The 288358-nt window shown below is 43.7% G+C and overlaps 1 protein-coding gene across 1 annotated transcript; it reads left to right on the forward strand.

Moving 5' to 3' along the window:
• The first annotated feature begins 2892 nt into the window (after positions 1-2892).
• Positions 2893-188356, forward strand: PALMD (palmdelphin). The gene is made up of 8 exons (XM_078644283.1): positions 2893-3139; positions 82652-82732; positions 106420-106550; positions 136812-136926; positions 137651-137675; positions 147580-147693; positions 176211-177284; positions 185576-188356. Exons 1-8 carry the CDS (start codon positions 3095-3097, stop codon positions 185617-185619), a joined length of 1629 nt encoding a protein of 542 aa, XP_078500409.1. The 5' UTR covers positions 2893-3094; the 3' UTR covers positions 185620-188356.
• Positions 188357-288358: the final 100002 nt, after the last annotated feature.

Here is a 288358-nt window from a genome sequence, read left to right on the forward strand (position 1 = left end):
CTCACTATTCTTTATTTTGTATCAGGATCTCTAAAACCTTTAGAGGATAACATCCATTTCGGCATAAGGCTTCTGGATTGACCATAAACATTCAATCCCAGTATGCCCTCCAATCGGTAAGGTTTGTAAGTGTAGCGCCGCTATTCTGCGTCCGTCGTTTAGGGACACTGGGATTGGATATTTATGGTTGGTACCTTGAGGGCATCCATGGTATGGTTGCCACAGCCCACCTGTGGCAATGCTGACCTTGGCACAATAGTATTGCTTATTGGCAACTTGAAGTCTTCCATGCACATTACCTACTGTGGTAAAATGCTGGTCTTCAAATAATGGAAATAATTCTAGGCAAACTGTGGGCAGCCGTTGGATGATGACCATTTGCTCACTGTAGTAAAATGCTAGCCTTTGCCTAAACAAGGTATTTCTTGGGAACTTATTTATTTATTTATTTAAAACATTTATAGAGCGCGACTGTCACCTGGCAGGTATCCTGGCGCTGTTAGCTACTCCTGGGGTTTATTGACGGGGGGAGGGGAATGGATTATGGCTGACCTGTTTAGAAGGGTGAAGGAAAGAGCCATGTTTTGATTCGTTTCCTGAAGGGGAGAAGGTGAGGGATTTGACGAATGTCGACAGGCAGACTGTTCCACAACTTGGCAGCAGCTACTCTGAACGATCTTCCCCCCATCCTAGCCTTCTTATATCTGGGCACTCTCGCCAGGCAGGCAGTTGTGGACCTGAGTGTTCTGGTGGGGGTATACCAAGAGAACAGACGTTGAAGAGGTCTGGGTCCTGCACCATGTAGTGCCTTAAAGACCAGGCAGAGGGCCTTGAAGGCAATGCGTTGCTTCAAGGGCAACCAGTGCAGCTCGGCCAGTGCAGCCGTGGCCGAGGATCTCCTGGTCCAGCCGAGAGCCAGTTTGGCTGCTGCTGACTGAACTCGTTGGAGTCTGTCCAGTAAAGTCGCAGGAGATTCAAGCAACAGGCCATTACAGTAGTCAAGGCGAACTTGTGGGGCATCCATGGTTGATCACAACCCTTGGGGAAATTCTGGCCCTTGTATGCATTCATGGCATTCTATCTACTTCTGCTAAAATGCTGGCCCTTGTACAATAGTTGTAATTCTTGGCCAACTATAGACTTCAAGAGACAATGTCCATTATCCGCCAATAGTAAAACGCTGGCCATCATGTTATGGAAGTAATTTTTGACAACTTGTGAGCATCCATGGGATGATGCCCATTTCTACCCATGCAAAATAATCCTGACTTTTGATTATTGGTGGCATTTCTTTGGAACTTGTTGGCATACATCCTCAATCCCCGCCCATCGTAAAATCCTGATCTATGCACAAAGTTGGTAATTCTTGGCAAATTATGGGCATCCAGGGCACAATGCTAACTCCTGTTAAATTGCTGGTCCTGACATAATTCTGGGATTCCTGATACATTGGGATCTTCCTTGATATGATGGTGCCTATCTCTACAATAATCTTTGCTCTGAGAAAATGATGGTCGTTTGTGTCATATCGTCCATATCCCTGGAATAGTGTTGCTCTCCTATGGCATAATGGCCGTCATGGTGGCTATTCTTGACATACTGTGGACATCCATAGTACAATGTTGCTAAACTGGCATAATGGTCACCCTGCCCCAATAGTGGTACATTATAGAATATTGTGGATATCCGTGGCACAGTGATTGTTCTGGCAGTATGGTGGCGATTCCTGACATATATCCATTGCCAAATAGGGGCTGTTCATGCCATATTAGAGTCACCCATAGCACTATAATTCTGCCCCCTTTTTATAGTGGTAATTAAAAATATATAATGCTAATCCTGGCATATAATGTAAACAAAACATTAATGTTCAAGGTAGCATGTATACTAACACATATGTGTGTCTATTCCCTCTCTCCAAAACCAAAGAAAGATCTGTCTTTGCAAATGCCCTTGCTTTCAAGAAAGAGTCGGGTAAGGCAAAATCTATTGCACTTGTGAACTTGTCTTATAGTCAGGGCCACTGGAACAATGGCATTTTACCGCCTTGGCATTTCATGCATAATAATTTTTTTGCTGCATTTTGCCAAAAAAAACAACCATCTAGAGCATAATCTGCAGATGTTAACCAAAAACAATTCTAGCTCAAACGGATCAAAAGTTAATTAACCCCTTGGCCGCGGCGGTAATTCCGCCGCGGCGCTCGGGGGGAGGGGGCCGCGCGGCGCCGACATGCTGGTGACGGAACCACTCCGTCACCAGCCATGGGTGGGCTGTGCTAATGACGGAGTGGTTCCGTCACGGCCCCGCCCGCCTAATAGAACGTACCGCGCAGGCGCAAAATCAACGCCGCACAGGCGCGGCAGCCGGGCTGTGACGGAACCACTCCATCACCAGCATAGAAGGGGTTAAAACCCAGCAACGCGTGTTGCTGTACAGTAGTGGTCATCTTTTTTTGCCGCCTATTGCTGTATTTGGGTGTCAAACTGGTACTAATGGCCAGATAGTGTGTGCATGTATAAAAATTGGAGAATAATGAGGTAAAACTATCACAAAAAAGTGTCACATTGTGCAGTATAATTTGCCTTTTCTTGCCGCATAATTTAATCTGTCGCATAATTTGGTCCTCCCCTGTCGCATAATAAAAACCTAGAAAAAAAAGCAGGTGCCATGTCGCGTCGCTTGGTTTGTAAATACTATGAATGTTAGCAGCTGACCTGCTAGTAGGTCAGAAGTCCCTGGAAGGTCTGATTCGTCCAGGTCTGAGGCCGTGAGAGTGAACACAGAGTCCCCTGTTGGCAAGTAAAGTTTGGGACTGGCAGCGTGCGAGCGAGGCTCGCCTCTCTGCTGTTAAGGCGTGTAAGGCGTGTCAGCCGTGCCAGCGCTGAGCGTGCCTGCTGCCTCCTCAGCACTGCCTGCTCCTGTGCCTGCCTGGACAGAGCCGCTCAGACGCCGCACGCGCTCCTCGCGCCCTCTCTGCCGCTCCTCACTCTGTCCGGGAGCCCACGCGGGACTGAACTTCATCGCCGGCGGAGGGACCCCCGGCCTCGGCCGCTGTGAAGCATCCCGGCGCGCGCTGCTGCCCAGCCCCGCGATGGAGGAGGCGGACCTGCTGCGGGAGCGGCTGCTGGCCATCACAGTAAGTGCTGTGCTTCTTGTCCTTATGCCGCGGGACAGTTACTCACCGTCCAGCACTCTGTGCTGGAGGCGGAGAGCCGGGGCTGCTGATCCTCGCAGGGGGCAGGGGCGCACGTGAGGCGCCCACAGCCTGATCCGGAGAGCGCCGTTCTCATGGCAGCTGGGAGCAGCAGAGCTAGTCGGAAGGGAGGCATGTAGCACTATTGTAAAGCCACTGGGATTCTTTAAACACGTATCTAGAGCTTTAATACATGGCGAAGGGTTCCATCTTTGTAAATGTACTTTCGTACAACCGAGCATGCGATGTAAAGAACTGCCTGAAGGACGTCATTTCAAAAGCAAACATCTGAGCTGGGGTCAAGTGTTGCCAAGAGTCACTTCTAGGTCCACATATATTTTTCTGCATTTGTGTGCTCTGATTTAGGCCAATATGGTACACTGCGAACTCTAGATATATTCATTTTATTTGGCCAGGATCACCCAGGGTGACAAAGGCGAGAGTGACAGGCTCGACGCAGAAGGTTTCAGTTTCTATGTGCAACAAGTTGGCATATATCCGCTGCAACGAAGACAATACTCTAGTAATAATGAACTTTGATACCCTTGAGTGCCACCCCACATGCCCGTTGGCACGCATCACACTCTTCCTCTTTAGGTGATGCACTTAGAAACAGAACATGGGGGGCTAACAACAGTATGTGGCGGGCGGATAGAGCTTGAAATACGCCTAAATTAGGCTCAAACACGTTGTGATGAAGTGTATTTTCAGAGGCATTTTTACAAAGGTGATATTTGCAAAGCTCTCGAGTGAAGAAAGGACATAGCGCGTGAGTCGTATGACAGAAAGTACACCCTTATTCCTTCTAATGAAAGTATGATACAATGTATTTTATATACTGCATAAAGTAACGAATGAAATGATTAGGAGGCGAGTGTAATTTCTAATGCATCCCGCTGCTGCCACTTCAGTGCCAGGGGTGTACTGAAAAGCTATGTAGAAAATTGCATTTAATCTGGGTCCAGTGTTATTGGATGACAACATGTCATCAGAGATAGAACTTTTCCATTCAAGGCCTTTTCTGGCACCGACCACGTTTTATGTGTGTTAGTACAGTTAGTGCATGTGAAAAGAACCAAAAGCACAACTCCCAGATGCACTGATTTGTTGAAAACACCACCTCGGATACTAGCTCTGCCAGTGACCTGGGCGCATCCTTCAACATTGTTCTGGTGGCCCCTGGGAGTGGTTTTCGATCTGACTGGTCTCTTGGTTTTAGCTACTGTTTTTGTTCAACCCGTAGACTTCCCTTCAACTACACAAATACAGCGCATTGGCCAAAGTCCCAAAGCAGGGCTACTCCTACCATTGCTTACCTCTATTGGGCTTTCATTTAATGCATTCTGGGAATTTTAGTCTTGGTCTGCTTCCGTTGAGTTAACACACTTGAAACTAACGATTTGTAAAAGCAAATGCTGGTGCTTTTGTACTGTAAATTGTGAGCTTCATGTGCGGAGCTGTTAAGCTTCTCAGTTCCAAGCATGAGTAGTTTAACTAGTCCAGGTTTTATCTGTGCGTTCTGGAGGCTGTAGTCCCGTTTAGCCCTTTATAAAATCAGCACCACCTGTACCAGAATGCAAAGTTATAACCAGAACTGGATGAGCTACTTCCGCATGAGCATGGGAAACTTGGGAGATCCGTACAGTATTTGAAAATGTCTCCACCGCTCATCCACCCACATCTCAACTACTACCTCTATGAGAACAACAAATTCCCACCAACTAAGTTGGAAATGAAACTCAAGATAAATACAAACACAAAGTTTGCCAGAATAATTTCCAGTTCATTGAATGCAGAAAACATTTTCAGCTTTTTTTCACCGAGATCTTATATCTCTTCTAAAGTGCTAATGCAACTGACAACACCACACATTAACAGTGCCTTGAAGTAGATGTTTCACTTGTTTAAAGCTGTCATTTGCCCCATCTATGAGGGTGACGATCAGCCAGTTCTGGGGTTTCCAACAACAGTGCTAAGTATTTTGGGATTTGTAGTTTCATCACTTTTTTCCTTATACATACGTATCTATATAAGCCCTAGTTGTCTGGCAAACTAGACCAGCTGAAACCTTCCCTCGTATCATAGCGGGAGTTGACAGCTATGTTTGCTTGCCTCCATACACGTTTTCACGCTCATAATTAAAATGGCGTCGGGTTGCTTGTATGCCCTTCACTGCATGTGCTTTGCATAGTTTGAGGTTGAGTCTTTTCATCGCCTGCATGGACCAATGTCATTAAACAGAGCAGCCTGTGAGCTCCTGAGAATGTCCCTGGGGTGCCCACTGCGGACTTTAAATAAAGCTTATGGACAAGTGGACCCTGTAGAAGGGACCTCCGGGTGGCAAACCCAGGCCCTCTATAGATATCTATAGCATTTCTCGTTTCCCTTCCTCCCCACAGCACTTCAGAGAAGCATTCCAAAAATCCGCCACAGCCTCAGCTGTCGTGCGCGGCCTCTTTAAATACGAAACTTGCAAACATCCTTGTTGTTTTTGGCCGGCCTCAGCCGTGTTTGGCACAGCTGTGAAAAGGTTCCTTTCTTGGCCCTCACTTGGTTCTGTCATTGCCACGGGGCCTTAATTAAACTGGTTTCCAGCAGTGCATTCGAATTCCACATTTAGCCGGGGTATATTTATTTTGTGACATCAGCTGCTGCGTGCTGCTGCACAGCGCGGCTCTTTCACTGGGTTCCTGTTTGGGGCAGAACAGGTCTGTCCACTGACTCTGCAGAGGTCTCAGATTGTCTCATGTCAGGTGCATGTAGCTCACCAGGCCTGCGGTTTTTCCTTTGCATCATGGTACTTGCAGTTGGCTTTTTTCATTATACATACCGGCTTACCACGCTGAAGGGGCAGAGAAAACCAGCATTGGCAAAGACACTAGATTTGTCTAATGTAGAACGCATACACACAACCTGTACCCACATGAACATGCGCACAGACAAAAACAGCTATTTGAACTAAGCTCTACAAACATACATTTCCTCTTGCACAAAGACCAACAAATATGCACGCATCAGCAATCTGCTCTACTTTGGATCCACAACTGTCTAGTAATGTTAATAAGAAATGCTTCGGGACCCCCTCCTTGGTACAAGTAACTACGCCTTAGAACTCTCCTTTAACAAGCGTGAGAAGCATCTGGAGTTAAGGAAAGTGGTGAAACCTGGCTTTTCCCCATGATGATGCCACAGTGACTAGACGCAACCAGCTCCCCTGACCAGGGCAGAGAAAAAGTGGTGCCTTAGGCATATACCAGGACTTCTCTGGAATGCAGATTGATGCCTGTTACCACCAATAAAAATCTGATGCTAAAATAACTTTGATAAATTTTTATGACATTCGTGTGGAATAAATTTACTTACACTGAATCTAATTTACATAAACCCGAACATGTAGCACCTATCTGAACACCAGGATCCGCAATCGAGATCAGGTATAAATTCCAAAAAAGAAAACTCAGTGAGGTGGTTATGGTAACCAGATGACTCCATGTCACCAGGGCACAACTTTTCCTGTTCTGGGTTTTGATATAACATATCAGTGCACTCTGGGAATTGTAGTCTTCATCGGCATGATAAATGGACCAACACACCTGAAAACAGTGATATGCAAAAGCAAAGTCCAGTGGACACCTTGGATGCAGCTTGATGACTTGGACTTTGCAGACGACCTGGCCTTACTCTCCTATACCCTTCTGCAGATGCAAGAGAAGACCGACAGTGTGGCAGCCACATCAGCACAATGTTGCCTCAACATCCATGGGGGAAAAACCAAGATCCTGAAGGCTAACACAGCCAGCACAACTTCAGTCACTCTTACAGGGGATGCATTGAAAGATTTTGAGCCCTTCATCAACCTGGGCAGTTCACAGGCAGGAAGGGTGGTACAGAGGCTGACATCATGGCAAGAATCAACAAAGCAAGGGCAGCCTTCATTCAGCTAAAGAAGATCTGGAGCTCCAAGGACCTAACACTGAAAAGCAAGATCAGGCTTTTTAACACCAACATAAAATCAGTCCGTCTGTATGGAGTAGAAACGTGTTGGACAACAGTGACCACCACCAACAAAGTCCACACCTTCATCAACACCCGTATGAGAAAAATTCTCCAAATCCACTGGCTAATCACCATCAGCAACAACGACCTGTGGCAGCAGACCTTCCTGCTCACGAAGAAACCATGAAGAGACCCTGCGGCTGGATGGGTCAAACCCTCCTCAAGCCCATATCAAACACCACCAGGCAAGCTCTGACCTGGTACCCTCAAGGAAAAGGAAAAGAGGAAGGCCTAGAAACACCTGGTACAGAGGTCTCAAGGCTGACTGCAAGGAGATGGGTTACACCTAGAGTCAGATTGATAGAAAAGCCAAGGATAGAAATAGCCAGGGAGTCCTGGTTGATGGCTTATACATCAGAAGGGGAAGTAGGCATACGTATGCAAGTAAGTACGTAAGTATGGGGTCAAAAAAACAATGGACTGGGAGTATTTTCCAGTGGCTGAGATTATTTGAAGCATTCCACCCATCACTTTATTTTATTCTTTAGTATGTCTGCTTTAGGGGCACTCCATATTTTGCCCTGTGCACCTAGCCCTGTCGTATTGCATATGTGGTAAATAAATAAATAATACCCTATTTTTGACTAGGCTTATAGCATAACAGATAGCTCAATAAAATAAGAGTCAAGATTCGAGGTAGTAGGAGTTTCTGCAGGTTTATTACAGCATAAGGACAGGATCAGGACAACCTGCATAGAATGACCCAGCAGGGGAAAAGAGGCCCAGCAGCTGCTGGGGCCGGGTCTGGGATGAGCGCGCTAACTTTTAATAATAATACATTGACTTATATACATAGCGCAAACACATAGCATTACATTGCAGTAGGCGTAACAGTGGGTGGAGCAGAAGGCGTGACGCGTAGCAGTCGCGAAAGATAACAGTAAAAAGAGGTGTAACTGGGAGTATACATAGACATGTGATGCAAACGTAACAGAATATGTCATGAATGGGCGGAAACATAGGAGGGGGCTACCTAAGGAGCCGGGACCTCTAACCTAATGGTGCGCGAAAACTGGCAATGACGTGTTACTAGGAGAAGCTGGGGGCTACGAACTCTGTGCTAGGAGCAGAGACTAGAGTCTGGAGGGTCGGAGCGACATGTACCTAAACCCTATCTGGTATCTAATGTTTAGGGAACATGTTGATATAAACTAGAAGTCATGAGGGGAAAAGCTAACTTGATTCTAAGACTGGACCATGCATTATTCTACATGTAGTGCGTGATGAGGAATATTAAATGACCATTAATACAGTATTTCTCTAACGTGGAGACGAGAAGGCTAGACAATGACGGAAACTATTGATGCAGTTCAGTAGCTTAGGAATGCAGAAGGAGGACTGAACTGATAACTGGAACTATAACATACTTTTGGCAGACTCAGAGGCAGAGCCAAGCTGCACCGGGCACTGCGAGGCAGGAAGTAAGTGAAGGGTCGAGGATACAGGTGGGGGCTGTATCGCTCCTCAGCGAGGCTTTCAGGAGACAGGAGCTGAATCTGATGTCCGGGCCCTTTTGAGGCCTGGAAACGGGGGACTTTATAATGGAATAACGTGCACACTGGGAAACGTGGCAACATAACTTTACATAGGCCTGATATTCGTATTATTCACGAAGACTGGAAACTGACATATCAGAGGTGGACACAACTGTAATTGCGTCATTAATCAGGCATGGGGAATAACATATGCATATTGGTCATGCACACATAACATATGATGGATGAGGCGTAGGGACACAGAACATGGCAGAATTTACTTTTCCACATTCCCTCCTTGTCACTACGTTTCCATCAGGAAACATCAATTTTCATGATACCATCTATCATTTCATACAGTACCATTTGCTCGTCTCGAATTGTCTTGGAACGGGTTTTAGAACGGGGCTTGGGACTAGGAATACAAGAGGTAGCACACATGCTGCAAATCGCAGGGCCACATTGTATACATAGGCAGCAGCTGAATATGATCGCTACTGCAATACCTAGAAAGGACAGGACTTTCCATCCCCATGCGGAAATTATATTCCAGAACCAACCGGACCATGTCCAGGTGCCTGGATCATGGTGTAACAGATGGGCAATTTTATGGAGTCTGGTTATAGCTGAATAAACAGACGGCGCGTTATTTGGAATGAAAATGCAGCAACTAGATCCGATGACTCTACAGGCCCCGCCCCTATCGGCCAGTATGACGTCAAGGACGAGACGATTTTGCAAAACGACAAATCTCATAGCAGATTGTTCTTCGGTTAGGTTACCTAGAGCAGAGGCAGTCTCATTTACTACAGCTTCAAGGGTTCTTGTTAACCTACGGATCAGTTTACTATTCTGGACAGGTCCTACAAAGAAGAAGAAACCTTTATTGAAATCTGTATACTGTTCTAGAGTAGTTTCAGTATAATCGACAATTGGGGACTCCCTTCTATGTCTAATGTGTACTAGATGTGTGTTTCTGTGATAATCAGATGGGGCTAGAAAAACAGGTGGCAGTAGGAAAGCAATGTAACAGGTTCCCTCCCAATCGAGGGGCAGACGGACATATGCGGTCTGACCACAAATAAAATAAGAATGACGTGAAACTTTGAAAACAGATTTCCCACTGTCACTATACTTGATAATAGTAGTACATTCACTATGACCTACATGTATGGAACCATAACTACGGACACATAATTCGCCTTTGACAGGTAGTACTGAAATAGCAGGTAAGTCTGGAGTAGTATCAGACTGAACATTCAGGACCATGAAATTCGACGAATAATTACCTAAATTATATACTTCATTTTCTAGATCTAAACCTGTTCTGTGGGGGAAACCTTGCTTGTCTGGAAAACATGTATTGTTAAGAAAAGACATATCTGTTGAGGATGACGTTAACGTGGACCATGCTCCACACGAACCATTGTGTGAGAATGGATAAGGAAACAGTGGCAGAACTCCCTTCGGTGTCTGGAAAGGGGGGAGTCGACCACATACCCAACAATTAGTGGCATTGCTGGTCTAGTGTGAATAATGTAACATACGGATGAATGTGTTGTTGCGCATAGCGAGGCGGTATGAATATTCGTGAGGAGGCAGATCACTAAACGTGTGCTCTACTGTAGCATTAGCAGACATATTTACATGAGGAACTGGAAAACACAGGAAAAGTGCGTAACTAGTGCAGGAAATCATTATGCTGATGAATAATACGAAACTCAGAAAAACGATACATCTGATTGAACTTTGACTGACTCTCTCACTATGGGGGTCTATTTTATACATGTCAGAAACAGTCTAACCGTTTCACCTAGGGGAGGACTTATACAATCAAACTGACTGACTTATTTTTCTAGACCTGAGCTTTAACTTATACTCCTGTTGCGGAGTTTTCTCTAACAAGGGAGGGGTTGTAATAATGTCTTGTGCGGGACAGTCCTTTAAAACAATGTTCTGGCAATCTTTCGAATCCTGGAAATCCTTGGAAATGTTCTTGGAGACTGGTTTCAATCCATTGAAAAGTTTTACATGAGAAAGGTGGACCCACCCCTTCCTGCCTTCCAACTTGACGGCAGTACGGGTGGTCAAGAGGACCTGGCGTGGCTCCTTCCAACGTGGTTCCAGCGGACTTGATCTGTCGAAATTCCGGACCATCACAAGGGAGCCTGGAACGATCTCGTGCGGTGCCACCTCGGTATTGTCTGGAAATGCGGCGGCAACCTGTGAACGACATGAGTTGAGGGCAGACATCAAGGAAGCTAGGTAATCTGTCAGCATATTACATGAAACATCGGTAATACTTCGGGGTCTAGGAGTACCCCACATGTTAGGGGGGCGGCCGAATACGACCTCATACGGGGACAGACCTGATCTGGAATGTGCGACCATGCGCATATAAAACAGAGCAACTGGCAGAGCTACTAGCCAGTCCACACCTTTTTCTTTACAGACTTTGGCAATACGGATTTTCAGGGTCTGATTATGTCTCTCTACGAGACCGGCTGCTTCAGGATGGCGTACACAATGGAACTTCCACTGGTACCCTAACAAAAGGGAAACGTGCTTCATGAGTTCGGATGAGAATGGCTGGCCGTTATCAGAATATACGACTCTAGGGAGTCCATATCTAGGGAAGAATTCACGAACCAACTGCTTGGCAGTGGTCGCGGCTGTGTAATCTGGGACTGGATATGCTTCTGTCCACCTGGACAAAGCGCATACAACTACAAGGACATACTTGAAACCTCGACATCGCTCCATCTGAATATAATCCATCTGGAGGACCTCAAAAGGGTGGTCAGGGGGCTGGAAACCACCTTGTTCCACCGGGACACTTTTACCTGGATTAAACTGACAACATATCATACAGGTACGGACTTTCTGCTTGGCTGCAGCTCGTAAATGCTTGTTGAACCAAATGTTCTGGATACTGTCTAACATAGCTTTTTCTCCTAAATGGGCTGGACTATGTGTGGTATTGATAATGACTTGAACCATAGAATCGGGGAGAAACCATGTGGCTCTACCCTTCGTTAACCATCCTTGATCTGTCTGAACCCCTCCTTGTTCGGACCATTTCTTGATTTCAGAGGGAGTAGCATGTAACTGGATATCTATGACATCTTGTGTAGGGTCCTTAACTGTCATGCAGGTAGTCAGATCTGGAGTATGTGTCTGATTAACTGGAATGTCTGGAGTCTGTGCTGTAAGCTTGGCTGTGCGGTCTGCTAGATCATTACCTTGGGAAATAATGTCAGTAACTTTCGTATGTGCTTTGCATTTCATGATAGCAATAGATGTCGGTAAATGTATGGCATCTAACAGGGCTTGAATAAGGAGACCATGCTGAATCTTGGTTCCATGAGAAGTCATGAAACCTCTCTCCTGCCAGAGCACTCCGAAGTCGTGTACAACTCCGAATGCATAACGTGAATCTGTGTAAACATTAACTTTCAGGTTCTTGGCATGTATACAGGCTTGTGTCAGAGCGACTAGCTCTGCCGCTTGAGCGGACAGGGTGTCAATACGGTGTGTTTCAATAACTTCAGTGTCAGTAGTCACTGCATACGCGGCGACTAGTTCTCCTGTACTAGTTCTCATACATGAACCATCCACATAAAGTGTCAGGTCAGGATCTGGTAACGGAATGTCTGTCAGATCTTGTCTTGGCTTTGTCGTAATGTTAACTACTTCCACACAATCATGTGGGTCTGGATTTGAATTAGCTGATGGTAACAGTGTAGCAGGATTCAGAACGTTGCAGCGTCTGATTTCTATGTGTGGCTGGAACAGTGTCAATTCATAACCTGTTAAACGTGCAATTGTCAAGTGCTGAGTTTGTGTTCGGTTTAAAAGAACTTCTACTGAATGTGGAACTTGTACTGTCAGGGAATGTCCTAAAACTATGGAATCACTTTGTCTGATAGCTAGTGCTGTGGCTGCAACTGACTTGAGGCACGCAGGCAACGCCTGGGCGACTGGATCTAATGTGCTCGAAAAATAAGCACAGGGCTTGTATTGTCCTGCTTGATCTTGTGTAAGAACAGATAATGCTGTACCTTCGCGTTCAGTAACGAAAAGTGTAAAAGGCTTACTGTAGTTCGGTGTAGCTAGAACTGGAGCTTGACATAGGGCTTTCTTTAACTCGTTGAAACTAAGTGTATGGTCAGATGTCCAAGGGAGGACAGTCGATACGGCTGCCTCCTGTGTCGTTAACTGTATCAGTGGCTTGGCTAGAAATGCATACCGGGGAATCCATTGTCTACAATAAGAAGTAAGGCCGATAAAGGCACGTACCTCCTTCTGGGTTCTGGGCTGGGGAAGACTCGCTATTAACTGGATACGGTCGGGTGTCAACTGCCTACCCCTCTTGGACAGCAAGTGTCCTAAGTATACCACTTGCTGGACACAGAATTGAAGCTTCGAAGGTGACACCTTGTGCCCCATCTCGGCAAGGAAATACAGAACTGTAAGGGATGCTCGCTCGCAAGCACATTCAGAACGGGCAGTGATCAGTAGATCATCGACATACTGGAGCAGGGCAGTGTCAGTTGGCATGTGAATGTTGTCTAGTTGTCTCTTAAGTGCTTGACTATAAATACTAGGACTTTCTGTGAAACCTTGAGGAGCGCGTGTAAACATATAGCTCCTTCCATTTAAACAAAATCCGAAAAGAAACTGGCTGTCTGGATGAATTGGAACACTGAAAAATGCATTCTTGAGATCTATGACAGTGAAAAACATGGCTTCGGAATCAATGGCTGTTAACAGGGAAGAGATGTCTGGAACAACTGGGTACTGAGGAATAATACATTTATTAAGCTCTCGTAAATCAATCACTAATCGATATACTGGGGGTGCATTTGGATCAGTACGTTTCATGACTGGAATGATCGGGGAATTGCATACATTGGAGTCAGTTTCTACAACTACTCCTTGAGCCATGAGCTCGTCAATAATTTTGGATAAGGCTGCTACAGCCTCAGGTGGCAATCTGTACTGTCTGATTCGGGGTAACACTACACCTGGCTTGAGAGTCACACGATGAGGTGTGATTTGCATGTAACCTACATCAGTTGGACCTTGCGCCCATAAGTGCTGCGGAACATTAGACAATCTTGAATCAAAATCTCGTAATACATAGTGACCCTTAAAGTCACGTAGGAACAGACGTATTCCCTCTGGGGAACAGCAAATAACTGCACCTAATTCTTTCAGTGTCTTAATGCCTAATAGGTTTTCTGGACATGACTTAGTAAGTAACAGATCAGTAGTACGGGACAATGGACCTACTTCTAGAGTGACTGGCTTAGATATCTCGTTAACTATTGGTTTTCCTGAAAATCCAAGGGAAACATTTCTTGAGCCTGAGAGCGGAGCCCCTGGAACTTCGGCATGACTAATTGTGGTCCTACTTGCCCCTGTATCGATCAAAAACTTTCTGTCTTTCCCTAATACTTGACTGTGAACATAGGGACCTTCTTGATCTACAGGTATCTCGATGAGAGGCAAGCCTACCTCCCTCTCTAGGCTGTTTCATGAATATGACTGGTACTCTGGATACTCAGACTGTGCATACTGGTACATCTGTGATGTGACATGCTGTGTTGCAGCAATAGGCTGCGGTGCGGGAACTGTCTGTTGTGCATTCTGTAGCTGAGGAATCTGTGAAACTTGTTCTTGTCTAGGCGGACGTGGTCTTTCTTTAGTCTTACCAGTAGCTATGTTATGTTTCAGAACTGCACACTCGTTTATAAAATGACCTGGCTGTTTACAATAATTGCAGTTCCCTTTAACGGGAGCTGCAGGATGACTGACTTGATTCGGACCCCTCTTCTGACTGTCTTGAGGAACAGATTGTGCAACTAGCACTTTCATTTTCGTGTCTTTCATACGTTTTCTTTCGTGTTCTTGCTCTTCCCTGATTCTATTCTGGTGGTACTGGAGCATCTGGAGCATCTGGGACGGAGTATTTGCTTGCCAGGTGCTTTCGACTTTCAAGACTCGATTTTTAATTTGTGGACTTGAATTCTCGACTAATTTAGTAACGAAAAGATGAGGGTATGACTCACTACTTGTCTTGAGACCACTGTTGATACTGAAACATTTCTCAAATCTAGAATAAAAATCACTAATATCTTCATCTTGTTTCTGTTTACAGGCTGAGATTGCATCCCAGTCTTCTTTTCTCGTTGTCAATAATCTGGGTAAAACTTGAATCAATAATTCTGGTAATTCTTTACATTTATCTCCAAGACCGGTACCTGGTACTCGTGCCTTGTCTTCAGCTTCTAGAGCTGCCCAATCGATCTTTTTCTCTCCCACCTCCCATTCTTTTTCTTTTAACTTTTCATACACCCCTGCGGGTAACAGGACCTTTAACATTTTAATGATATCTGGGTAAGTGTATTCTCCCATACGGAGCATGTCTTTTAATTCTCTATGGAACCCTGCTGGATCTTTGTCATGACAGGGAATTAATTTCTTCATTTCAAGAAGTTCCATCTTTGAAATTGGAGTGTATACAAACACTCGTTGCATTACGCCACCCGCCCCTTGGACTGGGTGGACTTCTCGTAACGGATTCTGTCTGTCTATGTGGAATGATTTACTTTCTGGGGGTGAGACATGAACGAAATGCGGGTTCAGAAACGTTCTATATTTGTGGCGCTGTTCTAGAATGACACTAATTAAATCGGTACCTAGACCTCTCCATTTATACTGGAGTAACTCGTTCAGGATATCATGCAACGGGCCTGGGTCAGAATGTTGACCCTCATACAAAGTAATGAGGTGCTGAATCATATACGTACCCACCAGTCGTTGCTCGGCTGGGGGCAGTTTCAGAAACATTTGTGCCACTATTTCGTCTGGAAAAGTGGTAGAATCAGTAATCCATCGGACTGCTGATCGGGCTAGTTCTTGTTCATGCATGGTACTTAACTCACTATAACCGACTCGTGATTTCAGAATGTGATCGGTAGCTTGAAATACTTGTTCTAGAGAACCTTGTTCTGTTGCTGGATGATGGAAAATAGACTTGTGTTCTGGGCGTAAATGGCGATCTGGAAATCTAGATTTTCCTACATATGCTATTCTGGCGGGATTCTCGTCTTCCTCTTCAGGATCAGAGATACTTTCTTTCTCGCTTACTTGTGCTGCTTTACGCTGGTCGTGTAACCTTATTATTTCTTTACGAATTTTCTTGTACATACTCTCCATGGCACTGACGGTCTTGTGCTTACCCTCGGCTATATTATCACTCCACCTTGTCAGGATTCTCATTTCGGCGGGATCTTTAGACGGGTAATCTTGTTCTCTTATTAGACAATTGATCAGGAACTTTAATATCATGAGCTGAATCTCGGCTTTCCTTTGAGACATAATCTCGCCAATACTTTCTGGATCATCCCCTGTACGGATGAAACGATATATTCTGTCTAGATCTTCTTTCATATTCGGTAAGGTGACTAGATACTCGGTCACCCTCCTTACACGTACGGAATATAAAACCATATTATACTCGCCTGGGACTGCGTCATAGACACATTCGTTAAGGGCTTGTCTGATTTCTGTGACAGACTTATTACTTTTAGGAGTACGCTGTGATGCTTGAGCATGTAATTCGAGTGCTGATAAACGCTTGTGTGGCGGCGGGGTTTGAGGAAGACCTCCCCCTGCGGCCCCTAGACTAGAATCGTCGACTGACATTCTTCGTCCTGGCAGGGTCGGTAATTGTACTTGTATGGCGGACTGGGCCGGGGGAGCTGTTAAGGGCACCCCGGTGTCTGGAGGAGCATGAATTACCTGGTTTACAGGGACTGGCGGAGCGCGGACAGGATTTGCATATTCGGGGACTGTGTCGTCCAGATAGGACGAAATAAAAATATCAGCTGCGGTCGGTTTGTGACGTAGCTTGGTCGGAACTAATGGTGGCGGGAAATTACTAGATGCCTCTGGGGTCGCTTTTGGCACACCTTCGGCAAGAAGAGGATACATACCCTTAATGAGGGCATGCCTCTGTCTGTCTGACTGTTCTGCTTTGACTTGTTCACCTATCTCGATTAATTCTCTTTCTTGGGCTCGTTCCTGGGATTCTCTACTTAACTCTGACTTTCTGACTTCTTTCTCGGTTCTTCTATGAGCTTCTTTACGCCATAACTCGATGGCATCTTTCTGTGACTGTCTGGCTTTCTTTTTCCATAATGCTTCTTCTACTCGCATGATACATTCGGCATCCCATGTACCCGATACGGGCCATCTATACTTTTCCTCTAACTGTTTGGTATACTCTACCCATAAATCTAGATACATTATGGCGCTTATGCCATGTTTCTGATACATAAAATAACCTGGACTGTCCCTAGGTGGGACAGGAACCGCTTCCTCTAACAGACCCTTTCTAGTTTTTAACTGACGTAACTTGGAAAATATAGGCATGACTGCACTGTAATTTGGACACAATACAATACACAATAAAAACACGAAATCACATCGCACTCATACCACAACAGTAAAATACGTGAAGAACATTTATAAATAACAGTTCGAACAGAATATTACCTGGAATACTGAGAACAGAAATACAAGAATTTTCTCGAGAACGGAACAGACTAGAGTTACTGGATGCACTGCTGTAACAGTACGGAACATACCGGTCCCATAAAGGAACGCATCAAGACCCGTATCCACCTAGGTGAACACTTCGTTTGTGAGTCTGGGCACCACCAACCCACGGACCAGGAGTCAATTTAGATTGGTCCTGTCTAGATACTACCCCAGCAATGGTACTCACCGGGCAGCACGGAACGGAAGGCCTCGGACGGGACTGGACTGCTACGACGACGGACTTCGGACTTCGGACTTCAGTTACGGGTGGGCCTCCGGATACCTCGGACCTTGGACTCTCGGCTTGGGCTCTGGTCGGGACTCGCCGCGTTCCTCCACCGTCTCGTTTGGATGCTGGACCGCCTCCTCCGTCTCCTCCGTGGGCCTGAGGGATACTTGAGCAGAAATATCTGCCACTGCGCAGAAGAGTTCCGTCACGACTGCAGAGGGTCAGGGGGTCGGCGTGGCTTCACCGACGCGTGGGGAAAGGGCAAGTCCCTATTCGGGCGCCATTATGTGGTAAATAAATAAATAATACCCTATTTTTGACTAGGCTTATAGCATAACAGATAGCTCAATAAAATAAGAGTCAAGATTCGAGGTAGTAGGAGTTTCTGCAGGTTTATTACAGCATAAGGACAGGATCAGGACAACCTGCATAGAATGACCCAGCAGGGGAAAAGAGGCCCAGCAGCTGCTGGGGCCGGGTCTGGGATGAGCGCGCTAACTTTTAATAATAATACATTGACTTATATACATAGCGCAAACACATAGCATTACATTGCAGTAGGCGTAACAGTGGGTGGAGCAGAAGGCGTGACGCGTAGCAGTCGCGAAAGATAACAGTAAAAAGAGGTGTAACTGGGAGTATACATAGACATGTGATGCAAACGTAACAGAATATGTCATGAATGGGCGGAAACATAGGAGGGGGCTACCTAAGGAGCCGGGACCTCTAACCTAATGGTGCGCGAAAACTGGCAATGACGTGTTACTAGGAGAAGCTGGGGGCTACGAACTCTGTGCTAGGAGCAGAGACTAGAGTCTGGAGGGTCGGAGCGACATGTACCTAAACCCTATCTGGTATCTAATGTTTAGGGAACATGTTGATATAAACTAGAAGTCATGAGGGGAAAAGCTAACTTGATTCTAAGACTGGACCATGCATTATTCTACATGTAGTGCGTGATGAGGAATATTAAATGACCATTAATACAGTATTTCTCTAACGTGGAGACGAGAAGGCTAGACAATGACGGAAACTATTGATGCAGTTCAGTAGCTTAGGAATGCAGAAGGAGGACTGAACTGATAACTGGAACTATAACATACTTTTGGCAGACTCAGAGGCAGAGCCAAGCTGCACCGGGCACTGCGAGGCAGGAAGTAAGTGAAGGGTCGAGGATACAGGTGGGGGCTGTATCGCTCCTCAGCGAGGCTTTCAGGAGACAGGAGCTGAATCTGATGTCCGGGCCCTTTTGAGGCCTGGAAACGGGGGACTTTATAATGGAATAACGTGCACACTGGGAAACGTGGCAACATAACTTTACATAGGCCTGATATTCGTATTATTCACGAAGACTGGAAACTGACATATCAGAGGTGGACACAACTGTAATTGCGTCATTAATCAGGCATGGGGAATAACATATGCATATTGGTCATGCACACATAACATATGATGGATGAGGCGTAGGGACACAGAACATGGCAGAATTTACTTTTCCACACATACCAGGACTAACTGCAGTGGCATCTTGCTCTGCCTCAGGCAATCTTTGTGACTAGGGAGAGTATGTGTTTTGGAATCAGCATTTTTGGCACCATTCCTGCTAAATTCACTGCAACTTGTTAATGTAATTGTCTTTACTAGGTGTGGTTGTGCAGACACAGTTTTCTTCGCCACTGAAAATTGGCCTTCCCCATCATTAGCCCATAATGGGCTGGTGTGAGTTGAGACTCTCCAATCTGCGTGCCCTGCCTTTGCATCATTTCGCCTCGGTGTGCCAGGCCCCCTCTTCCTCGACTTTGGTGGGCTTTTTAAGCACACACTTTGGCACTGTTTCCATTCTCTATCTTTTGATCCCTGTTTCCTCCCTTAAGTGGCGGAGGCAGAGGCGAGTGTGCAACAAGAAAAGGGCCATTTTAGGCACCTATCAAACATGTGCATTTGAACCAGAATCCCAAGCCTCCTGGCTGTGTACACTCCTGGCCCCTTAAAGCTCTTAAGCACACTGGACCTTTGTGCTATCCACCAACGACTGCCACAGAGTCCTGCCACAGAGTAACACACCACCTGCACTCTTTGCAATTCCCTTTGCTTGGACTTACACTATACAGACGACTCCGCAATTTCTACGTTCTGCTGTTCAAGCACACTCACAAGCAGACGCCACCATGCGTGCACGTTTTCGCATTTCAGATTTACCAGCAAACCATTTATGGGCAGATGCAATCGCTTAGTACTGTTCACTGTGAATATACCCTCTCTGAGCAGACTCAGTCAGCTCTGGAGTAGGTATCTTGATAAAACCCGCCAACATCCTTGTTGATATATAACTGGTCATCCAAATATAATGATGGTCTTTGACACCGTGGAACCAGCTGCAACGGTGTGAGCTACTTCCTCTTTATGCATACTCATCTTCACCTCAAGCCCATAGCTCATCAACAAACTGTTACCACAGTACAACATTTGCATCTGAAACACTTAATTTATTTATTTGGCTACCAAATTGACTGAAACAGTGTATCTTCATCGTTTATCCTTCCAATGGGATCTTCTGTAATATCATGTTAATAAGCGAGACCCCGACCGACAGGCGGAAGATGCAACCTTGCATTATTATATAGTGCATGCACATAAATAAACACAATATCCATGAACGTCAATTCACGAAAAGGCAAATAGTGGAAGTTACATCACATGCCCTTCGACTGCCAATCTAACTCACATGCTTACACATACACACTCTCTCTCACACAAACACACACAAACCTGCAAGCACACATGCAACAAACATTTAAATGCATGTTTTTTACTTACCTCGGCTTCCAAGAAAGGTCATAGTCCAGCTAATTGTGCTCCATTTTTTATTACACTTATAGTGAATAATGATACATTGTTCACTATGAGTGTAATAAAAACCTTGAGAGAAAGCAAAGAAAGTGGTGCCCCAACTGACATTCATAAGATCAAGCTGCCACTGATTTTCCACCTCTGAAGCCTGGGGTCGCAAAGGCAGTGCCAGAGTTCACAAGGGGAAAGCCAATAGTCGCAGCTGTGACCCCTGGCGACCCCTAAGTGACGTCCATGACAATATCCATGCACACATTGACATAGAGCAATGGTAAATGCACATTCAAGCACACAAGCCAACACACTGTAGACGTGTATATACAGAGACCACCAGAACAATATGGATCTATGCTAAAAAGACGCAGCCGGTAATCATGCCCAAAGTCTAATAAATATAGAGGTATCAGTGCACACCACCCACAGGCCACCAGACCTGCCCCCACCCACGCATACAGTCCAACATACAGAGTCATTCTCTCTCTCGCTCTCTGTAACACACTGAAATACACACAAAAGCACACTGACATACTTACAGTCCCACACAACACAAATCCATCATATTGATATGCTGGGTTCAGACAGACAGAGAGACGAAGAGCGAGACGGATGTAGGCTTAATTGCGTCTGGTGACATTCAGGCTTCATGTCCACTTAACATTTAGTCCATCTCTGAGGATATGAAAATCGAGGCGTGGAACGCAGTGGATGATCAATGATCATCCAGTCCTTGGCATCTTCATCCCACTAATGGCTAGTTTTCTTGCCCATTCAAATTCTGCCCTCTTAGAGTCTTCATTTGCAGAAAAGAACATAGGTCAGTCTGCTTCGGCTCTTAGGTATAACTTATATGCATATGTAGTAAGCACATTCAGTGCATTTTTCTAGGTTTAACAAATACCTCCTTGTATGGTTGCCAGATTGCTGCATGTATAACAATGAACATGTATCCAGTCGTGGGAATTTTCTTTTATAAATTAGTTTTGTTAAGTTTGTTAGTCCAGTTCGGTAAAACTAAGCAAACCAGTCTAAAATCCCAGAATACTCTTTTCTATTGAATCAAAACCTATAATAAAAAAAAAATGTGTTCGGGTTTCGTTAGAGATCTGCAACTCTTCTACAATTTGGTTTGCTTTCAATAACTCGCATACTTATTTTGTCACGCTAAACATACATTTGATGTTTATAGTATCGGCACTTGCACTTAATTTCCTAATTTGAAGTGTTTCCTAGTGGAATTTTGCAAGACATGCTACATTAAATAGGAATGTTACATTTTTTATTTAAGATTTGTTGACTTTCATACTGTTTCACCTGGAAGGGCCAGGCAGCTACATTGCAAGGACGACTTGTCAGGTCATTAAGTGCACTAATACTGAAACTCAAATAAATAGTACAGGAAATACCTGTCATCAATGGTTTATGTGAGGGTGGGATTACTTTCTATCACAGCACCACTGAAAACAGCAGATGATGTATTGGCACATGCATAGGTTAAACTCCACACCATAATCTCCACACACACATAGCTTTCTTGCTAAGCCATTTACAAAACGAACAATTCTGCGTGCCACACCGCAGACCATTGATCTTATATTACTAAAAGGGTTTGACATGAATGCATGCCACAAGCAGCATTCATTAAACTAAACCCAAAATAAACTATCCACCATGGTATGGAACAAAACGTTTAGGCAGTAGAGGAGTTTTTGCTCGGAGCTGAGTTAGATTGCTCAGGGTTTGAAATATTTTTGGAATGGGTAAATCATCAAGAACATACAATATCTACCTAAAATTGAGCAATATAAGGAGGTGTAGCTAGACAAATAGTTGTCGCTTTCAAGGGTGGAAAGTAGAATGTGCTAAAGCTCAGGCGAGTCAGTCAGTAAATTAAATGGCAAACAAGAAAGACAAGTGGGTACTGGAACAGGACAATAAGTAGATGGACTGAGTAAATAAAATAAGCAACTTAAACTTTTCTAAAGGTTAATCTCAAAGTAGAGATTAAGGGATAGTTAGTGATTCCACATATTCCCCCATTGTTCCTACATACAACCCTAGAGTACTACTTTGCAGCCCAGGTGATTTAACCAACGAACGCTATTACTGTTTTGGAAAAGTAACTATAGCTATATATTTTGTATTATTATTATTATTATTATTGTTATTATTATTATTAGTTTAGTTTACTTAAGTTGAAACCACCTATTAACTAACAAGGATCATACAACATAACTATAACAATCTTAGCAAAAGCAACATATTAAAAATTATCTTTATTCAATACTGCAAAAAAAATATGACATGAATATGTTTAATTAAAAAAAATCATTTCTTTAGCTTTGGCTAGAACATAGTTGTAATCTTGCGTTTTCTGTAAAGTTTGTTTAATAACATACGATGTCCAACCATCGGGGCTAACGGCTATCTGATGTCAGATGTGGGCCAGTGCTTAATTTGAGCTGATGGCTGCAAGTGGGGGTTCACCAGTACTAATTTTTGGGGCCCAGCACTTATTTTTCCTAAACAGACTTTAATCCACAGCAAAAGAGAGGAAAACACAAAAGCGTGAAGAAGAAAGAAGCGAATGAATGAAAAACAGTGACAAAGTATGAAAGCATGGATACAAAATATTCTGCAAGAGTGGTTACAAGAGGCAGGGATTGTCTTGTGGTAGATTAAAAGGGAGGGTATGACGTGGAATTAAGTCAACGCAGCCTTGGTAGTCGGCACCCCACTCTTCAAAAGTGTCATCTGAAGGCTTTGGAGCAAACGTTTGCGCCCCAGCACTTATTCTTTTATAAATTAAGCACTGGGCCGGTGTCACTTTCTGCAATGCCACTTCGCTCAATGGGTGTTTGATATCACTTCTCCCGCCAATAATGATTTGCGAAACAATCATACCACGGAAGCCTGTGCCGCCATCTAGAAATCAGAAGTCCATAAACATTTTCAAATGTTTGGTTTTGTTATCTGTAAGGAAGTTTCAAGAAGTTGGGAATATTTTTAGTGGTTTTCAGAATGTCAAAAGAACACTTCTCAGTAACGGGTAACTCCTACTTTAGATATTTTAATGTACGTCGTTTCGTCAATTCCTTCTTTTCATTGCACAGACACACATCTAAAGTCCTATATTAGAACGTCTTCTCAATGTAAGGCGGTGTAATATTTGAGATAGGTCTGCTTTGTTTATTGAATGGACATAGGGCCAGATGCACCATGCAAAGAAATAGCGATTCCTTAGTAGCGATTATTAAGGAATCGCAAATAAGGACTCGCTGTTGGCTATGCATGATGAGGATAGCGAAGAAATAAGGAATCGCAAAAAATCGCAAAATACAATAGCGATTCCATGTTAAGGAATCGCTAGTGTTAAAAAACTCCAAACTCGCATTTAGCGATCCCGCTATTTGCGATTTCGCAAATAACGATATCGCAAATAGCGATATCGCAAATTGCGGGACCGTGAAAACTACAGAGTCGCATTGGGAGCAGGCTGATGACATCACAACCAGGAAGTCAATCAGCCCATGCTGCCACCTGTGCACAGAGGAACACAGAGGCAGAAGCTGAGTGCAGGGAGAGAGAGCAGAAGAACACACACTGCAGTCTGCTCACAGGTGGAGACAGCCATGTCCCAAACAGCTACAGAGGAGGGTGTACTGGCCAGGAAGCGAAAAATCAAGTTCAGTGAGAGTGAACTTGACCTCCTCATTGAGGAGGTTGCAAACAACCATGAGAAGCTATTTGGGAAGCTCTCCCTTAAAGTGCCAGAGGCAGATAAAAGAAGGACCTGGAACCGGATTAAAGACAAAGTGAATGCTGTGGGGGTCACACATCACAGCATAGATGACTTAAAGAAACGCTGGTACGACCTGCGCAGTCGTGCCAAGGAGCGGGTAGCGGAAAGGCTGAAGGAGGCGAAGGGGACTGGAGGAGGAGGCCCAACAGTCCCAGACAACACAGCCCAGGAGGACATGGTTGAGGGCACAATTGAGCCAGAAGCAGTGGTGGGAGTAACGCAGCTGGACACATCCGGGGCGGCCAGTAGCACACAAGGTAAGATGCATGACAATCAACAGAACAATGTACATACTGATAGTGCCCAAATGTAAATCAACCTGCAAATTCACATTAGAAATGTTCCAGCACACTTTTTTACATAGGGACACTAATGCATCATGGGAATTGTAGTCAGTAGAACCCAATTGCCTGTCAGAATCCAACATAGTAAGCCCAAATGCTACCAAAATGCAGTACAGTCATTGATGAGAGACAGTGAGAACATTAATGTATAGATTTATTAATGTTGCTCAACTAATGCAACAACATAAAATAACATTGCACTGTTTCACATCACAGATGCAGCTGAAGTAAACACTGATGACAGTGATATTGGAGACAGCACACAGGTCATCCAAGAGGCTGCCGTGTCAAAACCTGTGACACCACCACCCAAATCCAAGGCACCAGCAAAACGCAGGGCCACAGTTACACCACTGCAGCCAATGGAGTCAGAACAGGAATCAGTTACCGCTCCTAGTACAAGCCGTCCAAGTGCGAGCCACACAACTACACCGCAGGCATATGTCCGTCCGGTAACAAGACGCAGGCCAAGGACCCATACTTGGGCACAGGATGTAGGAACTCCCAAAGAGTGGGGTGGCGTGGAGTCACAGATGGTGCGGATGCAGCGCGTGCTAGTGAGGCACATGGGAGCCATCAACCTGCAGATGACGAAAATGAACACAAACATATCTGTAATGGCTGAGAGTGTGAGGGAGCTCACTACTGCACTAGTGGAAGCACACAGAGAATCCAACAACACCCTGCTGGAGGTGGCGCGTGTGATGCAGGAGGGACACACCACACAGAGGAGGAGGCATCACCAGTTTGTCACCTGCATGGGCGGCTATACCAGGTCCAACAACAAGATCTGCGCAAGCATGGCACAGCTGTCACGTCGGTCTGCGGAAATGCAGATAGATATGGGCCATTGTTGTGGGGATGTGTCCAAGGCACTCGGCCAAATTACAACTGCCGTAGAACTGATGCAGTCTAGCACTGGTGGTCAGGGCGATGTTACAGGGGAAGAGGGTAGTGAGGCATCCAGCCTCAGCAGCATCACTGCGCCACTCACCACTGTCAGGAGGAGCAGTAGCCGTAGATAAGCACCTCCCGCTGCATCCGGGAATGCAGATAGATGCAGATGCAGTAGAAAGACATTTGGGTGTGAGAGGGAGGAAACGCTAAACCTATTCAGAGGGGTGTAATACATCATGGTGACGTAACCATGTACAAGACAATCTTTGTGACTGCATTACAAGTCCTTTGTGTGTCTCTTGTGTCCTTCAGTGCATGCAGTTAATGTGCTAATGGACACCAGCTCTGTTCAATTTCACACCCCTACCGCCTGACGTGGTAATAAATAGTTCACCTTCAAATGCAAATGAGTGTTGTGTGTCATTATTACATACCTTAGAAATAATGCTGGGTGATGTCTCTACGTTTTCTTTGTCCCTCCGCTGAACTCCCAAGATGTGCCCGGCGTGGTTGTGCTGGGGGCTGGTTGCCCTCTGTGTCGGATTCCTCAATAGGGATACCTCTGCTTGTTGCTATGTTGTGCAACATTGCACATGCCGCAATAATCCTGCAGCATGTTTCTGGTTGGTACAGCATTGCTCCTCCAGTTTTATGCAGGATGCGGAAGCGACTCTTGAGCAATCCAAATGTCCATTCTATTAGATTACGTGTCCTGATGTGGACTGCATTGTACCTCTGTTGTTGTGGGCTGGCTGGGTTCAGGTATGGAGTCAAGATGTAATGCCTCACCGCGTATGCACTGTCACCTACAGAGTTACAAACAATATGTTAGTGTCAGGTATGCATTGCCATTACATAAGTCAGTGATGAGTATTGTATTTAACTTACCTAGCAGGTGTCCATTGCCAAAATCACCCCTGAGCAGACGTGTGTGCAAGCCACTATGGCGGAAGATGTAGGAATCGTGAGTGCTTCCAGGGTATTGTGCAACGAGGTCGATGATGATGTTATCAGCATTGCACACTGCTTGGACATTAATTGAGTGATATGCTTTCCGGTTGCGAAATATATACTCATTTATGGCAGGGGGACATATGGCTACGTGGGTGCAATCTATGCATCCGATCACGTGTGGGAACTATGCTACTTGGTAGAAGTCCTGTTTTGTTTGGCTCAATTCCTGTGGGGTTGTGGGGAAGGTGATGTGGTTGTTGATCACAGACATCATGGCGGCCAGGAAGGATTTGAAAAACCGCGAGAGGGAGCTCTGTGATACCCCTCCAGCTTCTGCCACTATATCCTGGAAGCTACCTGACGCAAGCAAGTGCAGGCTACATAGCACCTGGACACGAGTTGGGATTGCCTGGGTCCTACGTGTTTGGCGCTGCAATAGTGGGTCCAATTCATTTATTAAGTCTAGTATCATTGCTGCATTCATCCTGTACTTGTCATAAATTTGCTCACGAGTCTGTTCCAACAATGTGATGCGCAGCCGGAAGATTCTCTCCTGGATTCTCCTTCTGGCCTGGCCTGCTGCAAGTATCCTTCTCCTCCTCGCAAAAATGTAGAGTCCTGCCATTGCGGGAGGCCACTATGGCCTCATGGGTCTGTTTAAATACACCTCTGATGTAAAGCAGGTGAGTGGGAATATTTTTTTTTTTTACCACCTGATTGTGATTCCCTTTAAACTGCTATTGCTAAAAAGCGAATTTAGATGTAATCGCAATTAGCGAGTTTTCATGCATCGGATTAGCGATTTTCTTGCGAATTCGCAATATTGATCTTGCGAATTCGCTATATGTTTCGCAGTATCCTTGGGTTCTTGCTAATTGCGATTCGCTAAGGGGGTTCTACCTTGATTCTGCGATTTCTTTTGCGAATTCGCAATTTTGCATTTGCGAATTCGCATTTTGCTAGGTTTTCACTTCATGAATGGCTTTTCTTTCTTTTGCGATCGCAATTGGTAATTCGCACCAGTTGCGATCGCTATTTTGGTTGATGCATCTGGCCCATAGATGATGGCATGGGATTCAGTACAAATGCAGAGAAAGAAGAACAGACATCCAGCAGAAAAGATGAAATGTCCTGCCAATGCTCTATAATTGTAAGTTACAATACAACACCCAGAAATGAACAGGAAATTAGAAATGACCTGTCCGGTGCCTGACATCACAATTCCAAGTAGATCCCACCACATCCCTTCTCTTCCATCCCCTTTCATGTTGCTGCTCCAAAAGAAATCTCAGGTGCAGGAAGCATTACAGAGCTATTTTAGTATTTAGAGGTGTGCTCTTGATCCAGGACACGTAGTTAGTATCAGATATAGGACTATGAGTGGGATGCTTGCAGGACACCCTATCAAGAGCCCCTAACCTATTTGTTCAGGTGCCCTGTCCAACTGGTCAAACTGCCCGCTTGTATCCGTATTGATATCCACACATTCAGCCAGCGGTTTCATTCCTCAGAGTGAGCAAAGACACATATCACCCTCAAACAGGCAATAGCCAACCCATATCTTGTTTGAACCCCCTTTACACCCCCTGTGGGTGCGCTTTAAGATCCTATGCTCCTCCTATAATGACCTCATCCACTTCTCTGTGAATCTGGGGTTCCTGTTTCTGCTCCTACTAAGTAGGAATTTTGCTCTTTATTGTATATTATATTTTATGAGACAGAAGCAGATGTACCAACCTTTACTCTTGGATAATCCTATTCATTTCTTCAATTTTCTTCAAATGATATGCCAACCCTTGTATTTAAATCAAGAATGACGTATTGTTGACGTCTGCATATTTTCATGGTTTGTTCCTTGACATTGGTTACTCACACAGTAATGTCTGAGAGTATTCATCCATTACGCCACCATTCTATGTTATGTCCTTTCCTTATAATGATAGATATGTTACTTCATTGAGCTCATGTCATTATGTCCTTGACTTTTAAGGATGGATATTTTGCCCCAGCCAATATGTGTTTTACCATGCATGGCTTTATGCCTCCAGGGCTTTCTGAAGCTATACTCTTAATGTTATTACATTATGCATTGTCACACCTTTCCCAAGTCAATACATCGCTCAGCGTAATTTGTGTCATCATATGGGGTGAATGTCCATCACCACTGTGCAATCATATAGTCAAATGCAGCAAAGACATATGCTGTTGAATGCTTTAAGTGTCATATTGCTTTCCTACTTAAAGAATTTATGGTGTGATCAGTCAGGGCCGGCTTTAGCACTGGTGACGCCCAGTGCGATAATGTTTGTTGGCGCCACGCACCATGACCACCTCAGCCACGCATTCCCTCACTACTGCCATTTGACAGTGCCCATCAAGTCTCCATAACCACTGTCTCCTAGATACCTTTAGTATTATAGCGCCACTCATACCAGTTTAAGATGTCAGAACACTTTACATTACACACGCAATTGCACAGACACAATCAATCATTGGTGGGTAAATCAGAATATAGGAAATGTTACATAAGACAGAGGCCTACAAGGAGTAGCAGTCACATTTCATCCGTACTGATAGACAGTGTAGTTTAAGAGTCCTTGGTCTAGAAAAGCACACATTCAGAATTTAAAATGTAACACCATTGTTAGCGGTTTTTGTTTAGTAATAAAAATTGATTTCTTCCCAAATGAACCCCTTTTGCAATATTAGGACAACGAAGACTGGACAAAAAATATATAGCTTTAATATTTTCCATGCAGTTTGCATGCAGCCCTTTCATGGCAGTTAATAGCTCTATATTAGGATTTTAACTTTTAAATTGCAAGTAACAAAGGAAATCTGACAAAAGCGGTAACCCATTGACCTATTTATATTAGATGCACTTTGTGATATGAATGGGACACGTTCTTTGTAGCAGGCAAATTAACCCTCTGCACTATAATGAGTCCAAACTTAAACTAGACAAAGCTCGGGTCTCTTTCCAGGAAGAACATTAATCACCGGAGTTGTCATTTTTATTCATGCCAGAAAATTTCTGGGACAATGTATGCGGAATCAAGAGCTTTTAACAGGATGAACGTGGTGCCCCCACCCCAAGGCAGCGCCCGGTGAGGTGGCACCGAGTGCACCGCCCTAGAACCGGCCCTGTGATCAGTAAAGACTTAATCCTACATTGTATAAATCTATTGAATATAACGCAGGGGTAACAATAACATTGCTGCCAAATTAGATTGTTATTTTCTGGTCTTTTGTATCATCAGGGATTGTTCCTCTTGTTCAAAAATTCCTATCTCAGTCCTATCTCAGAAAATATGCACGTTTTTATAGAGATCTGTCGTAAATTGTTTCAAATGTCTCACACAATGTATACTTTAATCTCTTTAAATGACCTGCAGCACTTTCCATTTTTCAAAGTACAATAGATGGGTCGCAATGTATACTGCAGTCTTGCCACAAAACCCAAATATAGGGGATTGCGCAATAGGTCATATTTGCTTTCGGAAGATCAGAGAACTTCATGGAGGTATACAAGAGTAAATTTGGATTCACCAGTAGCTGGCATCTGTCAACGGACGATAAATGCTTCTCATGTCCAACTGAAACTGAGACAATAGCGCATATAATATTTATATGTCCTGCCTATTAGCGACCCAGGATCAAATGGCTTAAACCCATTTGCAGTAACATGGGTACAAGATTAGCTATGGAGGCTTTAACCCCTTCGACGCTCATGACGAGCTGGGCTCGTCATGAGGTAGCCTCCTCGCACGCTCATGACGAGCCCAGCTCGTCATGAAACATGCGTTTTTAAAAATCTCAGCACTCGAGCAGAATTCCGCTAGCGCGCATGCGGTTAAGGATCCTAAGGGCAGATACTAAAGATTCGATAGTGATTGCTGTAGCAACAATTTTGAGTTGGATGTGAGTGATTCGTGCAAACAAGATGAGGACATATAAACCCTGCTAGTTTTATTCTTGAGGGCTGAGGGGGCATAGTACGGGTTCGCCATCTAAATTATCTGCCTTTGCGCTTTTGTTAACCCAAGAGATGATCATTAGCTGACCTCTAATCCTCAACAGATCCTTATATTACGGGCCGCCAAATGATAAAAACTGTCCCGTTATAGCTCTATTGTATTATATATTTTTTACGTGGTCGTTACATTTTTCAACTTTTTAATATCTTTTTGATATATCATGTATCATTGTTTTTTAATATATTTGTAATCTTTTTTATGATTGTGGTTTTAAAAAAAAAGTCAGATCGACTGCAGATCATATATTATAATCCAAATTTTATCTAAATAATTGATGTATTTTGTCTTTTATGATTTTGTAAATCGAAATAAAGACTTTATTGACTGACTGACTAAAATTTGGGTTCAACACATTTAGAAGTATGTGTTATGAATCTATAGTTTATGTAAGTAATCTATGCTTAGTGGGAGATCATGTAGCATCATAGCATTGCCTTGGGTATCTCAAAGACATCATTTAAGTTGACTGTCTTAATGGATGCTCAGCCTGACTGTAAACGAGCGCTGCAATTGTCGATCTAATCAGAGTATGGGAGTCGGCATGTATTCTGCTGCCTCTACACAACTGGTCAACAGATAAATGGAGACATACCATGTGTTGCCCTAGGGGCTAGGAGTACCACTAATATATACCCTCCCGAGTGATAGTGTGCTCCACAAATCTGTATAACAAATGCAGATAAGCTGCACAGGACATGATTTCGTTTTTAAAACAAATCTTTGTCAGGTGTGAGTGCCTTTGTAATTAAGCAAACCATTGTGAAAATATAATTGCATAATGTTTATCCACAGTAGTGTTTTGGGATATCCACCCATATTAAATATTAAGGGTTTGTCTTGAAATAACTGCAGACATCCTAGGCTTGTCCATGAAGACGTGGACATTACATGGTCTTACTCCGAAATATAGTAGAAAAGTTGCAGCCTTAGTGCATTTAGCCAGAGAGCCAAAAATATGAAGAGTCACTACTTCCACTGAGGATATACATTGGGAACCATAAACGATAGTAAGATATATTTGCTCAGCAAGTGTTGGACCTTGCTAGCAAACTCATGTCATTTGTGTGCATTGAAAGGTTTGGTTGAGTCTATCCTGTAACTGGCATAAAAAAATGCAAACAAAGCATGAGGTGTTAGCACACTAGTTTTCACCACCACTGAAACAATATCTGACTAACACACTGAATTAACTCATCAATGAATCAAGACAGTAATTTTATAGTAAATTTCTTCTGGGTCCCTCCCTGGATCACTCCATGCATTCCAGCAGGCAGCTTCTGACTGTGAACTGGCGCCGCACCCACACATCCGATACTTGCATGGCATGTGTGTGGGCTTAGCAGCTATCCTAGTCACCTGCAGGGGAGTCTTCCAAGGCTGTCAACTTTAGTGGTGGCTGCTGCTGATGGGCATTATTTTCCTTGGTATAAAATAGCATTGTTATCATATCTGTAAGTGGCCAGGGAGGATCCCAAAATGGAGGATACTGTGAAGGCCAAAGGAAACATTTCATGTTCATATGGCTACCTACCCTTCAGGAAGATCATCTTCTGGAAAATATATTCTGTGAATAAAGAGCTGCCCCTTTCCGAAAAGGTGTGTTTGGAACTTCTCCTTAAACGGCATGTATTTTTCAAATAGTTTGATCCTACGGGAAGAGCATTTCAGAGTGCTGACACAAAAAAACACTGGAGTAGCCCAGCCCCAGTCTTTTTCTTTTAGAGTATAGAAACCAAAAAACATTTACAGCTATTACCCAGGAGTTGTGACAATCCCTGTGCAGATCTATTGTGGAAAAGATGAGACCTTAAACTCCACTCCTGCTTTGGAGGCAACGACAACAGCAGGATTAGTTATGTGCTCCTTCAGTTGGATGATATTGATAACTTGGAGTTTTTTTCTCGTTTATTTTCGCATGTACCAGAGTGACTCTAGCTCAAGAATTTTAAAAGAGGTTCGTTTTTGCGGATGTGAAGTTGTATTGTTGATGGGTGCTAATGTTTTCACAAAAAGCAAAGCATAGCAGATGGCACAAGGCCGAACCCTCTATCAGAAGCATGCACATAACATGCTAGTCATCCATATTTAGCCAAGAAGCAGTGGTTTGTTAAATGAGGATTATTTGTTGAAAAGGTTAGGTAGTTGTTGAATTAATGTTTTCCTGAACTGTGGAAAGTCTGTCATTCAAGGTGGAAACGTGACATATAACCCACCAAACAAATGGTCTGTCTGCCTCCTTTAGAGTTGGGCGGACTTTTAGTATTTCATCAGCAGAGCTCCATTGGCTTAATCGACTGAATATTTCCTCCAATGGCCCAACGGAGTAGGGGCCGTTGAGGAAGGACATTACACTGTCTGCCCTATATGGTGTGATTTTTTTTTCCTCTCCATCACCGCCAGAAAAAACCTGGCAGTAAGGGATAGGAATACAGGAACCCTGACCCCTGCAAGGAAAATCCCAGGGTGTGGAAGTTATTTGTATTTTTAGTTTTCAAAAAGAAACTCTCACAATTGGAATGTGTTTTTGAAAAACAAAGAACTGTTAAAAATGTTGAAAGGTTAGCCGTTATAGTTAATGGTACTGTCCGTCAAACTTTTCTTACATTGACAGCAATGTCCGTGACTGTAATTTCTCTTAATGTTCACAGAGCCGGAGGACAAATCAAATTTGGTGGATATGTCAAGATGACAGATACCCCATCACCCTGTTGGACATTAATCCGTCCACCAAACTCTAAATTATTCCCTGTATTGGTGAAACTCCACCAATTCTTCTGGGTGTTTTGTCACAATATAACAAATTGATAACAAATTGCAAAGCAAGTAGTCGCATTCATAATTTAGTGAATTTGTGTCAGATATCAATTTCTTTTTTACTCACATCAATTTTCAAACTGAAAATGTCTTGGGCAAAACTACTTTGCAAAATATGAGCAGTTTTGCAGATAGGGCGAAACATGAAATATGGTCAGCCATTGTATATTTTTCTTTTGGCCGAAAACATTTCACCCAACACTACAGGCAACTAGAGGCATCTTTACATGAAACATCGTCTAGGGCTTCAATCCAAATCCCTTTGTAATCAAGAGTCGAATGGAAACATCATAAAATATCTTAATTGGTTATTGCTTCAGATGCAGAGATCACCTTTAGAATAATTTCCCTGCTGGATATAGAAGAAAAAGCATACACCAGTACTCAACTAACATAATTAACCATATGGATGGAGGATGTAGAAATATTACCCTTCTACCAGAAGGTGGTTCAAAAAAAGCAGATTAACAATTAACAACATAGTTGCTCTATACTATATTGCACAACAAGCAAACATACAATGATGGGGTCTCCCGCAATAAGTTATGGAAGAAACTTAAAAATTGGAAGATCCCTGATAACTTCTTGAATGCCATCTTCTCGCTATATAGCAGGTCCTGGGTACGAGTAAAATTCGCTTGGGGCACGGTCTACCAAAAACTCTACACTGACTGGGGAATAAAACAGCTGCCTCCTAGCCCCAACAATTTTCAACTTACACATGGCCGGTCTGGACAAGGCCCTCCAAAGATAAAGTTTAGCCACCCTGAAAATAGGGCCGCAAAAGTTGCATGTATTGCAGTATGCAAATGATCTGGTTATATTCAACCACAGTACAGGAGGGGCTAGACGCTCTAAACATCTACAACAAATGCAATAACTTAGTGGCCAACCAAAACAAGACCTAAGTGGTGGTTTTGGCCACTATGCAAAAAAGGCCTTACACAGATGGAAATTGGGAGCCCAAACCATAGCAACCACAAGAATGTACAATTACCTTGGGATGTGGCTCAGCGACACTGAGAAGTCAACAATGCACCAACTCAAGATGAAGTCAAAAGTACAAATGACAATCTATGGTCTGTGTAAACTCCATGGGAAACTATGTAGTCCAACCACAATACTAATCAGGAGGGTCATAAAAACCAAACTATTAGCGATAGTAGGGTATCAAAAGCTAGCATTCCCAGGCCAAATGGATGCTATGCTGGAGAAATGCCAGTGCTACAAACGTATCTTCAGGATACCAAAATAGATGTGTAACAGTCTGATTCACATGGAGTTTGGGTTCGCCTTGCTCAGCAAAAAAAAGAATGCTTGGGCATTCAGGCAAAATACCATTACCAGGTCCTTAAAGCATCAGCAGGATCCATGAAGGCAGTGCTCAAATTAATATACGAAAGAAAGGCCAACCCCTGGAACAGCTGTATGCAAAAGGCAGTGGCGTCACTAAACCTGGCAACCACAAATTGGATATGTGATGGCACAAACCGCACTGCCATAAAGAGCGTTATAATCAAACAAATCTACCAGCTATCGCCAGAAGAGGATATGCCTAGATACAAGGGCACTAAAGGGAACCAAATTTAATCGCATCCTACGGGGCACTTAATACACTGCTATATTTGAACCAGGCCATGGGAAGGAAATGCCTAAAAGAGATCAAGTGGGCCAGGTTGGTGCACCTTCTAACAAAAGATGTAATTCTAGGGTGAAAATCCATATCACACATGGTTAAATACAGACTTTGCAAGTACAGAGAGGAGTGCCCATTGCACCTGGTATGCTGCTGCTCATCATTGATACAACAATGACGGAAACGACCAAAACCAATGTTCCTGTCCAAGGGGGAACGGACATGCGGAGAAGCAGTCTTAGCACTTTTTTCCCGCACCTCTCCTCCAGAGTTGGCCAAATTCGGAAAGTACATGACCGAAGTATGATCTCTGCTGAGCGAATCAAAGTCACCCGGCGACAACAAAAATAAGGACAATGAAAATGCCAGAACCAGCCGGCAGAGGCAGATGATCACTTTCCAATGACCAAAGCAGACTTTTTTCGGCTTGTACCATCAAGCACCTTTCACCGCTAGCTTGCACACTCCCTCAAACACACAACCGAACAAGGGCTGATAGTAACACTGGAACCAAGCTCTTAACTTTGCTGTCCTGCACACTTCTTCAGGGAGGGAGGCTTAGCGTCTATAAAAAAAAAATCAGCAAAATCTCAGAATATAACATTAATCTGCTCATGGATCCAGCACTTTAAACACTGGTGAGCTGTATATCTGTAACAACCAAGGACACACCATGAGTAATGCCTAGTCGTGGGAGGGTTTGGGTGATACGACACGGTTTAAAAAAAGTTTTGGTGACAAATATAAGTTCTTTTAACAGTTTCATGCACAATTTACACATAGACTAAGTACTTTAAGTGTTTGCAAGTTGCAAAATTATAACATTCAAGGAAACACAGCGAGGAAATGCATACCAAGCGAAAGAGCTTTTGGGCGATATAACACGGTTTAAAAGGGAAAACAAGCTTTTAGGTGATAACCACAAGCTCTTATAACAGCTCTTTGTACAATTAGCACGCAGTCTCTTTAGGGGATTGACAGTCCAAGCAAGGACCGTATGCACCTTTAGAAGGATTTGGATTATGACGAATTATGCACGGTCAAAGGATAATCTGCAGGGAAGTGTACTGTCATTGTGCCATTATATATACCCCTCATTCTCAACCATGTGACTGAACTGAGTCAAATGAACATGACACTGTTTCAATATGTATGCACTAGTAGGTTTTATATCATATTTTATTTCCATGCATTGTAATTGTACTAATCGTGAAATTGCAATTATTTCAAGTACTTGCGGAATAAAAATGTTCATTCATTCATCCATTCAGAGATCACCAAGCTACATGCTGGTCATGGGTTTAAGGCCCTTCCGTGGTAACTCACCCTTACATCTTTCTGGAGGTTATAGCAGGAGGACCATTTAATTAGGTGCTAGTAATGGTTTTGTTTATAGTTCCTCACAGTATTAGGCAATGGTGATGTGCAATGTCATTATCATTGTGTTTGTAATTATATAGTGGCTATTAAGATTATTATCAAAGGTATTAGTATATGTGCATGGCTCGTCTTCAAGGGCAGTGCTTCATTGCCTCGAGCTTAAAAAAAATGAATTTTGAAACACTTATGGCAGGTGCACACTCACTGCTTCCCACGTCGAAGTCATCCATGCGGAGGCATTATTGTATTGTTGTAGTAAGAATAACGCCATTTCTTGTTGTTATAGAAACCTAGCGCGCGGGGGAAGTCCACGTCATATCTGTGGCTGTCCTTTCTGAAACAGCACATTCTGTACAATGAAGGCATAAACGTATGCAATTTCAAGTGCAGCACCTGGCAACAATACCAAGTGGGGTTTGAAGGGAACACAGATGCAATGCATACCCGTGAAAGCCCTGCTTTGTGGTGGGAGGTATTCGGGGTTGGGAGAGTTGGACCACCTTTCAGGGGTGGCCACTCTGTAACAGAGACACACAGCAGGGTCATACATCTGAAGACTCCTTACAAGGACAAGCCAATCTTTCAGAGGTGTGACGCAAAATGAAGAGGTCCCAATGCAAGAAAGTGATGAGGGGTTCCAGAGTCTCCCATATCACACATATATCCATAAGCTTTAGACTGAATGGGCCCCCACCTCCTGCAGCGTCGCCCCTCCCTGATCTGCAGCAGCTGCAAGTAGAAGTGGGCGATCCAAAGCCGAGCCAAGGGTCTAGCTCGGATTTTACAGCCCGTGCACAAGCCGAGCCCTGAAGATGTTTGCTATATAAATCATAAACCAAAATGCACATAAAATATGATAAAGTCTCTTCAAAATTAAAAAAAAGTGCATTTCTTTAGCATGTAGAAGCTTTGACATTAATACCTCACATTATAGAACTGCACCAAGAAGTCCTTTATCGAAAGTGATCATTTTCAAACATGAACCTTGGATGAACTGAGAGGCAAGATGATTATCATGTAAACCATGTACTGGCTCAGATTATTATAGAGTAACAATCCACATGTTAAGGCTTTGTTTTTACCTGTATGTGCACAATTCGGATGTATGACGTTTCAACGCATGCTTTTACCACGCATGCCTTTACAACGCAGGTTTTACAACGCAAGTCGTTACAACGACTTGCGTTGGGGGGCGCTGGATAGTGAATAGTTTAATTTACTATTCCAACTCCAGTCCCCGTTGGATAGTAGGGAAGGTGTTGGATAGTAAATTAAACTATTCCCTATCCTAGAGCGCCCCCCAGCGCAATTCGTTGTAATAACTTGCGTTGTAAAAGTTGCGTCGTAATGGTAGTGCGTTGTAAAAATTGCGTTGTAAAGGATGTTCCCCGCACAATTCAGCAGTTTTTATATAGTGCACACACAAACCAAAGATATTGTAGCACATCACATAAGTACCTGTTACATTACACAAGGTCACCATTCATTGTCTATAGAGTTGTTGAAATGAAGTGATTTTCCCAAAATCACAGGATGTTGAGCCGATGCTGAGACTCGAACGGTTCCGCAAAGCTGATAGCTCCGGAGCTAACTCAACATTCAGGGTACAGGGAGGTAGAAGCCACATGAAACATCGGCTTGTTATGGGCTCGAGGTTCCAGCAGGTCTTTGAGCTGAGCCGGAGCCAGGTTTTAGGCTTGAGCCTGGCTCGAGCTTTCAGTAGCTCGCCAACCTCTAGTTGCAAGGGGCCTGCATTACACCGCAACCACCGCTGCTGTTATTAAAATTGAGTAACCTGGACAACGCTAACAAGCCAACCTATGCAGTCACCAAAACTGAGGGCAGTAAGCCAACCACTATACTGTATTTAAAACTGAGGGCTATATACCTATAGATAAGGGTAGCAAGCCCTCTTATGATATCATTAAAACCGAGAGCCTATGACAAAGGCAGCAAGCCAGACCTAGTCTGTCATTTAACCGCATCGCCGCTAGCGGTTTTCCCGCTGTGTGCGGCGTTTTAAAAAAAGCCGCGTTACATGACGAGCTGAGCTCGTCATGAGCATGCGAGCGGCGCAACTCATGACGAGCTCAGCTCGTCATGAGCGTGGAAGGGGTTAAGCACTCATACGGAGGTGATACATCTCGATCTCTGTTGGACTTGGCCCTTTTGGCAGGTTCACCCCTAAACTTTTTGCCTTTTCTGTGACCTAATATTAGTCGTTTTTGGCCTCTACGCACTTTAGCACTGTGGCCCAGTGTAAAGTGCGTGCGCGCTCTGAGTGCATGTGGTGAGATTGGCCTGCCCTCCCATAGGAATGCATGGGGGATATGTGTTTGTCAAGATGTTTAGGCCTAATGAGGTTATGCCTACAGAGCTGGCGTAAGGTGTTTATGCTTATTGCTATGCTAAAATGTTTATGCAGAATGTGTTCCAGGGTGCAGTATTTCGCCGATAGTTACTGGTTGTGTTTTATATGTACTTACCTTTTTCTGATGATTCTGACCGTTGCCCGATTGGCCCGGTCCTGTATATAATCCCGTGTGAATACTGCCTAGTGCCAGTTGGCACAGTGTACCTTGTGTGATTATGATCTAATATGTTTATGACAATGCAAAGGCTATTTCTTATATAACCTTGTGTGGAGTTTCTTTTGTGGTGTGCCTAGTGTGTTGCTGCTGTGTGGGTGTTGCGCAAACGCTTTACACATTGCCCCAGGGATAAGCCTGATGGCTCATGCCAAGCTACCAAGGGGGTGAGCAGGGGTTATCTTTGGCATGTAACTCACTTGCCCTGACTAGAATGGGGGTTTCTGCCTGGCTTTGGCGCAAGCCTTAGCCAACCAGAAATCCCATTTCTAACAATCTCTTTGATTAATTTTGTTTGCATTGGAATCAGAATGCTACGATTTGCTTTGCATCCTGCAACTTTCCCATGTTAAATTTTACTTAAAATTACTTATGTGGGAGTATGTTGTAAAATCTAGTACATACAGCATCTGTGCCTAAATCTGTGGGTGTAGCCCTGATTGTTTAAGCTGCATGGAGTGCAAATCTCAAGGCTCTTATTTTGTTTGATGACTTCATCATTTTACATTAAAGAGTTGCAGCAAAATTATCTGAATGTGCCCCAGGAACTGCATGGTCCTTCTGCTTCAGTTTCACCAATTTAAAAACAAATGTAACAAATTAATGGGGACACAATGCAAAGCATGAAATTAAACTTCCAATTCACCACAATTGCTAAAAGAAGAATTGTGGTATTTTTAAATATTTAAAAAGTAAATACGCGTTATTTGTGGTGTATTTTATGTTAAAACACAAACTCTACTTTACCCATGTCTGATGTGCTGTAGCACACCTACATCACTGTAACTAATGATGCGTGCAAGAATTTAACAAAAGGAATAACAGTTCCATACCAATTAGAAAAATCAAGAAAAATTTACAATAAGGACACAAAATGGTTAAAAAAAGATAATGGGTGCATATTTTTAAAGCTTTAAGGCAAAAAGTCCAAGAAAACATAAATTGCCAATTAAACTCAGGACTGAGACCTGGGCATGATATTAGATGACCACAATGGAGCAGTAGTCAGGCCTGGCACGAGGCAGGGATACACACAATAGGCGGCTTATACCGAGATGGTGCTCCTATTCTTCTAAGGTCCTTGATAGCTGATGATGGTTTGCCCCAGGACAATTTCTGCTGTAAAACTCCTTGATAGGAGTATTAGGAAACAAATGGGGTGACATGCAGCAAGAACACAACATGCTCCTCACTATCCAATACCTCCATGTCATGGCTTCAGGGAGACACCTGACATGCTTGGCTGCCTGATTCTCTTCGAACCCGTACAGCAGTGTCACTCTCTCCCTTGTGCCATGGTTGGGAAATGGACCAAGATCGACCCTGTTTGGACAGGGACAGTAGAAGCCCGTGGTGGGAGTGCTGCCGGGCACTGATGTGGGGCAGGGGAGGGGCAGGGTGGGGGGTAGTAATTATTGATTACGGCCGATTAGAGGTAAGTAAACATATAAATAAATCCATTTTATTTATTTTATCTTAACTTAACTCTAATCGGCTGTAATCCATAGTTTACTGGCCCCCACATTGCTTCTCCTTGCCCCACATCAGCGCCCGGCAGCACTCCCACCATGAGCCGCTACTGCCCTAGACCCTTGTAACTCACAGATGCTGTTTGTCCCTGTTTGTCCCAGATGTAGCCTCCATGATGTGGTCCGGTCTATCACTTCACCAGTGCTGGTACAAGGTCACTTCCCATTTGACACACTGCTCAGGGCACCCCACATTATGCACATGGGAGATCGCACACTGGGTCTAAGCCGTGGCCATAAAAAACGCAAGGCAACTGACAGGTTATTGGATTCAGGCTGTTTCCTTGCCAAGCACCTCATCATGCATTAATGGAAGTCCCCTAACCGCCCATACTTACCCCTTGGGGTGAGGCGGAAAACATTGCTAAACATAAGGAAGCCAAACTGAAGCTCCACAAATACTCCCGGCAGCCTGCTGGGATAATATCTTAGTGGGCACCCAAGATGCAGTACATCCTCCTCATGCAGCTTCCCCTACTTGACCCTTTGGGGCTGTTGATCATACTGATTTTCCCATTACTCGTGTGCAGCTACTACCCTTGCATGCTCTGCACCATGCCCCCTCTTATTTACTTTTGATTTACTCACCACATGGTGGGTCTTTCGCGACTTTTAATTCTGTGTCATGCATGGGTGCGGAATGGTTCATGGTCTGTATTGGTTATGTATTGTATATCTGTTTTGTCATATATTTGTCTCGTTCACGTTTGGGACTGCTGTACACCTTCGAGTCGTATGCTTTGTACCTGGCATCATGGTGTTGAGTGATAGGTACCAATTCACTTTTGTGTTTAAGCATTGTGAATAGATTCTTGATGTCTTGCACGCAGGTTTTTTTTTTGTTATATGACGTGCACAGTAGATATCACACAAAAAAAAATGTTACAGGGACGTTATAGTTAGGAAACAACATTAAAAAAACTTTAGAAATTCACTGAAAAAAACAAAGGTTACAAGGACTTTATAGTTAGGCTCATATTTCACACATACAAAACCAGTGAAATTCAGTAGTTATAGTTAGCTGAGCTAACTACCATACGCGCCGGCAATGCACTGCCTATGACCTCACATATTACATCACTGATGACATGGTCAGTGACATCAATGGCGGCATCACCAACGATATCTCAAATTACATCACTAATAACATCATCCACAGAAGCACTCACACACCCACGCACACGCTTATCAGCTGTCAACTCCCGCAAAGCAAAAGCAAACAGCTATGTCCCAGGAGTGGGCACTCAGAGACATGGCAGGAGCCGGCCTTAAGGGTTAGTGATCCCCAGGGCCATAATTGTCTCCAGGAGAGTGGCGTGTGGCCCCCTCCTTCTCTAAGTACAGCTGGCTCTGGGAAGGAGGTGATCCCCAGGACAGTATAGGCCGCAGGGAGGTGGTGGCCCCCAGGGTCTGAGGGGTCCATGCAGTCCCCTGCCAATTCATCTTCCCCGGCGCTTCTGAGAAGCCCATGTGGGGGGTCTGTGTGGCCCCCCTCCACGATTCAAAATAAAGCCCCAGGGAGGCGGTGGTCTCCAGGCAGTGGCGGCTCACTGCTGGAGTGCTGTGGGCTAGTGGGGCAGGGGAAAGTCAGGGTGGGGGGTAGTAGAGTCCTACATACGATGGACAGGAGTAAGGTAAGTAATTAAATAATTAAAACAATTTACCTTGCGCGCGCTGCATCGCCGAGTTGGCGATGCAGTGCGTGCAAGTAAATTGTATTATTTATATAATTACTTACCTTACTCCTGTCTGTCATATGTTGAACTCTACTACCCCCCACCCTGCCCCTCCCCATCTTGCCCTACCGCCCTGCAGCACTCCCTCGGTGAACCGCCACTGTCTCCAGGGCATCTTAGAAACCCAGGAAGTAGTCCATGGGCCCCCCTCCATTATTTAGATCAAAGCCCCGGGGAGGTGGTTGTCCCCTGGGCTCAATAATCCCTAGGAGTGGAGGCCCATGAACCCGCCTCCTTTTTTAAAACAATGTCCCAGATTCTGGCCTACACGGGGGCTCAAATCAAAACAATCACGGGAGCCAGCGCTTGTTTTTTTTTTATTTTTTGCCACAGATTCGCGGCTCTGTCGCATTTCCACAGCAAAACCTTTTGTTTTCAAATACATTTTTGCCCTTGGGACCCAATGACCAGAGCTAAGTGGTCATGGTATTCCACCACTGCCCCCATATCTTTTTTTTAAAAAAAATTTGTGGGACTCGGCTGAGTAGTAGTATATTTTTTACCACTCCATTTTGAGCCCTTCGTAAGGCTATGGGGCAAACAGTCTGAGGAGTGGTGCATGTCCCCTGGCAGGGTCCAACCGGCAAATCTTTACTCGTGGTTTTCACAAGCAGTGCGAAAAAAGAAAGTACTCTCAGGATTGTTGTTGTAAAGGTGCTTTTATTGTGCACGGAACTCAGTTGCAACGCCCAACGTGTTTCGGTCTCCTCCTTAGACCTTGATCCCATGATCAATATACAATATTTATTGTTCACTGGGTGTTTTTTGTACCAGTGGGTTACCAACGTGATATTCTTGAATTACTGCAGTTACAACATTTTCTTGCCCATACCTGAAGTTCTGTATGCTGGCATTACAAATCTGAAGCTCACACACCCACTATCCAAAGGACTTTTCTTCGCAATGTGTCTCTGCAGTGGTTTTAAAACTGCAGCTTAGCAGTGCTCAATGGTATTTTCTGGAACTACACTTCAGGTGTATATGTGGGTGGTGTTATTGCTTAAATGGCATGCAAACTAAATGGCTAACATGGGCTTGCAGTGTGTATTTACAGCACCCACACATACCCTTAAAGTGTACAGCTCCAGAGAATACTGTTGTGCTCTGTAGGGGCTTATGTTTTAACACTACTGCAGCATATATACTTTAAGCATATATGCAAGGGAGTAGTCAGAAAATGTAATTAAAATAGCCCCTCCACTGTGAACCAAAGCTTTGAGAACATCAAGCAACGCAAGTCTCTTCCATCCAAGCTTCTATCCATTTATCCTTTCATCCTTCCATCCACCCGCTAGCCACCATTTCACCTTTACATTCTGCCATCCATTCATTTCTTAAGTCCATCATTCAATCTTTCACCATTTCAACCACACATTGGCCATTCCATCCATTCTTCAATTCGCACATTCATCATCTATGCATGCATTCGTCCATACTTCCATCCACACATACAGCCATCTTTGACTTACCCATCCATCAATAAAGAGTCACATTCCTTCATCCACAATTTCATGTTTCCCTTTACTCTGCGATCCTTTCACCTGTCCAGCTACTTATCAATTCACTCATACTTTCACCCACTTATCCATCCGCCCATCAATCCACACTTCATCCTCCCAATCACCCCTCCTATCTTTCTCTCACAACTTCCTTACTTTCACCTTTTTTCCATCTTTCACTTTTCTATCAGCCCACCTTTTTTTTTCCTTTTAGGGTGAGTTATGAGCTTTTGCCTGCCGACGGCCGATTTGTAGACAAAACAGTCCCATAAAGAAACCCACCCCGCTTTATAATATGCAGTTAAAACCTAAGGGGCTTCCATTATGTGCTGTGAGCATATAAATATCAGACCATTTGTGGCGACCTTCACAATACCATACAAGACATTGTTGACATTGTTTGCTAGTATACTGGATATCTCACTTTGATCCAACAGCACTACTCTTTAAAGTAAAGGAAGCTGCAAGTGCGGGGATTCACAATCTGCTACATATATGTGGATGGTGTAAATGTACATTGCAGCGCACGTATGGCATTTGACTTGCATGCCACTTGTGCAATTCCTGCTTCAGCTTACCATGGTGTTAGTAGCAAATTAAATAACCAGTTGGGCATAACCAATTTAAAAGCTAAAGTTTAGAGACAGATCACATTAACTGTGGCACTGAATAGTGGTGTCACTGTGTATAATTATAAAACAACCAATAACATTGGCAAAACATCTTAGGAGGCCAGGCAGAAAAAGATGAATTGCTACATTGAAAAAACAGGGCTCAACACTTTGTGCAGTCAGAGGTAGCAAAGAAAGAGAGGAAAGTGTATGCATTGGGTTTGGAGTGTACTTGCTCTGTTTGAAATCAATATAGCTAGAGGTGCGCTCCAGTGGGGTTGTGATAGCAATGAGGTTCCAATATATTGTCAAACCCCAAATTCGCAGCACATTCAGGCAGCAACGTGGGGAATAGGCATCCTTCTTTCCACTGAACAGCAGCACCACGAGTTGTAGAGAGTCTGGTGAAATCCTCATGGAATTGCTGAAGTGATGTATGGATCTTTAGAATTTTTATTCAGTTACTTTTGTTTGGAAACATTTTGCATTTCTGAATATCAAATGGAGTTGCTTTTTGATTCATCCAGTGTCTTCCTGACAAATTACAGTTGGTGATTTATTTTTCTACCAGTATATATATGAAATAATGTCATAGATTCAGACCAGCGTAATTATAATCAGCCTTCATGGGATACCTCAAGGGGACACTTTTCACTCACAAGTGACAGCATGCTTGTAGAGGTTAGAGATTATACACCAAAAGAGAGCTGGAATGTTGGTCAAGTTGCTGGTGGCAAAGGCCCTCCTGGAATCAAGGTAAATGCATCTTCACTGAGAAAAAACTCTCTTCCTTTCTGAATTGGTTTTATATGGATTTTTGAACCAGTCAGAGCCATCCTTCTTAGCTGTTTTCTTGAAAATAAACCTGCGGGAAACCACATTGTGATTTATGTGCCCGCCTAATGTGACACCCACACTCCACAGGTACCTGCACAAAGAGTTCCATGGCTGGGAAGAATGAAAATGGGAAAAAAAGTTGACCTGACCTGTCATGAGTTGCTGGTGCATTGATAGGGACGGTGCCCTGTGCTCAAGCTTTCCAACACAGTAGCATTTGAAGAATCTGCTATTTCCCACTGTTTGGGAGTTTTTCATGTCTCGCTCTGATCCTGGCGCTTTTGAATTGTACATTTGATGGCTGTGTAAAGACTCCCTTTCTCTCATTTTGGGTTTCTACCTGCAATTGTCCCCTACGTTGTCCTTATCTAGCCCCCCGCACCCCCCCCCAAACAAATTGCTCACGAGAGGTCGAAACACCGACTTCTGGAGTTTTGAATTGTTTTAATCTGATGGAGCTCTGAGCGGAAGTCTCATCCGGATGTATGACGTTTCAACGCATGCTTTTACAACGTATGCCAGTACGACGCAGGTTTTACAATGCAAGTCGTTACAACGACTTGCGTTGGGGGGCGCTGGATAGTGAATAGTTTAATTTACTATTCCAACTCCAGTCCCCGTGGATAGTAGGGAAGTTGTTGGATAGTAATTAAACTATTCCCTATCCTAGAGCGCCCTCCAGCGCAATGCGTTGTAATAACTTGCGTTGTAAAAGTTGCGTCGTCATGGTAGTGCGTTGTAAAAGTTGCATTGTAAAGGATGTTCCCCGTCTTATCCTGATTTCCACCGTACTTTCTGCCTATTCCAATGGATGACGGCACTTTCACCTACACTTTTACAGACATGCGCACTGTGCCATCCTCTCACTGCTATTTGAGGCACCGCTGCTGTTTGTTATATGCGTGTTGCACTGCTGAATAGAGTAGAACTCTTACTGTTTATATATATATATATAAATACAACAATCTCACATTTATGTTATTCCTTTAGTTGCTGCTAATTGTACTGATAATCATGAATTTTAATTGGGTACTACGGGAATGTACTTAGAACTCTTTTATAGGGGCTATCATTAGTTGAGGTACCTACTTGAATGGTTTATAACTCTACTCAACTATGACACAGAAATGACACTTGTATGTCTAGCATTGACCCAGTAGACTGAGTGTGACCCTTTGTTTGCCATAGATTGGGCCCTAGTCTAAATTTAACTACAGCAGAAAAATCAAGGATCATAGTCAAAGGTCAGTCAAGAGTCATTGAATGGTTTGGTGGACCCAGCAGTAAACTAACCCATCCCACTGACAAAGTTGGGATAGAGAAGGACTTTGCTTTAAAGGGATAGGTTGTCAGATGTGAGCTTAGTTTTGAAAATGTAGACACACTCATAGTGTATATTTCAAATAACATTTCTAATATTTTTTAAATCAAGTCTACGTATTTCAAAAGATAAGGTTTCATATTGGTAACTGTTGCTGGTAGCAGCATTGCTAACTTTAGGCTTAAATGTCTGCCTATTTCATGAACCCTGGTGGGGTCAGGCTATTAATTTAAATATTTCATGTTCATGAATCCTGGGAAAGTCTTGATGTTAGTTGCACCGTTCACACCACCATCCTTCACAATTGCGAGATGTCCGAGTTGACCTTTATTCGCATGGCGCATAAAAGTGAGGAGCCAACCCTCATATTGTCTGTGATAATACCAATTTGGTGTTATGGTGCCTGCACTGAGGACAATACTGCTCAGATTTAGACCAACATGTTGGTGGTATAAATCCCTTTAATGTGTGCTTCACAAACAGCAGATTCCCCAGGGATATGTCACAGGGGCCCCTTCTCTAGAGGGGATACCCCACACTCCCTTTCACAGATGCGCCAGCAAAAAAAGAAAATTGATTGACAGTTGGTTTATGATACTGACCTGGGATGACAGACTATCTGGAATATATTATGCAGAAAAAAACGAAGGGGTTTCCATTATGTGCTGTGAGCATATACACATCAGACTATTTGTGGCGACCTTCACAATACCATTCAAGAAATTGTTGACATTGTTTGCTAGTATATGGATAGCTCACTTTCATACAACAGCACTACTCTTTAAAATAAAGGAAGCCACTGATTAAGCAAGGGAGAACGTTTTTTCTTCCGCCATTTGCATATACACGCTCATTCCTTCTGAATTTAGTAGAAAAGCAGATCCCGCTCAACTTTTTTTCACAACAGCATGTTTCTCAGGTACCCCAGATATACAGATTAACAATTCACCAACCTCAATTCTTCTTCGAAGCCCTTACCGTACTGCATTATTCATGGTTAACCAACACGATTGTAGATATGGGCAGCTGCAGAACATAAGATCATCGCCTGCATCTGGTGTATCACATATCGTACATCTGACTGTAGATGATCAATGTTGTTTTGTTAACTTCTTTGGAGACAGAAAAATCTACAAGCCATAAAGAAATCTTTTCTTTTCAGAGCAGCTTCTCAATAAATACTGGCCATTAATTAAATTCCTCGCACAATGGTCAGCTATCTTTCCAGATTGCACTTGAACTTAGATTCCTTGACCTCTTGCAGAAAATAGTAGCAAAGTAGCGCTCCTTCTTCATGGGTTTCTCATATTAAAGTTCAACTAATCAAAGTTTATTTCAAATGTAAATATTACTCCAATTTTAACAGCTGTCCCTAGAGCTCATAGTATTTGAATTTGGAAATTTTCCCAGAAGACAGCTCTGTCATTTCCTTCCATGTTTTTATCTCCATCTGTTCCAGTAAGACTGTAATATTTTCTATACCTGACGTAGTCGATGAATAATTTAAACTGCCTTATTTGACAGTTACTAATGCCTGGGGAGTTCCTTAGTGGATTAAATAAATTATAATATGAGGAACCAATGCATATCAAAACTTAATTATCATGTTTTAGCTGGGGTCTGAACAATCTTATGACTGACTCTTAAAAAATAAGTTTGAGTCGCAAATTTGTAAACAAAGCCTCCCTCCCTCTATAGCACAATTTTGTGGAGTAGCCACTGCCGAGGTTCTGTACTTTTGCAATGAGTAACATAATTTTCTAGATCATCTATGCCTAGTAGACTTTATTGTTAGGAAATATCCACCCACCTTTTCGAAAAGCTAATTAACTTCTTTCAGGCCATCCAGTGATTCTGGTTACCCATTACTTTTTTCGTATCAAAATGCAGTGGATTCAAATAGCAACACTGAATAGCTCCAATTAGAGTTGGTGGAAACCCCAACCTAGGCAGAACATTCTGCAAATACACCCATTGTACTTGATCGAATGCCGTAGCTGCATCAATCAAGTGTATAGCCACAGGTAATTTATTCGTGGTGGCCAAGTCTATTATAGCAATTATACTTTAGGTTAGTTCACTTAAGCACATGCCTGAAATGAGCCTATTCTGATCATGTGCATTAGATTTTGTTTTACTCCTTGCAATCTTTTTGCTAGAATCTTAGAAAAAGTTTACAAGACCTAGTTCGTAGCAAGATTGGTTGATAGTTCTCACAATGGACTAGATGTTTACCTGATATTAAAATCAGGGAAATGGTGGCTTCAGATCAGGAGGATGGTGATCAAGACAGGTAAAGATTATGTTGAAGAAGTCTGTCAGTTGAGGAACTAGACTCTCTTCAAATATTGCAAGAATTTCTGAAAACAGCGCTATTGGACCAGCAGCCTCCCACCTCTCTCCTGTATTTTTTTTCCAATGAACTATCAGAAAGATGCTCCAATCAAAATGAAATGTACATTCTCAGATGGCCTTTTCTTACCTGTCCCACAACTATTCTATGAAACTTCCTTCCACCATCCCCATGACCCAACCTTCTTGTCATCTTCCTGTTTGCTTCTTCCTTCTGTCTAATGTTCTACCTTTGAATTGTATCATATTAGTTATCTGTAAAGGGCAGGCATGCCTTTCTAAGGCTAGACCTGATATAGAAAACTGCAAAGATAAATAAATAAATGCATACATTAATGAAAAATTCAAAGCATAAATAAAATGCCAGACTAAAGACCCTTGTTTCTTTTTTGCAAGCGGTGGCCAGAACTACCCAAATATGTAGAGATCCACCCTTCCTGCTTGTGTGCCGCTATATAAGGTGAATATTCACATGTCAGTATTAATTTGGCCGAATTCACATGGAAAACTCTGTTCTATGTGCAATGGCATGGATATCATAGTGTTCCTTCATATGCTGCAGTTGCCATTCTTGTGCTGTGTTCTCGGGTGTTTTCGTCCCAGCATTATTTATATATTTAATATGTAATTAGAAATAATTATGTTGAAAATGAGAAATTTTGTATGAAACAGGATTATATCAGCACACTTGTAATTGGACTGTAAGTAGTGCTAAGTAGACACCAGTGGCGGCTCCTCCGCTAAGGCGAGGAGCGTCGCCCCACTGCCAGGAGCAGGAAAGAAAGGAAAAAATAAAATGAAAATAACGGAATGTTATTATCATTTTATTTTTACCTGCTGCTGCAGCAGTGGGGGAAGGGGCAGGGCAGAGTTGCAGGGGAGGAGTATTTGAACACTCCTGTGTGAAATAACTGTTTGGTGGGCCCTCTCGGGTCGCCCAAAATAGTCATGTGCACACTCCTGTTCTCCATGCAGGCTGCATAATAGCTTGCATGGAGAACATGCCCACTCCTCCAGCCCCTGGCTGAGCACAGTGTCTTGGCGCTCAGACCAATAACAACGTTCCATTGGAGCGTTGTGAGTGGCTTATGGGTGGGAGCCTGGCTGCCTGTTTCCTGTTACAACCTTGAGTCGGACACAGGTGAGCAGGAGAGAAGACACCGGACCAGGCGGCGCAAGGTAAGTATTTTTTTTAAAGCAGCCCGCAACCCCCTCCCAGGGCACCCGCCTCCACACAGGCGAGCCGTGCCGGCCGCCCCTAGTAGACTCTACGCCAAAACTAGCTAGAGGACAGACCTAATCTGCACAGAAATGGACAGTAAATAATTGTTCAAAACACACTCTTCTGTGTTTTGTAGGCATCAACTGAAGAAGGTCTCTTTGCCGGCTCTTTGGTGAATATATAGGAGCCATATGCTTGTACATATATATGTATGGTCTCTTAGAATCAAATGAGACAGTGAGATTGGCCTTTTGTAGACTGCAGAGGTTTGTTTCTCCAAAATCGAAGCAGAGCTTAACTGGCCGGTGATTGCCGGTGGGCCCACTGCCAGTCATTCTTAGGGACCGCAACTTATTTTTATTCATCAGACAGTTCACGAGAGAAAGAGAGAAAAACACACAAATAGGAAAGAAGGAGGAAGAGAAAGACAGAATAACAGTCACAAAGAATGAAAGCAGGTACCTGCAGGAGTTACAAAAAGGGGCAGTGTCTGTCAGTGGATTAAAGAGGCCTGAGGTGGACTCAGGCCTACTCTCAGCCTTGTATTCGGTGCACCAGCATTGATTTAATAGCACTGGCGGCGGGCTTCAGAGGAGTACTTTGGGCACTACACTCATTCTTTTAGAAATTAAGCACTGTACAGAAGTCAAAATTTGACAGAAGCTGAGTGGCCGAAATCCTACTGATCACTCCTAAGAGCAGTCTTGGTGATTTGATCAGCAGAATTTGTACATAGTCTTGAGCGCAAGTCTACACTCGAGCAGATATGAGTACAGAGTTAGAGGAATGAAACTTGTTGCTTTCCAGTGTTCACTTCCTGGAATCTTACACTGGCGGTCAGGGCCGGGCTGAGAACCCAAAGCAACCCTGGTAATGTTTACTGACCACCCCCCCTGCTGCTTTTGTTATTGGGACAGATCTAGCAGCACCGCTGCAAAACTGGCCCCCAATAACGGAAAGCGGCTACCACTACTGCAAAATCGGTCCCACCCTTCCAGCCTTCCAGAAAAATGCCCGATGGCCGTTAAAGGCAGTCAACCCTGCTGGCATGTCAAGGATCAGGGAAGCATTGCAGTTGTTTGAAGCACCTTTACTCCTCGCTGTGAAAATTTTGAATCTGGAATTTCCACACACGTGAATACACTTCCACAAACGCTATTCCTTTTTGAATTTTCTCTGGTTGTTGAATTTGGTTCCAAGAATTATCCTCCAACTTTCCGATATTTTTCATTATTTTCACCTGTCTTTCATATTTCTATGTGACTGCATCCCCAAGGAAACAGTCTAAAGAACCTGAAAAGCGAACAAGTGGCATAAATGAAACCCCATTTTCCTCCGCACTGACAGGTAATGCTCGTCATTAAATAATTGGTGAAAGTCAAATCATTTTACTTCTTTCATTGTTAGTAGCTATTGGATCACTGTACAGCGATGCAATTAGAATATACAGGGCTTGAGTCACAAAAAAGTGCAAAAGTACTTTGGGATTTTTCTTCTCCCTTTTGAACATACTTTTGCTCTTAAATTGGTGTGTACTTCATTCACCTTCCCACCTTAGAATGGGAGCCCTCTTAGGGGAAGCTCCTCCGTTGGAGTGGAGGAGCGTCGCCCCACTTAAGTTACCCCTAAAGATGAAAAATAAAATATTAATAGATTATTATTGTATTTTTCATCCTCCCATCCTGATGCTTGCATCAGGATGGGGGAGGGGCCGCTGCTGAATGACAGCAGCAGGGAGGAGGGTGGGCTGTGTTTGCACTTTTCAAAGTGCGCATGTCTTTTTGGCCAGCCGGCTTACGACGGCCAATAAGACATGTGCACTTTGAAACCTCTTGCCCAGCTGTCTTAAGACAGCTGGGCCAGAGTAAGTGCAGGAATCCAGTGCCCTCGGGAGCGACGAGTGAGGCTGGTCTCTCCAATGAGGGTGTGAGAGCAGTGCCATAATTGGTGCCCCCACTGCAGCATCTGGATAAGAAGAGGTCCGGAGCTGAGGAAGTCGGAGGACGCCTGTTAAGGTAAGTTATTTTTTAAATAAAAATATTTGCGCGCACGCTTCCGCTCATCCCCCGCAGATGCCAGCCGCCACTAAGTCCTCTAGCTGTTCACTGGAGTACACCTCCAGCCATTTCCAGGATGAGAAAGAGGCTGATTGGCACAGGGGAATGACCACAAACTCACAAGTTTGTGGGTGTTCACAAACTTACAAGGCAATCCATGTCTTGTTTCACCCGTTCTCCACCCCTTGCATTATATTTACTTCAATTAACTATGCCCTTGTGATGGAGAATGATGGTGTTGTAAAACCATTTACGTCTGTCCGGATTCTTTCTGTGAATTGCTCATGTGCATAAATGAAGCTATTTTTTAGCTTTAAATGTATGTTTATGGCGGAAAAGGCCGATATGACACATAAATATTTTGGAGCCGATTGAAGGGTATTTATGAGTACCTGAAGTAGAACCTTGTGTAATACTACCTCATGAACTCTAAAATGTTTTTGTGATTGGCCTAAAACATCTACAATGGGAATATCCGGCTAATAATCATATACAATTAATACAAAGGGGAAGGACTGAGCCCTCTTTGGACGTTTACTGATAGAGAGCAGGGAGGTTTCTTCATGAGGGTGCCACCCCCCAAACCGCTACAGTGGCTCTAAACATGAAAAATAAAATGCCAATTAAATGATTTAATTGCCATTTCATTTTTCACATTTAGCACGCAGCAACCTCCAGCCGGGATAAATGAGAGTGTGTCCTCCTCTGCTGCCGGTTGGCAGCATAGAGAACTCAATGAGCAAGATGAACCCTCCAAAATACACGTCCGTTTGGCCAGCTCTCTTGAGTCAGCCAAAGTGACATGCACACTTTGCAGCTCCCCACTCAGATATCTTAGACAGCTGGGTGGAAATAAAGCACAGGCTAAAGGGTTTGAAGGAGCATTCAGCCATGATTCTCCATCCAATCCTGGCACTGCTCTCAGGCTGGTGAGAGTAGTACCAGGATTGGTTAGTGGAATTTCCTGAAGGCTGTAGCCCACAGAGTTGACAGAGGAGGTACCGAGGAGGATGTTGGACGAGCAGCAGGCAAGATAAGTGACTTTATTTGTTATTACTTACCACTCGCCTTTCCTCCATGCACGCACCCACCACTTAGTTGCCCTCCCGCCCCCACCGATGCATATACATGCCAGCCGTCCCTGATATAGAGTCGGACATTCAGGGCTGACCCAGGAAGTGTCACTATATGTACTCATAAATATCTTTGTGAATCAACCCCACAATGTCAGATGATTCATGAATTGAGAGACAGACAGCAGTCATGTTGGGCAGTGTGCATGATAAATAACCGTGATGACACAATATCGATGGGGTAAGACTTCTGGCCACACCTATTAAAAACTGTAGCTCATCAACATGTTTACTATAACTCAGCTACAAGTCAAATCAGCTTTTAGTCTAAGATGGAACTTTAACACCATGCTTTGAAGGCACCCGGGTTCTGTTAGTGCTGCAATACAAATAACAGAATGTGTGGTGTACAAATGACTCTGTTTAACCAACAAGTATCCCACCAAAGATCATGGGGGTGGTCTCCGAAAGCTGGGAGACCCGGATAGCAATTAGGTGAGTAGATGGGGCCGGACCCTTGAGGAAAGTGTGACTACAGGGCGCCCCACCCCTGCTCCCGATCTACTTGACAACCAACAATTGTGGGTGATTCTTCACAAAAACTACATTTGGGCAATTATTATCACTGCCCCTGTATAGTTGTTTACCACAACTCAGCCATTCGTTAATTTGACCTATAATCCAGGGAGGTACCAGTCTGATACCCTGATGAAAGCCCCAGACCTTTTTGGGCCTTAGAGTAGGGCTAAAACATGTTGGTTTGAAATAGGGTCATAGGACCATAATTGTCCACACTACCCACAAGATATTGTTTTTACTTTCCCCACCATCTCCCCTATTAAAAGGATACCCAGGAGAAGGTGAGGGCTTTCTAGTCTCTAGTTAAGCCCCATGGTCACCCTTCTAATAAGTGCTCCCAGGAATATGGTTGAGTTCATTCTGACCTTTAGGAGTCAGGGTGATCCCGATGATGAAGCATGACACTACTGGAATGTGTGAGGGTTATATATAAAAAAGGATTTTTTTCCATCCCCTCACTAGTCAGGTGGTGCTAACATACCCATTTGGGGAGACCCACACCTCTATCCCGTGCCCCTCTGTATTGGAAATGACCACCCCCATGATCCTTGGTGGGATACTTGTTGGTCAAAATGATTTATTTGGTAGTACGTATCCCTCCGTACCCCTTTCATTCACGAAGGGCCCTCTCAACCCTCTTCCTTGTTTGGATCTTAAGTTTATCATGTACAAATGACTCTACCATAAAACTAGGGCCATTTAAAATATAATGTGAGGTGTGAAGTACTGATGCTTTACCATGAAGTATAATCGAGGAGTAGAACCTGGATAAATTGTCCAGGCTTGCTCAAATCCGATGCTGACTTACCGATAGAGCCAACTGGACATTTGGGAATCTAGGATTTCACTGGGTGAACTGTAGGCAAGGGGGCTCTTTTGCACCTGGACAGATTGACATGACTTAGCCTTACACTTGCCTAGCCCCTATATTTGAAAAATTAAATTCAGATATGTACCATTTAGACACATTTTTTCTAAAAAAATTGACAGACAAATTTGAACATTTTTGCCAGCGCAGCTTTTTTAGTCAGTCCTGCTCCACTCATCAAACAGGTACAAATAATGGATCCCAAATTTTTTTATAAAAGGTAAACGCATCAGCTTGCGTCATCTATTTTTTTTTCACAGCTCAAGTAATTTTCATATCTTTTAGGGGACTTTGAACGGAAGCAAAAGACTACCTGACGGTACTGCCACATGGTGTGTAACTGTTTGTTTAATTTGTGGTGGTGGTTGCTGGTGTGGCCCCTTGAAGCTCTTTTTTGGGGACCGGCACTTAATTTTCTTCAGCATATTTTTATATAGAGCAAGAGAGGGGGACAGAAGGATGAAAAAGACAGAAAAAAAGTGTCAACGACAGCAGTAGGGATGAAAAAAACTACAAGAGTGAGAAAGAACCAGAAAATATCTGGTGGTGAATTAAAGAGACATGAGGTGAAATCAAGACTACACAGCCTTGTTATTCAACAGCATTCAACCCTTTGAGCTTGATACTTATTCTTTTACTAATTGAGCTTTGCATAGGCAGCATGAGGCCCATTGCAAAGAGAGGTTCCTCGTTAGGCCAGGGACACCCTAGAATAGCGAGGCAGTGGGCCCAGGGATCCCTTTAAGTGTGCCAGTTATAAGAATCAGTGCACATGTCTCACAGTCGTGTTTCTGTTTCCTTGGGAACGAAGCTCGGTTCAAACATCAGAAACAAATATATACGAAGCGTTTAAAAGGGCCACTTTAGAAATAAAAATAAATTGTACAGCATGCAACTGGAACTGTAAACATCTGATGGAGATAATTAACTGCACAGAACGGCAATGATTTGTGCGCCTGAGGTCAGCAGTATGTCAGGAAGGAATGCGAGCCACAGTGAAAGCACCCCTTGATTGGACGCCTCTAATGAAGTGAGCCAGGTTCCCCTGATGTGGCAGTTCTGGGAGCTGCTGAGACGAGGCGTCGTTAGCACAAGGTCAACATGCATGTGTAGGCACACTAAAGAAATAACTTCGCATACGAGTTAACAAATAGGATCCTGCCCCCGTAATTAGCGGGGCATAGGGAGGATTAAGTGGGCCATAATGTCGGGGGGCAGGGGGTAAGGGGGGGGTACTATCACTAATGCAGCAAGTGCAGTAGCACCGAGGCCCGGACGCATAGGGGCCCTCTGCACCTCGATTAGTGGTTGTCTTATACTATCAAACAAGGAAAGGATGTAGGGGGGGGGCATTTTTCTTGCTTGCATGGGGGCCCTATGCACTCTTGCTGTGCTACTGTTAAATTTAAGCAGGAACATGGCCTAACTATGTTTGGTGTGTGGGGTTTTTTAAAAATATTGGCCCCGGTGCTACTATATTGGCTCCACTAATGACTTATGTGCTTCTGTCCATAACAGCGTCTGTGCAATTTGTGTTTGTCCGCTAAAAGAGGGTACAAAGTGGTGACTTTTCCAAACGATGTGGGGTGAGTAGCCGCCCTGAAAACACTCATATACTTGCGATTTGGCCAATAGAAATTGCACCTAAAAGTGTGCTGGGTTCAGGGGCGGAGCTCCATGGGGAGGGGGTGGGGGTGTTTGGGGTGTTGCACGCCCCCTAAAAAATGCATCTTGTAGTAAATAGTCGGTGAAAGTGCTTTCAGTCGCGTAATGTGAAGTGCCTGTCCGATTTCACCTTGGGTATTTACATGCCAACACTGACAAAAACACACAAACTGTCTTTCGTCTATGTATTGAAGACCATAACAAATGTTGATTGTTTGAAAAAATATTGTGTGTTTTAAGTACCTCTAACAATCTGCACTCCTCTTTCTTTCCACTGCCCCTGTGCCTCCTCATATAATGTGTTTTAACAAGATGTCCCAGTGTGATTATCGGGAAATATGAAGCTCGCCCCCCCCCCCCCTCCTCTCCCAAACACACTAACCAAGCTACACCCCTGGCCGGGTATTTCAGTGAAGTAACAAGGGTGTCCTGGGCTCTAATGCAAGCCATGGAAATAGACCTTCATCTCACAGTTGGGCAACAACATATTCATTACAGTGCCACATTTGTGCCCCATAAAATGGGCTCATGCCAGTGCAATAATAATAGGTATGCGCCAGGGGGGTTCACATAGCACTCATAGCATATCTGCATGCTTTAGGACCTGGTCCAAAACACAATGAATTCAGAATTCTAGATCTCACTCTGCCTCTGCTAGCACAGATTTGTCGTCGTAAGGGAAGACATACATATGAATATTAGTGAAAGGCGAAAAGATCAGTGCTTAATTTGAGCTGGTGGTTGCAGATGAAGCCCACCAGCACCCATTTTTGGGGGACAAGAACTTATTTCTACTCGCCAGACTGTGTCTAAAAGCAAGTAGTAAAAAAACACAAAAGGGGGAACGAAAAAGAAAGATAAAGTCAGAAAAACCATGGCAAAACAGTGAAAGTAGGAACCTGCAAGAGTATGACAAAAGGGTACAGAGTGTCTGGTGGTGGATGGAAGAAGCATGAGATGGTATCAAGATTATGGAGCCTTAGTATTTTCTACCCCAACACCTAATAGTGCCAGCCGCGGGTATCGAATCAAAATGTTGCGATCTAGCACACCCACATGTCGAAAACAGATATGATAAGCCCAGAAACTGTTTTGATATTATAGTCTGATGGAGTTTATGAAGCTGGTAGTCTTTTCGGTGGTTGGTTGAGTGAGTTTTAAAACCTGTGCAGGCCTGCAGCTCAGTGATGGTATCTGCACGATAACTTTCAGTGAAGGACCTAAGCCAAATAGATTTGATCATTTAAATATATTGACTTCACCACACCATGGTGTACCTCTCAACGGCCTCTGACTCCTATGGTGACCATTTTTAAAAGGTAATCATGGAAACGTTCGTGCATTTTTAGATTTTGTCTCATTTGATATGCATTGCACACATAGAGACCTGATTTTTGTTTATTGAACTTTTAGTGCAAACATTGTTTCCAAACCCTTGTGACATGGTTCCTAATAAAACACAATATTTATTTCATTCAATGTCAGTTAATAATAAATAACTACAATTAGGCTGTGATATTTACTTCTTGAAATCATGCAGGACAAACATCCCACCGCCCAGTTAACTTCAGATCAGTTCTTTAATGCCGTTCATTCAAAACATAGTACCAACGTCGTTGACAAATGGTATAGCGGTAGTGGATAAATCTAGTCGTGCGGGGAAAAGCAGAAGCAAAAAAAAGTACAAATATGCCAATGTGATTAAGTTAGAGAGCTCTGTGAAAGGCAACCTATTAAATAATGCCAATAAAGTAACTATTACCAACTACACAGAAATGTGTGTCTAAAAATGTAGGAATGCAAGATATAAATGAATTGCATCGTGGGATACTATAACCCACAATGATCCGCTATGGTCTATGGTGGAAATTTATAAAGTTCATGATCACAGAGGCATCATGCCGCTAAAGCCACTGCTATTATAAACCAAAAAGTCTACCTAGAAATCTTCATGTAACATCCCAACAAATAGGAGACTTCTTAAGAATGACCTGAAACGAAAGAGGTCATTCTCAGCTCGAGGAGCGAGTAGCAGAGAGTCCCATGCTCTTGAGACCACAATAGAAAAAGATTGGCCATCAAATTTGCGTGTCCGAGATTTAGGGATGTTAAGGAGAAAAGTAGCTGCTGAACAAAATACTTTGGTCGGAGTATACAGAGAAAATTCTGAGGCTAGAAAGTCAGATGACAGTTGATAAACAATCTTGAAAACAATGCCCATGGCTTTGACAGTTTCTCTTTTTTTTCCACTAGTAGTCAATGTAATTGGTGTAGAATTGGAGTGGTATGAGTCCTTTTAGCTGTGTTAGTGATAAGCCACGCAGTGGTAATCTAGACTGGTTGAAGCTAATCATAAAACATTAAAGAACTTCCATCATATAAGATTGAAGGAAAGTAGTGCTCTGAATTCAATAAGGTTTTCATGTGTACGACCTGGAACCTCATCCACGCAAAGAGAACATATTGTAAAGACCGACCAGTAGGAGGAAGATATGGATGTTAGGAACTCTGCTGAGATTGATTTACATTGCATTAAAGCAGACAGTACCAATGTACCACCTTGACACCCAAACTATCCAGCATCTATTGACTGTCATCTGAAATTGCCAGCGATCATGCGCTAGTAGACATCATGACCATACAGGCATTCATTACGGATGCAACCGAGAAACTGAAATTGGACTTTATCTAATTTGTACAGCAGTAATGGTTTAAGTATCTGCAAGGCCTGCTATCTAAGTACACGGAATGAAATCATAGATACTATAAATGTTATTATTTTTTAAACATGAAATCCACATGGAATTCATAGCACAGCTGTTTAAGGCATTTCTGGTCACCACAACACTTGGAAATATTGCTCAACAGCAGCACCGGATGACCCAAGGAAGGCATATCAATAGCAGCACCGGATGGCCCAAGGAAGGCATATCCCTAACAATATTGTGTGTCCTTAGTCAGTGTAGCATGTATGTTCAACAAGTCACATTTTCAACTGAACATCTTCCTAAATTACAAGTGACTCAGAATACCAGATCAGGATACGCTGGAACACCTCATTATGGGACACAGTCACACCAACAGTTCACCATTACAGAGCTGAATATGTGCAGATGAAAACATTCATAGAGCAAATATCTAAAGTACCACTAGATACCTGTAATTCTTTAACAGCAGTGGTGCACCAGTTAGGGAAGACTGAACACTATCATTGTAAAGCAGTGACGGCTCCTCTGCTAAGGCTTAGGAGTGTCGCCCCACTGCTCTGTGAGCAGTAGTTAAAGAAAACTAAAATGATTATAACTAGTGTTATTATCATTTCAGTTTTCCTTTCCTGGTGCGGGCGGGGCTGGGCTGCCTGAGTAGGTGAGGGGAGGAGTTGTTTACCACTCCAAAGTGCGCAATGACGCTTTGACTGGTCATCTCGGATCACCCAAACCAGTCATGCGCAAGTTGAATGTTTTGCACCCAGGCTGCATTATAGCCTTGGTGCAGAATATACCCCAGGCTCCCACCGGCTACTGCCAATCCACAGTGCCCAGACCTATTGCAGCGCTGCTTTGCAGTGCTGTGATTGGCAGTGGGGTCAGGAGCCTGGGTGCTTCCTATTCCTGCTTATAGCTCTGAGAGGGGAGCAGTGACCAAACAGAGAGGTGGCGGCCAACTGGGTGGCTGGCCTGAAGGTAAGTGGTTTTCTTTCAGGTGTTTTTTTCATTACAAATCCTCCCCATACCCCCGCCCGTCCCGCCACCCCTGGTAAATAGCGGCTGCTACTGTTATAAAGCATATTGCACGGTGCGGTCATTAGATAATGCATGGTCCCTGTTTCCACATAATGCCACTGAGAATGATTCCACTGACAAAGGGAGATAGGATAACCTGTATATGAGTAAACAGGGGCCAGTAACATCAATCAATCAGCAAACACCATGGTGTTATGGTTGAAGACAATGCATGATTTCTGCAAAGTTACATTCTAAGTGGGCTTGCTTCTCATGCATAATGGAGAAGTAAACTCAAGGGCCTTGTACGACATGTCACCAATCTTTTCCTGCCAAGAGCTCCACGCTAAGCTGTTTTAGACTTCTTGCGTTTGTCTTGATGCTTACATATTATCCGAGGACCAGGGTTTGTGCTGCTGTCAAAGTGTGCCTGATGATGATGGTGACCCAATTGTCTTCACAACCTCATCCTGGCTTCTGAGCCCAAGGGTTGTTGGGCAATTTACAAAGACATTCTTGAGGATCTTACGTAGTACTCCTATAGTAATACGTCTGTTGTACTATTAGCACACTCCTAAATGCTGTTGCGAGTTAGCCCCAAACCATATAAAATCGGAATATTCAGTGAATATTAATTAAAAAATAGTACAAATAGAAAGGACTGTACCCGATGTACTCTTCTAATAACAGGGAATTGATTGTTTTTGGTGCTAATTCCTAAAAGCAAGTACACTTATGTGAAACACCACCCCTTTGTAGTGCCACATTTACTGATAAGTGGTTTTGTGAATAGGCCCCAATGTCTTTAAATATGTACTCCTTAATCACAAGGAAACATTTGAGAGCTGTGAAGAAGCATCTTACTATGTCTGTGTTGGCATAATCCACATTGGACACAGTAGCAGCCGGCACATGTAAAAGCAGTGGGTGGGGCGGGGTTAGGGTGAGTCGACCAACAACAGCATACGTAACATTAAATAAAAAAGTAAATAAAATCACTTACCTTGCGCTCGCCGCATCAAGCGCAATGTAAGTGGTTTTATTCATTTTTTTATTTTATTTATTGATTTATTTTGAAAGCTTTATATAGCGCGAACAAGATCTTTGCAGATATCAGAGCGCTTTACAAAGTAGGGAATACCAACAAAAGAATGAGTTACAGGTCATTAGGTATATGGACATTATAGGTAGTAAGTGGGATGGGTAGGTACGTGAGGGAACATAAAAGCACAGGTAAATCAATACTGCATGTAGATGGTCAGGTAAGTGAATCAATAATACAGTTAAAGCACATGGTCGTAGGGATCAATCAGAATAATACATGAAAAAGACATAGTCGTAGAGGTCGAGGAGAAGAATACAGATCGGTGCAGAGACTTTGCAGATTCATGTTAATAGATCAAGTGTATTTGGCCATGAGAATAGCTTTTAGTTTACTTATCCCGTCATCTGTCGACTTCCCCCTCACCCCGCCCAGCTCCACCACTCTTACCTGTGCTGGCCGTGCCTGATTGGATACATTCCTCATAGACATGGTAATGTAATGCGAACCACATACCCAGCAGGGTATAAGTCACTTTCTGAGTACTAGTTGGAAAACAGTAGAGGCATACGCATGCCTGGTCCATTTATATCACCCATCATATATTCCTTCTTCTTCTGCATATCAGCTACCTGACGAATACTTAATTCCACTAATTGCCAATTTCCATAACTCATCAGTGAGTAATTTGTACATCTCCAATGCTTCTGAAAACATCACAACCAACTATGGTGTCCGTCACGTGACAAGTCTATGTGGCATTGATAAGGTGGGAGACAAACACAAGAAGAGGATGAAAGTCATTGAGTAAGAAGAGAGCACACGAGAAAGAAAGCTACAAATGGTTGCTGTGGGCTATGAATGAGCTTTGAACCACCCCAATAGCATCAGACCATCATGTACATTAAGTGCCAAAAAAGGACTGGTCCCCCTTTACACTTTTGTTAGTAGGAGTGGGGCATTTGAGGGCCAACTGGCCAATCTATATAGGAGTACTGCTAAATGCCATTGTGACTTGGTTCCTTTGTCTGAAATTAAACATATGACAAATGCTTACCGCATAAAAGAATAGCATGCATTTGAATTCCAGTGTATTGCAAAAGTAATGCATGTTCTCTGCAGGGTCAACCAGTTTTAGTAGTTTTGATGCGATAATGCAAGATGCAAGATAATGCAATCTGAGAATGGGGAATTATTCATATGTATAGACTACCCTATTCCTCCCAAAATCTGGCGTTGAAAACATGCATCCAAGTTAAAAATAAATGCAATATTTACTGGAGGACTTTGGATGCGTGGAAGCAAGCTGGAACCCGTACTTTAGCCACTCTTTGGGCACTTGTGTAGTATGCACGGGCCCCTTGTGGTCTATTTCTTGTTACTGGAATAATTTGCACCATGCATCAACAGTAAGGAATGTCTGCTGTACAAGGGTTTGATGTTTTTGGATGGTCATTAGGGCCTTGCTATATAGCCTTTGCCCTTTGCACCTGGCTTCCCTCCCCCAGAGACCACCACCCATGCAGTTGCTAAACACTAGAACTGCGTGCCCGCTTAAATGTGTGCTGATCTATACATTCCTACTTGTAAACCATTGCTGTTAGAGCAAGACTGTTCCTTTAGTGAAATAGCAGAGTATATTCAAGGTATTTTCAAACATGCGAGTGATAACACCTTATTTAAACCAGTGTTTTTTTAAAGAAAACATTTCTATTAAAGCATCGCCTATTGGTTGAAATTGTTGAATTTGAGCACCCCGTCATTTACTGCATAAAGAAGTCTCTCTGTAAATTCTTACTCAAAGGAGAATCGTGCTGTAATTTAACACAGCACATTGCTTGCCAGGTGGAAATATTATGTGTAAACAGCCAGGCAACGTACATAGTTATTAACAGTTAAGTGGCTGTGTCGAGCAAAACAAACGAGCCCAGAGTAATCAGACTTTTGCGTGCAAAATAAAGCGGGATAAATGCTTTAGGCAGAAACATGTCTGGCTAAGATGAATCACAGGCGCAGATTCAAAGACAAAGCCCTCGACGAATTAAAACCCTGCCACAGTCTTACATGCAGCAACGAGGCGACATGGATACTTTTATCATCTGATTCCGCAGAGAATAAGTGTGCATGCAGAATCTGTGGGCAGTAGTTTTGCATGTGACCTGTTTTTTTATTTTGATCTCATGGTAAAGGTGTACAGGCTGCCATTGCACACTGGTGGATAGTGTTTTTTTCTTCAAATGTGCATTATAGTGACTGCTTTTTGTAATGACTGCACTCGACCTAAAGTTGATCCTATTTAAGGCTAATCTCAAAATACTTTGAACCTACACTTTAATGGCCTAATTAAAAGGGATTACCTTAACATCATTATTATTTCCAGCGTGCTCAGTCAATATACATTGTGTTTTCTTCCGTTCGGTGCTTAAGAAGCCTGTGCCCTGTGCGAGATGCTGATCTTGGAGTGGTTGTTCTGGCAGTTTTTCGGTGCTGCATTGTTCTAGCATCCAAGGATTGATAATATCTAAACTGTGCCCAGTTATTGCGAAGAGTACCCTGGCTAGCATTCAGTAAGCAACAACGACGTTTTTTGTGCCCTTTGAAGAAGAAAAACCGATGCTTTGCCAGTTCAATTTTTTTAAAGAAATCACTGGCGATCTGAATTCATTTTTGAGATCAGTCATCCATTAATTTATTCATAATGAACGTTTTTTCATGGCAAATATATGTAACATGCCAGCCTTTAGTCACTTACTTATATTTTTATAGTAAGAAGTTGGCAGCAGGTTTGCTTTCCTTCATATGAAGTCATCATATGCTCAGACATAAATTTGTAATTGAGAGGCTGTAGACTTAGGAACATCTGGGCTGCATGGTGCACATATCTGTAAGAAGAGTTCCCAATGTCAATCCATAAAAGCAACAGCAGAGTCCAGTCACAGCCGGCATGACTGGTGGGTGGGGGGAGGAGGCAGGGTCGCGTGGGCCGGGGGGTAGCACAGGGAGGGGGGTATAAAAAAAAGTTAACTTACCTTCGCTGGCCCGGTCCCGCATCGTGTCTACTTCTCTCTTGGAAGCAGGAAGTCTCCCTCCCCTCCCCTAAGACAATCACCATGCTGCGATGGCAGCATTGTGATTGGATGGGACGCCGACCAGCCAGGCGTCTATAGGGAGGTTGTTTTCTCCATGTAGGCTGCATGCAGCCTACATGGAGAAAAGGCAAATTGCGCATGACTGGTTTGGTCGGCCCCAGACGGCCAACCAGTCAGCGCCCTAAGCAGTGGGCAAGCCACTACTACCTAGCCCTAGATTAGCCCCGCCCACCCGCCCGCCCCCCAACCAAACACTTCTGCTTTCTCTCTGTGCGAGAAGTAGAAACATAAAATGGTATTTATAATACTATTTTATGTTTTTGCTTCATGCACTGCGATAAAGCAGTGGGGCAATGTTCCTCCGCACACATGGAGGAGCCGCCTCTGGCAGAGTCGTGATTAGTGCTTTTCTCTTAATGTGACTTTTTCTGGGCCGGAATGTTCAGGTCCCAAATTCAAGGAACTGATAGTTCCATTCCTAGTAACACAGGAGGTATCCCTTTTGGCCACTTCTGTGTCTGGATCTCTCCCCTCCAGCTACAGGAATGCAGGTAAATATAGTTCACGGCCTGGGAGCACCGTCCTCACCCTTCATCATGTGCTAGGCTAGGTCAGGCATATCAAAAATGGATTCCATCAGCCTTTATTACTCTGGCTCACTCACACACCACTCATGTGTCACACACACTTGACTACACATGGAATATCATTACAAGCGTCTGGACATACACATAAAAGTGGAACTTTACACAGGTCAGTAGGCCTCAATATAATTCAAGTCATTCAGTTGCAAAATGTGTGATCACACTGTTGATTTCGTTTAGGCACGGTATGCTGACACCATCTCTCTATTGCCATCTCCACATCAGAGGCATTAGCCTACTGTCGGCTATGAGAGCACACTTAGTGTACCCCTCCAGGTCACAGGACAGGCCCAGGATCTCACATAGTCAGGGAGAGGCCTATGCCTATGTACGGAAGCTTGGATTAGTGTGACACAAAGGACAAAATAAGAGTCAGGATACAAGATATATACACTCAGGTCAGGGGAACACCCTGTATAGCATCCAGGATACATTTCCCGCCCCAACACCACCTCCTAACCAGTATCTCTATTATCATCTATAATGCAGCAATTTTAAGAGAGAGACTGTGAAATAAATACAGTAGCTATAAATATGACTGAGACCCACCTGCCACCAGGCAATTAGAGTCTATGGAGCAAAGACTATCATTACTTTTTCTGTTTTCTCTTAAAAACTTGCAATTGCGCATGTGTAAACGTTAGGGAGTATTGTTGGCTCCGCCTGCACTAATGTGCTGTTGAAATTAGGAAACGCAGGGAGCTAAAGGCACAAAGGAACCTGTTACGTTCCCTCTCTCTTTCTCACTGTCATCAGGTTTGCTTCAATTCTCCTTTATTTGGCGCACTCTTGCTGAAAGTAGGGTTGCCTTTATGTTTAGTCATGCAGGAGCCCCCACACACTCAACAATTTTATATATTTTCTGTGGCATAAACCCCATCAATTAGAAATTAACAAGTGAACTGTGTATGTGAAAACGTGTCTTGCACACGTTTTGCAGCATTAATCAGCACTCTAAAGACCATATAAGGACCCATTCAGTGCTTAATTTGAGCCAGTGATTTCTGGTGCTGAGCACTGGCACTTAATCATCAACAACAGCGCTTTTCATGAGCACCAGTTAAGGGCATGTTCATTTATGGTAGACAAGGGGAGATTAAGTGATTTGCCCAGAATCACAGGATGTTGAGCTGACGCTGAGACTTGAACCTGATTCCCTAGCTCTGAAAACGGCAGCTCTGGCCAATACACCACATCCTCTCCCCCTCTTATGGTTAGTACTTGGTTCTGTTTTAAGCGGCGCTAACAGGAGAAAAGGGCTAGTGCAAGCTGCCTCTCTACGAGAGCCCTAGCACTTATTTTTTTACAAATTAACCACTGGCTAATCCTTGGGCTTTTGTACTCGGGCAAGTGTCCGAACTTTGCCTCAGATACAACTTTCCCCAAAGGTTACTAATGAATAACACAGTCTCTAATGCCAGGCCATATTCCTTAAAATCATTAAGATATCTAAATCTTTTATGCACCCTTCCACCAAAACTCCCTGCCAAAAGAAAGCCTTGTTTAGAAGTTCCATGTTTGCACTGCTGGGAGCAGGTAGAGAAACCCATCTTAAATGCTGTGTTTGAGGGCATACCAGAAGAAGAGCAAATCAGATGTCATTCTACGTCACTTAAACCGTCTCATCAGCTTGTTGTTAGCAGCTAAACAGATGCCTTTGGCCATAGACCCTCAACGTAGGGCCTAATTATGATGCGGCTCGGAAAGCCTTCGAACGAGTTCGAGTTCTGAGGCTTTCTGAGACTCATCGTGGTTTCAGAGCTGGCAGCCTCGTTACAATGGGCACCATCATTTTGATACCGGCCTGACATTCCGGCTGGCTTCTGATGGGCTCAAGGAAGTCCCCATGGATGGCATTTTACACCACCATTTTACACCGTCTGGGTTACGATGGCGGTTTCCTAGCAGGGCCCCCTTCAGCCAGCGGCCTCTGGTTGGGAGACTAGGAGGCACCTTTGGTGCCCTGATGTTCATCCCTGCACTGTGTGTTAGGCACCATCAGGTGCCTGCCACGCAGTTCAGGGATGAACACAAACTCCCTTTTCTGTATGGGAACTTGTGCTGTGGCCGGGTTCCAACCGCAGCACATGCTCCTATACAGAAAAGGGAACTTGCAACCGCATCATGTGCGGTCACATCAAATTTAGTGGCCTAGAGGCCCATAGGAATGAATGGGAAGTCATTCTCAATTTGCGATTAGTATTTTGCGAATCGCAAATTGAGAATGCAATTTCAAGGGTGCAGGGGCGATTTCTTAATTGCGAAAATTAAGGAATCGCAATTAAGAAATCGCAAAAGGCTATGCATCAAGAAATCGCATTTTTTTTGCGATTTCTTAAAATTCCTTAATTGCGATTAACAATTTGCAAATCGCAATTAAGGAATCCCTTCCCATTGATTCCTATGGGCCTAGAGGCCCATAGGAATGAATGGGAAGTCATTCTCAATTTGCGATTAGCATTTTGCGAATCGCAAATTGAGAATGCAATTTCAAGGGTGCAGGGGGGGTCCAATGGACCCCCACTGCACCCCTGAAATATAACTTTAAGTGCATTTTTCACACACACATGCCCCAAGGGCATGTGTGTGTGTAAAATGAAACTTTCAAAAATACACTTTTGTGCATTTTTGAAAGTTTTGCATCGCAAATTTCCATGAAGGTCAACTTCATGGTAATTTACCTCTCCCTATTTGCGAATTCGCAAATTTAAAATGTTCATGCATTGCATTTAAGAAATCTGAAATTGCGATTTCATAAATGCAATTGCAATTTTAGAAATCGCAACATGATTGCGATTTCTAAAATTGCGAAAAACATGATGCATCGCAATTTTGTCAATTGCATTCCCAAACGGCCGAAAATTGCGATTCGCACCGTTTGCGAATGCAATTGACAATGATGCCCATAAGTGTCTTTAGGCACTACAGGACCTTTTTAAGAGGCCCACTGCTCCAGTACAGGCAAGTTCTGTTTACATTTTTAGTGGTCACCAGTGGTTTTGTTCATGATTTGTGCTGTTCTTGCATCCCTTCTCCCTCCAGATTAGCTGAGTTGCATGGTCTACACTATCTGGAGTTTGCTTTTTTAACTAACTTGAGATCGTCCTGATCAGGAACTTATTTTGTTATGGAAATCTGAGACAAACTATTCCAGCAGTGAAGAAATACTGCAGTAATGTGTACCTGGAATGGAATATGACCATCTATTATAGCCTCAATCTCTTAGCCCCACATCTTATTCTGAAAGCAAAGCGAATGACGAGACATGTTTCAATCGTACTCAATCAGTTCCTTAATATAGATCACTCCAGTACCTATTTAGTAGTTACATTCACATAATTAATACTACAGGTATATGAAATATCTACAAAACTCATGGACAGTACTCTGTAGCTAAAGGTAAGAAATCAGTTGCATCGTGTAAAATGAAAACAAAGGTACTCTAATATGGGAACCCCTCGTTTAAGCATATTATACTCGGGATGGGGCTTGGTGCTCCAGAGCTGATGCACTCCTTCAGAGCTTTTGGTGCAGCCATTTGTCTGGGAGCTCTAAGGATCAGAGCCTGGTGCCATGGATGTCTGGTTTCACACAACATAGTGGGACCCTTCTGTGAGCGTCTTGATGTCACCAGCCCTAGCTATAGAAGAACTATGCCCTGCTGCAAAGACTAAGGTTAAAATTGTGACTACTGCCTGCTGGATCCACCAGGCCGGGGTTTGGAGGCGGATCTGCAAGAGTCCAACAAGAGGACAGGCATAGATGACGCAATAACAGCAGTAAAGAGAAGTGCACCAGAGTTGCCTCCTTTCCATGCCCCTGTGTTGCCAGAGCCTCTGGTACGTGAGAAGACGGGAATGTGCACCTGGGCCCTGAGCCCGGTGTTCTAGCACCAGCAGTGTGACTCTTCAATGACCGATCAACCTATGTGGAGGAGCAGAATAGTGACAATAGGAAGAGTTGTAAAGGTGAGGAGACTTGTGATAGCCCCTAAAGACGAAAAGGGGAAATCAAAACGTGAGAAGAGAGACAAGAACAACTTTTTTAACACCATGAGTTACTCAAGATCAGGTTAAGAGGAGATGACTACAGAGAGGCAACATGAGGACAAAATCCTTAAAGGAGTGATTCCTAAATATTCCTAAAAGGAATGACTCCTAAACACTAGCAGCCGTATGCAAGTTGAAAGATACAATTAAAAACATAGCGGCAAAGGTAATCTCCATCGATGCTACCCTTGCTTTTGAAGCTCTGGAAGGTGATCTCCCAAAAGGAAATTAAAAGGCTCAGTAGAGTTGAGATTACCCTGCGAGACATAGAATCAGCTAGTAGTAAGGAACAAGAGTTTTAAACCGGCTTAGTGCCCACCCTTTTCCGGATGGTAACACAGATGGAATATGCTGAAGACATCTTGACAGCTGTGCACTTATTTCTTTTCGGGGTCCTGGATTTAGGATTCACTGACAACACTGTCAGGCAAATGATTCAGAGTTTTTGGAAGATAATGCCGGCAGATTCTCTGCAGTATATATATGTACATACAACTTATAGACCTCCTATGAGGGGGCAGAAGCGGTCACCCAAAACTAGGGGTACAGCAATTCCTGCACTTGGTGGCCCAGGTGAGAGAGCCAATAAAATGAGATCTGCAGCACTGCAAGCGAGTCCAAACCAGGTCCTGCAGTGTGGGAGGAGCTGCCTACAGAGAATTAATCAAGTATTGACAAACCAATCTGGCATTTGCTGTCAGCCTTTTATCTTTGTTAATGATTTTTATTTTTCTATGGTTTTTCATACACCATCGTTGAGGGAGATGCCAGGATATTTCCAGAATAAAAAATATTTGAAAAAAAAACCCAAGATAAATATGTCAGGTTTCAAAAGGCACATAAAAACACAGTAGCCCCTGACAATGAAGGGTAGCACTTTGTGTTTGTATGTGCTCCTCATGAAGAAGCAGAATGCTCACAGTAAAGTTGGCCAATGGCTGAAATGGGCTGACCGGTTGCCACGCAATGTATGCTGGAATGGGTGGACAAAAAATGTGAATGAAGCAAATCGCTTAATATAAACATAATGTTACTAAAATCAAAAGGTCTTGCCTAATACCAGACATGAAAAAGTATTTTACAACTAGAAACAGAGGCTTTATGTCGCCAAGCAAAATGCAAGGTCAGAAACAATGACAACAAATGTGTTTACTCAAGTCAGAGCCACAGATGCCTTCTTGGAGGCACATCTTCAGGGAGAATATAAGGGAGTGAAACTCAGAAATGTCTTTACCCTTTTCTTATCACTACTTGATCAGGAAATTATGTAAGGCTCTCATTTAAGCAGTAGTTGTTGGATGCCTGGATTAAAGACTACGGGTTTCACACTGAGACTGAATCTATGTGTGTTTTTTTCCCACATTTCTGTTCCCTTCCAGCCTTTCTTCACCTTCCCCTCCCCTCTCAGTTTATATTGGGTGAGAGGTGCGACAGTTTGATTAAAAGAAATATGTGATGATGTTTCTGTGTTATGGGAAACTGCAAACAATTGTGCTATGAGAATGCATTGCAATCTATGCTGAGATCCTGCAATAACACATATGAGCATAAACATACAATACTTTGCTCTGTCTTTTCCAGATGTGCGTGCACATTATGTTTATTTTGTTTCCAAAACTTAATCCCATCCTTATAATGAGTTGGCATGTATTCTTAAAGGGTGGCTAATAAAAGGGGTAAGCAAAAACAATTCCCAACAGGTATTATGTAGAGACAATTTCAAAGATGTATGCAATATGCATTACAAAGAAGGAAGAAACAAGGAGTCAATTGATTTATAGAGGAGGTAGTATTATTTACCAAGATGCAAAGGGAAAGATCTTTCATATGTCAATACAGTTAAAACAGCACTGTACAGAACGGATCTTGTGACAACCCAGTGACACTTGGTGCAAGGTGCTATATACAATTGGTGACAGCTTGAATTATACGACGCATATCACGTCTTGTGCTCCTGTATAAATAACTGTGTTTCAAGTGATTATAACTTGTCTTTCGGAGCCACTACTTGATGTAAATACTTTGGTTAATGCGTCGACAATGGTGTTGTTTTTTAGCACTTGCACACTCACTATCACCAATTGTATATAGCACCTTGCACCAAGTGTCACTGGGTTGTCACAAGATCCGTTCTGTACAGTGCTGTTTTAACTGTATTGACATATGAAAGATCTTTCCCTTTGCATCTTGGTAAATAATACTACCTCCTCTATAAATCAATTGACTCCTTGTTTCTTCCTTCTTTGTAATGCATATTGCATACATCTTTGAAATTGTCTCTACATAATACCTGTTGGGAATTGTTTTTGCTTACATGATACACCCATCCCAACGAGGTCTATGGGTTTCCTCCTGTTGTTCTTATACATAATAAAAGGGGTACGCAGTGGTTTAGAGAACAGGCAGGCATAGTAGGAAAGGGAAAGCGGTCTTGTTAATGACAGCCCTTCCTAATTAAAAAAGATATAGTCAAGATAGTACAAAAACAGATTCTACTTTTAGATAATATGATAGAAAATTAGGCAGTGCCCCACGGTAACTTGCTAGGCTGCATAGACTGTGATCACTCAGCGCTACCAATTCAGTATTTAAGCTGCAGTTTCTTACTTGTTTTTTATGGTCTAGCTTGACAGCACAGTAGTCGTCTGGCATTTATGCAAGCATCATTAGAGACAGGCTTTGGCTTCGCCCACAACGGAAGTCAGGACTACATGTTATTCTGTAGTTCTTTGCTTCCACACAGAACGATATCCATGCCCATGCTCACGTTACCATTTAAATTGTAGGAAAGTGGGTTTCTGTTGCAGTACCCCCCCACACTTTTTGCCTGATAACTGATGCTCTTTTCCTTGGTGTGACCTGGGCTCCTGCAAATCAGGTACCCAGGGCCTGTGTTCCTTCCCTAAAACTGTATTGAAACCTAAACCCAAGTGGCATCTCTTGCCACAGGGAAGCCCCTGGTAATTGGTACCCTGGGTACCCAGGGCACTGTGACCAGAGAAGGCCCCTAAGGGCTGCAGCACTTATTGTGCCACCCTTAGAGGCCCTGTACCCTGACACACACACACACTGCCTTTTTAGGCTGAGTGTCTTGGTGCAGAACAAAACAGATTATCAACATGGCACACATCCCTGTGTGCCATGCCCACAAACACACTGCCCTAGCATACCTCAGTCACCCATCCAGCTGGGTACACTATGCCAGTAGTGTGGGCATAGGTGCATGAGCCCTGTGCCCTTATAGGGCCCAGGGCCATTCCTGGGCACTGTAAGTGCAGTGATGCCATTGAGAGTATATGGTGCTGGGATGTTGTCATTACGAACTCCCCAGCACCATAATGGCTACACTGAAGACTGAGAAGTTTGGTATCAAACTTATCAGCATATTAAACACAAGCTGATGCCAGTGTGGGATTTAATGTAAAATGCACTACAGAGGGCATCTTGGAGATGCCCCCGGAAACCTAACCAACTCCCAGTGTCCTGACTGCATGGCTACAGAGGCTCCCACCACCAGACATACTTCTGGTCCCTGGGTCGAGAGCTTGCCGCTGTCGGGGGCCTGAAACAATGCACATCCTGGGACGAGGTGCCATGCCGCCTTTTGTGAGCTTCTCCAGGCCAATTGCTGTTCTCAGCAACTGGCCCCCACCGGTTCTGACCCCCACTCTGGCAGGAAGACAGGCAGGAAACCCTAAGTGAGGAAAGGGGGTGTGCCAGCCTCTGCCAACCCCACCTCTCAGATGGGAGAGGCGAGGTGAAGCATAACTCCGGGCTGCCGCCATCTTGAGGACGGGGAGACCTACCCAATCAGAGACAAGCTCCTGCCTACCTCCCACAGGAGAGTAGCAGGATATGGGGTGTACTACAAGCTCCTGCCTACCTCCCACAGGAAAGGAGCAGGATATGGGGTGTACTCACCCCAGGACAGGGACCCATTGGTCCCTGCCCTTGCCCTACCTGTAACGCCCCTAAATTTAGCATTTAGGGGCACCCTGAACCTTCCTTCCTCAGAACCCAATTTTGAAACAAGAAGAAAGCAGACCTGCCGTGCAGCTGCTAACAACAGGATGACACCAACTGTCTTGGCCCCAGCCCTACCGGCCTGTTGATCCTTGAAACTGCTCCTGCTAAAACCCCGGCGTCTCCTGCAGACAGCAACCTCAAAATCCCCGGAGAACCTGCCTGCCTTGCTCATCTAAAGACTGGGACTCCCATGAGCAGTGGTACTGTTCAAACAGCAACAACCCCTGGTGCTAGCCAGGAACCGTGAATTCAGCACACTCTGCACCCGCCGAGCCAGGCCTGTGCCTGAGTGGACAAAGACCACGAGGACGTCCCTCCCAGCGACTGCGACCCAGAATCCAGCACCCAAGGACACTCCTCGATGATACTGACGACGCCTGCAGCCTCACAACAAGGGACCCCTCCAACCGCAACAAGCTGAGGGCAAGATTTCCCGATGCCAAAAGACACTCCTCCACCCGGCGCCCCACGTGCCCCTGTGCCCAACTCCTGGGTGCCTACCTATCCTACAGCATCCTAACTTACCTCTCAAAGTGGTGGTCGCACCTTGAAGAATCTCCGTCCCCGAGCCTGCAGCCTTTGTTCAATTTCCAGCTTTCTCGTTGAATAACATTGGGCGCCCCAAGGCCCAAAAGCACCCTGCATCCAGCCGCCCGAGTGCCACTGGAAGTGCAGCAACTATCCTATCTTACTTCCCCACTTGCTCTGTGTGAGTGACCAGGAGCTCAGCCCCCACAGCCGCGTTACCTGCCTGCTAGCAGCCACCAACCAAAGGCCCCCTATCTTCCATAGGATAACATTGGGCCTACTGTCTCTGCGCCTGGCTGCCCCTGTGCCGCTAAGGGTATAACAACTGTACTTACCTGACCCTGGGAGATGCCTGAGTCTTACCCCAGAACCTTAACTCTGCCAGTCGAGTACTTACCCGAAGACCGATAACTTGATTTTCTCCATAGGGTAACATTGGATGGTTTTCACTTGAAATTCCTTCCGTGTCGAGTTTTGCAACTTTGAAATATTCCTTAAAAATTGTCAGAACAACAAAAACGAAATTACTCACCTAATATCAGGAGAGATCCTAGTGCTGGATCTTTGTGCCCAGCACTGACCTTCAAAAGTAATCATAACTGTACACACCGGTAACTTGATTTTGCTCCATAGGATTGCATTGCTTGGTTTTCTCCAAAATGTCTTCAAAGTGTCAATTTTCAAAACATACAAATATTCTTTAAAAATCGCCTGTGTAACAAAAACTATTTCTTTCAACTGTTTACAGGAAATGCACCAGGGCTGAATCCAGGATCCAGCCCTGACTAAGAAAAACATTTGTAAAGTAATTTTATTTGCATTTACTTAAACATTCCCATTGAGCTCAATGTTATAATTGTTTTTAACTTGTGTTGCATATGGCAACAACTGTATCTAATGTATTGTAAAGTCTTTTGCTAATTGAAAGTATTCTATTGCATCATCTCATTCTGAGAAAGTATTTATGATACCTACTTGTGGTTCTAAAATAAACATATTTTATATACAAAACAATTGGCCTAGAGTTCAGTTCTTGAGTGTGTGAGACCCTTTGCTGACTGAGTGTGTCCAACAAATGCTCTACACTGTCCTCTGATACTGTCTTAATGCTCGACCAAGCTACCACTTTAGAGAGTAAGGTTATGTCTAACTTTAGCCTCTGCCATACCCCTGGGGACTGTGGACTCTGTGTACACTGTACCTTTCTTTGGTAAAGTATATACAGAGCCACTTTCTTACACAGATCTTTTGAGATCTTGTGTTATCTCTCAATTGCATTCGCATAGCAATTTTGTTAAAGAGGCATAAACTGCACAAACTTTGGTTAAGTAAAATATTTGGTAAAGTATACACTAAAAAGTTGCGTTGGAAATTTCTCAAGCAATGCCACTATGGGGTGATGAACTTTTAATCTAAGCTTAAAAGTAAAATACATCAAAAAGAATGTGCATACTGTTTATTGATACCCTCAATGCATTATTGATATCACACAAGCCAACACATATTACATTGCAACCCAAAGAATATCATTGCTCATCAAGATCAATTAAAAATTAAATAAAACGCCCAAACTCACAATATTGTAAAATAAATAATGAAAAACTGTAATGACAATGAGTACAATTATAAGAATGATATATTGAAGTCGTCCTCTCGCAAAGCATTTGAAAAAAGCCTATATCACTAACACCTTCCAAATATTGTCCTAAAATGTTTGCCACTAAAAGTGACTGCAAGCAATTTAAATATATTCAATTAGGTGGCATGATTATTTTGAATACAATGTTTATATCAGTTTAGACATATTGCAGCGGTTGCCCATTATTTATTTAATTAATGTACGAGAATATAAAATAAATACATTTCAATTAATTACTGGTGGCTCTGTGGTGGGTATCCCATCAGTTTAAGGGATTTTGGACGTTGGAGTGGCTGATGAGCTTCTGTCAGGAGTGTAAACATTCTTCCACCTCAAAATGAGGTTAAGGAATTGTGATTTTGGTGGGACAGGGGTTCCACCATTTTATGGTGGAGCTCTTGCCCCGCTGTACTCTAAACAACCCCCATAGTATGTTCATTGATGGCAGGCAAGCCATACCTATCAATAGGATTAAGTGGAATGCAAGTTGAACCACAGGGGAACAGTTGTGAAATGACACAGGCAGAAAAGGCATACATTTGCCCATTATATTTCGATGCCCTCACCCAAACGAATTTGGTGACCCCTCGCTGTGCCATATTTAAAAGAGCCAAAAAAACTGGCATGGTGATGGCCTATACCATTGTCAATGATCCAGAAACCTATAAAAAAGAACACTATCCCTCTGTTGACACCACACATCTCAGAGCCAAAGCACTTATCTGCCAAGTTATATCACAAAATATTATTTAAATCCAGTTTCCTAGTTTATTACCGGGTGACTTCTATTAATGTCCCAAGTTCTGCCAAGAGCACATATATACTCAGATTTTGTGCGCTGAATCAATTTTTTTAACTTTTAAATGGGTGTAACCAGAAGTTGAAGATGATTATATTCAAGCTGCTAATTTTATCAGGATCTAAATGATGCCTGGTCTATTTATGAACAGGAAGGGTAGGAAACAATTGGCAAATCATTCCTTAAATATGGAGCAATTTCTCAGCCACCTGATTACTTTTTGCTCTGTTTCTTTTAAAGTAAAGTTCCTACATTTAGTTAATTCTTGGGCTTGTGTCAATAGTATGATTTCTCTTTACTAATGCTATAAAGATTCTATTACTTCTCAAGGTTCTAGTATTTCTCAATTTCTCAAATTCACATCTCTTGTCTGTTGCAAGAGATATAAGTATGCTTGACATTTGTGTTAATATTTGATTCTTGAAAGTCACACGATGGAGTGCCATAATATAGTCCTGCCAAAATATTGAGTTCAGGATAATGACTGCCACTATTTACATTTAGGTGACTGTAGATTTGCTATCCTTAATTCCAAATATAAGTACCTTCAAGGTACATATGTCATCAAAGGGCATATATAATAGTAAATCTATGTAACCACTATATAGTTACCCTGATGATATAAAGGATATCCTGGAGTCAATATTTTTGCAGGACTATCCCCTGCAGCCTGTATGGTGGTAAAGCACCACTATGCCGTTTAGATACTGGCACAAATTGTGTTTATGTTTGTGCTGCCACCTGTGGATGCTGACAATCATTACAGTCTTTTTTCATTCCTTTGCAACCATCATAATACACACTCTGTGGCTGCAAGAATGTTATGCCACTTTTCGTTAGGCACAGAGTAATTGGGGCTTAAGAGATGCAGTTTGAGACCAATTGTATTTCATTGTATTGTCTTTTTTGGATAGGTACAAGGAATGTAGCGATCACCAGTGCAGAACGTGTTGTCGCACGAGGGTACAGAATTTTAAGGGGCCTACAGCAGACCAATTCTGGCTGTCTCTTACTACACAACATGGGTTAGAGGGCACTAGGCTCATGGAATTCTTGCTGTTGTAAGTACAGACTAGTAACAAGACCAATGCCACACTGTATGGCACTACAAGCTCCACATACCTCTTGGGCAACCACATGGGCAAAAGCTTATAATCAGAAATTCACTGCCTGGTGTTGGAGTCTAGCACTGAATTGTCCTTGAACTGCCCAATGCATTTAATGTATTATTTGTTGTTTTACATTGTTTTGTAAAGGTTTCATGGGGGTCTACTTACTGTACAGCAGAATGAGATTTTATACATTCGCACAACGATCTACAGTTCAGTGATACTCAAATTACGCCAGGGTCCACATGTGGCCCTCCTAACCTTTATGTGCGGCCCCTGGGTGAATCCCAGCCCTGGGCTGTTGTTAAGGCAACTCAGCACTAACATTAAAAATAAATATGTTAAATACACAAACAAGAGTTTTACTTAAAGGTTAATGGCAGTTAAATAAAAGAAGTAACTAGAGTTTCATGCTCCACTTCACTTTAGGAACACCCTCATTTATAAAGTCATCTTTCAGCATATATGTAAAAATATGATAATGTCTCTTCAAAATTCAAGAAGTGTATATCATTAACACGTCAGATTATATCAGTGCAATGAGAAATATTTTATTATTAAGTAATAGTTTTCAAACACAAAGGTGAACTAAGAGGCAAATCAGTTATGTGCACCCTTTGGTGGCCGGGCATTAACATTATAGCTTAATAAATCAAACACAGGAGACTTTGTGTACAGTGCACATCCCGAAGTCATGTATTTCAAAGTCTTCCTGTGATAATGAAGAAAACGGAGCAAAAGTGAAATAAAATAACTGCATAGGATCACACAATATTGGCCAAGTGGGGAGGCTGGAATTGATCCCAGGATTTCTGGTTCCACATTGTTCAATTCAGCCACTAGATGCATCTGCTTTGCTGCCCTTCGCTTCCCCTACACCACCCACCTTATCAACCCTCCCCCAACCCTCAGCATCAGTGAGGTCCTTGGTCACACCACAGACAGAACTTTTTGGGCCCTGGGAAAATGTTTGTGAGTACCCATGATCTACATTATGCCGTAAGTGAGCAAGATGGTAGGGCTTTGAGGGACCATTTAATATGACTAGGGTGATACCTTCCAGAGAATACTTGTTGACAGTTATTCAGAAATCCACCCTATTATTTGTGACTCTAATGACCTGTTCAAACCCGAACAAAAACAGTCATTAAAATTAAAGTTTTCCGAAAGGAATCCGGAATCCTTTGGGGTCATGCCATGAGGCTCCTTTCCTCATAAAAGTGGGTTGTAAAAATGAGTATAAATAATGTTGCTGGAATTAATGTTGCCTGCTTTGTTTCCATAGTGGCGCTAACTCCAATTCCTCACACACAAACATCGTTTAGGGATCACTAGGGGTCAATGCTGTGATCCCTGGCTTGTCCATCACCACCCCCTTTTGTACCGCTTTGGCCGCCATAAGTGTGGCAGGGTATGCTCAGACGTGAGTCCCTTGCTCACTTTGCCACTGGATTCAAGGAAGCCGGGCTGAAGACGGCTGGAATGCCAGAAACCGGTCCTCGGAAGCTTGTTTCCGGTCCAGGGAAGGCATGGCTTGGCAGTTCGGGCTGGACTGTTCCCATGAGGCACAGAGTCAGACTGATTTGCATATAGCCATGTCTGAACTGGGGTGGCAGAGTGGACTAAAGAACGGTGATGGATCAAACCCAGATCTTTTGAGTGGGTGTGAGTGTTTGATTGGTTCAGATGCTCCGTCCACCACCACCCCCTTTAGTACCGCTTTGGCCGCCATAAGTGTGGCAGGGTATGCTCAGACGTGAGTTCCTTGCTCACTTTGCCACTGGATTCAAGCAAGCCGGGCTGAAGACGGCTGGAATGCCAGAAACCGATCCTCGGAAGCTTGTTTCCGGTCCAGGGAAGGCATGGCTTGGCAGTACGGGCTGGACTGTTCCCATGAGGCACAGGGTCAGACTGATTTGCATATAGCCATGTCTGAACTGTGGTGGCAGAGTGGGCTAAAGAACGGTGATGGATCAAACCCAGATCTTTTGACTGGGTGTGAGTGTTTGATTGGTTCAGATGCTCCGTCCATCACCACCCCCTTTTGTACCGCTTTGGCCGCCATAAGTGTGGCATGGTATGCTCAGACCTGAGTCCCTTGCTCACTTTGCCACTGGATTCAAGCAAGCCAGGCTGAAGACGGCTGGAATGCCAGAAACCGGTCCTCGGAAGCTTGTTTCCGGTCCAGGGAAGGCATGGCTTGGCAGTTCGGGCTGAACTGTTCCCATGAGGCACAGGGTCAGACTGATTTGCATATAGCCATGTCTGAACTGGGGTGGCAGAGTGGGCTAAAGAACGGTGATGGATCAAACCCAGATCTTTTGACTGGGTGTGAGTGTTTGATTGGTTCAGATGCTCCGTCCATCACCACCCCCTTTTGTACCTCCCCCAACCCTCAGCATCAGTGAGGTCCTTGGTCACACCACAGACAAAACTTTTTGGGCCCTGGGAAAATGTTTGTGAGTACCCATGATCTACATTATGCCGTAAGTGAGCAAGATGGTAGGGCTTTGAGGGACCATTTAATATGACTAGGGTGATACCTTCCAGAGAATACTTGTTGACAGTTATTCAGAAATCCACCCTATTATTTGTGACTCTAATGACCTGTTCAAACCCGAACAAAAACAGTCATTCAAATTAAAGTTTTCTGAAAGGAATCCGGAATCCTTTGGGGTCATGCCATGAGGCTCCTTTCCTCATAAAAGTGGGTTGTAAAAATGAGTAACAATAAATTTGCTGAAATTAATGTTGCCTGCTTTGTTTCCATAGTGGCGCTAACTCCAATTCCTCACACACAAACATCGTTTAGGGATCACTAGGGGTCAATGCTGTGATCCCTGGCTTTTCCCTTGCAAACCTTGTCACTGCCTTTGTGACTCCTAGCCTCAGAGGTGGCAGAATCTGCAAGAAGAACACAGGGGCAGCTCACCATTCATTAATTCATGCACTTGTTAATATTGACTATCATTGTAATAAAAAATAGAGCACACGTAGCTGGAATAGAGGCTTTGTTGACAACTGTGGTATGTAAAAGTAGTTTTTAAATGAATGTTGTGTGGGCGAGAGAGTGATTAACTGAGAGAGAGCATGTGCTTGTATGATCGAGTGTGTCTGTATGTGTAAGTACCTGTGTTTAAGGGAAAGTGAGTGAAAGTCAGTGACAGGTTGTGTGTGATTGAGACTCAGATTTACTTTAATTTACACCAGAGTTGCTGCACTGCCTTGTTTCAGAGAGGAAGAGAAAAAAGATGTCATATCTGCTTAGATATGATGATTTTTTCTCCCCACTGTGTTATGGTGTCATTTGGCAGCCATGTGTCAACACGTTCATCCTTCTGCCAAAGTGCATGGAGTTGTGTATCCTCTGAAGTATAGGTTTTGTACTTGAAGGACTCCCTCCCTGTACAAAAACTATGCTTTAAGACTTTTGCCACTTTCCATGTGTACTGCGCAATGCAGCACACATGCAAAGTTGGAAAAATTAGGAGAAATTAAACTATTTGTCCTTGTTACGCCTGCCTCGAAGAGCTGTAAAAGTTTGGTGCAAATTTCTTTCTACCAAAGTTTGTGTCAAAATCTATGGGTGGTTGCATTAGTAAACCTGGGCATGAGTGTCAGTAAGTAAGAGTGAGTGAGAATGAGTGAGATTTAAAGTAAATGCAAATTAGTGAGTGAGAATAAATAAGAATGAGTATATGTGGCTGTAAGAGAGTGTGAGTGAGAATCAATGAATGAGAGTGAGTGTGAGTGAGAGAATGGGTGTTAGTGAATGAGTCAATGTGAATGTGAGTGAGAATGTGATGCGATGTTTGCAAGTTTGTTATTGACCTGAAATACTGAAGGTAATTGTTGTCTTATAGAGATACTCAGGGCAACATTGATACTGACCTACTTGCAGCAATTCTTAGCATGACAGACACCTGTGACAAAATATTGGCACTGGTAAACTGTGGGTAATTCCTGACATAAATGACACCCATGGTAAAATACTGGTACTGGCATACTAGAGGTAATTCCTTCTCTCTTCTGGGCTCTCAAGCCTAGAATAAACTTCCCATTGGACTATGTCAAATTGAAAGTTAGAGGCCTTTCAGAAGACAACTCTAAACATGGTTTTCACCCTCTAATTCTTTCAGCCTCTACTTCTTACTTCCTGTTTTTGCACCGGGACATTCCTTGGAATAGCTGGGCGCTCTAGAAATCCTGCTATTCATTTATTCATACAATTAATGGCATAAATGGAACCTGTGAAAAAATACTGGAATACTTGAGGAAATTCTTGCCATGTGGACACCTGTGGCAGAATGCTGATACTAGCATATTCGAGGTACTTCTTGGCATAAACGTGGACAACCTGGCATTTGTGAAAGTGGAAATTATGAAAAAATGCTGGCCCAAACATACTGAGCTAAATGTTAATATAACGGTCACCTATGGTATATTGTCAGCATAAATGACAAAATTCTGGCACTGGCATCTTATTTGTAATTTTTGATATAAGGTGACACTCATGTAATATGGGGGAACTGTGACAAAATACTGGCCCTGGCACAATGGAGGTACTTTTTGAAAAATTGAGACACCCACGCCACATGTTGAAATAAATGCGGCCATCTCCTGAGGCCTGAGGAACATCAGGTTTCATTGTCTGGGGAGAGGATATAGCCTTATGGCTAAAGCGTCGACCTCGAAGCTGGGGAATCGGGTTCAAGTCTCTGCAATGATGCTCAACATCCTGTGATTCTGGGCAAATCACTTAATCTCCCTGTGCCTAAGAAAAATTAATGTGTTGTCATGTAACGAAACTGGTTCTCAAGTAAAGTGCTCTGATACCCGATGTCTCTGGTCTAGTTAGCGCTATATAAAACTCTAAAAACAATAATAATAATAATTGTCTTTTCATACCATGGACAGATTTTAATAGTTAATGAGTGCCCTTTTAGAGCCTATTCAATGTAAGCAAATGTATAAAATATGCTTTAAAATGCATCAATTTGAATGTGTTTAAGGGGAGGAACCCACAAGATGAGGTCTGGCTTAGTCTCTTTGCTCGCATACTGCAATTCAGGGCAACTGTTATACCCCAGGACCTTCAAAGATCAAGTCAGTACCATAAAATAAAATACATATTTGTCTGTGTTATACTGTTTTACTAGTCATACAGTTAATATAGACCTTCATCAATGTCAATTGTTGTGATGTTAGGGTCACATAATGTGGGTCCCTGGAAATAAATTAGTGTCATGGTTCACATGATATCACTTCCTGTAGTGTCATTAAGTTCAAAGGGTATGAGGCCACACTTCTGCTTCCTTTGGCTTTTTATTGAATGGACGTCCATGCTTACAGGAACAATTAAAAAAATATTTTAGCAATCACACATTACCATTCCTACCTATTTTGATACAACACAGCCTATAATATGGTTAATTTTCTTCCATTTGAAAAATATTGAACTTGATAGAAAATGAATGTACGAATGTATTTGTTCATTTTCAGCTTTGATCACTTAAAATCGTAAACCCTACATTTTCTAAAAAGGGCTTTGTTTTACCCCATGACCATATTACATTTATTTATTTTTCAAAAACAAAATGAGGCAAATACCAGTGGCATTCTCCGCAATACATATGTGCAGAAAGGAATACAAAGTATAGTATGAATTAGGAACATATAGTGATATTACATAGTAATTTAAGCTCGGTATTGTATTTAGGGTTGTAGGTTCAATACCAATATCTAATCTGTAAATCTAAAATTGAAATGCTCTTGTGTTCATCCCTACAGGACAAGAGGAAATTACAAGAAGAAATCACCCAGAAACGTGCAAAAGTAGAAGAGGAAAAGCTGAAGCTACAGCATTTAAAGGTGAGCTCAGGATGGCTTGTGTATTTTCTTGTTAATTACAAAGGCACCACTGCTGGCAATTGATCAACATCTAGTTCCAGCAGGATCTACTTAATGTTCCAGGAACAATTAAACCTCTCCTTTGGCAGCTGATCTTAGATTTGCCAATAATTCACTAATAACACTGTAAACCCATTTTACGACCTCTATAATTCATTTGGGTATGTATGTATGTGTATATCTGAAATGCTTTGTAGGACAGTTCGGTTGAGGAAACTTTATTTATGTCTGTTTGTACTTTTTCTGTGTAACATGCAGAAATGCAGATATTTGTCTTTTAATATCACTGTATATAATAGGCGTTCCTTGCTATTCCTTCTAACCAGCTGAGTTGCACTTAAGTCATTAACCAAGGAACTTTAACCCCTGAGCTGTCTTACCGGTATAGTTCTGCCAATAGACCCAAAGTCTAAACATTGATTACATATCTAACTACAAAGCACCAAGAATATGTGATGTTACAACGCGATCAAAATGATCGCGGTATGTAACAACGCAGTTTTTACAACTCAAGTTGTTACAACGACTTGCGCTGGAGGACGCTGGACGCAGGAGTAGTAAGATTTACTATTCCAACACCAGTCTATGTACAGTAGGAAAGGTGTTGGAATAGTAAATCTTACTATTCCTTAGGTTATAGCGCCCTCCAGTGGAATCGATGTAACGCTTGCGTTGTAATGCCAGCGTTCTAAATGCATCGCGGTATAATCTCCGCGATGTAAAGGATGTTTCCCAGCACCAAGAGTGTTATAGTTCATCTCCCTCAAAAAAGTATTACATGAGACTATAGGCAAATATGATGACAGAGCGGGGATTTTTGTATCTCAATCTTTGGGTGTAATGATGAAATAATCCCCACCATTGGGTGTATGGACATTTGTTCGTTAGCAAGGTGTATTGAAAAGGAGCAATTATTTACATCACACACCATGAACAGTGAAGTCTATCTTGGGCTCCACAATAGACAATAAAGAGAATTTGAGTGAGTTACAGGGTTTTATTTACAATTAATTCAAATTGAATAATTAATTTAGTAATCAATAGTTTTAGTCATCATCATTACAGGTTTAAATAATCCTTTAGTCGCTATTTTAAAACAAGATAAAATACATTAGTGAGAATTAGAAATACAATTGAGAAGATAGAGCAAGTGTGTTTCATAAAGTGATTCCCTAATCTAGAATACGCATAAGAATAGCAATTTCTTTATTAAACAAAGAAAGGTGTCAGTTCATAAAACCAAACGAAGAGTTCTAATGAGAGATTAAAATGCATAAGCACGAAGCCTCTGCACTTAAGCAATAAAGAATTTTGCAAAGATGGAAGGTATTCTCACCTATAAATGAGCAGACATCTCTGGAAAAGAGAAGGGCTCAAATGGGATCTCTCCTGAAAATGTACTTCACCCACATCTTGTCGTTCAGACAGTTCTTCCCACGAGTCATATTTCTGCCATCTACTCTCCTCCCGGTGAGTAAATCACTATCAGTTGTCTAGTGCATAACAAATGCCTATGCACTCGCTAACAGAAGGCTTCTGGAAAGTTACAGCATCTGCAGTGGAAGAGAAAAGCATCCTGTGCAAGAAAGCAGTTTAATGTGAAAACGAGCCTTTCACTCCAACCATGTACATATTCATGGTAATATGACATCAGTAGCTAGGCTAACTTAAGTCAGCACATTATATTCTTTTATTTGTATGCTTGCAATTAATATGTACAATTATTTACTACAAAATCTATATTTTTGATACATGTATTATTCAACACAAATTGCAAATTTTTCAGTTAAATTTGTTTATTTAGCAAAATAAGGAACTTTGCTTCATCACTTTCAATATTATTTGTGCTGAGTCTCCGAAAATGCATAAAGGTAAATGCTTTCTCCAATTGTTCCTCATCCCAAGTAGACTAAGGATTCTGTAGGCTTTTTATTCATGTACTTATTTCTCTTGTTGCGAGTGTGATTGTGGAGTTGGAGGCCTAACTCATTTCTAGATCAGAACTGTATCCCGTTTCTTGACACGACATGCCAAAAATGTCATGCAGACTGGCTATTAAACCGAGGCTTTTTCACTGTACTACAGTTAGTGCCTTGGACCATCATGCAACCTTAATGCTGCCTATCTCTCGTTAGGAACTGTATTTTGCCCTTCTGAATGCAGTTAAATATGTTTCTAAATTGCAATTTGGGGTGGAAAAAGCTCTGTGAACCGGCCAAAAATAGGTCATTTGGGAATTTTGAGAGAAGAGTAGAGAGAGGAGGGATTAGTTAAGGATAGGGGTCCTGGTCTAGGATTTTGAGGCAACCACTGTGAAATGCTGGCTCAATCTGCCTTTGTTTTGAGGTATGAAAGAGATCCCTTTAGGACTTGTAACAGAATAGTTTGTCAATGTCTTATGCAAAAACGTTTAGGCAGTTTTAAGTCATGCAAAGCATCTAGAACCTAGGCCCTTCTTTAGGAGGAAACCAGTGGAGTGTTTTGAGAGCAGGTTATGCACATTTTCTGTTTGTTAGCTGAGCAGCCAGGTAGGCAGTAGCATTGTGGACTTCTCTGAAGTATTTCCAGTTATTATTCTAGCAGAGCAATGCAATCCTGAACTTGAAATTGGCTGTGGTCTCCACCACCAATCATGTGCACCTGAAAATGTTGTTTCTGATGCTTCTTAAAATAAGCAATTTTTCTTCACAGCACTAATTTGACAAAGACCCTTCCCTATAGTGCTGATCTCATGGTTTGCATCTACATTATTTTCTAGTTAGATATACAGGGCAGATTTACCCAAAAATGTCAGAGTTCGGAGCTGTGCCAAATTTGGCAGAGCCGTGCTCTGACATTGTGAAAATGCAAGAATGCGCCATATTCCCAAGAATACGATGCACCCCAGTGTTTCCCCTAGCAATGGAGCAAAAAAAGCTGCCTAGATCCTTTGCAGGCACCCTGCCACCATGTAGCAAGGGTGCCTGTAAGCAGGGAGGGTTGTTTATGTGCAGGTGATTTGCTCTTTCTGTGTGTGCTGCAAAAGCGCAGTGCAGAAACCAGTTTCATTATATAGCCTCTGGTGTAGCTTTCAATGCAACTCATGTTCAGGGTGGTCGACACAGAAGGAAAAGGGAAACCCAGGTTTTACCATGATTTATCAAAAGCTATTTGCTGTTGTCCTTTTCCTAAATCTTCTAACTTTAAAAAAATATTTTCGTTGTAGGCTTTCCATGCCTTAACAAATTGGTACAGTCTTTTTTAATACCCAGGACGTTGAACTACATTGGAATTACACCCTTGTACTGTTGCTTCATTTTTATTTCTACATTTTCTTATTTTTCTTTTAAGAGTTGCATCTTTATTCAGATTCTTATCTCCCCCCTCCGTTATCCTGTTCCAGCAAATTATCTTAATTTGAGCGTTTCTTTTTTAAACTTCTATTTGTGTAACTCCTTGATATAGCTACTGGCTAGGATGCGCTTTTCAAAGGGTAAGTGTAATATGATGATGACGTTAAACAATCACATCCTACACTCACCCAAAGACAATTATATCTTTCTCATAAAGGTAAAATGGCCAATGCCACAATTATATTTTTGAGTAATGAATGACGTCCAACATCTTTTTCAGTTAGCAAACTTGTTTAACACTCATTTAGCTGTAAATCTATATTCATACATTTCGCAGATATATTTTGTTTTATATATATCTTTAAGTATTGTTAGTGGCAGTGGACATCTTGTGGTGACTGCCCACCCCATGTTAATGTTGGTATATAAGACCATCACTAAACATTTAAAACCATCCACACCAAGAGACAAAACTCAGACAGAATTATTATGGGAAAAGGACTTTGACACCTCCTGGAATGTTGACGTCTGGGATAAAATTTGGCTTAAACTTAGGAAATCCTCCAGGGCTGCAAACACGACACAAACGCTCTTCTTTATCTATAATAGACTTCTATTCTCCCCTCTTACCCTCCACTCATTCCACTCTGATGTTTCACATGAATGTTGGTCCTGCTCGGCCCAACATGCTGATTTACTCCATTTACTCTTTAATTGTAAATTTGTTCGCTCTTTTGGGGAAAAGGTATGGACTCAACTAAACTTGATTTTTCAGTCCACTCATCCCTTTTCTACATTGCATATTTTTTTAGGTAGCTTATCTTCCATCTGGGAACATTCTGATTTTAACGTCAAAATAATTGACCTCCTAATAGCAGAAGCCTTCCAGCAAATAACGAGAAACTGGAAGGATTTCACTAAGCTTTCATATCAAGCAAGGTGGTATACGGTCTGTTATAATCATAGGCTAGACACTACATTTGTATATCCATCACATTTGGCATCCAAGCGTTCTGATTTATGGGCTCCAGTCATTTTATTCACCGACGCTAGTGCTAAATGCTCTACTACCCCTAGACCTCTGCAGCAAGAAGTTACTAAACTTCCATGTCTTCCTTAGTGTTAATTTATATTTGTATTTATACCTTCTTTTGTACAATATAGCTTATGTTATCATTATTTTTGACTGTATTTGCATTTCTTATTTGTTATGTTCATATTCTGTTTATTTTCTAAACCCACTTGATACATTGTATATGAGCCTATTGTCTTCATTGTTTTTTTATATTCTGCACATTGTTGTAATTCTTTTCTCCTGATAAACTTCTTCTGAACTTTCAAAAAAAAAAACATTTAAAACCATGAATACTTGGGGCTGTTTGAACTTTTTAATGCATACTTTTGAACATATGGTGTTAGTCAAAGGGAAGATGAACAATTATCAGTATTGCAAACATGAGTTCAATTCACAATCACTAAATAGAGGATGGTTCACTCAATGTGCCATATAGGCAGCACGCAATAAGTGCAATTACCTTTAGTAATATCCGATATGCTCCTTGAGAATGCACCACTAAAGTAGGTTAGTGGATAAACTTGGTCTAAGCCATGGGTAATTTTTTTTTAATAAACGTGCAAGCATTTATTTTGCAGGGTAATTAATGTTGCCTGTTTAATTACCCCTTTCTTCTGAATATTAGTGCTCATCAGCTAAATAGCAGCTCATGTTGCTGTTCACCAGGGGGGTCGCATGTAAAGGTCAAGAGGTCCGCAAGCGGCCCCCGGCAATCAACAACTGTGAAAGAAAGGACAGCCTGAAAGGGCATTGTGGTCAGTTTGGTTTTATGTAATGAACCTGTGTACAAACGTGCAATAAGCTACAATGGGTAATTCAACGTCCGAGGTGGCTGTCTGACTGCCAGTGACAAGCCTGGACTGGCAGCTGTGTGCCCACATACTCACAATTGCTTCTCATCGCCTTCACAAAAAGGTATAGTGAAATGTATGGCACAAAACAAGAAAATGCTTATTTTCTTGCTTTTTAAATGAAATACATCACGAGCAAAACATCCATATCTGTAAATGTGTTTAAGTTCGACATTTGACTCGCACAAATATGGTAGTCACATTAATGTGGGGGCTTGTTTTCTTTTGTATGGCATCTTTCTGCAATGAAAAACATTAACAATATTAAAAATAAAATAACAGTTACACAGCAGGTCAAAGCCATCATCTCACACCCTCACATAGGAATATGAGCCCCCTATGGTTCACAAACTATGTTATATTTGAAGATGACTGTGCCTGCACTGCAGTTAATAGCTACAGGCCACATTGCCGTAAATGGCATTTGTGCTTGTTTTGACACTTGCGCCTAATTAGTGTTGAGTGTAAATTTCACTTGTGATTTGCACTCAAATTTACTATCTAGCTTTGAGTTGATAATTACATCAAGAATAAATTAGAAAATGCATAAACACACATAAAATGGGTGAAATTCAAGCGTGCCATTCCCCATTTTATGCACAAGTGTAATTACGTGCTGTGCACATGCAAAATATAATATTCTGACTCCGATTTTGCTCAAGAGACTAACATGTTTGCTAAGATTAGCAGTACAGAACTGATTAATGAAATATACTTTCTTAAGCCATGATTATTGAAATCAGTGAAAAAATATGATATTAATTTTTTGGATAGTCATTTTTGGGAGGATTTTGGAACAAAGCTGTAATTGCTGCCTTCAGCATGGAATGTTCTTGATTATCGTGTGTGTAGAGATGTTTATTAAAGTTCACAGTGACATCTTAACACAGAGAGAATATCACGCAACAGATAACTCCACGAGTTTCTTAATTGAAAGAATGTATCTAATCAGTGTGGCAAAGGTCATTCGGTGTACGTCTAGAACGTAAATGTCATGGCGCCAGTGATAGTGACAAATCAACTGTCTTATCCCTGTCAAGATTGCAATCAGAGCTGTGCTCGTTTACTTTAAATACAAAACTCACTCCATCATGTGATTGGTGCTGGGATGCAGATACATAAATGAGGCTGATTCATAGGATGTGTGAGAGAAAAGAAGTCTCACTGGTCCCAGTATGATATAGAAAACATCAGATGTTGCTCAACTTAAAATGTACATTACTAAAGTTGTACCCAGGGAAATATTGTTTTCCTCTAAATGTACAGCAGTAAATATCTGAAAGCGCCAACTGCTATTGGCTAAACTGCGGGTTGTAGTGTGCTGCGGCCATTGTTTGTAAACTGATTGCACTACTTCTCACCAAAAAGCTCTATTGAGTGGAATAAGTAATACACTGATGTGAGATGTTTTTCTTCGTGAGATTGGATGAGGCAACAATATTTCTAGTTTTGTTTGCGTGAACAGCGCCCTCAGGGCAGCACAAGGTGCAATGCAAAATTACTACTTTTTAATCCTTTTTTAAATTAATTGGAAATTTTGTATTGTTGCCACAATATTCCTGGACAGCAGTCAGAAGAGTATATAAACCATCAGGACTATTTTGGGGAAGTTGCTCTTTCTCCTAATTTACAAGGGGCAGAATAGCAAAATTACCTTCCCAGAGTCTACATCCCACCCAAGGGGACAACTGAATACAGAAAACTAAAAATACAGTCGGTCCACTTGTACTGCCTTCTGGTAGTCTGCAAGCAAATGAGCAAACACAGAACAACTGGTGTCAGTACTAATCTACACAGGCAATGAGTATTCACAGGAGACAAATTGCAAAGCATTTACTGAATGCAGGAGTAACATCTGGCCTCCTTTGGATAGAGGAAGAACAGTCCTGCTCAGGTATCCATTTCAGAATGGACCAGTGGTGGCCGCCACATACAAAAAGTGGTGGGGTGGGTAGAGGGGGCACAGGGGGAGCGCAGGAGGGAGAGCACGGAGGGAGTTAATAATAATTAAAAAGAAATTAAAAAAGACAACTGAAGCTGTTGGCTGCCTTCCGCCTCGAGCCTCGTTGGTCTTCTCCCTACTTACTTGTCCCAACAGGCACTGGGGCAGCATCAGACTTCCTGTGCTATCCATGCACTGTTCTCATGCTATGAGAGCAGTGCGGGGATTAGCCTGACTAGGCTGCTTTGACCCTCCACTCATGACAGGGAGTCTGTGCTGTTTCTACAGGCCAGCTGTTCAATACAGCCGGGTTGGAAAACCCTAAGTGTGCATGTGTGTTTGGCCTGCCTGAGATGGCCGGCCAAACACACATGTGCACCTACAGTACAGTAACCAGTCCTCCTCCGCCCTCCCATGGCCCTGGCCCTGCCCCTCTCTACAGCGCTGGCTCAGAGCTAGCAGCTGAAAAGTATAACATAATAAAATATAGTTTTCTAATCAGCTGCTGGCTCCCAGTCAGTGGGGTGATGCTCCTCGGCCATTGCAGAGGAGCCCCTCCTGGAAAGGGCGTCCATGGGAATACTTCCAGGTAGAAGAGAAAAGTGTTTATAGACTAAAGAAAAGAGTAGGAACAAGAACAAACAAAGATGCCCAGTGTCTATCACCTTTGCTAAAAGCTGAAATGAAAGACACATCCATGGAGGATATGAACATGGGTCCACAAAACATTAGATTGGGTCCGGTCCTAGTTCCTGTTTACCCGAGAGTGATAGTAGAGACTATAGCCCTTATTTAGAGTTTGGCAGACAGGATACTCCATCAAAAATTAGTGGATATCCCATTTGCCGTATATTTTCATCACTGTTTTTAGAAGTCCTGTTGTGCCAGGTGTTTACTTTTTGAGGATTTTAAAGTAAGGATCATAGCATTTTTTGTCTTCATGTAGGTCAATCTTTTTGGGGCACTATTAACTGATCATTGATGGTCAGAGGTATGGCTGTCCTGCAGATCAAGGGGGCATATTAACAAGATGTGCGTTACAAAACGCACATCGCACATTTCACTATCGCTGGCTATTGCCAGATTTTTTCACCGTGTTAGCGCGTTATTATCAACGCGCAACATGTAGGCGATAGTAAATCCTGCGATATCCCACGATAGTGAACATTAGCGCGTGAAAACAAGCGTTGTTTTCACGCGCTAATGTGTGCCTTGATAATATGGGGTTTGTGGATTCAGCTTAATGATCCACACCCCCATGTTAACAATGCCTAACGCCTGGTCAGAGCAGGCGTTGGGAGACCGGAGATAAACAAGTTTAGCGCAGGTCTTTTCCTCCCAACGCCTGCCTTGGTGATAGGGTGTTCCCACCTCCAACCACATTTTACATGTGGTTGGACGTGGGAACACCCACTTTGCATGTCATTAGCGATGTTTCTCGCTGACATGCAAAGTGGGCTTGAGGCAGGCGTTACAATGCCCTTGTTAATAGGGCGCTGGAAGTATCGCCGCTTCCTCGGCGAATTGTGCCGAGAAAGCGGCGATACTTCAGCTTGTTAATATGCCCCAAGGTCCCTTGCTTGAACAAATTCTTCTTTTTTTATTCTAGGTCAAATTCTGCTTACCAGCCAGCAAATACCATGAGTCTGTGTACATGCCCACAATTAGATTATTTCTAAACTCTAATTTCTCGCATTCTATAGACTAGTTTTCCCATCCCTTTATGTTCCCATGTACTAGGTCATTGGAAGACCGGATGCGCTAGGTCAAAGTGCAGTTATATTGCAGACTATTCTACAGAATATGTTAAAAAGATCAGGCCTAGTCAGGCCTGGTTCTACTATAATGCTTTCAATTATGATATTTTTTGTTGTCTTTGTTTCTGTTTTCTGAACACCTGTAAGGAGCTCTATACCATTCAAGGGTCATGTTTGTGCTATATAAAACTTTTAAATAAATAAATACAAGAAATCCATCAGGGCATTTCCATATATGACCCTAATGAACAAATGCTATCAATCCAAGTCTCGAAAACGTTTTCTGTGGGCAGTACAAATGTGTCAACAAGAGGTAAAACTAATGTCTCTGTACGGAAATAATACTGAAATCCTTGGCAGTGATGAATACTGTATCGAGGTTAGCGATTACAGGAATCTTAGTTGGCAGCAGGGCATTTACCATTGATTCTCACACATATTGGCACTGGTAGTATAGAGTAATGATCTATCCTGCACTGAAGGGCATTCTACTATCCCTGACAGAAACATATTTTTTTGTTACATGCCCCAGGAAATTGCAGGAAATAATTTTGACAAACCGTGCACAACATTCGGCTCACCTTAAGAGGTTTTAACATTTTGAGAAAATATAACGAGGTACTTTGTTTTCTCTCCTTTGTGGATTGAAAAATCAATATGTGTTAATCTCAGCTCCCACAGAAAAGAAATATTTATACAAAAGTTAGTGATGTTATGCTATGTTGAGGTCAGCACAATTTGCAGAATACCAAACTGAAAAATTGTGAAAATGGGTTGGAAAAGTTTACACTAGGGTTCAAAGAAAGAATAATAGAAACGTAAAATAAGAATACATTAAAACGGCACCATTCAAACAGAAAATCACCATCCAAAAACGGAAAATAAAATAGCAGACCTGCATCGGAAATATTGTCTCCTTGATGCAAAGAGCCTCATTCTTTTGAGTCTGTCCTAGAGCTACGTTACTATTTTGCTAGCCTTCTGTAATTTAAAATCATTTAAAGATTATATATATATATATATACATATATATATATATATACATCCATGGTGGGACTTTGGGTAAGCACTTTTTAGTCTGTTCAACTGTCATTCACATGTTAACTCCTTCCCAGCACAGCATACAGCATGAGGCAGTGAGTCAGCCCTCGTCAGCCATTGGCTCTCTTGCGCTGTGAGTGGCAGCAGTTTACCTGATCACATCTGCACATCTGCCTGATAAGAAGAGTATAAGCGTACCATGACTAGTGAGACAATACATTATTTTGCCACTGCTTTTTACTATCCGTTCTTTATCTTTTTATATGTTTTAGTTATCCATGTGTTTTAAATCTATTCTGTAGGTTATAGAAATTAAAATCGGTAGTACCTTTTCCTGGCGCAATGAAGATTCATGTTTTTCTATGATGTGTATTAAAAATAAAAATTACTTCTATAGCTGGTCTAATTAGACCCATCTGCTAGTAAACACTCATACTGTTCCATTAGAATGATCTGTGATTGTCTTTGGGTGGTCGAATCCAGTCAATCGTTTCTGTATGTGTGGCACACATTTGCTAAAAAAAATGGAGAAAAAAAAACATGGCACCAGTTTTACAAGCCAGGCGTATTGGCTTTGCCAATGTTCGTCTCTGATGAAATCAATTTGCCTGTTGATTCTCGGCTGCCCTGGCAGCCATCAGCAGAGAGCTGGCTGCTGTTCTATGTATCTTGGGCACGAAAAAATGCAGATTTGTATTTGCTTTCGGTGGTTAGTGGCCAGTGGCCAATTCAGGCGACTCAGATCAATTGAAGAGGTTTCTGTGTTTTTACGTGCAGACGCTCGGCGCGTGTTACTTTAGGCTCAAACCATTGGCACTGAGCAGGGGGCCCGGAAATGGAAACCGTGCCTGTCATGAAAAGGGCTGCTTTTATATACATATCTGTAACTACCGCAAATAAACAGTAAGATTGCTGCCGTAGTTTGGATTTAAATATCAATGCTGCCTCTTCTGGCACGGTCTGCTGTCTTTTCCTTTTTATATGTCAAACAACCCCACCCTGTTCCTTGTTGTTTTAACATGCCTGTTCCCGACTGTAGAAATAAGGAAGCAGCGTAATATTTTCCAGAATTCAGGCAGCACGTACATCAATTCAGGCAGAATTAAACACGTAGTCGTGGGAAGAAGGATCACCCGCTAGTAACTAAAATGCTTCAAGTGAAAACAAAAATAATTTACCAACATTAAATTAGTTAAGAATGTTTTCTTGGCATCAGTAAAACTATTTATAGTTATTACTTACCCCCAGCACATTACAATGGCTGTGGTTTGCCCCACCTAAAAGGTGGGGACACTGAGGGGCAGATTTATGTGGCTGTCACGCAGTGCAGCCCAGCGAGCCACCTTGCAAGATGTGCTGTATAAAAGAGAAAGGGCAGCAATGCCCCATATTTAACACAATATGACACATTCTTGTCCTTTCCTTACGCTGCCTGCCTAGCGCCAACACAGGCTTAATTTTGTGCAGAAAGAGGCACCTTCTTGCACAAAAACCATCCTGCAAGGTATTTTCCTCTTTCAATGAATGCAGCACACATAGAAAGAGGAAGAAATGAGGATAAATAAAGATATTTCTCCTCTAATTTTTGACGCATTCACAGACTAACCAGTGTTAGTAAATCTGGGAATACACCAAAATCCATGTCTTGAAGTGTGGGAACAACCACGCTCCATCCAATGAACTCTTTCCCAGGGCAGAGTAATGTAGAAGTTGAAGTTGAAGTTAAGGGTTTTGTAAAGCGCTCGTTCACCATACGGTTTCTTGGAGCTGAGGACGGAAAGCTCCAGGAGGAATATGGGTGGTGGCTTAGAGTTGAAAGGCATGAGAGAAAAGGAAAGTTTTGAGAGCCTTACGAAAATCCAGATAAACAGAGATAGACCTGATAGAGAGGGGGAGGGCATTCCAGAAAGGGGGGCCAAAGAGGAAAACCTCAGGCCTCCGAATTTTTTCCTCTTGAAGCGAGGAACACATAAAAGAACCTGGGAGGAAGAGCGCAAATCTCTGATAGGGACATAGGGTTTAATTTTGGAATTAATAAAGGCAGGCGCAGTGCCAGTCAACGCCAGAAAGATCGCGCAGCCCAACTTAAATAGAGAATGTTGGGAGATGGGCAGCCAGTGAAGAGTTTTAAGCAATGGGGTAACATGGTGGGATTTGGGAAGTATACAGACCAGACTGGCCGCCTGGTTTTGGATAAGTTGAAGGCGGCGGAGTTCATATGCTGGTATGCCTACGTACAGACCATTGCCATAATCGAGGCGTGACAGGATCATGGCCAAAAGAATGAGTTTAATGGCTGTGAAAGAAAAGAAGCGGGAGATTTTTCGTATGGTTCGGAGAGTCAAGAAGCATGATGAAACCACAGCGCTGATCTGAGGGCGCATTGTGAGGTCCTGGCTAACTTTAATGCCGAATGTTTTTACAGAGACAGGGGGTGATACAAAGATTTGCGTTACTCTGGATTTATCAAGCCATGCAGGGCCATGCAAGGTGGCCTTGCGTGGCTTGGTATATCAAACTTAGGTTTTATGCCACCCTTGTCCTCCCTTGCGAGGCGCAAGGGCAAAGCAAAACCAATATAAATATGCCCCAAAGATCCACAAGTCCTACTCATGGAACGTGAGTCCCACACCCCATAGCACAGACTCACTCTTAGTTAATTCTAAAGTCATCATGGACAATAAAAAACAAAAACTTGTACTGTAAAATAGAAATTAAAAGATGGGGATAAGTAGGATTCCCTTTTTCGTCAAATGTTTTTCAAGTGCATTGCCTCATGTTATATATGTATTTTTACAACATGGATAATGCCTTGACATAGCATTGAGGCTCACGTGTAACTCAGATCTATGTGAAGGTAATTATGTACCAAATGCAGTGCAGTTGTTGCCTAATACCAGTCTTGATGCAACCTCTTGTCTATTTCATCCACCTGCCAACACTTCCTGTTTGTTTATGTACTCTTGAGGAGTCTTCATCATCAATGCTTTCTTTATTTGTAACAGTTTTTCTCTATTTCTCTTGCTTCTTTCTTCTGTTTCTGCCTTGGTCTGAGTCAAAATCTAATGATTAAATGTAAGCTCTGGTGCCCAACACCTACAACCACCAGCACAAATTAAACACTGATCAGGTATAAAGTCTCGGGCAGACTAGCTCAGATGTATGCAGAAGAAGGTAGTGACACTGAGGGCCATATTTACAAAGGAACTGTGCCACCGGAATGTCACTTTTTTCTGATGTTCTGGTGGCGCAACGCCTTGCTCCACATTTACAAAGCAGCGTTAAGCCATTTTGCGTGGCTTAACACTGCTGTGTAAATATCATCCCCTTTCACACAGATAGCTGCACAAAAGGGGCATGCAATGGGTGTTGCTGTGGGTGGTCCACCCCTACACCTATTACTTTTTTATGCTGCCCCAGATTACAAAGCAAACACAAGGAGATGATGGGCGGAGTGCTGAAACTTTTCAAACACTCACCCCCAGTCACAGATCTGGGTTGAGTCCATCATCATACTTTAGCTCACTTTGCCACCCCAGTTCAGACACAGCTATATAGAAATCAGTCTTGACCCTGTGCATCATGGGAACAGCCCAGGCCGAAACTGCCAAACCGTGTCTTCCGTTGACTGGAAACAAGCATCCTGGACCGGTTTCTGGCTAAGAGCCCGCTACAGCCAGGCTAGCTTGAATCCAGTGGCATGGTGAGCAAGAGACCCTCGTCTGGGCATACCTTGCCAACTTAGGACAAACAAAGCAAAGACAAGGAGATGATGAACGGAGTGCTGAAACTTTTCAAACACTCACCCACAGTCACAGAGCTGGGTTGAATCCATCATCAATATTTAGCTCACTTTGCCACCCCAGTTCAGACACAGCTATATGCAAATCGGTCTTGACCCTGTGCCTCATGGGAACAGTCCAGCCCGAACTGCCAAGCCATGTCTTTCCTGGGCCGGAAACAAGCATACTGGGACCGGTTTCGGGCTAACAGCCCTGTTCAGCCAGGCTAGCTTGAATCCAGTGGCAAAGTGAGTAAGGGAACCACGTCTAGGCATACCCTGCCAACTTAGGGCGAACAAAGCAAACATAAGGAGATGATGGACGGAGTGCTGAAACTTTTCAAACACTCACACTCAGTCACAGATCTGGGTTGAATCTATCATCATTCTTTGGCTCACTTTGCTACCCCAGTTTAGACACAGCTATATGCAAATCAGTCTAGACCCTGTGCCTCATGAGATCAGTCCAGCCCGAGCTGCCAAGCCATGTCTTCCCTGGAACGGAAACAAGCATCTTGGGACCAGTTTTCTGGCTAACAGCCCTCTTCAGCCATGCTAGCTTGAATCCAGTGGCAAAATAAGCAAGGGACCCACGTCTGGGCATACCCTGCCAACTTAGGGTGAACAAAGCAAACACAAGGAGATGATGGACGGAGTGCTGAAACTTTTCAAACACCCACCCCCAGTCACAGATCTGGGTTGAATCCATCATCATTCTTTAGCTCACTTTGCCACCCTAGTTCAGACACAGTTATATGCAAATTAGTCTGGGGTGGTTTGGTGAGCAAATAAATGATGGATAATCCACATTTTGTAAAGCGCACAATCACCCGTTAGGGTCTCTAGGCGCTGGGGGCCGTCGGGAAGATTAAGCAAGCTATTGCCCAGAGTCACATGGTGCTGGGCTAATCTGCCGCTGGAGCCGGGGATCGAACCGTGATCCCCAGAAGCCGGAGTCAGTCGCCCTGGCCGCGGCGCCACACCTCTAACCCAGATTTCTTGACTGGGGGTGAATGTTATGATTTGTTCTGCATTCCGTCCATCAATTGTCTGTCTGTTGCTTCCTCGCCCTAAGTGTGCCGGGTATGCCCAGATGTCAGTCCCGGGCTCACTGTGCCACTGGATTCAAGATATCCTGGGTGAAGAGGGGTGAGACTCCGAAACCGGTCCTAGGATGCTTGTTTCCGGTCCAGGGAGGACCCGCTTAGCAGATCGGGTTGCACTGTTCCCATGAGGCACAGGGTCAAGACTGATTTGCATATGGCCAGGTCTAAACTGGGGTGGCATGGTGAGCAAAATAATGATGGATTTAACCCAGATCTCTTGACTGGGGGTGAATGTTTTGATTTGTTCTGCATTCCGTCTATCAATTGTGTGTCTTTTGCCCCAGATTACAAGGACCTGTAAATCTGAGGCCGTGCCAAAAAATAACGCCAGTGAATTGCAGGCGTTAGATTGGAGCAACAAGGAGAAATATTTAAATTTCTCCTTGTTTTTGCTCTTTCTATGTGTGCTGCATTCTGCAGCACACATAGAAAGCACATAGAGCAAGGGTGCCCTGCAAAGCGAGCACCCTTGCTCTATGGTGCAAGGCTGTTTGTGTTGGAACTAGGCAGCTTTTTCTAGTGCCAGCACAACGGAAAACACAGGTATGCACCGTATTCTTGTAAATACAGCACATCCCTGGATTTTTAAGTGATGCAGCTTGGTGCTGCAAAATTGCGTACAGCGCGGCACTGCGCCATTTCCTTGTAAATAGCCTCGAGAATGTTACCAACAGATTGACTTTCTAAGCATTCATCATTGTGGGAAAGAAAATAATTACAGAAACTTTAGTTTATTTCTCTATTTTTGCCTCTATAAAGAGAGGTATTTTTATATCTTGAAAGAGCTCGAGGCCAGCCTCAAACCTGTGGTATTTGCCAATGCTTGCATTTATATAACAGGTATTATGACAACATTCAATGAGTTTTGTCGGGTTCAGCCAGAAGAAGTTATGTAATAGAGTCAACAATCGATCGATTGATTGAGTCACCAATCAAGTGGGTTAAACTTGTATTGCCTTTTTTGATGGCCCACCTAGGTGAGCAATAAATATCGCATCAGATTCAAATAGATGAATCATATTTTAGAATACCTCTTTTTATTGAGTCCATAGTTTTCCAATATGGAAGCCTTGGCTATTGACATACTTGATATTTGGGCTCACATAGTCTATTTATCGTGCAGAAATAGCATATCTGATGGCGTCATTTTCTTACTTCAGGGTGAAAGGCTTTGTACATTTGGGACAAGACTATATATATATTTTTCACAAACAAGCCTGAACAAAACATTTCATTGATTGATGGGTACATATAAGGCATTTGTAAAAATCAGTGGGTGCAAAACCGTTTACATCTCTGTGTTACTTGCAGCAGCAGGCCGGCACAAATGTCGTTTTTCCACAGGGCAGTTTATGCCAATGGTGCAGTAAAGTTGCACTGCTGTAATGCAATGGTGCATACTGTGGCATAGGAGTCCTCTGCATGTAAAACAAGCCCAAACATCTACGATCGAAACTGAATGAGTACTAATATTGCCCAAATAGCAGCTGTTTCGAAACGCATATTACATGGAATTGTTGGCATATCCCTGAATTATTTTCTATAACTCTGCAATGATGTCATTCCCATGGGTTACTGGTTTCAAACAATGGGAGACCAAGAAAACAAGTTCCTGGCTCTGATTTCCCTCTCAGCTGCACGTCAGCCACATTAATAAGTCTGCTTTGTTCAACCGCCTTTCTCCCAACATAAGGAAAACAAATCTTGAAATGTATCTCTGCAGTCACGTCTTCGGTGTGAGCCGAACAGTTGTAACCCCCTCAGGATTACCTGCAAAGCGTGTGTGTTTTAGGCAGCAAGCAGTCCTTCAAAAATATCTAAACAAATAAAACGATTTTATATAGACAGTTTCAAAATATCCAGGATATAAAACGTTGTATCTCTTCTCTACTGGCCTGCAATAGATCTCTCAGTTTACATGAACTTCGTTATATTTAAATTACTATTGTTTTGTCTTTTCATGATAATTTTTATAGGAATTTGAAAGACTGTTTTATTTAATAATTCTTATATTTTATTCCAACCTGCACTGGTTGTTTTCTGCCAGGGCTTTTTCCTACATGCATTCTTCTGCACAACAATAATAGAAGACTCGATCTTCTGATTGCGAATCATAAAAACAATAGAGACTTGAGCAGCTCTGCTGAAGACCTGTGTTTTTCCCAATATTCAATTTTAATTTCCTTTTTTTCCGAACTACCTCTAGTCTGTCCATGTCCTTCTGAAAAGTTGACCTCTATGAAATGAACGAAGTACATGAGAACTCAGGAGGTGTCCTCGCAGCAGTGCAGTGCTGCAAGACAAATTTCAGAGCTGCGTTAAACGGAGGACATAAAATAGTCCAGCAACAGTCGCCTGACGATGAAGATGTATCCAATGCTTGCGCCAAATGAGGCTATACTGCGTGATGCGCTGCCTCATGCTTAGATGGAAAGTCGAGCCAGCAGTTTCCCACCTTAAATTTGTTCTAAAAAAACACCCTCCCTTACAAATTTGTAGATGTAGGCAAGCACACAGGGGGCAGACATGTAAGACGTGCTTTAGCATGAAGCACCCGTTACACATACATATTATGTGATGCCCAATTTAGTCAGTCTGGCTTTGCGTCAAAACCTATGGTTGTTACCCTACCCCACCTTAGATATGCCCCTCTTGCATATACTAAGAAGGGATTAGTGCAAAGAGTTTTGGGTGCAGCATGACGGTTAACCTAAGGTACGAAATAGTTTTCACACCCGAAAGTTGATTGTTGCTGGTCTTTACACTGCTTTGCACTGTATTGCGTTTCTCTGTATCACACGAGCACTCGTGCAGTTCTATAGTAAATATGGGCTTTCGTTTGCCTATTGAGATTTAAATCTTTCCTCCTGCCTCTAGCTTTCAGACTGTGATTCAGTCATTTGTGATCTCCAGGTTAGATGGGATACATTTGCATTCACAGGGTTTTCCTGCTTCCTCACTGTTTCGCCTTACAGATGTTTTTCACTGTGTGGCTATCATGGTTTCTGGGTCTCATGAATTTGAACACGTTGCTCCCATTTATTATTACATTTTTGGGCACTCTCCAGGGTTCATATTTCTTTCAAACTATACTGCATCACATTCAAAGCTAGCTCGTGACCTAAATTACCCTCAGGACTTGAACAATTAGTTCAAGATCTGCCCCTTCTGATGGGTTCAGACCTGCTAGAAGTCAAAGTATTCCTAGATTCCATGGGGCTAACCTGCTCTCTCATCTTAGCTCCAGGTTTAGGGAACACCTGTTTCCATCATGTCTCGGAAAAACGCTGTCTCTCGCTCTCTCCTTGTGATGTTCTGAAAAGAATTGAATATTTATTTCTGTAAGTTGTTTTTTCCAACTGATGAGTAGGATTTTGTTTCATTTTTGTTTGCTTCTTGTTTTTAGAAAATGATGCTTTCCCATCTTCTATTCCCTAGAAACTTTGATTTTTACTATTTATTTATTTCTTTGTCATTGTATGTATTTGTTTAATATTAATTCTCTTTCTTGTAATGTTTAATATAATGAGTTTACTGGAATTTTATCTTAATTTAAACAAATATCAAATCAGTAGAACCAGCCGCGGTTTCAGTGGGGCAGAGAGGCGGGGCGGGGGAGGGGCAGGGTGGGGGTTGCTAAAAACTGGAGTATGGATAATTGAAGGTAAGTAAACAATTTAAATAATAAAACGAATTTCGTAGTGCGCCCTGCATCGCAAAATGCGATGCAGTGTGTGCTACGAAATTCGTTTTATTTATTAAATTGTTTACATACCTTCAATTATCCATTCTCCGGTTTTTAGCACCCCCCACCCTGTCCCTCCCTCGCCCCGCCTCTCCGCCCCACCATAACTCCCTCCACAGGCCGTGGCTGAGAACCAGAGAAATAGAATTACAAAGATGTAGGTAAGTATAGCACCTAAAGCCCAATGTGGCACTTGTGGTTATCTGCTTGTGCTAGACCGGATAAAATTCACAAGCTCAGGCCGACCTTGATGGAGTGCAAGCCTGATAAAGGGACCAGGAAGAGTGTCGCTGATGATTATCACTGTAGCTCACATGTCTTACATATCTGACTCCTATGTGTTTGCCTACATATGGAAATTTGTAAGGGCGGGTGTACTTTGAGTACAAATCCTAGGTTAGAAACTGCTGGCTCAGCTTTACATCCAAGCATGAGGGACAGTATCACGCAACAGCATAATTTGGCGCAAGCAATGGAGATATTATCATTGTAAGGCGAATGTTGTTGAATCTGTTGCTAAACTATTTTGTGTCCTTTACGGGTCTGGCATTGTGTAGGTGCGCCGTGGCAGCACGAAGAACAGGTCAAGTGTTACAAACACTCTAGGTTCGAGGAGACGGTTCTTTGTCCTTCAAGCAGCAAGGCAGGCCTCAAATAACAGGGCATTCCTCTGAAGAACAAGACAGGCTTCAAACGGCAGGGCAGCCCTCTGGTTGTAGTAGTTCAGTCTTTGAAGAAACAAAGAAGACCCTCAAGCAGCAGGGCAGTCCTCTGAAGTGCAAGGCAGTTCTTCCGAAGTCTTCCACGGGTCCAGGAGCATACTGAAGAGTTCCTCTGAGAGCCCAATATTCATACCTGGCACCAGTCTTTGAAGTCGGGTAAACATCTAAGCTACCCGCTCATCTGGTTCTGGAAATGTCCTTCCTTTCCCTACCCAGGCTCCAAGTGGTCTAGGATGACAATAGGCTGCTGTCAAGTTCCTTTGTGATTGTGCTGGAGACAGCCCTTTGAAATGTAAGTGGGACAGGGAACAACTCTGCCCCACCAATCATGGCAGGATGGCCATCATTCCTAGCAACACTTAGCCCCCCCCTTTATCTCACTATCTGGGAGGAATACACAAAGGCAAACTGCCACATGTTCACATGACCCAGGACACAGACTACAGGCACCAAATGGTTAGAACTAGAAAATGTCATCTTTCTCAAAGTGGCACTGTCAAAATTGTGACTTAAAATCCAACTTTAACATTAAAGAGGAATTACATTTAAATTCATTTGAGACCAAACAATATATGACTACCTATTTCCAATCAAAAGTTAGCACTTATTAAATGTAATTAGGTAGGTAGCCCGATGTTTTCCTATGGGAGAGGTAGGCCTAACAGGACATGTAAAAGTTAAGAACACATGTTCTACCTTTTAAAAACCTGCACCCTGCCCTTCGGGCTGTTTGGGGCCTACCGTAGGGATGAAACATGTGTACTAAAAAGGGAGGTTTAGTCCAGGTAAAGATGTTATTTGCCATGTCGAATTAGCTGTTTAAAAGTGCACACAGGGTGCAATTGCAGGCCTAATACATCTTGTAAAGGGCTATGGAAGTGAGTGGCACAATAAGTGCTGCTGGTACACTAGCAGCATTTAAGGCCCTGGGTACATATATTACCACTTTACCTTGGACTTATAAGCATTTAAATGTTGCAATTAGGTGTAGGCCAATTCTAACATTAAGGAGTGAGCACACGCACTGTAGCACTGGTTGGCAGTGCTAAAGTGCAGAATCTAAAAGCCAACAAAACACATTCCAACATACTAGAGGGAAGAAGGAAAAAGGTTTGGGGGAAGACCCCACAAAAGACTGTTTGGTCCAATAGTGTTTATTAATATTTTGAGGATGATGTAGTCCCCTTAGTGTGGGTTATGCATTCCTGCACACACACACACACACACACACACACACACACAAAACACACACACACACACATTTGTACAACAAATGCACTAACTGGGATTGCAAACTGCAACCTGCAAGTTACTTAAGATAACAACAGCTGACAACTTTCTTTACTATCTCAGTGGGCCTGAGGTTTCTAACCTACAGGTGGCTCCGTTCCCATGTTGTCCTCAATTTTATAAATCTTGGACTGATTTCAAGAGCTTCAAGATTGTTGTTTACTTTGCAGAACATAGTCCTCTATCTTTTTATCACTCCGTTCATCCCACCCAGCCCTGAACTACATAATACACATCACTATTCTACCCTCCCACAATACCAGAATATACAATGCTTTACTGGTGCTAGCTGGCACTTTGGCCTGGCTGCATCTCTCCTCCCTTATTGCTAACCTTTCCATTCCATCACAAAAGTCTGCAGACAGGACTGGACTGTTGTTGAAGTGAACAGTAGCTGTCACTCCCATAGTCAATTCAGCTATTGTAGTTAGAATCACCTAGCGCACACCACCAATGTGCAACAAAGGCTTGCAATCTGCAGAGAATTCTGGACTCAGCCCAGTGGCAAATCCCAGAATTTTTATAGAGTACATTCTCACATGCTGTGCTTCAATTCTCGTGTCTTGTGCACCCATGTCCCTATTCTCAGTTCAACATGTGCAGTCCTAAGGGGAAACAGCACAGATGTATTTTTTCTTGTCCTTAGTGCTTCATAGTAAAGCTTTAAGGCCTCTGTCTTGACATCAGATAAGTGTTACATTCTTTTCCTGTGCTTAGCATAGGGAACCCCTCTTGAGGGAGTGACAGCAATTATTGAAGATGGTTTGCAGGCCTCTGTTTCCTTTGGGCATCATGTCCCCCCTCCCACATTTTTAGGGATTCTGGGATCCATTCCTGACGCTCACAGCTGTAGTCATTGCCACTGGTTGCAAATTCTCCTGAGGCATGGGAGACCTCAGTGCTGAAGAGAACCAGAGACAAAGCTCTGAGGCAGAGGTGTAGAGCAAGGGAGGCAGGGCATCAGCTGACACACATATTGAGAGGGTACACCCTGGGTGGTGCTAAACTGAGTACTGACTCACTCTGACTGGAAACAACTAGCTTGCAGGAATATGCAGGATCCACGCTGCAGAACCAGGCACCAGGATGTTGAAGGCAGAGTGGAGGCAAGTAACGGCCATTCCAACAATCTTCTATGGTGTTCATCTGTGATGTTGGAGCTGCAGTGAAAAAAAACACTTACAATGTGGTGAATTGACCCATAACCATGCTTTTATCACAATTAAATCACAGCTCCACTGGACTTATAAGTTAGCCTACACTTCATAGGCAAAACTTCATACTTCATGAGTGACAGTTCCAACAATCAAGGGGTGTAATGGGCTCATCAACAAACTAATGTCCCTTACACCAACCAATGGCTGAGGGGCTCTGTCCTGTGGCCCCTCTATATGAGAATTGTTGATAAAATCGCTGTGAGGCTGCTAAGGCATACATTAAGAAGATGGAAAAGTAAGTGATGTTCAGAGCTAGGTTTGCAGCTGAATAAAACAAGTACTGACAAAGGGATGTATGACATTACAACGCATGCTTTTACATCGCATGCCTTTACAACGCGGTTTTTACAACGCAAACCTTTACAACGCATAGCGCTTTGGGGTGCTGGATAGTGAATAGTTTAATTTACTATTCCAACTCTAGTCCCCGTGGACACTAGGGAAGGTGTTGGAGAGTAAATTAAACGTATTCCCTATCCTAGAGCGCCCCCCAGCGCAATGCGTTGTAATGGTTTGCGTTGTAAAAGTTGCGTCGTAAAGGCACTGCGTGGTAAAAGTTGCGTTGTAAAGGATGTTTCCCCTGACAAAGCCATTAAGCCTTGGTTTTATGTGCTAATGCATGCTGTATAAGGATTTTAAAGACAGATAAAAACAAATGGTGGATGTCATTGATGATGCATTGCCTTTCATATAATCCTGTATTTGTATCTTTGTCAAATAAAAGTCAGATGGCAAGGGAGCATTTATTATAGTCCCTATTTAGTTTCTATGACCTAAAAAGAAAGTAAATACTTTAGCGAAAGATCTTTTGCCACCCACATTTCGTTTTACATAGAAATGCAATGGCGCCTTCATTATAGCCCACCTTTCATTTCTATAAAACCAAACAACACTGCCACGTTCAGCACCACTTATGAGAAACTGCTGGGAGGGGACAGCGGGTGGGTGGTAAAGGGCAGTGTACAGGGAATGGAGGTAGTGGGATACAAGAGAGTGGCAGGAAGTAGGATAAAGAACACATGAGGCGAAGTACTGCATTATTGGAAGGAGATATGAGATGGTGACTGGTGGGGGGAACAAGCAGCATACATGTAAAGTAAGGAGGTGCAGAAGGAATGTAAATGTACAAAGAGGTGGTAGGTGGGGGAATCAGAAAAACAGACACAGAGGCCTATGGTTTTGAAGTAGTCCCACATGCAGGTTAATATAAACACTGCTTGGAGTTGGAGAGATACACCCTAAGAGCCAATAGAATGGGTAGGCGAAAAAATACTCCTCTGGGCTGAGCCAAGCTGTCATTGAGAACGTCTTGAGCTAATTGGTAAACGAGGCTGGTCAAAAAAAGAATGGTTGAATGGAGCATACTGAAAGCTCACTCTAAGGGCCATATTTATGAAAAAGCCCTCTGTTGCAGGTTACACTATCCACAAACTGATGGTAATCAATAAACATGTAAATAGACCAATGAATCAAACACATTCTGGTATTAAATAAATACGTACTGCCCAATTGAGTGACGGGGTAAATGTTTTATTGGCAACATTCTCCTGCCTAAGCCCCATTTGATGCTGACAATAACTGTGTTACTAACCAGCTGCTGTAATGAAAACAGTGGAAGTACCTGTTGTATTTAGTAAAGCCGATTCTAGAATGTGCTCAACTGACCAGTTTGCCACAGAGTTTCCTAAAACTGAACAGTTTAGTACAACAAATGTTGGATTTTGGATAATGTGTTCACTGGGTACATGTTGTCATCATCATTTCATTGAATATCCATTTTTATTGTTAGAAAAAGGCCCTCAGAGAAAAATGGCTCTTGGATGGAGTCAGTGCGCTGTCGCCAAGGGAACAGGAAGAAATGCAAAGACAGAATCAAGAGGACCTGCAACTCTCAAACCTCCTATCAAGAAACATTGCCAGGTACCTCAGTGCATGCCACCATAGGGCTATGTCAATTTTGCAACCTTCTGAACTTAGGCATGTAAAGTTACCACAATTAACAGTATTAGACATCTGCTTTTTAGGTGCCTGAACAATTCGTATAACTGCATGAACACATTTAATTGTATTGTAGCCACTGAGATATAACATTGCACTCCTGTTTGACTATCTATGCAGAACCTAAGGTGGTCTTAAAGGAATCCTGGCTCGCTACTTCTCCAAAAGCTTGTGAGGTATAATTTCCCCTAGAATTGCTTTTACACATTTGGTTTTATAAATACAAATATTGATTGATCAGTGAGGCTCATTAAGAGTTCCTTTAACACTTCTGAATTCTGGGCACCACATTGTGGCATAATTGACCTCTAAACAGGTAGAAAAACTAGTTTGTACTCATTGTATGATACTAGGATTGCCTCGACCACTCAGAATCTTAAAATGTTGGCACTAAACTTCTGTTAGCAGTTGTAAAACTCAAGGTTAACTACTTCGCTGCGGCCGGAATTCCCCCGCGGTGCAGAGGAATTCCACGCATGCACGGTTTGGACAGCCCCCAGCCGTCCTCCGCACACACCCACCGTGACATCAGGCGGCCGGGGGCTGAGCGAGCCACGGAAGATGTTAAGACAATTTGTCCATATAATTAGTCCATATAACATATAAACAAACTTATATGGCACAATCATCAAAAAAGGCATTCGTTTCAAACAAGATTTACCATAAATCACCACAGAGGCAGAGATGCATAGCTTGTTGCGCAAGAATAAAAACAAGACGTTTTCACCCAAGGAACAACACTTATAGTCTTTCAGTAGTCATCTTAGAGGTTTCCTTTGTTCATTTGAAAAGAGCTGGACAAAGGAGTAGAAAATGGGCTAGCTCATCAGATGCTTTATAACTGCAGTCACATATTAATTGTCCCAATAAAGGCAACTATAGCTACTCAACTTTAAAAAGCTGCACTAACTGCCACATCTACATCAGCATTATTCTTTTATGTTCCCTACGGCAAGGAGTGAACAATATATTCTTGGAAGGTTCCAATCTCCATTTCATCACATACAGACCCATTAAAGATTTCTACCTAGAATTTCAGATTTTATTAGCATCAACCAACATCTGAGCTGATGTTTCCTTTAAAGCCCTCTTCCCTAAATTCTGCATACCGAATGTGCTGGGACGCCTCCGGGCAGCTAATATGCGCTTTATAAAATTCATTTTCATTTCATTTCATTTCAATGTACCTTCTTATTAACATTAGCGGGACCAAATCATTTTTAGCTTATTACTAAAATGCATTTCATTCACAGAGTCCAGAGCTTTTCAGATTTCGTTCAGTCACAAGACAGCCTAGGGTTACCGTGGGAGCTTCAATGTTTACTATTCCCATAATATAACATGTACCTACATTTTGAGCAATACTGTGATTCCAACAAAGTCCCAATTTCAGTCGCTAATGCTTCAAAAAGAACATGGATTTGCCCAAAAAGTACCTTCTTAAGCATTTTCACATCAATACCTTCAAAAGATGTTTTTGATTCTATAAGTAGCACGGGGCTTCCAATCTAAAACGATAGGGTTAATCTTTTGCAGGAAAATATTTATGGCAGGCTTTAAAATTAGTGCACCATATAAGCAAGTTAATCCACATCAAACTTTTGTTGTTGTCATTACATCTTAAATTATCATTGTTTCGTGCTTTTATTTCTATTTAAATGAAGGTTCAACTATAATCTCCAAGTATTTATAACTTTAAACGTTGACAAGAGTATCATTTCCAAGTTTTCAAGCAAAGTGCAGAACCTTTGTCCTAAATGGAAAAACCTGCATTTTCGCAACACGTATAACTAATCTGACCACAGTGCCTTCCACGAGGCCTGGTCACCCCCCCTGCTGCCACTCGCCTTCCTGTCTGCCTGCCTGCCGCCAGAGCGACCCAGCCGCCGCTGAGCCGCCCGTGATCGCCGATCGCCGATTCCCGCCGCTGCCTCCCTGCGGCCCCGCCCACCTCCATCCCATTGGCCGCCCCGCTCCCGCCTCCCAGCTGACCCGCCCTCCCGGCTACAGATTTAAGGAGGACGCTGCCGGTGCTTCTGGAGTGACCACAGTGCCTTCCACGAGGCCTGGTCACCCCCCCTGCTGCCACTCGCCTTCCTGTCTGTCTGCCTGCCGCCAGAGCGACCCAGCCGCCGCTGAGCCGCCCGTGATCGCCGATCGCCGATTCCCGCCGCTGCCTCCCTGCGGCCCCGCCCACCTCCATCCCATTGGCCGCCCCGCTCCCGCCTGCCAGCTGACCCGCCCTCCCGGCTACAGATTTATGTCACCCCCCGAGCGACCGCGCAGCGGACGCACGCAGCGGGAGCACCGATTGAGCACCAAAGGTGCGCCAAAGGTAAGCCCGTCTGCGCCCGTCCGCGCCTGGACTGCGCCCAGTGCCAGGACCCCTGGCCCTCACCGACGGAAGCCGACCCGACGGACCTACAACGCCACCGAACTCAACGCACTCAACACCGGCCGAATCCCGGGCTGCTACCGAGCCACCCCGAGACGAACCCATGAACCCTTCAGCTGCCACGCCTGCAAGTTCACCTGCATCCGGACCAACCCCGCACCAACACCCGCCAAGCCTAACACCAGCAGCAACCACCTGAAGTGCATCCTCCTCAACACCCGCTCCGTCCACAGACACGCCATCGAACTCTGGAACCTCCTCGACACCACAGACCCAGACGTCGCCTTCCTCACGGAAACCTGGATGAACGACTCCTCAGCGCCCGACATCGCCATCGCCATCCCAGAGGGCTACAAAATCATCCGGAGGGACCGCATCAACAACACAGGAGGAGGCATCGCCATCATCTACAGGGACACCATCCGCATCAAGACCAACACCGACGACACCCTGACAACCGCCGAACACCTGCACTTCCAGATCCACATCAACCCCAGGACCACCCTCAGAGGCACCCTCATCTACCGGCCCCCGGGACCACGCACACAATTCAGCGAGGACATCGCCGACTTCATCAGCCCGCATGCCCTCCCCTCCGCTGACTACATCCTCCTGGGGGACATCAACTTCCACCTGGAGAACAACAACGACCGCAACACCATCACCCTGCTGGACAACCTCGCCAACCTCGGTCTCAAGCAGCTGGTGTCCACTCCCACCCACCTCGCCGGACACACACTCGACGCCGTCTTCTCATCCAGCAAAGACATCACCTTCAACCACGCCACCGGACTCCACTGGACGGACCACAGCTGCGTCCACTTCACCTTCAAAAGAACGACGATCCACCACCACCAGCAACAGGTTGCGCGAAGAAGCTGGAACAAGATCACAGCCGACCAGCTCGCCGCTTCCCTGAGCCAGCACCCTCCCGCCAGCTCAGCGAACCCCAGCCAGGCCGCCGACAACCTCACAAAGTGGATCACCAACTGCGCGGACGAACTCGCCCCACTGAGGACCCCGCCCAGCAGACCCGGCAGCAAGAAGGCCCCATGGTTCACCGACGAACTCAAGAGCTCCAAGAAGAACTGCAGAGCCCTCGAGAAAGCCTGGAGAAGGGGACCAACACCGGACAACATGACCACCCTCAAGCTTGCCACCCGGAAGCACCACCAACTGATCCGCGCCACCAAGAAAACTGCATTCAAGGACCGGCTGGACATCAACGCACACAACTGCAAGGAACTCTTCAACATCGTGAAAGAGCTCTCCAGCCCCAACGCCGGAAACAACGACATCACCCCGTCGCAAGACCTCTGAAACTCCCTCGCCTCCTACTTCCACAACAAGATCGCGGACATACACAACAGCTTCAGCACTCAACCGACGCACGCCACGACCGAACCACCGCCCCCCACCACCACCCTCCGCGCCTGGACTCCGATCTGCACCGAAGACACCGTGCGCATGATGAACTCCATCCACTCCGGATCCCCATCCGACCCCTGCCCTCACCACGTCTTCAACAAGGCCGACGCTGTCATCGCACCCCACCTGCGGGACATCATCAACACATCCTTCGACACCGCCACCTTCCCGGAGAGCTGGAAGCACGCCGAACTCAGCGCCCTACTCAAGAAACCTACAGCGGACCCCACCGAACTCAAGAATTACCGCCCCATCTCGCTCCTCCCGTTTCCAGCCAAAGTCATCGAGAAGACCGTCAACAAACAGCTGACCGCCTTCCTCGAGACGAATGGATCCCTCGACCCCTCACAGTCTGGCTTCCGTGCCAACCACAGCACCGAGACCGCCCTCATCGCCGCCACCGATGACATCCGAACCCTGATGGACAACGGAGAAACAGCGCCCTCATCCTCCTAGACCTCTCCGCGGCATTCGACACTGTCTGCCATCGCACCCTAGTGCAGCGCCTCAGCAACGTCGGAATCCAGGAGAAGGCACTGGAATGGATCATCTCCTTCCTCGACGGAAGAACACAGAGAGTCCGTCTACCACCGTACAAGTCAGAGGCCACCGAAGTCATCTGCGGCGTCCCTCAAGGATCCTCGCTGAGCCCCACCCTCTTCAACGTCTACATGAGCCCCCTCGCGGCCATCGCACGCCAACACAACCTCAACATCATCTCCTACGCCGACGACACCCAGCTGATCCTCTCCCTGACCAACGACCCCGCCGCCGCCAGAGCTGACCTCCACGAAGGGATGAAAGAAGTAGCCGAGTGGATGACGACCAGCCGCCTGAAACTGAACTCAGACAAGACGGAAGTCCTCATCCTGGGCTCCTCGCCCTCCGCCTGGGACGACTCCTGGTGGCCCCCCGCCCTGGGCACCGCACCCAAACCGACAGACCACGCACGCAACCTGGGCTTCATCCTGGACTCCTCCCTCTCCATGACCAGACAAGTCAACGCCGTCTCCGCATCCTGCTTTAACATCCTGCGCATGCTACGGAAGATCTTCCGGTGGATCCCCACCGAGGCCAGGAAGACGGTCACCAAGGCCCTCGTCACCAGCCGACTGGACTACGGCAACGCCCTCTACGCCGGAACCACCGCCAAGCTCCAGAAGAGACTCCAGCGGATCCAGAACGCCTCAGCCAGACTGATCCTCGACATCCCCCGACGCAGCCACATCTCAGGACATCTGAGAGACCTGCACTGGCTCCCCGTCAACAAGAGAATCACCTTCCGTCTCCTCACCCACGCACACAAAGCCCTACACGACCAAGGCCCGAGCTACCTCAACAACCGCCTCAACCTCTACGCCCCCAAACGCCACCTCCGATCGACCAACCACGCCCTCGCCGCCGTCCCCAGCATCCGAAGAGCGACAACAGGAGGAAGGTCCTTCTCCTACCTGGCCGCCAAGACCTGGAACTCCCTCCCTCCCGACCTGCGCCTGACCCAAGACCCCCTCTCCTTCAGGAAGAAGCTCAAGACCTGGCTGTTCGAGCAGTAGCAGCGCCCCCCCCCCCCCAAGCGCCTTGAGACCCTCCGGGTAAGTAGTGCGCTCTACAAATGTCTTTGATTGATTGATCTGTTAAAAATACAATCCACATCCTGTGACCCTAATTGAGTCCGAAGCCCCACACTAGAGCAAATTAGTTATGTAAATGTTCTTCCTATAGTAGTTTATTCCCTGGGCATCCGTTGGCCTTTGGTGGATATTCTTTACTAAGCCTAATGATAGCTGGTAGATTTGCCAAAAATAAAGCAAAAATCCGGGGTGCTGAGAAAAAGCCTTGCATCAAGCCATGTTTTATGCCATGGGTACTCACAAACATTTGCCCAGGGGCAACAAAGTACAGTCTATGGAGTGTCCGAGGGCCGCACTGATGCCACCAGGGTCGTGGTAAGGAGTCTGGGTGGGTCAGGTATTGTGTAAGGGGGTCGAAACAAAAAGGTAAATAAACGGGCAAGCATGTATTTTTCAGGTTAATAAATGTGTGCCTGTTTATTTAACACTTGTTTTCTGAATATTAATGTTCAGCAACTAAATGGTAGCTTGTGATGCTGTTAACCAAGGGGGCTGCAGGAAAAGGTCAAGAGGGCCGCAAGCGCCCTCGGGCCGTACTTTGAGTATCACTGTTTTATGCCAATATGCTGTCATAAACTTCCATTAGTGCTAATTAATAACATGCACCTTTTTGATGATTAACGCCCCATCTAATACTTGAATCCTCCTTATTAAAAAAATAATAGGTAAATTCTTTCCACACAGTCTTCAAATATCAGGGGAGAATATATTTTGCCTGAACAATAAACAAAGAAAATAAACAAGAACCAGATGGATCCTTCTTTTCTCATCAGGGCTTTAAAACTGGTTTAATTATGGAGCCTCTCCAAGTTGAGGGAATTTCCACCATAAAGGTAATTATTTTAAAAAGTGGAAACAGAATCTGAATATATACCAACAAAACATTTTGTAATTATAAAATTCGAAATTCCATCCGGGCCTGGTGCTCTACACTGACTTATAGTTTTAATAAGTTCAAAAAGCTTTTCTATAGTAAACCTTTTAACTATCCTGATAGTTATAACAACCTGTTTGATATGCCATTTGAGCTTATTTTCTTCAAGATACAGATCCATTAGGTAATTCTGCTGTTGCTGTTCAATAATTTCTACTTAAGTTTTCAATTACCTCATCATCAATCCATGGGCTACCAATTTCCAAACGCCAACACAACTATTCTCTTTGAGTACAGCTTAGATATTTGCTCATGCCTTAAGAGAAGGCTCCTTAATGGATATTAAGTAGATATTTATACTCCTGTTGAGCATTTTTGTAGAGCAGTGACAATGAATGTTCTACTGACTTAAGGTATTTTTTTAAGAGGCTTCCTAAACATTGTCTAGCTACTTTATAATCTTTATCAAACCATGTTTTCCTTATACTTTCCACAAAAACTGAGACGTTGTTTTAGCTAGAATTAGAAACATCAATGATTCCTAATATGCAACAGTCTCAACTCCTAATTAAATGTCTCATTTTCTACCAGTTTTTCATATCCCATTCAATACAGAAGCTCCTTGATATTTAGTACACTTTTTAAAGTTTTTTTATCCACAGCTTTCTCTACCAAAATGTTTCATACCCGTCATTTTTACTAGTATTTCAAGACTTGAAAATCTTTAAAAATGTCAAAATAAAATTGATTGTTGACTATAACATAGTCTGTACGTATATATGCATACCCCTAGTGCATGTTTGTAGAGGGGCATGATCTTGTTGAAAGCAGCCGTTGAACACTATTTACCCCATTGTTTTCAGCCATTACCCATTCCAAACAGTTTGTGTAGTTTGCTCACTTTGTGTTAAAACTGCCCCAAGTAGAATTGCTGAATCTTGATTTTCAGCTCTGATCCCTTGAATCACTTGCTTAATAGCATCAAAATCACATTTAATATCACATTTAAAACGGTTATGTTTAAAGTTGACCTTAAAGATAATCATATTGGTATTCAAATATTTTGATGGTAGAGTTATCCTAATACCTAGGTCATTCCAAACTGTAAATTTGATTATAATTCATTCACATTGGAAATATTGTTTAACCAATATAGGCAGTACTTCAGAGGGTGCGCCATTTTATACAGGCACAGCTGTAATTGTGAACATGTCAAAAATATTAAGTTGCAATTGACCAATCAACAAAGTATCCTGCAAATAATATTTGAAACTTTACTTAATAAAGCTAAATATGCTTCTGTTTTCATCCATCTTATAAAGCCAAATTTATCCCAGGCGACAGTTGGCTGCCATTTTGGTCCATCCTCACAAGAGTATTATTATCATTTTGATATGGGTGGTGCTCCCTCATTAGCTCTAGGAAATCACCCATGTAATGTTTTTGTTCTACTTCTCTGACCTATACAATCTTCCTTCCCCTCATTATATGCATGAACTTTATGGATAGCAATTCAGATTCTGTTGTTAACACTCTTAAATGGCATAGCAGGGCGATGTTCTTTTCATGTGTGAAGAGTTAATTAATTCCGCGTTGTTATATTAATTATTTTGCATATCACCAGCCTTAGCCTGTGTGCACACGGAAAACCTGTATGTATTTTTAGTCCGACTGCCTTTCTACTAATCACTGTTGTTTTCCTGCAAGCTATGCTCACTGATAGTGTGAAGCAGGCAGGACCGGTTGGACCTTATGTCTGCCTCTGCTGAGATAGATTAGGAGGTGGGTGCTAATAGATTTATTACTTAGATGCTGTTAGACTGTGACTGCTGTAAGTTGCCTTTTCAAGCACTGAGTGCCTTTAGTTTCAAACCATCAATCTGCTTTTGGTGGTTGTTATCAGAACTTCACATCTTCAGGCAAGGGCATCACTATTATCAACTATAATAATATTCAGTCTACCCCAGAAAGATGAAGGGCTGAGTCCTCCATGGTGTGATTTGTACTTGGACACACATATGTCAGCAGTTAGTACAGCTAAACCAATCATTACACATGATTCAAAGGTCAATACTGTTCATGGCCTGACTGGAGACTATACTGCAGGAGCCACAACTAAAATGTTGGCGTGGTTTCTTCAGTGCATCCACTCCTTCTCTGAAAGCATCCCCTACCTTGAGTCCACTGGGAGAATTTCAGTGCCAGGTTCGAGCCGATGTGTGGAACATTTACGCTGCACAGGTAAGTAAATGTGGGCAAATTTAACCAGGCATTTGTAAGCAAGCCAAATGATTTTGAATCAAAGTCAAGGTCAGACAGGTGGCTGATAGACGCTCTTAAAGGTTGGAGGGATTAAATCCTTTTTTTCGAGCCTTTATTCTAACAGCTGCATTCTGAAGACTGGATGGGGTTAGGTTGATATTCTACAACATCAACAAGCAGTGCATCTAATTTAGACAATAACTAGTGTTATTGACTAGCATGAAAGTTGGTTTGCTAGAATCTTGCTGAATAATGGATTACTAAATGTTTCAATTCTCTTTCCATGTTACCTTGCTTCCTCTCAAAAAACATAACTGCATAGGCAAGTCATAATTCATTTACCAAAACCCACATCCCTACTATGCGTGCCTTGCTTAGAATAGGCTACTCACATTGCACACACATGTTTGCTGTGCAGCTATTATTATAGCTCCTAGAAATACAACTTCCTGTCAGCAAATGTGCAGGGTGAACTGTGAGCTATGCCTTCCCTGCCCTCAGAAGACTTTAGTTGGTAATGGTGTCTGCGCCCCCTCCCCCAGGGTCAGGTATGAGCCAGCGATGTATACAGTAGCTCTGCAGGGATTAGTGGATTATCACTGACTGGGTAAATAGGATGAAGGCACAGGGTCCATGTTTACACTGCATTATGCTTATGAATTGTTAGCATGTATTTAAAGGAATCAAAAGCTACTCAAGGCTCCCCTTTTCCGCAAGCTCTTGCATTGTTTCAACAGTTCCCTTTAGTTTATTTTTTTGGGTCACATTTAAACCCATATAATATTGCTTATAAATGTCTTGTAGTTCATCCTGACTCTAATGTTGTTTTCTGTCTGATAGCATGCAATTTAGTGGTAGCTTTCTTTTTTAGAGGCAGTGGTTTCTCGCTAAGAGCCTCATTCTTTTGCATCAATGAGTTAAAAAAGCGCTCTATTAAATATGTTCATTAAAAAAGATGGTCATCCAAGAGGGAAAGCATTTGAGAAGGCAATTGGTAATAAAAAGATCAAGAATGTTTAGATATTCTACTACCTTTGCACACTACTTTCATCAAATGCCTACATGGGATTACCAAATCAAAAGAGGCATAATACGGCGATAAAAATACACCGAGGGAGCACAAGGGAGAGAGCAAAGGTAGACACATAAGACATGAAATCAAAGGTGAGAGTGGCAATGGAAGAGGCTGGGAATTATCAATGAAGAAAATAATTCAGATCACAGGGATATGACACTGCTGATCACATTTATTACACTTCGGTTAGGCTTATATCCCAGGAGACATGAATTTGGTCAGCAATTCGACAGTGAAACAGACTGACAATAGAAAAGAGCAGCCATTAAGACTAACAACGAGAGAGAGCACTGTGTGAGAATGAAAGAAGCACGCCATTGTGCAATATTCTCCCCAAAATAATCTGCAACAAGCCCGCCTAATGGAGGCCATGCATTTCTCTGGTTTTAAATGAAGTTGAAAAGTTGGCATGTATGTGCTTAACTACTCTCCTGAGAGCTAGCATTTCGCTACTCAGAATGCATTTGCTTCTAACATTAATAATTTAATGTATGAGTTTATAATAACAGCATCAGATATTTGTGTGTAATGACTACCTCCCCAACCTGATCTATGCCATGTGATACTGTAAAAAAACTATCCACACAGCGCAACCAGAAATTCTAAAGGGCAGAAGCTACAATGTTAGTTCTCAAAACTGTTCAGATATATCCACATATATGTGTAAAGGAAGATACAAATTCAGCAGTAGGTGCAACCGTACTACTGCAGCTGTAGGAGCTAAAATGGTTGTTCGAGGTGGCATAGGGCCCTTGAACACCAGTTACACCCTGGGGCCCTTTGGTTATTTGGAGTGTTACACCCTGGGGCCCTTTGGCTATTTGGAGTGTAACAGTCATCTAAACCTGAGAACTGTCCAGAAATGCATTTCCTACAGTAAAACATTTTCTTAAGGTTGAACTGTTAACACAACTAACAAATGGTTTGTAGGTAGAAGAAATTAGGGGTGGGCGGAATGTTTCGTTCCACCTGCGAAAATGGTGGAAATTTGGTCTCTCCACGTTACTATTTAACGCAGAGTCTGGCTGAATTCCGATAGTCCCCGCAAGGTGGAATTTTTCTCCCGCTAGGCTCCAGAAAATGCAAGCTGGGAGCCCCTTTGCATGATTTTCTAATGCGGCTGGTCACAGTCAGAGGGCTGCCATCCGAGTGAGTAGATTTCCTAACACTCAAATAGACTTACTACTCAAACTGCAGCAAAATCAACTTGAATGGCTGCGCATATTATTTTCCGCCCTTTGGCAGAACTCCACAGGATCTTGCTGAGTTTTTAAGTAACTCCATGGAATTCCACAGAGCGAAACTCTGCGAGTTCTGTCCACCCCTAGAAAAAATATGCAATTTCTGGATTCAGTATTGGTGTACATGAGGGTATGTAAGAGCAGATAGGTAAATCGAGGAAAGACGATTTCATCAGGAAAAGTGGCAGCAGAATCTTGTAGAACTGAAGTTATCCCAGTGCAAGTGTACATAATGAATGCAATCCTGTCTTTTAAGTTTGGCTAGAGACAGGTTTAGCCAAATATTAGGACTGATAAAACAATAGACAGAGTGAGGAACAAACTCACATCAGGCATATGATGTTTTAAATGTCATGTATGTGTAGATCATCCCCCTTTTACAGCCTTTGGATGTTGGAATTAAAAAACAATTATGGAATATTTCATTTTCAAAAGGATCATTTTCAATGCACTCTTGTGTTGTCCGACATCCCAGGTGAGACACTGGGTAATAATTTCAAGTGTGGTCGCCACCTTCTTGATTCTCCGCAAGCATTAATATTCTATCTACCAGCAGCGGTCCATGCAGGTAAGTGCGGTGGGGAGGTGAGTCGGGGTTAGGCAGTGGGGGAAGTCAACAAATTACAGAATAGGTATTATTTATTTATTTAATATTCCCTATTTCGTCATCCGTCGGTTTCCCCCCTCCTGCTCTGCCCGCATCTCCGCGTTTACTGGCATGGACCGCCACTGGTATCTACAGTGGCAAACTGGAGAAATGCAATTACCTTAAAATCTACTGCTTCATGCCTTGTTTTCATACACCCATCTAGTGACTGCAGTCTCCATGTGCTCTGAAGCCACTACCAGCTGTATGACATTCTTTACAAACAAATCAAAGAAATTAATAAATACATTGAAGTTGTTTACATATATATGCAGAAGTGCACCAATGGCTATCTTTTTTTCAGGCTATCTAGGAACAAATAAATGTATCAAGAATTGGCAAGGTCAAGGGGTTTTTGGTTAATTTGCTCACATATGCAGTGTTAAAACATTAGAATGAAATATGCAGGAGAGAGCAGCATCAGACAGTGGGATACAGTGGTAAAAGTAGCCACTCGGGCAGTTTGATGCAAGCACTCAACTGGAGGCAGGATACACTCAAACATCCAATAGCATTAGATGAGAGAATGCTCCACTGTGAATGCCAAATACTTGATTCACAAAGCCTCAAGAGATTGGCTGAAAGATGCTGGTTGAAAAATTCCAGTGTTTGAAATGCCTGGAATCAAAGTCCACTTTATGTATTCTGTAAGCATTAGGTTTGTTTGTAACTTGCAATGTGTAAGAGACTGGAGTATTAGTTGAGGGGTTTGAGAACCTACCTCAAATAATCACAATCCATGTCAGGATGAACCATAAATATCACTAAATAAACCCATTCTTAAGCCTCTGGTAGCTTCGTACAAAAGCAGTCAGCCTTATCTACAGCAATGTGTAAATATGTATGAAGTATTCATAGAGTAATAAATCGGAACACAAGACAAATCCCAAAATAATTGAGAAGAACAGAGTAACTTTTAATAAATAAAATGACATCAAAACAAAAATCTAATAAGTAGAACCAGAGTTATGAGGTTCAAAATATCTCTGAAAAACATTAAGTGCCAACAGTGGTCATTTGGTTGCGCCTAACCGGGTCAAAGTCAAAAGTTAACACTGATCGCGGTGGACTTTGGGTAAGATACAGGGACCAGGTTCATCCCAATGATTAGTTTTACCTTCTTAATTTGTCTCTGGAATAGAAGTAAAAAATCCTCAGCAGGGCAAGGCGCAGACTGTGGCTGGAGAGGATTCCTTGTTGTCGGATAGCCATTGGACAAGGTCTTGGTGAAGCTGTTGACTTTTGGTGGGAAAGTCGGGAGAGGATGTAGCCTTACGGCTAGAGCAGTCGACTTCGAAGCTGGGGAACCAGGTTCAAGTCTCTGCAACATTGCTCAACATCCTGTGATTCTGGGAAAATCACTTAATCACCCTGTGCCTAACAAAAATGAATCTGTCCTGGTGTAACGAAACTGGTGCTACGTAAAGTGCTCTGATACCCGATATCTATGGGACTCGTTTGCGCTATATAAAACTCTAAATAGAATTTTTTTTAAAAAGCTTAAAGTGGGAGAAATTTGAATTTCATACCCAAAGAAGGTCCCTCTCTGACCACATACTTTTTGTGCATTTGCCCAGTGAGTACTTCTTCCTTTGGACGTAGTCATTTTTTTTTTCTTGGATTCATCCAGCGGGGCAAAGCTGCAGGCTGTAGCTAAAGGCGATTCCACAATAGTCATTATTTTTTAGCTTTCAATTCATCCAGTGGGTAAAGCTGCAAGCTGTAGCTAAAGGCGATTCCACGAGTCTGGACACCTTCTCCACAAAGTCCCGCTGGATCAGATTTGCTCCTGTAGAGAACAACGTAGCTGGAGCAACCTGGATCTTTGACCTTCGGGCAATAAACCTTCATCAGACCAGCTTGACTGTTTGTTCTAGTCTTCCATTGGTTCTCAGAGCAAAAAGATTCCAAGTCCCAGGTTTCAGGAAATTTTAGGACCTGTACGCATCGACACCAGTCAATGGTCCAGGACCTTGGGGACAGCCCTTGGGGCTCAAGACTCACTCAGTAGAGGGCAGCAGCTGGGTTCTGGGTAGGTTCAGTAGGAACTGGTCAGCTGGGAATGCAGGAAAAGACTCTTTGGAGCTTGTTATGTCCCTGCAGCCCAGACAGGAAGTCAGCCTTATGACTCTTGGAGTCCACTTCTTTGTCAAGAAGGAGAGCAGGTCCAGTCACAGAAATCAGGTCCAGTCCTCTTCTGTACTTGCATAGGTCCAGAAGTGATCTGAAAAGGTACTTGGGATGCCACATTTATGCCCACTGTCAGTCTGTCAGTCAATGTCGATATAGGTGTATAAGTATATTTGATAGTGTTCTATTGATCATTGACAGCATGTATGAGTGAATCTATAGGTAAGTGATTAGATGTGTGTATAAATCTAGGAATCACTGAGTGGGTTTTTAGAAACTTGTATTGGTGTGTCAATGGATTCAAATAGGGTACTCTGTATTTTACAGTGAGTGATGAAAGGTTATACTAGTGTATGATGAGGTGTATCTGATTGTCACGTGGATGATGTCTTCAGTGATGTCATTTGAGATGTCATCAGTGATGTCACTGACCATGTCATGAATGATGTAATATGTGACATCATCAGCAGTGGATTGCGGGCGCGCGAGATATAGTGAGTACAACTAACTATATCAGAAGAATTTCAATGGTTTTGTACGAGTGAAATGTCCAGCTAACTATAACACCCCTAAAACCTATGTTTTTTTTTGTGAAATTCAAAGGTTTTTTAAATGCTAATTTCTAACTATAACATATCTGAAACCTATTTTTTTCAGTGAATTTAAAGGTTTTGTAAATGACAACTTTTAAATGTATTAACTGTTATATTTATTTTCTTGATAATTTACTACAGTTTTTTAAACTATTTCTTTTTAGACATTTTTTTTTTAATTTTACGTTATAATTACATTATACATTACTTTACAAAATATACTTTCTCAGAATGAATTACTTTAGTTTAAATACTTTGCAAATAAGCAATAGACTTTTAAGTACAATAGTTACAGTTGTTGCAATGGGCAACTCAATTTCAAACACAATGCAACATTTAGCTCAATGTGAATTTCTAGTTAAATGCAATTAGTTACTTTATGGATTACTTTTCTAACCACAGGACTGGATCCTAGATTCAGTCCTGGGACATCTCCTGTAACCCGTTGAGTAAAAGCGTTTTGCTTACAGTAGTGACTTTTAAGGAATATTATTGTATTTTAAAAGTTGACACTTAGAAACTTTTTCACATAGAATCACCAATGTTATCCTATCGGAGGAAATTCACATAGCAGGTAAGTAGTGTTATCGTTACTTTTTCTTACTCAGTGGTGGATTACCAGATAAGTAGTGTTATCATTACTTTTTCTTACTCAGTGGTGGATCCTGGATCCAGCACTGGTGCATCTCCTGTAAACAGTTGAAAGAATGCGTTTAAGTCATACAGGCGATTTTTAGGAATATTTTTAGTTTGTGAAAATAGACACTTAGAAACTTTTCTGGTGAAAACCAGACAATGGATTCCTATGGAAGGAAATACAAGTTACTAGTAAGTATGGTTAGAATTACTTTTCAGGGTCAGTGCTGAGCTAAAAGATGCAGCATTGTGTTCTCTCCTGATAGCAGGTGAGTAAATCGGAATTTGTTGTTCGGATGATTTTAGGTGAATATTTAAAAGTTCCAAAACTCCACACTTAGAAGAATTTCCAAGTGAAACCAGTCAATGTTAGACTATGGAAGGAAATTCAGGTTACTGGTAAGTATGGTTAGAATTACTTTTCAGGATCAGTACTGGTCTCAAAGATGCACCACTGAGGTCTTTCCTTATAACAGGTGAGTAAATAGGAATTCGTAGTACATCCAGTAAGTTCCACAGAGCTGCGTAGCAGAGAGATGTAAAAAGGGGCACGGTCTGCACCATCTCTCTGCAACGCAGCGCAGTGGCGCTTCCTGGAAGCACCTGGTGTGCTACTTGGCCCCCATGGTCCCTCAGGTTTGAAGTGGCATTTTTTTCCCGAACTTAAAACGTGCCACAGGGCGTGTTTGCACACATCATGTCAGGCCCCGTCCCCTCCTTTCACCACTGTGTAAACGCGCCCTGTCACCGTTCTGAGTTAAGAGATTAGGTCCCCTTCAATCCTAAGGGTCCCTAGGGTCAAATTAGCCCACTAGGTACCTCCAGTAGGCGCCACAGAGCTGCGTTGCAGAGAGGTGTGAAAAGGGGCGTGGCCTCTGAACAGCTGTCTGCAACGCGGCTCCCTGGCGCATACTGGAGATCCTGTTGGGCTATTTGGCCCTCAGGGACCCTCAGTATTGAAAGAGAAATTAGTTCCCCAACTTGAAACGCGCCACAGGGCGCGCTTGCACAGTGGTGAAGGAAGGGGCGAAGCCTGAGGTGATATGTGTGCAAACACATCCTGTGGCACGGTTTAAGTTAGAGAATTAATTCCTCCTCAATCCTGTGGGTCCCTGGGGGCCAACTAGCCCACCAGGTACCTCCAGTATGCGCCAGGAGGCTGCGTTGCAGAGAGGTGTTGAGGCCACGCCCCTTTTTACAACACTCTGCAACGCAGCTCCGTGGTGCTTACTGGAGGTACCTGGTGGGCTAGTTGGCCCCAGGGATCCTCAGTATTGACAAGTAATTAATTCCCCAACTTAAACCGCGCCACAGGGCACGTTTTAAGTTGGGGGATTAACTCCCCTTGAATACTGAGGGTCCGTGGGGTGCAACTAGCCCACCAGCTACCTCCAGTAAGTGCCACAGAGCTGCGTTGCAGAGAGGTGTAAAAAGGGGCGTGGCCTCAGAACACTTCTCTGCAACGCAGCTCCCTGGCGCATACTGGAGATACCTGGTGGGCTAGTTGGCCCCCAGGGAACCCCAGTATTCAAGGGGAATTTGTTCCCCCTTTGCAAACACACCAGGGGGCGCGTTTGCAGCGTGGTGCAATGAGGGGGCGTGGTCTCCGGCCGCGATCCCTTTTTTTGTTTTATTTTGTTTTTAAGAAGGGGGGCTGTGTAGCCCCCCCATTTTTTTTCTATTTTTGGGGCCCTGGGGACCCCATCCGACAGGGTCTGGCCCCAATTTTTTTTTGTAAATAAAACATTGGAAAGGGGGCCGTGTGCCCCCCCTCCTAAGGTCATAATCTGCTCCGGGGACCCCATCCCCGGGACATGGGCCTTTTTTTCATTTTTTTTTATTTGGAGGGGGGCTGCCTTGCCCCCCTCCTGTGGCCACTTATGGCCCCGGGGACCCCATTTCCCGGGGCCAGCCTTTTTTTTTTTATTATTTGGGGAGGGGGGCCGTGTGGCCTCCCTCCCGGGCCACTAATAGCCCTGGTGACCCCATCCCCCTGGGGACCGTTGGGGGGTCCCAAATCCCCCCACGGTCCCAGCCGGCTCCCCACATCCTGCGGAAGCCGGCATTGCTTTTCCACATGGGGAGCAGCTAACATGCTGCTCCCCATGTGGAAAAGCAATCTGCTTTGCTATTTGGAAGAGAGAGCAGGTTTCCTGCTCTCTCTTCCAATTAGCAAAGCAGTTTGCAATGACAGGGTGGGACCCATGAGGCTCCCGCCCTGTCATTGCAGACGGCAGTGTCCCGGGGGTGGGCACCCCGGGACACTGCAGGAGCCGGCCCTGGGGGGTGGCGGTCCCCAAGGCCATCCAGGGCTCCAGGAGGGGGGTCGCACGGCCCCCCTCCCATCATTTGAAAAGTCCCAGGGGTGGTGGTCCCCGAGGCTTGGGGGTCCATAACAGACCCCCAAATTAACAACTTATTGCTCGGGGAGGTGGCGGTCCCTGGGGTATGCGGGGTAGCCGTGAGCCCCCCGCAAACATTAGCAAAAGGCCCCGGGGTGGCGGTCCCTGGGGCTTTTTTTTTTAAATAAGAAAACCTGTGTGGGGGGGGCTTGAGCACCCCCACCCACTTCTGATGAAAGCCCCGGGGGTGGTGGTCCCGGGGCCCACAATTTATAATAAAGCCCCAGGGGGTGGCGGTATAATATAAGGCCCCCGGGACTTGGCCCCCCCGGGTTCTAATTATAAATGAAGCACGGGAGCCCGCGCTTCGTTTTTTCTTCAGCAGCGAGCTGCGCAGATACTACACGCATCCCGCGATTTAAATTAAAAAAATAATTGGGGCCTTGGGGGTCCTTGTGGGACCCCCTGCAGGCCTAGGGGGTCAGGGCGTGTCTACCCTGCCCCCTTTGCGTGTTTTGCGCGTTTCTTTTGCTGATTTCTTGTGCCGTTGTTCTACCGAGGCACACAATGCCTGCCAACACTTCCTGATTTGGAGTGTTGACCGCCAATTAGAATACAGCTCGTACACGGCAGGGTGCACTTAGGATACGTGGATCCACCACGCCCATAGATATATATATGCTTTTAACTGTCATTTTCTCAGGAACTACTGAATGGATTTACACCATATAAGCAAAAGGCACAAGTCTGAACCAAGGACTACCTCTTTGCCAAATTTGGTGTAATTCCGTTCAGCAGTTCAGGCTGTAGCTGTGGCTGAAGGTCCTATGGGACATTGCATGGGGAAAACATGTTTTGGGGCTCCCTTTTTTCTCAGCCCCCGCTTGACGAATCACCCCCAAACTTTGAGGATAGAGCGGACCGGAGCGCCCCACGAGTTTTGAAAATTTCGTGAAGATTCGTCAACCGTCGCCAAAGTTATTCCAAATAGAATGTTGCGGATTTCCTATGGAAAGTAGGTCCTAACTATATCTACCTACTGGGGACTGCCAGTAGGTACTATATACATATACATATATATATATATATATATATATATATATATATAAATATATATATATATATATATATATATATATATATATATATATATATATATATATATATATATATATATATATATACTTTGCACCGTGTCATGTGCACTAGGTTTTATCATGGACAATATTATGATGTAGAAATATTATAATTGGTTGAAATACCTAGAGTGGTCCTTGTGTGCATTCTTTGGTATGCTCTTACTCTAAGCTGCAAATCAGGACACAAGATGCATAGATTGTTACACTTTTTGTTGTAGGGAAACCACAAAACAATTGTTTGTGTTATTTTGGGATTAACGCACAAAACAATTGTCTTTGTTCTTTTAGGATTTCCAGGCTGGTTACATAAATGTTCAGGATATCTGCATAATACACCATGAATTCAAATAAATCTGATTTACACAGTCATTCCTGATCCAAGACAATAGTAGTTTCTCTGTAGCTGTGTCAGCAAACGAAAGCTTACTTTCAGAGATGTTCAACAATCATAGACATATTCTGCCGGATCGTGGAACTTTCCGTCTTTTGGCACCGATACAGTTTGAGAGCAATGGACGTTGGGTTTGGCACATTAACAGATCGGCTTATTGCTGCCCCAGGTAAAATGAAAACATTGAAAACATAGAGTTGAAAAAACCTATTGACTGACCTCGTGCATTGTCAATGCAAATGAATTATCCTACGAATAATTTACTTGCAGAAATTCATGTCGCGATTAGCCTGACTGAAGTGGATGCACGAAGTTTATTTCTAGTTGCTTTTTGCAATACTTAATTTCACAATATTTCAAGGAATACCTCATACTAATGCACATGTTTCTATGCCATTCGATAAGTAGCTGAAGGAGATATTGAAAAAATAGGAGACTGCCAGCTTGCAAAGTTTTTTACCAAGATTTTTATCCCGGTGATTTATGTGAAAGTGTCCGGAAACCCATGGGACTCAGGTTGAGCCAGTGACCGCTGGTTTAGGTGGACCCATGTGGAGCCAGTTACCGTTGGTTAAGGTTATGGACACCATTTTGGTATGTGTGCGCTTTATAAATAGCATTATCATTATCATTATCATATGGTTGAAGTGACATGAGTGTGGGATGGTCTAGACATCGGGGCTAGATTTAGAGACTTTGTCATTATAGAAAATAAAACATTGTCCCTAAATTCGTGTTGCTGTAGAGCAAGGGAAAGGTGAACTTGTATTGATTAATTATTAAATAATTGTGATTTTGCCAATAATGAGTCGAACATTTGTTCTATTATGAATTTATGATCGGATCTGCCATTTTTTTCGTTGGAGGGTCTTAATAAATGTTGTGATTTCATTAGGAAGTTTATCGATTTGTAATGAAACGATGGAATAGTTGATTTGTTTCTATTCTTTTAACAAATTAAAGTATTCATAATACATTTAAAAAAATCTTTGCAACCTTTGTGAAAATCCAGCGCGTTAAATAGATGAAAAAACATGCTATTAATATGTTTATGTGAATAAAATGCAGCAAATTACCCTGAGAAAATTGCTTTAAAATTTTTGAAAACTGTATTGTGTGATCTGCTTCTATGCTGAAAACCGCTCAAGCAAGTGAATTTTAGAATCTCAGCGAACTTTACAAACTACGCAAATATTGGGAGTTTTGTTAAAATTGGGGAATGTTCCCACCCGTGGGCAGAACCAGCTTCAGGACCATAGAAAATGATAACTATGCTTCTAAATACCAAAGCTAGACAAAAACAAACGAATGTCTGTCATAGCCAAATTAAAAATCCATGCTTTGCTCACACTTTCTGAATAATACCTAAAGAAACAGGCTGCCAACTGAAATCACTGCCTAAGGCCGACAGCTTTATTCATGAGTGATGTTTACTGCTGGAGCCAAAATATAGCAGAGTTCTGCTTTGATTACATAATTAGCACTTCTCTGTTGCTTGCATTCCTCCAAAGACAGATAAATGCGAAGTTATGAATTCTTTGTATAATACATTAAACATTCTTCTGCTGTCGGTGCAGAGCGCTCCACTTTACAATCCCCTTATGAGCTGGATGGAATACATACAAGGGAGATCCCTTTTCACTTGTGAGTACTACAGCAAGTCTTGTTTTTTGCATACAGTCTGGTTAGTGGTGCTCTCCATCTATAAATGATAAAAACAACAACAAGCACCAGAAGCACAAAGAAACACAGGCAGTGGTGGGAAAGAGGGGCCTCCAGCTGGATCATGGGTCAAAAGTGTCATGATGCGATTTGCAGACTCCAGGAGGACACATTCAGTGGTGCCAGCACTTTGTATGCTTTGTGTTCAGAGCAGCAACCACAAGGGAGTGAAAGAAGCCTATTTTCAGCTCCAAACACAAATGCTTCACTCAAAGGGCCACCAGCACTCGTTTGGTTCGAGTCTTATCCTGGTTTAGAGTGAGCTGGATTTCAGCACCTTAACATCATTGAGGAAACAAAGACACTCAGTTAGTCATTTCACTGAGATATACTATTGTTTGAAGATACCTTTTTGGCTTTTTGGTGCTGTGTATGGAATGTGCATGCACTACAAGAATGTCAAATATATGGGTACATTTCTAGAAACAATAAAATCCTTTGAATTAAAAAAAAGAAATTGTCCATATGAGTAACTACACTAAAAAATATTTAAATGCACGTTTCCAGTAACCTTAGAATAAAGAAAGATTGAGAAACCAGCAAGATTCTGAACGTATGCCTGCCAGCTCCTACACGCCAGAGCATAACTCACTCAGCTATACTAGAAGTTTGTAACTTGTGACCTGCAGGTAACATAAGGATCTATGCTGTTGCAATGGAGTTATCCTCTCCTAACTCTAAAACTGCCCCAAAGTTTCTGCAATGCATGACAGAAGTCAGGATATAGATGAGGTCCGATTGTCTGACGTTAAATGATGAAAAAATTGAGGTTCTGATGTGTCGGAAACTCAATTGGCTGGTCTCCAAAATTAAGCTTCTCAGAACTTAGCAGTTCCTCTTCCTGCTGTTTCAACAAAGAATCTAGGCATTAGGTTTGATAACCTACTTTATTTTGCTGCCCACATTAATCATGTGTGGGCAACCTGTTTAAAGATACTTCGGGCACTTTCCACTTCCAGTTATTCCTCTTTTGTCACAAAAGATAACGATCCTAGCACTGACTGTGTTCCTCCAGAATTGTTTATGTTAATGCTTGGCACCAGGGGCCCTCAGTATCTCCTTCAATGGTAAAAGAATGTGCAGAAAACAACTGCTGGATTGTTCTTGGTCTCCCTAAATCTTCTATTAAAACAATCCTTCATGACTTACACTGGATTTTAGTACAGAAGTGCGTCCTTTTTGCTTTACACGCAAAGTGATACAAAACTTTGGCCTTATCCGTCTGAAGGAGAAATTCCTATCATATACCCTGTGAAGCTCTCGCCCTTTTACTTCACTTCATATTGTAAAGATCCGTAAGATCAGAAAGTGCTAATACTGCACCAGGGTCTTTCTCCTGTGTCAGCAAAACTGTGGAACTCACTTCCTGGTTATACTCGTAAAATTCCCCACTTCCTTCTTTTTTCGGAAATATATCAAGAAATGTCTATTTTCGCCTCCATAGTAGTCTTGCTCCTTTGCCACCTTTCTTTCCTGTTAGTAGATCTTAGGTTCATGCCAGCAACTTGTGCTTTATAAATCTATTCATTCGTCTAGTTTTGTCAACGATGTTAGCTGCCTCCTCATTAACAAATAAGGCAGCCTAACCTTAAAAATCTGTAATTAAAAGTTGCAGTACAAGTGTGCCTTCAAAATGTGGAGGGGCTGGGCACTAATGAACCCTGTGTCCCCCTTCTGACTGGCCTACGCGCTATCCATGATTGAACCTGTAGTAGCCTCACTTCGCATGCTTTATCTTTGATCCCACAAGTCCTAGCATTCTAACTGCTGTTGGCAGAAGAGCATACATTGGCTGAGATGAACTGTCATGACCTGGGAGAGTTTATGGCTAGGATGGCCAACAAGGCCTCAGTAGCTCCTTCTATGAAAGGCCGGGCTGGAGTTTCACCTTCTCACGCAGGGTCAGACCGGCCTGAACAGGCAGTGCGCTCAGGGATGTCTGAAAGGTTAGGCTATGGGCTGTGTTTTTTTGGGCTGTTTGTGGGAGTGTCTTATGGCTTGGTGGGACAGTGTTTACTGGTGATTTCTCCGATATTACCACAAACATTGCCTGCAGTCTCCCATACCTTGCAAAACACCTACGCAGCTTGTCTTAACAATTTTAAAACTGCCCTGATTTGTAATTGTGAGCCACTATTTAGCTATCTGATTTAATTTGCTGCCCGAATCTATTTCCTCTCCCAGTCCCACCGTGTTCTCACATGATGCTTCTGGCATAGCTTCCTCAGTAATTGTGAGGCAGTTGAACTACGGATTTCAGTCAAGGGCACAGGCCTCAAGCGACCTTCCCTTAAGAAATGTTTCTGACTCAAAAAACCCATCCCGCGCCTCCCTCGGTGAGGCAACCCTGCCCCAGGGCCCTTCAATCTCCACCCTCATCCACGCCCTGCTCCCGGTGGTTGCGTCACCGGACAACTCCCAGGATGGATTACACGAAAGTGAAACACCTTCTCGTTTAGTGAATTTACACTCGAAATACGGGTATGTGTACACATAATATAAACGAAGGCGGGCACATACCTTGTGAATTCAGGGCCATTACATTTTTCTAGTTATAGTGATGATTGCTTGATTTGTCTAGGCAGTATTTTTCATTTCTGTAAATTCCCTTCTTTTTTCATCAAAACCTCCAACCACTGCTCATCACCTTTCTCTCAACTGAGCGCATTTTTCTCTGTAACAAATGCTCAGTTTCTAAGTTGTAGGTGCACCTCTAAGAGAAGATGGGAACCATTTTCCTCTTTCGTGTCTTTTTCAAGCCCTTGCTTGCCGTGGTGTAATAGCTGTCCGCCTAGTCTTTCTTGCCACATTTCTGAGAACAGCTTATTTGACAAAGAAGTGTTTCGCAGACTAGGCCTGGAAAAAAATATAAACCCTTTTCACTCTGTTTGTGCTCAGCTTTTATTTGCGATTCTAGTATCATTACGGAACCTTACAAAACATGGCGGCGCCGTGCTCAAACAATGAAGCAGGGGGGAGTCTGCGGCGCCCCGCAGGTACATCCATCGAGATGTTTTCTGGTAATGGTTGCTTACAATGCACGTTTTCTTCTCCGCAGGGTCTTATGTACTTAACGTTGCCGACATCCTCCCGAAGCCTCTAAGACTGTTGAGACAGCTGCTCGTCTACATAGCTACAGTCAAAACAATACTTGTCTCGTACTTGCCAGCAGTGGCGTCACTAGCAATCTGGGAGGGGGAAGGGGTTCGCACACATTAGGCTACATATAAAACTGGTTAGGCCACCAACGAAGGATATAGACATACGCATAAAATCTATATATATACATATTTCCTTCAAATGTTTAAATGTGGCTTTGCATGTATGTATGAATATATATCGATATATGTACATTTAGGTAAATACATACGCATACATAGTCGTGTTTAAAGAGTTTAAGGAAACAACACTGCTGTACAATTGAGAGAGCGCAATTTGGGAAAAATTGTAGAAGTGTACCATATTTACAAGCACGTTGTATTAGTCTAGTAAAAATTATGTAGGAGTGTCGAATTTATAGAGTGCAAATACATAAGAGTGTTTAACTAGAATAAGAATACATATATCAGTGTGAAAACCTAATGTAGAATTGTGTAGAAATGTTAGAATGATGTTGGAATCCTATGTTATGTGGCTGTTGTAGAAGAAAATGTAATTCTGCTAAACGTAGAGATGTGTAGGCCACATGGCAGTTCACAGGAAACGAAAGATGCTGTTACACTTTCACATGAGAAGGGATTTTAATGTTATTGTAGTTCAAAGTATTATTGATCATAGAACTGAAATATATGTTTTATAGAAGTGTTTCATATAATCATTGTGTGTAATAAATTAGAATACTGTTTAGACAAATAAGTTAAGATTTGTAGAGTGCATAGGCTCGTTTCATGTAATTCTAATAGGCCTGAATAGACAAAAGCCGTTTCTTTGATCTGCATGTGCTCGTTAGAGAAAGGTCGTGTTAGGCACAAACTGTGGAGCCTGCTCTATGGTTTACGACTTAGAAGATACGGTGGAGGTCGGAATTTGGGGCCCACAGTACAAGTGTCAGTTTGCAGGTGCGTGGGGGTTTTAATCAAGAGAGTGATGAATAGATTTTTGTCTCGGGAATCAGGCACAGGCCTGGAGGAGTCTTCAGGAATTTCCTGGGGGGCACCGGCCTGCCGGAGAGGAGCCTGGGTAGCAAGGTCAACTCTAACGAAGGGTCCAGAGGAGTATCAGCACAGAACATACCAGAACCAACACCACGTGAGGGGCGTCTCTAAGGGGCGTTTCTATTGTAAATGTGATTTTGCATTAGGGACAGCACCCCTGGGTGGAGTTAGGGCAGATGATCTGAGGAACCTAAGAGAGCGGATGGGTAGGCAGATAGGGAACTGCAAGACTTCGATTCACAACGAAGACTAAGGGAAGTGTGTGATCTTTTTTGGAAGTCACCACGGCTGACACCTTTTTAGGTAAAGATTCTGTTAAGTAGGGATGTCACTTAGTCTAGTGTAGGGACAGTTTAACCTGAATTTTCCTTTCTGTAAATGACTTCCAAGCTACAGCTTGTGTCTATTCTTGCAACTTTAGTGATTCTGGAATTGGTTTTGGTGATATTCTTCTGCCGATTAAGAACATTTAGAAAATTCCTGTTTGTATTGATACCCGTATATCTTTTGAACCTTATTTTGAGATGTTTGTATCTCCAGTTAACTTTGGCTTTGAAATAAACTTTTAAAACTTATTCTTAGTAAGTGGTTCTTTAGAGTGGTGTAAGTCCTTAACTGTTTGACCTAGTAGTGGATTGCCTTTTACTCAATGACAGGTACCAACGGTTCAGTCGACCTGAGTTGGGATCTAGATCTATAACTATAGACCAGAAATCCCGCGTTAACACAATTAAATGTGATCAAGAAAATTAATGTTTGTAGGTGTAACAAGGGTGTGTTTTTCTGTGTCTGCTCCTGGTGTGGCACAAAGGGATGGGGAGTTAGGCCAAATAGAGCTAGGTCACGAGGCTCGATTTTGCCCCTCCAGAGACACACTATTTGCCAGTGTTTTTCCTACCACTTTCGTGGATAAAAATACCTTATGATATGAATATTTATATTATGAATTCTACCGTTAGTGCAGTGCTTAATTTGAGCCGTTGGTTCTATTCAAGGACTTGCAGCTGAGCACTACAATGGGACTGGGTTCAAGCAAGCCTGGCTGAAGATGGCTGAAATGCCAGAAACTGGTCCTAGGAAGCTTGTTTCTGGTCCAGGAAAGGCATGGCTTGGCAGTTCGAGCTGAACTGTTCCCATGAGGCACAGGGTCAGACTGATTTGCATATGGCCATGTCTGAACTGGGGTGGCAGACTGGGCTAAAGAACGGTGATGGATTGAACCCAGATCTGTTGACTGGGTGTGAGTGTTTGATTGGCTCAGATGCTCCGTCCATAACCACCCCCTTTTGTACCGCTTTGTTTGCCATAAGTTGGCAGGGTATGCTCAGACGTGAGTCCCTTGCTCACTTTGCCACTGGATTCAAGCAAGCCTGGCTGAAGACGGCTGAAATGTCAGACACCGGTCCTAGGAAGCTTGTTTCCGGTCCAGGGAAGGCATGGCTTGGCAGTTTGCGCTGGACTGTTCCCATGAGGCACAGGGTCAGACTTATTTGCATATGGCCATGTCTGAACTGGGGTGGCAGAGTGGGCTAAAGAACGGTGATGGATTAAACCCAGATCTGTTGACTGGGTGTGAGTGTTTGATTGGTTCAGATGCTCCATCCATCACCAACCCCTTTTGTACCACTTTTAGAAAGTTGGCATTTTCCTGCATTTACTATTTAGTGCCTGTAGCCTGTCTCTGGGTCACATGACTGGGTGTAACTGACAATTGTGCTTTGTGAATTCCTCCTAGACAGTCACTTGCATTAGAGAGATTAGGTGTGCCTGGATGGGCCATCACAGGCAGTATGGGAGGGCGAAGCTGGGCACAGACCAGACTTACACTTGAATAAGCTATATCCTTCCTCCACACAAAGGGCTGAATACCCTCTATATTTAGTCTGGAGCCAGGGCACGGGAAGCAGGAACATTTTGCACTTCAAAGGGAAACCTCTAGAAGCTTCTTCCACTTCAAAGGAAGCATCTGGTATAAATATTGGACCTCAGACACCAACTCTTCAGTACACTTCTTGACCTGTAGAAGACTCTGCTCTGTCAGGAAGGGGGATTGCTGTGCTTCTGAAAGTACTGCCACTCAGCTGCACTGCTGCCCTGAGGGACTGCTGCCTGCTGTGCTGACCTGTTGTCTGCTGCCCTCTTGCATGGGTGAGAAGGACCTGCAACCTATACCCAGGACCCCAGAGTGATTACAAGAGCTAATCTCTCATAACAAGCACCTGGACTCTGAAACTGTGAGCTCAACCCTGGCATGTGGGGCCGTCCCCAAAAACAGAACCATTAAAAATGGGTCTGAAAGTGCTCTACCAGCCTTTCTGTGAACCCAGCAGTACTGATGCATCTCCTCTACTGTGTGGTGCAACTCCAAGCATAATCAACGCATTGCCTCTCCTGTGAGGATTTGCACTTATTTAAGGAGAACAAGGGAACCCACAAAGGTAGTTAAGGACCCTGGGTGTCAATATTAAATTGTAACAATGGTCCTTAAAGAATCATTTAGAGCAAAAAAGGATAGATATAGACCATAAAAGTACTATATTCCACGGTGTCCAGCCGGACACATAGGGCCCGATTCACAGAACTAGCTTAAGACAAAATCCTAAACTTACTACCATTTTCGTATTCACAGAAGGCACTTACTCATTTTGGTATTCACAGAAGACACTTACTCATTTCGGTATTCACAGAAGTTAGGAGTCCTAACTTTAAGACTCCTAAATGCCTTCTGTGAATACCGAAAGTCTTAAAATTAGGATTTTTCTCAATTTAGTAGTAGTAAAGTTAGGACTCCTAACTTTAGGACTCCTAAATGACTTCTGTGAATACCGAAAGTCTTAAAATTAGGATTTTTCTCAATTTAGTAGTAGTAAAGTTAGGAGTCCTAACTTTAGGACTCCTAAACTGAGAAACATCCTAATTTTAAGACTTTAGGTATTCACAGAAGGCATTTAGGAGTCCTAAAGTTAGGACTCCTAACTTTACTACTACTAAATTGAGAAAAATCCAATTTTTAAGACTTTCGGTATGCACAGAAGGCATTTAGGAGTCCTAAAGTTAGGAGTCCTAACTTTACTACTACTAAATTGAGATAAATCCTAATTTTACGACTTTCAGTATTCACAGAAGGCATTTAGGAGTCCAAAAGTTAGGACTCCTAACTTTACTCCTACTAAATTAAGAAAAATCCAATTTTTAAGACTTTTGGTATTAACAGAAGGCATTTAGAAGTCCTAAAGTTAGGAGTCCTCACTTTACTACTACTAAATTGAGATAAATCCTAATTTTAAGACTTTCGGTATTCACAGAAGGCATTTAGGAGTCCTAAAGTTAGGACTCCTAACTTCTGTGAATACCGAAATGAGTAAGTGCCTTCTGTGAATACCAAAATGGGTAAGTGCCTTCTGTGAATACCAAAATGGTAGTAAGTTTAGGATTTTGTCTTAAGTTAGTTCTGTGAATCGGGCCCATAGTTTAATCAATTGAATGTTTCAACAATTTCGGAAGCAACCAACAATAAAGTGGGATACAATCCTGCATCCAGTACATAAGAACAAAGCGATCAAACAAATAAACAATAAGATTTTCAGGCAAAAAGCAAAGGAAAAGGAAGCTTTGACTAAATGAAAATACAAAACAAGCTGTCCATAATAGTTATCACACCAATATAAGACAATGGTTATCTGCGTGAAACTATTCCATAGGTCGACGACGTTTTGCTCCCTTTTGAAAGACTAATGGGATCATCATCAGGACGGTTGGATTAACATGCCTGAATATTAAAGTACTGCCTGTAAAAAAGAAGAAGGGGGAAACAAGGCAGAAGGAACGTAGTAAGAAGTAGTGGGGTGGTGTGGCTCACTGGTTAGAGGTGGCAGACCCGGAAGTAGAGGACGGCTCGGGACCAGGGTTCAATTCCCGACGCGGCAGGGTCTTGGACCAGGGTCAGTGGACTCGATAATTCTCGCCTAGGTGCCTACTCTAACCAGGGATCACACTCGGCAACTCTAGGCATTAGCTTGCCTCATCTCCACAACGGCCCCCCACATACGCCGGGGATGCCTGGTTTCACCTTGGAGATACCCAGTAGGGACCATCTCACAGGGAAAGCCAGGACGGGTTCCCCAGCGGTCTACAGCGCGGAGATACCCCACGTGGGGTGATTCATGCGCTTTACAAGACACCATTACATTACATTACATTACATAAGAAGGTGATCAGGCTTGTTTGAAAACTCAGATGTTGAACGATACCATGCACTGAGAGGAGTGGTTAGGGGCAATGGAGTTCCATTTAGTGATCCATGAGTTGGTACATGGAAGATGTGAGACCTAAGAGTAGTCCAGTAGTGCGGTTCCTCATGGCATTCAAGGAGTATAATGCACAACGCCATGTAATGAGTGATGGAGAGACTGAACTTGCGGCGTTCAATAAAATAAAATGGTGGTGTGTGTATAAAGTTGTGTGGTGGTATAGACTACTGGAATTGACTGCGATAAGGTGGTTAAGTGGATGCAGCAGCGCATGCTGTGGCTGCCAAACTGAGTGAATTAATTCCCGAAACATGCACGAGAAACTTACCTTAAAGTGGGTAATTCTTTTATTTCAAAAACGGTTTCTGCAATTTTCGCAAACAATTAAGGCATGAGGCAGAGGAACAGTGTCTACTAGATCTAACTAATAAAGGGAGTGGCAGTGGTGGTTTCATAAATTACTTCATGTTACCTTGGCTCTCAGAGAGCCCGGATACGTAGCGTGCACAAGATGTGGTCAATGCCAATGCCACAATAAGTGGTGCCGCAGAATTTTCTTGAATAAAAGCAGGTTTGTAATATCTGAGGACGATACCTAGAGGGAGATGGTGAAGTCATAATCAATAAACAGAAGGCCACTCGTGCCTACCTGGTGTGAATACGGGGTGAATTCGCGCTTACCTCTGCTGCTGGCGTCGATGGCCGAGTACGTGTTCCTAGGTGCGCGATGGCAAGGATTTGGCTTGCGTGTGGAGTCAAGTACTAAATATATCCGGTTCCGATGAATTGTGCAATTACGGCGGCCATATTGGGTGAGGGAATTCAGTGAGGGAGACTAGGGCACTAATTAATTTTGAAATGGATAGGAAAGTGTTAGAAATAATGAAATAGACATAGATGTCAAGTGACAGTTAAAGATTAGGTGAGGCACATCAAGTCAGAATGCAAATAATTTCCTGAAAACACTATGGTAATAAATGGTGATGTCAAGAATCATTAAATTGCACCTGTATGAATGGGGTATATTGTAAGGACAAAACGATAATTTGGATGAAGGGAAACAATTGAAGATAGGGAAATATAAGGCAGGTTACTGTAAATAATCCTATTGATCTGTGGTTTAAAGAAGAGCAGCAGTGTACAAATCGCAAGGGGAAGGAAAAAACAAATTAATACGCTTTACACAACTGATTTTTTCTGCAGTGCATTCAATGTGATTAACACCCCCATTATCCACCCACATTCAGACTAATTCCATGTTTTATGTTTTTTAGACTCGATCAAGAAATTGAAGACCTTGAAAGGCAAGAGCTGCAAATATCCGCTAAGGAAGTAAGGGTCCTGAAAAAGCTTAAATCCGTGGAGAGGACTTCAGAAGATATAATCAGGGTAAAGTGTAATCTGACTTCTGTTTCCCCATAAAAAAATTATGTTGTAGTTTTTCTAAAAGGCCTCTGTCACAACACATAGCATAGGAGCCATCTGCAATGTAAAAACTTTATTACATGCACGCACGCACCGCAGATATCTTATAATAGAATTTCTTACAATTAGTTGAAATTCCATTTAAAGATATCAATCGTGCATGCACACAGTGGCATTTCTGGGACCAACAGAAAAAAAACGCTGGTAAAGCCAAAAGGTTTGGTATTCGGTAGTAATGGCGAAAGGAGAGGAGGCAAGGAGAATGTAGGAGGCTATTCTTGAGGGTCTGGATGAAATGTAGTCCATGATTTGCTTGCACATGAAAGCAGAATGTCTTCCATGTTAAGCATGCTAGGCTTTGCGGGGGTTCTTAAACTCAATAAGAGTAGGAACCAGGAGCCAGTGAAGAGACCTCAGCGCGCGAGTTATATGGTCTGAGTACCTCAGGCCTTGGTAAACCCTAAAAGATGCCTGCAGTCTCTAGACTGTGCACTAAATGTTTAGGTAAATCTAGCGCTTTACGTTGATAAGAAAAAAAGTGGATGTGATTGAACTGTCTCATTTAGAAGAAATTATTTTTTCTGTTATCTTTGCAGGAGGTATAGTGAAGCATGTACATTTCATTGTTTCAGCCTAATTAAAATATGTAAATAACTGCATATTCTTTTTTTATTACTCTTTCTTGCAGGCTGTGAAGGCAGATGTTCGAGAAGGTATGTTTCGGTGCCCTCCTTATTTTGTATTCAGTTTTCTGCTGTCTGAGAAACGTGTCCTTCTTTTAACTGCCTTCATAACCATAATTACTGTACAGTCCAGCATCAGTTTCGCTCTTTTGCATGAAAGGGGGCGAACCCTGGGTTGCTCCTTGAGACACCTGACACTGCCTTTGTGACCCTTGGCCTCAGAGGTGACAAAATCAGTGCAAGGAAAACAGAGTTAGCTCATCCTTACAGACGTCCATTGGGGTTCCCTTTTCTTGTTTTCTGTCAATTTTCTTATTAAACTGATAGTGAATAATATTTTTCGCTTTTAGTGTAATAAAAATGGAGTACAATTAGTTGGAGCACGACAATCACTGACAGCTGAGGTTAGTAAAAAATGCTTTGAAATGAATGTTGTTTGCATATTTGTGGGGGTGTGTTTATATGAGAGCGAGTGCGTGTATGTGTAAGCATGTATGTGTGAGTGAAATTGAAGGTCAAAGAGTGTGCGATGTCACTTCTGCTACCCCTGGCACTTTTGTGAATTGATGTCCAAGCTTTTCTGTAGACTTATCTTTTGTTCTAGTAGTTCCTGGTCATGCAGTAAATTTACTATTTAAACCATTACAATATAGAATATGCTACATCTGCCGTGGATGAGGGAGATTAATTATTTCAAAGGGCTTTAGCAAGCAATTTCCACAAGCAGAATGAGTACTTGTGTGATCACGTTTAAGAGCTCCATGCAATAGTTGAAAATGTATGCATAAACACAATCCTTGTGAAATTAGATTCTTCAAATTTACAGGGCCGATCCTTCAAAATATGAGAATGTGCAGATGCGCATTTCAAATCACTAACAACATGATTGAGCTAATGTCCACTGGGTTCAAGGATGACAGGATTAAAGATAGTTGTCATGTGCACTTGCAATGTAGGCAGAGCTCCATTCACCTTAGGTCTGTCTGTTGCCGAGGTCTTTATGGTCTGTTCATGGTATGTTAAGTTGGTTGTTTTCTGAATACTAAGGGCCTTATTGCGAGTTTGGAGGTCCCACCACTGTAGGACCGCGTCTGCCCCCCTCAGCAGCCCATGGTGCTGGCAGACCAAAGACCCGCATATTACGAGTTGACCATAAGGCCGGCGGTGTGGAGGCGGGGATCTTTCAACTGTGGTGAGTATTTTTCTCAAATATATTGATGCCTGTGTGTGCATTTCGATTACATATGTGTCAGATGCACACAAATGCATGATATATGTGGAAAATACCTATATACCCGTTAGCGGGGTTCAGCCCATATGTGGGTAATCCTGGTAATGGGTATATGAAACGAAAAATAGTCATCTGTATATCACCGCCCACAGGTTCATAATCCTAAGGGTGAAGACCCTGTTGTGAAGGGGGGACCTGGAGAAAGGGGTCCACATATGGAATCTGCCTGGAAGAAGAAGAAAGTGGTGAGTACCCCAAATCCTCCGTCAGACTGCAGCAGTCCACTTGTGGATCAGGCTACTCGAAATATGGATGGCGTTGCAGCGCCCCTGTACCGCCCTATGGCGGCTGCCTTTCCCCAACCGCGAATTGGGCGGTTGGCGGTCTGCTGGTGGTGCAGTTGCAGTCTTCACATGGCTGATCCGCCCAACTCGTAATACAGTGTCAAGACTGAGAGTCAACCGGCTGCAATGTACTTGATTCGCGTGAGAATTTAGGTACATATTTCCAATGGCGGCTGCTGCAGGGGTGAGCAAGCAAGACATCTGACCTCTGGTCAGGGACCTGACCTCTCCCCCAGCAGCTTCGCTGGTGTGCTGCTGCTGCCGACAGAGACCTGGTAGGTGTTCGAGCCTGCCTCTGCTCGTGGCCTGTCTGCCTTGTTGTGCCCATGTTTGCCTGGTATCTTCCTCGGTCTCCTTGTATTTTCTGTGCCTGCGCCCCTAGTATTGTGCCTGTGCCCGTAGTATTGTTAATTTTTTTGTGCCTGTGCCCGTAATACTCTTATTTTTTCTGTGCCAATGCCTGTAGGCTTGTTAATTTTCTGTGGCTTCCCCGCCCGTTTACTCGCTTGTTTACTTTTTCCCGCCACTGCTCCCCCGGGGCCCCGCCCTCCTGCCGTTCCCACTACCGCCTCCCAGCTGAGCTTCTCTCCCCCTTCCCTATTTAATGGCTGCCACGCAGCAGACGCACGCAGAGGGCATGCCGTCGGGGTGCCAAAGGCAAACCCGTCTGCGCCTGTCCATGACCCAACTGAGATAAGCACCAGGGACCCTGGATCTCCAACCACTTACTGCTACGACTCTGCCCTCCCCTCCTCGCACTCAACCTGGGAAGAAACACCCGCTGCCAGCTGTCCACGGCAAACACCACCCACCGTCAATTTTCCTGCCACCACTGCCGCCAGACCTTCACCAAACTTTGCACTCCCTTGGACACCGCCCCCATGCAGGTCACCAACACCGCCGAAGCCCTGAAGTCCATCCTTCTCAACGTACGCTCCCTGCAAAGACACGTCATAGAGATCTGCAACCTCCTCGACACCCTCTCGCCAGACATCGCCTTCTTCACGGAAACCTGGACAAACGCCTCCTCCACCCGACATCTCCACTGCCATCCCTGACAGATACAAGATCCAGAGGAAGGACTGCTCCAACTACCACGAGGAGGACTCTACATCGCACACAAAAGTTTCCTCCAACTCTCCACCCTGAGTGGCTCCTTCACCACGAACACCTCCACTTACAGATCCAGACCAGCCCTAGAACCACACTGTGCGGCACCCTCGCCTACAGACCCCCAGGCCCGCACTTCATTGGCCATTACCATCGCCGAGCTCATTGCACCCCACGCCATCGCCTTTATGGACTACGTACGCATCGGAGATCTGAACTTCCACCTCGACAACCCCAGTGACCCCGATTCCTCCACCCTCCTGGACAACCTCACCAACATCAGACTGAAACAGCTCATCAACACGCCTGCCCACAAGGCAGAACACACCCGCAACCCCATCTTGGCACGAGGAAACAACATCTGCTTCAGCCACACCACGCAACCTCCATAGACAGACCACCACTGAGTACACTTCCTTGTGAACAAACCCTCACAGCCCAAACCTGCCACCCGCCCTCCACAAAGAAACTGGAGCAAAGTCACTGAAGAGCAGCTGAACTCCACCCTCAACTGCTACACCCCCACCACCTCGACCGACGCCAACCTCGCAGCTAAAGAACTCCACATGTGGATCTCCAGCTGCGCAGACGAGCTTGCACTCCTACGTAAACCCAACAGAGACCGCCCCAGGAAGGCCACCTGGTTCACCACCAACCTCCAAGAATCCAGACGCACCTGCAGACATCTTGAGAAGAACTGGAGAAACAGCAAAACATCGGAAAACCACACCACCTACAAGAACGCCAATGACAAAATACCACCAATGCATCAGAATCACCAAAAAGACCTTAATTCAGAACAAGATCATCGCCAACTCCAGCAACTCCAAGGAACGTTTCAGCTTCATCCAGGAATTCACCAAGCCCCCCTGCGAAACCACAGCCATCACCCCACCCGAGGACCTCTGCAACAAGCTTCGATCCTACTTCCATCTAAAAATCAAGGGCTTCTACCACAACTTCAATGGACCAGACACCTGACTCCGAAACCACCTCCCACTCCAGCAACGTCATCCAACCCACCATCTCCTCCTGAACCCCAGTCACCACCGAAGACACCACCTCGACCATGAAAGGCATCCACTCAGGAACCCCCATGGATCCCGGCCCCCTGAACATCTTCCACAGAGCCACCACCACCATCTCTCCGGAACTACGATGCACCATCAACGCCACCTTCAAGACCGGCATTCTTTCTGATGACTGGAAAGATGCAGAAGTCAGATCCCTTCTCAAGAAAACTTCAGTAGATCCTACGGACCTCAAGAACTACCGAACCATCTCCCTCCTCCCCTTCATGGCCAAAGTCACAGAGAAGACTGTCAACACCCAACTAAAATTCATCGAAGAAAACGCCATCCTCATCCCCTCCAAATCTGGATTCCGCAGCAACTACAGCACTGAGACCGCCCTACTCTCTGCCAAAGATTACATCTGTACCCTCCTCGGACAAGGACATACCGCGTCTCTTATCCTACTCGACCACTCTGCAGCATTCAACACCGTCTCCCACCGCACACTCACCACCAGACTCCACGACTGCAGAACGCAAAGAACCTGCAGAGCCCAAAGAATCAGACTACCACCCTTCCTCTCTGAACCTACGGAAATTAACTGCGGAGTAACCCAAGGATTGTCACTCAGCCCCACGCTCTTCACCATCTAAACGGCCCCCCTTGCCGCCATCATCAGACAGCACGGACTCAGCATAGTATCCTATGCCGACGACACCCAGCTCATCCTCTCCCTCACCAAGGTCCCCATCACCACCAGACTCAACTTCCAGGAAGTAATAAAGGACGTCGCATCCTTGATGAGTAGCAGCTGCCTGAAGCTCAACTCAGAGAAGACAGAGGTCCTCGTCCTCTGATCCTCCCCTCAGCATGGGGCAACACCTGGTGGCCCATTGCCCTCAGCAGCCCTCCCACCTCCACGGACCATGCCAGAAACTTCAGCATTGTACTCAACTCCTCCCTCTCCATGACCTGACAGGTCAACGCCATTGCCTCCAGCTGCTTCAACACCCTTCGCATTCTCCGAAAGCCCTTTAAATGGATCCCCCCGAATCGAGGAAGACCGTCACCCATGGACTCATAACCAGCAGACTGGACTACAGCAACACCCTCTACACCAGGATCAACAAGTCTCTGCTCCGCAAACTCCAGACCATAGAGAACACTGCAGCCAGACTCGTCCTGGGCATCCCTCGAGACAAACACATCATCCAACACCTTCAGAACCTCCACTGGCTTCCCGTTGAGAAGAGAATACCATTTAAGATACTCACCCACGTCTACAAATGCCTCCACAACACCGGACCCCAATACCTCAACAAGAGAATCTCCTTCCATATACCCAAGAGAATCCTCCGATCGCCGACCTCGCCAACACCCGTGCATCCTTCTCTTACATCACGGCCAAGACCTGGAACAAGATTCTGATCGACTTCAGACACGTCCCCTTCCGTCAAAGTCTTCAGGAAGACACTCAAGACCAGGCTCATCCACTGAACGGACGGCATCACCCCCCTCCCCCTCCCCACAGTGCCTTGAGACCCTCACGGGTGAGTAGCATGCTTTACAATCCCTGTTTGATTGATTGATTGATTGAATGATTGATTGATTGATTGGACCATCGAGCTCACCGTGCTCGGGCCACCACGCCAATGCGGCGGTCCAATGACCGACAAACTCGTAATAAGACCCTTAATGCCGATCCACATAGTTCAGGGCAAGAATGATTATGTGTAAATAAACTGCCCTTCCTATTTATTATGCAAACACAAGGAGATTATGGACGCAGCGCTGAAACTTTTCAGACACTCCCCCCCACCCACAGATCTGGGTTGAATCCATCATCATTCTTTAGCTCATTTTGCCACCTCAGTTCTGACCCAGCTATATACAAATCAGTTTTGACCCTGTGCCTCATGGGAACAGTTCAGCCCGAACTGCCAAGCCAGGTCTTCCCTGAATGGGAAACAAGCTTCCTGGGACTGGTTTCGGGCTAACAGCCCTCATCAGCCAGGCTAGCATGAATCCAGTGGCAAATGAGCTAGGGGCCCACGTCTGGGCATACCCTGACAACTTAGGGCGAACAAAGCAAACACAAGGAGAAGATGGACGGAGCACTGAAACTTTTCAGACACTCACCCCAGGTCACTGATCTGGGTTGAATCCATCATCTTTCTTTAGTTCATTTTGCCACCTCAGTTCAGACCCAGCAATATGCAAATCAGTCTTGACCCTGTGCCTCATGGGAACAGTCCAGCCAGAAGTGCCAAGCCAGGTCTCTGAACCAGTAACAAGCAACCTGGGACCGGTTTCGGGCTAACAGCCCTCATCTGCCAGGCTAGCATGAATCCAATGACAAAGTAAGCAAGGGACCCACGTCTGGGCATACCCTGCTAACTTAGGGCGAACAAGCAAACTCAAGGAGATGATGGACGGAGAGCTGAAACTTTTCAGACACTCACCCCCAGTCACAGATCTGGATTGAATCCATCATCATTCTTTAGCTCACTTTGCCACCTAGGTCAGACCCAGCTATATGCAAATCAGTCTTGACCCTGTGCCTCATGGAAACAGTCCAGCCCAAACTGCCAAGCCAGGTCTTCCCTGAACTGGAAACAAGCATCCTGGGAACGGTTTCAGGCTAACAGCCCTCATCAGCCAGGCTAGCATGAATCCAGTGGCAACGTGAGAAAGGGACCCACGTCTGGGCATACCCTTCCAACTTAGGGTGAACAAAGCAAACACAAGGAGATGATGGACGGAGCGATGAACCTTTTCAGACACTCACCCTCAGTCACAGATCTGGGTTGAATCCATCATCATTCTTCAGCTCACTTTGCCACCTCAGTTCAGACCCAGCTATATGCAAATCAGTCTTGACCCTGTGCCTCATGGGAACAGTCCAGCCCGAACTGCCAAGCCAGGTCTTCCCCGAACCGGAAACAAGCATCCTGGGACCGGTTTCGGGCTAACAGCGCTCATCAGCCAGGCTAGCATGAATCCAGTGGCAAAGTGAGCAAGGGACCCACGTCTGGGCATACCCTACCAACTTAGGGTGAACAAAGCAAACACAAGGAGATGATGGACGGAGTGCTGAAACTTTTCAGACACTCACCCCCAGTCACAGATCTGGGTTGAATCCATCATCGTTCTTTAGCACACTACGGGCCATATGTATCAAGCAAATTCGCATTCGCAAAGGTCGAAATTCGCAGAATTTCGGCATTTGCGAATGCGAATTTGCTAAATGGTATGTATAAAACAAAATCTGGTGCAAAACAAGGAATCTCAAAATTTGTGATTCCTTATTTTGCAATTGCATTTAAGGAATCGCAAATTGTGCGATTCCTTAAATGCAATGTATGAAGCTAAAAAAAACGCAAAATGTCCCTGGAGTTGCGAATTCCTTGAAAAATGCACATTTTTGCATTTTTCAAAGTACCATGTGACGCTCATACATGCCCTTAGGGAATGTATGTGCGCCACATGTGCACCCATGCATATTTCAGGGGTGCAACAGGGTGTCCTTTGGACACCCTTGCACCCTTGAAATCATCCTCAATTTGCGATTAGCAAATTGCGAATCGCAAATTGAGAATAACTTTCCCATTCATTTCTATGGGCCACGAGGCTTGACCCTGTGCCTCATGGGAACAGTCCAGCCCGAACTGCCAAGCCAGGTCTTCCCTGAACCGGAAACAAGCATTCTGGGACCGGTTTCTGCACTCTGTCCATCAATTGTTCTTTTTGCATTTGTCACCACGAGTGGGACGGGTATGCCCAGACGTGGGTCCTGTGCTCTCCATGCCACTGTAGTCAAGATATCCTGGCTGAAGAGGGCTGAACGCCTGAAACAGGTCCTAGGATGCTTGTTTACTGTCCAGGGAGGACCTGGCCTGGCTGTTGGGGCTGGACTGTTCCCATTGGGCGCAGGATCAAGGATGATTTGCATATGGCTGGGTCCAAACTGGAATGGCATGGTGAGAAAAAAAACGATGGATTTACGCCCAGATCTCTGTACTTGGGTGAATGTATGACATTGTTCTGCATTCTTTCCATCAATTGTTCTTTTTGCACTTCCTATTTATTATGTAAGTGAATATAGAAAACTGACAAATGTGTTAAAACACTAATCTGACCAAATGTTCACAAATTAGCCTTACTCTGTTACCTTTGATAGCTTGTAGTACCATCATCTGTCCATTCATTGAACCCTGTTTGCTCCCTCCACATCACCTCCATTCCCTTCATGACGGTGACTGAGAAAAAATGCTATTCTTTACATCTTCCACATTTCAGTTCATCATGCTCCCACTCTTTCCTAAAGGGTTAAGTACATTCAGTTGTTTGCATTCCTTTGGTTACGATGATCAAAATAAAACGATATTTCAGCAAATATATATATATATATTTATCACATTTAATAATACAATTAAGTAGCACTTCTAATATTTGCTGTTTACAGTGACATAGTGTGATCCATAAGAAAAGATAACAGATGAAGAACACATGGTGGTAGATAAGACTTGATTATTTCAAAATGCATACAGTATAAACAAACAACATATAGAAATGTATAGATTTACTTACATATAGTGGGTACGTACGGAGTAGAGGGATTGGGAAAAAAAGCTGGTCATGCTAGTGCCAGGAAATGTAATTTGAGCTCTCTTTCAAATATATCAATGGAGGAAGTACCTTTGAATGAATTGGGATGAGATGTCAATGAAGAAGGCCAAGAGGAACGGAAGTGAACCTAGTAGAGGGAGCGTCAGAGTGACTGAGCAACGTAAGGAGGTGGAAGCAGGTTGTGTGTGCTGGAATGCCACCTGTGCAGAGGGGAAAGAGTAGTGGGGAAGGATGTATCTAGGAAGCAGATGATATTGAATATTACAGAACTCAGTGCCAGCCAGTTTCTAACATCCAGAAATGTCCAGAAATGTTAAACATTAACATTTAACATTGTAATGGTGGAAGGGTGTGTTTTATGGCCCTTCTTGGAAGGATGATATGGGAAAACCAAAGTAAGAAATTATGTGCCCTGGGGATTTATTGTAGTATGAGCACAGGTGATCCCCAAGTATGGAGCCTTGGGGAACACCACTTCACAGAGGGGTTGGTGGAAAGAGCAACACAAGACTGAAAACAAAAAATTAAAGACGTATGAGAACAAGAGGTTTTGTCCATGATGCTAAAGTATGCAAGAGCCAGGACTATGTTAGAGTGGTAAACAGTGTCAATGATGCTGAGAATAGTGGAAAATGAGTAGAGAGAATAGGGGATTTTGGTGCGTGAAGATCAGTAAATTGAGACTTATCTTCGGGATGTTTCCACAAAGTGGAATTTACAGAAGCCACATTTCGGAGAGCCTCCTTACTAGTGCATTATATCCTATGCCACTTGTAAAGAAGCAACACTGTCATGTCTGCAAAATTGTAAATCAGGCTACAAATAAGGAGTTGTTGAGCTAGACACTTCACATGCAAGAGTGGGACTAGGGATACAGGGACACATTTATTTATTTTATTTTATCGTTTTATAAAGCGCCTGGTTACACCAACGGTTTGTCCCCGCGCTAATCTGTACTTCTGTGTGGCACAAGCGAGGAACCTTGACTGGCTAAGAGTCCACAGAAATAAGGAGGCTCTAAGTATTCTCAGAATAAACTGCAGAGTTCAAAAGGTCCAAAGTTGGGCATTCTAATTAGCAATAAAAGGTAAAAGGTATGAAGAATTCATGAATACTTTGAGAAAGGCCCATATGAGATATCCTTTGGGTTTGTAATGCAGCTAAATAGGTAGGATTAATTTTGCCTCATGAATAGCAGTTGCTTCATATAGTTTTAGAAGGATGCAATGATTCAACCTGTAGTTCTTGTTTTTAACTGTAAGCTTAATGGGGCCTACTCATAAGGCATTTTGGAATATGTAAAGTAGTACTCCTGTTATATCACCTCTTAAACGTAAGTGGTTCATCTAAATTTTCTAATTGTCAATATTAGCACTTCATGTTTATATGGTTCTTGTATGAGAAGGGGGCAACCCTTGAGGTCAGCAATTGAGACTCTTATTTACATGTCTATCTCTGTTGGGCCCAAGTCATGGTCTACGTTTTCTAAGACAATCAGTGCCCACTGAGAAGATGTGTTTCATGGAAGATGCCACTCATTGTATAATTTCACAAAAAAATGAAAATAAACTGAATAAAGTCTGTCTCTCTGCTTTTTGTTTTCCCAGATTCTGTGAATTACATATATTCCAATATACCTGACCTTCCCAGGTCCTACAGACCTTCCATGCATAAGAGGGTAGCACATGAAGAAGAACACGATGATGAGCAAAATAGGAAAGGTACTGTTCATCCTAATGATGGCATTTTCTGGATTTTCTTAAAACAATATCTTTTAAGAGAATTATTTGTAGTTCTGCAAGATATAATTAGAAGAAATTTAGATTTATTGAGGAGTTTCAGGGTTACTGTTGTATTCTTCTCAGCGGCCTGCAGCACAAATGAAGTGAAAGCACTAGGATTAGTTATACTTGCCAACTATATGTATAGTTTGCACTAACTATATTGGCAGTGGTATTCAATTTAAGTTTATAGTTTACTGCAAATTACGTAAAATCATGAAGCAAACAACATCAAGATATTCATATAATCAAGAATGTAATGCATAAACAGATACCAATCAGGCTAGGTGGTGACTTGCACAGATTGTTATATTTTTGTAAGTCTCTAAGGGCCATATGTATCAAGCCTTTTTCCTCTTTGCAAACGGGCCGATTCTCAGAATCTGCCCGGTTGCAAATGGCAAAAAGGCTTTTGGGATGTATCATCCCAAAAGGCAATTGCAAAATAGAGAATCGCAACATTTTCGATTCTCTATTTTGCGTATGCAATTAAGGAATTGCAAACAGCGATTCCTTAAATGCAATTCTAGAAGCACCAGAAATTTGCTATTTGGCCTTAAGGAATCGCAAATTACCACCAACTTCAAGTTGGTGGTAATTTGCGATTTTCTAGAAAAAAGCACTTATTTGCTTTTTTCAAAGTGCCATATGGCGCACATACATGCCGGTGCACGTACATGCCCTTAGGGCATGTATGTGTGCAACATGTGCACACATGTATATTTCAGGGATGCAAACGAATGTCCTATTGGCACCCTTGCACCCTTGAAGTTGCATTTGCAAATTGCAATTAGCCATTTGGTAATCGCAAATAGCAACTGTCTCATTCCTATGGGCTTAAAGGCCCATAGGAATGAATTGGAAGGTATATCTTAATTGCAATTCGCAATTTGCGAGTCGGTAATTAAGGAATATGTAGGATTTGCACATTTTTTTGCAAAGCCTACATACATTGCATTTTGCGATTCTCAAATTCCGAATCCCTAAAAATTGCAATTTGAGAATTGCAAAACTCTTTTTTGGTACATATGCCCCAAAGTCTCCTGGTGACTCAATTTCACATTTGTAAACAGCAGCCATAAAATAACTTGATAACAATGCTGGATCATTGTTCATGGGCCTGCCCCACATTACATACATTACAGAAACTAAAAATGATGCTATTCAAGCCTCAATATGAATACCAGATACATTAAAATTAGATTAATGATTGTAAAACATGGAAAGAGATTTCATAGAACACCACTCTAAAATACATTGCAGATACCAAGTGAAGAGACAGTGAAGCGTTTACTAGTTTGGGGTCCTATCTAGAAAATTGGTTACTCTGCATGTGAATTGCCAATCCTGTCTTTCTACACCTAAATTCAGGGCATAATTAAAAGTACTGACAGCGATTCTGAGTTCCACTTTGTTCAATATTTATATGGCCCTGCTAGCAAAGATCTCAGGGCATTTCGGCTTTGAGATCACATCATACATTGATGATACTCAGCTGATGTTTACTATGAGCCAAGATCTGGATTTGGAGAAAAAACTTTTTTGGCAGGAATACTAGCAATCTCCAATTGGATGACTGAGAGCTGCCTCCAGTTAAACCCAGAAAAAAATGAGATTATGCTGCTTGGAAAAGCCTTAGCCATCTGGTCGGACGACTGGTGGTCTCACCAATTGGGTGCTATCACCATGCTCAAACAAATGGCAAAAAAATCTAGGGATAAAACTAGATCAAGCTTCAACAATGAAAGATCAGATTGCAACTACTACTAGTGCCTGCAACTACAATATGCGCCTTTTGCGCATTATTTTCCCTCTTCTCCCCACGAATGTTCATAGAACTCTGGTTAAGGCAACGGTGATAAGCAGACTGGATCATGAAAATGGTCTACTGGCTGAAGTTAGTGATACCTTGCTCACCAAGCTCCAGGTGGTCCAGAACACAGCAGCCAGACCTATACTGAACCGTCCTGCAGGTACTTCTTCTGCGCCTCTGCTGAAAGAACTGCATTTGCTACCTGGGAATAAGCGCTCCAGTTTTAAAATGTTACCTCACTTATAACGCTCTAAGAGGCAAAGGCCCACGCTATCTCCAAAATAAATTGCCGACTTTCATCCCTAGCCGCATTCTCAGATCCAGTACCCAAGCCGTTCTGTGTGTGCCCCGAATCCATCAAATTCGCACCAGGGGATAGGCCTTCTCCTATCTCGCTCCAGAGTACTGGAATAAATTACCCATACCCCTCCGGGAGACTCCCACATACAGCAAATTCAGGACATTACTGAAAGCCTACTTATACTAATTTTCCCTGGTCTGCACCTCCTGTCAGGATCCGCAACAGCGCCGATATGCCCCCGGGTGAGACGGGCACTAAAGCAAATAATATTAACATAATACAACATAACATTCTGCCAAATATTAGTCTCAGCAGCATTTTCCTAAGGTGGAACAGTTGTAGGCAAATGTGTAGCTTCTTGTGTATCACCAGAAGATGATTTTTAGGAATGTAAGAAAGAATTCTGAGGTATGATATATTACATAGTCACATACAGTAATTGTATTGTTTCAAAATGTGCAATTGCATTGAGCTCTCCAGGTTAAATGGCTATGCCATTGTCTTCAAAATACCGTAGCAGGTGAACGAGGTTTATAACTCATTAACAAGAACACATTGCTTCTTTGGATAACATTTCCCTGTGAAACATATCAATCAAATATATCAACACATATTATTTATTCTCAATAGAAAAGTATATGCATTTTATGTAACATACAATTGAATGTGTCTGTCTTGCACCTAAATATTAAAAAGCATGGGATATGTCTATTTCTATTTTCGACCATAGTCCCCAGAAACATCCATGCATGTTAAAAAGTGGTGCTGTCATCACATCCACACATTGGCAATCTTTCACAATTGTCTTCTTGTCCTTGCCCATCAATGCAAAATATAATTGAAGCAGTATGCACTGTGTGATACAAATAAATATGTTAATTGAATAAAATATCCATGTGTTTATTTCTAACATCATCTGTTAAGAAATATGTTAATAAATGAGATCAGTTGTAACAACGGAAATTCTAGATACTGGCGATTGTGAAAAGAGACCCTAGAAGAGGTAATTTCATGGAAAAATCATTGAGTAGGAAGTGAGTTCTTTTAGATGAAACACACGATCAAAGAGTACTCAATGACAGACAGGATTTAAGATGTTTTATCTATATTATCTTATTGAGGATTCCCATGTGTAAAGGATAGTAGAGTAAAATGACAGAAAAGGTTTTGATTAAAAGGTAATTAACTGACGTGAAAGAGTTTGGGTCATGGATGTAAAAGCAAAATTGTAAACAGTGTTGACAATGAATGAAGATTTTGAACAATAAAGATTGAGGTTTTTGAATCCTGGGTAAAGAAGAAAAATGACACAATACAATATGTATTATCAATAATAATTATTTTCATTACTAAGCCGGTTTTACACAGCATATCATAAAACACTAATTAGAATTTTAATATTCATTTTATATAGACGTTTTGGTAAGTATTAAGAGTGAAATACATAGAAGAAAAGTTATTCAAACTAAAGTTGAACCTGAACAATAATGTTTATGAGTTTAAAGTAAAGGAATTAAAGACATACAGACAGATAATATCCAACAAGAACATAAAAAACGACTATTGAAAGTTTTATATTGAGTAGCATGAATAAAGTTCATTTTCTGATATAAAAGAGATTAAAGAAAGCCCACAGGAAACAATCAATGACTAACTCGTGCTGGAAGATGCAAGGAGATAATAACAAATTAGGTACCAAATTCTAATAAGAAGGAAACCAAGAGTGAGTTAGAACTTTATACCAGTTTGTAAAGTGAGAGGTTTATATCTTGAAATGCTTTAGGGGCACTGATATATTAATGTGATGTTCCAGTGGATGAATTATATTAGGTATCATTTGTAATGGAATTCAAATAATATTACATAATTTGATCAAGAAAGTAAAAATAAAGGTGTGGATAAACATATGTTGAGAGTGCATGATTTACAGGACTGGGATGAGGTTGTCTCCCAAATGATTGCGGCCATAAAAGTATAATTGTTACAACAGAAATGTTATTTGAGATTTTGAGTGTGCACAAAAATAATGTGTGTCCTCCTCTGGCTATCAGTTCTCTCACCCAGTGCTTATTTTGACGTCTTCCCATGTTACCTTCATGGACCAAAGTGCTGATTTCAGGTGAAACTGTATTGTGGAAGAATAATAATTGTTTTGTTTCAACTCCAGTAAGAACATTTTTGATTATAGATGCTCAGCTCTTCTGTCATACGCTAATAAGGCCTTAGTGCAACACATATATACTTTTGCAGTTTTTATATCATGATGCAAGCCTAATGTGTGTCACATCGCTTTAAAATAGCAAACAAATACAAATCAAATGTGTATCCCTCCATCAATTGGAGAAAAATAATTTCACAGCAGTAAAATGAAAATATACAAATGTTAAATAAAAATCACACTTTTTTATTACATACATAATGTGGTAGACAATAAACAGAAACAATAAAGGATGCAGTGTACTAAACAAAGAACATTATAAACAAAAAGATTCTAAACAAGTTATCTGGGCTTCAAAAGTTTCATAGCCTGTAATATTAGTTCTGCAAACCAAGGTCCAAATAGGATGTGGTATTCCTTAGGTTATATAGAAATATAAAATATATGGTGGCTCATTACGATGGCGGGTGGAAGGCCATCCGACAGCTCATCGGTGGCGGCCTGCTTAACATCTGAGGCATCTGTCCGACCACTGTATTAGGATACAGGGGGTCCGACGGATGCCTGCAGGGGAATTCGCTCCGCCTCTGGGTGGTGGGTGGATCGTAATCCCCAAACTGGAGATAGTACCTGCTCAGGCACTGCTTTGGGGATTTTTCATACACCTTTCCAACAGCCTTTTCATGTTGGTTATTCCGCAATGAAAAGGCTGGAGGAAATGGTCTTTTGGGGCCCCTATCAGGGCTCTGTCCCCTTTGCCCTCTGCAATGGGCCCTAATGTGCACCTGTGGTGCCCCCTAAACATCCATGCATCATGTGGCAGATTCCGCAGCACAAGCTGCAATAGGAAAATACATGTTTCTACCGCCATGAAGGTGGTTGCATCCAAATAACGGTAGCGGGACTACAGACTCTTTGTCATGTTGTCCCGTTTCTGCTATGATGCCGGTCAGACGCTCGTCTAGCCGGCATCGTAATAACGAGGCCCATAGTTTTTTATCCTTGCCCTGTAGTGCCAATTTTGATCTTTGTCATCAAATCAACTGTACCCACCTTAAAGAGTGACTCTGTCCAAATTTAGTGGCCTATGCTACTAGTACACAATTAATAGTGCCCACTATTTTCCTAACCAAACATATACACATTGATATTGCTGAACTCAAGACATTCAGGGCAGTATTTCTTTACTTAGTGATCTGGGATTTAGTTTTATCCACATGAGAAATGCAGCAAAATATTGAACACATTTGAAAATATAGCATTGGAATATATTGCCACCTTTTTCATATTATCAGGCTATTATGTTAGGGCTTGCAACTAAACATAGTTATGAAAATGACCAAAAAATGTGTATTTTGCATGAGTGAAAAAAGAGAGAAAAAAAGGAGTGCATGTGTTCAAACAGTCCAATGCAGATAGTTTAAAAAAAATTCTGGCACAGAGGTGAAAAGAGTAAAAAAAATGCACTTGTTTACCAGTATTGCCACCTCGCAATAGGTTGGGCAGTACCTGTTAAAAGTAGTTAAAAAAGTACAGTTTTGCAGAAATTAGCATGACCTCTCAGTTCAAATTAATTTTATTTTTTATGATTACAGACCTCCATGGAGGTCAACATAAACTGAGAAACCAACAACACAATAGTAATGATTCCATTTTGATAATAAAATGAACACAGAAAATGTTCCTTCCCGACAAGGCATCAGCGACTCCTAAGCGGAATACAAGATTATAAAAAAATCTGTAGATTAAAATATAGCAATATACTATACAGTACAAAATTATGACAAATATCCTTCATGCCCTCAGTGGAAAAGGGTAGGAGGTAAAAATAACATAGAAAAAAAGCAAGTATTAGCAGCTACCCCTCCATACCTAATGAGCCTTAGTACATGTTTAAAAAACACTTAAAAATGTTAAAAATTCTATGACTGAGGCTGAAAGAATAAATAGCTGTAGACATAATGGTCTCAACCATTTTCACTGACACAATAGTAATGCTGGGCAAATATACATGATTAACATCTTGCAGGCCATTATTGCACAAATTACCAATTGGTGATGAACCATACCAGTTGGACAATAAAGGATTTAAAGGGAGTAATCCCTGCCTCAATAATAACTAAAAATGGCGCACACCATGTGGCAAGTTCCAAGAAATATATGCCTGGACTTTATTGATCATGCAGGAATCACTGACCAGATGGATACCCATCTTCAGAGGGCACACTTTTCTAGCACTAGGGAAACTTGTTTCCCAAGTGGCCTGTCTCAGGGTGGCCCTTAATTGATATGGTGATGAGGTAAAGAGCAGGGACTGATCTAATTGCAGCAAATCAATCACAGTTCTAAAATTTCTAAAATTAATGACAGTTCTTTTAAATATTGTGAAAATATTTTTCGAAGTAGAGTTCTTAGTTTACCAAAATCACCCTTTACCAAACCTAAGACCCAATGCACTATTCCCGAGAGACCCTGTGCCAGGTACTTCTCTAACATGCCGAATTCACTGAGGCTAAACATCTTAAAATTCAGCCTTTCGTTGCATTTAAAAATCCCCATTTCTCTACATCGATCAATTCCTTACCATACAGCAGGGAAGCAGGAAGTTTTGCACTAAACACATCCAATAAAAGTACAATATGTCTTTTCTATGTGGGCTTTATCACTAAGGTTTGCCACACACTATTTTTCCGGAAAAGTTATATGATTTTACAAGTTCCTATTTTAAGCCACCTACAGACCATACAAATTTCCATACTTCAGCTTCTTTCTTCCATGAATACACATAATTTTACTTTTTGATATATTAATCTTTAAATGGTGAGCCTCAGCAAATTTATGGCGTGCCTGCAGATGACTATTTAATCCCCTAGGCGTTAGATCCCAAATTATTATGTTGTCTGCATAGAGTAGAGAGAATGGGGTGGCAGAGTGAGCTAAAGAACGGTGATGGATTAAACCCAGATCAGTTGACTGGGGGTGAGTGTTTGTATTGTCAACGCTCCGTCCATCATCCCCTTTGGTTTTTCTTTGTTTGCCCTAAGTTGGCAGGGTATGCTCAGACGTGAGTCCCTTGCTCACTTTGCCACTGGATTCAAGCAAGCCCGGCTGAAGACGGCTGTAATGCCAGAAACCGGTCCTGGGAAGCTTGATTCCGGTCCAGGGAAGACATGGCTTGGCAGTTCGGGCTGGACTTTTCCCATGAGGCACAGGGTCAGACTGATTTGCATATGGCCATGTCTGAACTGGGGTGGCGGAGTGAGCTAAAGAACGGTGATGGATTAAACCCAGATCAGTTGACTGGGGGTGAGTGTTTGTATTGTCAACGCTCCGTCCATCATCCCCTTTGGTTTTTCTTTGTTCGCCCTAAGTTGGCAGGGTATGCTCAGACGTGAGTCCCTTGCTCACTTTGCCACTGGATTCAAGCAAGCCCGGCTGAAGACGGCTGTAATGCCAGAAACCGGTCCTGGGAAGCTTGATTCCGGTCCAGGGAAGACATGGCTTGGCAGTTCGGGCTGGACTGTTCCCATGAGGCACAGGGTCAGACTGATTTGCATATGGCCATGTCTGAACTGGGGTGGCGGAGTGAGCTAAAGAACGGTGATGGATTAAACCCAGATCAGTTGACTGGGGGTGAGTGTTTGTATTGTCAACGCTCCATCCATCATCCCCTTTGGTTTTTCTCTGTCTGCATAGAGTAGACACACAATCGGGTTTCCCCCAATTACTGGGGCAATGCCCTCACTTTGGGGTCAATAGTGATGGAGATCTGAGACATATAATGTGAAAAGCAGGGGAGCAAATAAACATCCTTGTTTTAAACCATTTGCGGTAGAAATAGCTTGTGAAAGACCTCTTTCCCCTCCTGTTAAGACTCTACACCAAGTATCAATATGGAGGGCACGAACTAACTTCAAAAGGGTGCCCGGCACACCCAAATTTAAAAGCTTACTCCACAGCAAAGGATGACCTGCTTTGTCAAATGCTTTGAAGAAGTCCATAAAAGCTGTATACACCCTTCCTTCTCTAATTTCAACATATTTTTCATTTATTACCTGTAGGGTACTTCAATTATCAATTGTTCCGTGTTTTGTTCTAAACCCAGTTTGATCCAATGGTAAAATTTTAGTGGCATCCATCCAATTGCTAAGTTGGGTCAAAAGGCATTTAGGGAATACTTTACCCACCGCATCAAGAAGCACAATCTGACGATAATTTTGAGGAAAATCTCGGTCTCCTTTCTTGAACAGTGGGACTATTATACTTCCCTTCCAGGAGAGGGGAACCATTTTATTTTCATAACAATACTTAACAAGCATTTGCAATGCTACGGTCTCGCCTTCGGAAAAGTTAGAGCTATTGGCATTGTAAATGACAAACTTTTTATTAATGTGTTGGTTTTGAAAACAGATAAATAAATGGCATTGTCATTTACAGTACCAATAGCTTAATCTCTCGCAAATACGAGACCTATTGCATTTGCACCACACCCACACACAGAGAGCCACACATACACACACACAGAGCCCCACACACACACACACACACACACACAGCCACACACACATACACACACACAACCACACACACACAGCCACACACACACACACACACACAGAGCCACAGACACAATCAGAGTCACACACACACACACACACACAGCCACACACACACAGAGCCATACACACACAGAGCCACACACACAGAGCCACACACACACAGAGCCACACACACACACACACACACAGAGTTCTCAGATAGGAGCGCGCAGTCAGTAGTTATCTTGAAAATCTGCTATGGATCAGCCTGGTGTAAAAACACGAGTTCTAAGTGTGATGAAGCGACATGGTTTACACCTATGGGAGTGGGTTTGGTTGCCCATTAATGTTCTTGAATAAGCAACTGTAATAATGAAAGGCCCTCTAGCAAGCGAGTCGCGTTGTTGGTGCAAGGTTGCCTTGCTTTTGGAGTTTGTGCGGGAACAGCGACCTAGTACTCAATGACCGAAGAATGGAAAATCTAAGGTTCAAAATCACACAAGCAGACCCTCGCTGATAACACTGTTAAAGTAAAGCGTTAAAATGTATGGGGGGGTCAATTTTGATACTAGGAGCAAATGTGCTGTTTTTCCATGTTTTTTTTCCCATGGTGGTGTTGGACCTCTCCTCCGTGGCGCACTCGCCGCTGCTGTAGTTTCTGCTCCGGTGCATCCTCCAGGTGGCAGCGGCAGGCAGCCCCTGCTCCCCCCCGGGTCTGGGTCGGTTTAAGCTCACCCGGAGGCTCCAGAGCAGCCCGTGCGGCAGGAAGAGAGCCATGGTCTGCCCTGCTTCCTTTCTGCCCCGGTAACCCTCCACTAACCTCTCCGGAGAGAGGAAAGCAGTGTGCACAGCACAGGCCGGGGGAGGGGCCGCGCACAGCCCTCACACCGGCGGAAAGGGAGCGGGTGGGAGACCATGGCGGGGAGCGGATTCCCTTCAAGTCTTCGCGGCTTAATGCTGTTTGGGAGGTGGGAGGGGAAGTAGGAGAGGGGGAAGTGATAGGGATGAAAGTCGCTTTGACAACATGAGGGGGGCAGGAGCAAAGGAAATGCGAACACTGGGAGGGGGCCAGAAGCAAAGTAAAACACAACAGGAAATTTAAAAAAACAAGCGCTCGAGGGCTCGCCATTTGTGTATAAGGCCCGTCCTTTTCAGATTAGGGGCGTGTTTTCTAGGATGTGAACAACAAGCAAAAACACGCCCCCCAGTCTGAAAGGGACGGGCTTAAAAAGTAGAACATTTACCTGGATTAAATGGATAAAATGTACTGTCTGCTGTTTCAGTGAGTAAAGTTAAATCCGTTAAATGACAAGGGAGGGAGGGCTGGTCTAGTGAGAGGTATGCACGGTCGGTTCCGGCCGCTCTTATGCCACCAATAATGTCCCTGGCATCCTGCGTGGCTTCTGAAGTGAAAGCAACCCGAGGCGCTAGCAAAGCTTTTTCAAAGACTATAATCAGACGGTCTGATTATGTTCTTGGAAAAGATTTGCTAGCGCCTCGGATCGCTTTCACTGTGCTAATTCTATGTGAAGTGGGCGCCACTGTTAATCAAAGGGTTTCCGACAAATCGGACACTTAACAAAGTAAAAACACCATTTTCAAAGTGTGCCCCATGCAAGGCGGCCATCAAATAATGGATTGCTTAAAAGGGTAGACTGGAAGGTAAATGGTTATCGGCCCGATTCCTGCATCCCCGTTGTCAGACAGCACCGCCGCAGCCTGCTGCACCACCTTTCTGCTGAACTTTGTCCCACGTGGATACTTTTTTCCCTGTTAAACACATACAAACTCCGCCGCTTTTTCCGAGTTCCTCGTGGCTCCAGAGAGAAGCTCGCATTTCCTTCCCTTGCACGTGCCATCTGAAGATGAGCCTCGCTGTGTGCCCAGAGGTGCAGGCGCAGCCCTAGAGTGGAGCTCGCGGTAGAGGCAGCGGCAGCACAAGACAACCGAGACAGTACCCGGAGCCGCTCAATTCAGCCCGTCAGCTCAGCCAGCCTCCTCTAATGGCCCGGTAATGAGAACGATAACCTGTTTTTTGTAGCGCTTCAACTGCACTTGTCTGGTTTCTAACCGCTGTAAAAAATAGCACATTCTAGAGAAACCTCCTTTCGGTGCCCATGCGTCAACCATACGGGAGCCCTCAGCAATATTAACCTCTTTTATATAGCGCTTCAACCCCAGTGGTGTGGTTTCTAAGTGCTGTAAAACAATAGGGCCACACACCTTGTTGAGAGCCCCCAAACATAATAATATAAACTGTATTTCTATATAGTGTTTCAAGCAGCTTTGCTGCAGTTCCTAACATCGGTAAACAGCGAGGCTGTCACCTCACCACTTCACCTTCCTCACGCCCATCCCTTGCCGTGACCCTCCCCTCCAAAAAAAATCGAAAACATGTTTTCGTTAAATAGCGCCTCACTGACAGTTTGCTGTTTTTCATCGCCATAAATACGAGTGTGACATTATTGACTTACCGCTGCGCCATGTCTCTTTTTTAGTCATCAGAGTTTTTTTTAAACCAAATAATTAGCTCAAAAACAGAAAGTGAAGAACTCTTATTTTTTTATATTGGGATGCCGCCTGTCACCTTCAATGGTGTGAGTGAATAAATGACTGTCTGCTGAAGACTGTCTGCCGGAAGCAAAGTAAAACACAACGGAAAAATTTAAAAAACAAGCGCTCGAGCGCTCGCCATTTGTGTATATGCTTCGTCTTTTTCAGATTGGGGGGCGTGTTTTCTAGGATGTGAACAACAAGCAAAAACACGCCCCCCAGTCTGAAAGGGACGGGCTTAAAAAGTAGAACAAACTGAAAAAAAACGCCTGTCAAACCGAAAAAGATGGGGCTTTGAAGAAGAGAATGACGTCACTGAGACCTCTTCTCTAATGGCTTGCTGCCGTTTAGGAGGCCAGCCAATGGAGAAGAGGGGCGGGGTTAACCCTCGCTACTCAGAGTCATTAAATCTCACGAGCGAGACTGCGCATGTGCGCAGCCTATGCCACGCGAGACCTAAAAAAAGGGCAAAGAATATTGCTCCTCAGTGTACTGTTTTGTTTTATGACCTCTCAAAGAACATCTTATTATAAAAATTATTTTTCAATACAAAATTGTAAATTTTTTCCTAAATTTCAACAGACAATTATACTGCTGCATGCACTCAGTGCCCTGGTAAACATCGAACTTATGGGTACATATGTCTTGAGTACGGGTCCACCTGAAAACAAAGATTAAGTGCCTGCAGCGAGCTAAGAATTACTTGGCCCACTTGATCTTTCGGTTGCAAAACCTTCACCCTCAGTCCTTCCTTCGTTCACCTCTTTATAGAATAGAATTAACTCTAAAGATATCTACATCTTATAATAATATTAATAATATTATGATAACCTGATTGTTATATAGTGTTTCATCTAGTAGTAATCCTGTTTCTAAGCACGTAAATAAGAGCTGTCAGTGTTACCAGAATGAGGGCCTCATTAAGAGTTGTCTGGAACCTCTGACGGGCCTGGTAATGGGTAATGGGATGTTTTTCCGGCTTCCTCTAAGGCCCCCCGCCCCCACCTAATGTTAATGAGGGTAATGCATCCTTGAAAAAGAATGAGGCCACAGTTATTTCGGTCAAAGGACAAAAAAAGATCTCAGCCTGGATCACAGCTTCTGATATGAAGAATTATTAATACTCATGACACTGAATAAATTATACAGTAAACTCAACAAACCAACCCATCTTCTGGAGCATGAAAAATGCCCTTTATTGATACCAAACTCTATGGTACTCTTATTATGAGCCCCAGCAAGACAAAAACTTGATCTACCTTTGCTGTGAATTTAGGCTGTTGATGTGCAGGTCGTGTAAGCCATGATGGGGTCTCTGTAGCGGATGCTCAAACTACAGAACTAATCTTATTTTTCTCATATCAGTATTTTATGCTCTGAAATACTCAAGGAATGATTTCAAAATGAATAGCGTGTATCTATGTGACTAGGGTGCATGTATGTGTGTGCATCTGTACGTGGTATGCTTTTCCAACATGAATGCTGAAGTTCTGGAAAAAGATGCGAACGATGCAGCACAGTGCCAGATGAGACACTTATAACCCCCTGGAGTGTCCTGATGGTCATGTCCCAGGTCATCCCCTCCCTGAGGTGTGTCCCCACACTCACCACACACCCATTTACATCAGGCATCACCCAGTCAGGTGATACTGTCAATAAAGGAGGCTGGGTGCACGTGCCAGTGGTTAGTTACACCCGCCACATCTATGTGTCCATGTCACTTATTTCTTTAGCATGTGGTCACAAGGGGGTGAACAATCACTGCATGATGCCTCGTGGCCACCTACCACCATCAAAAAGAGGATGGGTGGCCATTGTGTGGAGCCTGGGTGGCAGGAGATTCTTCTGTTCTCGCTCTAATACAGAGGAGGTCGGCTAGGAGCTACACGGCGCCGCGGATGCACACACACCCAGCTGCTTTGAAGGTGTTTCACTGTGAAAGAGGCACCTTGTGGTGACTGCCAGGTAGCGATGTGGATCACTCTGCTGCCAACAGAGAGAAACAGCCTGGTGCAGGCCAGAGGTGGTGTCTCTGAGAGCGCAAGGCAGGTAAAAACATAGCTGCACCAGCAAAGGGGAGAAGAGTCTCACACCACCATACTCTTGTGAGAGAGAGAGAGAGAGAGAGAGAGAGAGAGAGAGAGAGAGCACCCGGAGAGAGGCAGCACACCCATTATAGATACTACATGGTGCATGTTGGTTGCTGCTAGAGGATGCTTGTGCCTCCCAAACAAGAAACCAGAACAAAGAGAGAAAACTGGTGGATGGCACCAGAATGGGCAGTTTGCACTAGAGTGGGTCACTTGCTGCCTCCAAGGCCCATCGCAAAATAGCTGTGAATTGGTGGAATAAAAGGTTAGCAGCCCCCCACTGCCTACAGAGCTTAACTCTCTACATTAAAGATTGTAGGGACCAGCGTATCAGGACCCCACAAACAACGGTTCCAACCACCACTGCATGCAAATACCATACCACATGCAGAACAGTGAGAGGACCATAGTGGGGCAGGGCCTGAGCAATTTACTCTAGATGGAGCCTAGAGAGCACTGGTGCAGTGAATAACACCACTTCCTGTCTGTGCTGAGGTGAGAAGGAGGGGGGTGGTGCTAATACCATGCTGGCGATGGAGGACCAAATGAATAATGGAATCCACCCACTCTCAGCATTCACCAGGGGCCTAGCACAGGAAAGGGATGCACTGCCTTCAACGCAGCTATCCAACAAAAGGCACAGCTACTTGTATTGCTACCCCCACTAGTGATCAGGGGAACAGCACCAGCTCTCATTCATTTGCAAAGAAAGGAGAGACTCTCACTGTATTGTGGTGCCACAAGAGTGTGCACCAACAATGTACAGCAGTACAACATGGATGCAGTGAGCTGCCCCAGCACTGGATAGTTGACATTGGCCCCTGTTACGAATCTGCCCACAGCCCATTGCCCCTCATATGGTGATGAGAGGGCTGATGAGGGAGCCTGGATGGGCAAGGGAGAAGAGCACTCCAACTCTGCTTCTGTGTTCAGGAAGGAGTGGAGGCATCACTGAAGCCTCCAAGATCACTACTTATAGACTAATAAGACTGCCACCTAACCAAGAGTCTCACAACTCCCCTAGGCCAGGAACCCTCTCCACACCGATCATCCAAGTCTGCTATGTGGACATATCTCTAGGCTGATAAGACCCAGATAAGGTAAGGTTGGATTGAAAAGATAATGGGGAGCACAGTGCACTTGAGACTCTGCTCCAGATACCACAGCCCAATCATCCTGCACCCTCAGGCTCCCTGTGCCACATTCTAACCTTACCTGGTGATTGCCAGGCCGCAAAGCACAAACACTGCACCATTTAGAGGTGAAGCAGAACTATGGCTCCCCTCAACCGCACCATTTTGTTCACGGAGTGGGAGTTCCAAGAAAGTCCCTGATGAAGGAACATGCAACACATGGCTCAATTGAACACAGAACTAGAAGAGAAATGAAGAGGAGTGGATCAGCCCCTGCCCTGTTCACCACAAATTGTGAGCAAACTAGCCTAAGGCCTATTGTCCTGTCTATATGGACAATTGACCACCCCAAGGCCCTGCTGGTCCGTCCTGATGACAGTGCAGACCAAGGAAAGAGAAGAGATATGAGCAACTTAAAGTCTCACCGGTGTAGACAAGAAGAAGGTGCATGCCGGATAACCAAGAAGAAGGAAAGGACGGAAGAGTGACAAGCCGGTTCACACTGGGAAAACATGACAACAAACCTAGCCTGAAAGGTGAGAAGTTCAGGTGGGATCAGGTTTGGAAGTTGGTTCCATAACAGACTCGTACCAATGACTGTGAATGCATCTACTGACAAGCCCCACCCATGGGTGAACCAAGTATCTACCCCACCCTTCCCAGTTGAAATGCCCATACACAGTCATCTGCTGCCTAGCAAACCCTGGCATGTACGCCAAAAGATACATATGCCTTTCAGTAGTAGAAGACATAGAGAACCAGTAACTCACAGAGTCAGAAGGCTACAAAGCCCAGCTGGTCATCATCACTCTCGATGGACCAAAGAAGAATCCATGCAAGCATGAATGCAAGTCACTGGCACCCTTTGTACAGCTTCACCCTACTGACAATATCATCCTGACAGTCCTTGTAATGTGCATAACTGCTACTTCTTGTGGAGCATCTTACAACCCGAGTGGAGCCCAATGCCATTGTTACACCATAAGTCAAGAAGTGCCCCTGACACTCTGAAGAACCCATCAACCAGCGACTATCTGCTCACCTCATTCTGCATCCTGATCCTGTCATCTGTAGCATGCTTTGACCATAACCAATCTACCCCTGCGGTTGCACGAGTGCCTCAGCAGTGGCTCCTTGATGGGCTATCTATGGCCCAATTACGACACACACACACAGCCCGATAGCAGACCACATGCACCACTGTTGGGAGCACATCAAAAAAGGCCTCCACAAGCAAGAGTTGGTGTTGATCCTCCTTCAGTAACAGATACCAAGAGGTAGAAAGGCCTCAGAGGAAGACCTGAGAAAACTGTTGACAAGTTCTCCAGTCCATACAAGGCTTTCTTCAGAGAGTCGAGCAGTGCCACAAAAGCAAGCTGTGCAATGGACTCCAGCATTTCTCCTGATACACACCTTTGAACTGTTTACACTGACCATAACCTATCTTGAGCTTCAAGAGGGTGGACCAACGTTGTACACTTAAGACACAACACTAGCAGGCATCGGAAAACTGCAGACTTCTTTGTTGCCGTGTCCATGTCCTGTCTCACCTTAGGTTAAACTATGAGTGCACACGGAGATGTCCTGTTGAAGCCAGCCTAATTGGTCTAGGTGTTTGCTGATGTCCTGCTGATTGATTCTGGAAACCAATAGGCTCAGTGGTGTCCAGTTTTGTTTTTATGGTTCCACAGCTGAGCTTGTTGAACTTTCTTTTCATTCGTGGGATGAATGTAGTGTCCTGATGGACTCATCACAGATCAGCCCCTTCCTGAGAGCTGCCCCACACACACCCAACACCCATCCACCACAGGTATCATCTGTTAGATGACCGTGTCAATAAAAGCGGTGGGGCGCACATGCCCGTGGCGAGTTACACCCACAACATCCATGTGTCCGTGTCACTTATTTCTTCAGCATCTGGGCCTAAGGTCCATGACATAACACCCCAGTGTGAGTTTGGGGTGGTGCTAGCGCACTTGGATAATACTCATATCTAAGGGAGCAGTAGTTATTGGGTGCAGTATTAACAGCACACTCATTTCCTCACATCCAAATGGGAGATAACTCAGTAACACTTACAAGTAATGCTTTACCTTGCCTAATTTGTACATCGTACTAGTGCATCATTTTGCACATAACCTACTGTTTGCACCTGATCCCGCACTGCCATCGTGTTTGTATTAAGGCGGTTATTTGTTATTTGCTCAATCTATTCTCTTCTTTATTACAACGTTTGTGGTAAATAAATAATTAATTACCGGTACTATTTTTCATATAATCAATAAAACAGGTAGCTCAATAAATAAGAGTCAGGATTCGAGGTATCTTGAGTCGACAGGCTTTAATCAGGCATAAAGGACAGGAACAGGACAGCCTGTACGGGAAGGGAATGAAGGCAGCTGCCGGGGACAGGATCTGGGAATAATGCGGTACTTTTAATATGGGTGCATAATATATATATATACTTAAACAAATACATTACATTCAATACAGTAGGCGTAGCAGTAGGCGTGACTCGTAGCAGTCGCGAAAGATAAGGGCAAAATGATGTAACAAGAAGGCGTATTCAGGGCGTATACATAAACATGTGATGTAAACGTAACAGAATATGTCATAAATGGGGCGGAAACATGGAGGGGGCTACCTGAGCAGCTGGGACCTCTAACCTAGTGGTGCGCGCAAACGGGCAATGAGGTGTTACCAGGGAGAACTGGGGGCTATAACTTCTGCGCTAGAAGAGGAGACTAAAGTCTGGAGTGTCAGAGCGACATGTACCCAAAGCATATCTAGTATCTGGTGTTTAGAGTACATGTTGATAGAATCCAAAAGTTATCAGGGCAAAGGCTAATAGACACTAAGACTGGTGCGTGCATAATTCTACATGTGTTGCGTGTGCGAGGAATATTCTATGAATATTAATACAGTATTTCTCTTACATGGAGACATAAAGGCTAGACCATGACGGAAACTATTGATGCGTTGCAGTAGCTTAGGAATGCAGAGAAGGAGGGCTGGACTGATAACTAGAAACATAACATACTCTTGGCAAACTGGGAGGCAGAGCCAGGCCGGGCCGGGCACTGCGCGGCATAAAGTAAGCAAAGGGTCAGGGATACAGGTGGGGGCTGTATCGCTCCTCGGAGAGGGTTCAGGAGACAGGAGCTGAATCTGAGTCCAGGCCCTTTTGAGGCCTAGAAACGGGGACAATTCAATGAATTAACGTGCACACTGTGAAATGTGGCAACGTAAGTTTACATAGGCCTAATATTCGTTGTTTTCACGAAGACTGGAGACTGGCATACTAGAGATGGACACAACTGTAATTGCGTCTTTAATCGATCATAGGGGAATATATGCATATCGATCATGCACATATAACATAAGATGGGGAACACGTAGGCACATACAACATGGCAAAATTTACTTTTCCACATTCCCTCCTTGTGCCCTACGTTTCCATCAGGAAACATCAATATTCATGATACCATCTATCATTTCATATAGCATCATTTGCTCGTCTCGAATTGTTTTGGAACGGGATTTAGGACTAGGAATACAAGAGGTAGCACACATGCCGCAAATCGCAGGGCCACATTGTATACAGAGGCAGCAACTGAATATGATCATTACTGCAATACCTAGGAATGACAATACTTTCCATCCCCAGGCAGATATGATACTCCAGAGCCAACCGGACCATGTCCAGGTGCCTGGATTCTGGTGTAACTGATGGGCAATTTTATGAAGTCTGGTTATGGCTGAATAAACAGACGGCGCGTTATTAGGAATGAAAATGCAGCAACTAGATCCGATGACTCTACATGCTCCTCCTCTATCGGCCAGTATGACGTCAAGAACGAGACGATTTTGGAGCACGACAAATCTCATAGCAGATTGCTCTTCAGTTAAGTTACCTAGAGCAGAAGTAGTCTCATTCACTACTGCTTCAAGGGTTCTGGTTAACCTACGTATTAACTTACTATTCTGGACAGGTCCTATAAAGAAGAAGAAACCTTTATTGAAGTCTTGATACTGTTCTAGAGTAGTTTCAGTTTGATCGACAATTGGGGACTCGATCTCCCTTCTAGGTCTGACGTGTACTAGATGTGTGTTTCTGTGATAATCAGATGGGGCTAGAAAAACTGGTGGCAGTAGGAAGGCAATGTAACATGTTCCATCCCAATCGAGGGGCAGACGAACATATGCGGTCTGACCACAAACAAAATAAGAATGACGTGAGGCTTTGAAAATAGATTTCCCACTGTCACTATACTCGACAGTAGTAGTACAATCACTATGTCCTACATGTGCGGAACCATTTTTCCTGACACATAATTCGCCTTTGACTGGTAGTACTGAAATAGCAGGCAAATCTGGAGTAGTATCAGACTGAACATTCAGGACCATGAAATTCGAAGAATAATTACCTAAATCATATACTTCAATTTCTAGATCTAACCCTGTTCTATGGGAGAGACCTTGCTTGTCTGGAAAACATGTTCTATTCAGAAGGGACATATCATTGGAAGATGACGTTAACGTGGACCATGCTCCACACGAACCATTATGTGAAAATGGATAAGGAAAGAGTGGCAGAACTCCCTTCGGTGTCTGGAAAGGGGGGAGTCGACCACACACCCAACAATTAGTGGCATTGCTGGTCTGGTGTGAATAGTGTAACATTCTGATGAATGTATTATTTCGCATAGCAAGACGATAGGATAGCTCGTGAGGGGGCAGATCACTAAATGTGTGCTCTACTGTAGCATTAGAAAACTTATGTACATGTGGAATTGGAAAACATAAATATAAAGCATAACTTGTGCAGGTAACCATTAGACTCAAAAAGAACAAAAAACTTAGAACAATAATACATTTTATAGAGTTTTGACTAACTCTCTCACTATGGGGGTCTATCTCATACATGTCAGGAACCTGTCTAACCGTTTCACCCGAGAGGGACTTAGACAATTAAACTGGCTGACTTATTTTACTAGACCGAAGCTTCTGTTTATACTCCTGTTGCGGAGTTTTCTCTAACAGGGGAACTTTGAGTTCAGAGTCTGTTTTTAGGCAGTCTTTAGGAATAAGGCAGTCCTTAGCAAAAGTCTTTTCTGGTAGTCCATGGAACTTCTTTATGTGGGTCAGGTGGACCCAGCCCTTCCTGCCCTCGAGTTTGACTGCAGTCCTTGTTGTAAGCAAAACGAGGCGGGGCTCCTTCCAGCGGGGCTCCAGTGGACTTGAACGATCAAAATTCCGCACCAACACCAGGTCTCCTGGAATGACCTCATGCGGTTTCACCTCGGTGTTGTCTGGAAATGCGGCGGCAACCTGTGAACGACAAGAGTGTAGGGCAGATATCAAGGAAGCTAGGTAATCTGTCAGCATATTACTGGAAACATCTGTAATACTGCGGGGTCTAGGTGTACCCCACATGTTTGGGGGGCGGCCGAATACGACCTCATACGGGGACAGACCTGATCTGGAATGTGCAACCATCCTCATATAAAATAAAGCAACTGGCAGGGCAACTAGCCAGTCTACACCTTTTTCTCTAGATACTTTTGCAATGCGTATTTTCAGAGTCTGATTATGTCTCTCTACGAGACCGGCTGCTTCAGGATGGCGCACACAATGGAACTTCCACTGGTACCCTAACAGAAGGGAAACATGTTTCATAAGCTCAGATGAGAATGGCTGGCCGTTATCAGAATACACGACCCTAGGGAGTCCATAGCGGGGAAAGAATTCACGAACCAACTGCCTGGCAGTGGTCGCGGCTGTGTAATCTGGAACTGGATATGCTTCTGTCCACCTGGACAAAGCGCATACAACTACGAGGACATACTTGAAACCTCGACATCGCTCCATCTGAATATAATCCATCTGGAGGACTTCAAAAGGGTGGTCAGGAGGTTGGAATCCACCTTGTTCCACCGGGACACTTTTACCTGGATTGAACTGACAACATATCATACAGGTACGGACTTTCTGCTTGGCTGCAGCTCGTAAATGCTTGTTGAACCAAAGGTTCTGAATACTGTCTAACATAGCTTTTTCTCCTAGATGTGCTGGACTATGTGCGGTATTAATAATGACTTGAACCATAGAGTCGGGGAGAAACCATGTGGCTTTTCCCTTCGTCAACCATCCTTGATCTGTCTGGACCCCTCCTTGTTCGGACCATTTCTTGATTTCTTCGGGAGTAGCATGTAACTGTATGTCTATGACATCTTGGGTAGGGTCCTTGACTGTCATACAAGTAGTCGGATCTGGAGTGAGTATCTGTGTCGTGTTAACTGGAATGTCTGGGGTCTGAGCTGTAAGCTTGGCTGTTCGATCTGCTAGATCGTTACCTTGGGAAATGATGTCAGTAACTTTCGTATGTGCCTTGCACTTCATGATAGCGATAGCTGACGGTAAATGTATTGCATCTAACAGAGCTTGAATGAGGAGACCATGCTGAATCTTGGTTCCATGAGAAGTCATGAAACCTCTCTCCTGCCAGAGCACTCCAAAGTCATGTACGACTCCGAATGCGTAACGTGAGTCTGTATATATGTTTACTTTCAGGTTTTTAGCACGTATGCAGGCTTGGGTCAGAGCAACTAGCTCTGCTGCTTGAGCAGACAGGGTGTCAATACGATGTGTTTCTATAACTTCAGTTTCAGTAGTCACTGCATACGCGGCTACTAGTTCTCCTGTACTAGTTCTCATACATGAACCATCCACATAAAGTGTCAGGTCGGGATTAGGTAATGCAATGTCTGTCAGGTCTTGTCTTGGCTTTGTCATAGTGTTAACAACTTCCACACAGTCATGTGTGGCAGAATTTGAAGTAACTGACGGTAACAGTGTAGCAGGATTTAGAATGTTGCAGCGTCTGATTTCTATGTGTGGCTGGAACAGTGTCAGTTCATAACCTGTTAAACGTGCAATTGTCAAGTGCTGAGTCTGTGTTCGGTTTAAAAGAACTTCCACGGAATGTGGAACTTGTACTGTCAGGGAGTGTCCTAACACTATGGAATCACTTTGTCTGATAGCTAGAGCTGTGGCTGCAACTGACTTGAGGCACGCAGGCAGAGCCTGGGCTACTGGATCTAATGTGCTCGAAAAATAAGCACAGGGCTTGTACTGTCCTGCTTGATCTTGGGTGAGAACAGATAATGCAGTACCATCACGTTCTGTGACAAAAAGTGTAAAAGGCTTACTGTAGTTCGGTGTTGCTAGAACAGGTGCTTGACATAAGGCTTTCTTTAAGTCATTGAAAACAAGTGTATGTTCCTGGGTCCAAGGGAGGACAGTCGATACGGCTGCCTCCTGTGTCGTTAACTGTATCAGTGGCTTGGCTAGAAATGCATACTGAGGAATCCATTGTCTGCAATAAGAAGTGAGGCCAATAAAAGCTCGTACCTCCTTCTGTGTCTTGGGCTGTGGAAGACTCGCTATTAACTGGATACGGTCCGGTGTCAACTGCCTACCCCACTTGGACAGTAAGTGTCCTAAGTATACCACTTGCTGGACACAGAATTGTAATTTGGAAGGGGACACCTTGTGCCCCTGCTCGGCCAGAAAATACAGAACCGTGAGTGACGCACGCTCGCAGTCATGTTCAGAACGGGCGGTGATCAGTAGATCATCGACATACTGGAGCAGGGCAGTGTCAGTTGGCATGTGAATATTGTCTAGTTGTCTCTTAAGTGCTTGACTGTAAATACTAGGACTTTCTGTGAAACCTTGAGGAGCTCGTGTGAATTTATAGCTCCTTCCATTTAAACAAAAACCGAAAAGATACTGGCTGTCTGGATGAATGGGGACACTGAAGAATGCGTTCTTGAGATCAATAACAGTGAAGAACGTAGCTTCAGAATCAATGGCTGTCAAGAGGGATGAAATATCTGGGACTACTGGATACTGGGGTATGATACATTTATTAAGCTCTCGAAGATCAATCACTAATCGATATACTGGAGGTGCATTTGGATCAGTACGTTTCAGGACCGGAATGATAGGAGAATTACATACATTGGAGTCAGTTTCTACAACCACTCCTTGAGCGATAAGCTCGTCAATAATTTTGGATAAGGCTGTTACAGCCTCAGGTGGCAATCTGTACTGTCTGATTCGTGGCAAAACTATACCTTGTTTGAGAGTCACACGATGGGGTGTGATATGCATACAACCTACATCAGTTGGACCTTGCGCCCATAAATGCTGTGGTACATTCAATAATCTTGGATCAAAATCACGTAATACATAGTGACCTTTAAAGTCACGTAAAAACAATCGGACTCCTTCTGGGGAACAGCAAATTACTGCACCTAATTCCTTTAACGTTTTAATGCCTAACAAATTTTCTGGACATGATTTCGTAAGTAATAAATCAGTAGTTCGGGACAATGGACCAACTCCTAAAGTAATTGGTTTCGAAATTTCATTAACAATCGGCTTTCCTGAAAATCCAAGGGAAACATTTTTAGAGCCTGAGAGCGGAGCCCCTGGAACCTCGTCATGACTGATAGTAGTCCTACTTGCCCCTGTATCAATCAAAAACTTTCTGTCTTTCCCTAATACTTGACTGTGTACATAGGGACCCTCTTGATCTACAGTTATCTCGATGAGAGGCAAGCCTCCCTCCCTCTCTAGGCTGTTTCATGAATACTGTTGGTACTCTGGATACTCTGACTGGGCATACTGGTACATCTGCTGTGTAACATGCTGTGTTGCAGCGATAGGCTGCGGTGCTAGAACTGTCTGCTGTGCATTCTGTGGTGGCTGAGAAGTCTGTGGAACTTGTTCTGGTCTAGGCGGACGTGGTCTTTCTTTAGTTTTACCAGTAGCTATGTTGTGTTTCAGAACTGCACACTCGTTTATAAAATGACCTGGCTGTTTACAGTAATTGCAAGTCCCTTTAACGGGAGCTGCAGGATGACTGGCTTGATTTGGACCCCTCTTCTGACTGTCTTGTGGAACAGATTGTGCAACTAATACTTTCATTTTCGTGTCTTTCATACGTCTCCTTTCGTGTTCTTGCTCTTCCCTGATTCTGTTCTGGTGATACTGGAGCATTTGTAGCATTTGTGACGGAGTATTAGCTTGCCAACTACTTTCGACTTTCAATACTCGATTTTTAACTTGTGGACTTGAATTCTCGACTAGTTTGGTAACAAAAAGGTGAGGGTACGATTCACTACTCGTCTTCAGACCACTGTTAATAATAAAACATTTTTCAAATCTAGAATAAAAATCACTAGTGTCTTCATCCTGTTTCTGTTTACAAGCTGAGATTGCATCCCAATCTTCCTTTTTCGTGGCTAGTAACCTTGGCAAAACCTGTATCAATAGCTCGGGCAATTCTTTAACTTTACCCCCAAGACCGGTACCTGGTACTCGTGAATTATCTTCAGCTTCTAGAGCTGTCCAATCTATCTTTTTCTCTCCCACCTCCCATTCTTTTTCCTTGAGTTTCTCGTATACCCCTGCGGGCAACAGGACTTTTAACATTTTAATGATATCAGGATACGTGTATTCTCCCATACGGAGCATGTCTTTCAATTCTCGATGGAACCCTGCTGGATCTTTGTCGTGACAGGGAATTAACTTTTTCATCTCTAAGAGTTCCATCTTTGTGATAGGGGTGTAAACAAATACTCGTTCCAGATCACCACCCGTTGTCCTAACTGGGTGTACTTCTCGTAACGGATGCTGTCTATCTATGTAAAATGATTTACTTTCTGGAGGTGAGACATGAACAAAATGCGGATTCAAAAACGTTCGATATTTGTGGCGCTGTTCTAGAATGATACTAATTAAATCGGTACCAAGACCTCTCCATCTATACTGGAGTAACTCGTTCAGAACATCATGTAACGGACCTGGATCAGAATGCTGTCCCTCATACAGTGTAATGAGGTGCTGGATCATATACATACCCACCAGTCGCTGCTCGGCTGGGGGCAATTTCAGAAACATTTGTGCCACTATTTCGTCTGGAAAAGTGGTAGAATCAGTAGTCCATCGGACTGCTGATCGGGCTAGTTCTTGTTCATGTAGGGTACTAAGTTCACTATAACCGATTCGTGATTTCAGAATGTGATTGGTAGCTTGAAATACTTGCTCAAGAGAACCTTGTTCTGGTGCTGGAGGAGGGAAAACTTTCTTGTGTTCTAGGCGTGAATGTCGGTCGGGAAGTCTAGTTTTACCTACATACGCTATTCTGGAGGTATTCTCGTCGTCTACCTCTTCAGTATCAGAGGCGTCTTCTTTCTCGGTTACTTGTGTCGTTTCTCGTTTCTCGTGTAACTTTATTATTTCCCTACGGATCTTCTTGTACATACTCTCTATACAGTTCTGTGTCTTGTGTCTTCCCTCGGCTATATGGTCACTCCACCTGGTCAGGACTTTCATTTCTTCCGGATCTTTATCCGGATAATCTTGTTCTCTTATTAGACAATTAATTAGAAACTTTAAAAGCATAAGCTGAATCTCGACTTTTCTCTGAGCCATGGCCTCGCCAATACTTCCTGGATCTGCTCCTGTACGGATGAAACGATATATTCCGTCTAGATAACCTTTCATATTCGGTAGGGTGTCCAAATATTCGGTCACCCGTCTTACACGCAATGAATACAGGACCATATCATCATCGCCTGGGACTGGATCATAACGGCATTCGGTAAGGGCTCGCTTGATATCTGCAACTGACTGATGTTTGGGCGAACGCTGTAACGCTCGGGCATGTAGCTCGAGTAATGTCACACGTCTGTGTTGAGGCGGGGTTCCAGGAGGACTTCCCCCCGTGGCCCCTGGACTAGAAGCGTCGACGGGTATTGTACGTGCTGGGAGAGTGACTGATGTAGCGGGTACATGTACTGTAGGCTGGACCGGGGGTACCGTAACAGGTACTGTAACGGGTGCCCCGGTGGCTGGAGGAACAGGAATTACATTATTTACAGGAGCTGGTGGAACAGGATTTGCATATTCTGGGACTGTGTCGTCCAAATAGGACGAGAGAAAAATATCAGCTGCGGTCGGTTTGTGACGTAGCTTAATCGGAACTAATGGCGGCGGAAAATTACATGGTGCTTCCGGGGTTGCTTTCGGCAAGCCCTCGGCAAGAAGAGGATACATACCCTTAATAAGGGCATTTCTCTGTCTGTCTGACTGTTCGGCTTTAACTCGTTCACCTACTTCGATTAATTCCCTTTCTTGGGCTCTTTCTGAGGATTCCCTACTTAATTCTGTCTTTCTGATTTCTTTTTCGGTTCTTTTATGAGATTCTTTGCCCCATAACTCGATGGCATCTATCTGGGACTGTCTGGCTTTCTTTTTCCATAATGCTTCCTCTACTCGCATGATGCACTCGGCATCCCATGTACCTGATACGGGCCATCTATATTTCTCTTCTAATTCCTTGGTGTAATCCACCCATAAGTCTAGATATAATATGGCACTTAAGCCATGCTTATGATACATAAAATGACCTGGACTGTCCCTAGGCGGGACTGGAACTGCTTCCTCTAGCAATCCTTTTCTGGTTTTTAACTGACGTAACTTCGAATATAGAGGCATAGTTTAGGCTGGAGTCTGGACACAATACAATACACGATAAACACAATAATAACTGGAAAAACAAATCACTCATACCACGACATTGAAAACACATGAAATAACATTTAAAATAACAGTTTGGACAGAACACATGAATTTCTCGAGAACAGAACTTTACTAGAATGACTAGATGTACTGCTAAAACAGCACGAAACTTACCGGTCCCATAAAGAGACACGTCAGGACCCGCATCCACCTAGGTGAACACTTCGTGTTGGATCTGCGTACCCAAACCCACGGACCAGAGACAAATTAATTGACCCTGTCTAGATACTACCCCAGCAACGGTACTCACTGGGCAGCAAGAACGGAAGGCCTCGGACTGGACTGGACTGCTACGACGACGGACTACGGACTTCGGACTTCAGTTACAGGTGGGCCTCCGGATACCTCGGACCTTGGACTCTCGGCTTGGGCTCTGGTCGGGACTCGCCGCGTTCCTCACCGCCTCGTCTGGACGCTGGACCGCAACCTCCGTCTCCTCCGTGGGCCTGAGGGATACTTGAAGCAGAAATATCTGCACGTGCACGGTATGGTTCCGTCACGGCTGCAGAGGATCAGGGGGCCTGCGTGGCTTCTCCGGCGCGTGGGGAAAGGGCAAGTCCCTATTCGGGCGCCATTATGTGGTAAATAAATAATTAATTACCGGTACTATTTTTCATATAATCAATAAAACAGGTAGCTCAATAAATAAGAGTCAGGATTCGAGGTATCTTGAGTCGACAGGCTTTAATCAGGCATAAAGGACAGGAACAGGACAGCCTGTACGGGAAGGGAATGAAGGCAGCTGCCGGGGACAGGATCTGGGAATAATGCGGTACTTTTAATATGGGTGCATAATATATATATATACTTAAACAAATACATTACATTCAATACAGTAGGCGTAGCAGTAGGCGTGACTCGTAGCAGTCGCGAAAGATAAGGGCAAAATGATGTAACAAGAAGGCGTATTCAGGGCGTATACATAAACATGTGATGTAAACGTAACAGAATATGTCATAAATGGGGCGGAAACATGGAGGGGGCTACCTGAGCGGCTGGGACCTCTAACCTAGTGGTGAGCGCAAACGGGCAATGACGTGTTACCAGGGAGAACTGGGGGCTATAACTTCTGCGCTAGAAGAGGAGACTAAAGTCTGGAGTGTCAGAGCGACATGTACCCAAAGCATATCTAGTATCTGGTGTTTAGAGTACATGTTGATAGAATCCAAAAGTTATCAGGGCAAAGGCTAATAGACACTAAGACTGGTGCGTGCATAATTCTACATGTGTTGCGTGTGCGAGGAATATTCTATGAATATTAATACAGTATTTCTCTTACATGGAGACATAAAGGCTAGACCATGACGGAAACTATTGATGCGTTGCAGTAGCTTAGGAATGCAGAGAAGGAGGGCTGGACTGATAACTAGAAACATAACATACTCTTGGCAAACTGGGAGGCAGAGCCAGGCCGGGCCGGGCACTGCGAGGCATAAAGTAAGCGAAGGGTCAGGGATACAGGTGGGGGCTGTATCGCTCCTCGGAGAGGGTTGAGGAGACAGGAGCTGAATCTGAGTCCAGGCCCTTTTGAGGCCTAGAAACGGGGACAATTCAATGAATTAACGTGCACACTGTGAAATGTGGCAACGTAAGTTTACATAGGCCTAATATTCGTTGTTTTCACGAAGACTGGAGACTGGCATACTAGAGATGGACACAACTGTAATTGCGTCTTTAATCGATCATAGGGGAATATATGCATATCGATCATGCACATATAACATAAGATGGGGAACACGTAGGCACATACAACATGGCAAAATTTACTTTTCCACAGGCCAGTGAATGAGCAGAGAGTGGTAAGGAAGAATACTTGTAAAAGCTGAAATGCAGTTAATGTCTTAAGACAAGTAACATTAGGCAGAATAAAAAGCATTGAAACAAGTACAGTATATTTACAGAGAGTAACCACAGTAGGAATAAGAACATGTCTCAAAATCAAGCTTACTTCAACAGTAAAGCATTAAACATATCACCTCCTTTCTTATTGCACTTCACCCCTTCCTTAATATTGTTTTAATGGAAGTTTAGAATTGCCACAAACTCGAGAGCGTACACAGACCACACACAGCTAAATCCGTCACCAATTGTCCATCTGATAACAAGAATCTAGAAACAAACCAAAGTTGTGTAGACAACAGTATATTTGATGACAGAAATATAATGTATTTTGTTCTAGTATGTACCATTTTCAAGTTATTTTTTTCTCTTGACAGCACTGTTTGCCATGGAAATCAAAGTTGAAAAAGATATGAAGACTGGAGAAAGCACAGTTTTGTCTACCATACCACTCCCATCAGAGGAATTTAAAAATACTGGAGTGAAGGTTTATGATGATGGTAGGAAGTCGGTCTATGCTGTGAACTCTCTGACACAAAATGGAATAGACAGTCTTGCCCCAGTTGAAGTTGAGGATCTTTTGAGAAAAGCAACTGAGAAAAATGCATCATCCCCAACAGAATACCATGATGCTGTATTCTCTTACCAGTATTCTAGTTCACCAACCCCACAAAAAGAAGAATATGTCACTGATCCACCATATCAAGTGGAAAATAGAAAAAAGACTCCTGAGCTTAATGGGCATCCAAATCAACCCTTGGACTGCAAAGAAAGTGGACATGAAAGTAAAGTAAATGGTTTGGATGTCCCACAAACACCACAATTTGTATCTCAATTTCAAAAGCTACATGCACAAGAGCCAGAGCAGCCAAATAACCAACATACCAGGATACCACAGAGTCAAGAAGAAGAAGCAACTCAAGACAAACATGAACCATACCATGCTGGAAAAGAAAATTACCGTGAAGCAATGTTTAGTAACTCTGAATATTCCAATGGAAGGTCTTCTCCAAACTTTGAAGATGATGTCAAGTACAACGTTGTTCATGCTATGCCATGTTATGTTGATGACAGTGAACCAGTAACCATGATTTTTATGGGTTATCAGCATGTGGATGAAGATGTACAACAAAACAAGAAACTCTCAGACTTTGATGGAATCATTCGTGCAGAACTTGTGGTTATTGACGATGATGAAGATGACCGAGAAACTGAATTCTCTGAAAAGGTTCCATCACATACAGTTGTAAGGAAGGTCAATCAACCCACTATTCAAAATGATGTGAGACAGAAGTCACCTGTTACAACCGTAAATTTAAATAATAACACACCACCTTACAGAAACTCTATCTCGCTACAAGAACAACAGGCTACACTAGGGAAGCCTCTGTGCCACTCCCATCCTGATGGACATATACTTGATGATGGCACTGAAGACCCTTCCTTAACAGGTAACAAAAAGCGAAAGCAATGCCATTGCTGTTCAGTCATGTGATGGACTAACTGAATGATCAAGATACTCTTCATAACCTAGGAAAAAATGTCCATTCCGTTCCAGTTTTACAATTCTTTAGACACTCCAGCATAGCGGTCTACCATAGAGCTTCTAACTATTAGGCAGAGGATAGGTGACTGCTCCAGACTAATGCATATTATCTCCTAGAGAGGTGAGATTATTGTCTGGCTCACCTTCAAGGTCACTGTTATTAAAGTAGCTTCTCTTTTCTGTTAAATTCCATTGGTTAAGCTGTCTGTACCTAAGGGGAATAGACACTTAATCGGACAATGTTTGGCAGATGACTCTTTATTCTTATGTGCAGGTAAAAGTTCCTTTCACACTGTAAGCAATATATAATTTCAGAATCTAATCGGCACTGTCCGCAGAAAAGGTGTATGAATGGGAAAAAACTAACAGCCTCTGCTGTAGGCCTAGTGAAAGTTTGAATAGTAGCTTTGCTGCATTGGAAGAGCCAGAACAACTGCATAGTTCACAGGCTTAAATGGCAGTGAAGTTAAGGACTCCTTAGATAAAAGTGAGATACAATATGTGTCTCATCTTAACTAATGTAGATTAAGGGAACACACACTACCATATTGTAGAGTATATTGTACATTTCTTTACAACATATGAGCTTGTGCTCATTGCTTAAAACGTGTCAGTTCATGGCTATTTATTGGACTGAGATTTAAGACATCCTAGGCCCACAGCAAAGTCCGCACCTCAATTCTGAAGTTGGTACTAGATCCTTCGCTTTGAATTTCCCAGCATCGGTAAAGCTTTAGCTAATCAGTAGCCTTTTCCACATTTTAATCTTGACTGTTTATACATGCTTGCCTTAACATAGCTATGCAAGTTTTTTAAAATGTTCTAGGTTGTTTTATATTCATTGCTAATGATATACCTTTGTGAGGATGCTATATTTCGTGCTAAAAACTTACATTTGGCCTATGCTCTTAACTGTATATCCACCGTAGGCGCTACATGTAGTGAGTCTTCCAAAACATTGAGATTCTAATATCGAGATTGTATTTATAATGACACCACAATATCAAAAGTAGACATGGAGTTAGAATAGTCAATCTATACTTCCCTATATAGCCTTACCTTGACCATATAACGGTAGTCAATTTTTTAAAGTCAATATACCTCTACATTTTTATAAATAATTGCATGAATGTTATTTCTGGGCTCAATGAGGTTATCGACAATATTTTTCTAGCACAAGACACATAGGGGCATGTTTATCAAAGCTTTGTTTCGCACTTGCACCGCGCAAGGTATAGCAAGGATGATGCAAATCCTAGATGAGATTTGCCAAGCCACGCAAAACCAATGTATGTGGCCCTGCGGTGCTTGGTAAATCTGGAGTAACCTAAGGCAGGCCTTGCGTTACTCTGTCCCTAGGAGGCATTCAATGGGTGGGGAGTGGGTGTTCCCAAACATCCATTCATTTCCAGATTTGCCATGAGTGGCTGACCTGTGAGTGCACCAAAATGCTACACCTTCTCGGGGAGCCATAACTATGAGAAATATCTTTATTTTTCCTAATTCTTTCCACTTTCTATATGTGCTGCATTCTGGTGCACACGTACAGTAGGAAAAAGCCTCAAAGGATTCTTTTTGTGCAGGCAGGTGTCCTTTTCTGCCCAAAAGCAATCCTGCCTGCATTGCAGGCACATTTACACCATGGTACAAGGGTGCCTGCATTGGCACTAGGCATCTAAAAGTGCACCAGCGCACGGCGAGAGCAGGAATGCGCCATATCTTTGTAGATATGGCGCATTCCTGCCCTCTCTCTTTCGCAAAGTGCAGCAAAGTGCTGTGTTGTGTTGCATGGCAAAATTATAAATATGGCCCATAATGCAGATGCAGGGTAACCCCCAGATTCCAAGCTTATAGTCTGCTGCATACGTAGCTCAAAATTGTTCTCTTCAAGTTGTAATTGGGATATTCCACTTAATTAATTGTATATTATCATTTTAGTTTATTTTACTGCCATATCCCTTATTAATTTAGCCAGGTCAACAAAGTACCTGCAAGCTGAACTGAATAGTCCATTAGGCAAGTGATAGGTAATCTGAAATGATTTTCCAAAAAGGGTCTAAACAAAATGCATCTTCGAAGAAACTATAATAGTTTTATACATGCCTGAACTCTGAAACGACTTAGCTGACGATAATCAAGCCTGCTTATGAAACTGAATTTGTGCACTTAATTTAATTGCCAAAAGGTGAGGTAAAATGATGGTTGAAAACAGAAATGTATACGTGGAAAACAATTGGATAAATTGTAAGATACACGCTGCTCAAAAATAAATTGTAGCAGTCGGAGGTCACAACAGTAGCAAATGAGTTTCCCTAGCTTTTGATTGCAAATTCTTCCAATGGCACCTATTAGCGGAAAGCTCAGCAATGGAAGTTTGTACATAGAACATCAGTATTCTTTTAGTTCAATGCATTTTTTTTTCAAAAAGAGAGTAACAAAACACAACATTAAAAGTAATAAAGAAGCAAAGAAACTGCAGATGTAATAATTTATTTAGTAGGGTAAAGGAGAATATGAAATATTAACTGACAGTCTTATGAATTAGACAGCAGCTCACGTAAAGTCTCAGTTTAGAGTTCCAACAGATGGAAATGAGGAAAACTAAATGAAATGAAGGAAAATTGGCATATGCAAGGTCAGTAGGGCAAGTTTTTGAGTGAAGAGAGGTTTGGACTTCTTTTTGTTCTCAATCAGGATCCATTTGTCTAGAAAGATGTTTAAAGGACAGCAAAATGTGTTTAATATTCTATAGTGTTTGCCATGTTTGTCAAGGTTGTCTCATTATGCACTACTGAGCAAAAGTTGGAGGGGTTTCCCTGTTCAAGATGGCCATGGCTTTCTTAAAGTACCTTGGCAGTCTTATCATCCGAGGTGCTGATCTCGGTTGGAAAAGCATGACAGAGAATAGGGATATTATAAACAGATCTGTGAGTTCCCTATTAACTCCTGGCAATTAATTGATGGAACAATTCAACTTTCACCAGAAAACAGAATTGATGCATGACATATGAAGACCATATGCTCGTAAAAAACTGAGTTGTCAAGTGATTTCCAGAATTGTGCAGGATTGAATAGTCATGGTTCCGATGTCAAAAGCACACTGAGGGCTTCCCAACAACAAAGTTTGGGTGGCCACTGCTGTTTTTAATGATTTGTGAATTCCCAGTGTGTTCCAAGGACAAAATGAGTCTACTAACCTTATGCCAACTGTACCTTTACATTTCTTCTTCAAAATCAGAATATTTCTCTCTTTGTGCATTTGAAGATTTGAACCAAATTCTGGGTGTAGGGCATGTATTCTTTAAAGAGCACAATGATTGTAAGGTAAAAATACTTTGCTGGTATAATGATTTGTGTTTCAGACGTATAGCTTTGCAAAGCAACACTTAGAATGATACTGTAATTCTTTACTACCTAGACGAAGTGGGATTGCAGCGTTTTTAAGGTTCCAGGGTGTTTTTGCCCATTGAGTTAAATATTCCTGATTTTACCTTTATAGATCTATTTATCACAATGTAATAGGGATTGATCAAATTTGATGCATGTGTTTATCCTAAATTGCTTTTTGGATTTCCAGTACTGCGCATTATCTTGGGACTTAATTTACAGGTAACAGCCCTAGACTATCTATGACTTATTAAAATGTTGCTACTTTTGTAGTCATCCATAAAGACAAACATATGCATAGGGGGTGGATCCGTAAGAAGGGACTCCAAGCTAGCACAGGGCGTATTACTAATATACTGACAGGAGATGCAACCAGTACGAGTCTGGATGGAGCTTGACAGAAGTATAGTATAGTAGGCAGTAGAGAAATTGACTACTTCATCACACCTGGAGTTCTGTTGTTTTCTTAAGGAGATACAGTGAAGTTTGCCTGCTCTTAGGAACCTACGCCACCACAATAGATTAAGGCATTTATTAGACGTGGACAGATATTTTGTTTAGCCTGGTAATTGGTGCTACTGGCCTCATTGGAATAAGACAGCTCAGTGGTGTTACACCTGGAAATTTCATCTGCTGCAACAGAGCAAAGGTTACGATCTTGGCGGATGGGTTACTCCGTCACAGCAGTGACGAATATCCTGTCTGCTGAAATATAAATCCCATTACATCTTAAGAGATGCATATTTCGGTGGACGGGATATCCATCACCGTTGGGACGGAGTAACCTTTCCACAAAGATTGCAATCAAGCCCATAGTCTGCAGGTGAAATACCAGGGAAAAAGATTAATAAATCGGCACAGAAATCCAATCTCTGAATGTTATTCCTTAAAAACCAGTAATATGCATTATTTCCTACTTCCTGCAATTACTGGAAATCTTTGTAATGGTAATTCCAGGCGAAGGATATAACATGGGTTATTCCAGGCGCTCGTAAAGAAGTCCTTAGCAGAGGGCCATTTGCCCATTGTGTTCTTATTAGTGTCAAGTAGGTGTTTTGTGTTTGATTAAGTACAGGTACCTAAATGGTTCAAGAATCGGATCACAATGTATTTTATTATTGTAGGATGCCAGTATAGGTCTGGGTGAGGTAAGCAGGCCACAGTTCAATAAACAGAAACAGGAAGAATTTCAATTTCTTCTTTATTAAGTTTGTATCCAGACACCAATCCATATATGCAGGTCTCAGAGAGAACATCATGAAGGAAAGAGAAAAGGCTGTGTCTGAAATAAAAGGAAGTCAACAGTATAGGTCACTGGTTTCATCTCTGAAATTTTGAATTCGATACCATGGATTCTCTGACAAGGAATAGTTCTCCAGCCAAGATAAAAATAAGAGGTCATAGAGACAGCTCTATTGGCTCTCCTTGCCCTTTCCCCTTTCCCTCCCTTGTCGCTTACAGTAGGCTGATTTGTGTTGATTAGAAGGTACAAACATTTAAGAGGAATTTTTAACAAAAGACTCACAAGGGAAATAAAAAGACTGGTAAGTGATGCCATTCCAGTGCGTTCATGAAAAAGGTACATTCTACTCTCCCAAAAGCCTTTTGGATGTTGGCAGCAATTTATTTTATTTTATATTATTTATTTATGTTATGTTATTCGTAGAGAGCAACACTCATCCCAAGGGATATCAAGGCGCTAAGAACCAAATTTCCTGGTAGGTCTGCAAAGCTGTAACTTAAAATTTAGGGAATAGGTGTGTTTTTAATTTTTTTCGGAACTGAATGTAGTTAGATGTGAGTCGTAGGTCTTGGGGGAGCTTATTCCACCTCTTGGCTGCTAAATAGGAGAATGATCGTACTCCTGTCCTTACTTTCTTAATACGCCTTGTTCTGGCGAAGGCTGATTGAAGCGACCGCAAACTCCTTGTGGGAACATAGAATTCAATCTTCTCCTGAAGTATTCTAGGGCCTGTTTTGTGAAGACCTTTGTGAGTGTGGCTAAGTAGTTTGAATACTGCTCTTTGGCGCATCGGCGGCCATTGCAGTTTCTTCAAACACATTGAGGCAGAATCAAACTTCCCCTTATTGCAGACAAGTTTTGCAGCCGCATTCTGCAGCACCTGTAGTCGTGTAAATAGGTGCTCATTCATGCCTACAAATAGTGCATTCCCATAGTCCAACAGACTGACTAGCAAGGCTTGAGTCACAGATCGTCTGCAGTCCAATGGTATCCAGGGAAAAAGTCTGGCCAGAAGTTTCAAAATAGCAAAACCTTTGCCACAGAGGGACCGCACATGTTCCTTCATGGTCAGGGCGTCATCCATAATGATGCCCAGGTTTTTGGCGTGTTGTTTAGGAGTTGGTGCATTGCCTAGAGTGGGTGGCCACCAGGTAGCGTCCCACCCTCGTTTGACCATGGCTCTCCAAGTGCCGCCTCAGCTTAGTTTAGGATGTTCTAAAAAAAAGCATAGTCTAATATTTGAAAGTCCTCTTTTTACTTAACCAATTTGAGCATGTTTAATCAGTTTGCATAAAATGTTTTCCAGATAGGTGGTGAAGATTGTAGACCCAATTTTTCAACCGGCATTGATCTACGATATTAACCAGTAGTTTTTTTAGCAGTCTGGGATTTTTATCAGGTTTGATGATAAGTATGATTATAACCTCTGTGAATGTACCCCAGAAGAATTATATATGATGACATTAGAGTTCAACTTAAGTATATGTGTGGTGCCTGCAAAGTCTGAAATGAAGGAGGCAAATACAAGGGAGACAGTTACTCCAAGAAGCATCCTCGGTCAGGCACGTTTTCCTCCATATAGTGAATAAGCCATGTAGGCACAGCTATTTTTATTACTTTGTATACCACTGTTTTGGTAGAAGCATGAAGTGGCTGTGACCTTGTTCATAGTCACCACCCAATGTTCTTTGCATCACATAGAAAAAGCAATGAGCTTCACTGGTAATTGGAAAAGATGCAGGAGTTTCAGTGGGATGAGAAATGGGCCTAGAAAATATGAGGAAGAAAAAAAAAGTTTTGTGTTGCACTTATAGGGAAGGAGACCAAGAGATTACAAGAGTAAAGTGTCATCACCAGGTAAGAAAGAATGTGCCGCGAGGCATCACAGGCAGTGTAGGTACAAAAGTGTTGATTCATTTGAGTGACAAAAGAGGATTCAGGGATACATAAATGGTGATGAAAGAAGCAGGAATATTTCTGACTTACTCCTGGAATTTCGTAGTGTCAGGAGTACTGCAGGAGTATGGTAGACTAAAATCTTTATGAACTGGGCCCTCTATTCCTACATTGGATGCAAAAAAACACCAAAAGCACAGGGCACACATGCAGTCTATGCTAGGGTATTTTTCTGCCTGTTGTACCAGTAGGGGCTACATTGCCCAGTAAATAGGCTGCCGGTGACACTGAGACATGCTGCAGAAATCAGGAGAAGATTGCAGTTAGAGCTCTCTACTGACGTGTATGCCACAAATTGTGTTGTAAGTGACAGAACAGAACCAGCGCCCCTCAATAGTAGTCATATTAAGTCTACAAATTAATCCATGCTCTTCTAAGGCACTAGTTTCTGAAGCCAGTACTTTCACATTATTTTATGTATATTTTTGAATTAAGTATTTCTCTCAGTAATATCCTACATATATTCAGTACACAGTACGTAGAAGGATTCTGTAGCATGATTAAAAATGGAAAGATTTAGAGGATAGGTGGTGAGTGGGTAACTGAAATGTACAATGTATTAAGCATCATAGTTCATGTGCAGCTTGGAAGCGTATTTGAGGATATGGAAGTGGGTCTCTTAGTTTGAGAAATAAGGTGGTCCAACGCAAAGTGCAAGTGATTGACACTGGGATTAGGCAAGTCGGTTGTGGTGGTGGCCTTGAGAGCAGAAGGTGCATTGAGGAGTATTGCACATGTTAACTAACACCATACAAATACCAGTGTAGATTATCCATGCATACATTACAGAGTTACAAAGTCTGAAAGTCATAAAACATGTGTACCCATAGCTGGAACTTGTGCACTGTATTGTTTACACAAATATGGATCTTATCACGATGGAGTCAGGAACCCTGTTGTTTTACATTACAGTTAAACTCTGGGAGCAAAAACCAAGCGTTTGCTCTCACAATTTGTGACCGGTTTAAAGCTACTGTAAATTGCGATGCAAATAGCTCATGCACTGTTTGCACCAATTGGAATGGGGAATAACATGTGCCATTGGGGTGTTATTCATAATCCGAGGACTGAGACTCGGAATGGGGTGCAAATTGTGCACCTGCTAATGTGCACACCATACACTATTGCAAATTCATGGGTGCACAATTTGTACCCGCATTTATCAGCTGCATTTTGATTACAGCCTTTGTGTGTTGGTCCCTTAAAATCCAGGCTTCTGTTAGGATAGCGAGTAAAATGTGAGAGCAATGGTTATTCATGGATTAGCAGTATGACTAATATATGTGCAAACAATCCAAAAACTTGGAAAATTGTGCAGTCCATAAGGGCTCTCGCCATTTTTGCAGAATATGAGTACTGAGCTATGCATGTTTTTCGGCTGACACCTGGAAGGATCACGTGGTGCTTCTTTGCAATATCTACTTTTACCTTTGCATGCTTTCTACAAACTGCTTCTCTACTGACCTTTCTTTATAATCTGCACACTATTGTTAACGCCACTGGATCTATCCCCGAGGTATGTTCTTTCTTTGCTCTAAATCACATTCACAAATCTACCTGGGAGGATGAAATTGTACCAATTTATTTTTTCTATTATTTTCTTTTCACAGCTCTGAGGATAAGAATGGCGAAGCTCGGGAAACGGGTGATATAAGATCTGAAGTGGCGCAGACACCCCGACTGCGTTTGATTTCCAAACAGATTCTACGACTAAAGGAGTCTTTCCTCCGCCTCAGTCATCAATGCTTTCATTTCTGAACCCGGTCTGACGAGGCTGCCTTTCTTCCCATAGTAGGTCCTGTCAAGCTTCTTGAAGAAAAGGCCTCTTTTTGTATAAAACACCTTGCTGCCATATTTGTATCAGTACACAGAACGCTGCTTGTCCGGATGCAGACCCTGACCCCCGCGAGACTATACCTCCTGTATTTTGGGTGTATTTAATTGTTTGGGAAGTGTGGAAAACTCTGACCTGACGCTCTCGGAGTGAATATCGCATCTTGCAGGATCTCATGGCAGTGCGTCACTACGTCATTGTGGTGAGCGTAGATTTAACGCTGTTGAAAGAAGCTGCTGCGTCACACGTGTCAAGAAAACTGTCAGAACCCTCCTTGTCACCAATTAGGATACTTTAAGGACCTCTGGCCTCCCACTGCCTTGTCCGGGGCAAGCGCCCAAGAGTCACCAGCTACCGCTCTCACTCCATCTCCAATCATCACTTCATTATTACCCTCTCGATGAAAGGCTCCATTGCACCGAGATAACCTTATGAAATAAAAATGCCAACGAATACCAATAAAAAATATAGCTTTCAGGCCATCTGCTGGAAAATGAACAGGGCAAAGGCACAAGAAACGGGTAGCGAGAGTAGTCCCTGGTAAAAATGGAGAAGTATCTCACCTGATTTCTGTCGTGAAGTAAATCACGCTTAATATTTTTTTCCGCGATTTTATTTACAATTGTGGTGACTGTCTTCTTCAGAGTCCTTGTTAACAATGTGGGATTTACGGATGTCTAGGGCACGTAAATTGCATCAGAGCCGAGCAATTGTGCATTGGTGCAGAGCAATTTTGCACTGATGCGGTCATTTTTTTCTTCTCATAGTCAAACATCTCTTTCCTTGATGTCTGTTTAATCAAAACATATAACATTATTTGGCGAGGGAAGGATATAAAGTGCTTTTAACCGAGCCTTTGTTGGTAGACATATATAATTGGGTGTGTGCTAAATACATCATGAGAAGAAGAATGCACTGGAGTCCTCCTATTCGCATCTCTTTGTGTATTTTAATGTTTGATGCATTCTGCAGCACACACAGAAAGAGGAAAAAGCCTCTTGTTTTTGTGCACGAAGGTTTCCCTCCCTGCACAAAAACAATCATCCCCGCAACACAGGCACCCTTGCACCATGTTGCAAAGGTGCCTGCGTTGGCACACATCAGCCCATTGTGCACCAGTGCAGGGGAAAAGGACAGGAATGTGTCATTTCTCATAGATACGGCGCAACCCAGCCTTTTTCTTGCCGTCGGGCTACACAGCAGGAAGGCCTGCTGCGCTGTCCTACGGCAAAACCGCATAAATGAGGCCAAAGATATTCAGGCCCCTGTTTACTAGTTTTGCTTGGGCGTTCTCACAACGCAGTACCACGCACAACACAGTATCAATTTACTAGCCATTTTAAAGGCCCAGGGGCATAGTGCTAAATTGTGTTGCATTGCACAAGTGTCCCCATAACCTTTAGGAAGATGTCAGCACAGTGTTATTCATTCTTATTCTCGCCCATCTGAATGCAACATGTTGCAAGTAGGTCTTACGCTACTCTTGTAAATTTACGCCACTCTTCTGTGGCTACTTTGCACTCTTTATTTTCGGTCAATTTCAATATGCAATGTCACACAGTGAGAGCAGTATATTAGTGCATTAGTGTTTTCATGGCTTGAACTAATAATGCCAAATTTATTTTCTCTGTGCGAAGTCACACTTTAGGAATCTCTAGGGGTAGCACTCATGTTGCAAAATCACCAGTGACATCACACAGTGGGTATACCATGGCACTCTTTCTCAAAGATCCAGTACATTTGGAGAATCAATAAAAAAAAATCTTCCCTCAACAAGTTTACAGTAATGCGATGTGATTTGAAACTACTATGTACCACCTGTGCCATGTTCCTTGAACATTAAAAAAAAATGTTTAAGGACACGGAGGCAACCTAGGGCGCCACCAGCAGCGGGCACCAGATTACCTCAAAAAGCAGAAAGTGCAGAGTGGCATTTCCAAGGCAGCTCTCGGCACAAACCTACTTAGACCAATTAATATGGGAAAATGCCCTCACCCCCCACCACCCCAAAAAAAACGATTAAGGAAATGTGGGATTTCAGACTAGATCCAGGCCTGAGAACCCTCAGTCAATGCCCAAGAACTAAGGAGCGGGTTTTACATTTACCTCCTTCCTTTTTTGTCTCTATAATGGTTGTAATTTCATGCAGAAACTAGAAAATAATCAACAAGAAATTGCAATAGCACGCACTCTGCTCCTCAATTAACACCTTCAAGTCTCTGCCCACACCTTCAGCAGCACGTCATATCCTGACAAAAAAGAAGCGCCACACACACTTCTACACACATATGAACCTTACATTTCCTCTTTTGTAATACAGCAGTGCCTTATCACTTCTGGTGAAAATCCTGCGAGGACAGCCAACCCCGCAACATGTATATTCATAAGAGCTCCTGCGTTTCCAAACCGGTGTCGTGCTTTTGCAGTTATGTACTGCTTGTTTTCTTCTCTACTCAGACACTTTGATTTATTTCGGTTACGCTAAGGCATACATATATGCATTTTATTACCATTCCAAGCGAAGTAATACTAAAAATATTAAAAAGAAATGCCTGCAGCTTGTCTCTAGTCTTTCTGTGCTTGTCTTTAATCTGGTACTTTGAATGCATTCGTTTTGTTTGACACAAACGCTTTCAGATTAGACATGATTAGCGTGCACCATTTTATATGTAAATATGTATCTAGATATTTCGCTATGAGATGCTCTAGTGACCCTAAAATATTCATTTGTTCTCAAGAAATGCTGTGGTTCCGAATGTAAACTGCTCGTTTCGTTTGTTTTGATGCACTCCTTCTTTACGTTCATAACGTTTTGCTTCTATTTCTGTATTTTTTGTTTTGTTCGTGTATGACAAGGTTTTCTTGTGAGTGCCAAAATGTGACAAATCGAATCTACGCTTTGTGCGTCCAGAGGCATTTTGTACAGGTCTAGTCTCAGAAGACAAATCATTCACTGTTGCGGAGGCAAAATACATGTGTTCTTTAGAGCCAAATTTGAGGGCCCCAGAGGTGTAGCTTGAGGATGTCCTTCTCTGGCAACAGAGGTATTCCATCAGTGTATCGACTACAGAATATCATGTGGCCAAAATATTGTGGCAAAAATATCGAAGACCAAAATATTGTGAAGGTAAGGTTATATGGGAAAGCATAGGTTTACTTTACTCAACTCCACATATATGTACCTTGGCACTATATATAGCTTCACAGCACTTAGATATGACGTTAGGAATACTAAATGTGCACCTATCTATATGCACTTACCTTCTCAATATTTTGGTCCTTAATATTTTTGTCATGATACTATGGGGCCACAATACTCTTGGCCCCAATATTCTGTTATACAACTCCAAAAGATTTAGTAAGAAGCTTGGGGTCCCTAATTTTCAAGCAACTGCTCTGACGGCAGCACATGTGCAGCTGTGTAGAGTAGATCTCGGAACCCAGAGTCGAAGGTTGTGTACCATCTTCTTCCTGAAATGTCTCTGAGCCTTAATCAGAAATACATCGAACAAATGAGCACACACTTCACTCCCATGTGTGTTTCAGGGCAAGTCAGTAGGATTGGGATCATGATCAGCAGGGCTAAATCAATTTCTGACTTAGCAATGCTCAAAGTAAAAGTTCCTACTAGTAGAAGGTAGGCGAAGGCCCATCTTCAAGAAATGGCTTTGTGTGGCAGAAGAGACAGTGCTTGAACAAATGGACACACACCTCCATTCTAAGGCCCCGATTTATCAAAAATTGCACAATGCTGTGCTGTGTTAAACTCTTTCGTGTAGCACTGCATGACCATAAAAAATAGCACATTGGCAAATTTACAAATATTTCCATCCCATTGTTCTGATCAGCAGCACCCATGTTAAAATAGCGATTTAGGATGACGCTAAGTCTTGCACGATGATGCTAAAATGAGTCAGTCCTGCGTCATGTGACATTTGTACTGAAACTGAACCCAGCAGATCAAATTTCAAGGTGAGGAGAACTACTCAAAGAAAGAATGTAATTTCACCACAATTACAAATTTTACAAGTAGGAAATTCCCTTGTTTACACCTGGTTTCTTATGAATTTCACAAAAAGCCTGGGCAAGATATTTTAATAGTTCTGGCTTTGCATGATAACCTGTGGGTGTTTGTGATGTACCTGCTCTGAGGAGTCGCCTTTGCATAGGTAAAACGGAGCTTAGTGATCTAAAATGCAAGGCAATTTTGGTACTGTGTTTGTGTTAACTTTCAGCATAAAAAAATGTCCTCAAGTTGATCAGTTCTGCTAGTTGCATGACAAAGCACCACCTTGCGGCGTTGAAACACCTATGCAAAGTATAGTAAATATAGACTCAAGTGTTTTTCTGATCTGTAATCTCTGCAGCAGGCCTTTGAACTACCAGAAGAGCAACTTCTTGAAATAATGTAAGCAAAGATCCATTCTAAATCCGCCTGCAGTGGGCATCACATCACGATATCTTTCAACGATAGGAACAAAACTGGTATGATAGGTTAGGAAAGGATTTAGCACAGGCAGTTCACAAATTTGATAAGAGTGGGCAATCACAAGCAGTTCACTCTAGGGACAGTGTGTCTTAGAGCAATCAGATCTGTTACCGTATTCACTGTTTAAGAGCATGTCCTCTTCCCACCCATAATCCTGCCCAGTCACCCTGGTGTCATCCTGAAGACGAAGACTTTGGAACCCACACAAGACAAGCAGCTTGCACTTCTGCTCAGGAGCTCTGTCTGTATCTTGCTCAAATTGTGTTTTCCTCATTTTCTTCCCTTTCTCGCAAATAAAAATGCGTATTTCTGTCATAAATGGTCTCCGTTATTGCAACAAGTGATGCAAAAATATAAACATTACAAAGTATAATGTATTTTGGATGTGCTCTTTTAGTGTTTATGTTGTAGGTTGTGCACTGCTATTAATCCTGATGTTGAGAGAATGTCTGATTCCTTCTTTCCATTGGTAATGCGGCAAACACCCTACCACACACCATGATTATTGTTAGCTTCTTGAACTTACCACTGGTGGGTCACAGGTGCCTTTTCAGCTTTGTAAACAATCTGATTATTGTTTTATCTGCTAATGATTGTATTCTGTCTCTCGTGCCCTCTTTCTCTATAGACAAACAGACATAGATGGATAGAGGGAGCTAAGTAAGACAATCTGAAATGGATTTATAGAAGAAAACAGTTGGTCCCATAATTACAAGTATTATTTATTGAGTTTGCATATTGCATATCACTGTGGCTTGTGCCTTGGATCTGCTCCAATACGTCTATTAATAACTACACGTATAATAGCAATATATATATGTATATACATATATATAGAACTATTTGCTACAGTGCATAGGTCAAATTCCAGTTTATTACTACAGGAGAAAAATTGACGACAAAATCGCAGATTGCATGTCACAATTACTTTGGAAACACAAGGAAGATCAACACATGGATGCATCTCTTGTTTATAGGCACAGGACCTCTTCAATGTGCTTCTACCTTGGTCCACATAGTTAACACCTTTCATCAAGGTTCTGGTCAAGTACTTTAGAACAAATATACATTGAAAATGCCATTGCATAAACCATATAAGCAGACGCACAGAGGGTAATGTTTTATGTATTACCATTGTTGAGGGGGAGGAGGGGCATCGTGATGCGTTCAGGGCTTTGCTTCTCCTGAGTTATGGCCCCTCCCAACAATCAGCAATGGTAATAAATAGAACACTACACTCTGCACATCTGCACATAATCTTCATACAAGCATATCAGTGAAATAGAGAGCAGTAGGTTATGTTCCTGTACTTAGCGCCAAGAAACCGGTTGGTGTATATGTGCTTTATAAATACGTTTGACATAACATAACATATATACTAGATATAATCACCTGAAAGTTACATGTTCCCTATTAACGTTTTTCAAATATGGTAATCATAGCCTAGAATCAGTCAAGGAAATAGATGCCATATTACTAAAAAAAGAATCTGCACATATACTACAAATAAACCTATTATGAAGACACCACTTAAGTTCTCAACAGTATATATGCATGTCATATATAATCTGCCAGGGCAACATTTGACAAAAACAAACAGATTTAAATTCATACTTCAAAGAGAAATGTTTAGCAGTAACCTACACATTTAGAAGTGGTCCTAATCACCAAATTTCTCAGATCTGGGCCATGCCATTGTTTACCAGATATATCTACTGTTCCCCCCGTTTAGGTCGAAGCCTACCACTGTCTGGTTTGCTATTGACTCCTTGTGGGCATCCTGAAAGCTTCCATGGGAATGTATTGTGCCCATTGCTTGGATTTGGCTTTATGGTTCTTAACTCACAGTTACATGCTTTTTATTTGCTGGCTTTATTTGCTTTAGACTCTCCAGCTTGAGTTTGTGCCTCCCATGGAGCATCCCTTGTTTACTGTATCCTTCTGAGTACTCGCTTTCTGTAGACAGGCCTTTAAATCTTGTTCTTATCTTTGTGGCATTTGTTGTGGTTTCAAAGGCAGAGGTCAAATGTCAGGCTCTATCTTTTGAGGGAGCTTAGTATTTACTTTTCTTTCTCTGACTTCAAAGTTAGAGAAATTATGTGTCAATCCTGCTGGGTAGCCATTTGAGAAGAGATGCTGTACAATGTTATTTTTAATAGCATACAACAAAAATTTACTGTGCTGATATTTCAGAATATATAAAAATTAGGAAAGTATAAATGATGCAAATTTTTCTGTAATTCTGAAGTGTGGTGGAAACAAATATTTGAATGCAATAAAAAAATCAATACACTAGATGATGGCATTTTCACACATTATCGTTTGGTCACAGTAAAACTGTATGACTGTGCAAATGCAATGGTCATTTCATTTGAAAATGTGTTGTCTGTAATGGCAATGTGCTACCACACCATGCATACTCCACACTACGCCACCCCACTTTACATAGCTCCACTCAATAATACTCTGCTCCACTCTATGCCCTTCCACTCTTCGCCACGCCACTCCATTCTATGACACTTCTCTCCATTTGACGACATGCCACTCCACTTTACGCCCCTCTATTCTAAGACACTCTACTCCACACCACTCCAGTCTATGCCACTCCATTCCATGACACGACATGCAATTCCACTCTACTCCCCTTCACTCTATGACACTCCACTTTACGCTCATCCACTTCACACCACTTACCCCACGCCACTCCAATCCACCCCACTTCACCGAAATCCACCCCACTCCACTCCAATCTACCCTACTCTACTTTACTACAATCTACCCCAATCTACTCCTCACCAATATACCCCATTCTACTCCTCTCCATGACATGCCACTCTACTTTACACCCCTCCACGCTAAGAAACTCTACTCCACACCTCTCCACACCACTCTACGCCACTTCACGACACAACATGCCACTCTACTCTATGCCATTCTACTCTACACCCTAGCCTATTTCCCTCAACTCTATGCTCCTTCACGCCAATTACCCCACTCCCCTCCAATCTACCCCACTCCACTCTACTCCAATCTACCTCAATCTATCCCACTCTACTTCACTGCTATCTACTTCAATCTACTTCTCACCAATTTAGCCCCACTACACTCCACCCAATCTACCCTACTCCACTCCAATCTACATGACTCCATCCCACTTCAATCTACCCCACCCCACTATACCCAACTCTAATCTATCCCACCCCACTCCAACCTACACCACTCCACTCCAAACAACCCCACTCGACTCCAAACTACCCCAGTCTATCCCACTCTACCCAAATCTTTTCTACTGTGATCCAATCTATCACACCCCTCTCCACTTTAGTCTACCGCACAGCAATCTACCCCACTCCACCCTACCCTAATCTACCCCACTCCTTTCTATCCCAATCTACCCTACTCCACTCAAATCTACCCCACTCCATTCTACCCCAATCAACCCTACTCCACTCAAATCTATTCCACTCCACTCTACCCCACTCCACTCAATCAACCCAGACAATCCCACCACACTATAATCCCCCTCACTCCAATCAAACTTACCCCACTCTGCTCCAGTCTACCCCATCTACCCCATTTCACTCACATCCACTTCAGTCTATCCCAATCCATTCCTATCCAACCTATCCCACTCCATTCCATCCTACCCCAAATCATCCAACACACTCCAATCAAATCTACCACACTCCACTCCAACCTACTGCACTCCCATCCAATCTACCTGCCTCCACTACAATCTATCACACACCTCCCCACTCCACTCCAAAAACACCCCACTCCATTCCAATATGCCCCACTCCATTCTACACTCCACTGCACACCAATCTACCCCACTCCAGTAAAATCTACCCCAGTCCACTCTGCCACAATATACCCCTCTCCAATCTACCACAATCAACCCCACCCCATTCCACTTCAATCTACCCCACTCCAATCCAATCTTGACTCCAATATATTCCACTTTGCTCTACTCCAATCTACCCCACTCCACTTAAATCTGCTCAACTCCAAACTACAAAAAGCTACCCACTCCAGTCTACCACAATCTACCCCACTCCACTCCATCTCTATCTATCCAACTACACTACAATCTACCACACTCCAATCAATCCAATCCACCCCACTCCACTACAATCTACAGCACTCCATCCCAATCTACTCCTCTTTACCCGAATCTACTCATTCTACTCCTCTCCAATCTAACACACTCCAAGCTACCCATCCCAATCAACCGCATTCTAATCTACCACACTCCAATTTACCCTAATCTACCCCACTCCAATCCAATCTACCCCACTCCAAATTACCCATTCTACTCCACTCTACCCCTTCCATCCCAGTCTACCCCACTCTATCCCACTCAACCCCACTCCAATCTACCCCACCCCGTTGCAACCTACTCTATCCTACCCCACCGACTCCATTTTACCCCACTCCAATCTATCCCACCCCAATATTCCCCACTCCAAACTACCACACTCCTATCTATCCCACTACAGTCTACCCTAATCTACCCCACTCCATTCTAATCTACCCTACTATAATTTACCTGATCTACTCCATGTCACGGTTATAGGTAGGCAAAGGCTAAGGGGAATCAGAGCAGGGAAAATACGCACACATTCTTCTATGTTTCTAAATGAGCCTGCTACATGGCACTACATCTCCCATAATGCCGAGAGACGGCCTGTCCGTGTATCACGTCAGGTGATCCCAAAGAATGCGCTACATAACAAAATCCATCCACTACAGGAAACCGGCGCTTGACAAACTGACCCGGAGCTTCCTGTGTCCCAGCTTCTGTTCGTCGTCACAGCCAACTGCCGTTTCCAGTTCAAGGAGAGCCTTTCATGGTTTTCGAATTCGTCAGAAATTGCCGGTGCCAGTAATCGCGTCTAGAGAGTGGAAGACTGCTCCCGGTGGAGCTCTCCTCTCGACGCGTTTCTTTTGGGCATTTCCTGTCAGCAGACACCGGTACTTGTAACATATCACCCCGCGGGTGTCAGGTAATCTGTGAAGCGTCTTTGTGAGTGGAAGACTGCCCCCGGAGGAGCTCTCCTCATGAAGGGCGCCGTGTTCATTTCTTTCACGGAGAAGGGATTGTAATTCTCTCATAGGGGTTAGCGGTGACAAGAGTTCACCGCTTTGAACCTTTTCATTTCTTTCACTTGTATGATTCATTGTGACTCGAACAAGAACATACTTCGATAAAAAGAGACTTTTGTATTCTGGAAGCATGAAAAAAAGGGAAATAAATATTGCGCGAACATTTTAGCATACCTATGCTGGAATAGGGGAACTAAGCAGCAATATTACTTTCTACCTTCACCTGCTTACCTGTTAATCTTCGGAACTACCTTGGTGAATAGTCTAATGCTTAAACCTCGAAAAGGAACAGACATTCATCCATCCAAGTGAGTGTGTGATTTATAGAGCCTAAAGTGAATGAATGCTTTATCCTCTGTGAATCTTACCTTCTACTCTCTTTTGTATCTAAACAAAACACCCAAGAGAGGTAGATGCTCTACTCCTGGCCTGTAAAGAAACAGGATCTTTATTTCTTATTTATCCGCTTCCCTTTTCCCTTGAGTGCTCTACCCTCTAACATTGTGGATAAGACATTGTGGGGGTGATAGTGTTCGGGGAAGACGGAGGTCATTCTCCACGACATCGCTCCTGCTGGCTGAATTGCAAGGTTAGTGGCGCACCTCTTACTAGCGGGTACTGACAAACCTGACAGATTGTCAAGCCCACTTACGACGTCCAGCCTGAGCGATGGAGACTAACGAGGTATTGGCCTCTTTGTTGGAGAGCCTAAACGCTCTACAACATGAAGTTCACACAGCTCGTGTAGAGAACCAGGACGTACGTAGGGAAATGGTAACCCTAAGAAGGGAAGTAGCAGGGATCTCTAGACAGAACAGGGGATCATACATCCGAGATGCTACCCTACCCCCTCCTCCATCTTCCCTACCTTCTCCGACAACGCCACCTACGGGGGGGTTTCATGGCCTCAGCACCTGCCTCTTCTAATGCTCCGGACGCCATTCCTACAGTGCATGTTATACAAAACATGGGTATACCTTTAGCTCCACCAGAACGCTTCTATGGGGACCCAAAGAAATTTGAGACATATCTAAATCAATGTCGCTTACATTTCCTATGCAAACCTGCTGTCTTTCATGACGATGCTTCAAAAACCACGTTCATGATGTCATATATGGGAGGCAATGCGGTAAGTTGGACTATTCCGTTGATAGAACGCAATGATCAGGTACTGCACAATTTTACGGATTTCTGCCTGGAGATGAGGAATCTTTTCGACCGTAAATCTCATATGTTGACCTTAGACCGCGAGTTGATCACGTTACGGCAGGGATCTCAGGATGTCCTCACCTACATTACCTCCTTCAACCGCCTTGTAGTAGAGACCGACTGGCCCCAAGGAAAACGATCCTCTCTTTTTTATCAAGGATTGAGAGGAGAACTAAAGGACGTTCTCTCCCAAGTGGTCCAGTTGCCTCAAACATGTGAAGAATTAATTGATTTAACGGTTCAGCTCAATCACCGCGTACAGGAAAGAAAGGGAGATCGATCCAAAGGAGATTCCCATTTTTTCCTTCCTCAACCCAAGCCTCCCACAGAAGATAATATTCGGCAATCCGACAAGCCTGAGCCCATGCAAATTGGGGGTATTAGAGGACCTCTTTCGTCAGAAGAAAGAGAAAAAAGGAGAAAACTGAAGTTATGCCTCTACTGCGGAAAAGGGGGTCACTTTATCCGAGAATGTCGTGCCCGTGCTCAAGTGCCAAACAAAGGTAATGCGTCACGAGAACAAGCAGTGGTCAGTGGACCTGGGGAACCCTCGGAAAACTAAAATGCCTGAATCAGTTTGGGATCACTGGTTCGATGGGCGTACATAACACGATCTCATCCATTATCGCCAACACCATGCAACCCTCCGTTGCTCATATGTCCGTGAGCGTTCGCCTACTAAGTGACAACAACCACTCTATAAATGTGATGTCTCTTTTGGATTCAGGAGCAACAGGGAACTTTATGGACCTCCAATATTCCAAATCCATTGGGATAGCCTGGGAAAAGAAAGGAGCCCCGACGAATGTTTGTGCAGTGGATGGAACTGCGCTGACATCAGGACCTGTACGGTACCATACCGTTCCTATGTTAATGCAACTGGGAGAAAACCATATTGAACAGATCCAGTTCGACATCATTGATACTCCTCAGTTTCGCCTTATATTAGGCATGCCATGGCTTACTTTACACGATCCTACAGTGGGATGGGCGGCAAGGACGGTGGCAATGGATTCCGAGTATTGCAGAGAACACTGTACTCACCGTGGGATCAATCACCCTCAATATTTGGAAACATCGCAAGCTTGCTTGCAGCAGCCTTTAATCCTCCTGTTTACTGCTGTCTTACGACATTACCCAACGAATATGATGAATATCAAAGTGTTTTTGACAAACAGGAGGCCACCAAGCTCCCTCCACATAGGATTTATGACTGCCGCATTGACCTCTTTCCAGGAGCAGAAATACCATGCAGCAGAGTCTACGCCTTAACAGAACCTGAAACGCTCTACCTCCGGAACTATATAGATGTGCATCTGGCTTCAGGTTTCATAAGACCTTCTTCATCACCTGCCTCTTCGCCCCTCTTTTTATCTCGAAGAAGGACTGCGACGAATTGCGCACCTGTATCGACTACCGCGCAATCAACAGGGTAACCATTAAAAATCGTTATCCGTTACCTTTGATTCCCGTCCTCCTAGACCAACTGAAAGGGGCTCGATACTTTACGAAACTCGACCTCCGAGGAGCATATCACTTAGTGAGGGTAAAAAGTGGTGACGAATGGAAAACCGCTTTCCGTACCAAGTTTGGCCTGTTCGAATACCGGGTGTTGCCCTTCCGGCTCTGCAATGCCCCGGCGGCGTTCCAGTACTTTATGGACGAAGTGCTAAGAGGTTTACTAGAGACAATATGTATTGTGTACATAGACGATATCCTGGTGTACTCCTCAAACCCTCAAGAATACGTCCTCCATGTCAAAACCGTCCTGGAACGTCTAAGACTTCATCAACTCTACGCCAAAGTTGAAAAATGTCTGTTTCACGTACAGGAGGTGGCCTTCTTAGGACACATCATAAATGCACAAGGGTTCCAAATGGAATCAACCAAAGTTGAGGCGATTACTCAATGGAAAACACCACACAACGTGAAATCCATCCAAAGCTTCCTGGGATTCGCCAATTACTATAGGCGTTTCATTAAGGATTTCTCCAAAATTATCCACCCCATCTCTAGACTATTACGAAAAAACACACCGTTTCATTGGAGGGAAGAGGCTGAATACTCATTCAAGAAGCTCAAGGAGTGTTTTACAGAGGCCCCTATACTTCGTCATCCGGATCCTCTTCTTCCTTTCATCCTGGAGACTGATGCATCACTGCGAGCTCTTGGAGGGGTGCTGTCTCAACGTCATCCCATTACAGGACAGATACATCCTGTCGCTTACTACTCGAAAAAACTCACCCCCTGTGAGGTGAATTATTCCATCACCGACAAAGAACTTCTTGCAATAAAAAGAGGGTGTGAGGAGTGTAGACATTATCTGTTGGGAGCTCGCCATGAAATTGAGATCTACACTGACCACAGAAACTTGTTGTTTCTTAAAACAGCAAAAGCCTTGACTCCTAGACAGCTAAGATGGCCTCTTTTCTTTTCAGACTACAACTTTTTCATAAAATACCAGCCAGGACCACAGAACGGCAAGGCTGATGCGTTATCTCGCATCCATGATCCAAATGAGACGTCTGTCATGGAAGAAGGGGGACCCCCTTCTATCCTCCCTGAAACAAGCTTTCCTTCAGCTACAGTAGCCTTGACCACCGTACCTGAGTTTTTGGAAGACGTAAAGGTATCTCTAGCAGATATGGATATGCAGGCCTGGATACAGGAGCAACCTGAAAACAGGACAGCAAAAGACGACATGTTGTATCACCATCACGCTCTGTTTCTCCCCAGTGAAGATCTACAGATATCGGCCTTAACCTGGGTCCACGACTCCCCCTTAGGAGGACACCTGGGGAAGTACAAAACCATTGCCCTAATAGAGCGGTCCTTTTGGTGGCCCTCCTTAAGAAAGGATGTCAATGCTTACGTGCAAACTTGTGCTGTCTGTGCGCAAAGCAAATCTCATCACAACAGACCAATAGGCCTCCTCCAGCAGTTACCTATTCCTCATAAGCCGTGGCACACCTTGTCCATGGACTTCATTGTGGAAATGCCACCCAATGACGGGTATACAACGGTGTTAGTGGTCGTTGATCACTTATCAAGAATGGGACACTTTATACCGTTACGAAGGTTACCTACTTCCTCAGAACTGGCCTTAGTGTTCCTGCAAAATGTGATAAGACTCCACGGACTACCTAGTGTACTCATCACAGACCGAGGATCACTATTTGTTTTTAGGTTTTGGAAGGCCTTGTGCAAAACCATGAGTATAGATGCTAGACTATCCAGCAGCTACCACCCCCAAACTGACGGAAAAACTGAACGGTTAAATCAGACGCTGGAACAGTATCTTCGCTGTTTCACACTCCAGCACCCGAGCGAATGGTATCACTTACTGTGGACAGCGGAATTCACATACAATAACACTGAACATTCCACGTTAGGGTGTTTCCCCGTCTGATGTGTTCTTGGGTTTCACCCCAACATGCTTCCCTTTGAGTGGCCCGTCAAGGCGCAACTTCCGAGTATCCAGGAACATCATGCTCACCTCAAGGCTGTCCTACTGGATGCAAAAAGACACCTCCTAGCAGCACAACTAACGCAGAAACAATACGCGGATCGAAGGAGGGCACCTGAACCACATTACCAGGTGGGGGACAAAGTATGGTTGGCCACCAAAAACTTACATCTAAAAGGAATGAACAAGCTGAAACCGAGATACATAGGTCCTTACGGAATAGAGGGAATCATTAACCCTGTGGCCATGAGGTTGTCCTTGCCTTCATCATGGCGCATACATCCTATTTTTCATGTCTCCTTGTTGCAGCCATGTCTTCTAAATACGAGATTTCCGACACGTCCACTCCCTATTGAAATCGAGGGCCAGGAGGAATATGAGGTGCATGCAATATTAGACTCCCGTTTCGTTAGGGGCTCTGTTCAGTATCTTATTGACTGGAAGGGTTTTGGGGTCGAGGACAGGTCGTGGGAACCTGTGAGAAATCTTAACTGTCCTGAATTAATGGAACAATTTCACGCTCTATATCCTGGTAAGCCTGGACGACCGCCGGGTCGCCGGTCCTTGAGAGGGGGTTCTGTCACGGTTATAGGTAGGCAAAGGCTAAGGGAAATCAGAGCAGGGAAAATACGCACCCATTCTTCTATGTTTTTGATTGAGCCTGCTACATGGCACTACATCTCCCAGAATGCCGAGAGACGGCCTGTCCGTGTATCACGTCAGGTGATCCCAAAGAATGCGCTACAAAATCCATCCACTACAGGAAACCGGCGCTTGACAAACTGACCCGGAGCTTCCTGTGTCCCAGCTTCTGTTCGTCGTCACAGCCAACTGCCGTTTCCAGTTCAAGGAGAGCCTTTCATGGTTTTCGAATTCGTCAGAAATTGCCGGTGCCAGTAATCGCGTCTACAGAGTGGAAGACTGCTCCCGGAGGAGCTCTCTTCTCGACGCGTTTCTTTTGGACATTTCCTGTCAGCAGACACCGGTACTTGTAACATATCACCCCGCGGGTGTCAGGTAATCTTTGAAGCGTCTTTGTGAGTGGAAGACTGCTCCAGGAGGAGCTCTCCTCATGAAGGGCGCCGTGTTCATTTCTTTCATGGAGAAGGGATTGTAATTCTCTCCTAGGGGTTAGCGGTGACAGAGAGTTCACCGCTTTGAACCTTTTCATTTCTTTCACTTGTATGATTCATTGTGACTCGAACAAGAACATACTTCGATAAAAAGAGACTTTTGTATTCTGGAAGCATGAAAAAAGGGAAATAAATATTGCGCAAACATCTTAGCATACCTATGCTGGAATAGGGGAACTAAGCAGCAATATTACTTTCTACCTTCACCTGCTTACCTGTTAATCTTCGGAACTACCTTGGTGAATAGTCTAATGCTTAAACCTCGAAAAGGAACAGACATCCAAGTGAGTGTGGGATTTATAGAGCCTAAAGTGAATGAATACTTTATCCTCTGTTTCTCTTACCTTCTTCTCCCTTTTGTATCTAAACAGAACACCCAAGAGAGGTAGATGCTCTACTCCTGGCCTGTGAAGAAACAGGATCTTTATTTCTTATTTATCCGCTTCCCTTTTCCCTTGAGTGCTCTACCCTCTAACATTGTGGATAAGACATTGTGGGGGTGATAGCATTTGGGGGAAGAAGGAGGTCATTCTCCGCGACATCGCTCCTGCTGGCTGAATTGCAAGGTTAGTGGCGCACCTCTTACTAGCGGCTACTGCCAAACCTGACACTCCACTGCAGTCTACCAAACTTCACTCCAGTCTATCCCACTCTACTCCAAACTACCCCTATCCAGATCCCTTCCACTTAAATTTACCCTACTTCACTCTACCCCTATCTACCAACTTCAATTTACCCCACTCCAATCTTTCCCAATCAACACTAATCTCCAGAATCAACCTCACCCCAATCTACTGCACTCCATTCCAATTTACCCCAACCCACTCCAGTCTACTGAACTCCAATCTACCCGACTCTACTCCACTTCTATCCACCCCACTCCAATCTACCCCTCTCTAATCCACTACAATCTACCCCACTCCAATCTACCCACTCTACCTGAATCTACTCCACTACAACCAACCTCAATCTACCCAACTCCACTCTGGCCCAATCTACCCATTTCCCTCAACCCAAATCTATCTCATTCCAATCTACCTCAATCTACCCACACTCCAATCTACCCCAACTCACTTAACATTACTAACTTTTGGCCATGCTGAACAGCACTCACACTGGTGTACAACATGGCTAAAACAGATTGCCAAAGCCAATAAGTCTTGAATGGGCGAGACTTATTGGCTTTGTCAATGCTTGTTCATAACTGTGTACCCTCTGCCCAGCAAATTGTGCCAGTTCTTAAATTGTATACATGATATCAGAGAAAAGAAAATGATGTATATTAAGTAAGCTTTGACCGCAAAGGACTATTACATAAATAACTTTATTGAATGTGCTACTGCATTGTTATATTATTTTTATGTGTATATCAAAATCATAAAATGTTAGGAAAAAATACAATGCTGCAAAAGTAAATGTAGGAAAGTGCCTCTTTTTGCCTGGTGTATGATGTAATTTCAAATTGAAAGTGCACAGGATACCTGTGAAAGAGGTTTCCAGAGCAACACCTCTTTCCTAAAACTGTACCACGATTGGCACAACTCATTGACCCCTGTAAGTCAATAGTAAATGGTACTCCTGTACCTAGGGCATTGGTACTGAAGAGGGTCCACTGGGACTGCAGCACCAATTATCCCTCTCCAGAGACCCCTCACCAAGAATATGCAAAATACAATTGCAGGCTGCATGTCTTGGTGTAGAGAAAACCGAAGAGTTGAAATGGCACACAGCCCTGTGTGCCATGCCCCCATGCACTGCATGAGGTATAGGTAAGTCACCCCTACTGCAGGTCTTACAGCCTTAAGGCAGGGTGCACTACATACCATGTGTGGATCTGCATGAGCAGGTATGACCCTATAATATCTTAGTCCATTCTTTGATATTATAAGTGCACAGGGAAGCCATAGAGAGTAGTAGGGCTGGATACTTTTCATCGCAAGTTTCCTAGCTCCAAGATGGCTTCACTGTACCAAAAGATGTTTGGTCCCAAACATCTCATCATAATAAATCATCATTGATGCCAGTGTTGGATTTAAATATAACTACATACAGAGGACACCTTATAGGGTCCCCTGAAAACCTTCCAAGCACTGGTGTGGTCTCTGATGAGTCTTAGCCAGCCTGCCACTATCAGACATGTTTCTGACCTCATGCGGTGAGAGTGAGTGCTCTCAGATGCCAGGAACAATGCCTGCTCTGGTTGGAGGTGCTTCATATATCCCCCAGGCCAGGATGACCTTTCAAAGCGGGAAGCTTCAAAAGTGATGCTGCCTTGGAAAGGCAACCCAGGCATCTCCAGATAGTAGAAGATGTAAACCCTCCTTTCCTACTCCACATTTGGTGGGAGGGCAGGGGGGAAAACTTGTTAATTTAGGAGGTGGGTACCCTTTCAGCCAGCACCACCCCTAAGGTGGGGCATGTGATGTGGAGCCTACTTTTAATTTTCCTCCATCCTGGTTTGAGAGGGAATTAGCCAGTTAGGGGTCAGAGTAGTGCCCCTTACAACAGGAGATGTTCACTTAGAGGGTGTAGACACCCTAAAAGTAGGTAGCCCATTGGCTACTACCTGTCACCCACTTTAACACCCCTTAATTTAGTTTTTAGGTGGTATCCCTGGACTCTGAATTTTAGACTCGATGGACACAGAGAAGAAAAGGGCAAAAAAGAGCTGCTCACCTAAGGACTGAAGCCCTGCTGCAGAAAATTGGTGCCAAACCCTGCCTGCTGCCTTAAGGACTCGGCAATCATGGTGAGCTATCTCGTCTGCAACTCCGAGGGCTCCAAGAACCCCTGAGCTCCTCCAGCCTTCTACAAATCACCAAAGAACGCCCTTGGAGAGGAGGTACTGCTCCACTGCAGCCGCAGGCACCGAACTGCATAATCCAGTTTCACTGACTTGCTGCTCCCCGGTAATTCCTGACACAGCTCCCAAGCCTAAAGTGGTTTACTAGTGCCAGATGATCAAATCTGTCTCCCCTCCAAGTGTGGAGACACCAGGATCAACCGGAGCAGTGCTGCACCAATACCCGGGGTACCGGACCCTCTACAACATTCACCAAGGCGAAGAATCCAATCTGGACTCCAACTGCCCAGGAAGCAAGCACCCATCAAGGGACATCGAGACCCCTGAGACCCACTTTGTGAGTGGCCAGCTGTCTTGGACTCACCTTTCAAATATGCCTGCTCCTGATCAAGAGGACATCTCGGTGCATGCCACCAGGCTTACCTGTCTGCTCTGCAACCTTCTCCCTCCAGTGGGACCCCTCGTACTTACGTTTAAGTCCCCTTGTGCAGTGTGATTTCAGGTGCCCCCCACCTTGTGGCGCACCCGGTACCTCAACACTAGGCTCCCTGCCGAAACCAGGACTCTCCTGAGAACCTGTTGGTGGAACATTGAAGCAGGGCTTGCTGCCTACCTAAATCCCAAAGGTGAACCTCGAAATCCAATGGTATGATTTTATATGTATTTTTTTATTTTCTCTCATTAACTTCAATGGAGTGTAATTGTGAACAAAAGTGATTTCTTTTGCAAACTTGAAATATTCATATCTCGAAAAGTACTTTCTGTAGAAAAAAGTTCTTGGTCTGTAAAATTATATAAAATCGGTGTTATTTTTATAAATTGGTCTCTGATTTATTCTTGAGTGTGTGTCTCATGTATTACCTTTGTGAGTACAACAAACGATAATTTTTTAAAGGCAAGGCGAATCCTTATGAGGAACCATAACAAACTGCCAAAGGTCATGGATCTATAGTAGTGTAGGAGAAATTTTTGAAGAGAAAATGCTGGCTAAATAAGGCCCCCTGACAAACAATATCTCAACCAGGACATTACGTGCAACAAGACCTGCTGCCAACAACTGCCACAGATGAGGCTTGGTAAAGAATAATCTCAGGCAAACTAGAATACCGGGTCAGTGCATAGAGTTGTTATATCATATTCATGTAGAAGACCAAAGTTATGCTACGTGAATATGGATCATTCTCGAATAGTGTTGCAAGCAGTTTAAAGCCAGTCCTAATAGATGCATAGAGGAAGTATGGCACAAAGAGATAATCATGGAGGCATAGCATGTATATTTACTCATTTTAAAAAGTAATCTAACCATAACACCATAATTGCATTTAAGGAACTTAAACTTCTATGCAAACGTACAAAGGTTCAAGATTACCATTTTACATGACGTCTAGAGGAGCATGGTTAATGGTTTCATAGTGCACTTACACCTCAAAGTCGCTTATTCTCACAAAACGATGCACCGCAAACATCGGAAATGCCTCATGTTTTTAGCAGGGTGAAACATTACCATTCAAACTTGATACCCTGTAGCATGGAATTAGTACCAAGCTACCTAGTTGGGAAGTTTAGGCTATATAGATGATTTCTGTCTGTCTTAACAAATTGACTAGCTGCAGCAGCAGCACTTCTGGGATGCCTGTCAATACAAGTATACCCATTCTTGGACAACTGAGTGGTGAAGGGGAATTCATCCCAACAATGGCAGGAATCTACCTTTATGGTGCCTCTCTTATTGCATCAGTCTGGATATACAGACAATTTGAAAAAGTCATCCCTAGAGCATTCTCAACAACAGATATTCCTGAGAGCAAACACAAACAAGGCCTTGTCATTAGCATCTCCATAGAGGATTCTGTTTTTCCAGGAACAAGTTTGTCACAGTTTCTGACATTGAGAAGAGGGATGCAGTCATTGAAAATCATGACATATTGCATTCATATGGTTCCAAATCTCTGGTCACACATAAACCTATCCTGGTGTGAAGAGCATGTACCCTAAAGTCAAATGAGTAGTCCCCAGCCTCTGGTGTTTTTGAGCGACAAAGCTCCGCCACCTGATTATTCCCAACCCATTGTCTTAAGGATTTGGAAGTCGCCATTGTATAAGCATCGCTTAAGGGAGAAGGGGATCTAAGTCGGTCTCTGGAAAACAGTTAAAATTACAACACCACTGACACGGGCATTAGTGTAGCGGACTAGGACCAGGGTTAGTCCCACCAAAATAAATACCAGCCAACCCTATACTGGGGGCATAGAGTGAAACCAATTATTGTGGTTAGCCATTCAGCACTCCCCTTTAAATTACATATCTGGCCTCCAAGGTCTATCACAGAGTTATGAACTGTGGAGGGAACCTCTGGTGCAGTCTAGAGCAACACCTCCCTGGTACACCCAGAAGAGGAGGTGCAAATGCTAGTACCGCGCAATCACTTGCTAAGTTTCAGTAGTACCCAGGCAGCTAAGTGGGTCTCTTGCAAACATGCAAAATGTATATGTCTGCGTTTGAGAGAGCTTTGAATGTAGGATCTTTTGGCATGTGACTCCATACCTCTAACATTCCAAGTCAAAAAATGATAATTATCAGTCGCCAATCTTAGTGTATCCAATGCACCACCCTATTTCTCACCCTATACCGCTCTCAATATATCCTCTAGCTCAACGCTCCAACTCATCTCAAGCCTCTTTCCACTACTCTTCCCAATGCACTACCCTATTTCTCACCCTACACCTCTATCAATATATCCTCTACCTCCACTCTCTCATTCATCCCAAACCACTACTATGATCCCCAAAATAACCCTTTCTAGACTCATCCCCACTCTACCCCTCCTTGCTTCATCTCAGACCTTTTACTATTCTGATCTTCCAAAACAAGCCTTTCTAAACCCTGCCCTCTGACTCTTTCCCTCCACCTCCCTTTTACTCCACCAAGCCTCCTCCTATTGCCATGAGCTCAAAAAAAAATCTGAATCCTTCCCTCTTCAATCCCTCCACTATCCTTTTCAATCCAAATAACAGACTAACATGTCCACCAGTCAAATTAATTTCATATTTCACTATACTAATTCACCACTAATCCTTTATGGGTCCTCGAGTAGCATGCTACTCGCCGAAAAAGCACTTCAACACCTCATCAGGGGTAGCAAGTGCTATATAAATGCATATCTTGTTCCCTCTTCTACCACTCCACTATCCTTCTCAATCCAAATAACTGACTAACATATCCACCACTCAAATTAATTTCACATATCACTATACTAATCTACCACTAATAGTTTATAGGTTCCGGAGTAGCATGCTACTCGCCAAAAAAGCGTTTCAACACCCCATCAGGGCTAGCAAGCACTATATAAATGCAAACCTTTTTCCCTCTTCTATCCCTCCACTATCCTTCTCAGTTCAAATAACTGACTAACTTATCCACCACTCAAATTACTTTTATATTTCACTATACTAATTCACTACTAGTCCTTTATGGGTTCCGAAGTAGCATGCTACTCGCCGAAAAAGCACTTTGACACCTCGTCAGGGGTAGTAAGCACTATATAAATGCAATTACAATACAATTACAATACAAATGCTAAGCACTACCCTCTGATGAGCCTAACTGTTCGCCCACACTACCACTAACAGAAGGTTAGTATTATCTACTTTTGCCTCTGTGTACCAATGTGGGTCTCGCCGGACTCTCTGCATAGTGTACTGAATTTTAGTGCACTATATAGAGAGACAGTTTCCTACAGTAAACTACCTATAAAGTAACATATACCAAACTTAAGGGTGTTGTTTGTCGCTTCTCAAATATGCGTAACATGTTTTGAAAACGCATGGGCAAATGTTAACGTACCAGCAGTCTTGCTTACATACAATTTGTAATGTGGGTGTTGTGGTTTTTTGCTCCATGCTACTTACTGTATTGTACTACAATGTAGCATTTTTCTAATGCTTCATTTTCCACTTTGTGGCATCAAAGCACAATTTGGATGGGTAGCACGTTTTACCGCGGGACAGTGCATGGCTGGCAGTGTTGTGTTTGTTGTGACACTATGTGGGAAGCGTTTTGGTGTGGCAAGAGAGGTGCTCTTATGATCCCTTGGAGCACAGAGTCCAACAGCGGAATGGATGCTGCATTTCAATTAAACCACAGTCTTGAATGTAGTCCATGCTGCTTTTTTCTCCTGCTTTGTCTTTCTGTCAGTGACTGCCTTTTGTTTTTATCCTCTGTCCCATAGCGCAATTAGAACAGTGGTGTGACCTACATGTATTCAGCCGCCACTGGTGTAGAGCAGTGGGGGAAGGCCTCACCCTGCACCATTAGAGTCTGCCTTCCATTGTGTTAACTTTGGAAAGTTATTTATAAGCTGCAGCATGTTCACTTGGCAACCCAGAGCTTTTCAACAAAGGGCTGGCAACTACTTTAATGAGTAGGGACCCTGCCATGAAGCAGAGACTGGATTTTTTCCAGCCCTATTAGAGGTAGCATTTTTCTTAGTGTGCGGCCCGCTTGTCATCCTTTCCCACAGTAATATTTTACTGGTCGTGCATGTCCAAGAGAGGACGAGGTAGAACTCACCCCAAACGATTTGGTTTGTTCCAATGAAAGGGCACACGACCTACTTTTATCAAATAATGGTATGGTCTGTCCTTTGTGGAGAGACTGCGTTCCCAACACTGAGAGAGACAGGCTCTGTCCTGTATTCCTACACTTAGAGTTAGGTATTTATTTACATTTTTATTGACAGATTCATCATACAAACATATTTTCAAATCCAACATACGTAGGAATGTTTTGGCTTCACCAACCAGTCTCCTTATATCTATACTGGCTCTCTTCAGCAAGATGAGAGCCATTCTGCATTGCCCCCCCCCCTCCCACAAGTAACACATTCACCTATGAATGGCACAAGTCCTGAATACACGGGTACTTGCAATAAGGATTTTTTTATGAGTCACTAAATAGTATAATTTATAGCTATAATTTAAAGAAAACAGAGCCAGGGACGTTGCAGATACCCCAGCAGCACAGGGGGCACCCCAACCCCTTTAGGGAACCCCAATTAGGCCAAGACCAATGAATATCTGTGAGACATGTGATACACAAGGTCACAGTCTGCAGGGGGTGGTGGGGTCCGTTATGGCATTGCACAGAGCCTTTCCCAACAAGAGATCAGAATGGAACCATTTGTCTCGTCAAGATGGTGGGACTTAATACATGGGCACAATTTCTGCCTTTGCAATACAGAGCAAAACCACCTGCACAGCTGCTTCTAACCTTCAAAGTCCTACCCACGCACAGAAGAGGGCTAACCCTGCTCTCTATGCAAGAATAGAGACTGTGAAATATGCGTGCTGTAAAACAAGTAAGCATGCATCCTGAAATACTTCTGTAAACTCTTATCATGGTATTATCATGGTATTGGAGACATCAGGTCCGTGCAACAATGGCGGCCATTTTTTAAGTGTCATACATTAAAGGTGCACATGAAGGCTGCCCTTGCCACATCAATCTCCACAACAATATAAATGATTGGACAATGATTTTCAATATAATAGTTTTAACAGTGTTGTAAGTTTTCAGGCTTGATATTCCTTACCTAACATTCTTTACCCTATTTACGTTACTTTAGAAAAATGTCTTTAAATGGTTTAGTTAATTGAAAGTAACAGCTAATCCCCAAGAACAAAGTATGTATGTCTAAAGATTATCCAGTGTGTTTTAATTCTCTTGGACTCAAAGAACAGTATTTGATGGTTCTTCTTTACTTCATATTCAGTATTTATTATTTGCCTTAGAACCTTTGTGCACAGATTCAACAGCCAACATGTGTTTCATCTCCTGGACTTTTTTCAATGCTGTAAACGTTTTTATGTATCCTTAACTGTTTCTTTGAGGGATATAATGAAGTAACCTTCGGTAGTCACTTATTTAATCAATCTATCAGGTTATAGTCACCCTTATCCAGCAGCATGTATGTGCCCGGGTGATTCTGTGATAGGTCTAAAATTATGGACTAGCAACATGTAAAATAATATGAAACCCTGTTATTATAAAGCAATTGGACTAATGAGGTGAATATTAAAAGAGAAGTAAAAAAATATATTGGGGAAAAGAAGAACACGTTTATCCTGGTTATCATAGGAAGAGTTATCCTTGTCTATTGGGAAAATACAATGTTTAAATACAAAAACTGGCATACTGTGCTGATTAACATCAGTCCATCATGTGATAAGGAAACCGATATGTGAAGATACCAGAAGCAAAAAAATCAAGCATTATTTCATCATTAAGTGGAGTCACCAATTGTCTTCTGCGGCACCATGTCAGGCTGTATTGAATGAAAATACAAAATGTTTCATAAGAGGTAAAGGAATTAGAGATGCTTGTGAGGAAAAGTAGAATGGATCATCTAAATAGTGTTGTTATGTTTTTAAAGTGATTGTTTGTGATTTTAGTAGTTTTAGATGGGAAACATCTTCACACTGGATGAGCATAAAGATGTCATAAAGTATATTGTAGTAACAGCGATGCATAATTGAAAATACTCTATTCATGACATTAATTAACTATTTCATGTTGACTTACTTGCATTACGGAAAACATAGAGTGCAGGTGCCAGCAAATGTCTAATCATCAGAGCATGGTGATAGCTGCAACTTGCCTAGCTGAGTGTTAGCTGATAAAGTCCATGTAGCAAAAATTAGTAGTTTAAAATAATAGAGGGAAATGTATTATAAGAATAAATGTATGAACACGGATCTTGTAAATTCTTTACATAGTAAGACATAACAGCATATTAATTACTGTGATATGGAGGTGTAGTTGCACCACTGGGCCCATTTACCTTGTCTCACTTTATCTCCTAACACTACACCTCAGATTCATTTACTTGGTCCAACAATGGATCTTAAATTGTGCCGAGAGGGGTCGGATATAAGGGAGCCAATCCAGTTATCCAATGAGGACCAAGTATCGGGTAACTGATCTACAAACTAGTAATTAGATCCATATTTAAAACCCTCAAAGCTTTACTATACAAATGTGGAATCATTACAGTCAGACCAAATCTCCAGAAGAAATTCAGTAGGACTAAAATCATGCAAACCAATAATTCAGTTAGAGCTATGCAGAATAGTAACATTAGAATCTGCTTTCCAGAGATCTCTCTATTTATATTTTCCTCCCTCAATACTCAATTGGAATGCACAATCAATAATTGGAGACTAGTCATAGAGAGGCAGAAACAGGATTTGAGGATAGTTAGATTTATCTGTAAATTTAAGAGAGTAAATACAGCAATATGAGGCATTTAAAATTTAAGAGTGCAGAATAATCAAATGTATCCTTTGTGGGCCCGTCAATTTCCAAAGTTCTAGAAGAGTTCAGGAAAGGAATCATATCAGCTCAAAGGTTCTCTCGAATGAGGGAAAGGAGTCCGGGAAAAGCGCACACAACGTATGCATCAACCAAGAAACGAATGATGTCTTTCAGTCCGCAAAATGGCAAGACCTCTGAAGAAGAAGAAAGTCTCTCTCTCCGTTGTTCAGTCACACAATGTATATTATATTCCTCAGGTTCTAGGGTGACACCGACTAGGTCACTTCGTCATGTCAGACTACTCAGTCCATTGATCAATTTGCATAGGATGATTGTCATGCAGCATAAAGAAGAGACATATTTTAGCAAAAAGGTGGTGATCCTCATGTAAGCCATTGAATAATTCAGTGTATATAATTTTCAAAAATTGTCCTTTTGCAGAAGCACATGAGTGAGTTCAAGAGGACCGTTTATCAAGGCATATGTTCTGAAAGTTACAAAAAGTTTGCAAGTAGTCCTAGTATGCTCATGGGAACTCTCTTTATGAAACATAGTTTCATTCTACATTGTAAGTTTACAAAGCCTTTCCATAAGAATGGAATGCAAGCAAAGTAAGGAAAATGCAGGCCTAAATTGAATTTGGTTCATAAAACAGAGAATATGAAATAATAGAAATATACATTACATTCTAGAGTTTTTAAGGCCATATATATTTCTTTTAACCTAATTGCAATCATATAGCATTTTACTTTCATTGAAATTAGCATGTGTAGCTATAAATTATTGCTACATTTTCAAAGTACCAACATATAAAATCATTTCAATACATAAAATATTAATATTGTTTCTAGTAATTCTCGTTAGTACATTCATATAGATCATTCTCTAAAAGTTCTGAAGAATTTAATCGTATTATAAACATGCAGCACCCTTTTCTCTTTTCTCACTTGGTGCACATTTTCACATATGCAAAACATGGAGTTTTAGAATAAAACTCCTAAAATACACACATAATGTCATCTAGATTACATTAGTTTCATTAATTCTGCACACACATTAATATTTGGTGAAGATGGTTAATGAGCCCTTTATAACACGAGTCATCACTTTCATATGTCTACTACATGTTAAAAATATAGCAATGAGATTTAGTAGATCGTGAACCTATGTTATTTATGTTATTCAAATGAATAATGTCATCTAATCTACGCTCTTCTGCATGCAATAACCAAGTCTTTTCATGATCTGTTTCTCATGATTCTCCAAGGTAGAGTTAGCACAATTGATGCACATTTGTCATTTCTGTCTCTCAAAAGTGTCAAAATCAGTTTTATGTGTAAGCTAGAAAGATTCAGCAGTGTATCTGCTTCATCAGAGGTAACAACACTTATTAGTGATACCCATACCTTAACCCTTTAAGTGCTGCCGTCGGCCAACGGTCGTCACGGGCACTACCTCCCCAGTGCTGCGTGCGACCGCTGGACGTCCAGTTCAGCACTGGATAATGGACAGCGCAGCACTGGGGAGGTTTATTTACAAGCTCCTAAGGTGTTAAGAGTTCCTTGTGATACTGAGAAGTAACATTTTGTTTAAAGCAATGACTTCGGTCATGGCTAGCAACCAGTGAATAATCTGAAAATGTTATGCAGCACATATGAGAGACCAATGTATCATTATCAAGGACAAGCTCAATTCAGATTATTATTAAAAAATGTGTATTATCTGTGGGGCAGTCCAGTAGCAAATAAGTAGTGGCTAAACATTGTACAGTATGGTTTGTGCTAACTTTATCTTAATCAGTGCTTTCTGTGATGGTAATATTTCTCCTATTGTTTATGGATGCATGCATGGGGCCACGTTGGGTGAGTGATGCCATATATTTATAATTGCATCTCTGCAACATTTTATAGAGAGAAGTAGTACTACTGGTATGGTAAGAGTTCAGTGCTTTCCCCATGGGAGTGTGGCAACTTTTATATTATTTATTTAAGGAGTTTTATACAGTCCTGGCAAGACCCAAGGGTATCAGAGCGCTTTACATTGTGTAGTTGTTGCACCTCCTTATAACAGCGGGCATCTTCTTCTGTTGCACTCCATTTGTGCATTGCTCCCTGCCAAGCCTTTACGCGGGGGCGGTGGGGGATTGCCATTGAAGCGTGAGTGTGCATTTGGCTAGTAGGAGTGCCAGGGCCACAAAGCGGGTGTGCACTTTCTGCAGTTTCTTTTGCTTGAGTATACCTATGGAGCAACCTCCTATGTATGAGTGTCCGGTAGCTCAGTGACCTCATGCAGGGTGGTGTTGATCAAGGGCAAGTAGCTTTGAAGGGCATGGCAGGACCAGAGCATGTGTACAAAGTCCATGTTTGGGGTCTGACAACACGGGCATTCGAACTGCGTCTCAGGGAAGAAGCGGTGCTGTGAAGAACGAAATATTGAAGCAAGTGTTGTGGTATACCTTTTTGGGGATCTCAAGTGCTTGGTTCCATTCCTTGTTGTGGAGTCCCTTCCCAAATTCATCCTCCTATTTTTGGCACTGCTGCGATGGGGGTGGGTGTCAGGTCACTGATGGCCTTATAAAACCAGATGATGTGAAGGCCGCCGGCTCCCATAGCTAGGATGATCTGCTGCACTGGGTGTGTTGTGGGTTCCCTCCAGTGAGGTCCTAAAGGGTGTGACATGTGTGACTATGCTATCTATGTACAAGGAGTTGTCCCGGCGGGAGGTCATTTGCCTCGGCAAGTTGGTCAAAGGGAAGTAACTTGAAGTACTGGGTTTTTCAGAACCGGTACCGAACCGGTAACCCAGCGGTGCCAGGGACAACACCCAAAGACTTCGGGTACTTTCCTGATTCAGACACAGAAACTCAGAGTCTTCTAGGTGAAGTCAAAGATCGAATTTATTGGCTGCAACCAAGTAACAGGCGTCCTAGAAGTACAACACGTGTATATTCTCAGGAGGCTGCTCAACTTATAAAGCCGGCCTTCTCTTTTTATACAAAATATTAAGCTTTAGGCAAACATTCCTTAAATTTCAGTTGACCATTCACATGTTTTGACTACAAAGGAAAAAGCAGAGTCATGATGACAAGCCCATATTTCAGTTTGTTCAGCCCACAATAAATTATCCGGCGAAGCCCAGCATTTTCATCAGATATCGACGGACCCCCAATAAAACGGGCACCTCCTCCTCGTAAAGCAAGTCTTAGAGAAAGAAACAGGGACAGGTGTGAGCAAGATTAGGCAGGGTGTGTGTGCGATGAAAAGGTTTATGGTAGGCTGTGCCTTGATGCTATCTCGCTCGGCCACTGGGAAAGGAACTGGCCGGGCAGGTTCGGCCTGGGGCAATGGTTCCAGCTTGCCCAGGTCGCGGAGGAGTCAACCAAGGTGTACGTGTCCTTTGGAATCATGTTTGGCCTTAATCATTAGCCTATGTAAGGGCAACTCACTAAAATGGCTGCCGTGCACAAAATGGAATCTGAGGGTTCAGGACGAAAGTGACGATTTCGAAGTGAAATCGTCACGCGAATACGACGAAAATGCTTGTGCATAGTGTACTAGCCATTCTCGGTCTTCTGATATCAAATTCGTCATGATACGACGATGTTCATAACATAGGTCCAGAATTTTCAGTACCACAAACTGACCTTCGTCAAAACGGTCATCCATCAGGTGTATCGAGTTATCCATTCAGGCTTGTCCAGTTCCTTAAAGCAGGAGCAGGGTGGTACCACCGGGAGGTTTGCAAAGTGATATAGCAGGCAAGGCATGATAACCATTTTTGCTAGGGCGATCTTTCCTGTGGGGGCCAACGTAAGGGATTGGCAGAAGTGTACCTGGGCACGAATTCCTACCTTCTGAAGCTTCCCCTCATATGGATCTTTGGGATCATAGTAGAGATAAACTCCCAAGTAACAGGTAATCTGAGCATACCATTTGAGGTGAGTGGTGCCAAAATATGTGTCCTGTGGTTGTTGATCCTGGGCAGAGCGGGTACATAGCCAACTTTGTCCAATTGAATCAGAGTCCAGTCACAAAGACATAGTCTGCCAGGGTGTCCTGTAGCAGTGTATGGCTGTCTGTGATGTCCTCCAAGATATACAGGTGCAGGTCATCCGCATTTAGGGACATAGAGTGTGTTCTGTCTGAGAGCGGGATGCCCCACTCTCTGCCCTCGCCCCACAGCCGCACAGTCAGGGGTTCTACCAAGAGTGCAAATAGCAAAAGGGAAAGCAGGCATCCCAGCCTAGTGCAATGGCCAACCGGGAAAGAGGCCGATACGATATGCCCCTGGTGGATCCGAGAGTCTGGGTTGGTGTTGAGCAATCTGGTGTAGGCTATAAGTTTGGTCCCAATACCCATGCAGACGAGCACTTCATTAAGATAGTGCAATGTTAGGTTATTGAATGCCTTTTCCAAGTCTAGAATAAGACAGGCCACTTGCTGAACTCGACCCCTCACCTGGTCGTGTACGTGAAAAAGGCAGCAGATATTCTTGGAGGTGCTATGGCCTGGATACAGATTTGGTCTGCATGCACCAGTTCCGGGAGGATCTGAGTGTATCTGTCAGCTAGGATTTTGCCTGGCATTTTGTAGTCGCCCCAAGAATAGCTGTAGGCCTGTTAGAAGTCCGCTGTCTAGGGTCTCTGTCCTGTTTAGGGAGGGAGATCAGAAAAGACTCATGGAGCGTGTGCCGAAGTTCGGCAGCGCCCAGTGCTGCCTCATACATCGCTGCTAGACAGGGTGCTGAAAGTGTTGAGAAGGTGCTGTAGTATTCCAGAGATAGATCGTCCAGACCTGGGGTTTTGTTCCAGGCAAGGTCACGGATTGCCTGCACCACATCTGGTTGGAATGGTCCACTGCCACTGCAGGTGGTGCCCTGCAGATCATGGAGTAGTAGTCGTAAATGGCTTGCAGTATTTTAGCCTGTTCGCAGACAGTGTTGCCTGTTACATTGACCACTTCAGTCATGGGCGTGTCACTGACTGCACCCCAAGTGCAGACATAAAGATAGTACTTGTAAATTCCTTTTGTGAATTCTTAAAGTCATAAACTTAGACGTTTGGGCTAACTTTGGACCAAAGGTCTAAGTTTACCTTTGTGAATTGGGCCCGAAGTAGGGCAACTTTCAGGAGATAAGAGCACAAACATTGTGATGCTGCGACAGGTGTGTCTTTAGGTCCTCCCTGAACAAGAAATGAGATGGGAACATTCTTAAGTATGGGAATATGTAATTCCAGAGTTTTGGCACTTTGCAGAAACATGCTTATTCATGTGTTTCTTCCTTAGTGGCTACCCATAGCTCAAGACAGCTGTTGAGGCATTAATATTACTTCAGACTACAAGCTTGTTGAAAACAGTATCTGGTGTTAAAGTTTTGTAGGTGGTCCAACAGTTGGTGAATATAACGTGGCTGGCAGATGAAGCAAGGGTAGATCATTGATGCTGGGGGATTGTAGTCAAATTGTCTTTGGCCAGTTAATAGATAAATGGCACCATGGAGGCCATGAATGGTATTTGAAATAGAATTGAACAAAGCAGGAATTCTGCTTTTGATAGGTTTAATTTGATTTATGAAATCTGCCTTTTACAAATTGCCACCCCACATTTTCTGGACCCTATTTTTGCTGTTGTTAGAACTCTGTGCACTGTAACACTTCTATTCAGTGCCACAGTGTGTATTATCTAGCCCTAAGATGTGCTATCAAAACCGGTTTCACTAAATTGAGCTATTTAACTTCCTGTAGGGCCTTGGTAGATTGCACAGAAAATCCTCCAATGGCATGCAAGCTAAATGTCACATGTGGGCTTTAGCCTGTATTTACACCACCAAAATAGGCGACAACAATATATGACTATGAGAATGACCACTGTGCTCACGCTGGGCTGTAGTATTGCATGGCAAGGAAAGGATATTGCTAAATGACCTCTAAAGTGTGCTTTGTAAGCCCACAGGGAAGGGTGATTGATCTATTAAAAAAAAGTGGCAACGTACATGTTTGAAGTACCGTCCCTTCACAATGACTGGATGTTCAAGAGCTGTTTTCGCTGTGTAGGTTTAAGCTACATTAACCATGAACATGATTAGGTGTAATTAAAATCAGCATTGTATACTTTCTCTTGGGAAAATGCTAGCAAAATGAATCACAGTCCAGTATTCAAAATTAGATAATTGTGAAATTATATTTTTTTCTAACTTCGGTGGAGAATTGACTTTTAATAAGGTACATTGTCCTGAGGAGACCAAACTAGCTTAGAATGAGTTGTGCCTCTCATCTCACCTTCTGAAGTTGAATACACATTCCTGGCTGGAGTTAATGACCCTGCTCTCCAGAGGCCAATTGGTTCTGGCTCGAGAAAGTGTGTTATCAACAATTAGCCATTCATCATGCATTAGCCATGTGACAGTTGGCAGAAAAAATGACAGACTTAACACTTTCAATTTTGACTTGGATATGCCAACTAGGACTGACAGGGTCTGCTCACATTCATTGATAGAGTCAACCCGGGCTTTCAGGCTCCAGCTCCTACAGGAAGGAGCACCAGTAATAACCCTGATAAAGGTGAAGTTAGTTGATCGAAATTTTTAGGAACTTTCGGAAGAGAAGAAACGCCTTCTGGTTGAGGAAGGAGTTATCAAACATATAGAAGGTGATGGAAGGATGATGCAATAGGTCTAACCACTGGCAATCACACAGGATTGCATTGCAACCCATCATTCTTTTGCACACCAGCTATATACAAATCAGTCTTGACCGTGCTCCAAAAGAAACAGTCCAACCCAAACTGCCAAGACAGGTGCTCTCTGAACTGGAATACAAGTAACCCAAGACCAGTTTTGTCCTGTTTAGGGCTATTAATTCAAATGTAGCTTAGTTCCAGTGGCGCAGTGAACACGGGACCCATGTATTGGCATACCCGTCCCACTTTGGGTGGTACATCAAACACACAAAATGAGATGGGAGGAGACTGAAGCTCAGATCACTCAGGAAGTTGATACATCTGCTTCTGGTTTAGACCCGAAAAACGGTAATCCACACTCTAGTGACATCATGCTTGGTTTACGCAAACAGTCTTTATCTGGGTCTCCCTGCTTTTCTGATCCATAGGTGTCAGATCATACAGAATGCGGCCACTAGGTTGACCCGGCAGGTCCTTTTTTGCCATCATATCTCGCCTCATCTGAGATAGCTACAGTGGCTTTGTGAGCAAAAAGGATCAAGTTCAAGGCTCTGACCTTGGTGTTCAGAGCCCCTGCAGGCAAGGGTCTTCAATATTTGAGAAGCAGACTGGATTGGTGCTAACAGGAGAGATCACTGAGATCGAATCGCCTACGACTTATGCACATTCCCAGGCTTGCCAAAGTCTGACAGGGTGGTAAATCTTTCTCTGTACTTGATGCTAAACTGTGGAACTCCCTTGCAGTTAAATTTCGCATGATTGAATCAGCGCACTGTTTCAGTAAACATCTAAAAACCTGGCCTTTTGATCAAATCTAGATTTGAGTGACTGGCCCTGTTCTCAGTCACTCTGCTTTGAGCGCCAGGAGGCTTCTCTTGAAGCAGCCGCGTGGTATACATTTGCTGTTGTCTGATTGATTGATTGATTGAGGATGCTTTCAATAAGTTTAATCACTGGCAATCGCTCTGGGTAGCATTACAACTCATAGTTCTTTTGCCCACTATGCCACCTCTGATTAAACCCAGCTATATACAAATAAGTCTCAACCCTGCTAAATAGGAACGGTCCAGCCGAACTGCTAAGCCAGGCCCTCTCTGAACTGGAACATAAGCAACCCAAGACCGGTTTTGCCCTGATTGAGGATCTTCAGTTGGACGTAGCAAAGTGAGAATGGGACCCACCTCTGGGCATACCCTTGGCACATAGTGCTGCACATCAAACACGGAAGAGATGATGGAAGGATGCTTGCAATAAGTTTACCCACTGGCGATTGTGCGGGGTAGCATTCCAACCCATCATTCTTTTGCCTATTATGCCTACTTAGATTAGACCAATTGTTGTGCAAACCAGTCTTGACCATGCTCCAATAAGGACAGTCCAACCCAAACTGCCAAGTCAGATTCTCTTTGAACCAGAACACAAGCAACCCAGTACCTGTTGCACCCTGAGTTTACTACACCAAACTACACCCAATCTGGGCGAAACCAGACCTGGCTTGTCAGTCGGGCTGCACTGTTCCTATTGTAGCAGGGTCATCTGATTTGCATACAACTGCGTTTATTCTGCGGTGGCATGGTGGGCAACAGAACAATGGGTTAGAATGTTATCCCAACTTAATGCCAGTGGTTAGAGTTATTGCAACCATCCTCCTATCACTGTTTGTGTGTTCGATGTACTGCCCAAAGTGGCCAAAAGTATGCCTGGGCGTGAGTCCCTTGCTCACTATGCCACTGGAACCAAGCTACATCCGAATAAAGGACCACAGTCAGGGTGAAACCGGTCTTGGGTTGCTTGTGTTCCAGTTCTGAGATGACTCAGCTTGGCAGTACGAGCTGAACTGTTGTTACTGGAGCAGGTACAAGACTGATTCGCATATGGCTGAGTCTAATCTGAGGTGGCATGGTGGGCTAAAAAGCGATGGAATGCTACCACGAGCAATTTCCAGTGGTTAGACTTATTGCAAGCATTCTTCAATCATCTTTTGTGCATATGATATACCGTCCTAATCAGCCAAAGGTATGACTTGATGTGGATCCCTTGCTCACTGTGCCACTGGAGCCACCCTATACCTAACTTAAGAGCCATAATCAGGGCAAAACTAGTCTTGGGTTGATTTTGTTCCGGATCAGAGATGACATGGCTTGGCAGTAGGGGCTGTGCTCTTCCAACTAGAGCATGGTAAAGACTGATGTGAGTATGGCTGACTCTAATCTATGGTGACATGGTGGGCACAAGAACAATGGGTTGGATTGCTACCCTAAGCAATTGTCAGTGGTTCGACTGGCCAGGTTAGATTTAGGGATTCTGTGAATGTTTACTGTAAGGTGAAAAGGAAGTACACAAAAGGTGTTCGGCATAGGATGAAAAAATAGACAGGATTGGGTAGGGAACATTCTCCAGTCACTGGTTAATGCACAGGATAAGTCTGACATCTCACAACCACCTCTTCACAACAATTCTACACCTGGAAAGACTACATCTGAAGAAGAAGATCCTGCTGGAATAAAGAATACGCAAGTGCTCTTCACTCCCGCCGGCACCAAGGGACTTGAACTGCTATCCAAGGGTCAGGTGGCGGACCTCATGTTAGTCTGCCACAGGACTACAAGAAGCAGAAAGGATACTGGCCCCAAAAATGCCCAACTGACCACTGATCACTGGATCCTGCAGGAACCCTGGCCAATATTGCCTACATGCCTTCCCTATGAGGGCTTCCTGAATGAAGAACATTTGTAGGAGTTGGTCCCTTTTTTCACCTCCACAGGACCTGGTCAGGGTGCTGAGGCTTACCCAGGGGGGTTGCACCTTACACAGGTAAGAAAACCAGACCACACTGAAAACAGGTTGAGGGAAAGCCTGTAAAAACTGTATTCACTCTTGTGAAGTCCTACCTGCCCATAGCTTCCAGCCTTACCCGACGGGAGGTTTTCGAAAACCAAACAATTTACTATGTCCGAAGGCAAAACCCTGGATCAGATTGAGGTGGAAAATCCATCCCAGCAGCAAAATAAACCGTGTGGCGATGAAATCCTGCTTTGGCTCGCTCTGAGCTTTTAACATAAATGCTAAGATTCAGAGGGAGCTCAATAATGATTTTGAGGGAGCCTCACCAGCGTTAACTTCTTGAAAAAGTTACAATTGTGACGGATATCCGCCCAGTGAAATATAAATCCCATTACATCCTATGGGATTTATATTTCAGCAGACGGTATATCAGTTCCCATTGTGCTAAAGTAACACATCCGCCGAAAACTAAATCAGGCCCTAAATCGGAAGGGTAATCTTGAGGTGCACGCAGGATTAAAGTTGAAGTGCCTCTGCTTCTTCTAATATTTTCGCCAGAAGCTGCATGTGACTTTTATGTTCCCTCTCTGAGAGAAAAGAAACTGCCATCCAATCAGTCTTCTAAAAGGATAAAGAGATTTATTTTCACTTTTTCTTTTTTTCACTTCTTACCACCTTTATGAGGGCCGATGGTACAGGCTGCCAATGACAATATGCAATAGTGTTACCTCTTGCTGTCATTGCAAATGTATATGTTGTTCCAATATTTATGCCCTGTTTGAGTGTCCAGATGGTCCACTGTTAGTAATGAATGACACCATTCAAATTCAAATTATCTTTATTCGATCTTAAAAGACCATATTATAGTTCAATATGAATCTACAAAAGCTCATCATGATAGCATAGATATTCATTAAAAGGATTCAAAACAACAATTTACAATTTCATAAAAGGTTATTAAAAAAATAGGAATTGTTCTTGTCTGCCAAAAATATAAAAGAAAAGGAAGCATAAAAACATTGTTAAAAGGTCAGATACCACATAACAATGGTGTGTGGTAATGAAATGGTTGGTAGTTGGAATGTGGAACTTTGTTTATATTCCAATTTTGCCTGGACAGCAAGTGATCCCTTTAGGGTAATTACTCTGTGGCTGTCTTGGGAGGATCGCATTGTTTTCAGGCTGTGGCTAGAGGTTTATCCTGTGTTCATTCATTTGTCTTCTTCACCACATTTTTGCGATGACTTGGCCAGCCACTGGTACAGCCTGAGAATGGTCCCACAAACCCACTGTGTTTGGTTTCTCTGAAAAGACTGTGTTTATGGCACTGTGGATCCCAACACAGGGGGTAGTAAGTACGTGTGCTCTGTAGATTGCGGGATCGTTGATTGACTTTATTCCAGGATATTTTTGTCAAGTTTAAGCGTACCACCGGCATGTAATAGAGAGCTGTGTCAATGGTGCTGTTTAAGCTAGTGCATTCGTGAGCACTCGCGAGCCCAGAAATCCAATTATCTTGCTGGCCTGAGAACATCACCCGCTCTCCCCTGAGGCCTGTGCCTTTGATTATAGGCACCCTTCGATTCAGAACCCACGAGCCTTCGCATGGACATTGATTGTGAAAATGCCTACCTGTTTTAGCCTTGCTGCGCTGCTGCATGACGTGTTTGGCCTCTGCTCCGTGTTCTCACGAAGATTCTGCCTACCACTGCTTCCTTGGAGAACTTATCACTCACTGCCTCACGATTCCTGCATCATGTACTTGTTAGAGGAAGGGCACTCAGGAAGGCTTGTGTTTCATCCTGATTGGTTAAGTTCCTTTACAGGTTTAACCCGGACATTCCAGGTCCCCATTGCACTTTGGCTTATTTGAGGCTAAGTTCTGGTAATAAAACCTGTTTGCTGTTTCTTCAATTGTGAATCCCTCTGCATTTTTACCAGGCAATGTTACCCGATCAATCAAATGGGAAGACTAGATTGACTTGTTTGAGAATTACATGATTGATGTGTATGGTCAAGGTCTTAAGCCGGAAAGGAAAAAAGCCTTATGATTAAGTACTTTAGGAAAAGAGGGGCAGCATATCTTTACATTTCTTCCACCTGCTTTGGATGATCAAGGTCAACTTGTGGAAGATGAATATAAAGAAGGAAAGTTACGCTTAGATTTCAGATTTACCAAAGAGGTGAACATTGTAATGTCCAGATGTAAAGTTTACACAAGTCTGCAAAAAACAGGAGAGTCCATGGATGAATTTGTTATAGGGCTTCAAGAACTCGCCATCAAATATTTGTTTCAGACAAATGACTGATTAACTTATTAGGGATCAGTTGATCATCTAGTGCAAGAGCAAAATAAATGCTGGTGAGCTTATGGTCTGCGAAGAACCCTTCATTAAAAGAGGCTCTTGCCATAGCAAAAGTTGTGGAAGAATCTAAACTTTGTATGAGGGAGATTGGAAAAAAAGACTCTGCAAGTACTAGAGAGGAAGTTGCTATGATTAATTTGAAGGATGCCTCTCAAGAGAGCATTGGGGCTGTTAGTCATGGCAGCAAAGTGATTAGTAAAGCACAGAAAAGCTCTAACAGTGTTGCGAAAAGTGGAAAACCTTGCAACAGGAGTGGACATACATTTCACACAGGAGACTTCAAAAATTGTTTTGCGCTAATAAGGAGTGCAGGAAATGCAGACACAAAGGGCCAGTGTTTGTAAGGAAGCTAACAAGTCAAGGGTGGCCATCACTGAAGAGGCTTTGGAGGATAAGCAGAGAGATCTTTTATTAGTGGTGGATCAGCAGTCAGGGGGAGGAAGAAGTGTCGGACCTAAACCTTTTTTTGAGATTGGGAGCCTGAACATTTATTTTGATGGTTGACTCTGGGTCTCTTTACACCATTGTTCCGAAGAGCATGTTTGAGTGGAAATGGCCTGTTGTATTACTTTTACCCAAAGATATAAATCCCAGAGGTTACCAAGGGGAATGGATTGATCTGTTGGGGTGGTTCCAGGCCATGATTGAATTTGGGGGGAGACAGTAGGGCTCAGGGGTTAGAGGCAGCAGACCCGGAAGCTGAGATCGGTCCTGGACCAGGGTTCAATTCCCCGCCTCGGCGGGGTCTTGGGCTAAAAATTCCATGGACTCAATAATTCTCGCCCCGGTGCCTCCTCGACTCACGGGTTCACACTCTGCGACTCTGGGCAATAGCTTGCTTAATCTCCACAACGGCCCCTCGCGGCGGGATGCCTGACTTTCACCTTGTGGATACCCTGCTATCTCACAGGGGAATACCAGGAAGGGTTCCCTAAGCAAGCGCCGGGAAACCCACTGCGGGTAGCTGTGCGCTATATAAGCTCAACTACATTTACATTTACATATTGAAGAGAAAGTGCATGTAGCGGAGGATGGCCCACCAATATTAGGGTGGGTACATCAGTATAATTTGCACTGAGTTACTGACCCACATGGCCTCAGTCGGATCATGGTTGTGGGGGATGTCGGAGTGGATGATGTGCTGTGTGAGATGGTAGATATTTTCAAGAACAGTTTAAGAAATGTGCAGGAATATGTCCATAAGATTGTTTTAAAGGATACCTGTGATGCACCAGTTAAGGAGAATACCAGTGTTGGTAAGGTCTGGAGATGACATGGTTAAGGCCAGGTCTGACATCTTAGTGTTGGTAAGACTGTTCAAGAACACAATGACATTCTAAGGTTGTTGTAGGGCAGGTTGTGTAGAGCAGGTTTGACTCTGGGGAGGGAAAAGTGCTGGTTCTTGGTGAAGACGATTGGTTACCTGAGCCATATGATTTTGGGGTAGGGTGTGAGACCCAAGGAGGACTTACTCAATGCTATTTGTTCAGCCCTGACGCCTAGAGATAAAGATCAGCTACACTCTTTTATGGAACTGATTAAGTACTATTTTAAGTTTGTGGTCAATTTTGCAGAGAGAGAACTCAGACTACACTTATTGAGGAAAGGGTGTGTGTTTGTGCGGAGAGAACATCAGGAATCCTTTGATAGAATTCGGAAAGAGGTATGTGAGGCAGGTATCTCTAAAACATTTTACGCTCGCCTTAAGACCTTCTTGACCGTAGATGCCAGTGCCTGTGGTGTGGGTGCAATTCTGTCTCAATCCCATGATGAGCTGAGCACGTGGTGGCGTTCGCTTCAATTTCTTTGACTGAGAGTCAGCATAATTACTCAGTGATAGAACTTGAGGTGTGGGCTGCAGCATGGGGAGTGAAGTACTTTCAGACATTTTTGTGGGAGTTGGAGTTTGGTGTCTGTACTGACCACATACCTTTGATTAAGGTCTTGTCAGCTGGGGCGGCGCAAGTAAAGGATCAGCCAGGTTAGTGAGATTGGTTTCAAGGTTGCATGAATATAGGTAAAAGGTCGAGCACAGTCCCGGATGGCGAAATGCTTAGGCTGGTTGTTTGTCACAAAAGAAAATGTGTTGGCTAAAGGAAAATAGGGAGCAGTGGCATGGTTAACAGATGTGGAAGATTGTGCAGCGGGAGCATTCCCAGCTTCAGAGTGGAGTGATTGCAAGGAGTCAAATCCATTCTTGAAAGTTGTCAAACAAATGGTGATGGAAGGAGGGCACAGAGAGAGCATGGTTTCTCCATCAGTGAGACTGACTTGTGAAAATGTTGGGTTAATCGACCATAGGTGCCGGTGTTGTGATCATGAGGAATGACAAGTTTGGGCCACCTGAGAGTATGATTAGAAGGATTTTTGACGTGGCTCATGAGGGGTATTTCGGTCAAACCAGAACTTTTGGTGGACAGGTATGGATGATTGATATGTGGCATAAGACATTATCGCACAACACTTTACAACCTCCATGCAAACAGTAGGGTGGACAGGCCATTCGCTCGATCAAAGAAGCAATTCTGATGGAGATTCAAGCAGACAATGTTGCGGAAAATACTGTCTACCGTATAGTGTGGGCGCATCGCACAACAGAAAATAGTGCAACTAAGGTTTCTCCTTTTGAGAATGTGTGAGGAGAAGGAAACCTAATATCAATTTGACTCCAGTGTGGTTGTTGAAGTGTGAGGATCAAGCGAAGGGGAGTGTAGTGGAGAGTGTGACATTATTCAAGTAGGAGACTGGGGGAAGGTGAAGCATAGTAAATTTTGGGGTCCTTACATGATTAAAGAGGCGCACAAAGAGTACATTGTTCTTATCAATGGCAACAGGTGGAATCTACATAAAGTAGCATTGTACCAAAAAGAGGGTGATGGGAAGGACAAAGGAGGGGATAATGATGAAAATGAAAATGTGATTGGCTTTATGTTGATGAGTGACATAGAGTTGACAGGTAGCTCGAATGGGTGTCTGGGGAGAGGTGTTAACAGGGAAACAGAAGACATGAGTGGTGGTGAGTGGTCTGGAGTGTTCTCCAAGAGGCTTATGTTATCATGTTCTTTCTTCTTGCATTTTCAACCCTTGTTTTGTGGGACGTACTCTATTTTTTTAAATTTTGTTTTCACATAGTTTTTGTTTGTTGATTTGTTTCTGTGGAAAGGGAGGGGATGTGTGGTAATGTAATGGGTTTGGGGTTTGGATGTGGAACTTTGTTTATGTTCCAATGTTGCCTGGACAGCGAGTGTTACACTTGAGGCAGTTATCCTGTTGGCGGCTTGGGAGGATCAAATTGCTTCCAGGCTGTGGCTAATAAACCTGCGTTGAGGTTTATACTGTGTTCATGTGTCTTCATCACCACAAAGTGCAAAGCTGGCTTCTTTATAAAGTGTGTGTTTAGTAAGCCGTGATCAGCGTCCCCATCTCTTACCCCTCCATTGATTTCTTACACTGTAGAGACAACTTGAGGACACTACAGACCCTGAAACTAATGTCAGGGCTATTTAACAGCTGAAGGTACAATACGGCCTCTGTGCATTTCTTAAATGCAAACGACTTTATAATATGCCTGAGACACTGAAATAAGCAACGGTAAAAATAAAAAAAATAAAAAAATTGGAACATCAACTGCTCAGCCAACCCATCACAGGGACATGCATGGAAATCACTGTACCGCACCAAAGCCCCCTCGGTAAAGCACAAACGTTGCCACACAGTACCAGACCTCAATTTAAATAAAAGGGACCTCTCCCACTGTGACAGCTCTAGTGTAGTATAGTTCCTATATTCCCAATAGGCTCTGCGCATTGGAATAATATATCCTATAGATTAGACGTAGGACTGAGGTCTACTAGTTCTCTATCGAATATATTAAACTTAATTGTGAGTGCCAGCTAGCTCAGAGGTCACTAGAACCTTTCTCGAATTCACAAGAAGGGATTAGTTTCTGACGACTGCATAAACATGACAACTTTGTTTCCCCAAGATAAAACTGATCATCAGAGTTGTGGAAACCATAGATAAATATTTCACTCAGTCAATCATGCATGTTTCGTTTCACCAGAGGTACAGAGAAATAGATAGACGGCCGTTTTCAATAAAAATGTTTTATTGAACAGTCTTCTTTCCCAAGCATAAGAAATGAACTGCTACAATCGTAAAACTGGTTTTAGAATATACTGCATACAGTATAAAGAGTAGAATAAAATAATACTGCAAGAGCATTGTATGGTTCCTAAACCATAGATAAATACATACATACATAACAGAGGCTAAAAGTACTCAACTGGTGCTCCTAGAATACGCCTGCCCCGATGTACCTAACCTAAGCTTAGTACGAGGGAAGAGGTAAGTGAGGTGTAGCATAAATGTAGTATTCTTTTGCCAAGAATCTGTCCAAGATTTCTCTTAGGGTCTAATCAGCTCATTACCTTAGTTTGGAATGAAGAAGGTCAGGCTCAGGACTCAATTTCCCAGCAACCCTCAAGGGTAGCCTGGAAACACTGGAGTAGGATTTCTCAGCAGGAGAAATGACAGCGTCTCTCTCAGTGTGTCTGTTGGAGGGTCGGCTTCCTTCGGCACTTGCTGTAGCAGGATGTTTCGGGTAAGTAGATAGTCGAACTGCTCCAAGCCACCATGTGTTTGCTAAGGCAAGTGTGGGCATATTTATACCTTGAAGTTGCCGAGTTTGACGTAAAGGTGGACATAATAACCACATTAAAGACTCATGGTTCTTTGAAAACTCCATGAGTTCTTGGACAAGTCAGTTCTCAAGCAAGGGAAAGTCCCTAGCTGCTGAAGTCGAGTTTTCCAAGACATCGTTGTAGATGTTCGGAACTAGTGGAACTAGCCCTGCCGTATTTGGACTGCATGAGCTATGACTAAATATGGTTATGATTCTTATGCCTATATAAGGGCATAGTGATTTATACCTATATAAGGACATGAATCGGGAAATTTACAATAGTGTCCTAAAATGGTTCACAACACCCACTCCACGCTATTATGTTTATCTAAGAGTAAATACTAAAACATACAATCCCATAAATGGGCGTACACAAAATGATCATTTGAACAGTATGCATCAAAAATCAATGATTTAATTGTAAGCATATGATATGATATTAGTAATGATAACCAAATAAATCACAAAATTTACATTTATGAAATGGCTCTAGATACAGAAGAAAAAGTCGGGACCATCCCATAGCAAAATATACAAGCTAGTTTGATTTGTGCATTAGGTCAATATTGTTTCTAGGAAGTAGTCAAAGAATCCTTGTTCTCTAAGAATAGTTCTACTTTAAGCAGATTGCTTTGTGCCAGTTGGAAAAAAGTCAAATTAAATTGCAGTGAAACAGAGTTCCAAACTTGGAAGCTTTTGTTTTGAAAAAATTGAAGGTCGAATTTCAGAGTTCCAAAAAGAACGCTGTGTGATAATTTCAAAAGTTATTCTCGGTGTCAGGAGAAAACATTAAGTCATCAAGGCTGGCAAAGAAATCGTCTACCACAGTAGATGAAAGTTCAACCACTTCATTAAGAAGGTCAATTGTACACAGATGTGAAGCATCGCCGTCAGCGTCAGTCGCATTAGCAATGTTCGCAGCAGATGGTACCTGTGTGCCTGTTGGTCCGCGTATCTCACCTCCAGTTGGATTTACCGGTGAGATCTCAATGAATGCCGTCATCAGGATTGGTAGCCGTTGGGGGCAACACAACACATGAGCCGTTACCGGACCCAGTAATGCATCAGCATCCATTGGCATAGCCGATGGTTGTGTTAAACAGATATCTAACACGCATTCCTCTCCACAAAGCAGGCATCGTACAACAGGTGAGGTGCAATCTTGCCAGATTGGTCTGAATGACAGAAACCATGTGGTATTCAGATCTCTCAAACGAGCCAAGCCAAGAATCTGTGTTATTCTGTCACGATACCTCATGGCCTAGAGCGCATTCTCCATGCTGACTTGGGTATCGCTGGTGGCCGGATTTGCCATAACGGAGCAGGAGGAATAAAAATAGTATCCCTGCTACGAGTCCCAAAGTGAGAGGCAGGCCGCCTAACACAGAGTGTACGAAGTTAGGAAAAATGCCTAGGACTACTTGAAAGGGTGCTAACAGTACATACATTGTAAATACATGTGCAATACCACTGGTATCAGACATGTTAAAGATATGACCTAACATTTCTGCGAAATGTATTGGGCAGTTTGTTGATAATAATGCATGTATCTCTTTGGAGAACATTGCAACTTGCAGATCATACATCTCTCTGGACGAGATCAGTGGCACAGTTTTTTGCAAAATGATGGCTTCCATTCTGCTTAAATTATCAATTCGTATAGAAGAGATGTTCAGTGAAGGCCATAGCGGCGACTCCCCATCTGTCTCGGTTTTAGGAAATAACACTTGCATACAACAAGTGACCCTGGCTGACACAGTAACGAGATAGCCTATGCCTGGCATCATTCCACAACAGCTGTGATCATTTAACATAATGTAGCTACCATTGGAAAGCTGCCTGAAAATTGGATCTATCACCGCTGTGGGTGAACCCTGCAGGTGGCAAGAAAGGTTATTGGAAGAACCCTCACAGGCTCCGTGTAAATTAATACCCTGACACAATAGTGTACCGCTTAGTGAGTTTTTACAATTTTTACCACTAAGAAATACCTCCTTTCCCCCCTCCAACATTTGTGTGTGTATGGTAAATCCCAGGTCGACTTCATATATTCTTTACCCAACCTTTCATACAGGCCTGCTGGTATGTGTTTTAAGCAATACTGAAACTGGAAAGTCGTCACTGGTATCGTGATGGTGCCATGTATTATCCATTCAACTGATGGTTTCTCAGAAATGGTCAAAGGTAATCTCTCCAGTTTTTCTATGCTCAGCACCGTATAGTCTGCTCCCTTCTGTGCCAACGAGATTTGTTTATCTGTAAGGTTAAACACAGTAAACAATGAAGTAGTGTTGATTAAACGCCAAGGCATAAAGCCTGAACGAAGGTTTTGCTTGCAACATCCAGCCTAACAGCATTATAGAACGTAATTGAGACTGACCATGTTGTAACATTAGCAAGTCCTGTTCCATAATGTCTATGGCAAAGGATACAATGCTGTCCAAAGAATATATTCAGGACGACAGAGTTGTTAACCCATTGTCAACTGCAGAGAGTGATTTCTCTAAATTAATACAATCGATTTTTCGTGTTCTTTCAGCTGTTTCAATTTGTGTGACTTTCCATGCTTCATTGTATGCAGCGTATATACACCGGCGAATATGAAACGTTTATGACGTGGATTACGAGGTCCCAGTAAGAATTCTCGTAAATCAACGCCATCTTTAAGCAAAGATAAGTGTTGTTTTATTTCTGGAAGTGTGGATCTCTGTGGCCACTCAAGGCATAGTTTTCCTACACTATAAGTTGTTACTATCCCTGGATGTTGTCTTTGGCCATATCTTGGATCTGGCCTAGTTACCGTAAACCCTTGTGTCTTGTTCAGGAATCTATCTTGACAGTTATTCGTGCCTGTGGGCCAGATTAATCATTTTTCCATTCAGGATTTGTTCTGTTCTGTTGTAAAATATGGTTTACGTCTACCTCCTCACCTGAAGTTAAATGACCATCAGGTGTGGGCTTAGGTATGGACGGTTTGTTTAAATCTTTTATCTTAGCAATGGCAAGACAAGATGTCTGTTGAACAGTGTCATTTAAAAACATAATTTGTTCTGGGATGATGCAGGCTCTGAACAAAGCTTCTAAACCTTGTACCTGCCAGTCTTTTGTGCCCCAAGCAGTTTTTGTCTCAATGTTGTCTTTCCAAAATTCAAAACCTAAGGTGGACAATTGAGCAAGAAAGGCCGCAGAATACATTTGTTTAATATTTGTCAACATACTTTTCATGCCTGTCTTATTCACATTTCTAAAGTAAAAACTTTCTGGGTTTGTAACATTAAAACCTGTAAAATATGGAAATGTTCTAATAAATGTTTTAGAACTACCTTTTGGAGGTGTTGGGCAATGTTCCCGTTGATTATAAATTAAAACATTTCTAGGGTTTGCAGATTTGTGCAAGTAATGATGGCCAAAATGATCAAAACAATACATTTCTTCATAATTTGATGAACCCTCTAAGTATTCATGTTTAGTAAATTTTGCTAACATTTCTAAGTCTGCCATCATATTATTAACAGTTTCAAAGTCCCAATCATCAGAAAATGTGCTGTGTGAAACGAAGTCATTCAAGGAAACCTTAAATTGGTGTGGAATTTTCAGCAGCTCAACAGGGCCATAAATGTCATAATCAGTTGTATCCCAAGCTACTCCACCAGGTAGAGGAACAGCTGTGATGTTCACATATGACAGGTCTCGTTGTTCACGATGAGATAATTTGTGTGGCTTCAGAAGCAAGTTAATGTTCGTACTTGCTGTGTCCATTTTAATGTGTTTTCCATCTATCAGCTTTCCCAAACTTAAAACAAGAAAGAGCCATAGCAGGCGATAAAATACACCTAATCGAATCCAAAATTCAACCCATGGTGTAACCAGATATGTTTTGGCAAGCTCTTGACCAAGTTCCATTAATTTTTCTTTGAAAGTTTTGTTTGCTGGCGTTGTTTTGGGCTCACTGGGATCCTCAGAAAAGTTTATCGAAGTTGATAAAATAGCCAGAGGCAGTTCTGTCAATAGTTGCATCCGAATTTTTTGAAATCGCTGGAGTTGCTTGTTCCCTTGACATGTTTGTATAGTCAGATGCTACTTCATTGTAGATGGGAGTTTCTTGACGAACTGTTATTTGGGTTTCAAGAGGCACAAGTTCCATGGCTTTTTTGCATAGTCCATCTTTTCTTACTTTAGAATCTTCAAACGTAATGAGTCTTTCAGTTTGAACCTCTTGGATAGTAGCAAGATTTGGTTGTCTGCTACATCTTGGGAGCCCACTGGGCCTACTACTTATTATCGGCCACATGGTGTGGTTTTACCAGGTCAATTGATACAGACCTGTTTTTCTTTTTTCCAGCAAGGGGCGGCAGTAGCACTGTTCTTGATCTTTGGACAGCTAGGACTGGTACTGGTTTTCTGTAAGAAAGCCCTAATTCCTTCTTGTCGCTATTTTTTCCCTGACCAGATCCCCAATCTTTGGAATCCAGACAGGTCTTGCTGGGACAGGTGGTTTCTCTTCAGTGGTCGTTGGCTTTTCGCTGGTGTTGCTTAGACTTCTTCTTGTTTCATTTAAGTCCTGTAAAACAGCCAAACGATCTTTGATATCAAAGGGTTTTTGTTCACTCCTGAAGTGTGACGATCGAGATCTTCAACCAACATTCTAGTACCAAAAAGGATTTCATATGGAGTGATTCCACCCAGAGAATTTGTTGGCAGGTTATTAAGACTACGTTGGACATTTATTAGATGTTTAACCCTCCCATCACCCGAACCTAATACCCTAGCTGTTATAGATTGCTTTATGTCACGTTTTTTTTCTCCACAACCAAATTTCCCTCAGGATGGAATGGACTCGAAAATCGCAATGCAACGCCCAAGCTGGCCATGGCCTCCTTGTAAGCCCTGGAGCTAAAAGCAGGACCCTGGTCAGAATGTAGCGTGCCGATTGCGTATGTGCCTATAAAGACTCGCAAATCTTTTATAACAGTTCGGGCGTCAGCCGAGCGCTGAGACCACATCCAAATGAATCTTGTGCATGAATTCACTGCGACCATGATATATTTATAGTTGCCATCCCTTTGTAAGGGACCACAGTGGTCCAGGTAAACACATGCTAATGGTTTATCTGAAATTAGAAGGGTCGTCTGCGCCGGGTGTTTCACTGTTGAAAGTTTCAATTTTTGGCAGATTTCACATTCCAAAACATAGTTTCTGGTTTGTTTCCTCATGCGCGGCCACCAGTATCGCTGTTTTAATAATGAAACTGTGGCGGAAACACCTGCATGTGCAGAGGCAAGCCCTTCATGTGCTGCTAAGATTAGTCCTAACCTGTGTTCCATGTTTGGGATTGCTCTATCCCCCACTCCAGGGATTCAAGCAAAAAGAACATTATTCGCATCAGTTATATAGGAGTATTTGAGTGGGTAGCCTTTTGGTAGTGTTCTACCACTGTTTTTTAGTGAAGCAGTGACTGCTTGCATTATTTCGCTGTCTATCTTTGTTTTTGAACGAGTAATTACAGCTACGGAAGCCTTTTGTACAGCTGCCTTCGCGGCTTCATCAGCCAATGAATTCCCTTCAACGTGAATGCCATCATGCTGATGACTCAGTGTATGGCTCACTTGAGTATTTTGTAGTTCTTTCTGTAAAAGAACTACTTGTTCCCAAAGACTATTATGCTTGATTGTGCCACCTTTTGTGTCTTTAAAACCATTTTGAACCCAGTTCTGCAGATATTCATTGTCAGACTGGACGCAGTAATACGAATCGCACACTATGAGTATGGGGAATTCGCGATCGGTATTTTCAAGCGCCATCTTGAAAGCTTGGAGTTCAGCTCGTTGAGCTGTACAGTCTCCTAGAGATTGAGTTTTTGTAACCATAGGTCTGAATTTACCATCTCGCCAGCGACCTTTCGCGCACGCTGCACTATAAGCTTGTTTGCCCCCAATTGCGGGCTGAGCTGATCCGTCTGTGTATATTATACAGCCGTAATGTTCTAGAGGTAGAATTTCAGTAGGCAGAGGACATTTTTGTTCATATTGGAGAAATTCTTGTGTCTTCAAGTAAGGGTCAAAAACGTATTCAATGTCTGTTGCAGCAAGAGAATTAACCCATTGTATCCATCTCGGATGTAGAGCTTTTGAATTTGGAATGCTTGCCTTTGTCACTGCCTCTAAGGCAGGTACAGGTGTAACGACTTTAATGCATTTACCCTGTGCGAGGGCTCTCTCCTTTGCTACAGCAGTCTGAACCGCTTTCAGATTTTTTTCTGTTGAAGTGAATTTCATTTCAGCTTGTGTGTACAAGTGTGATTTGTAAGCTATTGGTACCTTTTCACATTCATTAAAGGTTAAGTATGTGAATCTGCATCTCCCTGGGATGAATCGGATTACAAGGTTGTATACATTGTCGCGTGTTTGTAAGTGTGTTGTTGCCAACATGTCAGTTTGTACTGAACGCAAAATTTCTGTGTGTTTTTGAGTCCAGTTAGTAGGTTTGAAATCAGGTTTGATTAGTTCGTAGAGAGGTTTAACCCTTTCTGCGTAATTCAGAATGTAAATTCTTCCGAAGTTTAGGAATCCTAGAATTGACTACGTTTTTCACCGTTTTTGGAGTTTGGAGCAGCGCACATTTTTCTAAAAAGTTGGCTGCTAGGCTTTTGCCTTCACTTGAAAGTTCGTATCCCAAAAATAAGACGTTGAAGTAGGCAATTCTTGATTTCTTAAAGTCGAATTTATACACTTCAGAGACGAATCCAAGTATTATGGTGTTCACCGTGTTCAAGTGCCTGTCCAAATCATCATCTGTAAGACAGATGTCTTCGACATAAGATAATGCCTCATCATCATATGTTTGTAGTAACTCTGTTACTCTGGCTGAAAATAATCCAGGACTGTTCTTGAATCCCTGGGGGAGACGACAAAAGTGTTGTTGTGTCCCCATTATTGAGGAAGCGGTCAAGTGCCTGCTTTCAGGTGCAATGTTTTGACAGAAGAAACCGTTTGAAATATCTAATGTAGTTTTGCATTTCTTGCGAACGATGTTATTCATTAGTGCTGCACTGTGTGAATTTTGTACTGCAAAGGCTTTGCAACAAGAGTTTAAATGTCTGTAATCCAAAACTAGACGATATGTTTCGTCTGGTTTAGAGACAGGAAACAAAGGATTGTTCATTGACGAGGTGCATGTTTCAATCACCCCTTGGTATTCAAGTCGATCTAAGATCTCCCTGACTTGCTTTTTAGCTTCCTGCTTTACTGGATACTGCCTCTGAGCAGTAGGTTGATTTTTTAACAAAATTTTATGGTGAGGAGAGTCCTCATCCCATCCCACATGATTTTTATATAATGCTGGAGCCTGGGCCACAGCCCATTTTCTGGCATAGGTGTATTTTTTATGTATAGGAATACGATTTGAGAAGGCTGGCATAATTATTTCTTCACCATGTGGGTACTCCCTGACAAATTCAGGTGGCCAGTCTTTTTCAGCTAGAAGGATGTCATAACCCTTAGATAGCTTCCCAAAAGAGTGCTTTTTATTTTGCTAGTTATGTCCCCCTCTATTCGGAGTGTGACTTCATATAACTTATGGGGTACACTAACTCTGGTGTCGGCAGTTTCAACCTGAATGTATTCATTCAAATCCACTGTCTCCAGATGATCTTTCAGGATCCTGCGAGCTATGGTGACCTCTGCTGCGCTGTCCAGCATTGTCTGGGCCCACTCCCTGTTCTTGAGTTGTGTCCTCAAGATCCTCGGCATGTCTGATTTTAATACTTGCTACCTTCTTTTTGGGGAATTGAGTATTCTTACTTTTTGGAACGTGTTGATCGTCTTTGGACTTCACGCGTTCTTCTTTGTGTTCTGATCATCCTCTTCTTTCGTATTTCTGCGAGGAAGTCTGAAAGGTACGAGAGGATCGTGTATCAGTATCTTGATATATATCAGGTTTCCTTAAATTATCCCTATTTCTAAGGTTATACCTCTTTTCAGAGTGCTCCTTTTGAGGAGATCTACCTCTGGACTGAGAGCGCTTCTCTTTAGTAATTGAATATCTACTATTTTCCCATTTCTTTTTAGAAGTAGTTTGATTATTTTTGATAAAAACTTTTTCAGGATTCCGTTAGTTCGGGCTTTACAGGTTTCCCTCCCAAACTATCTCTTCATTGGATTTTTCAATAATTCTGGCAAGTTCATACGGTTGCTCAGTAATATCGAGTTCTTCTAATTTTCGGCGGATTGCCACGGATGCTGCTTCACCTTTAATGTTAGCTAATAAGATAGCCGAGACCCGTTTGAAATCTTTCAGTAATTTCATACCAAGATTCAAGGCTGATTCTGGACCGTATTCATCATTTTGAATCTGTCTCAGAACGTCTGGTATCACCGCCATAGACGGGACACCATGTGTTTTTGTAAATTGAAGCAAAGACTGTACCCCAAGTGTCACAGTCCTCCACGTGTGGTGCTATCCCCATTGGAAAACAGATTGTTAGAATCCTGTGTTTCTCATGAGGTGTACTATCGGGAAATACTGCCTCTATTTGAGTAATTTTCTGGGCTAACCAGAATGGAATTTGTGCCCTTTTTGCGGGCAATTTACCAATTACTGACTGTATAGTCTGTGGTGTGATTTTGTTTGTATTCCCCTGATGAGGGGTGTGCTGTGGAATTTTTATAGCAGGTTGGACTGTTAAAGTCTACATGACATATTGTACCAATTGTCTATGAATGTTAATTAATTGTTTTAGCTGAGCTGACAGTTCTGGACCTGTCATTTGTTCTATGGCAGGATGTGGTGTATAGCTGGCTAGTACTGGCCATGTTGCTCCTGGTCTACCTAGTAGACCGAGCCTGGTAATGTGATTTTGATGCTGCAGGGCGCCTTTAAACCAAGGCTGATGCTCTTGGTAAGTTAGTGGAATTTCAACGTCCTCGAAAGGAGCGTATTCCGCTGGAGGTTCCTCCATCTTGTAGAAGTGGAACACATGTGTTGTTGGATTTGCTTGTGGAAAGGTAATCCATGAATAAAATACCTCTGTCTGTCGATATTCATGTGCCTCTATGACAAATATGACTCTACCACCTCTCGGTGATAGGCCATTTTCTATAAGTTTTATAGCTATGGCTTTCCTTACATTTTCCGGGATGATCATAGCATCTGGGTCATTTAGTTGGAGACCTGTCTCGTCTAAACCCGGTCGGGTAATAGTGTCTGCAGGTCCACCGCTCTCCCTCTCACTATCTTGCATATTGTTGCAAGTTTTGCAGAGAAAGTTTCAAGGAAGAAAGATAAGGGGCACAATATTTTGGAACACTATATCCTTCAACGTTGAACAAAACCAAAACGAATGGGAAACATCCTTTACAACGAAACTTTTACAACGCACTACCATTACGACGCAACTTTTACAACGCAAACCATTACAACTCATAGCGCTGGGGGGCGCTCTAGGATAGGGAATGTATTTAATGTACTATCCAACACCTTCCCTACTATCCACGGGGACTGGAGTTGGAATAGTAAATTAAATAAATCACTATCCAGCGCCTAAAAGCACTATGCGTTGTAATGGTATGCGATGTAAAAACCGCATTGTAAAGGTAGGCGTTGTTAAAGTATGCGTTGTAACGTCATACATCCAAAACTGATACATAGGATTTTTCGTCCTACTCAGTTTATGGTGGATATTTTATCCTTTAACCCACTCCAGACGTCTATTGGAGTATTTACTGGATAAAGTGGTCTCTGTGAAAAGCACGACTAAGTTACTCTAGTATCTAGCGTTCTGGTGTGAACCTGGGCTTCTATGGGAATTCACAAGGGCATATTATCAAGCTTCTTATGGGCATATTATCAAGCCCCGTATCACCGCTTTAGCGGCAGTTTCCTGCCGCTAAAGCGGCGATAATGTTGTCTCAGTTCTTGATAATATGGCCCTAAGTCTTTCAAGAATGACATCTCTGTTAAGTCTTGCTTTGGGTATGGATCACACACTCACACAAAGAAAGAGAGGGACTAGTTTGATTCTACCTGAAACATGGTCAAGTTAAGTTTGAAGTGTAAGATAAAGTGGGGCAGGTTGGTGGGAGATTCAGAATTCATCTGTAGAATCTATTCTCTTTCACTTGTAAAGAGGAGATGCTATGATATCCCCAAAACCCAGGTCGATATGTGGCTGTTGGAACACACTGAAAATTGGAAATCTTAATATAAGGAGAAATAGTACCCTTGCCTTCCCTCCGAACAAGATTAAGAAGAGAACAAATCGCTCTTCCTAATTTCATGCAAGCTGAATTCGCATGTGGAAGAGGTTTGGTGCAGCGTTCAAGGTGCCTGACTCCGGACCACGGGGTTCACCGTTCCATCACTGGCGTCACGTTAACCTAGCACCATGTGACTCTGGGCAATAGCTTGCTTAATCTTCCCAATGGCCTGGGATTGGACTTGCAACTTCAAAGATGACAAATTTCTCTGACATGGCTCACAAGGCATTATGTGTGATTTTCCATAGTTCATTAACATATCCAAGTTACCCGTAAAGGTAACCAAGGTACGCAAAGCTCTAGGTGTCAGAGCCATTAATACTGCATCATCGGTGTATAATAATGCCGGGACAAATGTGTTGGCAATTTTGGGAAGGTCACCCGGAGCGGCTGAGAAAGGGACAAATGCAGGGACAACAAGGACAGCATCGAACCGCACAGATTGCCCTGTGGCACGAGCACCACTGGCCGCTTCGGTGGCATTCACACCACTCCATGTGACGTTGCTGTATCCGATGCTGGGTGAGAAAAGCTGTACCAGGATAAATGGGCAATTTGGATTGGAAGGCACCCAGTGGCCTTCAGCAGAGCTTGATTGTGGCTTTCAACAGCCAACGGCCCCCGCATCTCCACTCTGCTCCCACCGCTACCAACTACCCTGGTACCGCCCCCAGCCCTCCCCGCTTAACTTGCGCACATATGTTGGGAGGCCTAAAGAGGCACTTGAAACACATCATTTCCCAGTAGGAATCACCAGGTCCGACTACTGATAATGTTTTCAGTCCTTATTGCTTTGCACCAGATGGCCCTGGGGAATCTGAGCACTGGTGGCTCTAACTGGCCTTTTGCGAGACTGTACAGACCTTACATCCCTTGGAATTCTGATGGACCAATGTATCCTTCAGAAAAAAGTCCTATGGTGGTCATGAGTAAATCTTCTCTGATTTGTGCTGGTCATGCTGGGATTTCCCAGGTCAATGCCTCAAGCAGCTGCGCTTCACGCAGCACCACTCAAGCACCTCAGTCCTGTCTTCTCAGAAGACTAAAAACACTGAGTACTCCCTTTCAGTAACACACTATTCAGGTCACTGGAGCACATAACAATTACAATACATAATTATTAGAATAGCTTCATAACATAGAAATGATACAACGATACATACGTGTAAGCTATCGGACATCAATAGATCCCTACTCACATAGGAATATGGTTTTGTGATTCTCCATGTTCATAGAGCAGCAGGTTTCTACATCCCTGCTTTCGTTTACCAAATGCATGCATTCTGGGAGTTGTAATATTCCTTTTCTTCAATTTAACTCATACACTCGTGATGACAATGATTTGTTAAAGGAAAGCCAGGACTGCTAACAAAGGCCATCATTTGTATGGCCTCACAATATTGGTATGGATGGAAACAGAAATGTCCACCCAAACGGGCATTACAGGCAATCTTGTAATTTCACATGCACTATTACTCCATGCAAAATGTACCAGGTCAGCCCTGGAGGAATTAGTCTTTGCAAAAGGCTCATAATATTAGAATAACCTGTGAAAAAGAGTGCAGTAACACTGTTTTTTTAAATCTAATTCCCCATTGCAGGATTACTGATGCCCATGGTATGGACAAATTCACATATAAAATTACTTGAGCAGCATTAATGTTCTGCCCACATCGAATTGTCTGTGGAGAGTAAAAAAGTGATGGGAGGCATGCTTGAATTACTTTCATCAATTGGTAATTACTAAGAGTCACATTCCATTCCATTGTTATATTGTTCACCATGCCACCTAAAAAAGAAACCAGGCATATGCAGATTACAGCCGCGGCCCGTGGAGGGAGTTGCGGTGGGGGGTGATAAACACCGGATTATGCATGTTTACAGGTAAGTAAACAATTAAATTAATAAAACGAATTTCGTTCCGTGCCCTGCATCGCAAAATGAAATGCAGGGCGCGCTATTACTTAAATTGCGTGGATATTACTTAAATTGGTAAAAACATACAAGCCCATATTTATTATGGGTTTGCATTGCTCTTGCACTGCACAATGGGATGCAAGAGAGACGCAAAACACTGAATGATATTTACCAAGCCATACAAGGCCTCCTTGTGTGGCCTTGCGTTGCTTGGTAAATGTGGAGTAGTGCAAGGTAGAGCTGCCTTGCTGCCTCGCCTTACTCTGCCCCAGAGAGGCGTTACAAGGGCTCCCACGCATCCACCCATATATTTTGGCTCATTCCCAGATTTGCCATTAGTAGTAGACCTGGGAAGGCGTCAAAATGCTACACCTCCCCAAGTGGGGTGTAATGAGAATACATTTCTCCTCATGTTCTCCTCTTTCCATGTGTGCTGCATTGTACAGCACATAAAGAAACATGAAAATGCCTCTGAGTACTGTTTTTGTGCAGGAAAGTAACCATTCCTCCACAAAAGCAATCCTGGCTACAATGCTGGAACCCTTGCACCATGGTGGAAGAGTGCCTGCGTTGAAGCTTGGCAGCACATTGGGCGTCAGTTGCAGCAGAGAGCAGGAATACACAGCTGGGTCTGGTGGCTCAGTGGACTAATGCTTCCACTGCAGGGGCCTGTGTTCAACCACATGGTCACAGATTTAAACCCCGGCAAGTCCACTCAGCCTTTCATCCGAGGTCGAAAAAATGAGTACCATTAAGTTTTGTAACAATAAACATCTGTTATTCAGCGCCAAGATACCTACAGGTGAACGTGTGCTTTATATATAATGTTAAATATGGCACATTCTTGCCCTCTCCCTTTCAAACAGCGCAGCATGGCAAGGTGGCTGCTGAGTTGCGTTGTACTGCGTTCCATAAAAATTTGACAAATATGGGCCACAGTGTTTTTTATGTCACACGAGTAGGGTTCAAAGGGTTAAAATAGTTGCAAATGTCACTAAAAACAATTCTCACTTGCCAGCCACAAACAAACTGAAGAACTCTGGCCCTGCTAATGACGCAGCCAGTGTTTATGTGAATGTGCCCATGGTCCTTCAGATTACCGAGCTGCACAAACACAATTAATAACACACATTTTCCTTCAGAGGAAACCTTCATTGTTCCTATCAGACAATGTCTGGCCACTAAGCCGGACAAGAAGCTAATCCGTTTTAGCAAATGAGGGCGGATTGTAATTTGATGTTGTAACCGAGGTTGAACTCCTCTTAAGAGGTAAATGAAGAAAAACCTTCTCGCGGGGGCATTTCCAGCAGAGTCTGGGCTCAGTTATCTTTATTTATGGCACTGCAGTGTTGTCAGAGGGCACTTCTCTCAGACTCGATGTCAAATAAACAAAACGCAAGTTACATTTTAACCCATTATAATTAAAATTGCAGGCCATTTTCATTCGGACTCGAGTTAAAGATTCAATTACGTTATCTTTTCATAAAGTTCCTGTTAGTTTGTCTATGGGGCATTACTGCATCAAGCCTTTTACTATATTTTGAGGCCTTGTTTAACGCACAGAATTCAACATGTATTGCAAATTGTATTTGGCTGTGTTCCCCAAATACATTTTACAAGGTTTTTCCTGGCAAATCTGTCAGTCAATATATTTGTTAATTTACACAGGGGCCTCGGCTCAAAGTGCCTCTCCCCGGCTAGAGGTGCATGCAGTATCATTCACGTCACAATACCTGACAACAGATTTTATTTGACCTATCAAACTAATCTATTACGTTAATCCAAACTGGGTATAGAGAACATAATTAATTTGTCACTCTGTGAATACCTGGAAATAATGTGGCGGAGACTTCTTCGAATTCACTCCGATGTAACATAAGTTAAACCCCTTAAATTATAACATTCATCCCATCAGGCGGCTAGTGTGGATTTGTTCAGTACAGAAGTCGTCAAACATGCATTTCTGAAGTGTTTGTGAATAAATATAGCTTTCTGAATAAATACGCAGTGTCTTCGCCTGGTTATCAGGGCACAGTAAAACCCTATTTACATATCACTCTCAGGTGAGGGACACTTCACTCAGTTGGCTGGTGTGACACTGAATTTCATTTAAACTTTACTGGACTAATAGCGACTGAAAATTGAGCATCATCGTTGTAAATGATTCCCGATTTTTGATCATCACCCAGTCACCAAGATTCACAATTTTACTTTTTGGCAGAACACTATTCTGATTTCTTTTATGCAACCCTTGAGACGATCCGCCTGATGTTGAGAGCTCTTTTCTGTCTGATCCATCTATGTAACACTGTAACGGCAGCCTGGCAGCCTCTCAATATGGTAAATGGTTCAGCACCAGTGACAGAATATGGAACAATAATAGAACTCCACGTTTTGGTTCGCAGAGAATTGTAGGCCAATTTCTCAACGTCCTTTCCTTTCAAAAGTTGCAGGAAAGTACATCAATCGGCAACTGTCAGATTTCTTTGAGGAGAGGGATCATCTACATAGAACGCAATCTGGCTTCCGCCCTCGGTACAGTACAGAGTAGGCTCTATTGCGGTCTTCAAGGTCTATGCAGCAGATTATGGACAGACCAGACACTACAACCCTACTCCTGCTGGATTTAAGTGCGCGTTTTGACACCGTATCCCACAGGGTGTAGTGTAGTTCCTATATTCCCAATAGGCTCTGCGCATTGGAATAGTGTATCCTGTAGTTTAGGCGTAGGACTGAAGTCGACTATGTCTCTACCGAATATACTAAACTTAATTGTGTGTGAACTTAATTGTGTGTGTGCCAGCTAGCTCAGAGGTCACAAGAAACTTTCTCGAATGAACAAGAAGGGATTAGTTTCTGACAACCGCATAAACATGACAACTTTGTTTCCCAAGAATAAGAAATATATCTCTAGAGTCACGGAAACAATAGATAGTTATTTTACTCAGTCAATTGTGCATGCTTCGTTTCACCAGAAGTGCAGAGAAATAGAGAGACGGGCGTTTTCAATAATATATATTCATTGAACAGTCTTCTTTCTCAAGCATAAGAAATGAACTGCTGCAATCGTAATTCTTCCGATAAAGTACAAAGCGTACAGTACGAATAGTATTTTAAAATAATATTGTAAAAGCAGGATATGGTTTCTAAGCCATAAAATACCTAAAATACATACACTGATAAATAATGACTAAAAGTACTCAACTCGTGTTTCTAAAATACGCCTACCCCGGTGTACCTAACCTAGGTCTAGTACAAGGGAAGAAGTAAGTGAGGTGTAGCCTGGTTTTAGTATTCTTTGCCAAGAATCTAATCCAAGAATTCTCTTAGGGTCTAATCAGCTTCATACCTTGGTTTAGAATGAAGGAGGTCTTGTATCTCTCTCTCAGGACTCGATTTCCCAGCAACCCGCAAGGGTAGCCTGGAAACACTGGAGCTGGATTTCTCGGCTGGAGAAAGTACAGCGTCTCTCAGTGCGTCAGCTGGAGGGTCAGCTTCCTTCGGCACTTGCTGCAGCAGGGCGCGTCGGACAAGTAGATAGTCGAACTGCTCCAAACCACTGTGTGCTTGTTTGGACAAGTATGGGCATATTTATACCTTGAAGGTGCCGAGTTTGACGTAAGATTGGACATAATAACGTCATTAGAGACTTAATTCTCTGAAAACTCCATGAGTTCTTGGATAGATTAATATTCATGCAGGGGGAAGTCCCTGACTGCTGAAGGCGGGTTTTTCCAAGAAATCATTGTAGATTTTCGGAACTAGTGGAAGTAGCCAAGCCGTATTAGGACTACTTGAGCTATGTCTTAATATGGTTATGATTTCCATGCCTATATAAGGATACAATATTTTGTACCTATATAAGGGCATGAATCGTTAAAATTACACTAGGGTCCTAAAACGCTATACAACAAGGGGGTCGTACAGGGCTCCTCGTTGAGCCCTACCACATTAACCTTTTATATTTGCCCCCTGTCAGACATCATGATTTGGTATGGCTTGGAAATAATATCATATGCCGATGACACCCAGTTGATCATCACTTTCTCACAGAATTCTGCTGCTGCTGCCGACTCTCTGAGGGCTTGCTTGATAGAGGTGTCTCATTGGCTGGACCCCCAACTGCCTGAAGTTAAATGTAGGTAAGACGGAGGTCCTGATCCTGGTCAAGCAACCCTCGATATGGTCCCCTGCTTGGTGGCCGGAGTCTCTTGATTACTCTCCACAGCCTAACCCCAAGGTAAAAAAATTGGGGTTTTGGTTTGATGATAAACTTAATTTTGAGAGTCAAGTCACAGCCTCAGCTGGCAAGTGTTTTGGCATTATTACATTTCTCAAAAGTTTTATTAATCTTTGGCCTGTCTCAGCCCAGAAGAAGTGAGCCAAGCTTAAGTGGACTCTTGGCTGGACTACTGCAACATCGTATATCTGGGAGCTTCTCAGGCTAAGATTAAGAGACTCCTGAGTGTTCAAAATTCGGCATTTCGCCTATTGCTGATCCTCCCTAAGCGTGCATCTATGGGTATGGCACTTCATTCTCATTGGTGCCAGTGGAGAAGCACCTCTCTTTAAAGCCCTCTGCCTTTTTTATAGGATTCATAGGAAGACTGGTGCACCCTATCTGCATTCTCTTCTTACTTCATATTCTCCCATGAGATGTCTCAGGTCTTCAGAGGCACTGCTAGTGCAGGTTCCCAGAGTCAAGAAAGCCTGCTCTTGCAGAAGATATTTTAGCTTTATTGCGTCTAAGCTCTGGAACTCCTTTCCGCTGCAGTTGAGGCAATCCCAGTCGGAATCTCTGTTTCAGCAAAGTCTGCAGACTTGACTTTTTACATAGGCTCTTTCCTTTGTCTGCTATTCTTCAGCTGTTTCTGACCTCTCAGCGCTGGGACACAACTTATAGAAGCAGCTATGCGCCATATAAATTTCAAATTCAAGTTTCAAATTTCAAATTCAATTCAACCAAACTTAAACATCCAACCTGGACTCTAAAACTGTCTGCAAACCTTTCTTTAAACACCTACTAGCACTTTACACTACACCATTGGACTATGGAGAGTATAGAGCAACATTGTACTGAGCAATACCCAATTCACCCAAAAATGTCCTAATCCTGTCTAAGACAAATTGTCCGCATGCACTATAAAGTGCCACATGCTCTCCCACAGCGCGGGAACACAAAGTCTGTTGGGGACTGCTGTGGGACTACCAACCCCAGCAAACACCACACCAGGAGGCGCAACACATCCCATAAGTGCCTATAAGCGCCACACACTCTCCCGCCGCATGGGATCACAAAGTCTGTTGGGTGGACTACTGGAGGGAATACTGGCCCCAGCAATCACTGGGCCAGGAGTTGCCAATGCATCCCGCAAGTGCTATAAAGAGCTACACACGCTTCCACAGCACGGGAACACAACGTCTGTTGGGGGCTGCTGAGGGTACTATCAGCCCCAGCAATAACTGCATCAGGAGGCACCAACGCAACACGCAAATCCTATAAAGCGCCACACACTCTCCTGCAGCATGTGAACACCAAGTTTTTGGGGGCAATGGGGGGGGACTACCAGCCCTAGCAATCACCATGCCAGGAAGCACAACTCATCCCACAAACGCAATAAGGCACCACACGCTCTCATGCAGTGTGTGGCATGCACAGATCATGCCCAGGGAAAGCTCAGGCCAAGGGCAGCCCCGTCCACACCCTTTGGAGCCTGGAGGTGGCTAGGTGGGGCAACCACATTGGTTTTACTCTTCAAAGGTACTGTGCTTGTTAAAGGGACTGGCCTTAAAGTATTTTTAGTTCTCTGTCCTATGCAGTTTTGACAGTGGTGGGCATTAAATTCAACTTGGTGCCACCTGACTGGCACAGACAGCAGTTCAACGCTCATTTTTAGGTCTTGCCTACGCAGTGCACGTGTGCTGCATAGGAGGACCTTTAGCCGTTGTTCTGCTCTTTTTCGAAGCACATTCTCGTGCTTGTGGTGGCATCCACCTTACGGGAGCATGCAGGGGCACGCCACAAGCACAAGTATGTGCTTCGAAAAAGAGCAGACTGCGGGCACGCACGCACGCACCACTCCCGGGCTTGTTTTCTTGTTTTTGTTGCAATGCATTCTGCCGAGTCCCTAGGCCAAGTCACCCAAAGATGCTTACCAAATGAGCTTGCGCCGTGCATGCACGGCTTTTGGCACAGATTAACAGGTTCAGCAGTTTAAACGTCCTCAGGAGAGCATAAAGGCGGGGGAAGAAGGCATTTCCAAAGAGTCAAGTCTAAAGTTTTTGTTTCCATGTGAAAAAAAGTTTCTTGGGAGGCGAACGCATGCTATCTCACTGTTTTCCTTGCTGTTCGTGCTTCCTTCTCTCTCACACTCTCATCTCCATATCTTCCACTTTGACACTCCTTTATCTCTTGACTCTCTCACTGCGCTCCTGTCTCTATTGTTCCCTGCTTCTCAGTCGGTTTCTTTCTCTAGGCTTCCTCTCCCTTTGCTGTCTCTCTTGCTGTCCTGTCGCTCCCCCCTCGCCAGCTCGCCAGCTCGGGTTACTCTAGGTTGCCTCCCCCGACTGGCTCAGACTTCCTGCATTGCCTCCCCTCCCTCCAGACTCTGTCGCGGCTACCTCCTGAACATCTTACACTCTGTCTACTCTCCACGCTCCTTCTTTCTCTCAGTCTTTCTCTGCACCACTTCGCAGAAATTTTGGAACTCTGCGCTCTAAGCAGAGTGGACAAAACTCTGCGAACTCTGCTGGCGGAGCGGAATTCAGCGCCCTCCCCTAGATGTGATTCAATATGTGGCTTTCCACCAGCAGAATATCTCTATTCCATAGGCATGGCAATTGTTACAATGTTACGCTCTGTAGTGAGTGAGTCCACTGTGGATTTAATCAATAAAATCACCCATTGGATCCATGGGAACATAAGGCGCCAGGGTAATATATTCTCGGAGATTCTTATGGCAAGAAGGGTGGGATATGTTGGGAAGATGCATACAATTCATGGGGGACTGTGTCATTGTCACCTTCAAGAGTTCCAGGGTTGCAGGTGATCTCATTCAGGCCTCTTACCTGGGACAAAACAAAAGTGGCCCTTGGTTATTTTTACAGCGATGTGGACAAAAACCCTAAAACATGTGAGGGTTTTCCGTGCCCAATGCCAACCCAGCCATCACTTTACAATATTTCGACTTATAGGAGCTTTACCCCTCTGGGCAATTTGTCAGAAAATAACTGACCAAGTGATTGTAGAGACTGTAGTGTGTTTGAGCGGATTTCTGTTCAGGATGTTAGCCAAGGAGGAGGACTTCCAGCTGGTCCACCCCACATACCACATGATTCAGTAAATTATGGGCATCAGCCACATGTTAACCATAATGTGATAACCCTGTTAACTAGCGAAGTGAATTAAGCTGTCACTGCAGATCCTGCTCATGAGGCCAATATTCTCTTTTGGAGCATTGCAGGTCTTTCCAGCAACATGGGCTGTGAAGATTGGGGTAATTTCACAGGTAAATAAGATGTTTTGTTTTTTCCAAGAGTCATGGGTCATAGAGATTATCAAAAAGGCTTTCTACCACTCCCATGTGGTTTCAGCAGTCCTATTTCCGTGGGCCAGGGCAAGAGCCGGTTTATTGACCTGGTTTAAAGTCACACTTGAATGCATTGACTTATTGTCAGTGAAATTGCTCTCCCACCCTTGCAGCTCCACCATCAATGGAGCCCTCCTGAGCCCCTGCACTCTCGAGAGTTGGTGTTCGAGGCCCTCCTCCAGCAGCAGGCTATACCTGCGCCTCATTCGTGGTGGTCCAGTGGACCTCTCTCTCTTTCTCTTGCTCTGTTTTTCTGCTAGCCTTTTCCTTTTACCTCTTTCCTTTCACCTTAGTTTTTCACTCTTTTACTGTTACTCTCTTTCTATCTCTTCCCATCCTCTTTTTCACTTTTACTCTGTTTTCAACCTACTCTTTATTCTGTGTACCTTTCTCCTGCTTTTCCCCGCTGCTGCTGCCCCCGTTATCCCTCCTCCCAGCGAGACCAGCCTAAGGCAGTTTCCCCTCCCCGCTCCCGCCTCCAAGCTGTCCGGCCCTCCCTGACCCCTACTTATTGGCAAGCCCATCTGGGCCCGTCCGTGACCCGAACATGACCAGCACCAGGAACCCTGGACCTCCGAACCACCAACGCTACAATACAGCGGCACTCTACACACTCAATCCAGGTCGCAAAAACAAGTGCAAGCTAGCATGTTTATGTTTATGTTTGTTGATTTCTAGAGCGCATAGCTGCCCGTGAGCGTCCCAGCGATAGTGATAAAGCCTGTGAGGCCAAGAGAGGGGGATTAGGGGAAAAGCCAGGTCTTCAGAAGTTTACGAAAAGAAAGAAGATTAGGCTGAGCACGGATGTCCAGTGGAAGAGAATTCCACAGTTTAGAGGCATTATACGAAAAAAGGCGGCCACCTGATCTAGCCCTCTTGATCCTGGGTGTCAGAGTCAGATGAAGATGGGTAGACCGCAGGGTTCTATTGGTTTATAGGGGACGATGAGCTCTTTTAGAATAGGGGGGGCCTTGCCATGAAGGATTTTGTGAGTTGTGCAAAGGGCTTTAAATTGAACTCTTTCCAAAATGGGTAGCCAATGAAGTGACCTGAGAGCCAGTTTTGCTGAGCTTCGGTTGTTGGCGACAGTAAGGAGCCAGGTAGCGGTGTTTTGTACAACCTGCAGTTTAGCCGTCACTTTCTTTGGAACACCTAGGTATAGGGCATTCCCATAGTCTAATCTGGACAATATGAGGCCCTGGATCAGAAGCTTTCTGGACTGAATTGGGAGCAGAGGTAGAATTTTGCGGGAAGTACGAAGAAGGCCGTAACAAGTTCCAGCGGTTTTCCTTGCTTGGGTGTTAAGCGTAAGGCCTTGAACCAACCAGATCCCGGGCTTTTAATATCAGCCTTCGGGGTCGGGGGCGGACCCATGCATGGGGGCCACAATGTTTCAGGGCGAAAATGTGACTGGGTACCTATGACCAGAATCTCCGTCTTGTCACCGTTAAGCCTGATGTGGGACCTGTCCTTCCAGCTGGCTATATCCCCAAGGCAGGAGTAGATCGATGGAAGGGCGGTCCTGCTGACTTAGGGATACAACGTGCTGGGTGTCATCGGCATAGGTCAAGAGTTTAATGCCATATGAAGTGACGATTTTTTCGAGAGGAGACATGTACACATTAAAAAGCGTAGGGCTCAAGGATGAGCCATGCGGGACGCCGCAGTGTACCGGGGTGATATTGGAGATGAAATTGCCCTCGGCCACCTAAAATGAGCGGCCGTGTAGAAAAGATGTCAGCCAAGAGAGGGCCAGTCCAGAAATGCCCAGGTCTCTGAGCCGGTGGACCAGTGTGCCATGGTTCACGGTGTCAAAGGCTGCACTCAGATCCAGGAGGATCACTGCCACTGATCCTCCTGAATCTATGATCTTTCTCGCCTCTTCAACTACCGCAATATTGGCGGTCTCCGTACCCTGACCCGGGTGAAAACCCGTCTGTGCGGGTTTAAGAAGGTCCTGTCAGGGTCCTGGGTTCAGTGACCAGTGCGAACAGTAGGGTGCCTGAAAAGCTCAGCAGATGTGAATATATAAAGACGTATTCGCGCTGGAGGAAGAACCATATTGTTTCCAGACTCATGTTCAGACAGTGTATGCAATGGCTTATCAACTCAACGCAACAGGGATGCCAGAGAGCCATTGACAGTAGTTCCAGGTCAGCGGTCTAGTGGTTGAAGTCGCGCGACTTCAGAACTGATAAACGCCGCTGATTGCTTCTAACCTACGCACTACAACTGACTTCGCGCCAGGCTGTGTGCGCAATTCTTGAAGTTCGTAGTCCTGAGGTATTTTTGGTTCTGTAGTTTTTGGAATATACACAAATTATTTCTTGAAGCAGTATCGCATGCGCAACGTGGGAGCAACGGTACAGTTAACGTCTTCAGCCAGAGAGCAGAGGAAATTAGCGGACAGTGTTGCTGAGCAGCGTGCGCATTTATCAGGTATTTCTTGGGCATTGTTTTGTGGGCAAACTGTACAGACTTTCAGCAACGGAGCAAAGGACTTCACAATTAGCCTATTTGTATATCCTGGATGAACGCCTCCTCAGCCCCCGACATCGCCATCGCCATCCCGGACGGTTACAAGATCATCAGGAGGGACCGCGTCAACCAGACCGGGGGAGGCATCGCCATCATCCACAGGAACACCATCCGCATCACGACCGACTCCAACGACACCTTCGCCGCCGCCGAGTACCTCCACTTCCAGATTCACACCGACCCAAAGACGACCCTCAGAGGCACCCTCGTCTACAGACCCCCGGGACCATGCACATAATTCAGCGAAGACATCACGGACTTCATGAGCCCACACGCCCTCCCCTCCGCCGACTACATCCTCCTAGGGGACCTCAACTTCCACCTGGAGAACAACAAGGACCGCAACACCGCCACCCTGCTGGACAACCTCGCCAACCTCGGACTCAAGCAACTGGTCAACACCCCCACCCACTACCCCGGCCACACGCTTGATCCCGTCTTCTCATCCAGCAAGCACATCACCTTCAGCCACTCCGCCGGACTCCACTGGACCGACCACAGCTGCGTCCACTTCAGCTTCAGAAGAACCACAACCCACCACCACCCGCAACAGGTTCCTCACAGAAGCTGGAGCAAAATCACCGCCGACCAGCTCACCACTTCCCTCAGCCAGAACCCACCCGCCAGCACAACGGACCCCAACGAAGCAGCCCTCAACCTCACCCAGTGGCTGACCGCCTGCGCCGACGAACTCGCACCACTGAAGAACCCTCCCAGCAGACCCAGAAGCAAGAAGGCCTCCTGGTTCACCGACGAACTCAAGGACTCCAAGAAGACCTGCCGCACCCTCGAGAAAGCCTGGCTCCTCGACCAGACCACTGACAGCATGACTGCCCTCAAACACGCCACCCGCAAGCACCACCAGCTCATCCGCACCACCAAGAAGAAATCACTGAAGGAACGACTGGACAACAACGCACACGACAGCAAGGTACTCTTCACCATCGTCAAGGAGTTCTCCAACCCCAGCACCGGCAACAACAACATCACTCCCTCACAAGATATCTGCGACTCTCTCGCCTTGTTCTTCCACCGCAAGATTGCCGACATCCACAACAGTTTCGGCGCACCACCCACGCACCCAACCATCGAACCAACGCCCCCCACCGCCACCCTCCGCACCTGGACCACGGTGACCACCGAAGACAAAGCCCCACGATGAACACCATCCACTCCGGATCTCTGACTGACCCCTGCCCCCACCACGTCTTCAACAAGGCAGACTCCACCATCGCACCCCAACTCCGAGATGTCATCAACACCTCCTTCGACACCCCAACCTTCCCGAAGAGCTGGAAGCATGCCGAGCTCAGCGCCCTACTGAAGAAACCAACAGCGGACCCCACCGATCACAAAAACTTCCGCCCTATCTCGCTCCTTCCTTTTCCTGCCAAAGTCATCGAGAAGATCGTCAACAGACAGCTTGCCGCCTTCCTCGAGACGAACGGATCCCTCGACCCCTCGCAGTCTGGTTTCAGAGCCAACCACAGCACCGAGACCGCCCTCATCGCAGCCACCGACGACATCCGAGCCCTGCTCGACAATGGGGAAACAGCGGCACTCATCCTCCTGGACCTCTCCGCAGCGTTCGACACTGTCTGCCACCGCACCCTAATACAGCGCCTCAGCAACATCGGCATCCAAGAGAAGGCACTGGAGTGGATCGTCTCGTTCCTCGCTGGAAGAACACAGAGAGTCCGCCTCCCCCTGTTTTGTTCCGAAGCCACCGAAGTCATCTACGGCGTTCCGCAAGGATCATCACTCAGCCCCACCCTCTTTAACGTCTACATGAGACCTCTTGCCGCCATCGCACGCCAACACAACCTCAACATCATCTCCTACGCCGACGACACCCAGCTGATCCTCTCCCTCACCAGAGACCCCGACACCGCCAGAAACAGCCTACACGAAGGGATGAAAGACGTCGCCGAGTGGATGATGAACAGCCGCCTGAAACTGAACTCAGACAAGACGGAAGTCCTCATCCTGGGACCATCGCCCTCCGCCCGGGATGACTCCTGGTGGCCCCCAGCCCTGGGCACCGCTCCCAAGCCAACAGACCACCCACGCAACCTGGGCTTCATCCTGGACTCCTCCCTCTCGATGACCAGACAAGTCAACGCCGTCTCCTCATCATGCTTTCACACCCTACGCACGCTTCGCAAGATCTTCCGATGGATCCCAACCGAAACCAGGAAGACGGTCACTCAGGCCCTCGTCACCAGCCGGTTGGACTACGGAAACACCCTCTACGCCGGAACCACAGCCAAGCTACAGAAAAGACTCCAACGCATCCAGAACGCCTCCGCCCGACTCATCCTGGACATCCCCCGACGCAGCCACATCACCGGCCACCTGAGGGACCTGCACTGGCTCCCCGTCAACAAGAGGATCACGTTCAGGCTCCTCACCCACGCACACAAGTCTCTCCACAACCTGGGCCCCAAGTACCTCAACGACCGCCTGACCTTCTACTCGCCCACCCGCCAGCTACGATCTACTAGCCTCGCCCTCGCCACCGTACCACGCATCCGAAGAGCAACCACCGGAGGCAGATCCTTCTCCTACCTGGCGGCCAAGACATGGAACTCCCTCCCCATCCACCTTCGGCTGACCCAGGACCATCTCGCCTTCAGGAGACAACTCAAGACCTGGCTGTTCGAGCAGTAGCGGACCCCTTCCCCCAAGCGCCTTGAGACCCTTCCGGGTGAGTAGTGCGCTATACAAGTGCTATGATTGATTGATTGATTGATCCCAGGTGTAAATAGCGTTTGAACACCGACACTCAGTTTGGGAACTTCTCTTCAGTCAGTTGAGATTAAGTCCACCATTTGAGAGTCCATGGTTGACATTTCAGCACAATTATATAACTATAGGGTGAGTTCCTGTGATATAAAGAGGGCATAGAGGCGTTACCAGTAAAGCCTTGATACTAACGTTAATGTATACTTACAGATGCTGCGACAGGTTTTAGACTAAACACAAACATCACCTGCAGTATCCATGAGGGAGGAGCTTAAGCACGGGTCAAAAAGGTAATAATTGTGAAATTTGGAAAACGTTAGAATTAAAACTGTGGAGAGTGTATTTTAGGGTTTTGTCGTTTATGCAGGTGCAGAGCGACTACTCTGAATAACTGACACCGAAGACCAGAGGACAGCGGTCATTGACCAGGCAGTCTCTCTCTCTTATCCACTTCCCCTTTCCCTTCTACTTCAGAAGCCACCAGGAGTTTCCCTCGGTCGCCTGAGGCGGAGGGGCATTGGGAGCATCGTCGGCTTCGATGGACCAGGTGTGAGCCTTCTGACAGATTGAAGTGCCAACTTTTCCATCCAAGTCACGATGGCGGAAGGGTTTGATTTAAAAACCTTGGCTGGAATTCTGGATGGGTTGCAAAGTCAATTAACCCAATCAGCTGAAGACAATAGGAACTTGAGGGAAGAGGTAAAAAGGTCCCAACAAGAGAATCATATAATTAGGACCAGAATGGAGGAGTTGTTGGCAGGGAGTTCCTCGACACCTGCCCATGGTTCGGCTGCGGTGGCCGCAACTCATGTGGTGCACTCCGTAGCCCCAGTGGTTCCATTAGCTAATCAAGAGAGGTTTGGAGGGGACCCTCATAAAGCTCAAATATTTTTTACGCAGTGCTCGCTAAATTTTTTGTGCAGACCAGTTTTATTCAAGGAGGATAGGGTGAAGGTTGCGTTCATGCTGTCCTATATGAGCGGTGATGCGGCCGCTTGGTCTATGCCTTTGATATCTCGTGATGACCCAGCCTTATGTAATTTTGATTTGTTTAAAAAAGAGTTTTTACGAATTTTTGACAGAAGAACTGCAGAACAGGCCACAGATAACGAACTATTGGATCTTAAGCAAGGCAACCGCGAGTTAATTGCATACATTGCTCAGTTTAATAAGCTCATAGTTGAAACTGAGTGGCCAGAAGCCAACGCTCCGCTATAGTCTATCGTGGCCTGGGGGATGAGTTGAAAGATGCTCTGGCACAGATTCCAAGGAGACCTCGAGAGATATCAGAATTGATTGATTTAGTGCTACAACTCGAACATAGACTTTCGGAAAGGAAGTCAGAGAAGAAGAAAGATTTTCGAACTTATTTTCCTAGATTAGACCGCGCAAAAACGGAACCTTCGAGAACAGACAATGGGTCCGGAGAGGAACCGATGCAGATTGGGTCAATCAGAGGTCCGTTGTCCAAAGAGGAAAAGGAGAAAAGGCGAGCCAACAATTTGTGTCTGTATTGCGGAGTCTCCGGCCATTTTCTAAAAGACTGTCTTAAAAAACCAAAGATCTACGCGGGTTTAAAAGACAAATCCCACCAGTAGAGGGAGTTGCTCTGGTGGGAAAAGCGGTGAACTCAACTCCAGATATGCAGCAATTGATTAACACGCTTCAATCGGCAGCGCCACACTTAACTGTGTCGTTTGTCGTAAGATTTGGAACCAATGAGGTTAAAGGAGTGTCTGTCATGATCGATTCTGGGGCAACTGTGATTTTTTGTGACTTAAAATACGCAAAGGAATTGGGCATTCAAGCAATAAAAAAAAACATTGTGAGATGGTCAAAGCTGTAGATGGCACCAACCTTACTTCAGGACCCATCACTGAAGAAACCGAAACACTGGAGTTGGTGGGTCTAGAAGGTCATCGTGAGTTTCTTAGATTTAACCTAATTGATGCTCCCCAGTTTCAGTTAATTCTGGGATTGCCTTGGCTAACGGAGCACAATCCAAAAATCGACTGGGAGAGACGAACTGTAGAGATGACTTCGGAGCATTGTCAAAAGAATTGTTGTTTGGCTCGCAGTCAGAAAATTTTGGGCTCTCCCGCTTCAGAATTGGCCCAACTCACCAATCAAGTATGTGTTTTGGAGGTGAACGAAATTTCTAAGGAATACCAAGTCTTGGCCAGCGTGTTTGATAAGGGTAACACAGAGAAGCTTCCCCCACACCGGGAGTATGACTGCAAGATTAAATTAGAACCCTGCGTTAAGTTGCTGTGTAGTTGGATATATGCCCTCACTGAAGCGGAAAACCAGTACCTCAAACAGTATCTGGATGAATATCTGAAAATCGGAATAGTACGACCTTCCCAATCACCTGTTTCTTCGCCCCTGTTTTTTCAGTCAAAGAAGGATGGCACTCTGCGCGCCTTTATTGACTACAGGGCTTTAAATCTGGCGACCATTAAGAACCGGTATCAGTTACCCCTCATTTCCCAGTTACTGGATCAAGTAAAAGGTGCTAAGGTATATACAAAGCTGGACCTCCGTGGTGCATACCATCTGGTGAGGGTCGCCGAGGGGGATGAATGGAAAACGGCTTTTCGTACCAGATATGGTCTTTTTGAGTATCAGGTGATGCCTTTTGGGTTGAGCAATGCTCCCGCGGCATTCCAACACTTTGTAAATGACGTGTTAAGAGAGTTTCTGGATCCAGTGGCAGTAGTCTACATAGACGATATACTAATTTTTCTGATTACATCAAGAACCACGTTCCACAGGTGCGAGCCGTCTTGAAAAAATTATTGGATAATCACTTGTACGTTAAATTGGAGAAGTGTTCATTCCACGTTCCTCAAGTGGAATTTCTGGGGTTCATACTGTTGGCTGATGGAGTGGCAATGGATCCGTCAAAGGTACAATCTATTCAGGAGTGGTCATCTCCGAGAAACATCAAGGAAATTCAAAGTTTCATTGGCTTCGCCAACTTCTACAGAAGGTTCATTCCTGACTTCTCTGCAAAAGTCCACCCAATCACTCAATTGTTGAAAAAAGGAAAGGTTTTCCACTGGTCAGAGGAGGCGGAAGATGCGTTTCAGCTTTTAAAGAGAGCGTTCGTCACAGCACCAGTCCTGATGCATCAGGATCCAGAACAAGCATTTTTTGTGGAAACAGATGCTTCAGACTTTGCTACTGGGGGAATTTTGTCCCAAAGGGACAAATCAACGGGTCAACTTCATCCAGTGGCTTTCCGTTCCAGGAAATTGCCTGAGACTGAGTTCAATTATACCATCGCGGATAAAGAACTGCTCGCTGTGAAGGAAGCCTTCCAAGACTGGAGACATTACTTACTGGGGGCAAAACACAAAGTAACTGTGTACACCGATCATCGGAATTTACCATTTTTGAAGTTTGCTAAAACCCTTTCACCTCGTCAATTGAGGTGGTCGTTGTATTTTTCGGAATTTGATTTTGTCATAACATACAAGCCGGGAGTAAAGAATGGGAAAGCTGACGCCTTATCCCGAATGAACTCTTCGGAGGACAAGAGAACTCCATTAGAAGAACCAATTGTTCCAATGGAAAAAATTGTGGGAGTAATTCGCATGGAGGACTTTGCTCAAGTGATTCGAGAGCGCTGCTCTCTTCAGGAACTGGAAAGCTGGGTGGCAGATGATGATCGTAAATCAATCAGAGACTCGTTGACGTTCTACGATGAAGCATTATATCTACCTACATTAGAACTCCAAGAAAAGGCGCTGGAGGGTTGTCATGATGACATACTGGCGGGTCACAAAGGCACAAAGAAAACCTTAAATTTGCTTTGGAGACATTTTTGGTGGCCAAACATGGCGGCTCAGGTAGGACAGTATGTCGCAACCTGTGAATTATGCATCAAGGGGAAGGCTTCTAGACAGGCCCCACAGGGATTATTGCAGCTCCTACCTAACGCCCCGGGTCCTTGGCATACAGTATCTCTAGATTTAATTGTAGATCTTCCCCTCAGCAAGGTTACACTGCTGTTTTGGTCTTAGTGGACTCGTTTTCTAAAATGGGTCTCTTTGTTCCATTAGAGAAAGTTCCAACAGCTCCGCAGTTGGTTAAATTGTTTAATCAGCATGTGGTTCGCAGTCATGGAATTCCTCAGGTTATCATTTCTGATAGAGGGGCTCAGTTTGTATCCAAGTTTTGGAAAAACTATATGCACAGTCTGGGAATTGACACTTGATTCTCGACCAGTTTCCATCCTGAGACCGATGGACAGACGGAGCGGGTGAATCAAGAATTGGAACAATATCTAAGATTGCATTTGCTGGAACAGGAGGGAAACTGGTCTGACTTGTTGTGGTCGGCAGAGTTTGCATATAACAATGCTATCTATCCATGTTTCCACTGGGTTTACTCCGTTCTATTTGAATTATGGTCGACACCCTAACCTCATGATAGGTAAAACAGTTCAGGAAATTCCTACTGTAGTAGAATGGATAGCGGAAATCAAAAGGTCCTATGGGCAAGCTCAAACCAACCTCGCGAAGGCAAAGATATCATACAAACGTAAGGCTGACAAAAAGAGAAGGTTGGGGGTTGGATTTGAGGTTGGGGATCAGGCATGGTTATCCACCAAACACCTAAAACTAAAAGGAAGCAGGAAGTTTCAGCCTAGGTTCATTGGTCCGTTCAGAGTGCTATAGATAATAAATCCTGTGGTTGTGAAACTGCAACTTCCCAACAGTTTAAGAATACACCCTGCTTTTCATGTTTCCTTACTAAAAAGAAATCCTCCCAATGTTCGATTTAAAGGTAAACCAACCTCTTTTAATGTAGAATCAGATGAGGAATTTGAGGTCAGTAGAATTTTAGACTCAAATTTTGTGAGAAACAAATTGCTCTACCTCATGGAGTGGAAGGGTTATGGGCCAGAAGAGAGGTCATGGGAGCCTTCCACTAATGTACACGCACCCCGATTGGTCAATCACTTTCACAAGAGTTATCCTACAAAACCAAAATTTGGAGGACCCCTTTTGGAGGGGGGTACTGTCAGGGTCCTGGGTTCAGTGACCAGTGCGAACAGTAGGGTGCCTGAAAAGCTCCGCAGATGTGAATTTATAAAGACGTATTCGCGCTGGAGGAAGAACCATATTGTTTCCAGACTCATGTTCAGACAGAGTATGCAATGGCTTATCAACTCAACGCAACAGGGATGCCAGAGAGCCATTGACAGTAGTTCCAGGTCAGTGGTCTAGTGGTTGAAGTTGCGCGACTTCAGAACTGATAAACGCCGCTGATTGCTTCTAACCTACGCACTTCAACTGACTTCGCGCCAGACTGTGTGCGCAATTCTTGAAGTTCGTAGTCCTGAGGTATTTTTGGTTCTGTAGTTTTTGGAATATACACTCATTATTTCTTGAAGCAGTATCGCATGCGCAACGTGGGAGCAACGGTACAGTTAACGTCTTCAGCCACAGAGCAGAGGAAATTAGCGGACAGTGTTGCTGAGCAGTGTGCGCATTTATCAGGTATTTCTTGGACATTGTTTTGTGGGCAAACTGTACAGACTTTCAGCAACGGAGCAAAGGAATTCACAAGTAGCATATTTGTATATCCCAGGTGTAAATAGCGTTTGAACACCGACACTCAGTTTGGGAACTTCTCTTCAGTCAGTTGACATTAAGTCCACCATTTGAGAGTCCATGGTTGAGATTTCAGCACAACTATATAACTATAGGGTGAGTTCCTGTGATATAAATAGGGCATAGAGGCGTTACCAGTAAAACCTTGATACTAACGTTAATGTTTACTTACAGATGCTGCACAGGTTTTAGACTAAACACAAACATCACCTGCAGTATCCATGAGGGAGGAGCTTAAGCCCGGGTCAAAAAGTTAATAATTGTGAAATTTGGAAAACGTTAGAATTAAAACTGTGGAGAGTGTATTTTAAGGTTTGTCGTTTATGCAGGTGCAGAGCGACTACTCTGAATAACTGACACCGAAGACCAGAGGACAGCGGTTGTTGACCACGCAGTCTCTCTCTCTTATCCACTTCCCCTTTCCCTTCTACTTCAGAAGCCACCAGGAGTTTTCCGGGGGCGCCTGAGGCAGAGGGGCATTGGGAGCAACATCGGCTTCGATGGACCAGGTGTGAGCCTTCTGACAGGTCCCTTGATTCGAGGTAGTCAGATGGCGGTTGATAAATTTTTCTGCCACCTTGCTAATACCTGGAAGAAGGGAGATGGGCCGAAAGTTGTTCAGTTCCAAAGGGTCAAGATTGAGTTTTTTAAGTAAAGCCTTGACTATGGCCTTCTTCCAGTTCGGGGAAACGACGCCCTGTGATAGGGATGTGTGGATCAGATTCGCCATAGGGGTAAGGATGGTGGGTTCGACTAGTTTTAAGATGTTCAAAGGGGCTGAATCTAACGGGGATCCACTCTTGATTGATTGAAAGATGGGGGAAAGAGTGTCCATTGTAATGGGAGCAAACGTGTCCAATCTGGGCTCTACTTGCTTAGGTACTGGAAGAGGCGGTTCTAGTGGGTTGTCAATGGACTGCAGGGGGAGGTTCTTCAGAATTTTGTGAATCTTCTGATCAAGAAACTCAGCTAGCTCGTTAAAGCGGCTATCGGAGGGATCCACGGGGGGTCCGGGGTTTTTAAAAGCTTTTTCACAATTTGAAAAGTTTCTCTTGATGAATTAGAAGCCGATTTGATTTTTTCTTCAAATAAAGTGGCTTGTGAGGATTTAAGTCCTTTCTTATAGTTTAGAATCGTAAGTTTATAATCCTGCTTTCTACTAGGGTCAAAATTCTTCCTCCAAGCCCTTTCGGATCTTTTACAAAGTTTTTTTAAGAGTCGGACCTCCTTAGTAAACCAGGGTGAGGTGGTTCTGCCCCGAGGTTTAAGTGCGGATTTTTTCGGGAGGACTATGTCCAAAGAGTTTTTAATCCAAGTAGAGAACATGGTGTCCGCCGATACAGGATCCATCTCACAGGATGGAGGGGAGAGCTCCAGAATGTGTTTCCATTTTTCCGGATCCAGTTTTGACCAGGGGCGTGCCGGCCTACTGGGGGCTGCTCTAGGACGGTGAATGGCCGGAATCCACCTGCTAAACGGGATGAGGAAGTGGTCTCACCACGGTACCGGAATAGGTGCCGACACTTTAAGATCAGAGATGTTGGAGAAGATGGGGTCCAAAAGATGCCCCAGTACATGAGTGGGTTGAAGGTTTCCCAGGTGAAGCTGATATGTCGCTAAGTCCTGTGACAGTTCAACCGCTAACTTATTTCCGCTATTGTCAAAATGGATGTTTAGATCCCCTAAGATCATAAAGTTGGAAAGAGTGCTGGCCAGGGTCATTGAGGCTTCCAAAAGGGAGCTACAGAATTGTCCAATGACACCTGGGGGGCGATAGATGAGGATTCCGGAAAGAGATTTACACGGGGAAACTTGGATAGCAAAACCGGCATTTTCACAATCTGATATGGGGCTTCCGTGAAGCCGACAGGAAAGATGATCTTTATATATTATAGCTATCCCCCTCCCTTTCCCTTCGATCGGTCAAGATGATGAATGAGAAAACCCGAGGGCAAAGCCAGAACGATGTCCGGATCAGAGTCTGGGGAAAGCTATGTTTCTGTTAAAAACAGCACATCAAGCTGGTGGTCTTCTATGAGTATAGAGATTTCCAGTGCGTGTTTAGGCAGGGATCTACAATTTAACAGGGCCATGTTGAGTATGGTGTAAGAAGGAAGACAAGGCTCACCAGAGGATAACGTAAATGGGCAATGAAAACAATGATTGTGAGGGCCATCGGGTGTAATTGAATGGGTGCAGAGCGGCCGGGAAAGCTGTCTTAATTGGAGCATGAAGTCCCTAGAATACTCTAGGGGGTTGTGGGGGTTGGAGGGTAAAGTACTGGGCCCTTGGCCCAGTCTGGCGCGGACGGGCGCAGACGGGCTTTCTGGTGCACCTCCGGCGCGCCATCAGTGTGCCCGCTGCGCTCGTCTACTGCGCGTACGAGTTATGAGGGGCATTTTATAGTGTGTGGGCCAAATCGTCCTCAGCACTAGGCCACCGACCTCAATTCCACCCAAGATGGCGCCTGTGCCGATGTGCTCGAGTGCCTGGTTCGCGTCCCAAGTGACCCAAATCGGCCGCCTGAGAACGCGTAGACCGTCGGGGAGAGTGAATGTGAAGGTAAGGGAGCGTACAGAGATTTTAAAAGTCCAAATGTTCTTACAATTAAAAAGGTAACGTCCCTGACTCCCGGCTTTCAGCCTCAAGAGTCTCAACCTCTATCGATGAGCGTTAGTGTGGTTCGGCTTTATATATAGTGTGTGGGCCAAATCGCCCTCAGCACTAGTCCGCCGACCTCAACTCCACCCAAGATGGAGCCTGTGCCGATGCGCTCGAGTGCCTGGTCTGCGTCCCAAGTAACCCAAATCGGCCGCCTGAGAACGCGTAGACCGTCGGGGAGAGTGAATGTGAAGGTAAGGGAGCGTACAGAGATTTTAAAAGATGCACAAAGATCACAGCGGTCTGCAAATTAAAAGAGTAACACAAGTCCAAATGTTCTTACAATTAAAAAAGGTAACGTCCCTGACTCCCGGCTTTCCGCCTCAAGAGTCTCAACCTCATCACCTGCCGACACCCACGGACCCTTCAGCTGTCACCACTGCCATTACTCCTGCAGCACCGCCAAGACCACGGATCCTGCACAACCCCCCCGTAACAAAGCGATCGCACCAAAGCCCCTGCAATGCATCCTCCTCAACGTCCGATCCCTCTGCAAACATGCCACCGAAATCTGGTACCTCCTCGACAGCACCACCCCAGAAGTCGCATTCCTCACTGAAACCTGGACTAACACCACCTCGGGACCTGACATCGCCATCGCCATTCCCCAAGAATACAAGATCTCCCAGAAGGACCACCCCACCTGCCCTGGGGGGGAATTGACATTATCCACAAATCCACCCTCCGACTGAGCACACTTTCCGATGAGCCCACAGACCTGATGGAACACCTACACTTCAAGATACAGGCCAGCCCTACCACTACCCTCCGGAGAACCCTTATCTACCGACTTCGCGGACCTTTCACCAACTCCATCATGGACAGCATCGACCCGCAGGCCATCGTGTCCACCAACTACACCTTGTTGGGAGACTTCAACTGCCACCTCGACAACCAACAAGACCCCAACACAACATCCCTCCTGGAGAACCTCCACAACATAGGACTCTGCCAGATCGTGACTGAGACCATGCACTCAGCAGAACTCACCCTCGACCCCATCTTCACCACAGAAAACTCCATCACTTTGAGCCACGACACTGAACTCCTGTGGACAGACCATTGCTGCATCCACTTCACCTTCAAAACATCCACCATCCACAAAACTGAGCACCTGTTCCCATGCAGAAATTGGACTAAAATCACAGACGAGCTCACCACCTCACTCGGCAACCACAACCCGAACCATGCACTGATGGCTCTCCGACTGCGCCAACACCATAGCCCCACTCAAGAAGAACAACAACACACACGCCAGGAAAGCCAGCTGGTTCACCACCAAACTCTAAGAGTCCAGACGCACATGCCGCTGCCTCGAAAAGGCATGGAGGAACTTCATATTGACAGAATCCCACAACAACTTTAGAGCCACCACCAACGCCCATCACCAACTCATTAGAAATACAAGAAAGAAAGCGATCCAAGCCAGAATCTCCACACACGCGCACAACAGCAAAGAACTCTTCAGCATCATCAAGGAGTTCGTCCAACCCATCAGCGAGTCAACAGACATCCCTCCCTCAAAAGACCTCTCCGACAAACTTAGCACCTTCTTCCACCAAAAAAATCAAGAACAATTACGCCAATTTTGACAGACAGCCAACACACAGAACACTCATCAACCACCCCGACACCTTGAAGGCAACGATTGACTGCTGGACAGCCCTCACCACCGAAGACACAATGAAGAGGATGAAGTCAATCCACTCCGCGGCCCCCAAGGACATCTTCGACAGAGCTACCGACACCATCGCCCCCATGCTTCACCACACCATCAAATGCTCCCTCGTGAACGCCTCCTTCCCCTATGACTGGAAGCATGCTGAGAGCAACTTACACGCCTTCCACCTCCTATGCAAGACCTTCAAATGGATCCCCCTTGAACACAGAACCCTCATCACCAGCAGACTTGACTACGGCAATGCTCTCTAAACTGGAATCAACTAAAAACGCACCCACAAACTTCAAAACATCCACAACGCCACCAGACTAATCCTCAACCTGCCACGACACTTCCACATCACCCAGCACCTGCACACACTACACTGGCTACCCATCCAGGCAAGGATCACCTTGAAGATTCTCACCCACACACAAAGCCCTCCACAACACCGGACCAGCATACCTGAATAGCCAACTCACATTCCACGCACCCCATAGGACCCTACGATCAGCCCACCTCTCCCACGTCGTGAAATCTCGCACCAGGAAGTCCAGATCGGGAGGCCGCTCTTTCTCCTTCCTCGCGGCCAGAGCCTGGAACGCCCACCCGCTGCACCTCAGACAGACGACATCACTCCCCAACTTCACGAGGGATCTCAAGAATTGGCTCTTCAATAGAACTCCTCCTTGATGGATAAGACCCTGAGCCTCCCCCCCAGCGCCTTGAGACCAGTACGGGTGAGTAGTCATGCTCAACAAACCCATGATTGATTGATTGATACCACTCCCACATGGTTTAAGCAGTCCCATCTCCGTGGGCAAGGGCAAGAGCTGGTTTATTGACCTGGTTTAAAGTCACCCTTGTGTGTAATATCACTCATATCCCTTCCGACAGTAGTTTATTTCAAGTGTTTTTATCTATGCGACCTAATGAATTAAAAATTGTCTTCATTAATTTTTATAATGGATATTTTCAGTCTAATCATATTGCAAATCCTAAGGTGATATCTGATTTTATTCTTGGCCTTGAATTACAGCTTGTCTATTTACACAAAGGATATCACATTATTTTAGGAGGGGCTTTTAATATCAAACTAGGGTTAATACAAAAGGAAAACGTGTGTTCTGTGTTTGATCATCTCTGTTCAGGGTGTGACAGCCGGATCAGGGACAAGAGGGGGAATGCTCTCCTTCCATCTATCAAGATATTTGATCATATCAAGATTAACAAATTCTATGATCCAACTTATTTTGCTAAGGCTACTTTTGAAAGGGAGAGGGGAGAGTGCTGCTCTGTTATTGGTAATATTTTTGTCACTTGTGATTTCCTGGCCAGGGCGTCTAGGACAGCTAGTGAAAGCCCATACAGCAACCATAACCCATTAAGACATTGTTTATGTATTCCTAGTGGGGGAAGAGGGACACTTATAAGAGCGTGGCCTCTCAATCCCTAACTTTTAAGACTCAAGGTATGCGTTTGGTGTGGAGAAAGGCCAATTTGAAAACTCTTTCTGCAAAACTCTGTATGGCTCACCGCCCTTTGGTGTATAACTATCTTATTTGTACTGGTGATCACTGGCCTCTGGCTTTCCAATTCATTAAGCTGAGCTTAGTTGTAAGTAGTCTGCTAATGTAACCTAGTGGACCAGTTGCTAACGAGGCCACATGGTTTGACCAACCTTGTAGAGAGGCATAGGCACATTTAAATGAGGCATTAAAGGAAATACCCAGGAATACCTCCAAAGTTATACACTGCATAGCCGAGCACAAGGCAGCACAGTGACTTAGGCACAAAGAGCCTCAAAATTAATCCTGGGGGAAGTTGGTTATGGCATGTTGTATCAAAGACACTAGGGTGCAGATTTAAAAGCCCCTTGCGCCACTTTTGCGTCACTTTCAACATGGAAAAAGGTACGTAAAAGTGGCTCAAGGGGCTTGTAAATATGCCCCTTGGGCCTTCTGGGCAGTGGCAACTAACATCAAAAAAGTGACTTTAAACCTAATACTGTTGTTACTACCATTAACCCAGAGGCCAGGGCCAACCATATGAAAGAGGTTCACAGGTCTTAATCAGCCTGACGAGGAGGAGGAGGAGTCTTTCACCATTAGCCCTGGAATTTACCCTCAATGAAGTTAGGGAGGTGATTGACAAAAGTCCTTCATGCAAAGCCCCAGGCAGTATGGGGTGCTTGTGGATCTGTATAAATAACTTCCTGAACTATGGGCTCCCCTGCTGTGTAACTGTTTTAATGTCATCAGCAAGTCGGGTCACCCTCAATCATAGTGCACCACTGTTATTGTACTGATTTTTAATAAGCGCTGCCCCCATGACCCAGCTTGCTACCAGCAGAATTCCCTGCTGGACTCTGCAGAGTTAAACTGGTGGGGAGAGTTGTTTTGGAGTGCCTCCTAACCTGGGTCAAGACACACTGGTTGAGTTGTAGTATCAGTATGGGTTTTGTGAGGGGCTTGGAACAGTGGAGCAATGAAATGGGCTCCTGCTTTTGTGGTGTTCGATCCGGGAGTTCCCTCATGCCTCGTTTAACATGGAGATCATTAAGGATCGTCTCATGTGAGAGAGGCCTGAAAATCCCATGGCTTCATTACATCAAGATGAAGCTGACGAAATTGGGGATTCCGAGCCTTTCTTAAGCCGGATATCCTGATTAAATCTGATATAGCCTGGGTGAAAGCTGCCTTCAAGGCGAAGAGGTGCTGCCTTAGGGAAGTGCATGAATTCACAAAACCCATTGTAGGGGAATATGTTGAGCTTAATAGCACCATTGCCCTGGAGCGTTTTTTGGATTGGATTTACAGTACTTGGGACAGCATGTTATTAACCAGTTTCAGGTTGGGTTTTGTGAGATGACATCTTGGCTTTCCACTTGGTCAATTTGATCCAACCAAACTTTTGATTTGCTCATGTGATGAATCTACCCTACAAAGTCTGTTGCACTTTACTTTTTTCAAATTTTACATTGATTTTACTAAAAGGTTTTTAGTTCCTATATTCAGGGACCTAGGAATTAGAAGCCATGGTGCAGCCCTGGTTTATCTGCAACAACCTCATTCTCCATCAAATTGTGTAAATGTGCAATCAATAGAAGGAAAACAATGTTGTTTTAACTAAAGAGAATATTTCTTCTGGGTAGCCCCTAGTTTTTGTTTTTTTTCTATCACAAGGGACAATGTAATGGCCACCGTTTTTAACAATGTTGTATTGATGTTGCATATTCTATTTTTTTATTTAAATGATTACAGGCATGTGTTATTTTGGTTTTCTGTAATCCTTTGCTATTTGTCAATTGCACGTTATTTGCCATTACTGTAGCTGGGAGAAGGAAGCACTTTACGAAACAGTGTTATGTATCTGTGGATGTTTTTATCTTTTTGTAATGGCAGTTTTTTAATGATGCAATGTTGATGTGCTTTTATGGTTACCTGGGTAACCGAAATAAAGATCTTTTGATTTCACTTGAGTGCAGTCAGAACCCTGTAAAACTTTTCATCATTGTCCTTCTGAAAATCTGCAAAAACTAAAATGTGATATTGGAAAGCCTATACACCTGGAACTGTGTACAATAAATGTTCATCAGTCTTTGAAAGACACTAGCCATTGAAAAATACTCAAATGGTAATTGTAGATATTTAAATGCCCTGTAAGGTGTGATGCAGTGTAGTCTTGAAAATCCTTTGCCAGTCCAATTAGAATGTATGCTGGTTTAAGGTCTGTACTGCTAAAAACCTTAGGTTTGCCCTAGCTGTGCCGGGATTCTATGTAAGGACCGGAGGCATGGATTATGCAATCCTTTCTTCACTTTATTGAATAGCAGCCTTTTACCAAACTTTAATAACTACCATTCCCATAAGGCCATGGGAATGCCATAAAAAACAACAGTGACCAATGGAGAACAGTCCCCAAACTCCATCCAATAAGCTCTTCCCAGATCAGCACATAGTCCATCATCCTTGTCCACTCATCCTCCTTCTTAGCTCCTCACAGTTGAGATAAGTGGTGTTTCCTTCTCTCATTTCTTGTGTAGTGTTTACAACATTATTTCCTTGATATATCCCTGATTATTGCTTAAATTGTGCAATGTTTGTTTGTTTAGTGATTACGACTCCGCTTTACAAGGGGTAACTTGGTTTGGGTCAGAGGAAAGCACAACATTCCTTTGTGGCCTCTTGCTTGTGTTGCAGCTCCGTGGTGCGGTCCTTCCGAACCTAGGTGGGACTTGACAGCGCTACCCTCTACAATGACGCGCGCTTCCCATTCCAATCATTCTAGAGGGTTTGGAGTAGCGCGCCAAGGTTTGGGCGCCTTACCGCCTGGGTAGTTATGCCCTGCAGCGTGATCAGTAACGCCCAATCAGGCCGTTTCACCTTCTGGTCACCCTGCTCAGGGTCCTTATTAGCACTTGTTTGCTTGCCGCTCCCCAATGGGGAAGTCTGTATTGTTTGGGAGGTCTTTGGCCTGCGGGGACACTCTCCCATTTGGAAAAAAAACCCTTTCAAATACAGCATCAGGGGTGTAGTGTCCCCGGACCTGGACCAAACAGCAGTAAAGCTTGGCCCACACCTAATCTAGGGCTGACATCCAGCCTTTCCATAACTGCAGCACCCACTTTACCTGTAACTCCCCAGCGCTTAGCAATGCCTCCTCTGTGCTCATAACCTTAAGGGGTTTGTGGGGATTTTGCCCAGGAGATGGAACCCTTTGAGGATACCCAGGGGGAGGAGGACCCCAAGGGGGGGGGGGGTTCCTTGGAATGATGAATTCTATGATGCAGTTGATGTATCGATTTATAGGGCAGTTTCTGAGGCCATGGCCCCACTGGAGGAGCATCTTTCACACCAGATAGTGCAAGCTCGTAAAAAGATCACATGGGCTGCATAAGGCCCGGCAGCTCCCTTTACACCCGCTGGCCTCCCCAGCCCTCTGATTCAGACCCAGCCCCAGCGAAGCATACTACGTGGCTGGAGTGGACCTCGATGCCTTTGATAGGCTAAAGCAAGACTTCTTAGCCAGTAATGCACTGGCCTCCCCTCCCCCTTCTTGGGAGCAGATGGGAATGTTTACTGACACCTCTGACCCGGTGTCCCCTGCCGCTCCAGCGGACGAGAGCCACAGGGAAACAGATGATGATGCTGGCCCCTCCTGCCCCTGGCTCGCCTCCTCCAAACCCCCTTCTAGCCTCCCCACCACCACAGGCAACCAAGGGATCTGCTCTGGCATGTTGGACCTCGACGAAATCAGAAAGTGGCACACTATGTGGGGGCCACATCAAAAAGCCTCTTGAGAAGGAATCCCGTAACTGCCATAGGGCAGAATGCCCCTGCCCCTCCCTAGAAGGGAAGGTAGCACGGACACCTGACATAGATCCCCGGATGGACACTTTCCTACAGAAATTCATTAACCCGGTGCTGGGGGGAGGGGGGCCGCGTGCGGCGCCACGGTGCTCGTGACGAGCTCAGCTCGTCACGCTGCATGGCGGTGCTGTGCTCATGACGAGCTGAGCTCGTCATGACCACTCCCATTTCTTAAAACGCTCAGCACAGCAGGGGAATTATCCCCGCGTGGGAGCTGAGCTCGTCATGAGCACAGCGCCACCGTGCCTCATGGCGAGCTGAGCTCGTCATGAGCATGCAAGGTGTTAAGGACCCCAAAAAGGGAATAGACATGTCCTGGAGGGCCCTCCAGGAAAAAGTTTTGGATACCCGAGGATCCTTGACTAAGATCCTTGACATGGCCAAAGAGGCCAACGACATCAGACTCCTGGATCTCCCCAGATGCCTTCATGACCTGGGCACATCATGCCATCATTTTCTTAGGGAATGCCAACTTTACGTTATGTACTAAGAGGAGTCGCTTCATGTTGATTGAGGTCGACCCAAAGCTTGGGGACGTGGCTGATTCAGAAGCGGGTCCCATTGTGCTTGGCGAACTGTTTGGGGAACCTTTTAGCAAAAAGCTGGGGAAGTTTGGTAATATTTTCACCTCCCTTGATAAAGCACAATCCTTGGTCAAAAAAGTGTTCCTCTCCCGGTTTTTCCATGGGGCCGGTCAGGGTAGGGGTCATTTGATAGGCAGCTCCAGTAACCAATACCCTCCCAGAGGGCAAGGCTCCCGCCAAGGCCAATATGAGGACCAGGTCAGATTCGCCAACTTTTATGCCACCAGAGGGAGAAGGGCAGAGCCAAAGGAGTCAGAAGCGCAGGAGCCTGCAACAATTCTGGTGAGTGCTCTCCCTTCTTCCCTTCTAAAAGTAGGGGGCCGCCTGGCGAATTTCTTTCCAGGTTTGGAATTCCATCACTGGAGACACGTGGGTCCTGAAGACGGTGAGATGGTTTGAGATAGAGTTTTACGGGACCCCCACTCAATCCAAGGTTCAGCAACCCATCTGTTTTTCAGCGTCAGAGTCTGCTCTTGTAGACGAGGAGGTAGACGCACTGCTACCCAAAGGCGCCATCACACCAACAACTCCCCATCCCCGGGGTTTTATCAGCAATATCTTCCTGGTAAACAAAACAGATGGTGGTCAGCGTCCAGTCATCAACCTACGTGAGTTCAACAATTGGCTCGTTTATCGCTACTTCAAGCTAGCGGGGATCTTCCTCCTACGAGATATTCTGAGACCTCTGGATTGAATGGTGCGTTTGTATTGCAAAGACACCTATCTCTCGATTCCCATTTTCCCTCCTCACCAGAGATTTCTCCAGTTTTTATGGCACTCCAGAACCTACAAGTTTACCACCTACCTTTCGTACTCTCTTCTGCCCCATGGTGCTTCCCTAAGGTTCTCAAACTAGTAGTGGAACACCTGAGGGCAAAGGGGATCCAGCTTTTCATCTACCTGCACAACATCTTGATTATGGCCCATCGACCGCGCAAGCTAGCACTGCAACTTGCTGTCAATCTTTTGCAGAGTCTGGGTTTTATGGTCAACAAGACCAAATCCCTGTTAGTTCCCTCTTAGAGGGTGATATTTCTGGGTTTCTTGATCTACTCAGTCGGGGCCTCTCTCAATCTTCCGTTTCGGAAGGTGGTGAAGATTCGTCATGAGCTATGACGTGCTCTGACTAGACATCGTGTCTCACTGAGACAAGTAGTGCGCTTGTTAAAACCCTCCCTGTGACTAGTCAGTAACAAGTCTTCATGTTTCAGTGAAGTTCCATGCTCTTGTTATTTCTTTGTTGTTGGACTAGATTCATTTCCAGATGTCTGGTGTCATTGATTTATTTACAGGTGTAACCTTAGCCATATATTGTCACTAAATATGCCCATTGTTTGTAGGAATGGATGTGAGTAAACATGAGGTGGGAACAGGATGCAGTGGCTGGGCTTGCACGATGAAAGAGGGCGAGTGGACAAGAATGATGGACTCTGTGCTGATCTGGGAAGACCTGATTGGATGGAGTTTGAGGTCTGCTCTCCCATTGGTCACTCTTGTTTTTTTTATAGCATTCCCATGGCCTTATGACCTCCACTCTGCAGAACCTATGACTGCAATTATACCATCAGCATACATTCTGTCAAGCAATGCATTCAACTCTAAATGTACACTTAAAGGTACATTCTGCAATGTGTATGCAACTGGTATTGTGTGGAAAAGTAAATTTTGCCATGTTGTATGTGCCTACGTGTTCCCCATATTATGTTATATGTGCATGATCAATATGCATGTATCCCCCTATGATCGATTAAAGACGCAATTATAGTTGTGTCCATCTCTAGTATGTCAGTTTCCAGTCTTCGTGAAAACAACGAATATTAGGCCTATGTAAACCTATGTTGCCACATTTTACAGTGTGCACATTAATTCATTGAATTGTCCCCGTTTCTAGGCCTCAAAAGGGCCCGGACATCAGATTCAGCTCCTGTCTCCTGAACCCTCTCCGAGGAGCGATACAGCCCCCACCTGTATCCCTGACCCTTCACTTACTTCCTGCCTCACAGTGCCCGGCCCGGCCTGGCTCTGCCTGCCAGTCTGCCAAGAGTATGTTATGCTTCTAGTTATCAGTCCAGCCCTCCTTCTCTGCATTCCTAAGCTACTGAATCGCATCAATAGTTTCAGCCATGGTCTAGCCTTACTGTCTCCATGTAAGAGAAATACTGTATTAATATTCATAGAATATTCCTAGCACACGCAATATATGTAGAATTATGCATGCACCAGTCTTAGCGTCAAGTAGCCTTTGCCCTGATAACTTTTGGATTCTATCAACATGTACTCCAAACACCAGATACCAGATATGATATAGGTACATGTCGTTCTGACACTGCAGACTGTAGTCTCCTCTTCTAGCGCAGAAGTCATAGCCCCCAGTTCTTCCTGGTAACACGTCATTGCCCGTTTGCGCGCACCACCAGGTTAGAGGTCCCAGCTGCTCAGGTAGCCCCCTCCATGTTTCCGCCCCGTTTATGACATTTCTGTTACGTTTACATCACATGTCTATGTATACGCCCTGTACACGCCTTCTTGTTACATCATTTTGCCCTTATCTTTCGCGACTGCTACGAGTCACGCCTACTGCTACGCCTACTGTATTGAATGTAATGCAATTGTTTTGATATATATACTGTGCACTGTTACTAAAAGTGACCCAACCCCCAACCCCCAATTCCCTTTTCCCATTTCGGTGTGCAGCTGCCGTCCCGTGCTTCCAGGCTGTTCTGTCCTTTTCCCTTATGCCTGATTAAAGCCTGAAGACTCAAGATACCTCGAATCCTGACTCTTATTTATTGAGCTATCTGTTATATTGATTATATTAAAAAATAGTACCGGTAATTAATTATTTATTTACCACATAATGGCGCCCGAACAGGTACTTGCCCTTTACCCACGCGCCGGCGAAGCCACGCAGGCCCCCTGATCCTCTGCAGCCGTGACGGAACTATACCGTGCACGTGCAGATATTTCTGCTTCAAGTATCCCTCAGGCCCACGGAGGAGACGGAGGTTGCGGTCCAGCATCCAGACGAGGCGGTGAGGAACGCGGCGAGTCCCGACCAGAGCCCAAGCCGAGAGTCCAAGGTCCGAGGTATCCGGAGGCCCACCTGTAACTGGAGTCCGAAGTCCGTAGTCCGTCGTCGTAGCAGTCCAGTCCAGTCCGAGGCCTTCCGTTCTTGCTGCCCGGTGAGTACCGTTGCTGGGGTAGTATCTAGACAGGGTCAATTAATTTGTCTCTGGTCCGTGGGTTTGGGTACGCAAATCCAACACGAAGTGTTCACCTAGGTGGACGCGGGTCCTGACGTGTCTCTTTATGGGACCGGTATGTTTCGTACTGTTTTAGCAGTGCATCCAGTAATTCTAGTAAGTTCCGTTCTCGAGAAATCCATGTGTTCTGTTCGAACTGTTATTCTAAATGTTATTCCATGTGTTTTCAATGTCGTGGTATGAGTGATTTGTTTTTCCAGTCATTATTGTGTTTATCGTGTATTGTATTGTGTCCAGATTCCAGCCTAGACAATGCCTCTATTCTCGAGGTTACGTCAGTTAAAAACCAGAAAAGGATTGCTCGAGGAAGCAGTTCCTGTCCCGCCTAGGGACAGTCCAGGTCATTTTATGTATCACAAGCATGGCTTAAGTGCCATATTATATCTAGACTTATGGGTGGATTACACCAAGGAGTTAGAAGAGAAATATAGATGGCCCATGTCAGGTACATGGGATGCCGAGTGCATCATGCGAGTAGAAGAAGCATTATGGAAAAAGAAAGCCAGACAGTCCCAGAAAGATGCCATCGAGTTATGGCGCAAAGAATCTCATAGAAGAACCGAAAAAGAAATCAGAAAAACAGAATTAAGTAGGGAATCCTCAGAAAGAGCCCAAGAAAGGGAATTAATCGAAGTAGGTGAACGAGTTAAAGTAGAACAGTCAGACAGACAGAGAAATGCCCTTATTAAGGGTATGTATCCTCTTCTTGCCGAGGGCTTGCCAAAAGCAACCCCGGAAGCACCATGTAATTTTCCGCCGCCATTAGTTCCGATCAAGCTACGTCACAAACCGACCGCAGCTGACATTTTTCTCTCGTCCTATTTGGACGATACAGTCCCAGAATATGCAAATCCTGTTCCGCCAGCTCCCGTAAATAATGTAATTCCTGTTCCTCCAGCCACCGGGGCACCCGTTACAGCACCTGTTACGGCACCCCCGGTCCAGCCTACAGTACATGTACCCGCTACATCAGTCACTCTGCCAGCACGTACAATACCCGTTAACGATTCTAGTCTAGGGGCCACGGGGGGAAGTCCTCCTGGAACCCCGCCTCAACATAGACGTATGACGATACTTGAGTTACATGAACGAGCGTTACAGCGTTCGCCAAAAATTCAGACATTTGCAGATATCAAGCGAGCACTTACCGAATGCCGTTATGATCCAGTTTCAGGCGATGATAATATGGTTATATATTCATTGCGTGTAAGACGGGTGACCGAATATTTGGACACCCTGCCCAATATGAAAGGTTATCTAGACAGAATTTATCGTTTTATCCGTACAGGAGTAGATCCAGAAAGTATTGGCGACGCCATGGTTCAAAGAAAAGTCGAGATTCAGCTCATGCTTTTAAAGTTTCTAATTAATTGTCTAATAAGAGAACAGGATTATCCGGATAAAGATCCGGAAGAAATGAAAGTCCTGACTAGGTGGAGTGACCATATAGCCGAGGGAAGACACAAGACACAGAACTGTATAGAGAGTATGTACAAGAAAATTCGTAGGGAAATAATAAAGTTACACGAGAAACGAGAAGCAGCACAAGTAACCGAGAAAGAAGACAACTCTTCTACTGAAGAGGTAGACGACGAGAATCCCTCCAGAATAGCGTATGTAGGCAGAACTAGACTTCCCGACCGACATTCACGCCTAGATCATAAGAAAGTTTTCCCTCGTCCAGCACCAGAGCAAGGTTCTCTCGAGCAAGTATTCCAAGCTACCGATCACATTCTGAAATCACGAATAGGTTATAGTGAACTTAGTACAATGCATGAACAAGAACTAGCCCGATCAGCAGTCCGATGGACTACTGATTCTACCACTTTTCCAGATGAAATAGTGGCACAAATGTTTCTGAAATTGCCCCCAGCCGAGCAGCGAATGGTGGGTATGTATATGATCCAGCACCTCATTACACTGTATGAGGGACAGCATTCTGATCCAGGTCCGTTACATGATGTATTGAACGAGTTACTCCAGTATAGATGGAGAGGTTTAGGTACTGATTTAATTAGTATCATTCTAGAACAGCGCCACAAATATCGAACGTTTTTGAATCCGCATTTTGTTCATGTCTCACCCCCAGAAAGTAAACCATTTTACATAGATAAACAGCATCCGTTACGAGAAGTACACCCAGTTAGGACAACGGGTGGTGACCTAGAACGAGTATTTGTTTACACCCCTATTACAAAGATGGAACTCTTAGAGATGAAAAAGTTAATTCCCTGTCACGACAAAGATCCAGCAGGGTTCCATCGAGAATTAAAAGACATGCTCCGTATGGGAGAATACACGTATCCTGATATCATTAAAATGTTAAAGGTCCTGTTGCCCACAGGGGTATATGAAAAACTCAAGATACCTCGAATCCTGACTCTTATTTATTGAGCTATCTGTTATATTGATTATATTAAAAAATAGTACCGGTAATTAATTATTTATTTACCACATAATGGCGCCCGAATAGGAAAAAGAATGGGAGGTGGGAGAGAAAAAGATTGATTGGACAGCTCTAGAAGCTGAAGATAATTCCCGAGTACCAGGTACCGGTCTTGGGGGTAAAGTTAAAGAATTGCCCGAGTTATTGATACAGGTTTTGCCAAGGTTACTAGCCACGAAAAAGGAAGATTGGGATGCCATTTCAGCTTGTAAACAGAAACTAGACGAAGACACTAGTGATTTTTATTCTAGATTTGAAAAATGTTTTATTATTAACAGTGGTCTGAAAACAGGTAGTGAATCGTACCCTCATCTTTTTGTTACCAAACTAGTCGAGAATTCAAGTCCACAAGTTAAAACTCGAGTACTGAAAGTCGAAAGTAGTTGGCAAGCTAATACTCCGTCACAGATGTTGCAAATGCTCCAGTATCACCAGAACAGAATCAGGGAAGAGCAAGAACACGAAAGGAGACGTATGAAAGACACAAAAATGAAAGTATTAGTTGCACAATCTATTCCACAAGACAGTCAGAAGAGGGGTCCGAATCAAGCCAGTCATCCTGCAGCTCCCGTTAAAGGGACTTGCAATTACTGTAAACAGCCAGGTCATTTTATAAACGAGTGTGCAGTTCTGAAACACAACATAGCTACTGGTAAAACTAAAGAAAGACCACGTCCGCCTAGACAAGAACAAGTTTCACAGACTTCTCAGTCACCACAGAATGCACAACAGACAGTTCCAGCACCGCAGCCTATCGCTGCAACACAGCATGTTACACAGCAGATGTACCAGTATGCCCAGACAGAGTATCCAGATTATCAGCCGTATTCATGAAACAGCCTAGAGAGGGAGGTAGGCTTGCCTCTCATCGAGATACCTGTAGATCAAGAGGGTCCCTATGTACACAGTCAAGTATTAGGGAAAGACAGAAAGTTTTTGATTGATACAGGGGCAAGTAGGACTACTATCAGTCATGACGAAGTTCCAGGGGCTCCGCTCTCAGGCTCTAGAAATGTTTCCCTTGGATTTTCAGGAAAGCCGATTGTTAATGAAATTTCGAAACCAGTTACTCTAGAAGTTGGTCCATTGTCCCGAACTACTGATCTGTTACTTACGAAATCATGTCCAGAAAATTTGTTAGGCATTAAAACATTAAAAGAGTTAGGTGCAGTAATTTGCTGTTCCCCAGAAGGGGTTCGATTGTTCCTGAGAGACTTTAAAGGTCATTATGTATTACGTGATTTTGATCCAAGATTATTGAATGTACCACAGCATTTATGGGCGCAAGGTCCAACTGATGTAGGTTGTATGCATATCACACCCCATCGTGTGACTCTTAAGCGAGGTATAGTTTTGCCACGAATCAGACAGTACAGATTGCCTCCTGAGGCTGTAGCAGCCTTATCCAAGATTATTGAAGAACTTATTGCTCAAGGAGTGGTTGTAGAAACTGACTCCAATGTATGTAATTCTCCTATCATTCCAGTCCTGAAACGTACTGATCCAAACGCACCTCCAGTATATCGATTAGTGATTGACCTTCGAGAGCTTAATAAATGTATCATACCTCAGTACCCAGTAGTCCCAGATATTTCATCCCTCTTGACAGCCATTGATTCTGAAGCTACGTTCTTCACAGTTATCGATCTCAAGAACGCATTCTTCAGTGTCCCCATACATCCAGACAGCCAGTACCTTTTCGGTTTTTGTTTAAATGGAAGAAGCTATAAATTCACACGAGCTCCTCAAGGTTTTACAGAAAGCCCTAGTATTTACAGTCAAGCACTTAAGAGACAACTAGACAATATTCACATGCCAACTGACACTGCCCTGCTCCAGTATGTCGATGATCTACTGATCACAGCCCGTTCTGAACGTGACTGCGAGCGTGCGTCACTTACGGTTCTGTATTTTCTGGCCGACCAGGGGCACAAGGTGTCCCCTTCCAATTTACAATTCTGTGTCCAGCAAGTGGTCTACTTAGGACACTTACTGTCCAAGAGGGGTAGGCAGTTGACACCTGACCGTATCCAGTTAATAGCGAGTCTTCCACAGCCCAAGACACAGAAGGAGGTACGAGCTTTTATTGGCCTCACTTCTTACTGCAGACAATGGATTCCTCAGTATGCATTTCTAGCCAAGCCACTGATACAGTTAACGACACAGGAGGCAGCCGTATCGACTGTCCTCCCTTGGACCCAGGAACATACACTTGTCTTTAATGAGTTAAAGAAAGCCTTATGTCAAGCACCTGTTCTAGCAACACCGAACTACAGTAAGCCTTTTACACTTTTTGTCACTGAACGTGATGGTACTGCATTATCTGTTCTCACACAAGATCAAGCAGGACAATACAAGCCCTGTGCTTATTTTTCGAGCACATTAGAACCAGTAGCCCAGGCGCTGCCTGCGTGCCTCAAGTCAGTTGCAGCCACAGCTCTAGCTATCAGACAAAGTGATTCCATAGTGTTAGGACACTCCCTGACAGTACAAGTTCCACACTCCGTAGAAGTTCTTTTAAACAGAACCCAGACTCAGCACTTGACGATTGCACGTTTAACAGGTTATGAACTGACACTATTCCAGCCACACATAGAAATCAGACGCTGCAACATTCTAAATCCTGCTACACTGTTACCGTCAGTTACTTCAAATCCTGCCACACATGACTGTGTGGAAGTTGTTAACACTATGACAAAGCCAAGACAAGACCTGACAGATATTGCATTACCTAATCCTGACCTGACACTTTATGTGGACGGTTCATGTATGAGAACAAGTACAGGAGAACTAGTAGCCGCGTATGCAGTGACTACTGACACCGAAGTTATAGAAACACATCGTATTGACACCCTGTCTGCTCAAGCAGCAGAGCTAGTCGCTCTGACCCAAGCCTGCATACGTGCCAAGAACCTGAAAGTAAATATATACACAGATTCACGTTACGCGTTCGGAGTCGTACACGACTTTGGAGTGCTCTGGCAAGAACGAGGTTTCATGACTTCTCATGGAACCAAGATTCAGCATGGTCTCCTCATTCAAGCTCTGTTAAATGCAATACATTTACCGACAGCTATCGCTATCATGAAGTGCAAGGCACATACGAAAGTCACTGACATTATTTCCCAAGGTAACGATCTAGCAGATCGAACAGCCAAGCTTACAGCTCAGACCCCAGACATTCCAGTTAACACGACGCAGACACTCACTCCAGATCAGACTACTTGTATGACAGTTAAAGACCCTACACAGGATGTCATAGACATACAGTTACATGCTACTCCCGAAGAAATCAAGAAATGGTCCGAACAAGGAGGGGTCCAGACAGATCAAGGATGGCTGACGAAGGGAAAAGCCACATGGTTTCTCCCCGACTCTATGGTTCAAGTCATTATCAATACCGCACATAGTCCAGCACATCTAGGAGAAAAAGCTATGTTAGACAGTATTCAGAACCTTTGGTTCAACAAGCATTTACGAGCTGCAGCCAAGCAGAAAGTCCGTACCTGTATGATATGTTGTCAGTTCAATCCAGGTAAAAGTGTCCCGGTGGAACAAGGGGGATTCCAACCTCCTGACCACCCTTTTGAGGTCCTCCAGATGGATTATATTCAGATGGAGCGATGTCGAGGTTTTAAGTATGTCCTCGTAGTTGTATGCGCTTTGTCCAGATGGACAGAAGCATATCCAGTTCCAGATTACACAGCTGCGACCACTGCCAGGCAGTTGGTTCGTGAATTCTTTCCCCGCTATGGACTCCCTAGGGTCGTGTATTCAGATAACGGCCAGCCATTCTCATCTGAGCTTATGAAACATGTTTCCCTTCTGTTAGGGTACCAGTGGAAGTTCTATTGTGTGCGCCATCCTGAAGCAGCCGGTCTCGTAGAGAGACATAATCAGACTTTGAAAATCCGCATTGCAAAAGTATGTAAAGAAAAAGGTGTAGACTGGCTAGTTGCCCTGCCAGTTGCTTTATTTTATATGAGGATGGTTGCACATTCCAGATCAGGTCTGTCCCCATATGAGGTCGTATTCGGCCGCCCCCCAAACATGTGGGGTACACCTAGACCCCGCAGTATTACAGATGTTTCCAGTAATATGCTGACAGATTACCTAGCTTCCTTGATGTCTGCCCTACACTCTTGTCGTTCACAGGTTGCCGCCGCATTTCCAGACAACACCGAGGTGAAACCGCATGAGGTCATTCCAGGCGACCTGGTGTTGGTGCGTAATTTTGATCGTTCAAGTCCGCTGGAGCCCCGTTGGAAGGAGCCCCGCATGGTGTTGCTAACCACAAGGACCGCCGTAAAACTTGAAGGCAGGAAGGGGTGGGTCCACCTGAGCCATATAAAGAAGTTCCATGGATTACGAGAAAAGACATTTGCTAAGGACTGCCTCATTCCTAAAGACTGCCTAAAAACAGACTCTGAACTCAAGCCTCCCCTATTAGAGAAAACTCCGCATCAGGAGTATAAAGAGAAACTCCGGTCTAGTAAAATAAGTCAGCCAGTTTAATTGTCTAAGTCCCTCTCGGGTGAAACGGTTAGACAGGTTCCTGACATGTATGAGATAGACCCCCACAGTGAGAGAGTTAGTCAAAACTCTAAAAGATGTATTATTGTTCTATGTTTTCTATTATTTTTGAGTCTTATGGTTACCTGCACAAGTTATGCTTTACATTTATGTTTTCCAATTTCACATGTACATATGTTTTCTAATGCTACAGTAGAGCACACATTTAGTGATCTGCCTCCTCACGAGCTATCCTATCGTCTTGCTATGCGAAATAACACATTCATCCGAATGTTGCACTATTCACACCAGACCAGCAACGCTACTAATTGTTGGGTGTGTGGTCGACTCCCCCCTTTCCAGACACCGAAGGGAGTTCTGCCACTTTTTCCTTATCCGTTCTCACATAATGGTTCATGTGGAGCATGGTCCACGTTAACGTCATCCTCAACTGATATGTCCTTTCTGAATCGAACATGTTTCCCAGACAAGCAAGGTCTTTCCCATAGAACAGGGTTGGATCTAGAAAATGAAGTGTATGATTTAGGTAATTATTCTTCGAATTTCATGGTCCTGAATGTTCAGTCCGATACTACTCCAGATTTACCTGCTATTTCAGTACTACCAGTCAAAGGCGAATTATGTGTCAGAAAGAATGGTTCCGCACATGTAGGACATAGTGATTGTACTACTACTGTCAAGTATAGTGACAGTGGGAAATCTATTTTCAAAGCCTCACGTCATTCTTATTTTGTTTGTGGTCAGGCCGCATATGTTCGTCTGCCCCTCGATTGGGATGGAACATGTTACATTGCCTTCCTACTGCCACCAGTTTTTCTAGCCCCATCTGATTATCACAGAAACACACATCTAGTACACGTCAGACATAGAAGGGAGATCGAATCCCCGATTGTCGATCAAACTGAAACTACTCTAGAACAATATCAAGATTTCAATAAAGGTTTCTTCTTCTTTATAGGACCTGTCCAGAATAGTAAGTTAATACGTAGGTTAACCAGAACCCTTGAAGCAGTAGTGAATGAGACTACTTCTGCTCTAGGTAACTTAACCGAAGAGCAATCTGCTATGAGATTTGTCGTGCTCCAAAATCGTCTCGTTCTTGACGTCATACTGGCCGATAGAGGAGGAGCATGTAGAGTCATCGGATCTAGTTGCTGCATTTTCATTCCTAATAACGCGCCGTCTGTTTATTCAGCTATAACCAGACTTCATAAAATTGCCCATCAGTTACACCAGAATCCAGGCACCTGGACTTGGTCTGGTTGGCTCTGGAGTATTATATCTGCCGGGGGATGGAAAGTATTGTCATTCCTAGGTATTGCAGTAATGATCATATTCAGTTGCTGCCTCTGTATACAATGTGGCCCTGCGATTTGCGGCATGTGTGCTACCTCTTGTATTCCTAGTCCTAAATCCCGTTCCAAGACAATTCGAGACGAGCAAATGATGCTATATGAAATGATAGATGGTATCATGAATATTGATGTTTCCTGATGGAAACGTAGGGCACAAGGAGGGAATGTGGAAAAGTAAATTTTGCCATGTTGTATGTGCCTACGTGTTCCCCATATTATGTTATATGTGCATGATCGATATGCATGTATCCCCCTATGATCGATTAAAGACGCAATTATAGTTGTGTCCATCTCTAGTATGTCAGTTTCCAGTCTTCGTGAAAACAACGAATATTAGGCCTATGTAAACCTATGTTGCCACATTTTACAGTGTGCACGTTAATTCATTGAATTGTCCCCGTTTCTAGGCCTCAAAAGGGCCCGGACATCAGATTCAGCTCCTGTCTCCTGAACCCTCTCCGAGGAGCGATACAGCCCCCACCTGTATCCCTGACCCTTCACTTACTTCCTGCCTCACAGTGCCCGGCCCGGCCTGGCTCTGCCTGCCAGTCTGCCAAGAGTATGTTATGCTTCTAGTTATCAGTCCAGCCCTCCTTCTCTGCATTCCTAAGCTACTGAATCGCATCAATAGTTTCAGCCATGGTCTAGCCTTACTGTCTCCATGTAAGAGAAATACTGTATTAATATTCATAGAATATTCCTAGCACACGCAATATATGTAGAATTATGCATGCACCAGTCTTAGCGTCAAGTAGCCTTTGCCCTGATAACTTTTGGATTCTATCAACATGTACTCCAAACACCAGATACCAGATATGATATAGGTACATGTCGTTCTGACACTGCAGACTGTAGTCTCCTCTTCTAGCGCAGAAGTCATAGCCCCCAGTTCTCCCTGGTAACACGTCATTGCCCGTTTGCGCGCACCGCCAGGTTAGTGGTCCCAGCTGCTCAGGTAGCCCCCTCCATGTTTCCGCCCCGTTTATGACATTTCTGTTATGTTTACATCACATGTCTATGTATACGCCCTGTACACGCCTTCTTGTTACATCATTTTGCCCTTATCTTTCGCGACTGCTACGAGTCACGCCTACTGCTACGCCTACTGTATTGAATGTAATGCAATTGTTTTGATATATATACTGTGCACTGTTACTAAAAGTGACCCAACCCCCAACCCCCAATTCCCTTTTCCCATTTCGGTGTGCAGCTGCCGTCCCGTGCTTCCAGGCTGTTCTGTCCTTTTCCCTTATGCCTGATTAAAGCCTGAAGACTCAAGATACCTCGAATCCTGACTCTTATTTATTGAGCTATCTGTTATATTGATTATATTAAAAAATAGTACCGTAATTAATTATTTATTTACCACAATTGTAGTGTTCTTAAAAACAATGTTATGGCTAAAACATTTTACACAACAACTCTGTCTTCAAAGACAACACACATTTTTGAGAGCCACTTCAATATGACGATTATGATCAACAAGCATAACTTCACCTCACTTAACACTATGGGATTCACCACGGCAGGTTTCAAAACCATTCCTAGTCTGCTGTGATCATGCCACCCTAAAACATCTCTCCTTAGTAAGGCCCCACAGCTTTTTGCATTTATCACTCAACATGTAAAGTTTAATGTATAAAAGAAGTACCCTAAAATGTTTGTATCAAACCTACCAAATTCCTTAGGGATCACTTTTGTTGGAGTCAACTTATTATACCAATGTTTGTCATAGGTGCAGTCAGCTGTGAACATGATGGGGGCCCGAGTTATCCATCATATCAACTTCTATGAGACCAATGCATCCCTTACAGAAGGGCCTCCTGCTAAGACCAAGCTAGATAACCTATATTCTAAGTCAGTGACACAGTTATTATCATCCAGTGCTACATGAGAAAAACAAGTCCTGTTTCTGTTCACACCACTACCACTAGAGCTTGAATAACTTTCATCAGCCTTTTATACCTTGTAAACAGCGTAAATTCCTCTAATGAGTTTTTTATCCACGTCTAAAACAAAAAAAATTCTTCAGTCTTGAAACTGCTTTCTCTTCCTTGGTGCTGCAGTCATCCCTTTTCTCTATCACATACACCAGATCCTCTTCTACGCTGTCATCACCACATGCCAACACTTTGGATGACACTTTCTATGCCTTTGTCTATCGAAATAGTCTCCTCAGGAGTTGGGTTACATGTATATAAAGCTTTTAATGAACTCTTGTGGAATACCACTGACTGGTGCCCCAAGTAAGGGTCAACCATGTTTAAATAATTCCAAACTGCAGCCCTAATATGCATTTATATAGATACTTGACTACAGATTCCTGGCTGTCTGGTCTACATGAAAAAACATTAAAGCACTCAACATCTTCACTTGTTTCATCTCCAAATTGATCGAATTTGCAGACCACTTCTATATAATTATCCCACTTTCCAAAGTTGTTTTGGGGTGAATTGATATCAAGTAGGTGGTCAAAAACTTCCTGTCCAGTATCTCAGAGGCAACTAAATAGCAATGCCTTACTCCTTTCAGGTACATATTTCTAAGCATCCATTGCAAGTAAGTAATTTTCAATGCACCTGAACCAAGTTTTCCACTTAAGAGGTGATATCTTTGGGCATTGTAGGAATGCTTTCATTTGCACCACTGCATTTTCAGAAGACATTTCTGGAAATTTGCAATAAATGCTTTATCCAAAATATTTTTTAAACTCACAAAAGTTTATCCTTGCACTTACTGCCACAATACAATAGGCAGTTAAACACTATAAGGGGAAGCACTGAACCGCTTAAAAGGGAAAATAACTTGTCGACATAGTTTCTTGTGGCATAAAAGTGAAAGTCACTCAATCAGAAATTAGAGATATGCCAAATGTACATACTTGCAACTCCTTTTTTGTTGCTCCAGATCGGAAGGCACTTAGGGACATGATGAAGCAGGGATCAAAATGGGGAAGGGGTGGTGATATGACATGTCACACACACACGGCCTGGTCCTGCCGTGGGGTAATATCTGATGTCAGCACCGGACAAAGTCTGTGATGTAGCATTTACCGGGCCCAATTTAAATTAACATGAACACTAAGGGCCTGAATATGATGTCAGGCAGAAAGCCTCTGACCGACAGTCAGATTCCCCTAGACTCTCTGACTCGGTGGAAAACAATTCCGACCGACCGATTACGATGCTCACGGTCAGAAGGGGAACCATTTGGTCATTCCGAATCCAGAGCGCCATTCGGAGTACCCGAGTTGGTCAATGGCGATTCGTACATCTCAACGGACAACATTGACGACTGACCAATTACAATGTCGGATTCCAGCAACCTTTCCGACTCGGTATGTCCAACACAAAAAGGGTGTCGGAAACTGACTTTGCGGGCCCCTAGCCGGCCCCCCTTCCACGTGAATCCTCTGGTTAGAGTGTAAGGCGATACCCAAGGGACCCCCCTGTAAAACCATGCACAGTGTGGCAGGCACCTTGGGGTGCCCGCGACAGGGTAAACAGCAATACTCTCGCACACAAACAAGGTATAACATAGGTAACACATTAGTAAGAAAAAACAATTATAGCCAAAGAAAGCAGAAGCAGGTGTCCAAGTGTATCTTAAACGTAGGTAGTTTAATTCAGTCCACAATCAGCCGACACGTGTTTCGTCGTGTGGGTGTAATTGACACGACTCTTCAGGGCTGAGAACAAAACACAACAGCATGGGTCTAGAATTGTTCGTAGCGTACAGCACAATAAATATGTACAGCAAAAGTGACAAGGTGACTGGTGTGTCCACCTTTCAAGTGCCATTTATCTCCCAAAGAATTGGATGGGATAAAAGTGACTCATGTGATAAAGTGACTGTCCTAGGCGAGAGGGGAAACCTCATTTACGTGTAAAATCATGCAAAATTAAGAAAATTATTGCGACAGTATCCAGTCGTATTGACGATTTGTGTGTTATACAGAGGCCTGTGCCGTACACCACATAACCACAAAGATGCAGATCCAACAACTTGAAGGTCTAACAAACCAGTGATAAACGAATGATCGTGAGGTGAAGTGATAATGAAAATGAAAAAGTTAAAAAGTGATACCATGCAAATTTGCGGTGCATCTGGTAAAAAAGAGGCAAAATTGAATTCGAGGGTCAAAAGTGCCTACCTGTGGCACAATATACGAGTTTTATAGGTCCAAAGAGTGTAGGATCATGAGGCGTCTAAATTAAAGTAAAGGAGAAACGCAAAGCATCAGCAAAAGTAGTGCTGATGAAAGGCTAACATCATCAAATGAAGAAGCAAACAGCAAGGAAAATACCTTACCAAAGTTTTCTATTCTGGTTCATGACGTAGTATACCTCCAGTCACTTAGTATCGAATTTTCCCAATCCGGAACACCCCGGGTACGAGGGTATTCTAATGATATAGCACTGTATGGGAAGGGAACCACGTGTTGAAATTAATAAACGTGTTCAAAATGTAAATGATTGTTTGTATCTGTCTATCATGTCACCGGAAATGAAAATTACATAAAGTACCTCAATACGTGTATGTATCAAGCTGGAACCGGGAGGGGATCCACTTCCCGCTCTCGAAGTTCTCGGTCTACAGAAAATGAGAAACCGAAGAAACGGTTAGGACAGCATGAAGTATAGCGCTGTCTGAGTATCAGGATCGTAAAGTTACGCGATCCTACATGATCATATAACGGACATAGATCACTACGGGTGTGCGCCTAACACTCACCAGATCTGTGGCATCCCTCCTCCTGTGTTTCCCGGTCGCCGTTTTCCAAATTACGGACCTGTGACCGGACACAGGAAGTGCTCTTTAAGCGATTTATTCATACAACGACTAGACCATGAACGCGAGTAAAGGAGTGTAAGTGAAGCCGCCATATTGGAAAACTCGGACTCAGGAAATTAAGTGAGTGGTTGTAAAGGCCCATGACGAATACCCCACATGCGATCGCAATTTGAGAGTATTAAGTCAAATTTACTAGTTAGTGTAACAGCTAATCGAAAATCTTCTGATATATATTATTTCATAGAGTTTGTATACTTATAAGACCCAGCTCCTTTTGTAATCGGATGCTGGTTGACAGAAAAAAGGTTAACCTTCGCTAATGGTTTCAGGAAACATATTTTGAATCTAGTAACAGAATATTGAAATAGAGGTTTCATTCCATTGCAAAATATTGGACTTGGCAGTACTTACGACGCGCCCAGTCTGATCTTGACTTGTAAATAACTCAAATTATCTTACATTCAAAAGTGGGTGTTAAGCCCTCACCCTAGTGCATGCAGTGACATGAAGCAGAAACACCAAGTACCTAAGTACACAATACTTAACATGTCAAAAATTAATCATTTATCATCTCTAAACTCGAAGGTATTCAAATACATGACCTTACTGTACTTATTTAACTTATTGTGGAAATCATGAGTACATGGAAATATATGATTTACAATTCATTCTTATTTTCCAAGGTAAATGCCTGTAAGAGAATAACGACAATCTGTATAATTTCGGTATACATATAGAAATTAGTAAAAGGAGAAAGTGGCCCTAAAACATCAGTTTCCCAGAAAGAATTGTAATTCCTGATCGAAATTAAGCCTGTGTTCCACGCACTGTAAGCGCATGATCCACATCGCTTCCTTTCGTCTCAGTGTAAGCTCTCTATTACCACCTCTAATGTTCAGTGGAATCACATCTATACCGAAGAAACGCACTTTGATATCATCAGCCAATGGTTGACATTCAGCTACATGCAAAGCTACTGGGTATTTAGGGTCTCTTCTTTGTATAGCTCTCATGTGTTCTGCAAGTCTATCTTTCATAGCCCTGATGGTGCTGCCAACATAGCATTTGCCGCAATGGCATTCAATAATGTAGACAACAAATTTGGTTGAGCATGTAATGTTCTGCTTGATGTCATATACAGTACCATCAAAACCCTTAAAGGATTTGGTCCCATGTTTGCCCCATCTACACATGGAACAAAAACCACAACGAAAAAAACCCAAGCTACGTGCCGTTAACCAGTTAGGGGTAGCAGCTTTGAGAGGAACAGTAGGGCTCAGTTTGGTTTTCAAAGTCTGTCCCTTCCTGTATGTGATTGCTGGTCTCGTCGGTAAAATTTCTTTCAGAAAGGGATCTGTTGTAAGGATGTTCCAATGCTTATTGAAACTTTTCCTTATCGTTTGGTGTATTGCATTGAATTCTGTGATGAGTCTAACTTGTTGGTTGGAGGATTTGGCCTCCGTGCGTTTCATTAAACAATCTGGCCTTTTGGTCCGTTTGATTCTTTTTTCAGCCTTACATAGAGTTTCATAAGGGTAACCTCTTCTCAGAAATCGACTTCTGATATTGGTCACGCAGTTTTCAAACTCTGTCTGTTCACTACAATTGCGTCTAGCTCTTAAATATTCACCATAAGGAATTGATTGTATCTGGTGTGGTGGATGAGAGCTAGAGGCATGTAGAATAGAGTTGCAGGAAGTGGGTTTCCTATAGAGTTTGCTGTGAAGTTTGTCATTGCAGACATAAAACTCTAAGTCCAGAAATTCCATGCTTGTCTTACTGTTTTGCATGGTAAAACTAATCTCCCAAGTATTAGTATTCAGGTAGTTAAAAAAGGAAAGTAGTAATTCATCAGAGCCTGACCACAATAAAAAACAGTCGTCAATATAACGGCCCCAGAAAATCACGGAGTCGATAAACTCTGCACCCTTCGCACCCCAAATCAGATCAGCCTCCAATGCCCCCATGAATAAGTTAGCAAAAGTAGGAGAGACTTTTGAACCCATTGCAACTCCTTTCTTTTGTCGATACCATGTTCGGTCTTTGGCTATAATTGTTTTTTCTTACTAATGTGTTACCTATGTTATACCTTGTTTGTGTGCGAGAGTATTGCTGTTTTCTATTGTTGTGAGAGCCTTGGACTCTCTATTGGACGGTTATAGGTTTCTCCGTCCACTCTTACGCACCATCCCTATCCTTGAATTCGACTACCCAAACGGTCACACCAGGCAGTGCGCCCACTCACTCTGAGATTCTCCTAAAAAACCTTGGCTGCTGTTATATCATTATTACTCAGTTGGGAGCCTCCCCGTTTGTGATTACTTTTTGACAACCGAGACACTACCAGTGATCAGTTTTTCTTTCACCTTTTCCATGGATAGAGCCAAAGCACCTCTTTGACAACTTGGCTAAAGGCATGCCTACACACCAGGCATCAGCCTCCGCAGGTCCACCACGCATTGAAGGTCTCAGAGACAAGTTTATCAAACTTTAGAAATTAAAAAAACAAGAGAACTCACGCTGGTGGGATGGGACCACCTTGAAGCATTATATCAGGCTGAAACCGATACCAAGGGGCTTACGCTCCCTTGTGTTCCCTACGTATGACGATTTGGACATAGATCTTATGACCAAATGGGAGGATTCCCTTAACCTTAATTCCATGACTCTAATGGGCATTCTTATTGAAAGTGCTGATCGTAAGACTGCTAAACTTCAAACTGAAATCTCTACTTTAGAACAAGAGATTAAAGACCTTAACTTGCCAGAGGCTACTGTGAAAAATTACACCATACTAGATGAAATACTACTTAAACACCAAGCTGACATCAAGAATAGGAAGGCTCGCCAAATCAAAAGAGATGAGGTAGATTACAGAGATGGTAGGATGTATACATATGAACGTAAATATGACTCTATGATTCCAAACCATAAACAGAAAGCACATACGGGCAGATCGACCGCCAGTGGCTCCGTTAACTCTAGCACGACCTCACTGAGCACCACTGGACTCAGTGAATCAGAAACTGAGCAGACTGACAACACTGAGACTACACGCTCACCTTTTTTATTAGAAATGGAGCGTATCAGAAAAGGTCACAAGATACTGCCGCAAAGGGGCGCACCAGAACCAAAACCCACAGGGGCAAACGTAGGAACAAACGAGGATTACCGAAAGAAATTGAGATCAGGGACAC

This window comes from Lissotriton helveticus, chromosome 1_1 (assembly GCF_964261635.1).
Source record: "Lissotriton helveticus chromosome 1_1, aLisHel1.1, whole genome shotgun sequence".
Taxonomy (NCBI): Eukaryota; Metazoa; Chordata; class Amphibia; order Caudata; family Salamandridae; genus Lissotriton; species Lissotriton helveticus.

Bases quoted from the DNA above. Each gene is read 5' to 3' on its own strand.
- PALMD (XM_078644283.1), top strand. From the start codon at position 3,095: ATGGAGGAGGCGGACCTGCTGCGGGAGCGGCTGCTGGCCATCACA. The intron at 3,140-82,651 runs GTAAGTGCTGTG...TCATCCCTACAG, and splicing joins AGCGGCTGCTGGCCATCACA to GACAAGAGGAAATTACAAGA. The intron at 106,551-136,811 runs GTACCTCAGTGC...TATGTTTTTTAG, and splicing joins CTATCAAGAAACATTGCCAG to ACTCGATCAAGAAATTGAAG.